General features: G+C 36.8%; 8 protein-coding genes, 3 non-coding genes and 5 pseudogenes across 13 annotated transcripts; 9 read left to right on the top strand and 7 right to left on the bottom strand.

Moving 5' to 3' along the window:
• Positions 1–8,225: 8,225 nt before the first annotated feature.
• LOC143539562 (cytochrome P450 78A9-like) lies at positions 8,226–10,624 on the bottom strand. The gene is made up of 2 exons (XM_077032848.1): positions 9,533–10,624; positions 8,226–8,943 (listed from the first exon to the last, which is right to left on the bottom strand). The coding sequence occupies exons 1-2, from the start codon at positions 10,481–10,483 to the stop codon at positions 8,311–8,313; spliced, it is 1,584 nt and encodes a 527-aa protein (XP_076888963.1). The 5' UTR covers positions 10,484–10,624; the 3' UTR covers positions 8,226–8,310.
• A 29,293-nt stretch (positions 10,625–39,917) lies between these two features.
• LOC143539619 (ubiquitin-ribosomal protein eL40 fusion protein) lies at positions 39,918–223,718 on the top strand. Of its 2 annotated transcripts, XM_077032892.1 has the most exons (6): positions 39,918–40,057; positions 40,136–40,222; positions 41,801–41,903; positions 43,009–43,075; positions 43,169–43,201; positions 223,705–223,718. In XM_077032892.1, exons 1-5 carry the CDS (start codon positions 39,955–39,957, stop codon positions 43,193–43,195), a joined length of 387 nt encoding a protein of 128 aa, XP_076889007.1. In that variant the 5' UTR covers positions 39,918–39,954; the 3' UTR covers positions 43,196–43,201; positions 223,705–223,718. The 2 variants fall into 2 exon arrangements, with proteins under 2 accessions (XP_076889007.1, XP_076889004.1); XM_077032889.1 differs by lacking the exon at positions 223,705–223,718 and having other exon boundaries at positions 43,169–43,362.
• On the bottom strand, positions 45,600–56,650 carry LOC143541000 (uncharacterized). The gene is made up of 3 exons (XM_077033929.1): positions 56,581–56,650; positions 46,047–46,369; positions 45,600–45,861 (listed from the first exon to the last, which is right to left on the bottom strand). Exons 1-3 carry the CDS (start codon positions 56,648–56,650, stop codon positions 45,655–45,657), a joined length of 600 nt encoding a protein of 199 aa, XP_076890044.1. The 3' UTR covers positions 45,600–45,654.
• LOC143542067 (CDPK-related kinase 3-like) lies at positions 58,548–62,768 on the bottom strand. The gene is made up of 11 exons (XM_077034741.1): positions 62,207–62,768; positions 61,379–61,509; positions 61,237–61,278; positions 61,041–61,149; positions 60,874–60,952; positions 60,488–60,784; positions 60,298–60,407; positions 60,111–60,218; positions 59,964–60,026; positions 59,095–59,262; positions 58,548–59,006 (listed from the first exon to the last, which is right to left on the bottom strand). Exons 1-11 carry the CDS (start codon positions 62,747–62,749, stop codon positions 58,875–58,877), a joined length of 1,782 nt encoding a protein of 593 aa, XP_076890856.1. The 5' UTR covers positions 62,750–62,768; the 3' UTR covers positions 58,548–58,874.
• LOC143539572 (rho GTPase-activating protein 5-like) lies at positions 91,595–95,086 on the top strand (annotated as a pseudogene). Its single transcript, XR_013136467.1, has 5 exons — positions 91,595–92,075; positions 92,832–92,958; positions 93,055–93,174; positions 94,055–94,285; positions 94,574–95,086. The product of XR_013136467.1 is annotated as a rho GTPase-activating protein 5-like (transcript).
• Positions 127,691–130,350, top strand: LOC143539581 (transcription factor bHLH14-like; annotated as a pseudogene).
• On the top strand, positions 136,574–140,350 carry LOC143541018 (protein FAR1-RELATED SEQUENCE 5-like; annotated as a pseudogene).
• LOC143539590 (GDSL esterase/lipase At5g55050-like) lies at positions 162,940–165,873 on the bottom strand (annotated as a pseudogene).
• Positions 169,279–172,230, bottom strand: LOC143539601 (GDSL esterase/lipase At5g55050-like). Its single transcript, XM_077032876.1, has 5 exons — positions 171,895–172,230; positions 171,602–171,729; positions 170,473–170,709; positions 169,630–169,879; positions 169,279–169,541 (listed from the first exon to the last, which is right to left on the bottom strand). Exons 1-5 carry the CDS (start codon positions 172,154–172,156, stop codon positions 169,321–169,323), a joined length of 1,098 nt encoding a protein of 365 aa, XP_076888991.1. The 5' UTR covers positions 172,157–172,230; the 3' UTR covers positions 169,279–169,320.
• Positions 176,358–176,518, top strand: LOC143543045 (small nucleolar RNA snoR134). Its single transcript, XR_013137003.1, has one exon. It is a non-coding gene; the product is annotated as a small nucleolar RNA snoR134 (small nucleolar RNA).
• LOC143543039 (small nucleolar RNA U36a) lies at positions 176,724–176,802 on the top strand. Its single transcript, XR_013137001.1, has one exon. It is a non-coding gene; the product is annotated as a small nucleolar RNA U36a (small nucleolar RNA).
• On the top strand, positions 176,842–176,933 carry LOC143543060 (small nucleolar RNA Z223). Its single transcript, XR_013137010.1, has one exon. It is a non-coding gene; the product is annotated as a small nucleolar RNA Z223 (small nucleolar RNA).
• Positions 199,131–199,637, top strand: LOC143541029 (uncharacterized). The gene has a single exon (XM_077033950.1). The coding sequence runs from the start codon at positions 199,131–199,133 to the stop codon at positions 199,635–199,637; it is 507 nt and encodes a 168-aa protein (XP_076890065.1).
• LOC143539611 (external alternative NAD(P)H-ubiquinone oxidoreductase B2, mitochondrial-like) lies at positions 203,893–207,879 on the top strand. The gene is made up of 10 exons (XM_077032883.1): positions 203,893–204,223; positions 204,483–204,756; positions 204,861–205,070; positions 205,285–205,535; positions 205,631–205,850; positions 206,114–206,218; positions 206,305–206,577; positions 206,660–206,781; positions 207,419–207,538; positions 207,636–207,879. The coding sequence occupies exons 1-10, from the start codon at positions 204,138–204,140 to the stop codon at positions 207,721–207,723; spliced, it is 1,749 nt and encodes a 582-aa protein (XP_076888998.1). The 5' UTR covers positions 203,893–204,137; the 3' UTR covers positions 207,724–207,879.
• A 21,099-nt stretch (positions 223,719–244,817) lies between the features above and the next one.
• Positions 244,818–245,303, bottom strand: LOC143539633 (uncharacterized). Its single transcript, XM_077032897.1, has one exon. It carries the CDS (start codon positions 245,230–245,232, stop codon positions 244,981–244,983), a length of 252 nt encoding a protein of 83 aa, XP_076889012.1. The 5' UTR covers positions 245,233–245,303; the 3' UTR covers positions 244,818–244,980.
• A 3,844-nt stretch (positions 245,304–249,147) lies between these two features.
• LOC143539644 (uncharacterized) lies at positions 249,148–249,499 on the bottom strand (annotated as a pseudogene).
• Between the last annotated feature and the right edge of the window lie 9,204 nt (positions 249,500–258,703).

Below are 258,703 nucleotides of genomic sequence, written 5' to 3' on the forward strand. Positions count from 1 at the left end.
GTGCCAACGAATCCACCTTAAGATCAATTTCTGGTAACGGATAACAATCTTTGGGGCATGCTTTGTTCAAATCTTTGAAATCTATGCACATGCGCCATTGTTTGTCATTCTTCGGTACCATTACGGGATTTGCAACCCATGTTTGATATCTACTGACGCGTACGATGCCTGCGTCAAGGAGTTCATTGACTTGGGTTCTACACGCGTTAGTTTGTTCAGGCCCCATTACTCTGCGCTTTTGTACGACTGGCGTAACAGCCGGATCGCACTTGAGCTTATGCTCCGCCTTACTTCGGGGTACACCAGTCATGTCAGCTGGTGTCCACGCAAAGATGTCAGCGTTTTTCTGCAGTAAGCGTTTGAGTAAGGTGCGGGTGGGATCAACGATTGTTGGTCCAATGGTAACGGCCTGGTCGGGGTATTTGCCATTGAAGGCCCATTTTTCCGGTTCGGTGATGGTTGGTTTAGCCATTTTCGGTTTGGGTTTAGATGAGACAGATGCGATGCATACCTGGGGAATGCCAGTGATCATCGCTACACCCTCAGCTGTTGGCCATCCCATCATGCCGTGGACTGAAGATACCACGGCGTTGAATCTTGCCATCCCGTCTCTTCCGAATAGGATGTCGTACGTGTGGTGTGGCTTTCTCATCACGACAAAATCCACGTCTTCTGTGCGTGAATGATTCCCATCGGTAAGAGTAACGGGGAAAGATAGGATACCCAGGGGGGTTTCTGTACTGCCGTCAAACCCTTCCATTGAAGCGTAGACCGTTTCCAAGCGTTCTTTGTCTTCATCATCCAGCTTGTCAAAGAACTGTCTGTACATCACTGTCGACGAAGCGCCGTTGTCAGCAAGAGTGCGGGAAGTGATGTAATGCCCCAGCTGGCTTTTGATGACGATGGGGCCTTCTTTGCTGGTGCCTCCTGGCACTCGCGGGAAGCGCACCTCAGCTTCTTTCCACGCGCATGGTTCTGTCACTCGTCTTTTTCTTCCTCTGACCTTGCCATGAACCATGTTGATGCTGATGTCGACGGGCTTTCGTCCGTTACCTCTGTACCGGTTGTCATTCCTTCCTCCCTTCTTGATTGATGCCACGAGATGTGCAAGTCTTCCATCCTTGACAAATGTCTCAACAATATCCTTCAGGGATGTGCACTCTTCAGTACCATGACCCTTTGTCCCGTGGAAATCACAGGATTTGCTTTGATCCGCATTAGGTTTCTGCCGGATCAATGGGGCTTTTGGCCATGGCAATTTTTCCGTGGCAAATATCTCCGTGACGCTCTTGGTGAGTGGCGTCCACCGGTGTTTTCGGTTTGAGGGGTGTGTGTTGTCCCTTCCGCCAACAAGAGGGCGAGAGCTGGATGAGGTGTCAAAGTTTACCCTTGACTGCCAAATACCTAGCCGCCTCTTTTTGTTCTGCCGGGCGATCCTAACGTTGTTCTCCCTTGTCCTCTGCGTGTAGAGGTGTGTACTCTGGGGAAGATCTCTTCCCAGCTGCTTCTCCGTCTCGGCAAAGCGCTTGGCTGCCGTCATGATGGCATCCCATGTGGATGGCATGCCGTCCTTACCCGTCAATGTGCGGATAAGCGCTGGGTACTCGGCGCCCTGGATGAAAGCGGCGCGAACAAGATCTTCACTTATGTTGCCCAGACTCAGCTTCTTGGAGTTGAAGCGGGTGATGAAGTCTAGTAAAGATTCATCCTCCTCTCTAACGCAGTTGAGGATCGTCCACTGCTCTTCAGTATACTTCCTCTGCTGGCTGAAGTGTTGGCTGAACTTGTTCTGAAAGTCCGCCCAGTCATATATGTGGTGGACCGGTAAACGATCGAACCATGCCCTGGCTGCTCCGACCAGAGTCATCTGGAACATGTAACACCACGTGGGTTCCGTCCAGTTACTGACGGTAGCCCCCGCAATGAACCTGTTCAAATGGTCGTCTGGGTCGGATAGACCATCATAAGTGCCAATGTTGGACATTTGTTTGGCACTTCTCGGGGCGATTGCTTCCGCAATATCCCTTGCAAATTTTGACTTTCCTGCATTCGTAGCAGTTGGTCTGAAGGTTTTGGAGAAGTCACGCGGGTTTCTCTCCGCATTTGTTGGTTTAAAGGCTTCCCCAAAATTCCTTTTTGGCTGGGAGTCCGTTTCCTTACGCTTCCCTTTCGCCTTATGGCGAGGGTTTGCGTCGGTATCGGACTCCTCCCTCTCGTCATCTGAGTACTCGCCCTCGCTGTTCATAATGAGGTGTTGGCGAGTACTGCCGAATTCGTCAGCCTGTTGAACTGAACGCAAGCGTTCGTCCAATTCAGCTTGGAACTCTTTCTGACGTGCTTCGGCCCACGCCTTCACTTGATCTAGTGTTTGGCGAGGGACCCTCGTTCGTTTTTCCAGCTGGGTATCGGTGAACCCCAGTGGAATATTTACTGCACTTGCCCCGGCTTGGGTAGTCGGGGTAGTGTTCGTAAGGATTGTATAACCGCCGGTGTTCCCCCCAGTTGATGGGGTTGTTACCGGGGTTTCTTGGTCGGTTACTGGCCTTTGGACCGGAGTAACGTTAACCATTTCTTCAGAAAATTTGAAAAAACTAAATTAGTTCTAGCTTTTATGCACGGATGGCGCCAATGAAGAAACACTAGGTGACCCGGTGCAGATTATAGATAATCTGGGGGTTAAGTAATGTTTCCCACGAGAATGAGGTCCAACAGAGACGGTTATTCTTCAGGGGACCTGCAAAACAAACACCGTAAGCTCGTCACTGAGAAGGGGGGTTCCTCCTTGTGACCACCCTCCGGCGTGAGAATCAGACTAGATTGCTCTGAATATAAGTGTATATTAAGAGATTGCTAGATAACAGGATAGCAGATGATCTTACCATTCCAAGATGTTGGAGTATTTATAGCCGAAGGTAGGTTTCCTAGAAGGTACAGCCGGCTGAATAGTATTCCTGTTCTACCAACAGTGGACTATGCACAGGCCATACTGGTTGGTGGGTAGGTTACGGCCAACAGTAACAAAGTCGGCTGCACTATTCCACCAACTGTAGATTATGCACGTCCCACCTACTGTGGATTGTACGCAGGCCATGCTGGTTGGTGAATAGGTTACGGCCAACAGTAACACTATTCCACCAACTGTAGGCTGCGCATGCCCCACAGTAAGGGTTGGTGAGTAGGCAGCGGCTAATAGTGACAAACAGTACTAGAGGGTGCTCCTCCTCGCACTGTTGTCGGTGAGCTGTCACCCTGTGATTGGCTCATGGGCTGTTCTGGTCAGATCGTCTGTCCTATCCATACCTTGGTAGGTATAGTACAAAAGATCTTTCAGAATCATACGGACTGGCTCATTTAGGCGGGATTGTTCCCGCCTTGCTCATTCCTTCATGTGACTACTGAAGTAGCTAGTGTCTTGTGCGTGTAGCCCTGCTGTCTGCGGGTAGCCTTCCCTGATGGCTTGTATCCGCAACTGCGGGAACAGGCGGGGTACTTCACCATTGGGAGGCTTTCCCTGCGTGTACAGCTTGCGTACTGCGCGTAAGGTTCTCTGAGCATGGTGGGTCCTGCGGGAGCAGATGGCGTTTGCGCAGACGTCCCTGTTCAAGGTGAGTCTTGCGGGACCAACTGGGCTCTGCTGGGACCTACCTCTTCACATATATAGTTAAAGGACTGTCCAATAATTATTTCCAACAATGTGAGATAGATAGGAATGGTGCTAATAATACTCACTTTTTGAGTATTGTTGGATTTTTGACGGAAGAAAATGGATAGTATACATGGTGGCCAATGGATAACCGAAAGTTCAAGGAAAGTGGCAAAGCAATGGGACAAAGACTAGCATTATCTTGTAGTTTCACAATAGTTTCCTTAATTCAATATTATAAAGCTAGCTTTTGATTCTTAATTAGATCCATTCCTTCCTGTCAATTGTCATGCTTTTAACTAATAGCTAGCCTTTTATAATCTAGAATAAATCGAACGGAACTACACTAAGAATTATACGTCGACTTGTATGGTTATATAAAAACTTGGCCAACTTGTGACAACCGTTTAGTATATATTATGTCTTTTATGATTTATAAAACTGATCGGTGATTTAAGATCACTTATTGCATGGTCTTTTATAAATATAATGATGTGATACGTAAATATGAAATATAATTTATAAATTAGATCACATGTCTTAGTCAATGATCTCTGGCTAAGTTTGTAAATGCTAGCTGAGTTAAGTGCAAGATAAGGAGGATGTATCAGGGTTCGAATCATGCATGTGGCATAAATTTTACGGGAGCCTCCTGGAGATCCCGGTTTGATTCTAACAAATGTATGCCACTAATTGGGAAGAACGTAGACCACTATTTTAGAATTCAAACTCGCGTAATTGTATGCGGGTGGTAGGCCTTTTGGAGTCCATGGGCAACTAGTTGCACTTAAGCCGTTAAAAAGAAAAATCTCAAGGCACATGATTGACCAAATACTTTATTATGCAAGAGAAAACTGACTTAAAAACTCGTTACAATAATTATTTGTTGATCACACATCTAAAGCCTTTAACAAACCCTTATATTTATAATCTAACCGTAACTTTGTGACCAGAACATTACCATAATAATCCTACTACGATTACGAAACTTTACAATTTGTCAATTTAGGTACTTCCATATTCACTGACTTGTAAATACGTTCCTTAATTACCAACAATCACCCCCGTAGTTTCGTAACCGTAACTCGACTTTTCTTGTTCATCGGCATTGACCATCTCTAGTTCTTGACCCAGTCCTTCGAATCATAGATCATAACCGATTTCCAACTTGAAATTGTAATCTTTCGTTTTACCAAGAAAACCGAACATATGTATGTTGTTGGTTCATTGCTTTGGTCACTAACTTGGGCTGCAAGTTTGATTTGACTTTGGTTCTGTGGCTCTCGGAATTAACAAACAAGATCAGACGCGGCTTCTTGAAGCAATCGGTCGACAGTCCGTGGATCTTCTTTGGCTTCTTTAATCAGGTGACCTTAGATTTAACTCTGTAGATTTCTCCTTGGAAAAAACGATTGGCCCTAGATCTCTTCACAACAGTGACAAGCTTCCATGTAGAGGTGCATAAATCGAGTATTTGAAAAGCTCGGGTTCGGGTATAATCGGGTATTAGTAATACCCGGGTTGGGTTCGGGCCCGTGTATTGGCTTGAAAAACCATACCCTATGTACAAGATCTGGGTCGGGTATTGAATCGGGTCTTCAATACTCGGGTATTTGAATACCCTATTTCCGAGTACTAAAAAAACTTTTTTTTGTAGCGTTCATCAGTTAACGGGCATGCTTCGTTTTTTTATCCTAACTCCATTTTTTTGCATACCAACTTTAAAGTTCATTCAAACATATATAGACAACTAAACAATTGATTATATTTTATGTGTTTTAAATTGTTGTTTGATATATCAAAAGGTGCTACTTTAAATATGTGTTTATATAAAATATGTATTTCAAAAAAGATCCGTTGGAGAACAACTATAGATCTGTGGGTAGCCACACAGCCACTCCCAAGTGTCACACAGACACATTTGCACAGACACTAATATTCGGATATACAAAAAAATCCAGTTCGGGAATGCAAAAAACCCGGTTCGGATATGTAAAAAACCCGGGTTTCGGGTATAACTAGAGTCAGGTTTCGGGTATAACTAGAACCGGCTTTTGGGTTTCAGCATTGAAAGTCATACCTTATCCGTACCCTATGGGTAAGGTTGTGTTCGGGTATTAAAAATACGGGTTTAAAAAAAACGGTTCCGATTTTTTTTTGGGTCCAGTTTCGGGTTCGGGTTTTTTGTGCATCTCTACTTCCATGTGGCGGCTAAATCTTGGTATCAGTTCCGGGTACCATGAGTTCGGTCCCCGCAATTACAGCAAGCTCTGACATCACTTCAAGGCACATGATATATCAAACTCTTTGTTATTGTAAGAGAAAACCAACTTAAAAACTCGTTACAATAATTATTTAATTGTTGATCGCTCATCTAAAGCCTCTAACAAAGACTTATATTTATAATATGTTTTTAATTACTTAGTGACCAATTAAGAAATTATCATAATGACCCCATTACGACTACGAAACTAAACTAACTTATACAACTTAGGTTTGTCTATATTCACCGACTTATAAATACATACGGTCCGGAATTACCAATAAAATCACATTCATATACAATTTGTTTTGCCTAAGGATATGATGCTATTAACGTTTGATAAAATTACACAAAGAAAATGTTTATTTAGTTCTCTCTTTAATAATAGAGAGTTTAAGAATGAGTCTTTGTCGTTAAACAATGGAATCTGTGGGTGCTAGAAACAATCAACTGTTTTTAATTTAAGGTTGTCTAGCTGTATTGTATACGATGACGACCTCGGTGGTTTTTTATTAGTGAAATATGTCATTTTGAAAAGGAAACAAGAGATATAAAAGTAGTAAGAATCGGTGAAATGAATATAAATATTAAATACAGAAGAGGTAAGTTGTCGTCTGCTACAAATTCCAAAGAGGCTGGAACTCCAAGGATTATGTTACTAATTATAGTTCAGCATACACTAAGGTACCCACGTCATAATGTCGGCATGCTAAGGATTACGTTATGATTGTTATAAACTTATAGTAGTTATAAAAAATGTAAAATATTACTAACCCCCCCCCCCCCGTTATGGCACGGCGTTTTTGTGTAGCGTTTCCTACAAAACGCGGTGATGGCACAAAGTTTAATTGAGGTTTTTTTGATAAGTTGTGTGTGGGGAGGAGTGAGTGAGAGAAATATATGTAATTATTGTAAGAGAGTTATGACGTTTTGCTCAGTACACCACTTTTTGCAAAACTCTCAATTGATGACGAGGATGCCACATGACGTATAACGCCTAGGGATGGAAAATTATGACTACACGTGGTCTGATTGTTATCTCTTATTTAAATGTTGTATACTTAGTAACATTTTATCAATAAAATTAGTTGATTTGATTCATCATATTCTTTCATTATTATGTACAAAGAAATCTCGTTTTGCTTCTTCAGGACCATATCATTTTGATTTTGTGTTTGATTATACATATCTTTCTACAAAGCAGGCAAATGGGCAATACTCTCGAATTTTGTAAAAGTAGAACAACAAATACAATGATTTGCAAGAATCAGCTAGTGACCTAAATTTTGGATACAAAAACAAAATTTAAATGCATGCAAAATAATACGACAAAGAAAACACGATACTTGAGAATGATCAATATTTATCATTCTACAAATCAGACAATAATCTTGAAGTTTTGAATAGTGGAACAACACTTGCGGCAATAATATCCAAGAATCAGCAGTGACCCTAGATTTTGGGTAAGGAAACAAAAATTCAAAAGCATGCAATACAACATGACGAAGAAACATAATACTTAAAGAATGATCATGATGGTGATAATAATATGACAAGGCTAGGTTTCTCATATAAGCTAAGTTTGCTAAGATGTGTTTCTAACTACACACACTCTTCTAAATAAGGCTATGTGTAATGGAGATGCTACAAATTGAGACGAATTAAAACACGTGTTGTCTAGTCAACAAATAGTGAGTTTTTGTTTTTAGGGTGTAATGTTTGTAGCCCAATATATATATATATATATATATATTTGTGTGTGTGTATACCACACACAACGTATGATAATAATAATCTTCAAAGGTTGGCCGACGACAAATAGTAACCACCCCCCCTATCGCCCAATTTGTCGCCGGATGGGGGGGGGGAGGATTCCATGTGAAAATCGCCCATATTTTCTCACCCACAACGAATACCATTATAGTTCTCATTATTTAATTTATCATTTAATTTCATGTTTGCTTGTTAGTCATTTACCTATATTAAGATAGTTATTAATGTATTATAATTATATTAGTTTACTCTTTTCATTATCTTTCTTCTATAGTAAATCTTTCTTATTTTCAGTTATTCAACAAACATAAATATTATTAATCAATACAGTTGATTTAATTATTTTAATAAATTTTATCAACCACTTCTAATCATAAACATACATTGATTTAGTCTTTAAACAATTAATATATAATTAAATATTCATTACACATTTGTTTTCATTTAGACTCGCTTAATCAAACTTACATAGATTTGCATCATGTAATTATTTCCCAAAGAGTAATATAAACATCCATAATTAATACAACAAACTTAATACATACATTTAAAGAAACCCTTAATTATAAAAACATAAAATAAAAACACAAATTGCATAACTTAGTTTTAAGTATTATGCATTTTTAAACCTTCATGTGGCGGTTGGTCTTGGCCTTGATCGCAAAGTAACATGAAGTGGGGCCGACATCTCACACGACAACTTCAGTACCTCTGACAAGTCAACGTCGTACCCATCACACTTCCCAAACTCAAACTCATGTAACAATGACGCCACCCAAAAACTAACGGTCGTTAACCCAAGGCTCTTCCCGGGGCAACTCCTTCGACCCGACCCAAACGGGGCCAATCTCATATCCGATCCCATAACCGACATATCCATTAATCCTTCCGTCTCATTCAAAAACCTTTCTGGCCTAAACTCTTGCGGCTCGTTCCATATTTCAGGGTCTCTACATATGGCCCACATGTTGACCATAGTAGTTGTCCCTGCTGCTACTTCATGACCATCAATGACTGTGTCTGTGATGGCCAGACGGGCCCATGAAAGCAGTGGGCCCGGTGGGTGTAGACGGAGTACTTCTTTCACAACCGCTGGTAGATACACCAAACTAGTGATGTCGGCTTCGGTAACCGCACGTGACCTCCCGACAACCCGGTCGAGCTCATTTTGGACCTTTGCTTGGACATCGACATGTAGCACCAACCTTGCTAGAATCCACTCAATTAACACTGCTACTGTGTCTGTTCCTCTAAATATCATTTCCTGTGAAAACAATTATTTATTTTCATTATTATTAATTATTATTAAAGTTACTAAATATGGCAAGTGGTAGTGTGATGGTCATGTTTTGGAACTTATTTGTTTTTCATAAAAGGCCTTCTTTGTAGTTTCTTGTAATTTATTTTACGATATTTATGTCTTATACTCTTATTACAATTGTTTTTAAATTTGTTATATTTTAAATAACAATTAGAACTCATGTATTACACTGGTCGATTAAATCCAACATATACCAAAAGTTTTTATAAAGATTTGTATGTGATGTCATCGGCCGCGATAAAAATTATTATAAAATGATGCCATCAACCGCAAGTGAAAAAAAAAGAAATAAATAGTAAATAATGATAACATAAAAATTTAATTATATTTTAAGATAAATATATAATTAAAAGTTTCTTATTATTTAATAATAAATTTAATAAAATTAGAACAAATGTTTAGATATATAAATGGTTAGATATACAATTAATTAATCTAATTGGTTAAAACTCATTATTATCTTATTATTTCTAATATTATTCATAACAAGATCTATATTAATTATTTATTATTTAGAATAGTGTTTGCTTACCCAAAGGACAGCGATCATGTCCGGTTCGGATAACTTATCGGACCCTTCAAGTGAAAGCAACACGTCCGTGAAGTCACCGTTAACTTTTAACGGTTGATCTCTATGTTCGTCAATAATCCGTTTCACAAACCGGTTAACTTTAGGCACAAGTTTACTACACCTGGACCGGACCCCTTGTGGGTCAAACTCGGTCAACCATGGAAGATGGTCAGTCCAGTTAAGTACACCCAATAACTCATAACCTTCATCCACGAGTTTTCTCAACTCAACAGACTCGCCATCGTCCGAGTCAACTCGGTACTTCCGTCCGAAAACGGACCACATCATGTTACATAAGGAAGCTCGCTTTAATATGTCCCGAACACGAACCGAACCGGATAGGCTATATCGGTCCCGAAACATCTCCAACATTTGAAACCCGATTTCCATTCTTTGTCCTTCGGACACTTTTATTTGTTTAGGACAAAAAAGATGTGTCGAGGCGATACGTCGTAACGTTCGCCAATACACCCCGTAGGGGGCGAACCCGATGGCACGGTTAAACATCAAACGGTACGCGGACTCCTTAACAGGACGGTCAGCGAAAACCGAGCTGTTGAGAATATCTTTAGCCACGTCAGGGTTGCACGTAACAATAACACGTGTCTCGCCCAGGCTAAACGCCATTAATCGCTGTGCGCCGCAATAATTTGCGGTCGCAGCGATTTTACGGTGGGCTAGACCGGACATGAGGTACATGCTGCCGATTAAAGGGTAGCCTCTGGGGCCCGGGATGGTGGATTTGGATTTGAGTTTGGACCAAGCTGGGCCACCAGGGTGAGCCCATTGGAATAAGAAGTTAATTAAATAGATTATAGCGAGAAGTGCGAGAAAAAGTAAGAAGTCGATGGAAGTGCATTTAGATTTAGAGGCAAGTGCAAAAAGCCAGAGAGTGTCAATGTGTGTTGTCATGTTTGTGAGTGAGTGTGTGTTGTTTGATGAGGGGAGGTAGAGGTATTTATAGGCAAGTGTCGAAAGTAACTGCCGACAAGTGATTCGTTGTTGGTCAAGAGCAAAGGTCAATGAATTTAAACCACCTATTTCCACCAATCCATCGTACTATTCTACGTGCTAAAAGTACTTAAAACCAAAAATCATTGTCTGTGTGTAATAAAAGAAATTTGTTTTAGTAAAGTGTCATTTTCGTCCTTGCGATTTGATAAATAATGCGAATTTAGTTCAAAATTTTTATTTTTTGTATATGGACCCTTCACGTTTCCCAATTATTGTCAATTACATCCAAATCACTAACCCCGTTAATGTTAATCATTAAGTCAAGGGTATACATGTCTTTTCACTATTTCTTTATTATAATACTTACTTCAGTGAACTACGGTTTTCGTCCTTGTGTTTTGTCCAAATCTGCGGTTTTAGTCCAATAGTTTCAAGTTTGCAATTTTCGTCCTTGTAGCTTCATTTCACTTGCAATTAAACCCGAATTTATTAACCTCGTTAAGTATGGTCGTTAACTCATTTGCGTGCCTCTCACGTGACGACCCGTTTTGTTGTTTTTCTCCCCAAATAAACCTCAGTCATAATTCGCCAAGGCCCCTCACGTGAGGGGCTGGGGTGTATTTGGGGGAAAAGGAAAAAAGGAGCAAAACTGCACCATCACCTGAATGGTATACTGATGGGTTTAACAACAAGACTTAATGAGATTAGAGGATTCGGGTTTAATTGCAAGTGAAATTAAACCATTGGGAAGAAAATTGCAAACTTGAAACTATTGGACTAAAACTGCATATTTGAACAAACCACAACGACGAAAATCGCAGTTCACTGAAATACGTATTATAATAAAGAAATAGTGAAAAGACATGTCTACCACTGACTTAACGATTAAATTTAACGAGGTTAGTGATTTGGATGTAATTGGCAAGAACTGGAAACGTGGAGGGTCCATATGCAAAAAAATAAACTTTTTGGACTAAATTCGCATTATTTGTAAAACCACAACGACCAAAATAGCACTTTACTCAATTAGTTTTAAATAATATTAACTAAGCCCTAATGGCAAATAACAGTCCTAACTATACTATTGGCTAGCGACGTTCCCAACAAAAGGTGTATTTTTTACCAACGGTCCGCAACTAACAGAGTTAAACATCTGTTAGTCTAATGCTTACGTGGCACATCTAGATGTTAATAAACATCTATGTAACAAAATTACGTGACAATAATCATTAGTTTCCTTTTAAGAAAATTGGTTTAAATAATCTCAACTCTGCGTTATTAGCAAATAACAGTCTCAACTACAAGTGTATTTTGTTAACGCTCCGCTACGCGTGCCACGTAAGCAACAAAAAACGGAGTTAATGAACCGTTAGCCATGGACCGTTTGAAAAATATACACATTTAGTTATGACTACCACCAGCCAAGTGTGGAATTGAGACTATTATTTGCTAGTAGGGCATAGTTGAGTTTATTTAAAACAAACTTTCCTATAATAAATTAATGGATTTCCTGCGCTACACGGCAAGTTTCGATCAATATCAGTTAGGTTTGGTTTAATATAGCAACATTCGACATAAAATGGATACCAAAATCAGTATCGATGATGTTTAGACGGTGTCAGTTCATTTCGTCACGCTTCCGACGCTTGATATAGCTTATGTTACCAAAGAAATACGTTATTCGATTGTTATTTAGACAATATCAGCACAGTTCGTTATCGTAAGGAAAAAGATATGTATATATATTTAATGCAATCGATCTTGAACAAATATTTTATCGAAGCATATTAAACACGTTGCAAAAGCATATTTGAAATTTTATAACACGTTATATTATATTATGTTATTAGAAGACTAAATGTTGTAGTTGTGTCCCTATGTTGTATGTGCAAGACTCACTTGCGACCTTAATTACAAAATGAGAATGTTGAGCCCATGTGGTTGTCACGTGTGATCAGTTAGCATCCTTACGTTTTATTTTCGTTTAAAAAACAAATGAAATGACATTTATACCCTTTTTTAATATCCCAATTGCGTCACTATGTTTCGTACACGTGTAGTTTTCATCCCAAACTTGCGACCTTTTCAAAAATGAGATTGTTGACCCCCTATGGTTGTCGCGTGTAGGGGTGTTATTCGGGTTGTACTTTCGGGTTTCTCGGGTTCTAGAAATTTTTTTCGAGTACTCATACCCGACCTTAATCTCCAACGGGTTATTTGGGTTCAGGTTAATCGAGTTTAGAGTATTTGACCTAAAAAACTATATGTGTGTGTGTGTGCGCGCGCTAAAATTCTATCAAATATATCATTTTAAGTTTTAACTTACATATAAGCAAATAACAAACCACACAATCTAATTGAAAGAGTCCGAAGAACGCTTCAATTTTGTAAAGAGTGTTAACCATGAGTATTAACCTGGAGTAATTAATTAAGCTTATCAATTGGAGAATGAAAATGACATTATCAACTAAGAGTAGGTTTATTTGTAAAATGAACAAAAACGGCATTATCAACCAGAGGTTGCTACAATCAATCTTGCTACAGTATAGGTGGGCACAATAGAGGTGGTGTCGATGATGCACGTTACAACGGATGTGGATGTTGCTATGATTTGTCATTCGTCGATATCTCTTAGGATGGAGTGGACGATGGAGGTTACAACGGAGGAGACGATGCAGTTAACGATGGCGACAATGGAGGTGCGATACTGAGATGGTGAGACGCAATTGGGATTTGGTTAGAAAAGACGGGTATAAGGGGTTAATGTTTTCACTAATGGGTGAAAAGACAGAATTGCCCACATTCTGTTATTAACTTACTATTGAAAATATAATAATACCGTTAGAGTGATAGACGCAAACTAGTCCCGTCCGCCAACCGCAGGGGCTCAACATGCTTATTTTTTAAAATATTATAGCAAATGTGTCACGCCCGTAAACCACAATTCTTATAATGTAAAATCGTTGTTTTTTAAATCTATCACCAATTCTCAAAAACCTTTCGCATTTCATTTGTCATGCCTATCTCTATATTAAACTTTTTTTTTATTATTATTTGTGTTGCTATAATAATATAACTAATATGTCTTATCTGTTTTATAAAATTGGTTGTTTTAATTAAAAATGATGAATAGCGAATCTCAAAATACAAGGATTTAGATATATGACGTTTGCAGGTAGTTTCTCATTTTCTCTAATAATTAAGAATAGAGATGGAGAATGAGGAAAATGAGTTCGGAATGCTCTTTGGTTTCAGGCTTAAATCAAACCAAAACTGAAATTATGGTTTTACGTTTCGGGTTAAATATTTTAGGTAAATAAAAGCTGGTTTAAAATAATGAATTTAGACGTTAAAACTTTTGACTTAAAAGTTTTATTAACCACCTACTAATAAATTTGCACCTAATTTTTTGTCCAAGTAACGGAGTTTGAGACACAAATACTACAACGCCTAAGACCTTCCATATCAGGGTCATTCATGGTTTATGTGAAGAAAATTTATGAAAAAGATGGAAAAGATAAGTATTGTGGAGGTTGAAATGGATGTCATCCATCCTTGAAGATCATTTCTCATAGATGGTGAATAATGGTGGTTGCTGGGTCCCCAATATTGATATGTGAAAATTATGAGGTTGTTTGTGGGAAGAATGAAAATGTTATTGTTGTAGGTAAAAAGTGTTTGTGAAAAGCATAAATGGAAAGCTGATGTGGTGTGTTGACTAGGCTATTTTTGGAAAAAAGTTGCCTTTAACTGATGCAGACAGTCTAAAGTCATGTGTAATGGAGAGATTACATTGGAGGTTATTTTTGACACGTGACATCACGTCAGCAGATCAGCTGATTTTCATTTTAGGATGTAGTGTTTTGTAGCCCAAAATCTCCCCAAAAATAATAAAATATTATTATTGTGAGCCTCAACCCGACGACAAATACATGTCGCCCCATTGCCCCTCAATCGTCGGGGTGGGTGGGTGGGGGGGGGGGTTGTGAAGGGCGACATTGGGGCGATTTCACCAAATTCGCCCCACTACACAGGGCCTAACAAACATTCTAATAAGTTAAGTGTGTTTTGATTGGTGGTGGGATTTGGATTTAGGTATAACTGAAACTAAAACACAACTTTTGTTTTATAAAAACAAAACTAAACCGTCAGTAATTAGTTTAACCAGTTATTTTGTTTCTATTCTATCGGTTAAATCAATACGCTTTTGGTTGATTGGTTTTATGCTTAATCGTATTTTTTAGGAATACGTGACTTTGCTTTGTTCATACTTCATATGATATTTTCAATTTTAATTTTTGCTTCGATTTTTAAAGTTGTTTTTGGCTTTGTTTGGTTTATAGAAACAGTTATAGATTAAAATATATGAAATGTCGAAAATAAATGTATCTTAGTCTAACCTGTCGGTTTTGAGAAAATATCCAAGCCAATAATGCATTAGGCTTTAAATAAGGGTAAGTCAAATCAGTTTGTGTCCAGTGAGGTTAGAACCAAGCAATTACATTGCATTACAATTTTATTTGACTACTCGTACTTTATTTTACATCAATAATATTAAATTACGTCTTGCTCAAATTTGAACCTCGAATCTTTCATCTAGGAGGCAAGTATTCTATCAAGTGGGATAGACCCGCCTATTTCACTTTTAAATATGAAATAGGAGATTGATATACGAGTGAATGCATATTCCAAAATGAAAAGAAGGTATACGGTCGGTTCAATTAACATGGGGATTTCAAACTTTATAATGTAAACTGAATTGCTAAATCTCGTTATTCAAATCATGACCCGAATCATATAGTTTAAACCATATAAGTGTGTGGATTTGCTTCAATTTAAACGGTTCGGTTAGTTTTATTGTTTTTAGAATATGGTAGTTTTTTATTGACAACATATTGTCATATTGCGACTGAATTATAAAAGTAATCTTATTTTCAATTTTCAGTTATCTTTTATCTCATTTGATATTGGAGGGTAGTGAGGATTATAAGTTGGAAACCGTAAGGTCTTAAGCTTGGGCAGCTGGTTTTTGTTTAAACAGAAAATGATAGGCTTGGGTTTCTCAATGTGATTTGCGATCATGAGTGTATGGATCTTTTTTCGTCATTGGATTACCCAGATAGTCCGGCTTCATTTGTTCATCATTCAAAAATAATTATAGCCTTATTTACATTGCAATTTCTTGGTCTTTGAAAGGATCAACAATGAGAAAATCAACATCTTAAGTTTCAGTATGTTGAATGTGGTACTAGCCATGTACTGTTGTACTCCCTTGACTAATCATAACCTGACTTCATTCATAGTTATTTAATTATATATCTAACAATATATCGACTATAGTGTGTGTATTTTATTATGCTTAATTAGCTATTATTTTTCCAAATTTTGTAATTATATATTTCTATGGTTGCAATGTTAAAACTATTCTTTGGTATGAGACAATGGAATTGATGAACGCATGGAATGGATGGAGGAAAAAATAGATAGCTATCATAGGTTTTCCTGTTTGGTTAACGAAGAAATGAAATACGAAAGACAAAAATGCTCCATCCTAAACAATAAAGAAAATTTATGTAAACAATTTTCTTACGACGGTGGTGGTAGAGGCGACGGTGACAACAATGGTTAAATGGTGGTGATGGTAAGACAATGCATTAATGAGAGTTAAACCTTCAACAATAACAATAATAATAATGATAATAATAATAATTATTATTATAATTATTATTATTATTATTACTATTTATTATTATTATTATTATTATTATTTCTTTGATCACAAGCTCACACTTTTATGTCAATCACACGATACTTGATCCATTTTACAATTTGAGAAGAAACTCATTAACTAAACATATTGATACACATAGGCCAAACCTTTTTTTTAAAAGACCAACTTGGTAATGCCGGGTACTTCGTACACGGTCCCTATTGGCTAAAAGTAGCCCGAGTCGGCCACGTGTCTGGACGGACGGAACCCCTAGCAGTCCACCTATTGAGGGACTCCTCGAATAAAACTCGACCCCCACGCCCGCCAAACGGCACGACAGCGAGGGGCTGGTAAAACCGGGTGAGATCAGGACTCGAACCCTGACAAGTTAGGGTCATATCTTCCATATAAATTGATGATAGTGAAATTTGAACTCCTACCTTTCACTAGTAAAGTGAGTGTTCTACAATAGACCAAATGTATTGGATAAACCTTTTCGATAAGTTATTTTAATATGAAAAATGTTAAAAGAAAAGCAAAAATGGTGTTGGAGGAAATATTTCTTAAATAGTGGTTAGGGAATTAGTTAAGACGCATGGAGAATGACAACATACTTTCAACATTGTCGTTCCATATTTCACACATCAAATGTTCTAGTTTTGTATACTTTTTGTTAATTGATTTTTAAAAAATTACAGTTCAATATATTATTTTCAAAACTCGATATATTTATTATTAAAAAAAGTTATAAACATATATATAACAAATATATTTATCTCTCATAAATTATAAATATCAAATATATATATATATACATATATATATATATATATTCCTTTTTAACATTCATATTTTGTTAGGGAAACAATATTTTAACTTTAATTAACCTTAACGTTTTGATAATTACTTAATTTAAGATGATGTAACATAAAATAAAACAGTTTATTATTGATAACTATATGTCAAATAAATGTGCCTTAACTCTTAATACTTGATTGATCATTGTTAGTCACAATTAAACAACATAAGACTTAATCAAGACTAGAGAAATTACCAAGTTCAACTTTATAAAGTGTTAAATCAAGATATTTGTATCAACATGAAGATAAAGAAATCACAAAATTAATGCAATAAAGATAAATTAATCAACTTAGTCAAATTATGTTGTTAGTTTTTATAAACTTAAGATAAGTTTATAAAACAATATTTAGTCACAATTATTTAAATATATAATATTATTTGAAATTCAAATATTATTTGAAAGGCTTATTCTATTTTGGGTATGTTTTCATTCAGACCATGGATCGAACAAACAAACTAACCAAATTGGCAAGTCAAACTCTTAGAAGGCAAGAATCAAAGCATTTGGATGAAGTTATGTTTTACCAAATGGGTATGATACTCGAGTTGTGCTATATAGAGAAGTGGAAAGTGAAAGGGAACACTTCTCATATCACATGTGTTGATCAACCCAAAGAAGCCAAAATTTAAGGCAATGACCATACAAAACGTTCATATTGGCAAGCCCAATGTGAAGTAGATTGGGAGTCCAAGGTCGCTGGATTCAGCCATCGGGTGACCAGAATCCTAGTATCTCATATGCTTTGATATAAATAGAAGGCTTATTCAAATTAAGTCTTCACCCGTTTGCTCTACAACATTAGCACACACGCACGCGCGTGCGCGCGCACACACACACACACAAACTTACTTTAGGCTAATCTCTTCCATCATCTAAGTATAATTAAATTTCAGTTAACAAGAGAAGAGGTCAAAGTATAGAGCAAAAAAGAAGAGCTTTCAAAAGCTACCAATCCAACCAGCTTACGCGTATTTTAAGGGGTCAACAATCAACGCTAGAGGTTGTTCTAATGTTCTGACAAGTGATTCATCATTTAATAGAATATTTGAGAGGCGAACACAATATCTTGACAGAGTGTTGTTTTGTTTTGGGTTGGGAATGGGAACTCTATCTTGAAATAAAGTTAAATTAGTTTAAGTGAAGACTCGTTATCTTGATATAGCGAGATTATACGAATTGTAAAGCTTAATACTTGGTGTACTTAATGATGACTTACTCCCTTTGAAGAGCGAGACACTTGTGTTGGTGATCCCTACAATCACTAATCGTTAAAATCTTTACTTATTTGTTTTTATTTTAATAATTTGTGAAAAGAGGCATTAGCTCACTAAAATTAGATTAAAATCTAAGAGAAACTATTCAACGCCTAGTTTTCTATATATTATTTTAATAAAAACCCGTGTTAGATATATTGGAATGTAAGGCGGACAAAAGGAATGAATAATTATTTTCTTAACGACCAACGAATTAAGCATAGCTATCAAGATAACTAAATGGAAAAATGCGACCTCATACACTCATGATCACTGAGAACGCTAGATAGCTCAAGCCTACCATCTCCCATTCCAAAGAAAACCCGCTATCTGAAGACCCACAACGATAAAACTAGGTTAACATCATATTCAATATTAAGATCTCAAGTGTCTAGCCCAAATCTTCACCTACCTCCAATGTTTGTTTATAATACAAAACTAGGCGTTTCACATTTAAGACATAACTATTCTGGTGGTGTGAAATGTAATGGAGGGTTGAGGTGAAAACAAATAAACGATATATATTGTTAATTAATAAGTGAAGACTATAAAAGTAAAATTAACAACTTTGCACCCACGCCGAGGGAGAGCACCACGCCTAAACTATTGATGTGGCGGGAGGCCCAGAGGCGGACCTATTAAGAAATTAAGGGTGGCTGCCGCCCACCTTAACTTTTATTTTTTAGTATTATCTGTATGTGAAAATCTCGATCGTCCCCCTTTAAATTATTGTTAAGTCCTGATGTCCCCATCCCCCCAAGAAAGTAATTCCTAGGTCCGCCACCGGCGGGAGCCCATGCTCATTTAACAAGTCTCACAACATAAGGCGTTATACATTGTTGTTGGAGTTTATTGATATGAAAATAATAAATACTTTAAAGGAGTTTCTTTGATATTAACTTTTTAAAGATGGCTAAAAATCAATGTTAATTTATTAAGACAACTAAAATCAGTGTATTTTTTATACGGGTGCTGCTAAACGTACCTCATCCTCATCCATTTTTACTAAACATACTCCCTTCCTTAAGTTTTACATTAATACGATTTAGACTTTTTTGTTGTTTTTTTTTTTGTCATTTTGTTATCTTTTATTATCATTATTATTTTTATAAAAGCATTTTTATTCTATTTTTATTTAAAAACTTTTTTTTTCTATTTATTTTTTTATGTATATTTAAAAGCCTTTAATAAAAACATATTTTTTCTTACTAAAAAAAACGTTTTTTTTCTTATGTTATAAACATTTTCTTCTTGTTTTAAAAAATGTTTTTTTTCAATACTTGTTTTAATCTTTTTGAAGAGCGTTCTTTTTAAATTAAGAGAGTTTACATTCTTTTATAAAAATCATATTAATTTTTATAAATAAAAAGGTTAAATAACATACAACTTGATAAACAAATTTGGCTCTTTTCTCAAGTAACATTAACTTATGTATCCAAACCTAACAAAAAAGAATCAAATTGTTTTGAATACATTTTATAAATAAAATAAAAAGCTATTTAGAGAAAACATACAAAACTTTTTAATACATGTAAAAAAAAATAAACAAACTTTTAATAAGATCTTAATGAAATAAAATAATAAAATCAATAACAAAAATATATAAAAAAACTGTAAAACATAAATAAAAACTTAATAGTTTTTAATTTGATATTTTGAGAGAATTATAAAATAAAATAAGAAGGACTATAATGTCAATTACAAATGTTAAGGGGAAATGAAAGTTCAGGGGGAGGGGGGTGTATGGTTAGCAAGGAAGAGGGGTACGTTTAGTCTGACCCTTTTTATATATATCGCTCTCCGGTCTCTGGTTGTTTGGATGGTGGGTCTCACACTAGTTTTCATGAATTTTTAAGCCGACAAAGTTGATTTGCGTCTTCTGATTAGCTGATATTAAAATATAACTAGTATTTTATCATTTAAAAAATACGTATTTAAGAGAAACGAATAAGAATTAAAAGACTAATTGGTATATTTCCCTTTAATATATGTATAAATTAATTATGAAAAGAACTGATATGTATACTTTGATCGGTCAACTCAATTGATAAGATTGATAAGCTATCCAAAGACAGATTGTATATTTGCCTGGTTAACACTAGAAAAAAAAAACTTATGTATACGATAATAAATAGGAGTGATAATCTTGACCCAAACCCTTTCAAATGAGTTAATTTGAGTTGTGTTAAAAGTTAAATAAGTTGATTTGGGTAAAAGATTTTAACTAAATGGGTCAAAATGAGTCATTTGAAATTCCATTCTTTTATTTTCGGGTCAAAATGGGTCGACAAGTTCAAAGAAATTGGTCGATGTGGGTTAGTGTCCTAAGGAAATGTGACAGGTTTCGGATCGGAACGGGTTTTCGTGCAAGACAGGTTTCGGCACGAAACGGGTTTCAGATTGGAACGGGTTCGGTTCAAGTATCAAGCCAACACAAGTTTTCACCCGTGACGTGTTGGGTTTTGGTTTAATTTGTTTCTTTCTGGTCGATTCCGGACTCGTTTTTGTTCGTTTTTTCAGTTTTGTTTTTGTTCGGTTTGAATTCTTTTAGTTTCGTTTTGATTGATTTTTTCGATTTCGATTGATGTGGTCCGGTTTTGGCTTTTTGTTTCTTTGTTTCATTTTCATCAATTCTTTCGGTTTCGGTTCGATTCTAGGTGGTTTTTTTATATGGAACGAGGACAGCGCATGAAACATTTTAGTTTTTTTACTTTTTTTGTTTATGATTTATATTTTGAGTTATAATTTTTATATTATTTTTGAATATTTTTTTGAGGGTTTTACTTTGAAATTTGTTTGATTTTAATGAGCTAAAGACAACTATTTTGACAACTTATAAAAATAAACACAAATAAGTAAAAGTTTGTGGTTAGAGATAAGACAACTAGATTTATATATATTCAGGTGAACATTAACTAATTCGCTTTATGTCCTCTCATTGATCCGCCGATCGAGAGTTTTCTTCACTAGTCATCTCCCTTAACGATAAGGATCACTGATGCAAACGTATCACGCATCAAAGGAAGTGATCATCTTCTTCACCAAGCACATCAAAGACTTAGCTTTGCAATTTCTTCTTAATCACTACGTCAATATAGTGAGTCTTCACCTAATCACCAATTAACTCTATATCAAGATATACTTCTCAACTCAATGCAAAACAACATTGTATCAAGATAGGGTGTTCTTCTCTCAAATCATCAACAAAATGATGAATCTCACTTGTCAAATACTAAAAAAACCTCTCAAATTAAAGTAAGATAGTAGGCTAGGTAGCTTTGAAAAACTCTTCTTTTTCCTCTACTTGATTATCTTTTTTTCTTGGAAATTGAAGTTTGATTAGACTTGAATGATGAAAGAGATCAAACTTTAAGTGTATATGTAAATGTTGTAGAGTAAATGGGTGGCTTAGTTAAACAAGTCTTCCATTTATACCTAAATATGTGAGATGCATAGATCAGGATTAGTTGCCCGACGGTCAACCCACGGTCGATTCAAGCGACCATGAGCGCCCACTCCACTTCATATTGAGATGCATAGATATGTGAGATGCATAGATCAGGATTGGTTGCCCGACGGTCGACCCACGGTCGATTCAAGCGACCATGAGCGCCCACTCCACTTCATATTGGTTTTGACAATGTGAACATTTTGTGTGGTCTTTTTCTTGATTTTTTTTTACTTCTTTTGTTTCACCAACACATGTGATAATCGATCCCTTTCTATTAACTTTTTTTGACTGACCAACACATGTGAGAATTCATCTCTTTCACTTCTCACTTCACCATATAACAAAACCCAACTATTTCACCCTTTTGATTAAATATACTTTATAATCTTCATCCCAAACTTCAACCCTTGCCATCCCAAATTGACTTTCCCATATGATGAAGGTTGGTTGTCCAACACATGGTTTGAATGAAAAACATTCTCAAAGTAGAATAAGTCTTTCAAGTATTATTTGAATTTTAAATGATGCATGTTTAAACAATTTTGTTTAAATATATTTTTATAAACTTTTTCTAAGTTTATAAAAACTAACAACCTAACTTGACTAACTTTGATCTTGAGTGTGTAGTCTTGAACAAGTACTTTGTTTTTTAATTGTGACTAATGATGACCAATCAAGTGATAAGGAATATTCGTGTAACATAGTTATAAATGATGAACTAGTACTATATTACGTCACATTACCCTAATTGAGTCATTATCAAAACATTAAGGTTGATTAAAGTTTAAACCATTGTTTTCTCAACATAAACCAAAATTAAACTTCAATGACTAACTCGCCACAAGTTTGCATTTTAGGGCTAATGAGCTATATGAGAAAACTACAATGGTCAAAACTGCAATTTACTCAATATATACACAGACATATACATACATAGACACACAAATACATAAACATGCATATACAAATACATACACACAGAGGTATACATACACAGATTCCTACATACATAAACATACACACATATACAAATACATACGTACACCAAGAGGCATACACACAAACACACACACAGATACATGCATGTACAAATACATACATACATACATACATACATACACATTGATCATATTGACCCTAAACCATAAAGATTGATATTGACCCTAAATGATTAAAATTTACATTGTCACTGAACCATAAAGATTTTCGTTTTACACATTGAACACATGAACCCTAAACCATAAAGATTCACCTTGTCCTTAAATCACATACCATTACACTTAATAATGAACATACATACAATCAACACTTTAATATAAAGATCATAACACATTGAATTTAACTATTTTGTAAAATAGTTTATCATTAATATAATAAAACATATATTACACAAAAGTTGATTAATACTTAATATAATACATAACACCTAATTACTAGTTCATATAATACTAAACGCCTACTTATTAGTTGATAAAAAAACCCTAATAATTAGTAGCTAATATAATACAAGATACCAAATTCAAACTACTTAAAATTTACTATGTTTGATTATGTCCTTTTGCAGCAAACCTTATCACGAAGATCCTGTTTGGCCAGGTCTTCACCAAGACCACCAAATCCACCTTGAGGTGAGTCCAGGAGACATCGACCCACATGGCAACTACAAATTCAATAACATAATCACATTAGCAACGATTAATACTTGAATTATGATTAACAAACTCGAACTGAACAATCGACTAACTAAACGAAAATGAACAACTGACGCGTTGGAGGAGCCGTTCATACCCGTGAAAGTCATGATGTCTATAAACAAGTCGAATAACCAAGCCATTTGATATGAACAAGATGAAATGTAGATTATGTAACTTGACGGCTATTTAGGGTTGCATCTTGTGAACCAGAAGGGGGGGGGGTGTTCTTGTCGGGTTGGATTATGAGGTCAAAAAGACAGATTTGCCCCTTATTTTAATGGTTAAATTTAATGGGGGTTAACTGTCAAACCCGATTGCCAAAAAAAAAAAATGCAGACCACAAGTTTGCATCGTGCAAAAATATCACCACATGTCATTGTGCACTTAACTCTTTTTTAACATAATTAAAAATGTGCATTGGGGAATTTGGGGGGGAGGGGGGGGGGGGGGCTTTTTTTCAACTTGTCCTAAGACCTAGAAATTTAGGTGTTTTTCAGAGACGGCCTTGGTTATAAACTTATTGTTATTGATTTAATTTTTCACACGCTCATATCAAGTAAAATGTTGAAAAAGAGTGTCTTAAATTTTAACTAAAAATATCATTTTTTTTTCTAAAAAGTTTATATTCTTATAAACATATCACATCTAATTCTCTATTTCTATCTACATCTTACTTACAAACATTCATTTTATATAGAATGATGATAACCCTATTTAAATATAGAGTTACTATTACTCTCTACTATATATTTTAAAGTATGATAAATAAGATGTGAAAGCTAAATAACTGAAAAACTATATCTACTATTTTTATACTTTAGAGATAATTGGTAACAAAGAGTACTTGATGTGAATGCTCTTAAAATTGTGTATGATATCTCAAGATAAATTAGTTATATTTAAATATAATTTAACGTTATTAGACCAAAACTTTAATATAAGATGAAAATTACACAAATAATATGAAGATTACGCAACAAAAGATAAAATAAAAATATCTGTAATAATTTGGAAAAGATCAACGACTTGCTTTTATGTAAAGTCTTTCCGAATCTATAAAACAAAGAATTAGGTAAAAAGAAGTTAACAAGAAATTCATTAGTCTTACCCTATATTCAGGAAGAAATGTCAAGAAATATTCGAACTTTGGATTCCACCTACCCTGGGAGGTTAGACACTTAGACCATACTGCTTGCATTTATGGTTTTTACTTTTCTAATATAGTTATGCTTTTTGCTATTAATGAAGTATTGTAGTAATCTTCAGTCGTTAGTCTTTCATTGAAATAAGAATTAGCGATCTATCAAAAATCTATCAAGATTTAATCGAGATTAATCGATCATTGTTCACAACCCATCGAGATTAATCGATCATTGTTCACAACCCATCAATCATCTCATCCTCTATCTTTATATTATAAAAAAAATCTTCTAAAATCACACTACATCTTAGCATTTCTCTACCCTCAACCCTAAAATTTACAAAAAATGTTATAGTAACTTTTATATGAATACTACTATCCATTCTCACTCAAATTACTAAGGAGTATATAATAATAATAATAATAATAATAATAATAATAATAATAATAAGATACAAATTGGGAATATGATGTGAGAGCTTTTCAGAAAACAATAAATAAATTTTAACAAAAATATGATTTTCAACTAAATTATAGAGTTAAGTATAAAGATGTCATTAACCAGCGGGGCTTGCCTCAATGGCCAGAAACATGATGATGGATGATCTGGATGTCTCGGGTTCGAATCCTAATTCCGATCGGATTTTACTAGAGCATTAAAACCTGTGGTGCCTTCGGGCGGGGTGAGACAACTGGGTTTTACCAGGAACGCCAATCTAAACTCGGATGCCAGCGTGGATCCCGATTATGTCAACATAATTGGCCTGAGTGGAGTGGCGGGGCGCGATGTGTTCGCGCAGTAAGATAGCTTAACTGTGAAAGTCTCCGTTCGAAAAAAAAATAACGGATGTCATTAAATGTGAAAGCTTTTACACACCCATCTACTTTACTCGTAGAAAATAATTTTTATAACCGAACTTGAATCGTCAATATTTATGAGATGATGAAGCACTATTTTACACACCAAATTGCCTTCGGACTAAATACATTTTGGCGAATTAAGTATTAATTAAACTATATATTAAAGAGCATAATAATGGATACTAGTACGTGTGTGAGTTAACGTTGTTAGCTAAGTTTGAGAATGGATAGCACAAATAATTGAGGTGCGCCGCCAAGAGCACCAATTAGAATTGCTTGCGTGTTAAGATTTGTTTTGTATAATGTAATGATAATTTCCAAGAGCGTTGGATTGTGTACTTGTTTATACTTCCCATCAATATCAAATGACGTGGCACCATCGATTTTCTATTACTATATGAAATGATCCTGAAACTTCATCCTTTTAATTTATGTGGTTAATCCTCCACACTAATTGTATAATAATTATAAATTTATAATGTGTGCTTATCATGCACTTCCTATTAATAACATTATTATTCATGGTGTTACTATTTAAATATTGATTTATATAAGTTTTGTGTGGTAGATCCTGCGACACACCTATGTATTACTGGCGCTAGCTATACAATAATTATTATTATTTAATTAATTTTCGTTTTGAGTAAGCATAGACGTCAAAGAGTGTATCTAGACAATTTTTTATGACAAATAAGCATATGTGTTTAATAAGTCCTCTTTGTAATATGTTGACAATAGGCTTATTACACAATAATTAGGAGAATAAATATGAATTATTTTGTGGAGAAAAATTATATTATATATTGGGCAAGGATTATTAGAAAATTCTTTTATTTAAGCCTTGAACTTCCGGCTACTTATATTTATTTACTAGTTTGAGGCTTGTGTACTACACGAGTAGTTCTTAGCAAAAACAATATTTAATAAATAATCAGTATACAAGAAACAATAAATCCGTTAAACACTATTAATACATTCGTTGTACAATAGTCTTTAAAACAATTTTAAAGTAAAAGATAATTATAAATATCAAATGTTTGAAAAAAAATAAAAAGTAAATATTAAATTAACAAATTTTAAAGCATAAATTTTAAGAATGATAATTATTATTTTGTAGCATTTTATTAGATAATATAGATTTACCAAAACTATTTCAAACTTAAAATGTGTTACTTTTCAAACTTTTTACAAAGTTGTTCATTAGTAGACACGAATTTAAAATAATCTCATCAATATATATTTTGGTTTACCTTCTAACAAACAAAGTTTTGTTAACTGTGGAAACTATGACAAAAGATATTTTGAGATAGGGATGATCTAATCTAGGTCACCCAAACTTAGTGGTTGACATACATTTCTTGATCATCTTTCTATACAAGAATGCATTTTTTTACATTCATATGAAAAGACAAATTGTGAAGTTCTTAAATAAATATTGTAAAGATTAGGAAGATTCTGATGGCTTCAAGTTTTACAAAATGGGTAAAGATTTTATCATAATCGATTCGATTTTCTTGTGTGAAGCCTTAAACTACTAACATGTCTTTGTTTCTTACCACAATACCTCTATCATCTTTTTTATTTCCGAAAACTCGCATAGTGCCCATAACAGCCTTACCCATTGGTGCGTACCTTTAATAATATTCATACATCTTGTCTTTTGAATTGTCTTAGTTCTTATTGGGTGGAAAAAAGAGTGCATACAAATATTAGCATCTAAAGTTTGACTTTTAGTTATAATTATACCTTTGCTTGGATCCCGTAAGACATTTGTCAAAAGGGTAAATCTCATGAATTTTGTGTTCGAACACTTATTTCCTCTTCATGTTCTCTCCAATGTTTGTTTGATATGGATCCATGATTTGTGACGTAGCATTAGCTACCGGACTATTTTCCTCCATAGCGTCGGCAGTAGCATATTCAGCTGATGAAGACTTTGATGCATCAACATCTTTGATTACTTCGTTGCTTACTTTAGCAGTACCATCTTGATTAGTATAATTTGTTTGGTTAACTACAATTTCGGCAGCACGATCAATGGTACTGTCCAGCGGCGGAACTAGGAATTATTTTGTTTGGGGACGACATCGACACTTATTTTAGGGGGGGGTGGATTTTCACATACAAATAACACAAAAAAAAAATAAAAAAAATAATTAAAGCCCCCCCCCCCCACCCACACACATAGGTCCACCTTTGGTACTACCGCTTTTAAAGAGTTCATGATGCTAAAACCTCATTTTTATGTTTAACAGACTCAATTAAACCATCCAACTCCAATAAACAAGATCGATGAACCAACACTAGATGCATTTTGAAGTAAATTCATGAAATTTAACATTTGCGAACTCTTCAACACTTTAGTTCTTTGTTATATATTGTAGCCATGCGGTTCCAAAAGGCACCGCATCTTGAGTCTTGACTAGTCACATTATATTATTATAGATTGTGGGGTTATGGGTCCAAGGGACAACACTCTTTGACTAGGTTCACATTGGATCAATGCGTGTCATTAAAGGGGTAGATGACACGTAAGAGCGCGTCAAGGAAGACCATGTCATAAAAGAAAATGACATGCATCTGCGTATCATCTGTTTATGACATACATTTATGACATTCCTTTACGACACGCAATGCGTGTCAAGAAAAGCCTTGTCAGAAGGAAGACGATGCTCATCTGCATGTCATAAATGTGTCATGCTTTTAGCTATTTTTCTTTTAAATATTCTTTTATAGAATTACTAATTTTCACATTAAATGACAATTAATTGTTCATAATACAAAAAAGAAAATACATATATAACAAAACTATCCATTTCATACGATATTCCATAGATATACTAACAAGCGATTGTCGTTATACATGTTTGAACTTTTATCATCTTAAAAACATAAACCCGACATTTGTCATTGTACGTCTTCAATCATTTCCCGACACTACATGCTTCCTGTCATGACAAAGTCACCACACCTTTGCTTTACACTTGTGATTGCTTCCTATTTATTAATCAAATAATATTAAATTTACATCAGAATGATAACTAAATGACTAAATATAATCTAAAAACAAACAATATGCATACCTGAAGAGTATCATAAAACTTGAGTCATTCATTGATATTTTCTTTGATTTCTCTATACAGATATATAAAAAACATACAAATATACAATAACATAATATCTTCATTAAGAGCGGATAATTTTTTATAAATTACCAGCGATTAAAGTTACCTCTGTAATCCTCAATAATAAATGTGCTAACAAATTCACGGTTTTGAACCTACAAACAAGAAACGATTATAATTTGAGAGAACCATCTACATGGATTAATGAAAGATCAAATATTAAAAACAGACCTGAATATGTAGTAGTAATTGTGTAATTGTTTCTCAGATTGAAGGTTTTGAGATATTTCATCACATATATGATTATATTTTTGCTCTCTCTTTTCTTGATAGATTCTCCTGTGAGCTATCAAAGAAACATAAAATGAAGTATCATAACACAAATGAAATACAAAAGACACGAAATTTTGTCAAATCCTATCCTAAATAAATTTCAAGTAACCAAACAATCTGCACCAGAACACTGTTCATACACAGTACATAAGAATGCATACAAGAAACAAAGAAGAACAAAAGATAAAATTAAAGGACTAGACACAATCATACAAACCAATATCACCTTCAGAGCCCAACGATCGATACTTCAAACTCCGCTGATATAAAAAATGCAGAAAGCATCATTAACAAAACATAATAACCGAAAAAGAAGTAAAATGCCGAAACTGATAGTATATCCGCACATAGCTCCCTTACCCGGTCGCCCTCTGCAGACATTGTTAAAGCCAAAACTGATAGCATACCCGCATGCAATTTCTGCATAAAAAAAAAAAAGAAAACAAAGCCGATCAGAAAGACTGAAAAATGAGAATTTATTTTAACAAAATAAAAAGAGATACCTTTAACCCAGAATCTGGTACTGTCTCATAATATCATTTCAGAGTTCCATAACGTGGGCGTAAACTTCAGCGGAACTGAAGTCATAGAAACTGTTTATGTCCTAATTTCTTGCCTTCAAGGAAAAGAATAAAGATTGTTAGTATCATAAAACTTCAATGGCCGTTATGTTTGTTAGTTCACACTGCACAATCAACGTTTGGCTCGTTTATGGTACTTCACACGAGCTCGAGATGAGCTAGGCTTGGTTAAAGTATTTTATCAAAATATATAAAAATAACTAAAAATGCATATAGATTAACAAATAATAAATTAGCCAAGCTTGAGCTTTAGAAAAATGACTCATGAGACCAGCTCAAGTTCGTTTACATCTCTAAGATTCAGTATATATCTCAGGAAGAGCAAGGCCAACAACACCAAGAACCAGGCCTGCAGTTCCAACTAAACTAATTGTTCATCAAATAACATCAAAATGAGAACCACAACATTCAAAGGTTGCGAATCAATTATAGCATGAAATGTAACATATCAGTAACTTAAATCCTGTATTAGCACCCTTAACTAATAACACCACAAATAAATTAACCCAAATTAGATTAATCAAATAAATTAAAAAAAATATAATATATACAAAATTTATAAATCTATATTAAACAGATAATATATACATATAGAACACAAGCTAACCTTTTGTTTGCTTAACCATGTCTGCACACCACTAATGAAATCCTCGCATACACGAGAGCCATCATAAATTTTGAAAATTATTCTTTAATCTCATCAGGTCCCTACAAATTGATTATTAAATATGTAAAAGGCTTACATATTGCATCAATAAGGTTATATGTTACACTAACCATTAATGAGCTAACAAACGCATGCGACTGTGTTCCATGAAGCGGTATTCCAAATATTCTATCACCTGCGCGGTTACTGTCAACACAATATATCAAACAATAGTTTGACCATTTAAAATTTGCAATGAACCGTATGCATACTTCAAGTCGAGCAAAATCCGTGTACAAGTGAAACCTGAAATAAGTCAAAAGATTACACACAACATACAACATGTAAATTGCCTCAAAACATTAAGACTCATAATTCAATCATACAACAACTGAATTGTTAATCAATGCCCTAACAATCAGCTTCTAGGTGACACTGTTACAACTTACAATTACGGTTCATCTGAACAATGAAACGAAGAATTGAATTGAATATATCAGTAACAAAAAGAAATTAGGCCAAAACTTTGAACTCATAGCCTCACATACAATAGTCAAATCAATCTAACCTAATTAGTATTAAATCATGCTTACCTAATTTATGTACGTATTTAATATGTGTATCGGCGTTTATAGATACATGTATAGATTTCGGTAATCTCGACCGAGCACCACCGAGTAAAATTAAGCTTCGATTAATCAAAAGCCTAGAAACTGAGTGATTAACCAGTAATTGTTCTTATTTACGAATCAATCTTCAATTTCAATTAATTGTAAACAATCGCTCATTCGTTAACATAATTTACATACAGATTCCGATAACCTCGCCGATAGTAAAATCAAAAACTTAAAAACATGGTAATTAACCAGTAACCGTTCGTAGTCACATATTGATCTTCAATTTCAGAAAAGTAATATACAATAGCTTGATCAGCAAACGTGATCCACTCTCTATAACAAACACGTAAATGCAGATTTGCAGCAGAACTCAGATATGAAAACAATGACGTGAACAAAATACATGAAATTAACAAATTGGAAAGTATAATTAACAAGAAATTCGGCGATTAGAAGCTCGCGATCAACAGTATTGCGTTGATTGCATGAAGAACAGATATAGATTCGTACCTCATGAAGTCTCGCGATTAGAAATTGCGTGATTAGGAGATTGGAGCGAATTATAGGTTTTGATTAATAGAAATCTGGAATCGTTACCTTCTGGAATTGAGATGGAGCATTCAAGCCCTAATTTTATGAACATAATCGCGCGCAGGGATTCTTAGAAAAAACATAAAACGACACTCAAAAGATGACACACAATCAACTTGTATTCCGGGTTATATTTTTTTTTTTACTTTTTTATGACACTAAAATGATGACACGCAAAAACCACTTGTCATCGTTTCTTCAAATTTTATAGAAGATGACACTTTTTTATGACACTCACTATTGCACGTCATAATTCGCGTGTCATTAAAGCCCAGTTTTCTAGTAGTGTAAACGAGCTTCCAATACAAAGTTGAGCCCGGCTTAATAACTAAACGAGCTTCGTTGGAGGCTCAGGCTCGGCTTGAGGTTGAAAAAGCTTAGTCATTTCGAGCTTTTTATCGATACTAGCTCAAGTAGCTCACGACTAGTTCGGCTCCTTTGTACCCCTAAGAATATAATACAATAATGTATTATCATAAAACAAAGCGTACAACAAAATTTTGACTATTGATTTATGGTGCGACATAACTCTAATCACGGAATACAATTGTTGACATTTTTTAAGTTGCCTCAGTTTTTTATATATGATGTTATTTACAAAATAAAATAATAAATAAATAATTACACCATAAAATTGAGTGTTTTATTCTCTTTAATTCAGGTACCATACGACAATACTTTAAAAAAATCGACATTTCTAAATTCCAAACATATTATGCTTATGACGTGCGTGATTATGTACATACGTAATTATATTACTTCTGTGTAATTATTTTACTTCATGCGTCCTTGCTTTTTTCATGTGTAATTATTTTTATGTATGCGTAAACATTGTACTTTATGTGTAATTATATAAGTTTTTAAAGATAAATGATCTGTATAGAATAATAGATAAAACGTTGTGATAACTAGGGGTGTTCACGGTTCGGTTTGAAACCGTGAAACCACCCAAACCGGTCATCGGTTCGGTTTCATGGTTGGTTTTTTTCTTAAGTTTCGGTCGGTTGGTTTCAAAAATTTCAAACCGTAGCGAACGGTTTGGTTTACGGTTTATACCGAAAACCAACCGTATAAAACCGGACCGCACTGTATAAGTTAATTATAATTAATTTCTTAAAAATTGATATATCTAAGATTATATATGAATATATTTGTTAAACTAGAACTAGTAATGTATATAATATTTATTAACTACATACTTGCAATGAATTAGAAAATGTGCTAAGCCAAACCGTTAGCTTTTTGATGTATTTTGTTAACTTTTTGATGTATTTTGGCATATTGAAGTTTGGTCACATAGTTATTTTGATGCATGTTTCGAATAAATTGTGTTTAAACTTAGGCCGTGAACATATTGTGTTTAAATATGTTTGATATTTGCAAAATTTTGACAATTTTACTATAAATATATTATACCTTTGTTGAACAATTTGTATAAAAATCTGAAAGGCCCAAACCGTGAAACCAAACCGTTAGTAACTGTTTGGTTCGGTTCGGTTTAAAAGTTCTACGGTTTGATTATGGCTTTCAAAAACTAAAAACCGTTACTAACGGTTTGATTCGCGATTTGACCCAAAAACCACGAAAACCGAACCGTGAACACCCCTAGTGATAACTGACAAGAGCACTCATAATGGAGTCTCCATTTTGTTCAATTGCAATTTTACATTGGAGTCCAAATCACAATATCGATACTTCAAATTATGGGAAGCTAAAATATTCCTTCGTAAGTAGACGCTAAATATTCATCCTCCATATAATTTTTTCATATGGTTGTGAGTGGAATGAGACGTAATTTAATTGATTATCAATATGTTTAGGGAATCAAATGTGAATGGTGTTTTATAAACAATTTATATCAATAAAAGTGTATTTTAATTAACTTATGAGAATGAGGCCCAAATGGTTAAGACACTCAGATCTATTAAGTGTTTACTAAGTGTTCGCCAGTGTCGAGTAATGTGATGTTATTGGTGGCGAAGGAGGTGGTGGTTGGTTGAGTTGGTGCATGAGTGACAAACTGAAGGTTAAAAACATACGTGAATGAACAAAGGGGTCAACTTTTATTCTAACGCTATTTTAAGACTTAATAAGTAAGATGTTTACTGACTAATTTAAATGTGTGTTTGAGTATTTATGGAGAACCAAACATACTTAATGTTAGACTGATTTTAGGATAGACTCTTGATGGAATCATTAAAAGGCTATCGAACATGATATTATCATTAAGAGGAAGAAACACGTATAGATCACGTGAATCAGCATTGTCGGAATTGTTTGCAGGTGGCACCCAACCATTGATTCTATTTGTGGTGGTCTTCCATAACTCCAAAGGCTTTGACTGATGTGGGCCACTTTGATTTGAAATCACCACAATTACCAACCATCTCTACCCCACATAATTATTAAACAAAACAGTTCATTTGAATCGTTATTTACTTTTTTTTTTCTAACGACAAATGATAATACTATTCTACTTAGCAAGATGCTACGAAAAGTGCAATATACTTGGTACAAATTAACTTTAAAATCCCACCAATAATCGAATAAAATTATGCTCTATTTGTGATATATAAGAAAGAATTCGCACTTACCTCCTCCATGATTCTCGCGGCACATTTATACATGTTGAATACTCGATTGTTTCTAGCTCGCCAAAGAACCATAAGGTGATAAGATCACACTAAGTCTCACTTTTTTGAACACCTCACTATCCAAACTTCGTGTTTGAAAGTCAAGCTTTTCTCAAATGGAACCCCCGTTTACCACATCAATCTTTGATCGCTGACCATACTTGATCAACAATGTTTCAATGAATCAAAATATGATTAGCCCCACGCGTGTCAAATCTCCTATAGTTTACTAACACATTTCGTTTAGCCAAAGCTTCCTTAGACGAGATTTTGTCTAGCCCCGCCTTCCAATGGAAACAAGTTATCTTTTTAATACATTTGATCAAATCGTATTTTACTTCTACTCACATATTTAAAGTTTAAACTAAAAAATATCGCGTGTTTTATTTTGTAACATTTTAAGATAAACGTGTAATTTGAATAAAATCAAATGGAATATTCGTGTATTTATTTCTATACAAAATTATTAAAAAGAGCCATGCCAAGATACCAATCTGACCATTAGGATAAGTTTATAAATAGAATACCTGCAATTATTGAAAAGTATGTTAAAACACATGCATAAAGATCGATTTTAAAACAAAATACAACAAACATAACTATATCTAGTAGAATCTCATAAATAGTCAAGTTATTATAGGGTCTGAGGATGAGAAGTAAATAGCCAAGTTATTAGTGTTGTTTGCACTGATAAGGAAATTTGAAGTATAGAGTATTAACCAACACATATAATTTTATAGTTATAGGTTCAACTGGTTGGTGCCACAACAACTAAGTCGAGCCAACTAAAGTTGGTTAAGGAGTTCTTGACTAGATTGATGAGTATTGATCGTATAGACACTTTCTGGTTTGACCTGTCAGTCTGGTTGGGTGAGAATAACGTCTTAATATAACGGTATAAGCAAAGTATATTTTTATGTTTTATATTATTTACAACATATAGAGTTTTAAATTGAAGTGTTTGTGAACTAACATATGGACAAGACATATGTTCACTTTAAATGGAGGTAGTTAGGAATAACATATGGGATATTTGTAATCCAAAACTCTAATTGGGTCTCAAGTTTACTTCATCAATGAAACTTTTGTTTAGTGTTGTCTCATCTTATTTTCCCTTTTTTATGTGTGATATACACAATATAGATTCCATTGATTACATGAATATAAAGAATGAGCCGACGATATAAAATTCTGGATTCGTCGCTAAGTAGTGTATATAAAGACAGATAAAGCATACGATAATCATGTATATGCGGTGATATCTTTAAAGGTGTAATACGATCTTTCTACTTGTTTAATAAAGTAAAAAGGTTAAGACGCGTTATCCTAAAAGTTTTAATTGTTAATACTCTTCCAAGAGTTAGCAACCTTTTTAGTAATTAGGTATGCAAACAAATTGATTCCTTAATCCATCCATGATTATGATATTAAACAACACTAAAAGTCTACAACCTGGCCATGGATATTTTAAATTACGATCGATGAAAAATATGTAACAATTTGCATTTAACTATGAAAAGTAACACGGCTTCCATACCATTATCCAAAAATACTAATATTCCTCTATTATACTCTATTTTCGAAGATTCAATATTTGAATATGATCGTTCAAGTTATAAAGTCTAGCCTTTTCATTTTATTAAACAAACACACATAGAGTCTGCCTTATAGAGAGAGAATTAAACAGAAAGGATAAGTTTGTATATCCATACCTGGGTAAGTCATATATAAACATATTACTGTATATGTTGAGAATTATATATATATATACACACAAATGCGCGCACACTAGAGATATGCTCATACAATGCGACGGAAAACATAGATAGTGGTATTTCACATAATATATATGTTAACTTTTTAATTAAAAATAACTATAAGAATTTTAGACTTAAATTTAAAAGAATGAAATGTTTGTTTCTATGGCGTAGTTATTTTACTTTTATTATTATCATTTTTAAAATGTTAACGTATGAATAAGTTATGGTCATTTATACATTATAAAGACTAGTTTGTGACCATCTTTTTCGGCCATAAGATTTTGCCACCAAATTTTGCGATTATATTACATCGACCAGTTTAACAACGAAACCTATTTGTGACTATATATCCATTTATGTATCTTGAGTATAAATTTGTGAATGTCTTTAAGTTTATAATAAAAGTTGATCGTCTTGTGACCTATATTTATTTATTTATTTATTTTAATGATTATAATATAATTTGCCTTATCTTTATGACTTATTTATATTTTTTTACGACCATTTTGTTTATGTTGCAATGCGTGGTGGTTTTCCCCCTCTCGGGTCACGACCATTAGCACTCCAAACGATTTGTGGGCCGGTCACGATTTGTATCATAGTAGTGATTGATATGTCATTCTCATTTTGATGAGATGGTAGGTGGTTAAGATATGAAGTAGGATGTCAAGGGTTCAAACCCTATATAATGCAACATTAAGTCGTTAAAAAACAAAAAGAAATTGATATGACGAGTGAGGAAGAAGAGAAGAATAGTTCCTAGCCAGAAATGGTGAGACATAACGTAAAAACTAAAGAACAAGTATGTATCTATAAATTATTATAAGTTATTATGCTAAGGCATAATTAGTTATATTATATATCATCAATATATTCTATAAACACTTGGTAAAGATATGATTCCTACATATTTACTTTATAGATTTTAATTATATCACAAAGTCATTTTTTATACTATCATTTTTCATTTGAATATAATTTATTCCCATTTTAATTGTAAGATTAATATATCAATTTAAAAGATTTGGCAATCCATATGAAGTCAACATTATGGAACATGAATTAGTCAATAATAAGAAATAACCAATCATGATTCATGGTCATTTGTTTAAAAGAGTTTATAATCCAAAATGGATTGTTCATTTTGACTAAAGTATTCAAAGCTTAAACAAGTTTAGTTGCTAATGATACGAATTTTATAGGGATTTGGGCACATCTTTTACCTTTCTGAAGTACACATAGAATATCTAATGTTTTAGAAACTGGTTCAAACCATCCGGTATTATCAATTGTATCGGTTACCAATGACTTTACCGTTATTATAGAGCCCTGTCTTATTAGTGTGCTGGAATACTTTTCGAGCTGCCAGAAAATCCGGTATTACTGGTGCATGCCGATGAACCTGCTTATACCCATGTTCAATTTTGAGGTTTAATATTTAAAAACCTTGTTATAGCGGCTTTCCAATTTTCATCCCTCAATTTTAGTATATTATGATTATTGGTAACTAAAACTTCTTATTTTATATTGTAGGAAACAAAATAGTTATGTTGTTGTTGACGAGGTCACAAGGATTATGATGATAGTGAATATCATCTTTTAAACGATCGTGAACTAGATGTATTCAACACTCTAAATATCATAAACCTTCTTTTGGACTTTTAATAAAAATGAAACTTTGTTGAAAATTGACTTTTAATTTTAAAAATATGTAGTTTGAATCATTTTTTAGTTGAAGTTAGATTCTAAAAGTCGGTTCAAACCGACCGGTGTTACCGGTTAATGAAAAAAAAAACATTATTACTCACTCAATAAAATTAAACCCGTTTTTTTGGTTTAATGTTTTACTTATGTATTATCTAGTTGTGTTATATTAATATTATCATAGCAACTTAAAAATAAGATATTAAAGAAGAGCATATATACGATAACAAAATGGCACAGAAAAAAAGAAAACAAAAGACGGCAATGATAAAGAATAAATATCCCGTGTGTCACCCAAAACTTCCACTAGGTAACCACAGGTGTTTTTCCATTGTTGAACGAACCTTTTATGAATCTATGCTTTCGTAAAAATAATAATATTTTCCAATATAATAATAATAATAATAAAGGAATTTAAAACCGGCTTTTAGGATCGATAATTACAACAAAAGTTTGACGTTTATTCTGAAAGCTGGATTGTTTAAATATGAATAGAGTAATGAATTGAAATATAAATATCTGTCCAAATGCTTTCGGATAGTGTAAAATTATAACAATTTTGTTACTGCACTTTGATGACCAAATTCACATAAGTATATAAGAAAGTATTTAATCATTGTATAATACCATCTACAATAAAAAAATTTTAGGAGTTGTTTTTTATGTTTTTCCACATCATTCACTTTTGTCTATTGTAGCCTTGTAGGAGTGATTTTTAGGAGCATTTTTAATCATGTTCTTCCATAAAAACTAAAAAAAAACAAGGCTTTTTTTAGGTGCTTGAGGTAGGGGTGTTTATCGAATCAAATAATGAATTTTCAAGTTAATCGAATCGAATATTTCGGATAATTAATTTTTTTTTGCTGGTATTCGTATTCGATTCGCATTCGTTTAAAAGTTGGATTATTCGATTCGTATTCGTATTACATCCCATATTCGAAATTCGATTCCGTTCGTATTTGAAACTCAGATTCGAATAAATTTGAATTGATTCAAGTTCACATATGTCAAAAACTTCAAAAATCATAATCATAAATGTAAAACACATAAATATAAGTTTAAAGTAGCTATAATACCACATGAAAATAAGTTCAAAATTAAGTATTGACAAAATTAAGAAATATCAGTATGGGCTATTGGGATTTATTATTATGTTTTGACATTTATTATTTAAGAATTTGCCCCAAATTAATAAATTAAATATATATTAATATATTATATAATTCGAATTCGAATTCGAATTTCGAATCGAATCGAATAAAAAATCATGAAATCGATTACTATACTCGAATACAAATCGAATTCGAATATTTTGAAATCGAATTCGAATCATTATATTCGAATTTGAATCGAGTCGAATTTAGAATGTTTCGAATTCGATTCAAATTTTGAACACCCCTACTTGAGGTGGGGGGGGGGGGTGGTTGGGCGTAAAATGCTATGTCAACAGAAAATATAAATAATAGAAAATGAAAATTACCAAATACAAGAGCTCTACAAAGCCCACACGAAAACCTAATAAAGCCCAATCCTAAACGGTCTATAAAAGTCTTGGTACAAAAAGCCCATCAAAGTTATTTAATAACGAGAATAAAATCAGTAAAATAATTCAGTAAATGTCAAAAATAGTAATATCACACGCACAACTTTTTAGATTCGCCAAGACACCGATAGTAAATCAAAATTAAATTAGTAAACGTCTAGAATAGTAACGATACTCGTGTAACCTGTGATATACAAATATGTTTATAACGACGTTTATCCCGTCGGTAAAACATGAGCATTGAAGCGGTGAATCAACGAGTTCAGTTGATATAGATTAAGTTAGTTATAGTTTCAGAAATAAACCCTAACAACACTTTTGTCAAGTTAACATATTTAAAGAAAAAAAAACTGAAAAAATATTCAAAGAAAATGTATGTGGTACGGGTAACGAACGTGAAAATTAGTCTTCTATATATTTTAGAGCACGGAAAAAACTAATAGAGCTAGAGATGCACAAAATACCCGGTTTCACACCCGAACCCAAAACAAGTTACTACTCATACTCGACCTGCGGGTACAACCCGGTAAAGAATTTCTAACAGAACACGTACCCGACTCGCCGGGATCAAAACCGGGAATACCCGGTCAATACCCGACCCGGGACCTGAAAAAAACCCTATCAAATACCGACTATACCAAGAACCAGTTCTTACCGAACCCTATTTTGACTTTTTTGGAATCGGTTTCCACCCGGTTCCGGTTTCGGTTCCTGAAAATACCCGCACCTCTAAATTGTTAAGAGAAATATCAAATTATCAATATGAACTAATACTAATATATGGGCCAAATACAAATGTAAAACCGAACCCAATTAGCCCATTTCATTTCCAAACCTTATAAAACTATAAACCCTACGTTCTCTATATACTTCCAACCGTTCTCGCCAGCTTAGGGTTTGCAAGCGCGGGCGGTAGCAGTGAAAATGCAGATCTTCGTGAAAACATTAACCGGGAAGACGATCACACTCGAGGTTGAATCGAGTGATACGATCGACAATGTCAAGGCTAAGATCCAAGACAAGGAAGGTAATGCTATATTATTATATATAATGTTTTGTATTGAAATGAAGAAGAGTATGCAATTGATCATTTGTTAATTATTAGGTATTCCTCCGGACCAGCAGCGGTTGATCTTTGCTGGAAAACAACTTGAGGATGGGAGGACTCTTGCTGATTATAATATCCAAAAAGGTAGCTAGATTTGTGATTATTTAAGAGTGGTTGTATGTATATGTGTGTGTATTTGTATATATGTGGTAAAATACAAATTAAATTAATGTTCTAACCGTAAGAATCAAGTGGTGTAATTATATACACAACATCGTGTAATTACACTAGGCTTTCATAACATTTCGAACACGGCACGATAAAACACGATGATTTGTTGTACTAAACACGGACACGACAAGGCATCTAATCATGTCATTTTTTTTCCAAACACGAGCATGAACCTGTTTAGTAACATGTTAAGCTGTTAAGACCTGTTAAGTGACTTGTTTAAACATACATACAATGAATAATACATGTGTAATGAAAACAAAATTTTCAAAACAAGCATAAAAGTCTTAGTTAATGCAAAATCAATAACATATTTTAAACAAAATACCACAAATCAATAACATACTTGAAACAAAAATTCCTAGAAGCAAATTGTAACATCCATTAAAATTATAATAGCGGGTTTTAATGAACATAACTTTTATGTAAATGTTTACAACTTTTAAGGACTAAATGTAAACTTGTGTCAAATAGAAGGTTAAATTTTACTATATCCGTACTTTATTAAACCTAAAAGGCTAAAACGCTCTTCACGCAGCTTCTACTTATTCCTACAGCCACTCTTCTTAATTTCCAGTAGGTTTTCGGCATGCTTCCGGTGCCGGAATTAGCCGTCGGAAGTCGAGAAGTGCCTTGTAGCTCTATTAATACCATATTCAACAAAAAAAATTCACAAAAAATAAAAAAAATTGGCATATTTTTCAACTTCTGTTAAGCCTCACCGCCTCGCCTCACCGCCTCGGACCGCCTCATAAAGGTCGAGGCTTAGGTTTCAGTATACCCTTATGAGGCTAAGCCTCTAAGGCGTTTTTCCACTGAGGCTGCCGAGGCGTAAGCCTCGAGGCGCGCCTTGGAACGCCTTTTTAAACCATGAACATAAGTGAGATGTTGTATATATGAATGACTTTAGGTTTAGGACTTCAGGAGTTTGTATTTATATATTATCTTTAAATTAAAAATCTACATAGGTTACTAACATGTTAATAGGTTTTTTAACCTGTTAGGACACAAATTTTAACATGTCTTAAACAGGTCACCTGATAAGCTCAAACCTAAACCTATTAAAACTCGTGTCGTGTCGTGTTAATAGGTTCGTGTCATAAATTGGCAGCCCTAAATTACACAGTGTAATTACATTAAGGGTGAGCAATAACCGAATTGTTAACCGAAACTGAACCGAAAACCGACGAAATTGATTTGAAATAACCGAAAACTTAATTAATCGAAACACACCGAACTCTTTAATTTTTTCATATATTCAAGGCTTTTTTCGTCCATTTCATGTATTATATGTATTAATAGTTCACTACTATCATTTTTATGTATTGATATCTCCATTTTGTTTACTCGTATCTCAATTTCATATATTTATACATTCATTTCATGATTTCATGTAGTTATACCCTCAATTTCATAAAGTGCATTAACTTCTCTCTCTCTCTCTCTATCTATCTATTTGAAGCGTTTATATAAAATGATATTTGTTTGTAGAGTCTACGCTTCATTTGGTGTTGAGGCTCCGTGGAGGTATTATTGAACCGTCTCTGATGGCCTTAGCAAGGAAATACAATCAGGATAAAACTATTTGCCGCAAGTAAGAACTCGGTTTACTGATTGATTTGGATATGTTAAATGCTCATGAATTAGTTATTTGATTATTAGTACGTCATGCTAATTTTTTTTAGTTTATTTTGCTATAGTAAGGATGAGATTAGTACCAAATTGCTAATATTTTGTAAATTACCAAACATATATTGAGTTAATCTATAAACTGAATTATGTAGCGATTTTGTTAAGTCAGTGCTAAATTCGGTGGTTCGGTACTTTTATTATAGTATTGCAATTACGCCATACACTATTTTGGTCTATTTTATGTTTTCAACGATCATGCATTTGTAATGATAAATCATAATAACAAATTTAAAATGTTCAAAAATGTTGATTTAGGTGGTTAAATACACTTAAAACTTCTATACATTAATATTTTTTTTTATTTTGTTTGCTTATTGCGTATTCATTCTTTGTAAATCCAACAAGAATAAAAGAATTTGGTCTGTATTGATTAAGAAACACATGATTCAAACCAATCAACTAAGAATCACAATTATGCATGACATTGCTCTTATTCTTAAAGATATCTTCTATGGTCAACAATTGACTTCATTGAATCATGTTTGGATGATAAAGATGATCACACATAATGGTGTTGCTTAAGTGGTTTGTTTGTGTCATATGTTTGTTGTGTAATTCATAGAGACTGAATATATGATAAACAAACAAAAATATATGAGACTGTGCATAAAGATGAACAACTGTATTTTGGTTTTACTTATTTTACCATTTTGAATAATCTTTTTTGGACATTTTAATATTTTTAGGTTTATGATTGCTAATTCGTTGCATTTTAACCAAAAGAAATTGGTGTCTCGTGTAGTTGCTTTTCTAATAATAAGAGTTCTGAATCACTCGATATCACTACTGACAGGCCAGCGTCGGTACAATATTTGGTTTAGAACTTAGGTCAAGTTCGGTTATTGTATTTTACAGTATGATACTGATTTCATTCTTACAGCTGATTGTTAAGTTCCTTTACTATTTCATTTCATGTAATCATTCTCAAATTGTAATTAGAAAAATACCGTCTAAGATCTTATGTAAATTAATGACAAGTGGATGTAAATTTGTCTTGAATGTTTCAGATGCTATGCCCGTCTCCATCCTCGTGCTGTCAACTGCAGGAAGAAGAAATGTGGTCACAGCAACCAGGTACGTCGCTTTGTTGATTAGTAACTGTAGCTTCCATTTTCGTAATCAGTATCTAGTTAACAGTCATTGATATATTGCTTTGTTGAATTGTAGTTGAGGCCGAAGAAGAAGATCAAGTAGATGAAGATGTTGTGGTACTTGTATTTGAATTTTGTTCTGAATCTTGGCGTTTTTACATTAGTTCTATACCGTTTTTGATTGATTTTGGTGTATGCTATTTAACAACCCTGCAATTTATGTTTGGTGATTTTGATAAGCTATTGCATTGCATCTTTTAAGTTTTATTAGTGGCTTTTTTTAGTTGATTGCTTTTAAATACTCAAGTGATGTAATATTGTCCTTTTGGTTAACTTTTGGTTTATGACATGAAATCAAGAATTAAGCTTTTATTTCATCTTTGAAAGGATTGAAAGTTGTGTAAATATTTTATTGAATTTGCACATAGTATAAAAGCACAAATCAAGAACCTCATGGCATGATAGTTTCAAAGAATTTATAAAATTTAAACAAAAACCTACGTGATGTGTTCAGTTTGACAGGTGATGGAATTCAAATAAAAGCATGAGACGTTCGTTTCAAAGAATTTGTAAATCCGAGACATGACGTGTTCGGTTTGACCGGTGTTCGGTTTGACCGGTGATGGAATTTAAATTTCAATTGAAATTTAAAGGAATTCCAAATTTCCAATCAAGGACCTTATAGCATGTTTGTTTCGAAAAACCTGGAAAATAAAAAAATCAAAAACCTGCGACATGACGTTTTGACAAGTTATGAAATTGAAATTTAAGTGAATTCCAATGAAATATTAAAACGAATTTGTAAAATTTATAATAAAAAACATGCGATGTTCGTTTTAAAGAATTTGTAAATCAAAAACCTACGACATGATGTGCTTGGTTTGACAGGTGATGGAATTAAAATTTAAGTGATTTCCAATGAAATACCGAAACGAATTTCTAAAAAATATAATAGAAAGCTGCGTGACATGACATGTTCGGTTTGACAGAAGATGAAACTGAAATTTAAGCAAACTTCAATGAAATATAACGTTGAGCGAAACTTTTTATTCTTTCAATTTGGAAGACAGGTTTATGAAGAAATGTATTTAATTGTTTAATCTTTTATATTGTTATTAGTTATTACTTTAGGATATTCTTTAAATATTCCAGACGGTTGATATATTGTGTACATGTTATTGTACGGAGAGGAACAAATATGAGAATGATGAAAAATATTTATAGCCACAAAGAAACCTCTTAAAAAATTTAAAAAAACTAAATAAAAAAATCATAACTCAAAATTTAATAAAAAAACAAAAAAAAGTAAAAACACAAAAATGTTTTCACCGTTTTTCTCGTTATCATAAAAAACACAATGGTAAGTGAAAAAAGTTATTAGTTAATCATTGTGTTTTTTGTTTTTGATTATGTCTTTTTCTTTAACATTGTGTTTTTTTTCTTTATATTGTGTTATATTACTTAACATTGTCCTTTTTTTGTCGGCATTGTGTTATATTTTGTGGTATATTGGGTCTTTTTAAGTTATAAATGTGCATTTTGTTCATTTTCATCATTGTGTTTTTGGTTTCAGGATTGTATCTTTTCGTTAATTTTTTTTTTGTATTTTTATGAACGGGAATGATGACGGAAACATTTTATTTTTTTAATTTGTTTGTTTTTTATTTATATATTGAGTTATTATTTTTTAATTTATTTTAATGGGTTTTTTATTTATTAAAAATCGTTCTCACACTTCTCATTTTTGTCTTTATTTGTATTTTAACTTTATCCATAAATATTAATATAACAATTAGAACTAACTCCAAAACATATGGCTTGTCAATTAACGATGTCGTTTGCATACACGTAACCTCTTCCTCTTTCTTAAAAGTATTAATTTCCTTTTCTATATCCTATTCATTTTCTCCCAAAATCTACAATAAAATAACTTAATATTTTAAATTATCTCCTTCCCTTTAATTTAAAAAATAATCAAACATCTTTATATTAAATTATGATAAGATTCTTCTTCTAGACTCAAATAATTACAAACCCAATATTTTAATTAAATAGTTATTATTTATACCGTTTTGGTTTACCTCTTGCTAAATAATTATCATACATACCCCATCTATGTTACTAATCAAGCCCTAATAATTTGATGTTATGCGATCATATATGGATTCATGATTTGCTGGTATAAACGTATAAGGCGTTGTATGTTGCCCCATACCCCAGTGGTACTGTTTAAACATATTAAGCAACAATATGAATCAGTATACTGCTTGTGTACCGATTCATGATATATTCACGATATGCTGCTTGTATATCGGACGTTTTAATGTTGAAATGTAGGTATAATATTTTGGTTATTTGGTTAATATACCACCAATCCTCCATACTTATATTTTAAAATATAAGACCATCATATATGAGATTCATATTTATTATATTACATACTTTAGTAATTTTATTCTAGTGGTTAAAGAGTAAAGCATAATTTCATACCTCAAACTAATAAGTAATAATCATCTACATAACAAATTACCATCCATCCATGATCATACATAATGATATATTTTAAGACCAGTAGTCCAACCATTTGTTACTAGTATCTCCCTCTAGCAATTGATCACACTCCAAATCATCCCAATCATTTCTATTACTTATTTTCACATTAATATTACCATTATCATGTTCTATATTCTCTTCACTTGAATTGCTTGAATTCCCCACAGAGCTACAACTTTTTTCTTTCTTCTCCATCACTTCTTGCAGCCGTTTCAACTGTCGAAAACATCAATCAAGAACAAGTTAAAATTGCTGTTTAATATGTATAATGTTATAAGAAGGTTAATTAATTAAATGATTGTAATGTTCTGTGTTTTTTTTCTAGCTACTTGCTAGGACTGTTTTCTTTATTTATATAAAATACCGTCTTTCCAAAAAAAAATTTAATTAATTGATTGTACCTGTTTAGTTAATGATTGATTCTCTTGGTTAAGTATGTCATACTTAGAAGAAAGTGAATCATAACTCGCTTTCATCACGTTGTAATCTCTTTCTAATTGCTTTGATTTCCATCGAGCTCGCTTGTTTTGAAACCAAATCGCTACTTGTCTTGGTTGCAAGCCAAGATCTTTAGCAACTTGCAACTTCTTATGAGGTTTGAGTTTTGATTCAAACTGGAAAATTGTCTCGAGTGATTTAATCTGTTGATTGGTGAACCGTCTTTGTATTTTGTTGTTGTTGTTGTTGTTGTCGGATAAAGTGTCGTAGAAGGTTGAGAAACATTCTCAATCTAACATGATTTTAGATGAAATTGGAAGATGTGCCCAAGAGGGGATTGTAGCTTTGCTTCAAGGTGTCTAATTTATACACCAAAAATATATGGTAGGGTCTCAACATGTCTTATTAATTTCTTAATAATAATTATTAATTATGATGTCTCATTTGCCTATGTTACCACTTTGTTACGTGTCCATTTTTTTCCAACCCACATGAATCCCGTGAACTTATTTCTACACAGAGATTGATATAAAATATTTCTTTTAACTCTAAAGTGTGTTCACTTTGTAAAAATTTGATTCCCTTCTAATAAAATATTGTTTTCAGCAAAACGTTAAGTGACAAATAATGATGTGCTTCAGAAAATGGGTTGGTCCATGTAAGAGGTGTGTACGGTTTGGTTCCGGTATTAACTTTAATCAAGTTAATCAATTGATTGTTGATTAATTGGTTAGGTGTATTTGGTTGATTTTTTGGTTTTTTGTTCGGTTAGGTTGATTTTGGTTAATGACTAGAATCAAGCTTGGGCAAAATTTTTGACTTAGAAAATACATGAAATATAGGTATAAATATATGAAATGATGATATAAAACATGAAATATACGAAATGGAGGTATAAAAGCTACAAATGTATGAAAATAAAAATGGTTCGGTTCAATTTGGTTAATTTTGGTTAATCTGGGTACAAAAAAAGTACCCGATAACCGATTTTCGGTTAATCGGATATCAATTAACTTCGGTTCATTTTCATCGGTTTTCGGTTTGGTTTGATTGTTGCTAGCCCTTGCCTATAAGACTGTTCTCCATGGTGGTGGTGGTGGTGGAGGTGGTGGGGGGGGGGGCATCAAAGCCTCTCCACGGTGCCACGTTAGCACCACGTGAGCACTGGGAGCATCGAAACCCCAACCTATAATGCCCCGCTGCGGTTTAAAGCCCCTTGGGCAAGAGAACCCTTTGGAAATTGAGAACTTTAAGAACTATTTTGAACCACAAAAAAAAACTCTAAAAAACTATTTAAAAAAATTATAAAACAAAAAAAAAACAAAAATTTTAAAAATGTAAAAAAACCTTATATTTCATTCCGGTTTCATAAAAAAAACTTCATATTATACACATATGTATAATTTCATTTAATCTCTAGTTACGTAATGTACACATATATACATTGTCATTTACCTTAAATTGTACATATATGTATAAAAAACATGTATGTACATATTATACATATGTGTATAATTTAGCTAAACCGAGACGCTTTTTTTATGAAATCGTGATGATAAATATGGATTTGGTTTTTTTTTTTACTTTTTTCATTTTTGTGTTTTTTTTGTTTTATGATTTTTTTTTAATCTTTGGGTTTTTTGTTGTCTAAAATGGTTCTCGAAGCTCTAATGATGCCCTGAATAGCGCCCATAGCGACCATTCTAGCAATACTTTGAGAACTAAATTTCCGGAAGAATCATAGGGTCCCTCAAAGAATATTATAATAACTGAATACGTATTCCTGAAGATGCATGATGGCAAAGCATGAACAAAATTACAAAGAGCACATGCATGACGAACAAAGATGTGATGGCGTGAATAGACACAAAGAATGATGCACTTAAAGTGCCTGGTCCCTGACATTACAACGTACAAGACGTCTAACCCCTATATGTTGATGGTTTACCTCACACCACGTGAGCGAAAATTCCAACCGGCTAGCTTGTTTAATGTTTTAGGCACCAAAATTGGCTTGTACATGACGATAAACACATAGCTAGATTGGATTTTAACGACTTATAATGCCACTCATAACTTTTAGTTTTGTTTGCCAAGGGCAATCCTAGTAACTTCGTTGCGCCTAATGAACGACTTGCGGGTATTATTCTCAATCAAAAAGTTTTAAATTGGTTTGAGACAAATTAAATAAATGAAATTTAGGACCAGACTAAGTTACTTTCCTGTTAGATGTTACCGGTATAAACTATTATCAAATAATAAGTTATAATTTGAACAATTATTAAAATCTTATTTACGTAAATTATATAAAATAAAAGCATGAATGTATTTAAATATTAAATTGCATGAAACTGACTCCAAGGCTGCTTATTATCGTTAGACCAAATTACATGTTAAAGAATTGGTCCCAGCCGCCAATAAAAATTAAACGTTACAAAACTTCCCACTTTATTATTGTCGACCTTGAGTATTATTATACACAACTTATAAACTGATCTTTTGTCTTTTGTAATTAGTTTAGTGTGTTATTAGTCTATCATAAATATCAGCACACAACGGTACGTTGTTGCTATTAATCTAATTTCTTGAGTTTGTTAATTTGATGTTTTTATTCATTGTTTGGTTGTTGACCACGGGTCCACGGTGTTAATAAACTGTTAGTCGATTAGAGCGTTTAAACATAAGCAAGTTGACCGGTTTGAAATCACAATATATAGTTATAATTGTGATTTTTGCTTGTGTGTTTTAATGCTACGAATATATTGTCCCAATGTCTTCTAAGGAAAGAGTAAGATTTGTTGAATGCTATATTAGTGGTTTCAACGACTATGCAAATACCCGAGAAGTTTAGATTAAAGATTTTAACTCTTATTTATTTTCCTGTCGAAGTAAACTCTATACGTGAAATACATGAATTTGAAATGGTAAACATTGATGATGAACACGTTGACCCAAAAAATCCAATACAGAAAACAAACATCACATATCACCACTATTACAAGTATGATTGTTAAAGCACAGTGGTATTTATGCAAATTAAAGAGTTTTGAAACCATTTAGTGAGGTAGCATCTGAGTTGCTTATTTTTATGAGAGTGGGTCCTTGTGATAAGGTGGGTTCGGCATAGAGGTGCACAAATCGGTTTTTTTAAAAAAACCGGTTCGGTTATTAACCGGACCGGTTTTTTTTTGCCCGGAAAAAAACCGGTTCGGTTAATAACCGGACCGGTTAATAACCGGTTTTTGTCTGTCAAAACCCTAACCGGTCTAACCGGTTAGGACCGGTTTAGAAACCGGTTAATAAACCGGTTAGAACCGGTTAATAAACCGGTTTTTTAATTAACCGGTTTTTTAATAACCGGTTTTTATGTTAACCGGTTTTTTTTTTTTTTTTTTTTTTTTTTTTTTTTTTGGGTTTAGGGTTTAGGGTTTGGAAGACCGAAGCCATTCTTTGCTTTCGTTGTTAGGGTTCTTTGCTTGGAAGATTAAAAACACATAACTTTCATTTATAGTTTTTATATTAAAAATACAAACATTAAATCGTTATCGCATATTCGTAACTCAAAAATACAAACATTAAAGAATGCTTAGACACGATTACATGAACAACTTGCTGTTTCTTACTCATTATTTGCCTCCATGTTTGCTGTTTCTTTAACTAATTTTCTTCGCTACCCGATCCCGAGCTATTCCTTAGGTAATCGTCGTACGCGGCTTCTTCATCGGTCATTGGTTGAGTGTGTCCTTGATTGACCTCGTCTTCATACAAGCCCGCCTCATACTCCATTTCCCCCTCGAGTGAGCGTTGATGTTGTGCCCTATCTAAAGAGTCCAAGTAATCCTTGTAGCAAATCGACATCTCTACAGCTGGTGGAGTGAGTCGAGTCCTCCTAATCGATATAACCCTGCCAGAAACAGAAAAAGCAGACTCCGAAGCTACCGTGGAAGCTTGGACCGTTAGTAAATCTTTGGCCATGGCGGCGAGGATCGGAAACTCATCCTCCTTACCTCTCCACCAAGCCAGCAAATCAAGACTTCTAAATTCATCCGGAGTCATGTGTTTCACAAAGTTGGTACCACCATACCTTCCAAGTTCACTGCTTGGGGTGTTTACCTTTTGACGTTTACCGGCGTCTTCCCAAATCATGTAGTACATCCCCATTTCAAGGTCGGTTTGGGATTGGGATTGGGCAACAGCTCTTAACGAGTCATGAATTTGGGAAGACGACCCGTATTTTGTAAGGTAAACATCATACATGTTTGACAAGGTGGTGTTGAAAGCATTCTTTAAAGTTTGGCTATAATAGGGGTTTTGATCGTCGTTTAACTCTAGCTCATCACAAATTTTTTCTATTAAAGCTTCAACACCACCAACTTTGATGCAAGGGTTTAACGCAGCAGCACATGTCAAAACAGCGGGTAGTTCTTGAAAATATTTTCTAAATTTTTCTTTCATTTTTACACCCATATCAAAATAAGGTGCACCCCTACAATGAAGTTCACTCAACTTTGTGCACATGACAGCAATTTTTGGTAAAGCAATGGGGCTTGTTGGATAGTAAACCCCGGATAAACTAGATGTGCAAGATTTAAAAATTTGAAGGACCTCCGTAACGATCTCAATCAATAACCAGTTTCTAGGATCGTACGGTGCACATTTACCCCTACTTGACAAAATTTGATGAAACGCAATTAATGATTTTTTTTGTTGGATGGCTTTCTCAAACATATCACAAGTCGAGTTCCATCTTGTTGGACAATCCCAATTTGGCCCCAACCATTGACAATTAGCTTCTACACAAAATTTTTTGTATCTTGAAAATGTTTTATTGTTGCTGAAAACATCTCGTAACATTCTTTTAAAATTGTTTCTTTGCGTTTCGATCACGTTTAACCCATCTTGCACGGCCAAGTTGATAATATGTGCAATGCATCGGCTATGAAAAAACGCTCCATCACAAATAGGTTTATACTTTAATTTTAAATGGCCAACCGCGGCCGTATTGTTGGACGCGTTATCAAACGAAATTGAAAAGATTTTATGTTCAATCTTGTATTGTCGAATGACTTTATCCAAGAGTTTAAAAATATTTCTACCCGTGTGCGGGTAATCAAACAATTGAAACGCAACGGTTCGTTTCATCATTTGCCACGACTCGGGGTCAACCCAATGAGCCGTCACACAAATGTATGAGTCGGGCGAACCATTAGGTACCGACCACACATCCGTTGTTAAGTTTACACCAGTTTGTAAGTATGAAATTAGTTCGGATTTAGCGTTTTTCCATGCTTTAAGACAATCTCTTCTAAGGGTCGAACGACTTACGTGTTGGTAGCGTGGTTGAACATACTTTTGCATCATCTCCGTGAATTGAGGGTTGTCGAAGTGGTTGAAAGGAAGTGTTTGTTGAATCACAAAGTTTGAAAACTTTTAACGTACCGCTTCAAGGTCGTACGTAAACACCGTTCCTTGATTCGTCATCTCCGGCTGCGAACTACTTCCCGATTCGTCCTTCAAGGCCTTGCAAAAGGGCCTTTGTACATGCGCTTTTAAAGTGGAGTTTGCATCTTTGCCATAAAACTTCAAACAATGTTTGCATCGAGCTTTTTGGCTACCGTTAGACATTTCGCATAGGTCGAAATGTTGCCAAACATCTTGGTTTCGTTTCGTGGGGATGACCCAAACGACCGTTTCTCCCGTGTTCGAGGCACCCATGTTGACGGATGAAGCAGCACTTTGGGAGGCCATGATAATCGACTACGAAATAAGAGGGTATGGAGTGGTAATGTGGTATAATTGAGCGTGAGATAACAAAATAATCGCGTATGAAATAAACGTTTAGAGCGTTTGGAGTTGTATAATCGAGTGTGATCTAACCAATACCCAACCTAAACTATATATAGATGTTTGTGGGGGTAAAATGGTAAAAAAAAAAAAAAACGGTCAAAAAAAAAAAATGGCTATATAGCCGTTATACAACGGAAAAAAACCGGTTTTTAACCGGTTAACCGGTTATGGAAAAACCGGTTAACCGGTTTTTCCACAAACGGTCAAAAACCGGTTTATAAAAAAACCGGTTAACCGGTTTTTTTATAACCGGTTATTAAAAAAAACCGGTTTTTTTAATAACCGGTTCGTTAACCGGTTTTGGCTCTAAAACGTGTAACCGAAATACGAACCGACGGTTTGTAAACCGGTCAAACCGGTTTTTAAAAAACCGGTTTTCGTAAAAACCGGTTTCTGGTTTAAACCGGTTACGAAAACCGGTTTCCGGTTTAAACCGGCAAACCGGTTCCCGGACCGGTTTTTTTGACCATCTCTAGTTCGGCATCCCAAAGATACTACGGTTAGCCGAAATGTATTCACATAACTTTGATGAAGATAATAATTGAAAACTAAGATTGAACTCTCGGGTTACATTAATAATATAATAGAGGTTACCATAAGCTATTTCTTTTCCTCCTCTTCAAGTAGTATTAATAAAAAGGCCATCATGGACCAAGATTCAAAGGGATCAATCTTTTACATCGAAAGTATTTTACTCTTGTACATTAGTTGAAACAATAAGCACCTTTCTTTTATATTGTTGTACCATTTATTAAAGTTAGCTCTTGTTTTTAATGACACTACTATAGGTGTTGAGAGCAGCTTTTTTACAGTCAAGTATGTGAAAATTCAATTTGTGGTAGTTGAGAGCAGCTTTTTTACAGTCAAGTATGTGAAAATTCAATTTGTGTAATCAAAATGATGATGAAAATTTAAACAATGGTTGTATTTATTATATTAAAAAATACTTACTTAATTTGAAATGTTTCTATTATTCCATAGATGATGTAATGATTAAGTTAAAAAATATGAAATTTGTAGCAAGTAATTGTAGGAACATTGTTTTTTCTACTATACATTTTTAATGACGATTACTTCAATTATGTTTTCGAAATATCAGTTTGGTTTTGTCTTTTTTATATCACTACATGATCCTACCTGACACGACAAGACTTGACTTGTGCCAAATAATACATTATGAAAGCATTTGGTTTAAATTTTGGATCCTAAAAAAATTTCAATTCTGAAACAAAATTTTCCTATTCTTCTGTCCATTAGCGTCCGTTGGTGTCCAATTACGGCCTTTTGCGTTTGACAATGTTCATTATTGTCCGTTTGCGTTCTCTTATAATATTAACAAACGATTATGAACAAGCTCAATTCTTTAATGAACTGACACAACCAAAAATTATCTTTTGGTGGAGTGTTCGTGATCTGTCCGGTTGTCTGATAAAAAGTTTTAACAAATGAACTCGAACAAGGTCTTGGCTGGTTCGGTTCATTTACAACCCGGAAGAAGGATGACCAAGGCATAGAGGTTGAAAGGAGATTGTGACTTTGTAGCGGATGTGATTAATGAAATGAAATGAAATGAAATGAAATGTTGGAAGCAAACGTAAAATGGCAACGAAAGCAAAACGGAAACTAGTGATATAGGAATATATAAAAATTGATTAGTATGGGGTGTGTATGAATTTGATTGGGCTAATGCACCATCTTCCTTTTTCTTTCCTTTTTTTTTAACTTTATGCTTGATAAGTTGATATTATAATTTAACACAAACACCTCCATCTATTATTATTTCAATTAATTATTTTTTTAATATCAACGACCAACTGTTTTTTTCTAGTATTTTTAATTTGTTATTTTTAAAAGTTTATAAGATTTGAACCATGTTAGCATGTTGATCTTGGGTAATGATTATAAGATGTTGGACATATGAAATAATAATATTTATTTTTAAAAACCAACGAATAAAGTCTGGCTACTTAGGGTAACCTAATTGTAAAAAAGCGACCTTATATGCTTGTAATTGTAGGCATCACTAGGTAGCCCAATCACAAAAGATGACCTTACGGTCTCCATTCTAAATCTTCGTCTTTTTCAGTTCTTCAAATTTCAGTTAAGCTAAAAGGTTCATTATAATATTACCTGTAGACATGCCCGTCTCAACGTCCTTGGAGGCCTAAAACTAACTAAAATGTTAAGGCCTTTTTATTTTCTTTTCTTTATGCGTATAGCGCTAAAGAGTATACAAGAATTATAGAATATGGATGATATTTCGTGATAATGGATATGAAGCAATCATCCTTAACTTGTGACTCATCATTGAGTTACTAATTCTAAAATAACTCTACTTTCAAAATCTCATAATACATAACTCTTATTTAAAATGAAGGCCATATAAATCTGAAGAACTAAAATCATTGCCTCATTTAGCTTACTCACGAGACTAAGCACTGCCTGTAGATAATAAATTTTGTTGCATTTTTAAGGAGCGCTAATTATAATATTATAAGAAAAGATTAGAAGTAATAATATTTGATGAAAAGGAATATGAGGATGATGAGGAGACGTGTACGATTTATAATGAAACCATTGTCTGTTTGACACCTCCTCATTTTTGACTTGTCACGATCCCTATTTTCATATTTAATGTTTCAATTAATATAAAAGTTAAATTGTTGGAAGATTATTATAAACATTTAACCTTTTTTTTTGGAAGGATGATGGTTTATATTAGAAGAAATTGTTGCTTTGTTTAAATGAAGTTTTAAGTTCAAGATACAATTGTGTTGATGCTCAAATTTGATAGTGTTTGTACGGTAGTAGATTATTCACGAGGCGATTTGAGTTAGGGCAACTAAAGCTTGGCTTATAGTTTAAAAGATTTGTATGAATTTCAAACTAACACTATGTGAAATGATAACAATAGGGAGTTGCCTTAAAAGATTGAATGCGATGATAGAGTAGGTCTATGCGTTAATTTAAAAGGGTCACCTAAGCAACTAGAATAAGCTTATTAGCTCCGATTGTCAAAATGCTAAAATGCATAAATTATCTTCTGATGTGACCATCACAATAATTAGTCAGAAAGTCAACATACGTTAACAACAAGAAAAATTTAAAGGAAAATTCATTGGATCACGCGAGTAATTGAGCTTTGTCCTTAAAACAGTGGATTTTGGTCTCTTATATCAAAAAGACAAAGGGTAGACGTGCAATAGCGAAAACTGAGAAAGATACTCTAAGTTAAGCCAATGAGCTACCGCCAAGTTCAGTTAGGGCGGTAAACCCCCCTATAAAAGAATGCTTTAGGCATCTCAGATAACATAATCTCATTCATTTTTCATACACTTTGCATTCATTCACTCTACAACGATTCATACACTCGTCTCCATTTATCACCCCCAATAACAGCTTATTTATGTTCACGTCGAAAAATGGTCGCAGAAGGCCCCCTCTTATGACGAGTCTAACAACCCTTGTCATCTTAGCAAGACCATTCGAGTCACCAAGACAAGAGGACATCAATACTCTTCCATGGTCCGTATTTGTTGTAGCAACATCATGTTTTATATTTGTGCTATAAAACATTAAAAGTTGGGGTTAATTTAAGCGAGTCAAACAAGCAAGCTAACGATCAAGACAATGTGTGAATCGATCTTGGCTCGCCTCGTACAAACTGAAACATATTCGAATGAGCCTTTTCAAGCAAATTTCTAGTCTTGAGACATTCGAATGGTCTTGTATGATGAGTGATGGTGATGTATTCAGCTACATTTAAGTGAGCACATGCATTGAACCTTAACTAAAAACTTATAATTTTCATCAAAACAATCAACCCTATCAAAGATAGCAACTTTCTATATATGTAAAAAAAAACAAAAAATATAGCAACTTTCTATATATGTAAAAAAAAACAAAAAATTAACTACACCAAAATCTTTAAATAAAAAATGGTATGGCCCAAACCTTATAATATATTAATGTAATAGGTCGAGTTAAAAGAGGATGCCGCAACATGCTTGCTTGCTCAATCATTTTAATTCATCATCACTAATTCGTTGTCAATAACAGTTTTTTAAAAAATAAATAAATTTGGAGTTGGTATTAAATTTTTGTAATTACATGTAAATATCAGCTTAACAGCCTCAAGTACAATCATCCCGTTTATAATATATTGGTTGTGAACTAGATGAAAGACTTGCAGTTAAGCGTGTATGAATGAAAGTAACTCTAGGTCGAATGTTATAAATTAATTTCAACGTCAGTGGTAAATGTTTGGGAGGCTAACGTGCTCAAAATCTATACGCATTGACACTTTTTTTTTCCTTCTATTTTTGTAGTTATATGCTAGATTTATAATCATTAAAGTTAAATTTTAAATTAAATAAAAAAAACTATACATCCTTTTTTTTCTTCTTTTGGTAAAGAGTACCAGTACCACGAACAAAAATAGGCATATTGGGCTTTATTAAAGTCTGACCTCGCACGAGTTGACCATACGAGTAGAAGTTGGTTATGTTGGGTTTTTGTAAATCTAAATTATGTGGAAAAAGAGCCCAAAATCTAATAGGTTTAATCTTAAGCCCATGATGTAACTCTAATTGTATTAAGGATAGTAAGCTAGGTTAGAGTCTAATTGTTTGTTTTTTATACACCTAAGACCATCCGTAGTGGTGGCTTTATGGTGGCGTTTTGATGTCATTATGCCTGGAAACACCGTCCCCATAGGCATTATGAATAGCATTTTGATGAGGAACTTTGTGGAGAAAACGCCGGAGATGGGGGAATTTTGAGGAACTTTATACAATCATTTTCTTTTCCCTTTTTTTATATGTTTATTTATATTAAATAGTTAAAAAAGTAATAATTGTGTAACGATTGATGGAAAGTTTTGACTACGCGTTTTTTTTTTTTTTGCAAAATGTCGAAATGCTGATCGAGCACCACATGACGTAAAATGTCCGGGGAGCTTAGTATTGACTACGCATGGTCGAACTGGTTTCTGACATGTAAACGTTTAACTAGAGTTAGAAACACCGGTTGGAGTGTTGTGAATTGATATTTTCAAAACTAAACAACGATACACATAGATAATAATCTGATTAGTTTCTATCGATTTTGTTTGTGAATATAAATACAAGGCCGGCTTAATGATTTTAGAGGCCTAAACTAAAGTGAGATTTTGTGCCCCTTTCATGATATTTGTGGGAAAAAAAACAAAAAGTTAACATATTACATGTCTTGAACTCATGATCTACAACTTAGCAACTACTATGTTTACAACCAAACCAATACACAATTCGAAGTTTACTTTGTCCGTTATAATATATTTATATATAATGTTTATTTTTTGAATCTGAATGCCTAATTAAGTATGAGCCTAAATCTCTTGCTTAGTTTCATTAGCCCACAAGAAAACGATTAAAGATAGGGAATGAGAAATCAGAAACTTAGAGCAGAGATGAGAAGACCACACACAATCTTCATATTTTTCATGCCTTATACCTTCCAATTTCACCCACGTATAACTTCATAGCATTGTAGGGCTGTAGGCTGTAGCCTTCATCTTATTGGGCCAATGGATTGGACTGGGCTGTTTGCATCTTATTTGGACTAGGTTCGGGTTCATAACATAGAGCATTCATATTACCATTTCATTCTCTCTATAATTTAACTAAATATTCCATTTTCTAAATTTATTATCACATCATGTTCTTTCTCTCTATATTACATGCAATTATTTTCTAATATTTTATCTTTCTGACTCACAAATATTTATAGAAATGATGTATTGTAAATCTAAATTTGAGAAGAATCACGATTCATTAGAGATTGCGAGTTAAATTTGGAGAGTTTCGCAAGTGAATCACAACACCAAAAGTCCAAAACAAGAACTCAAATGTGCAGCTTCTGTTTCTTCTGTTCAAACGAGAATATAAGGTTCTGCGATTCCTTATGTGCATATCACAATCAAGAAAACTCAAAACAAATTAATCTTGTGTACACAATATTTTGACCAAAAAAATTATTAACAAAAAACGACTCACGAGAAACTTGATAAACCTATTTGAACCAAAGGTTTATATAATACCTTTAATTCTAGTCCTACATGTATATATTCAAATACACAATTTAAAACCAAATTAAATAAAAACTAAATAAATAAAATAAGACTAACTTATTTTAAACTTAAAATAATAAACTAATTATTATTATTTCAAATCTCTCCCAAGCCACCCCATAAAATTTATCGAACCGTCTTTATATATCGTTTCGTTTAACATCGAGGCCTTGATGGAGACTTAAAACATAATATTAGAGCTAGAGATAAATATAAAGAAGAAGATGTGAATGTTATTAACTAAATAGTGATTTGACAAGTTTTGTTACAATGTGTAAACCCACACGTGTGCCAACACAACACACGGCAACCGAAGATAGACAAAAGATGTCTATAAAACCATATTTCTTATACCGACAAAATGACGCGTTTTGTTTCTTAACCAATGACGTCTATTACGTGCCTTGTACTTTCATGTAACATTTATAACTGCTCAATGAACATGTTCACAAAAACCTAGTCGTTTGTTCAAACCATGATATTCATGTGACTTTCCGTTAAAAACTTTTTGCTAGTGAGATTCTCACAAACAACCAAACAAATGACATGTCGTCATATGAATCATATGTTGTGTGGGGGAGTAAGTAAAGCACAAGAATATTCCAAAACATTCCGACACGACAAAATCTTTTCCACAAGTAAAAAAAAAAAAAAAAAAGAAACCCAAAAAAAAACCTTGTTTAAATTTTGTCTCTACTATATATTCATTTCTTCTACACAAGTCCCCTCCCTCCCATGAAATCTTAAATCAATCAAAATATTGTAAAACAAGAAGAATTTAAAAAAAACATTCTTTTAATATAAAAAGAACAAAAGAAAGAAAATCAAATCTAATTTAATGTCTTGTGTTGGAGCTGCGAAGCGTGACTCCATGCAAAAATCTTGTATAACCGAACAAACTGAGTTTACCGTCGTCTCTAATCCAGTCCTTCAGAATCGAATGTGCGGTGGGACCCACGTTCAGTTCCTGCGTTATTGTCAACAACCATCGATAGTCAATACAAAGATCATAATAATAGGAAAGAAATGAAATATAGGAAGATTAGATAGAATACCCGAGCAAGTTCCTCAACAGATATCACGCGGTTACCCTCCACTTCAAAGAAATCAAATGCAGTTGACCCGATCTGTTCCCATGTTTCAAGAGCTTCTAATTGGTATGTGCTGATGGCTGCTGCACAGAACTCTTCAAAGTCCATCTTCCTGTAAGATAACGGTGCCATCTGCAAAAAACCACACGCACGCGATTGAATGTAAAAGAAGTCTCAATAACCTACACATGGTATAGACTATAGATCTTTCTAAACCTATACATACATGCATATACATAACAGAGAGAGGTAGACAGGTTTAAGTACAAAGTGAATTTATCATGTGAAGGGATGGGTGAGGTTATATGTGTCCGCGATAATTACGCAAAAATGTAAATAATTAGGCAACAATACATAAGTACTTACGGAACATATACAACATAATTAAACTACATATTATGTAGCTTATATAAATAAGTCAACAACCTATGTTTATAATTATGCATAGACTTAATTACGCACATTACACACACAGTAAACTGATGTTTTTTTATAACTCAAATCAACGAGTATGAAATGCTCGATTTATGGTGTAAACTTTTTTTTAAAAATAATGTCATACAAAAAGGTTATTTTCGTTTGAAAAAAATTAGGGAGATTTTAAAAGTCAACAATCTTAGGATATTCCAAATTTACCCCTCAAGGAAATATCATGCGTAAAAACCGCCAACATTGCAACCTCCCGTAATCTCACCCATTGATTACCTAAATTAATGACCCATATCACTTTGTACCATTCGCTCGTTAACACCCTTTTGTTAATCAATTCATTTACACATACACACACATGCATATACACACACACACACACACACACAAACTTGGTGACTTACTGCATTAAGAATATCAGGAAATCTAGATTCCTTCATTGCATCTGTAGCATTACGCATGAGCGCCTGCAAATAGTGCAACACCGCTAACATTAGCATCAATTTAAATCAAAAATACAAAACAAAAATAAATAAATAGAAAACTTTTACCATTCTGAAGTTATCAATAGATACACGCCCGTCTTTGTTTGGTTCCAAAAGCATGAACTGGGCTCTAAGATAAACCAATTCATTCTCTGTCAAAGCTTTTGAAAGCGCCTGCAATTATTCCCAAACAATAATATTACCTTTAAACCAACCAAACAATATTTAATATTAAACAAAATAAAACAATTACCTTAAGTGCAGCACGTTTAAACGGAGAAGAATGCAGATACAACTTCACCAATTTATAAATCAATATATCTAAAGGAATCGGATGGTTTTCACTCGACAACCAAGGATGAGCTGGCATCACACAAGCAATTATGAATAATAATTAATTAATTTTTTTTGCAAAAATGAAATTAGAATAAGTTTATACTTACTGAGGGCTTGAGCAGCACTCATTCTTTTTCTGAAGTCTTTATTTAACAGCCTTTTAACAAAATCTTTAGCTTCAGGTGACACAGAAGGCCACGGGGTATCATCAAAATTAGGATCGGCTCTCAACACCGCACGGAATATTCCTGATTCTGTTCGGGCCCAAAACGGTCTGCTACCGCATAACAAAATATATGAAATAACACCAATACTCCATATATCAGCTTCCAAACTGTATGATCTGTGCAGAACTTCGGGTGCAACATAATATGCACTTCCAACTATATCATTAAGCCTTTCTTCTGCAATATTAAAAAAAAAAAAAAAAAACCATGATCACAAACTTGTTATCCATTAACGTCTTTAATCGTTAACTTGTGTAATTAATTACCTGGCCTAATGAAATCAGAAAGACCAAAATCAATAAGCTTCATATCAGAATCTTCATTTTTGGACATGAAAAGGAAGTTCTGAAACATGTAATTATAGAAAGTGTTAATAAAAATTAAAATAAATATAATAAAAGTTGAAGTTTCTTAAAGAAGATGCATTTATAACCTCAGGCTTTAGGTCACGATGCACTACGCCTTGAAGATGGCAAAAGGCAACAACGCTTAGTATCTGAACAATTATCAATTTTGCATCTGCTTCTGTGTATTTTCCACCTCTGCATTCGTTACAAAGTTTGACCAAAGTCAACTTATCTACTCATTGCTCAAAAAATGGCATAACTTGAAACAGGACATCATATTACCTGGATAGTATTCGGTCAAGTAACTCCCCACCTTCACACAATCTATTTATTCAACAAAACAAATCATAAAACAACATATTTAATAAGAGATAAAGTGAGTTATTTTGAGAATTGAAATAAAACAGTGAAACAAGAGACATACTCCATAACGATGTATACATTATTTGCATCTTCACACGCATCATAAAACTGAATCAGATGCTTATGGCCAGACAGAGCTCTCAATATTTTTACTTCTCTACGCACATCCTCGATCGATATTGCAGTTGTCATCTGTAATAACATAATATGAAATTAATTAGTAAACAATTAGGTTACACAACGCTATGTAAAAAAAGCAACATATCGTTAAAAAGATAACATATATACGAGTATAGAATCGGTTTATAGAAATTTGAAGTGATAACACTAATAATTCTACCATATATCGCTATGTCATTTACGCAGATTAAACAAAACGCTAAACACATCAATTAAAAACAAACGTTCGTTGTATTCATTACTTAAATTAAATTACAAAACCGTGCCCTAAAATACTTACTCTAACATAAATCCATCCTCAATTATACCATTCGTATCAGATCTAGATACAGAACACAAACTCGAAGCAAAGAACAAATACTTCTACCACTTGGCAAGTTTTACACATTACAACCGTTTAAACCTAGAAACAATACATTAATTTCATCCTTACTTCCATACACGCACCCAATCGATTATCTAATATTCTAATTTCTATCAAAGCAAGATATAAATTAACAAAACAGGACATTTCATCATACCAGTGTATAAAAAACCTATTTTTAAGCAAATTCGACACTACTTCACAACAATTATACAAATTCCACTACAATTATACATAAACAAGATTGACAAGTCAAAAATGATAACCAATTTCAGCTCAATTACAATTAAAATTTGGGGATTTAACAATTCAACAATTTAACAATATAACAAATTACATATGTACCTTGGCTTTCGATATAATTTTAACCGCGAGAGCTTGATCCTTAAGCTCCCCCTTCTTCCCTCTAGCATGACAAGTATGACCGAAATGCCCTCGCCCGATTTCCTTCCCCAATTCATATTTCGCCCCAAAGCTCTTATTATACCCAAAATTCTTATCAAGCAATTGCACTTCAGCCGGTTCCACAGCCGCCCCGTCTTCGGGTATCGTACCCGCCCGCGGCTGTTTCGCTTGCCCGAACCGCCTCGCCAGCGACGCCTTGATATGCTTCGCTGGCGACGGCGGCGGAAACGGCCGCTTGAAGAATCTCCGGCCGGGTGTCGACGATCTCGCCGGCGACGGCGACACTCCGGCCGGTAACGGACTTGATAACCCTTGTGGGTATGGACTCGACCATGGACTCGAAGATCGAGCCGGTGTGTTTTTAACCGACGGAATATTATTATTATTATTGGCCGGAATCGGTGACTGATGACCGTCGGCGGTGGGACCCACGGTGGTGTCGTTATCGGATGTTGGGATGGTCTTGCCGTAACACTGACCCATGGTGTGTGTTTAGTGATTAAGGATTGAAAGTCAAAGGTAGGATCCGACAAGGAGATAAATTAAGGATCTGAGGATTGAAAGAAAACAAGAGGTCAAACGTAGGATGAGATTGTCTGACAAGAGGATCTGAACAAGGGTGTACAAATGAAGAATAGAGACATGAGATTGTGTTTTGTGTGTGTGTGTTTGCAAAGAGAAGTAGAAGCAAACCCTTTGTGTTTGTGTTTGTTTGTTGTTATGTTATGTTCTGTTCTGTTCTCCGAGTAGTCGGGTTTTGTCTTTATTATTATTAGTTGTTAACCTTTGCCCCTTTTTATGCATCTCTTCAACGCTTCTTAAACTAATTCCACTGTCAATTCTATATAATAATAATAATAATAATAATAATAATATATAATATGTTTCATTTCATAACAATAAGTGATGTGATGACATAAAATTTAATTTTAGTTAAGGTTTTGTTTTCACTAGGGATTTTCTTCCTTTTTAATGATATTTTTTATTTTTTATATTTTTTGATAGCAATGGGGCTAGTTTGGGACGGATGTGGATAGTCTTAGTCTCGTGTATGATTGTAAACTCTTGTTTCGTATCTGACTCAGGACATTTTGGGTTTGTGTTGGGTGATTAATTGTTGAATATTGAGTATGTCTGTTAATTTGGTAAAAATTAAGGATTGAAAGTCAAAGGTACAATACATTGCTTAAAAATAACCATTGGGATAACTCTGTGCTTTTTTTTCATTCTTAATTTCCTATTTTAGTTTTTATCGATATCATGGATCCAGTATAATTGTGACTTAAGAAATATGGTGGTAACTCAATAGGTTTGTTTGTAACATCGAGCTTCTTATGTTATCAATATTGTTTGCTTTAATCACGAAGAGTTTATGGATTTGTTTTTTGTTGCGTCGGTGATCGGTGGAGACTTCCAAGAAGGTCACATATACTGAATTTGATACTGCTCCCACATGAACATATTTAACTGTGAAGCTCTTATTCCGTCCCCTAGCAAAACGCGTTTTAAGAGGCGTAACACTTAACTGTTGCACCGGTGGTTGATGATTTAAGAGTCGGGACGTTTCTTATTAACCAATAATCTCTCACGTCCATGACTGGTGTGAGATTGACCTAGGGTGCTACACCCCCCCCCCCCAACCCCCATTCCATGAGGTTTGCCTCACCATCCCGAACGACACCGAAATGGCTCTGATAAAGACATGTTTGATAGCCTCATAATGGATTCATTAAGAAGTAACCTCTAAATCAAACAAAGTTAGAGTATGGTAGGTTCACTAAAAAGACATTTTTTACTGGTTCATGAAATATCTAATTGTTAAGTTTAATGATTCAGATGCTACCTCAGTTAGTTAGACATTTTAATAATTCAACATAAAATTATCAAACAATTCTAAAGAGTTTTAAATATTTAGAATATGTAAATTTTATTATGATATAAAGTCACAAAAGACCAGTTAATTCTTCATATCATATAAAAGTATATTAACATAAAATGAATTGTTAATAGACTATACAGGGTGTCAATGAAAAATAAAAATTTAAAAGTTCAGGTATGCGGGTATGTTTTCAGTTAACTGTCTCGGGTATCATCCAATCTCATACTTGTCTCATACTCATAGAAAAAATTAAAACTAATCTCATATCCAGATGCATATCCCTAATATTTTGGGTCTATACATAAGGTCCGTGTCTAATTATCATCCATATCTATCATCAAATTGATTAATTCTTCAACTTTCTCTAGTTTGGATTATATTTATGACGTAAATCATTGTCATAGTATGGATGTATATGTTATACGTGTGATATATATTTGTAAGAGGCAGAAAGAGAGCATGGTTAACCAAGGAGTTAAGATGAGAAAGTTGGAGTGGTCCTTAAGATATCGAGTCACTCTTTATGTGGGTCTAAGCCAAAGTAAAGTACATTTACAACTCCTACCACAATCTAGTATAAAGTAGTTTCGGTTACGTTAGACTCACATTGCTAGACGATTTTTGTTTCGCTTCTTTTGTTATTTCATCAAACGTAAGCGATGATGTGTCCTCTCATAAATGTTAAGAGTTGTATGGCTTTGTGTCACACTAATCATAACATTTGCATGTTTTTTTTTAAATCAAGATCAATTACAACATTGTAACAATATTTAATTTATTTAACTTTCTTTATTTTTTTAAAACAACGACTTTCTTGTATTTAGGCTACCGCACTCTTTAAATTTGGGGAGCTATGATGACCCAATATGGTCAGACTATGTTGTCTTAATCGGGTCCACGTACGTTGGCTTCAGAGTTTGGTTTGGGCGTTCCCCGAAAAACCATACCATCGACTACCACTTGACAGTCGTTGTGCCACCACAAGAGCAAAACTCTCTGACGTAACACATGGTGGGATGAAAACTTTGTGCAGTTCGAACTAACAACCTTTGAAAAAACATAATTTAAATCAATCATTGTCAATATCCAATCAAAAGTAATACAAGTGGGATTCTAACTTGAATTTCCACCAGAGAATTAAGCAAGAGAATTGCTTATTATTATATATATTAAAATTCAACATTTCTCTATTAGTGTAATATATTCAATTTCATATCATTTGATTGGGTGTTAGTTTACACCAACTATTCTCGCTTTTTACTTTGTTTTCTTTTCCATCGATAAACATGCAGATATTATTTTATATCATAGTTGTTAACTTGAACTATTACTCCTTCTGTCCTATTATAAGTGTCCATAATTTCTTTTTTTATTTGTCTCATTACAAGTATCGACTTTTAAAATTTATTATTTAATTTTCAAGTTTCCCCTTAAACACACACAACTAACATTAATAAACAATATTGATAGACCCACTTTTCAATGACATTATTGTTATTTTATAAGAAAAAAAAAAGTAATCATTCAATCCACCATAAACTTTATTATTTTCAAACATGGACACTTATAATGGGACGGGGGTTAATATGTTTTTCTCTCTTAGTTAATGTTTTCATGAAGTTTTAAATATCTCAAGTTATTAAAGTTACATTATAAATTTACACATTTTAAAAAGAATTAGCTCATACACACGTTTATTCATTTTAAGACATACTGATTACTGAATTATATTTACTAAAAATCATTTTTAGTTACTAATATCTATAATTATATCAACAATATTATGCTATAGTAATATTAATAAGTGTTTTAGAAAAAATAAAATATGCATAATATAACTAAGTTCCCGCCAACCACAACATGCGAGATTGATCTCCATGAACGATTATAGTTTTTTTAAAGTTTTATCTTTCGTTTGATATAGCGAGTAGTCGAGTACATGAATGGACCGAACGGTCCATGTAGTTACGTAAATTACAAACATAATTACGCGCGAGTTATAACTACTATTTAAAATTTAAACCGGATGTTTTCCAATACAAGCTATCAAGTCAAGACGAGCATGATAAAACACAATATTTTTAGTTCTTATAACTAAGCATGCTTTAAAGATACATAAGTGAATAAAATGTTTATATTTTAGAACAAGATAAAAAAATATGTTGCGTTGATAAGGAATATCGGACCTCAAATATCACCAATGTATTTTGGACGTATTGGTTAGGGATGAGAAAATTCTACATTTAAATGCGCTATAGTGAGAGTAATGTTAGGATGGTTGATCATCTAATGGAAGTCTCCATGCGTTATACCAAAAACGAATCCGTGGATTCATAAAAGACAAAACGAGCAATATTGGTGGTACGAATGGGCGAGTGTTATAATTGATATCCCAGTCACTCGTTTTATGTGTGATGGTGGAGGAAAACCACATTAGGGATTTAGCGTGGTAAACGAGGCGAACGTTCAGTGAACAGTCTGTGTACCATTTGATGGGAAGTTCGCTTACCTTTGTTTGCTTAACAAATGAACGAGCACGAACAATAAATTTTTTTCATTTAATTAAACGAACGAACATGAATAGAGGTTGCGTTCGTTCATTTGTGTCTGTGAATGTTAATGTGTTTGTTTATGTTCTTTATATAAAGGTTTGTTTATATTTTTATAATGTTGTTTATGTTCAGTTAGTTTCGTTAATAATTTATTTTAGAAGGAATTCCTTTAACTAACAACTCTAACTTGTGTTTTGTTGATGACATGAATAGAATAAAAGTCGGTGATTGGAGGATGATTATATATATGATTATTATCTCAAATTCTTAATTTTATATTTAATTAAGCGTATTTGAATGGGAGTAGTATTATGATGAGTGTCTTGCTAATTAGTCTCCACTCATAACCAAAACATGTATGTTAGATCCTAATGATAAAGCATACAATATTAACAATATGAGAGATCCAATGTCACAAATGTTATCACATGCACTATTGTTCCGTATTGGGTATGATGACGGGGAATACCGGGTATGATGAGTCTCGAAAGAGGTTTATCCTTTTGGACTCATCGTCCTTGATGAGGTTTACCCCGCCATCCAATTCAGGATGTGGGATTCGTCTAAGGTGTACCTCTCGGCACCCCCGAAGACTCACCATTCTTGACGATGGCCGTGTATTTTTCCTCATGCTAACCTCATTTTTTTCTAACCTACGACAAATTAATTCAAACCATAGTCAAGAATTTACTTGGTGAATCATATGAAAGGTATATATCTATTTTTGAGGCATAAGCAATTTACAGGGGATTGTGTTATAAGTGGTTGTGAGAGGATGGAGAGAAAATATAGTGTAAAAGTATAAAAAATATTATTTAATTAAAAATAAGAGATAAAATATAGTGATTTTATTGTAATTATAAAGATAGAGATTGAGAATGGATTGAGAATGCTCAAAATTGACTATCTAGATTAGTCAAACACCAACTGCCATTGTGTCTTTTGGCACATATTCCTATCTCATAGACTTAGACCAACACTACAAGCCATATCCATGACAAGCTGTTTCTACTTGTGATAACATCGCCGTAAGGATGTTTTGCCCACTAAGAGTATTCTCATTCAACCCCTTAGTTTATGTGAAAGGTGTTTTTATAATATAGAGAGTTATGAGTTAAATGTTTTTATATTTTAGAAACATAGTGATTTTTCTGTATACTTGAAAAGATACTGTTCACCCCATATAATTTTTTAATATATTTTGAAAGTGGTTGTGAGTGAAGGAAAAAAATGATAATGATAAATGCATAAAAAATGTTATTGAATTGAAAATGAGAGAGAGAAAATGTAGTATGTTTTGATGTAATTCTGGATTCATAGATAGAGAATAAGGTGAGAATGCTCTAACAACTACGAGAAGACTTTGATGCACGAGAAGCGCTCTCACACGGAACCTCAATCCATAAATCAAAATGCGCCATTCTTGTTAATTTTAACAACATAGAACTTCTAATACATTGTAACTTAACCTTAATTTTGAGCTCCTTTAGTCTATGAACCCTAACAAGGATTGGATAGCACATACCGAATCGAAGGCGATATTACACTAAAATAAAAATTAAGAAAAAAAGTTGAACAATGTGTTTGTAGCTTTCATATAAGTAATTAAGCTAATTCCTTAACTTTTTACAAGATGACATAGTGTATAACATCAGTTTTACTATCTATACAAGAGGGGAGAAATAAGTTGTAATGAACCTTCTCCACCCCCACCCCCACCCCCACCCCCACCCCACAACTCCCAAACTAGGAATGACCGAGGACCCGAGGTACGCTCAATGCGATTAATTGTTAATTGTCATGATATAAGATTACGTATTTCAATATTAATCTCTTGCAGTTGCCATTCAATGTTTAAAACTACGCCAATAACTAGATTCAACAAAATAAAAACATTACTCGTAATAATGATATTAATTCTATTGATTTGTCCTAGTTTTTAAGATATAAATAGTATGTTAATATGAAGGAGATGCTGTCAAACGAGCATACTGATTAGTCATGGATGGTTATTGAAGATGTTATGTTGTTTAAATGCATTTGACTTGGCCTTCACATTTCATTGTTAATTATTGAAGCAAGCCAACCCTTTTTTTTAACAAAAATATAAAATATTCCTTTTTACTAACATGCATGGCCAATAATTTACATCCATGTCTATTATAATAAGTGGTTTTGAATCAAATTGTCATGCCTAACTTTGAAATGAGTATAATTTGAAAAATAAATAAATAATAAATAATAAATAGAAAAATAAAGGCTCCCATTATTCTTCTTTTGTTAGTTTAAAAGCATACATTAATGTGTGCATTCCAATTAGGTGAAAGTTAGTTAATGTGTGATCTTATCAAACAACACATTCATACAAGTCTTGTAGAGTTTGCTTAAGATTTACGCGACAACGTTGACATATACAGAAGAAAATTAAGAGGCATTCAAAAATAAAAATTTAAACCTAAGAGTATCATAATATTTGTTCGATGGTGTTAAATACAAAACAAAGAAGTTTTTTTTTTACATCTACCACTGTACAATAGGGTATATTAAACATCACCGTTCTTTGGAATGCTAGGAAATGATAGCTCTACCAATTCATTGAGTGAATAGTCTAAAAAAGGTAATGTTATACCTATTTAAATTTTTAAAAATTTCAAGAATATTAAAAAAGGAGATTCAGGTATTAATGATTCACATATATAGAAGATTACACCAGCATTCACTATTGAAAGAAAAATACTAGAACCATTTAATGCTTACATAGAATATCCATACCTGCCTTTGATATATGTTTTTTTTTTTTAGAGTTAAGGGTCTCTATGAAAGTCACTTCTCTATTCCATTGGATAAAGATATGGAGTGCCTACATTCCACCCTCCTCAGACCCTACTTATAGCTTTGCTATTGGTGAGAATCCACTGGGTACGATTGATTGATTGATATAGAATATCCATACCTACATCACTTAAAAACACGTTAAAGATGTCTCTCACCTCCAATAAACATATAAACTGCAAAAACATGATAACATTGATTCAATCGGTTCAACATGATATTCGGAAAACCTATTTGGTCCATTTTGATCCATCCAACCTGTCCAATTTTAACTGCTTAACGTGTTAGTTTTTGGTTCTACACCATCCTGGTTTTATTATCTTTGATATGTTTTCAACTTTTCATTGAATATACGAAGCAACTAACTGGTTAAATGGCATGTTTAGCTATTGAATGGATAATTTAATAGCTCTTTAGTTGTATTCTTTTATTGTTAGACAGTATCGGATGAATTAAAGAACATGTGCCATATTTAGTAACTATTATAATTTCATTAATGCCAACCACTCGGTAACGTATTAGCTGGAAAGTGGAAACCATTCAATATTTCAATCCGAGTACAAGACTATAAGTTAATGATTTTTAATGTCTGAAAATGGACTCTAAGTGACAAATGGGTCTTATTGTTGAGACAATTACTTGGGCCAACGATTTGGTATTCACTGTTCCGTATGATACCCAGTCTTAACTGGGCCTTTGGGCAATTGTAGATGGATGTGCACAAAATAATAATAATAATAATGATGATGATGATGATAATGATAATATTATTAATAAATAAATAAATAAACAAACCGGTTTGTAACCCAAGTTTGAAGCTAAACTAAACCCAATTTTGAACTCGTTTTGGTTGAACTGCTCCGACTGAACCATATGGTAGAAATCGGTTTGTAACCCTATACTTTGAAACCATGAATGCGGACAAACCCGAATCGAACCGGTTTCTAACTGGTCATATCTGATCTTTTCTTAAATAATAGGGTTGAAATCCGAACGGATATTTCACCAATAAACGTGGTTTAAATTTCTTTACCCAACACATCCCAGTTTCAACTCGACCCAATTTGGGCCAAAAAACCCGATCTGTGCACCTCTGGTCGCAGACTTGTTAGACTCTAATTTAATAATCCATGTAAGTCCAGATACATGGGTCAGACTGTGATTTGTAGAACAACATTTAGTATCGTATTTGTTGTGCATTTAAGTATAGGGTCTAGTATCTCAAGAAGGAAACTTGGTAACAACCAAGATGATGTGTCAGATTGCATACGTAGTTTGAAATGGTGTGCCCTAGCATCACGATGGTTCAGGATTAACCGCCGCATGTTACATGTGTATAAATAGGATAAATCAATCGAGTCTATAACACATAGAAATCAATAAATTCAATATCAAATTCTTGTTTAATATATTTTGTTTCTTTAGTTACCTTTCAATTGTTGTGTTCATCGTGATCTTAGGTAACAAGATTTGCAGCCAGACAGCAAGGATAAAAATTAGAATATATCAAGATATAAAGTAACGGATTTCATTAGTACTTGAACATCATACCATTTATTTAAAATTAATTTATAGATTTTTTTTAGTTTTTATAAGAAAACAATTTTATCTTTATGCCCCAGCCTAGAAGTAAAGATCTTGCTTTTATTATGATCTTTATTATGATGAAAACTTTTCTATTTTTATCACTCTCTAGTTAGAATTGATTGGTTGTACCTACCCAATAATCTACTATGAATAATTCATTATTCACTATATTTTCGGTTTTGGGGTCATAATCATTATGTAGGAGAGGTGGCTGAGTGGTTTAAAGCGTAGCATTGGAACTACTATGTAGGCTTTTGCTTACCGAGGGTTCGAATCCCTCTCTTTCCTTACATTCACCTAATTTACCGATCTTACTAACCACAATAGATCAAATATCAATGGATACAACTATTCCAACAGTTAGACCTTTATTTGATATGGATTCTTTAATAAATTCTCTATTCCTAATGGCTATGGTACGAAAATATACAATTTGCTTTTTCAGTAAATATAACATAAATGTGCTCTAAAAAATACGCATCAGTGTGTTAAAGTAACATGTACGCATAATTGTCGTTTAAATTATGCATCAATATGTTAACTTAATTAGTACGTAAGTATGGTAATTAGTACGTAAGTATGACAACAATATCTCTTCCTAAGAGTTATAACACTTACCATACTTCATTACCCAAGTTCAAACCCTCTTTATAATAGTTTTGCTCATATTTCAGAGTGCGCACATGATTCGGAATTTAAATCTGGGACCCACCCTAAGGAAAACTTCCTGAATCACTCCCCCCACCCCACCCCACCCCACCCCAAGTGGACAAGTGGTGATGGCTTATGCCAACTTAATTAATCCATGATATGGTTGGAGAGTACGACATATATAAAGTTGTTAACTTATTAAACAAAACCAATACGGATTGCATGTTGCACGTACCCTCCAAGAAGAAGAACCAAAGGAATAGCTATCGCGTAGAGAAGTTGACGACAAAAGGGGTCACTAGTGCCGACGAACGTACACTTGTAGGATACCATAGTAAAGAGTGAAGACATAAGTTGGTTGATCCCACAAAAAGAAAGAATTGATATGCAGCCAACTTAGGAAATATGAGATTGTTTGGTTCTATTGATAGGACCACACGTTTCATCATGTGATCTTCTCTATCACCATAATTGTACATTTTAATCTTCCTCGTTTTCTAAAACCGAAAATAAAAAAATACCAGTAGTTCATTTAAAAGGTGTTTACCAAAATAAGCAAATATCCCACATAATCAACCTTGTAAAACAAACAAATAAATTAAATTAACTTTGCTTATTATGATGTTATTTAAACATATGATCTCAGGTCAATTAATATATATGGTGTTAAACGAGACGATATTTAAGGACGGTTCGGTAAATCTCATGGGGTGGCTTGGAGGAGATTTAAATAATAATTCGTTTATTATTTATTAATAAGTTAGTCTTATTTTAGTAAGTTAGTCTTATCCTAAAACCTATTTGTGTTGGTATCAAATTGTGTATTTGAGTATGAGTAGGACTCGAATTAAGGGTGTTATATAAACCCTTGGTTCACATAGGTTTATTAAGTTTTTTCGTATGTCATTTCTTAATAATATTGAGTTGTTTTTTTGTTTGTCAAAAAGTCTGTCGCCCACTGTGTTTTCAAGTTGGTACAGTAGCAACAAAAGCAAAGTAAAGCAATATTTGGTTTTTATTTGTTCTTCACATTAGAGATTAGTTCTCAATCTTCAACTCCATTCTATTCAAGTTCAACAAGTGGCATCAGAGCCGGTCACCGAACGTCAGTACGTAATCGAGTTTAGTCGATCGAAGTGGTGAGAAAAGAAGCCAACGAAGAAGGAAACGATGGCCGATACGTCGTTTGTCGCCGGAATCAAGCGTTTGAACCAAACTAATTACCGGGTTTGGTCGACATGTGTTAAGTCATACCTTCAAGGTCAGGACCTTTGGGAGGTAACCAACGGAACCGAAACGCAGGTGCCAAAAACGACACCGGAGGTGCCATTGGAAAGTGGCGAGTAAAAGTCGGGAGAGCGTTGTTCGTGTTAAAAACAACAGTCGAAGAGGAGTTGTTAGATCACTTTCAAGAATCCGAAACACCGAAGCATGCATGGGATATTCTTGAACGACTATTCACGAAGAAAAACGACACCCGATTACAACTTCTTGAAAACGAGTTGCTTTCGGTTACTCAGAAAGATATGACGATTCCAAAGTACTTCCATAAAGTGAAATCGCTTTGTCGCGAGATTGCCGATCTAGATCAGCAATCAAGGATCGGAGACGCGAGGATGAAACAAATTATTATTCACGGGTTGAGGCCGGAATTTCAGTCGTTTGTCGCTGCTGTTCAAGGTTGGCCGAATCAACCGTCACTCTCGGAATTTGAAAATTTATTATCCGGACAGGAATCCTTAGCCAAACAGATGGCCAGTGTGTCGATCTCCGCTGTACCGAAGCAAGAAAACGAGGCGTTGTTTGCGGGCAAAGGAAAAGGAAAGTTCAAACCCAACCACGGTTACAACAAAAAGAAACCGTGGGATCGAAATAAACCCGAGGAACAAAACCAACAGGAAGGAAGCGTTGATCGAAAGAATTGGAACCGCAATAAAAAGGGTAAACGTCCGTCGTTTAAAACTTTTAAGTGTTATAATTGTGGCATGCGAGGGCACATCGCAAAGTATTGTACAGCGAGTGCAACTAAAGAAGGAAACGCCGCGACAACGCAAAATCGAACTGAAGAGCCTTGGGATGCCGAGGCCCATTATGCCTGAATTGAGGAAGTTCATGCGTTAATGGCTTCAGTAAAACCCGCTTTAAATTTATTAAATGATTGGATTGTGGATTCGGGTTGTTCGAATCATCTAACGGGTGAAAAGGAGCGGTTAAAGAACCCGGTTAAGTACGAGGGTAATCAGGTGGTAGTTATAGCCGATGATTCGCGACACGGCATAGCTCATATCGGTGAGGTTGATCTCTCACCAGATTCTGAGGAAAGTGGTTTTGTTCTTAAAAACGTGTTTCATGTTCCCGGTATGAAAAAGAACCTGTTGTCAGTTCCTCAAATCACCGACACCGGACGATATGTTCTGTTCGGGCCAAAAGAGGTGAGTATTTTCGATAAGTTCGAAACTAAATCCATACCGGTGATTCAAGGGAGAAAGAAAGACTCGGTTTATGTATTGTCTGCCGGGACTTCGTACGTTAATAAGGTTAAAAGGAATCTAAACGCAGATATGTGGCATCAACGTTTAAGCAACGTCAGGTATGATAAACTTCAATTAATTGTGAAAAAGAAGTTGGTGGCGGGAATACCCGAACTCGAAGTAAAAACGGATGTGGTGTGTGGCGGTTGTCAGTTTGGAAAGGCTCATAAGCAACCGTTTGAGAACTCTAGTTATCGAGCTAAAGCCCCTCTCGAGCTAGTTCATACCGATGTGTTTGGTCCGGTGAAACAACCGTCAATTAAAGGTATGAGTTATATGATATCATTTATTGATGATTATTCGAAATATTTGTGGGTATATTACATGAAAGAGAAATCCGAGGCGTTTAAACGTTTCAAAGATTTCAAGTTAGAAGCCGAACGGGATCTAAAGAGGAGCATCGAGTGTCTTCGTTCCGATAACGGAGGCGAATATACATCCCGTAAATTTTCTTTGTTTTTAAAAGAACATAGAATTAAACGCCAACTAACGTGTTTTAATACTCCCGAGCAAAACGGGGTTTCGGAGAGAAAGAATCGCACCCTAACCGACATGATCGGAAGCATGATACACAACAAAAATGTACCGGGGAGATTTTGGGCGGAGGCAGTGTGTACCGCTGCGTTTATAAGTAACCGATTGCCACAACAAGGAATGGGATACGTGTCACCATACGAGAAGATGTTCAAAATTCAACCGAATGTTAGTTACTTTCGATTCTTTGGATGCGTGTGCTACGTGTTCATCCCGGGGCATCTCAGACACAAGTTAGAGAAAAAGGCAACGGGATGTATTTTTGTTGGTTACGATAATGAAAAGAAAGGGTGGCGATGTTGTGAGCCGAGTACCGGGCAAATTTATGTGTCTCGGGACGTAATATTTGATGAAAACTCTTCATGGTGGTCACCAAGTAAGGAAGTCTTACCCGACACACATGACTTACAAAAAGAGTATGATGAGTATGTTACGGTTCAGGTTGGTGGCAACGATCTAGAAGAAGTATCTGAACAAACACTCAACACCGAACCTGTTTCAGGAACACGAAACGGGCTACGTTCTGATCCATGTCGAACCGGGTCGTTAGTTAGTCAAACGAACGGTCAAACTAGCACCTCAGCCGTACCAGTTAATACCGAAGGTGATGTACCGGCTGTCCGGAGGTCCGAACGGGTTAGTAAACCGAACCCGAGGTATGCAAACGTCGCGTTACTTGTTAGTCAAGAAACTGAACGTGTGACAATCGTCAATTTCAGGTTAACTCCGTTAACTCAACTCCGTCAATTCAAACTTAAGATCATTGAATCTATAACGCACACCTCATTACATTTAAACTAGGGTTTAAATGACGCTTGACACTTACTACATGTGTAGTCTTTCGGGAATTGCACCGAAACGCAAACGAATTGACGCAAACCATTGGTGAATAAACGAAAAACGTCAAAACAATAATTATATGATAATTATGTGTTAGACTTATGTGTTATGTGATAATATTGTTTAAAACGTTAACTCAAGATGCAAACAACTTAGATTAAGCTAGAAAAATAATGTTTAGAAGTGGAGGGGCCTTGATGTAACTTATTATTATTAATAATATAAATCAAAAACCCTAATCTCTTTCCCTTTCTCTCTCAAAAACCCGATGGCACCTCACCCCCCTCCCCTCTTGCGATCGGCAGCCATACATCACCACCATACCACCCTTGTTTGATCTTGGTTTTCACAATTGAAGCATCCTACACTCGTTTCTAAGCACCTCTCACGTTTCTCTTGGTTATCTCTGCGTTTTTAAGGTATATATATGAAACCCTAACTATTGAATATCATATATTAAGTGTTTTATGATTGATTATAGCTAGAGGATGATTGATTATGTGTTAGTGATTGATATTGATAGTCATATGTGATTTTGAACGGTGAAAGATTGATGAATCATTAATTGTTTGTAAACCCTAAAGGGTTACTACTGATTTTTATGATTAATAATGTTTATTGCGTGTTTTGAGTTATGTCATATGCTTAGGATGCATGTTAGATGATTGTTTATGCTTGCTGAGTTTGACAGCAGTGATTGTTAAAATTGAACGGTGTGTAACTTGTTGAGTATATAAGCATACTGAGCTAATTATGAGTCTAAAAGGTAGTACTCTGAGTCTAGTTTTCAGAAAGTCCAACCACGCCTAATTTGAAGGTGTTTTGGTTGGTCAAACGATTTAAATGCGATTAAAGGTCAAAACTGGTACTGGACAGATTGTAAGTTATGATTAGACAACTGTAACTAAATGTTAATGTAAGAATTGGTTGAGATTAATGATACTACAGTAAACTAGGTTGAGTCTAGTTTCTAAAGAATATAAATTTGCAATTTTTGGACGTGTAAAAGTTAACCTTTATGATTTTACAAAAACGTTGTGCAAAGCTGAGTTGTTAGACCTGCTGTTAGGTTGTTTTGTAAATATTATATCTCATGAACTACGAGACCAATTGGGTTGGTTTCACTTCTGGAAGTTGACTTGTTGAGTTAGGAACCTAACCCAAGTGGTCTTGCATCTGTTGGATTTTTCATTTAACGGGAATTTCAAATAACATTCTGTTGCGCATGAATTTGACTGTTATGAGTTTGCTGTAATGTTTTGATCATTGTGAGAAACCTATGTGGAATAAAAATAAAATAAAACATGTTCTGGAAACCTAATACATGAATGCTTTTGTGATGATTTTTGATGAATTAATTGAGATGCTATGATCGGTGGAATAGTATAATCTTTCAAGTAGAATTCTGTCTCGGTAAAGTTAACTGCCGAACTTTGTGAAAATGCATGAAAAGTGTTAGTTGCTAGTTAATTGTTATGTTTTGACCAAATTGCCCCTGCGGGGAATACTTGCTAAATAAGTGTGGTATTTTGACCAAATTGCCCCTGCGGGGAATAGTTGCTAGTGATACACGTTATTAATACATGACACGTAAATAATTGTTCACACACATATCGTATCACAAATGTACTCGTTAAGTCACACACGATTCACAAACAAACACGAAACGTATCTTGTGATTAGGAATTATGTGCCTGGTCTAGAGACTCGATATTAGTTCCGATACTTAGAAAATCTCCTTGTTGTTTTAGAACGCTAGAGAGAGTTTTCTGTGACGCGCATCACTTGGTGATTTATTTTGGGAATTCTTCGCAAACAGTGAGTTCACTTACCCCTTTTAAACTGTTTTCAAACGCTTTTCACTTGGGGGAGATAACATACTCCGAAAAACGCATTTAAGATTTTGTTAGTATAAATTATATATCACTTGTAAAGACTAAGTGGCAAACGCGTTAACTAAAGTCCTTCATTCACATCGAACCGTTTAATATTGGATAATAGCGAGTCATTATTGAGTAGTACTACTGGGTTTGACAAACCCCACCCAACGCTAAACTCGACTGGAGGTCGAGTGGGTGTTATCTTGGCTAAACACATACCATGGTCGGGATAGACCTGGTGGCAAGGCAAATGATAAACAGTCAGCTTCGGTGTCGAACACTTAGTAATACTTGTTTTATAGGCTAGCTACCTATAGATATATAATTGACATAACACTATCTGGTAACGCAAAACGCTTAACGCAAAACGCTGAACGCAAAACGCTTAACGCAAAACGCTGAACGCAAAACGCTGAACGCAAAACGCTGAACGCAAACGCTAAACGCTTTATTTTATATAAACTTGTGAACTCACCAACCCCGTGTTGACACTTTTAGTATGTTATTCTCAGGTAGCCGAGGCGGGCGCGCGGTTTAGGATCATGCATTGCTTGAAACACTTTTAATTATGCAAACTTATTTTAAACTGTTATCATTGGGTTTTAGGTCGTCATGCGTGACGCAACATTGGTTTCTATGGTTTTACGCTTCCGCACTTATTTTCATTTAAACGTTTTTATGGTTTGATTATAACTAATGATTCCGATCCTGTTAGTTCACTCCCTCTGACGGTAAAACTCCATTAGTGGATTTTGAGGGTGTGACAGAACGTGAACCCGAAACCGTAGAGCAGGCTCTACGGGATCCTAAGTGGATGGAAGCCATGAAGCAAGAGTTAGATGCTTTAGCCAGTAACGAGACCTGACATCTTGTTCCGAAGCCGGGTGATGTAAAACCGATTTCGTGTAAGTGGGTTTTTAAAATTAAAAGACGGTCCGACGGGTCGATAGAAAGATATAAGGCTCGATTAGTGGTACGGGGTTTTTCACAGGAGTACGGGATCGATTATGAAGATACGTTTAGTCCCGTAGCTAAACTCGTTTCGGTTCGAGTAATTTTAGCTATTGCCGCGTGCAAAGGTTGGGATTTATGGCAAATGGATGTTAGTAATGCGTTTTTGTATGGCGATTTAGATCGTATAATATACATAGATCAGCCGGGAGGTTTTGTAAGTCAAAATTTTCCTAATTATGTTTGTCAGTTGAAAAAAGCAATTTACGGCTTAAAACAGTCACCGCGGGCCTGGTTCGGTAAGATTGGTGAGTTTTTGGAACTCAACGGATTTGTTCCTACAATAGCCGATACTAGTGTGTTCATCCGAGCCAAAGGTGACAAAACCGCCGTTGTCCTCGTTTATGTCGACGACTTAATTATAACTGGTGATTTAGTCTACGTGGTGGAGCAATTAAAAACAAATTTGTGCACTCGTTTTTTCATGAAAGACTTGGGAAAATTAAAGCACTTTTTGGGTCTTGAGCTCGAGTACGAGAATGATAGGTTTATACTTCACCAAAATCGGTATGTCGTTAATCTTTTGGTGAAATTCGGTATGGAAAGTTGCAAACCGATACGGGTACTCATGGAACCAAACGGGTCTCTTCGAGCCGAAGAAGGAAAAGAGTTGGAAGAAGTAACCACATATAGGCAAATAATTGGAAGTCTTATTTATTTGACCTTGACTCGACCCGACATTGCGTATGTCGTTGGTGTGCTTAGTAGATTTGTTCAAGCTCCAAGAAAACCGCACCTTGAAGCTGCCCGGTTAGTGTTGCGATATGTGAAGTCGACTCCAAGTTATGGTGTTAAGTTTAAGAGGGAGTCAAGTATGGAATTAATCGGGTTTTGCGATGCCGATTATGCTAAAGATCCGGACAAAAGACGGTGTACTACCGGGTATATATTCTTGATTGGTTCAAGTGCTGTTACATGGTGCAGCAAAAGGCAGCCCACCGTGTCACTTTCGACTACCGAGGCGGAGTATCGGGCCGCGACTATGGTTGCACAAGAGTGCGTGTGGCTGGTTCGTTTTATAAACGAGTTAAATCAAGGTAAGAACGAGAAGGTAACCTTGTATGGGGATAATGTGTCTTCAATCTTATTGGCTAAGAATCCTACGTTTCATGCGCGTACGAAACATATTGAAGTTCATTATTGTAACACCCCGACCAAAGGCGGATTATACATCGGGGCGCCACATATTGTTTCATTACTCGTGACACTATTTGGGTGTCAATATTTAATAAATACATTCATTCGCGCACGCACAGGGTAAACATAAGATAACATAAATCATCATAAATCAATATATTATAAATCATAATATTCAAACAGCAAAAACTTGTCTTGATACATTTTAATCTAGGTCCAAAATAAAGAAAACTTCCTATGTGTCCACAAGCTCCAAACAGCTACTGCAAACCTGAACATGTGTTAAAATAAACGTCAAACACTTGCGTGTTGGTGAGAAATCAAGTTTAATACAATACATAGATAACAATAAAATCTGCGCGCAACATGTGTATGTCTGGTTTTCAACAAGGGTGTAATCTGATCGGGACCAACTCTAAGATTCATAAGACTGCCAGTGCTCACAATTGAGCTCACAAACAAGACAAACTGTGCATGTGTATACAAAAGAGAAAATCATAAACGATAGTTCTCCCGTGTTCATCTAATGGTACCATGAAAACTGCGGAATAGACCGACAAGACGGTTAATGATCCACACATACAAATAAACAGCCAAGTCTACGTCCTCAACACATGGGATACTGCGCGACTAAAGTTCATAAACAAGTTTAAGACTCTAAGTTTGTATGAACACATGAACATCCCAAAACATTAAAAGCAAAAAGGGATTAGGTACGAGATTACTCACATGATAAACGATGCGGTGTAAGATAAAGCAAGAACCAACTTTAAACAAGCACAAGTTAACCTATAAATAAGATTATTGTTTTAATGATTTGTTTTAAGTCTTGATTATAAGTTAGCATAATTAATAAGTAAATTATTATATATAATATATATTACCGGAAAAGCAGGGCAGAACAGGGAGGAAGACGGAGGCAAGAGAGGGAGGCGGCAGAGAGCAAGGAAAACAGGAGAGAGTAAGTGTAGTGTGTGAAGTGTTAAGAAAATAGTACTATATATAGGCAAACCCTAGGGGACACAAACCCTAGAAAAAGGGGAAAAGATCTCAAAAAGTAAAAGAAAAGATATCAACAGTAAAAAGTTCTGAAAAGCAAAGATATCAAAAGATATGGTAGCAGGGAAAAAGAGAAAAAGGCTGACAGGATTCAGAAAAAGGCATGGGAGAGGACAGATAAAGTACTGGTCAAGCATGGCAAAAGCAGATTCTCAAAAGATTATGTCAGTCACTTTTTCTGTCAACCAATGGGGTTGGTGCGCATGCTGCGCCGAAAGTAACTTTTCAGACATAAGCAGATTAGGTCAACAGCTCAAAAGATAAGACAACTCAGAAGCAACGGCTAGATTAAACAGAAGAAAACTCAAAGGGTTTAGCGCGAGAAGGCTGACACAGAAGGTCAAGAGAGCGCGAGCGCGAAGGCAGACAGAACTAACCTTAACGCGTCGCGGAAAGAACTACCATTTCTAAGCGCGCCGCGGGAAGAGTCACATTTCTTAGCGCGCCGCGGGAGGAACTAAAATTCCTAGCGCGCCGCGGGAAGAACTATAATTCTTCGCGCGTCGAGGGATGAACTACGATTCTTAGCGCGCTGCGAGAAGAACTACAAATCCTTAGCGCGTCGCGGGAAGAACTTCCGTCCTTCGCGCACTGCGAGAAGAATTACAATTCTTAACGCGCTGCGAGAAGAGTTCGTCTCGCGTATCGCTGAAACAGGTGGTCTTCACGCAGGATTCCTTGTAAGGGAGTCTGGCGCGTGGAGCTGCGCAGACAACCTTAGGCGGGAAGGAACAAAGGACAAGTAAAGAGTTAGAAGAAAGAGAGAAACAAGGCTTAAGGGCGGGACGGCGACAAGAGGGAAAAGAAGGCGGAAAGAGAGAAGGAGAGGGACGGGACGGCGGAAAGAAAGAGAGAGAAAGAGGCGGGAAGGAAAAGTATATTATTATTATTAAAAATAAAGTATAAGTATAAATAAATATTAAATCATAAAAGAGAGAGTTCGGGTCAGAGAAACGGGTACCTGGGTCGGGTCGGATCAGGGCAGATGTCACAGTCTCCCCTACTTTAAGAAATTTCGTCCCGAAATTTATCTCGAAGTAGGTTGCGCAGAGAACAGGTGCGGGTACTTGATCTTCATTTGATCTTCCCTTTCCCATGTAAACTCGGCTCCGTGCTTGGACTCCCAACGAACTTTCACGATAGGGATACGACTGCGCTTGGTTTGCTTAACCTCGCGATCCATAATCTCAACAGGCTTCTCAACGAAATGCATAGATTCATCAACTTGAACTTCATCAAGTGGAATGTGAAGGTTCTCGTCAGCTAAACACTTCTTGAGATTGGATACATGGAACGTTGGATGCACATTACTGAGCGCGGGCGGCAGGTCAAGTCTGTAGGCAACTTTTCCCACACGCGCGAGAATCTTGAATGGACCAACATAACGAGGAGCAAGCTTACCCTTCTTCCCAAAGCGGACAACACCTTTCCAAGGCGACACTTTGAGGAGAACAAGATCACTAACTTGAAATTCGAGAGGCTTTCGCCTACGATCTGCGTAACTCTTCTGTCGGCTTCTGGCAGTCAGCAGATGATCACGGATCTTGGCGACTTTATCGGTTGTCTCTTGAACAAGTTCGGGTCCTGTGATTTGAGTTTCACCCACTTCGCTCCAACAGATCGGGGAGCGGCACTTACGACCGTAAAGTGCTTCAAATGGGGCCATACCAATACTGGAATGATAGCTGTTATTATAAGAGAACTCAATCAAAGGCAGGTGTGAATCCCAATTACCTCCAAAATCAAGAACACAAGATCGGAGCATATCCTCAAGAGTTTGAATAGTTCGCTCAGACTGACCGTCAGTCTGAGGATGATATGCCGTACTCATGTCCAAGCGAGTTCCTAGCGCAGATTGGAGAGATTTCCAAAAGCGAGATATAAAACGGCCATCGCGATCGGATATGATGCTCAAAGGAGTACCATGGCGGCAGACAATTTCCTTGACATAAAGCTGCGCGAGCTGCTCAACACGGTAGTTTTCACGAATGGGCAGAAAGTGAGCAGACTTAGTCAATCGATCCACTATTACCCAAATGCTATCATGTTTGCTTGCTGTCAAAGGTAACTTGGTAATAAAGTCCATCGCTATACTTTCCCATTTCCACGTAGGAATTTCTGGTTGTTCGAGCAAACCAGATGGGCGTTGGTGTTCAGCTTTCACTTTAGAACAAGTCAGACATCTAGCTACGAACACAGCAATATCCTTTTTCATACCGGGCCACCAATAAGTAATGCGCAAATCCTTGTACATCTTATCGGCGCCAGGATGAATAGAATATCGAGATTTGTGTGCTTCACTCAGGATATCAGCGCGAAGATTCTCATCAAAGGGAATCCAGATGCGATTGAGATAGCAGAGAATTCCACTCAGATTAGGCACAAAGAGTGCTTCCGCGCCACACGCTAACTCGGCGCGAAGGTTACCATTACTGATGGATGCGCGCTGCGCGTCACGAATGCGCGATTCAAGGTTGCTTTGGATCGGCGCGAAGTGAAGCTGGGTGCGCGGCAAGATACAGTTAAGCTGGCAGGGTTTTCGGCTGAGCGCATCGGCTACCACATTAGCCTTACCAGGATGATACCGGATCTCACAATCGTAATCGCTGATGAGTTCGTTCCATCGGCGTTGTCTCATGTTGAGTTCCTTTTGATCAAAGATATGCTGAAGGCTTTTATGGTCAGTGTAGAGGATACACCTAGTACCATAAAGGTAGTGTCTCCAGATCTTCAAGGCAAAAACAACTGCACCAAGTTCGAGGTCGTGAGTTGTATAATTCTTTTCATGAACCTTAAGTTGCCTTGATGCGTAAGCGATAACCTTGCCTCGTTGCATAAGAACACAACCGAGACCTTGGTTGGATGCATCGCAATACACGACAAAATCATCATTACCCTCAGGTAGCGCAAGAACAGGAGCTTCACACAACAAACGCTTGAGCGTTAGAAAGGCTTCTTCTTGCTTCGAGCCCCAAATATACGGTTTACCTTTGTGCGTCAGAGCTGTTAAAGGCAAAGCGATCTTTGAGAAGTTCGAAATGAAGCGCCGGTAATAACCAGCTAAGCCCAGAAAGGAACGGATCTCGGTAGGAGTAGATGGCGTGATCCAGTTCTTGATTGCTTCAATCTTGGATGGGTCGACATGAATACCCATCTTGTTTACAACATGACCAAGAAACTGTACTTCATCAGACCAGAATTCACACTTGGAAAGCTTAGCATAGAGCTGCTCAGCTCTAAGCTTTTGCAATACCAATCGGAGATGTTGCTCATGCTCGGCCTTGGTCTTAGAATACACCAGAACATCATCGATAAACACGATCACGAATTTATCCAGGAAGGGCCTACACACCCGATTCATTAGATCCATGAAAACGGCGGGTGCGTTGGTTAGACCGAAGGACATGACCAAGAATTCAAAATGGCCATAACGAGTTCGAAAAGCAGTCTTCGGAACATCTTCATCGCGGATGCGCAACTGGTGATAACCAGAACGGAGATCGATCTTGGAAAAGCAAGAGGCACCTTGGAGTTGATCAAAGAGGTCGTCAATACGCGGTAAGGGATACCGGTTTTTAATGGTGAGTTTGTTCAACTCGCGGTAATCAATACACATGCGAAACGATCCATCTTTCTTTTTAACGAACAACACCGGAGCACCCCAGGGCGAAGAGCTAGGGCGAATGAATCCTTTAGCAGTCAACTCTTGAAGTTGGCTTGCCAATTCTTGCATCTCAGCGGGTGCAAGACGGTAAGGAGATTTAGCTACGGGGGAAGCACCAGGGACAAGATCAATACGGAACTCGACTTCACGAGCGGGAGGGATACCAGGAAGATCATCAGGAAAAACTTCAGGGAAATCACGCACAACAGGGATATCGCGAAGCTTCTCTTCTTCAGCAGGTTTAACCACATGGGCTAGAAATGCAATACACCTTTTCCGCATGAGTCTTTGGGCTTCGGCGCAAGACATAAGTTTAAGACCGCGGGAGGGTTTTTCGCCGTAAATATGAAGATCACCATTTTCTCGAGGAATGCGAATCATCTTCTTGGCGCAAATAACTTCGGCGCGATTCTTCGAAAGCCAGTCCATACCAATGATAACATCAAAGCTTCCAAGAGGCATAGGGATGAGGTCAATCAGAAAATCGTTTTCGTTAAGGTTAAGTGTACAATCCTTAATCACCGAGTTAATTAAAATAATTTCACCATTAGCCAATTCAACTGAAAAATCTTCTTTTAAGTTATCGCGCGGTCGCGCAAGCTTCTGCTCAAACGCGCGAGAGATAAAACTTCGATCGGCGCCAGTATCAAAAAGTACAGAAGCATAAAATCCGTTAAGCAAAAATGTACCATTAACTACGTCATTATTCGCTTGCGCTTGGTGCGCGGTTATGTTAAAAGCTCGTCCACGCGTTACTTGGTTCGAAATCTGGTTCACCGGATTCGCTTGTGTGATCTGAACTTGTAGCCTTGGGCACGCGTTCCGGAAATGACTGGGATCACCGCAGTTAAAGCACGATCTGGGTCGTGGGTTTTGGTAGGTTGGTTGTGGGTTCTGCGGGTAGACTGGTGGTGTTGGCGCAATTGGATTGGCGGGAATGACTCTACAGTTTTCAGCAGTGTGACCAGTACGGCCACATCGGGTACAAAGTCGACACGGGGTTTGGGTTGGGTGGTGAAATCTACAGGTTGGGCAAAAGGGAAGGTTTCCTGTGTAAGGTTTCTTAGTTGGCGGGGCAGGGAGTGCTGGATTGGTTAAGGCATAGTTGCGGACTACAGGAGGTGTTGGGTAGGCTGACAGAGGGTTAGGCGCGTAAACTGGGGGTTGGTAGATGGGTTGCTGGGCAATGGGCGGGTTGGTAAGCGCATAGGCCTTGCGCCTGCGCTTGAGGTTGTTACGGTTTGAGGGTTCAGGTTTGGTTTCTGTTGGTTCAGGGGCAGTCTTGGTGAGTTTGGTCTTCTCAGTTCCCCGCAGGAACAGGGTTCCTGCTCTGACATGGTTGTCGCTGAGCACAGCGGCCAACTCAATGGCGTCAGAGAGGGTAACTGGGTTTCTGGCCCATACAGAATCTTGAATTTCCATGGGGAGACCCCCAAGGAATTTCTCGATTGCTCGGCGTGAAGGGGTAACAAGGTGAGGGACCAGTAAGCTTAGCTCGTGGAAGCGCGTCGCGTACTCGCGCGCTTCGCCACTGTATTGCTTCAAGTTCCAGAATTCTTCCTCCAGGCGCTTAACTTCGTTGGGAGGGCAGAATTCTCGCGTAAGAATTTCCTTGAATTCCTCCCATGTCATGCTAGAAGCAGCCTCTGCGCCACGCGCATGAGCTACTCCATTCCACCATGTAAGCGCTCTGGATTCCAGGACACTGGAAGCATATAGGGTTCGTCTGTCTGAGGGGCATTGGGTGTGGAGGAAAGTGTTTTCTATTTTCTCAAGCCATTGGAGCATCACGGTGGCTCCTTCAAGACCTGTGAACTTTGGAGGGTTACCCGCGTTAAAGGACTTAATGTTATATCCAGAGGTGTTGGTATTGTTTTGGCTCAAAGCTTGGGCTATTGCGGCGGCCATTTCCTGGGAACGTTGCTGTCTACGCATGCGCGAGGCTTCTCTTCTCTGAAATCGGCGAGATAGCGGAGGCATTCTATAAAAGTTTTAATTTTAGTTAACATCTTGGTTTTTATCGCAAAGTTTTAATCTTATAAAGCTTGGTTTCACGGAGTCAGTTACTGTCAAAAGTTAAAGTAAAATAAATGACCCAAAATGCAGACTTAATAAAGGTAACAAATTCGAATCAAGAATCGACAATTCATGTATCACCATGACTTTCCGAATTCCCAATTTAAAATATACGAGTAAACGAGTATTGGAGATTGACGATTCATGTATCACCATGACTTTTCAATCTTCAATATAAAACATACAAGAAAATGAGTATTGGAGGTTGACAATTCATGTATCACCATGACTTTTCAAGTCTCCAACCTCAGAACATAATCGTAAATGGAAATTGAAAATCAACTATTCATGTATCACCATGACTTTTCGGATTTTCAATCCCAACAAACGAATATGTAAATAAAATCAATAAAAATCGAAATTCAACAAAAATCGAAATATCGCGAAATAAAACATAAAATCATATATTGCGCAAGCGCGAGCATATTCATAAATAACGAGTAATTAACAATAAGCGCGCAAACATGAGATTTCTCTCACGCGCGAGAAGGGACTCTTAGGTATTCTAGGCCGTTACGTCTAACCACCTATCCTAAAGTCAACGAGCTCTGATATCAATCTGTAACACCCCGACCAAAGGCGGATTATACATCGGGGCGCCACATATTGTTTCATTACTCGTGACACTATTTGGGTGTCAATATTTAATAAATACATTCATTCGCGCACGCACAGGGTAAACATAAGATAACATAAATCATCATAAATCAATATATTATAAATCATAATATTCAAACAGCAAAAACTTGTCTTGATACATTTTAATCTAGGTCCAAAATAAAGAAAACTTCCTATGTGTCCACAAGCTCCAAACAGCTACTGCAAACCTGAACATGTGTTAAAATAAACGTCAAACACTTGCGTGTTGGTGAGAAATCAAGTTTAATACAATACATAGATAACAATAAAATCTGCGCGCAACATGTGTATGTCTGGTTTTCAACAAGGGTGTAATCTGATCGGGACCAACTCTAAGATTCATAAGACTGCCAGTGCTCACAATTGAGCTCACAAACAAGACAAACTGTGCATGTGTATACAAAAGAGAAAATCATAAACGATAGTTCTCCCGTGTTCATCTAATGGTACCATGAAAACTGCGGAATAGACCGACAAGACGGTTAATGATCCACACATACAAATAAACAGCCAAGTCTACGTCCTCAACACATGGGATACTGCGCGACTAAAGTTCATAAACAAGTTTAAGACTCTAAGTTTGTATGAACACATGAACATCCCAAAACATTAAAAGCAAAAAGGGATTAGGTACGAGATTACTCACATGATAAACGATGCGGTGTAAGATAAAGCAAGAACCAACTTTAAACAAGCACAAGTTAACCTATAAATAAGATTATTGTTTTAATGATTTGTTTTAAGTCTTGATTATAAGTTAGCATAATTAATAAGTAAATTATTATATATAATATATATTACCGGAAAAGCAGGGCAGAACAGGGAGGAAGACGGAGGCAAGAGAGGGAGGCGGCAGAGAGCAAGGAAAACAGGAGAGAGTAAGTGTAGTGTGTGAAGTGTTAAGAAAATAGTACTATATATAGGCAAACCCTAGGGGACACAAACCCTAGAAAAAGGGGAAAAGATCTCAAAAAGTAAAAGAAAAGATATCAACAGTAAAAAGTTCTGAAAAGCAAAGATATCAAAAGATATGGTAGCAGGGAAAAAGAGAAAAAGGCTGACAGGATTCAGAAAAAGGCATGGGAGAGGACAGATAAAGTACTGGTCAAGCATGGCAAAAGCAGATTCTCAAAAGATTATGTCAGTCACTTTTTCTGTCAACCAATGGGGTTGGTGCGCATGCTGCGCCGAAAGTAACTTTTCAGCCATAAGCAGATTAGGTCAACAGCTCAAAAGATAAGACAACTCAGAAGCAACGGCTAGATTAAACAGAAGAAAACTCAAAGGGTTTAGCGCGAGAAGGCTGACACAGAAGGTCAAGAGAGCGCGAGCGCGAAGGCAGACAGAACTAACCTTAACGCGTCGCGGAAAGAACTACCATTTCTAAGCGCGCCGCGGGAAGAGTCACATTTCTTAGCGCGCCGCGGGAGGAACTAAAATTCCTAGCGCGCCGCGGGAAGAACTATAATTCTTCGCGCGTCGAGGGATGAACTACGATTCTTAGCGCGCTGCGAGAAGAACTACAAATCCTTAGCGCGTCGCGGGAAGAACTTCCGTCCTTCGCGCACTGCGAGAAGAATTACAATTCTTAACGCGCTGCGAGAAGAGTTCGTCTCGCGTATCGCTGAAACAGGTGGTCTTCACGCAGGATTCCTTGTAAGGGAGTCTGGCGCGTGGAGCTGCGCAGACAACCTTAGGCGGGAAGGAACAAAGGACAAGTAAAGAGTTAGAAGAAAGAGAGAAACAAGGCTTAAGGGCGGGACGGCGACAAGAGGGAAAAGAAGGCGGAAAGAGAGAAGGAGAGGGACGGGACGGCGGAAAGAAAGAGAGAGAAAGAGGCGGGAAGGAAAAGTATATTATTATTATTAAAAATAAAGTATAAGTATAAATAAATATTAAATCATAAAAGAGAGAGTTCGGGTCAGAGAAACGGGTACCTGGGTCGGGTCGGATCAGGGCAGATGTCACAATTATCACTTTGTTCGTGAGAAAGTGTTAAATGGAGAAATTGATTTTAAATATGTTAACACGTTGGAGCAAGCTGCTGATATGTTCACAAAGAGTTTGCCAAAAGAGAAGCTTGTGAAGTTTTGTACTCGTTTGGGAATGAAGGAAGCAAATATCGAGAGGGAGTGTTAAACGAGACGATATTTAAGGGCGGTTCGGTAAATCTCATGGGGTGGCTTGGAGGAGATTTAAATAATGCTCCCTCCATCCCATTTTAAGTGTCTTAGTTTGAATTTTCAAGTCTTTCTTTTGCAACTTTGACCGTAAATATTTTTACTCGTGTCATATAATACTTGATGAAAATTATATGAATGGATTGGGTTTTAAATGTATTTTACATTGATATAATTTTCATTAAGTATTATATGACACGAACAAAAATATTTACGATCAAAGTTGCAAAAGAAAGACTTGGAAATTCAAACTAAGACACTTAAAATGGGACGGAGGGAGTAATTTGTTTATTATTTATTAATAAGTTAGTCTTATTTTAGTAAGTTAGTCTTATCCTAAAACCTATATGTGTTGGTATCAAATTGTGTATTTGAGTACGAGTAGGACTCGAATTAAGGGTGTTATATAAACCCTTGGTTCACATAGGTTTATTAAGTTTTTTCGTGTGTCGTTTCTTAATAATATTGAGTTGTTTTTCTGTTTGTCAAAAAGTCTGTCGCCCACTGTGTTTTCAAGTTGGTACAGTAGCAACAAAAGCAAAGTAAAGCAATATTTGGTTTTTATTTGTTTTGCACATTAGAGATTAGTTCTCAATCTTCAACTCCATTCTATTCAAGTTCAACATATGGTATGTTTTGTTTCTTTGATTTGATTTTTTATCTCACTAAATCACACTTAACTTTTGTTAGCCACACGCAAGATTAGAATAGCTAAACCGCAAGATCTGACCAAGTATGAAAAACCAAAACAGACATGGGTTAGGTTGGTGCGAGCAGATTCAACACTTGAGGCTTGCGCAAGCCTAATTCCATGCACAAGCCCATTTTCATATTTTTGCATTTTTGAGTTGTCGGCTTTATATAATATTTCCACACAATCCTAAACAAAAAAAGCCATTAGGAGTTAATTCAAGTGTTAATTACTCGAATTTCAATATATAGATTTCTTACTATTTGCGAATTATTTCTTTCATTCATATTGTCTAACTTCCACCCACGCCAAGAAGTCAATATTATACTATTATATTAGAAAGGAGATGTTGGTTGAGGGTTATAACCTAACGGTATTGAAAATGTGATAGAAAGCTAGAGTACCTCTTATAAGTACGAGGGTTCTAGTTTTACATGTGATAAAAGAGAGAAGGTATATATTACGAGTAGAATTATTATGATGGTAAATTGTAATGTAAATAAATTCTTCTAAAAATTATATACATAGTATATTATAATTGAATATTTTCAATAAATTATGGGCAAGCGGTTTTCACTAGGGCTGTTCACGAACCGAACTGAACAGAACGCGGACATGCTCATACTTGGTTTGGTTTGAAAGCGAGCCGAACTGAGCGGATTGAATTTAAAGAAACGAGCGATATCTTTATGCTTGAACTTGGTTTGGTTTTGAAACCGAGCGACTTGTTTCGGTTTGGTTTTGCTTGATTTCGTACAAAGTTTCCAATTTTAAATTTCTAAAACTTCAAAATATCATTAATTCAAGACTTTTAACTCTAAATTGTCTAAACCTTTACCTTTAAAATGTATAAAACTCATAGTTAACAACAAAACATATATAAAACGAGTGGCTATGGTTTAAATTTGAACTTTGAATTCAACACAAAAGAGGAAAATTTTAAAAACTTTAAAAAATAGTATACTTTTATATATATACATAAAGATTATATATAAAACTAATAAATAAAAAATAATTCGAGCAAAATGAACCGAACCAAACCGAGCGAGGCTTTGCTCGTGCTTGGATTGCTTTTAAATCGAACCGAGCCGAGCCGAACGGCTCACTTCCAAACCGAGCCGAAATCGAACGAGCATTTTTCGAGCAAAATTCAAGCGAACGACGAACGAGCGGCGAACAGTTTGGACAACCCTAGTTTTCACAGGAACTGAAGATAACTTTTACTTTAAGCTGTTTAAGGGCTTTGTCCGATTAAACTAAGCCAACTAACGGTAACCTTTTACTATTGAATCATTTCATATAAAATACATTTGTTACCAATAAAAAAAATTACAATAAGTTATATTGTGTATTTATGGAAACGAAATAAATATGAAGAAAATTGGAAATGACAAAAAACTTCCAAAAGTAGACTTTCGTATTGTCCCCTTCCTTTTTCTCATTCATGGGTCTACCACCTTTCTCCCATCTTTTCAAGTTTCCACCAAATCTATCATAAAAATTATACAAAATCAACATTAAATTAAAATAATAAATCCACCTTTCCACCACCACCACCACCTATTAAATTCATTCATTCATTCATTCATTCATCCACCCTTCACAATTCTTCATTTCTTCATGTAATATTTTTCATATGAAATAATATTATTATTATTAACAAACAAATGACAAAGTTTTTTAGATCCAAATCTTACACCGTATCACCACCACCCACCACCACTTTCTTTGAAGGCGTTGACTCTTTGTATCAAGATTATTCATACTTCAACAACAACAATAACAACAACAACCCAATAACCACACCATTCATTAGCCCTGACAGCCGTCAAAACCATCAACCTCAAACCTCTAGTTTTACTATTTTGTCTCTCTTGTTGGCTGGTCTTCGTAAGTCAATTGTCACATGCACCGTGGATGAATCCGATGATGCTTCATCTGATACTTCCTCGTTGGATATTGGACGTCCAACATGTTTCGCATGTCACATTCGATCCTTTTGATGGGTTTCTTGGTTTGCCGGTCGATTTTCAATCCGAAGTCCCACGCAAACCCCCTAGCGCGAGGTACTTTATGATTGTTATCTGTAGTTGAAGTGGAAAACGTCATGTCACGTTAATGTCATTTAGACCAATTTTATGCATAGTGGGTTTAATAATTAAATAATGTTTTAAGTAATTTAACGAAAAAAAGGAAAATATAATTGATCCTTTGACCAAACCTCTTGGCCGGCCCAGGGCCGACTTAATGTGTTTGGAGGCCTAAAATTAACTAAAATATTGAGAATATATATATATATATATATATATATATATATATATATATATATATATATTTTGCATATAGCTATAGAGACCAGAGGGTATCATGAATTATGTAATATGGATGATATCCCGTGATAATGGCTACGTGGCATTCTTCCTTAACTTGTAGCCCATCACTGAGTTATTATTATTATTATTATTATTTAGAAAAAGCTCACTTTCAAAAACTCATAATACAAGCCATTATTTTAGACTGAGGCCCTATAAAACTGGAGGCTAAAGCCTTGGCCTTATTTAGCTTACCCACGAGGCAACCTTAACTCTCGCCCTAAATGGCATCGTCAGGAAAACGTGCCGAAGGAAAATATGCCAAAAACACCCAATCCATAGCGGCGTGGGGGTGTTTTTGACACAAAATGGGTATGGGATTGATGGGTGAGGCCCTTTTACGGATGCACTATGCAAATCTTGAATTGTTATTTCTTATTTTTCAAGTCAACTATTTATTATTTTAAAAGATTTAACTTGAAATGTTACTCTTATTTTTGTTTGTAAAAGCATAAGCGTGTTTGGGGTATCGGTGGAGTCGATGCAATGTTCTTATGATGGGAGAGGGAGAGGGAATAGGGTGCCGACTATACTTCTAGTGTTGCAAAGGCGGTTATACGCAGGAGGCGGTCTGCAAGTAATTAAAATGCTAAATTTGTAACCGTTTTTAACCATTTTGTGTAAGACTTTTAGTTTGTGATCATTTAGTTTTTTTATATGTTATTGGTTAAAGGCAGAAGGGATATTCAGAATAAATGCAGAAAATAGTCAAGAGGAGGAGGTTAGGAAACAACTTAACAAAGGGTCTATCCCTCATGGGATAGATGTTCATTGTTTAGCTGGCTTGATTAAGGTACCCTAATACTATTTATATGAGTAATTTGTCGGTTTGGTGTTTAATAATTCAAACTATGACCCACTAGCCGATAATAATCTTTGCTAACTATGTCACCAATTATACTTATAATTTTCACTTTCGTTGCTAAGGTCAATCATGCTCTAAGAAGAAAGTAACTTCCTTAGCCTAAGATTAACAATTTACTGATTTTTATGTTACTCAGATTATAGCAAACATGTAATTTAAACAACATAAATGAAAGCGGCAAAGATATTTACTTCACCGTTAAAGTGAGATTGCTCTATGTTGAGGATCTATAGTTTTTTCTATAGTGGTCTCTCTTTTTTAATTACTTAGATGTCTGTTAACACGACGTTTAAAATTTTGGTTTGTGTCAAGTAAGGTTACATAAATAATGATAACTTGTCGTTGTCATCATTAAAACTAAGAACTACAATTTTTTTTTTAGATAAACATGACCAAAAAAAGATAATGCTTTGTTCAATAATCATTAAAAAAGAATAACCGAAGCACTTAATCGAATTGAATTCAAAACTTTTTTTAATTTGATTTTTACATTTAATGAAACATTTACAGATTGATCTTTTCTAAGTTTAAAAAACTCTAGGGCTCGGCGCTAAAAAAATTTGGGGGTGTCTCCAGAAACCGTAATATATGTTACATCAAATAAATGGATAAACTGTTGGTTCGGTTGACTCCACAACCTATATATTGCGTCCAATAGTCTATACATGATTGCCCTTGTCAACAAAAGTGAAATTAAGCGTGTTGATTATTATCAGGCAATCGGTTAATAGTATTGGATCACTAAATTCAGTTTACCATTTAATTATTAGAAAATGAAAATAATGTATGTTTTAATGTTTGTAAACAGGCATGGTTCAGAGAACTGCCTACGGGTGTTCTCGATTCGTTAACCCTCGACCAAGTAATGCATTGCAACACAGAAGACGAATGCACCGCACTCGCGAAATCCCTTCCTCAAACAGAGGCTGCACTTCTTGATTGGACCATTAATTTAATGGCAGATGTTGTAACATATGAACCACACAACAAAATGAACTCCCACAACATTGCTGTGGTGTTTGCCCCCAACATGACAAAGGTCCATTTAATCAATCTTTTTTAAGTACACTTACATAAATAATGAGTTTGGATAAAATATAAATGACTTTTATCGTAAGAAGTGTACAAATAACTAGAGTAATTATATTAACACTAGAGTAATTATTATTACACTATATTATTTTTTATAACATAATTACTATAGTTCAAAGCTATAATTACTCTAGTTATTTATATGTTTAATATGTTAATTTTATTTGTACCGGATCCCACCCCCATAAATTAATATAATGAAAAATGACCCAAAAATAAAACTTTGTAAATGCAGATGGTGGATCCTTTGACAGCATTGATTCATGCAGCTCAAGTCATGAACTTTCTCAAAACACTTGTGAACAAAACCCTTCGGCAACGAGAAGAACCGTCTCATGAAATGGTTTCATGTGCCGATAACATTGAACTAGAGAATCCTGATTCTTTAAAAAGAGTATCAAGTGGAAAAGATGACACATTTTGGAGTTTGACAAGAAAAACTAGACAGGTTGTGGGATGTAGATATATGTCCGGGAAGAACTTGCCAGTCAACCATCGGTCAAAACAGGACGAAGAGGTGGTGGTGGGCCGGTGGCGGTGGTGGAGATAATACTGGAATTGTTCAACTATGAGAAATGGAGTAAGCATACTAACTGAAGGTGGTTATTGGTTACTTCATGAGTTGTTATATTTGAGTCTTCAATTTATTTGAGAAAATGCAGGCCCAATGTAACTAAATGGGCTTCTTGCGTCTGTGAAATAGAAGCAGTGGTCCGTTAACCTTAGGCCCACTATTGAGCCTGTAAAGGCTGGGTGTTTAACTAGTGTTATATCTTATTATCTTTAATGTTAATCATTTAATTAAATTGGTTTATTTAAAATGACTTTCAACCTTCAAAAAGTAGAAAAGATTGAAATATATCTCTGATCAATCAAATTAATTTTCATGTATAGTCCTTGTATTATAAAGTGATTAAAAGGATATTGTACAAGGATATTATCAATAAACCTTTTTGTTAATAAAACTTATAAAACTTTTTTGTAGATCATCCGATTAAAGAACAACAAAAATTTCATTTGATTACCTTTTATTTTCTATCATTCAATTTGTTTTGGCCAGTTTTATATAAAATATAAATAGAACTTGATTATGAGTTTATGAGCAGTCTATAAAATAGTTTGGATCCTTAATAAAAAAACATCCATACGTTTTTTTACCCATCAACTTTAAGTTTCACATGCATAAGTTTTTGGCCTCTCAAACTTTTGTTTCACAAGTTTTATCTACGGCATTGGACGCTCCACTTTAAGTTTCACATATATACACTTTTTTGCTTCTCAATTTTGTTTCAAATTGGAATATTGATTTTTATTGGTCTCAACTATCGTTTTATGGTCACTGCCGGTCCCAACTAACAAATTGGTTGCTGACGGTCCCAACTTTTAACATATTTGTTCCTCACGGTTCGCGACTAACAGAATTCTAACGTCGTTAGTTTCAGGTCGCCGGAAAAACATTTTTGGCCGGAAAACACACATTTTCCCCGAAAACTTAACAATTTTGTCTCAAACATCATGGTAACTTTGTATCGTACCTTTAGGAACTTTTTTTCTAGTAAAAGTCTCAATTATTGAGGTCTCCGGAACCCTAGAACCACTGTCGGAATCAGTTGATGCTTAAGTGATGGTGGTTGGTTGGCGGTGAGTCAATTGGTGGTGGTGACGGTGTTCAGGTGGTGTTTTCCGGCAAAAAATTGACTTTCCCTGCAAAAAAGTTTTTCCGGCGACCTGAAACTAACGACGTTAGGATTATGTTAGCCGTGGATCGTTAGGAACAAATACATTAAAAGTTGGGGTCATCAGTGACCAATTCGTTAGTTAGGACCGACAATGACCAAAAGACAATAGTTGGGATAAATAAAATCAATTTTCCTTTCAAATATATACTTTTGGTTTCTCAATTTTTGTTTCACATATTTATTTTTTAACCCCTAAACTTTGACAATGTAATTTTTGTCACCAAACTTTTACCACGAGTCAAAAGGTACTGATTGACTTCCCGTTATATTCTCACCGTAACGCACGGTATCTTTTGAACATGCCACACTAGTTTAACATATTTACGCTTTATCACCTCAGCTTTTGTTTCACATTTTTTACCTTTAGCCCCTCAACTTTGGTAATGAAACCTTTACAAAACTTTTAGTAATGAATTGAATCAATATCGACCAACTTCCTGCCACGTACGCGCCGCAATGCACTAGCTTTCGAACATGTAACATATTTAACCTGCTTTATCACAACGCGCGTGCACAATTACTTGTTCACTACTTCACATTAATATGTATCTAAACTAGCAAAATATAATAATGTCAAAGAGTTTTAAGTTGTTGCATACCTTATAATTACACCTATAATTCATAGGCATATTTCAACATTAAGTGTAAATATCAAGTAAACTATGTGATGAATAGAATAATAATCTCTGGTATCCTAAAACAGAAAGAAATCATGTTACACCATCTTTGTTTTTTCAATAAGCATGTGACTAGGAATTGAGATCCTTTCCAATAAGGAAACCCAAATCAGTGTGTTTTATTTTTTGGCTTTTGATTTCATCCATGCGTCTATGGATGGTGTCTAAAAGAATGTCGGGCTTTTTGGAAGTTTGTGGACTAACTCCCCTTTAATAATGTGACCAAACAGTTACCATTTTCACTTTCTGATATGAAACATTATACAGTTTTTTTTTAGTATGCACATATTTTTATTTTAAAACAAATTATAATTCAGTGGTTTAAAGTTCACATCACAATATTTGTATTCTCGATGATCTTTTGATACATTTGTGTTCAGGGCTCCAAGTGTAATAGGTCCCAGCAGAGCCCAGTTGGACCCGCAAGACTCACCTTAAACAGGGACGTCTGCGCAGAGACCAACTGGATCCGCAGGACCAACCATGCTCAGAGACGTAACGTCCTTACGCGCAGTACGCAAGCTGCTCCCGCAGGAAATGCCTCCCAATGGTGAAGGACTCCGCCTGTCCCCGCAGCCTCGGATACAAGCCATTAGGGAAGGCCACCCGCGCAGCATGGCTACACGCACAAGGCACTTAACTCTCCCCAGTGTCACCTGAAGGAATGAGCAAAGGCGGGAGGGGGAAAACTCCCGCCTAAATGAGCCAGTCCGTATGATGGAGGATCTTTTGTGTGATACCTGACGAGGTACAGACAAAAGATCTGACCAAGAATGCGACAGCTCACTGACAGCAGCATGGCAGACAGCACGCCACAGCACTGTGACCAATAGCCGCCGCCTACCCACCAACTCCTGCCATACCACGTGCCTAGCCTGTAGTTGGCAGAAGAGGAAGAGTGCACGACACGCCTGCTCTGTGTCAGCCGCTACCTATCCACCACTCACAGGCAAGGCACGTGCATAGGTTACAGTTGGTAGCGTGTTGGGCCGGCTAAACCCCTTGGAAACCTACCTTCGGCTATAAATACCCCAATGGTATGATCATCTTGGGACATCTTATCTTATCATATATACCTGATATCTGCTCTAGCAATCTCTTAATATACTTTTATATTTAAAGAGCAATCTAGTCTGATTCTCACGCCGGAGGGTGGTCACAAGGAGGAACCCCCCCCTTCTCAGTGACGAGCTCACGGTGTCTGTTTTGCAGGTTATCAGAAGAACCATCTTCCAAGGGTCTAACCCCTCGTGGGAAACAGCTCTCCAACCCCCAGGTTACCAGTAATCTGCCCGGGGTCTGGTTAGTGTTTCTTCATTGGCGCCATCCGTGCATAAAGCTAGAACTTCATTTTTCTCCAGTTTTTTCAAACTTCTAGAAAGATGGTTAAAGAAACTCCGGTAACCACAACCCCAGCTACTGGAGGGAATACCGGCAACACAGTTTTTACAAACACTACCCCGGTTACCCAAGCCGGGGCAAGTGAAGTAAATTTTACGAACACTACCCCAGTTACCCAAGCTGGGGCAAGTGCAGTAAATAATCGCCCACTGGGATTCACCGATACCCAGTTTAAAAAACGAACAAGACTCCCCCGCCAAACTCTCGATGAAGTTAAGGCATGGGCGGAGGCACGACAAAAGGAATTCCAAGCTGAGTTGGACGAACGCTTGCGTTCCGTCCAACAGGCCGACGAATTCGAAGAATACTTGGACAATGACTCGGAGGAATCCGACTCCGACACGAACCCTCGCCATAGGGCAAAAGGGAAGCGTAAGGAAACGGACTCCCAACTGAGAAGGCATTTTGGACAAGCCTTCAAACCAAAAAGCACAGGTGGAAGTTCACGAGACTTCTCCAAAACGTTCAGACCGAACGTTGCAAATGCGGGAACGTCCAAATTTGCAAGGGACATTGCGGAAGCAATTGCCCCAAAAAGTGCCAAACAAATGCCCAACATAGGCACTTATGATGGTATGTCCGACCCAGACGACCATTTGAACAGGTTCATAGCAGGGGCAACCGTCAGCAACTGGACGGAACCCACGTGGTGTTACATGTTTCAAATGACGCTGGTGGGGGCTGCTAGGGTTTGGTTTGATCGTTTACCGGTTAACCACATTTACGACTGGGCAGACTTCCAGCAGAAGTTTAGCCAACACTTCAGCCAGCAGCGAAAGTATACCGAGGAGCAATGGACAATCCTCAAATGCATACGGGAAGAAGATGAATCTCTGCCAAACTTCATCACTCGCTTCAACTCAAAGAAGTTAAGTTTGAGCAATATCAGCGAGGATCTTGTTCGCGCAGCCTTCATCCAGGGCGCGCAGGACCCAGAGCTTATCCGCACCCTAACGGGTAAAGATGGAATGCCATCCACATGGGATGGCATCATGACAGCAGCCAAACGCTATGCGGAAACGGAGAAGCAACTGGGTAGAGACCTTCCGCAGAGCACAAACCTTTACACCCAGAGGACGAGAGAGGACAACGTCCTCACCGCCCGATTGAACAAAAAACGGAAGCAAGGCATTTGGCAGTCAAGGGTAAACTTTGACACCTCATCTGGCTTACAGCACCGATTGGGTGAAAGGGATAATGTAAAGCTGCACCGGAACTCCAGATGGACGCCACTTACCAAAAGCGTCACTGACATATTTGCTACTGAAGAGCTCCCATGGCCAAAGCCTCCAGTAATCCGACATCGTCACGATGTTGATCGGAGCAAGTACTGTGACTATCACAGAACAAAAGGCCACAACACTGAAGAATGCATAGACGTAAAAGACATGGTCGAAACATTCGTCAGAGATGGGACGCTCGCACACCTCGTGGCGAAATAAAAGCTAAGCAGGCAGGCAGGTGCGTGTGGAACCATGGCTGGGGTAAACATGAATAAAAAATCAGCTTCAATATGGAGACTACATGCTGCGTAAAGAACGAGATCCCGAAACAGGTGCGTGTCGGCTCGATGGCACTCCTGTCCCAACATGGAAGGGAGTTCAATTACACAGTTTGCATGTAATCAATTCCAATTTGTACAGAAAAGGCCAAGAGCCACTTCTAATGGAAATGATTCTCTTTCAAACGTCGAAGCTGATGATTTACATTTATACTTTTGTACACACTAATATGCCGGTTTTCACCGCATAATTACAAAAAACGTCATTGCATGGGAAGGCGGTCCTACCCGCACGAACCCAAAAAGCATGATAAACCTTCACGCAGGTCAGTTGAAGGGGAAAAAAGTTACCATATGAAAGTGCTGGTCTATCCGCATGAATCATTCGAGGGAACTGCACCAACCTATCAACAACCGCGCGTGGGACGGTTCAAAATTCTTAGGAGGAAAAGGTAAACCTATACGCAGGTCAGATATGGGTAAAGTTATGCCATCCTACTAAGTGCAAGTGACGGGTCTACCCGCACAATCACGAAAGAGGAAGCAAAACTTCACACCTATTATCAGCCACGTTCAAAGGTTAACTTATCCTCAACAGGCAAACCTTCACGCAGGTCAGTTGAAGGAGGAGTTCAATTATTCCATTAAATGAAAGTGCCGGTCTATCCGCATGAATCATGAAAGGAAAATGAACACTAACCTATCAACAACCGCGCGTCGAACGGTTAAAACTATCCAACACTGGTGACGGCATTCACATTACGTGAAGTCGTTGCGTGGGAAGGCGGTCTTACCCGCACGAACCCAATAACGTGGCAAACCTTCACGCAGGTCAGTTGAAGGAGAAGAGTTATTATTCCATTAAATGAAAGTGCCGGTCTATCCGCACGAATCATGAAAGGAAGATGAACACTAACCTACCGACAACCGCGCGTCGAACGATTCAAAACAAAATTCTTAAAAAGGTAAGAAAAACCTACACGCAGGTCAGGTATGGGTAAAGTTTTGCCATCCTACTAAGTGCAAGTGACGGTTCTACCCGCGCAATCACGAAAGAGGAAGCAAAACTTCACACCTATTATCAACCACGTTCAAAGGTTAACTTATCCTCAAAAAGTAAGAAAAACCTACACGCAGGTTAGATAAAAGTTAAAGTTTAGCCATCCTACCAAGTGCAAGTGACGGTTCTACCCGCACAATCACGAAGGAGGAAGCGAAACTTTAACCCACTATCAACCACGTTCAAAGGTTCTTATTCTAAACACTTGAAAAATTGCTATTTTAAACTAAGTATGCAAGTCATAAGTTTATAAAGCAAAGAATCCAATTAAAGGAATAACAATCGTATATTTCAATGATATATTACAACAGTGGCCGGGTAACTACCCGCCTAAAAGAAATCTATACAAAGCTAAGTCTACCCTAGCAGTGGGAAGGGATCTTCAGGATCAGGCTTCAGGGCCACCTCCGCTTGGACCAGCACCGTCAGAGAGCGGCTGCCCAAGGAAAGCCTTAAGGATGTTTAGCCCATCATCAGCAGCAGCAGCTTCATTCACCTTCTCCACCACTGGATGCGGGAAGGCAGCGTACTGGTTCACAGCTTGGTCATAAGCAGCTTCAGTATTAACATTGAATAAAGGGAAGTTGGAGGGCGGAAAGCCTCTCTCAGCAAACCCAAGACCAAGCAGGAAGCCAGTCTTCTCCCCATCCTCATGAGAAGCGTTGAGGGCTGCGCTCATCGCATCGTCATAAGAGGTCTCTGAAAGGACCCGACGCACAACCTACAAAAGAAAATTACAAGTTAGAACATTTTCTAATTACAAGTAGAAGAAGAAAAAAAAAGAGGATACCTGAGGCAACGCTTCTCGAAGTAGCCATTGGAGGGTAGCTTGCACTTCGTCACGGGCGCGTTCGGCTTCGCTTTGGTTCAGATTGGCAAGTAATACTTCCTTTGCGGCAGCCTCTTCGACGCCCTTAAGCTTCCGCTCGGTTTGGTCAAGCACCCCCCTCTGGTCAAGAATCTCTTGCAGCTTCTTGGCATCTTCCATTGCCAAGGCGTCATGAGCATGCTGAAGAGCCTTTAATTTGCATTTAAGCTGCTCATTCTCTTCGCGAAGTGGCCCAGCAACAGCTTCAGCCTTGGCAGCCCTCTCAGTTGAGTTTCGCGCAGTCTCCTTGGCCAGCCGAAGCTGTTCATTCACAGCTTGGGCAGCCTTGGAGCGGGCCTCGAGTCGCGCCTGGACTTCAACCTCGAGGGCCTTGAATGCCTTCTCCTTCTCGGCTGCGGCAGCGGCCAACTGCCGGTTCTCCTCCCGAAGAGCCCGCGCTTCAGATACATCTTTGGCGCGCGCTGCTTTTAACTTGTCGTTTTCACGACAAAGCAGCTCGACGCGGGGCTGCGTCCGGGCCTGGAGAACCCGAAGCTCATTGGTTAGCCTACCCTCTTGGTAGCTAGCCATGGCTTCCCCCAACGCACCATGAGGAGCAGCGTGGCGAGCCCAGTCCACGCACTCCACAGGGGTGCGAAGGGTTGTTCCTCGGCGTATGTTCCATCTTGGAACATACACTTCATTGGAATCCGACACTGCAAAAGAAACAAAGGCAGTTAGGAAAAGATGATAAAAATATACAAAGGAAAAAGAACCCTACGTACCTGTAGGGTCAATAACAGGCCGATAGCCGCCAAACCCGTCACCTGAACCTAAAGGAAATCCATCCAACAGGTCAGGCAGACGGGAAGGTGGCATAGATCGGCGGGAAGCCCGGCGCGTACCTGATGGTCCGGCCGTCGGTGCCGGTGGCGCAGGTATGGTGGCAGCCGCTGTGGTAGCCATTGTTGGCGTTGCCTCCTCAGCAACAGTAACCGCCGGCTCCGTGAAAGATGCTGTAAAAATTGCACTCACGGCCGGCGGAGACACCTTCTCAGCTGGAACAGCCTCAGGAAGGCTGGAACCAACGGAAGCAGGCGCAGACGCCTGGGTCGACGCCTCGGGAAGGCTGACCGAGCCTTCCCTCATCGGCGGGGGAATACTTGCTCCAACTCCACCATGGAATGCGTCAACATCCACACCTGCACAAGCAAAAGTGTTAGAAAAATTTATTTGAAACAACAAATCTAGACAAGAATTATGGGGGTACTTACGGGGTTTCTTGAGCTTGAACGTACGGACGAGCGGGGGCGAACCCGATGGAGCCGGCCTCTTGACACCGGTAACCGTCGTCGTCGCTGCCTCCCCGGAGGTAACAGCTACAGCCTCCGGAGCGGTGTTCTCCTCACCACCGGGCTTCCCCGCCACCTCTGCACTATCTGACTCCGAGTCAGATAGGACTACCGGGTCGGCCGTAGAGGCCACCTTCTCCTTGCCTTTCCCGACGGCAGCCTTTTTCTTCCGCACCAGTGGAGGACCTTCTGCGGATTCCTCAGAAGAAGAAATGTCAACTCCAGCAGCAGGCACAGCATTGAGAGGTTCAGGGTAGAAGATAGGCTTACCTGGCCGTCGGTGGCTCAGGATCTCTTGGCCTGGCGGGTAAACCTCCACGAACCGACCCGCGGTCTGCTCTAAGATGGGCAACTCGTTCTCGTCCAGAGCACGAGTACCCATCCGCGCGGGACCATCTTCCTCCCGCGGGTTCAGGAGCGACTGAAGATCGTTCCCCTCTGAAATCAACAAGAAAGTTAGAAAAAATCGAAGTCAGCAAAATGAAACAAGACGTACCATAAGGGACAGAGTTCGAACCGTATTCAAGGACGATCGGAACCTTATCCGCATTCGCCGCCTTCCACACCCGGCTCATCCCCAGCATCACCATCGCCGACTCCGGAAAACGGAAAACCGGGGACTGGACCCGAGATATCTTCGAGAACCATTCCGCCTCCTCGTAGTTGAGGGCGGGAAGGTTCGGAAGCGCCTGGCCATTCTTGAACTTCATGGCGATGGGGATGGCGCGAGCGGATATGAAAAAGAACTCTCTTCTCCATGAGCGAAGACTCCGCTCGGTGGTACAAATCTTTAAACCCTTGATACGGGTTGTAAGAGTGTACCACCCCTGGATGCACCTCCAAGTGTAGAAGGTCATCAGACGGTCAACGAGGGGCTCAAGGCCCAGTATCCGGCACACCTACTCAAAGTGCCGGACCTTGGCAATGGCCATGGGGTGCACCTCTGTCAGGTGCACACCGTGCCTCTCCAGGACACGGTACACAAACTTTGTCAACGGAAACCTAAGGTTTCCGTAGACAAAGAATGCAGCATAAACCCCGATCTTGCCACTAGGGGCATCGTACACAGTATGGTGGGGTTCAGGAAACTCAGGCTCGAGAGACTCGAGCATGAACTTCCTGACGATATACTGGTACAGATCGACAGGAAGAGAGCACTGGCATTCGCCAGCAGTCTTCTGGTCATCAGCATCATGAGAAGACATGGTGGAAGAAAGATGAAAAGAGATTTCAGGGTAATGCTTTACTGAACAGAAAAATTCGCCGGAAATTACTTGAGAAGAAGAGATGAAAGTGAAAAGTGTGAATTGCAAATAACCCTCTCCCCCTTTATATAGTAATCGCAATTAATGCGATGAATTTAATACGGAAGAGAGAGAAATCAAAGGTGCAATGAAACTATGACGCGTGGCAAAAGCAAGCTGGCAACATCTGTCACAAGGACGTATGCCAGAGATTTCGCGGCTACGCGCCCGAAATCCCGTGCCCACGCGCCTGAAAAAGCAACTGGAATGACCATGTTCTGTCACGTCACCATAACTCCCTGCACGTCCTGACACAGTCAGAAGAAACCGTCGCACGACGTTTCAGAGGTTTGGACTTATCTTTTCACCAACTCTTCGAATTTCAAAATTCAAAATTCGAAAATATTAAAAAGTAAGCGGGAAAATACCCCTTACCCCTTGGCAAGCAACCGTAAGACGGATGCGGGTACAGTGTAAAGGCAAAACCCTTCACATACCTAGCACCCGCAGGGAATTGAAGCCAAATAAACCTTGGCAAACAAATAACCGTAAGACGGCTGTGGGTACAGTGTTAAGGCAAAACCCTTCACATACCTAACACCCGCAGGGAATTGAAGCCAAGAAAACCTTGGTGAACAAGTAACCGTAAGACGGATGCGGGTACAGTGTCAAGGCAAAACCATTCACATACTTAGCACCTGCAGGGAATTGAAGCCAAGAATACCTCGGCAACCAAGTAACTATAAGACGGGTGCGGGTACAGTGTAAAGGCAAAACCCTTCACATACCTAACACCCGCAGGGAATTGACGCCAGGAATACCTTGGAAGTAAAGTAACCGTAAGACGAGCACAGGTACAGTGTTAAGGCAAAACCCTTCACATACCTAGCGCTCCGCTGGGAATTGAAACCAAGAAGGATCTTCTGGGCAATGCTTGCGGAAACGGAAATAACATCCCCGCATAGCGGGAACGTCGAGAACTACGTTGTTTGAAGCTCCAAGATGGAATTGGTGGTCTTAACATAATTGATCACTATGTTCAAAACTACCAAAACCTCATGGAAAATACATACAACTGGGACTCAATGCTCCTGACTTGCGAGGAGGTTACAGACCTACCCGCATCATACCCAAAGACCAAGCAGGAAACTCGGGCATTTCTGCAAGTGACAAGGACTTCCGCGGAAAGAATCCCCATGGAAAACCTTACGAAACCCCTTTTCAAAACCCTTTGCTCAAGTCCAAAAGTTCACCTCATTTTATTAAACACTCATGAGAAGAACATTGGACTGGGGGGACTTGAAGAGGTAGGTCCCAGCAGAGCCCAGTTGGACCCGCAAGACTCACCTTAAACAGGGACGTCTGCGCAGAGACCAACTGGATCCGCAGGACCAACCATGCTCAGAGACGTAACGTCCTTACGCGCAGTACGCAAGCTGGTCCCGCAGGAAATGCCTCCCAATGGTGAAGGACTCCGCCTGTCCCCGCAGCCTCGGATACAAGCCATTAGGGAAGGCCACCCGCGCAGCATGGCTACACGCACAAGGCACTTAACTCTCCCCAGTGTCACCTGAAGGAATGAGCAAAGGCGGGAGGGGGAAAACTCCCGCCTAAATGAGCCAGTCCGTATGATGGAGGATCTTTTGTGTGATACCTGACGAGGTACAGACAAAAGATCTGACCAAGAATGCGACAGCTCACTGACAGCAGCATGGCAGACAGCACGCCACAGCACTGTGACCAATAGCCGCCGCCTACCCACCAACTCCTGCCATACCACGTGCCTAGCCTGTAGTTGGCAGAAGAGGAAGAGTGCACGACACGCCTGCTCTGTGTCAGCCGCTACCTATCCACCACTCACAGGCAAGGCACGTGCATAGGTTACAGTTGGTAGCGTGTTGGGCCGGCTAAACCCCTTGGAAACCTACCTTCGGCTATAAATACCCCAATGGTATGATCATCTTGGGACATCTTATCTTATCATATATACCTGATATCTGCTCTAGCAATCTCTTAATATACTTTTATATTTAAAGAGCAATCTAGTCTGATTCTCACGCCGGAGGGTGGTCACAAGGAGGAACCCCCCCCTTCTCAGTGACGAGCTCACGGTGTCTGTTTTGCAGGTTATCAGAAGAACCATCTTCCAAGGGTCTAACCCCTCGTGGGAAACAGCTCTCCAACCCCCAGGTTACCAGTAATCTGCCCGGGGTCTGGTTAGTGTTTCTTCACACATATTTTTATTTTAAAACAAATTATAATTCAGTGGTTTAAAGTTCACATCACAATATTTGTATTCTCGATGATCTTTTGATACATTTGTGTTCAGGGCTCCAAGTGTAATATGTCAATAGCTTTAAGACTAGTTTGTAACCTGTGACGGACTTAGGATGTAACCAGGGGTAGCCTCCGCCACCTCTCAATTTTCGCCAGTATTGCAGATTTTTTTTGGTGGTTTTCGTATTTCGCTATCCCTAAAAAAATATAACATTACTCATGTTTTTGTAAAGCATAACCAAATTAAAACGTAAAACCAATTAAAGTCAAACCAAATTTTAAAGACCAACCAAATTATAGTCCAAACCAAATATAACCATCATTTGTTGTTCCTCTTGGACACTTGGTTTAGGCCGGACATCAACATTTAACAAAACAACATTTCATTCGGCCATTCTCCACCTCACTCTGTCCGACCCCTGTTGTCCTCCTCCGATCACCAGACCTTCACGTCGCAGCTGAGTAGGCTATAATCGGGGTTTCCTCAGTCCCTCTTCCACGGTTCGACTTCTATTTGTTTAGTGTAGGTATTTTTCTACTTTTATCTAAAATTGTAGTTGTTAATTTGTTTATATAAATTATTAATTTGGATTTGTTTATCGGCAATTGAATATTTGAATGATTGATTATGGTTTACTGAATATTTGGATAATGTAAATTAGAATTGATTAGAAATTTAGGGTTTATATTTTGTTTTCCTAAAACTAGAAACTTGGAAGATGAAATGACAAAATCTTATTAACAACCTTTTTAAACAAAAATTCCAATAAAAAAAATGATAATATTGATCTAACACCAAGTTAAGAAAAAATATTATATTAAATAAGGTAAAAAAAATCAGCAATTATATAAAATAAGGTAAAAAAAAATTTGTTTTACATGGCCATGTAAAAAAATGTTTTTACATGGCCATACGGTAAAAAAATATTGGTCTAAATACCCATATAAACCAAGTCCGTAAACTTATACATGAAAGGTGAATGTATAAGTTTACGAACTTGGTTTATATAATTAGATTTAATAGAGTACATAAAATTAGCTTTTTTTAATAATAAACTTATATATGCACATTGTATGATTTGAACTCTTCACATCTACAATAGAGACGATACAACTTACTACTACACAACGTTGGTTCGTTATAACACACATGGGCGGATCTAGTGTTTGGTCAGGGGGAGCGTTTGCACCAACTCAAGTCCATAGTTTTCTTTATAAATTTGTAACATATTAGGTCAAAAGACTCGAATGACCCATCAAAAAAAATGTAGTGACCCATTCTTAATTTTTTTAATGCCCCAAACTTAACTTTTTAAATTTTAAGCCGATATTTTTAAGCTCAAATTTAATTTTGTTGTGAACAATAATTAAGCCCATATTAGTTAATTTTGATAATGCGAACAAAATTGTTGTTGCATCTCAACTTGGTTTGTATAGTGGTAGTGTGTGAGAAGATGAAAGATTTGCTAATCGATAAGGTATTGCAGATTTTGTTAGAGTTATGGTGGAAACAAGGAAACACATCTCGTTTCATTTGGTTTATTGATTATTTAAGCTAACATTAATTTTGCGTATTGCAACCGCAATGGTTGAGAGATGTTTTTAGGCAATGAAGATCATAAAGACAAATTTACGCAATCGAATTGGTGAAGATTTTTTGAATGCTAGTGTTGAAAAAGAAGCACCCTTAAGTGTTAAGAATGCAGTTGTAATTGACCGTTTTTAAAAGATGAAATCACGTAGAGTTCAATTGTAATACGTATTTTGTTTATCTCTAATGAAATTTATTTTTTACATTTCTATACGTAGTTTGTTTAATGTAAATTTTTCACTCGACCCGTTTCGGTTTGACCCGACCCATTTTGGTTTGACTTGTTTTAGTTTGAATTGACGAGTTCCAGGTTGAACTTTTTTTGCACCCACTGACTAAATTTTCTGGATCCGTCACTGATAACACAATATAAAATTACATACTTGTTGGATTGAAAACTTCAAAAGCTATGAACTCACACCTCCAATGTAACACCCTGTTCATACTAGGGCTGGCTTGTCACCTTTACAGTAAACAAATTTCAATGCTTCAATTTATAAATGAAAAAACAATACATTTTCCATAAAGTTTCAAAAACACGTTACAAAACTGTCTATTTCATTGATAAAATCCTTGCTTTAAATGTCCCGATTATGAAAACACTTGATCTTTAAGTTTCTCGTGAGTCCTCGATTTGTCCTTCCCGAATAGACCTGTTATCTAACGTACATGTAAAAGAAATATGCACGCTTGAGTAAAATGGTGATGGTAACTATACAGAGACGATTAGCATGAACTAATTGTACACCCTAGGCAAATCCCACAATGGTTGTGGACAAGAGAAATCATTGGTTCGTAAGGAATGCTCCACCTCTTAAAATATTCATGCATTTTGGGCTTAATGCTAGTGGATGATAAAAGATCCGCAAAATTAAGTGTGTTCATGTGGATGTAGTACTAGATGGGTGATCTCATTGGAAGTCTCTATCCGGGAAACCAAAAACAAAACCATGCTTTCCTAGATGAGTCATCCATCAGGGGCAAAGCGAACAATACTGGTGGTACAAGGGACCGGTATGTTATAAATGGTAGGGGTGTTCAAACTATCCGAATCCATATCCGAATTATCCGACTATTCGTATTCGAACTATCCGAAAATTCGGAGTCGAATTCGAATAGCAGTTTTCAGATTTTTCGAATATCCGAATTATCTGGTATTTTAATTCTAATATTTTTAATTTTATTTTATATTATACACAATAACAAAACCCTAGAATAGATCACACATTAACACAAGTCATACAAAAAACAGCCACCTCTTTCTCTCACACCTCACTAACCCTCGCCGGTCAATCGGTCATAACACCACGTACAACTTTTCCGGCGACACTAGCAGAGTCGCCGTCCAGCACCACCGGTCCACAATACGTCTCCAGTCTCCAGCCAGTCAGCCGTCATTCGTATTTGGTTGTTGTACGTCTCCAGCCAGTCAACCGTACGTCTCAAGCGCCACTGGTCCACCGTATTTGGTTGTTGTATGCTTGATTTGTTGGATTTGGAAATTTGAATTATTAAGATGATGTATGGTTCTTATTATCAAAACAAGGTTTTTTTATTTCTTTTTCGGATATTCAGATATCCGGGGTTCGAATATTCGAAATTTCGGATATCCAAAGTTCGGATATTCGAAGTTTCGGATTCAGATAATGATTTTCACTTTCCGAAAGGTTCAGATATCCGGTTCTGAACAACCCTAATAAATGGTATCAGACCCACTCCTAATTCGTTCGAGATGGTGGGGCAAACCTCATCTAGGACAATGAGTCCCTGGGGAGGAGAGTGATTGTAACAATACGGAGATGATTAACATGACCCAATTGTACACCGTAGGCAAATCCTACATTAGTTGTAGACAAAATAAATCCTTGGTTCGTAAATGATGGCCCATCTCTTAAAATCACAACACATTTTGAGCTTAATGCCAGTGAGCGAGAGTAGATCTTTAACAGTTTAATATATTTAGGTGGAATTAATACTTGGATGAGTGACCTTCTTGCAAGTGTCTAGAGGGGCAACCATAAACAAAATTGTGCATTTCTAGATGGGCCATCCATCATATATAAAATGAATAATATTGATAGCACGAGAGACCGATATGTTCCATCTAAACTAGCAATGCATCCTTGAAGACAGTTTTATGTTAGGTTCAGAGAACCCTAAAAGATGTATGTGATATGGAGATTATTTTAATGTTATTTATCTCGATCAGTGTTTGTTGGGCAATAATTGGATCTTGTTTAAGTCATGATCTTGAATATGATTAGCATTCTAGACTTCAAGTTAAACAATCAACTACAAGCATGTAAAAAACGTGATATTATGGAACGTGGCCTTCATATTTATATATTACAATTACACAATTGTCATTATATAAAAAGTCATAAATAAATTATCTACCCCTAACATTTTATATAAGTCCGTACGCATCCTTTTGGTGTTCATGACATGGTCGATGATGGAGTAATAATTTGTAAACAGAATGTATCCAAGGGTATGAACAATATATGCATGTAACTCACAAGTTCATTTTATGTTTTTAACTTTGTTCATAGAAAGATTTCGTTGAGGATATTGTTAGCACAGTAATAATAATATTAGATAAGATAATATTATAGATATTGGGTTTTTGTATTGGTTTTCAGTTTTTCACTTAATCTATTTAGTTAGGTTAACTCTATATTATTTCTTGGTTCATTGTATTCATAGTAATTCACTTTTTCTGTAATAACAAAACCATACATGTATACTTTGTATATCGTTGTCGATTTACATGGAATCAGAGATCTATTTGATCCATGTGTAATTGTCTAATGACTTTATGATTGTGGAAGACTTTGCAGATCCAGTCGTTCGTTTGGGAATGTTTCTCGCTTTTATTAATATTTGATTCTGCTTCTCTCGTTCATTGGATATGTTTTGGTGTTCTTGTTCGTTAGTATGTGGAATAAGGAGTCTTGGTGGTGGAATGACGCAGTGCAAGACAAGATAAGGGACAAACAAGGAAGTTTTTGGGAGCTAATGAGGTGCACGAATGAGGAGGAGCGAGTGGAATTGAGGGACAACTACAAAACGGCCAAGATAGAGTCGAAGAAGGCAGTGGCGGAAGCAAAGAAGGCGGCCTTTAAACGGATGTATGAAAGTCTAGAAACAAAAGAGGGGGAACATGCTATGTTTAAGATTGCCAAAGCCAGGGAGCGTAGAAGGCAAGATCTAGGACCGGTGAAGTTCATAAAGGATACAGATGGGCATGTACTGGTCAAGGAGCAGGACATCAAGCTAAGATGGCAAACCTACTTCCACAATCTTTTTAACAATGGGAGAGCTTACCAAGAAGAACATGACAACACAAACTTTCAACGACAACAATCGAATAACTGCTACTGCCGACGGATCACACGAGAAGAGGTGAAGGATGCACTTAGGAGGATGGGAAGGTCCAAGGCGGTTGGCCCAGACAACATACCCATCGAGGTGTGGAAGTGTCTGGGGGAGGAAGGAGTCATGTGGTTAACTACTCTGTTCAATAGTATTCTCAAATCAGGTAAGATGCCAGACCAGTGGAGGAGCAGCGTTGTAGTTCCTATCTATAAGAATAAAGGAGACGCCCAATGTTGTGGTAACTACCGAGGAATCAAACTACTAAGTCATACTATGAAGCTATCGGAAAGAGTGATTGAGGTTAGACTTAGACGAGAAACTCAGGTTACGGTCAACCAATTTGGCTTCATGCCGGGGCGTTCCACCACAGAGGCAATACACCTTATAAGAAGATTAATGGAAAAGTATAGGGAGAAGAAGCGTGATCTACATATGGTGTTTATTGACCTAGAAAAGGCCTACGACAGTGTGCCACGACAGGTGCTCTGGGAGTGCTTGGAGGGTAGAAGAGTGCCCAGGAAATACATAGAGATAATTATGGATATGTATACCAGGAGTGAAACAAGTGTCCGTGCGCCAGTGGGGGATACTGATTTCTTTCCTATAGAGGTAGGTCTTCACCAGGGGTCAGCGTTGAGCCCGTTTCTTTTTGCAGTAGTCTTGGATGAGTTGTCAAAGTCGATTCAGGGGACTCTCCCGTGGTGCATGATGTTCGCAGACGATATTGTGTTACTTGCTGAGAAAAAACAAGATCTAAACATGAGGCTTGAGGAGTGGCGAACAACCTTAGAGACAAAAGGTTTAAAGATTAGCCGATCTAAGACGGAGTACCTCCACTGTGATTTTGGTGGGATAAACGACAATGAAGACGCACATATCACAATTGAAGGGCAGGTGGTCCCGCAGGTAACGAAATTCAAGTATTTAGGATCATTTGTACAGAGCGATGGGGAATTAGACAGTGATGTGACCCACCGAGTTCAGGTAGGATGGTGTAGATGGAAAGCAGCCACAGGTATATTGTGCGACAAGAGTTTCCCGATTAAACTAAAGGGAAAATTCTATAGGGTGGCAGTTAGACCTGCAATGCTATATGGAACAGATTGTTGGGCCATCAAGAAGGCACAAGTGCGGAAGATGGAGGTAGCAGAAATGAGAATGCTACGTTGGATGTGTGGGCACACAAGGCTAGACCGAATAAGAAACGTTGTGTTTCGCGAGAGATTAGGGGTGGCGAACATAGCAGACAAGATAAGAGAGTGGAGATTGAGATGGTTTGGACATGTAAAGAGAAGACAGACGACGAATCCTGTTAGATCCGTAGAAAACATTACTATAGAGGGGAGGAGGGGTAGAGGACGACCGAAATTGACTTGGGATGAGAGGATTAGGCATGATTTGATAGACCTAAACCTCTCCGAGGACATGGTTGAGGATATGAATTTGTGGAGAAGTAGAATTAAAGTTAAGGATTTTTAGAGAGAATTGAATACCTTAGGGCTTAGACTTAACTTATTTAGGTCACATACCATAATGGTATTTCCCTTACATATATTATTATTATTATTATTATAATTATTATTAGCTTTTATATAGCTGTTAAACTGTGATCTTATTATTAATATTATTATAATTAGTAGTAGTTTTTATATAACTGTTGAACTTTGATTTCCTTTATTTTGCTTCATACACATGTACTTAGAGCCGAGGGTCTCTCTGGAAGCCACATCTTTATTCCTTTGGATAGAGGTACGGTGTGCCTACATCCCACCCTCCCCAGACCCTACTTATAGCTTTGCTGTCGGTGGGATTTTACTGGGCATGATTGATTGATTGATTGATTGTTCGTTAGTATTTGATTTCGCTACATGGTTCGCACTTGGTTGTTTTCCTCGTTTGTTTGTGTTTGTTTCGGTGTTAGTTAAATGTTGTTGTTCTCATTTTGCTGCTTATGCCTTATGCAACGTTAATTGATGCATGAAAAGCTGATCATAACTCATCAATTTGGTTTATCTTGTTTCCTTTCATATTTATCAATCCAATTTTCCTACAAGAAACTAGAAAGGATCTAGGGTTTATAACTCATCAAATTTTAATTATTAAACAATATTCCTTTTAAGGATCATCGATCAAAGCTAGCATTAATTCATCATCCTTCCTCTCTGTATATGATAGATATGTTTAGTTTTCTAAGTTTTCTTTAAAGAAAAAGAGTATGCTTTTTTCATCATCCTTATAATTTATGTTATATACAGGAAAAAATAAGAAGTTTTTAAACCATATTTTTTAACCCATATTCATATCCTGAATTATTTTTAATCAACCTTTTAGTAGGCGTGACATTTTTTTTATGATAGAAAGACAAATTAAATAATGAAAAGGAAAAAAAAATATATGGGCTATAATGTCAAAAAAGTAATGAAAGAAATAGCAACCTTATGTTCAATCAAGGTCTTGTCAAAAAGGTTTTCACGTTCTATTTTTAGTAAAGAAACTAGCAACATTAAGGACAAATAATGTTGTATAATCAGTAAACACTAACCATAAAATGTAGAACAAAACCCGTAGTGTATGATAAAATCAAACCCGAATACTTGGAATCATGTAAAACATTTATTAAACTAACCTATTTGAGAATTCACTCAATTTGATAAATTCAATTAGCTTAGTCAATGAAAACATATATATAGATCTTCGACAGCTATCGGATGTATATACCCTTCAAATTATCTCATCTAGATCTGCCTCCACAAAATCAAGAACCCCATAGATGATAGTTTGACCATGATGAGCAATATTCTTTACGTACTTACATCACGATCAAATTCCAAATATGTTTCTTCCATGCATGCCACACATGTATATCAGTATATGGCATATGATGTAGAACCCCTTGGTTACAACTGTAGACTATGTGACATGTTTTTGTGTAATACCATAGTTTATTATTAGAGTAGTAGTGGTTAGTGTTGTAAAAATCCCGACTAGGCATCGATTAATCCTTGATTAATCGCTAGTCCTCACTTCACTGATTAATTTTGGGCTAGTCGGCCAATTAATCAGTCAACATTCAAATCCGGCCAAAATCAGCAGTTTTCGGTGAGATTCCGACCAAAATCAGCGGTTGCTGGCGAAATTCCGACCAAAATGAGCGGGTTCCAGCAAAAACCAACGGTTTCCAGCGAGATTCCAGCCAATTTCCGGCCGAAAATGTTTATGTATGTATAAAACTGAAAATTACATATAAAATGTGTGCGTATATATATAAAACTGAAAAATATCCATTAAAGTCCGATCCGATTATTCCCGATTAATCGGTAGTCCTCACCTCACCGCCCGACTAGCGATTTTTACAGCACTGATAGTTATGCAAGAATTTTGTGCAGAAAAGGGAATACGGCACTGGTAGTTATGCAAGAATTTTTGCAACTGAGTTCAAGAATGGAGTTATGCAACAATTTTGTGCAGAAAAGGGAATACTTCAACAATTCTCAGCTCCTAGAACTCCTGAACAAAGTGGTGTTGCAAAAAGAAGAAATAAAACTTTGATTGAAGCTGCAAGAACCATGTTAGCAGATGCTAACTTGCCTGTTACGTTTTGGGCTGAAGCCATAAACACTGCTTGTTATGTTCAAAACAGGGTGCTTGTAAACAAAAGGCATAACAAGACTCCATATGAAATATTCCACAACATAAAGCCTTATATCAAGTTTTTCAAGCTCTTTGGATGCAAATGTTTTCTTTTGAACACTAGGGACTATTTGAACAAGTTTCAAACAAAATCTCTAGATTGTTTCTTTGTTGGATATTCTACACACTCAAAAGCATACAGAGTATATGTGAAAGACCATTTGAGTGTTATAGAATCATCTGACATCATCTTTAATGAGAATCAATTCAATACAGTTGATGGTGCAACATGGTTGTTTGATCATGAAAAGTTAATAAGGTCTTTCAAGATTTATCCTGAAGACTTTGATGACTCATTCTACAAGACCAGTGTAATTGAAGAGAAAAAGAAGAAACCACTGGACTTGGAAGAATTGTGGAAAAAGGTTGCTAGAAAAGAAAAGGAATATACTTTTGTGAAGAATTCCTCAAGTGATATTGTTGAACAAGTTCAAGAAGATAATCAAGAAAACAATCACAGTCCTGAACATGATCATACTGAGATAAATCAAGTTAATCAAGATGTACAGAATGATCAAGTTCAGAATGAGGAAGACTCAAGCAACCAAGCAAGTAAAGAAGAAGCTGCATCTACTGCAAGATTTCAAGATCTGTTTCAAAGATTGAACTTAGAAAACAATGGTGCGTCTACTTCAAGACAAAATAATGATGATGCACCATAATTTCATGATGCAGAGACTGATTTGATCATTGAAGAACCAGAACTCAATGAGTCAAATCTTGACACAACTGTGTCTACAAATATGATTGTTCAAACTCCTTATGTGGAAAAGAATCATCCTTCTGAAAACATCATTTGAGATTTGCATGAAAGAGTCACAAGAAGTCACTCAGAAATTGCAAACATCTGTCTTTACTCATGTTTTCTATCCCAAATAGAGCCTAAGAATATTGCTCAAGCACTGAAAGACAACAGTTGGGTAGAAGCAATGCAGGAAGAACTGGCTCAGTTCAGAGATCTACATGTGTGGGATCTTGTTGATAAGCCATTTGACATGTATGCAATAGGAACCAAATGGGTTTTTAGAAACAAAAGTGATGAGAGGGGTTTGGTGATTAAGAATAAAGCTAGGGTTGTGGCACTGGGATACCTTCAAGAGGAAGGAATAGACTTTGAGGAAGTCTTTGCTCCTGTGGCAAGACTTGAAGCTATCAGGATCTTTCATGCATATGCTGCCTCAAAGAACATTAAGGTGTTCCAGCTTGATGTTAAGTCTGCATTCCTAAATGGAAAGATTGATGAAGAAGTGTATGTAGCTCAACCTCCAGGTTTTGAGGATCCAATGTATCCAAACAGGGTGTATAAGCTAAACAAAGCCCTTTATGGATTGCATCAGGCTCCTAGAGCATGGTATGATGAGCTGTCAAATCATCTTCTTGAAAATGGTTTTCAAAGAGAAGCCATTGACAAGACACTCTTCTACAAAAGAAAGGGATCGGACTTACTTCTGTTACAAGTGTATGTAGATGACATCATCTTTGGTTCAACCAATGAACAAATGTGTTTGGAGTTTGAAGGGGTGATGAAGTCCAAATATAGCATGAGCTCTATGGGAGAAATGAACTTCTTTCTTGGATTACAAGTTCAAAAGAAAGCTGAAGGGATCTTCATTCACCAAAATAAGTATGTGCAAGATATCTTGAACAAGTTCAACTGTCATGAGTACAAAACTGCCTCAACTCCAATGGACACCAAGGAAAAGATGATTGCTGATGAAAAGGGGAGCCTGTGGATGAACATGAATATAGAGCCAAAATTGGATCTCTGATGTATCTGACTGCTACAAGACCAGATATCATGTTTGCTATGTGTGTGTGTGCAAGATTCCAGTCAAGTCCAAAAATCTCCCACATAAATGCTGTTAAAAGAATATTCAGATATTTGAAGGGAAGACCAGATTTGGGGATTTGGTATCCAAAGAATCAATCATTTGATCTAATTGCCTACAGAGATAGTGATTATGATGGCTGCAACATGAGCAGAAAGTCAACCTCAGGAGGATGACAATTCTTGGGAGAAAGGCTAGTGTCATGGCAATGCAAGAAGCAAACAACTGTCTCAATCTCAACTGCAGAAGCTGAATATGTTGCTGCATCTGCCTGCTGTGCACAAGTTCTATGGATTCAGAACCAAATGCTGGACTATGGTTTGAATTTTCTGAACACCCCTATTCTTATTGATAATATTGCTGCATATTTTACTGTTAAGAATCCAGTTCAACATTATAAGACTAAACACATTGAAATCAGACATCACTTCATTAGAGATTGTAGTGAAAAAGGTTTGATTGAAATGCAAAGAATTGATACAAGTGACAATTTGGCTGACCTTTCACCAAACCACTTGATAGAACCAGGTTCAACTTTCTTTTGAAAGCCCTGGGAATGATCAACTCTGATGAAATCTGATTAAGGATGTGTGCTTGGTTGTATACCTCTATGTGCTAACTGATTACTTTGTTTAGAGGTTTCACAAATTGAATGTTATGTGAATATGCTTGAGTATGTTACTGAATGTGTTGACTGTTGTATGCTTTAACTGATTATGTGTGCAAAGGATGGCATAAGTGATTTGATTAATATGTTTGCATGTTTATCAGTTAATGTGTATTTGTGATTTTAAGATAAGTAGTCCTATTATGAATTATCTGCTAAAATGCTTATCTGACATCACTGCTTAATTGGTTGAATATGTGTTTTATCTGATCTTCTAATGTTATAAAGATAGGATAGACTTTGAATGTTAGTACTGTCTGCTTGTCTTGATGATGTTATGTTTGATTAAGATTTGATTATGTGCTGCAACTGTTTATGTCAAAATATGTTTTATGTCAAAATTAAGTGATAAAATGAATTTTTCTAATGAATTTTGAATAAATACTCTATTTTGAATCAAAACATGAGCATGTTGTTAATGGTGTTGAGACATGATAATATTATTCAGTTCAAGCTTTGAAGAAGCTTAAAAAGAAGGATTTTTCATTGAAAAGTCTTAGGTAGTTATCTTTGCTGAAAATTATGTCATTTGCATAGTTGGAAGGACATACACTTGTGTATGTTTGGTCCTGCAATCTGCAAAGATTAAAAGGATAGTCATTAACCAGAAAACTGAAAGAAATTGGGGCAATTATAACTTGTTTTCTATTCCTTCACTTAAAACTATGTCAATAGCTCTGACTTTTAAAGGACATATACTCACAATGTATGTTTGGTCCTGTTGACCACCTGTGGTCAAACAGAACAACCATTTACCTACCAATTAAGAGTCATTGGGGTGATTGAATATTAAACTGAATATTATGGGAAATGATAGTACATTGACTACTTAGCCAATCATATGGATTTATTAGGCTAAAAGGACTCTTAGTACAGTCATTGACATGTATGGTTGCTTTCTCATGATATGTAAAATCTAAGGTGATATAAACATAAAGAAAATGCTAAGATTTATGTGGAGTTACATTGTTGTCTATGCATGTTCCTAGATAAATCATTTCAAATGATAGGCAGAAAAGTGATTATCCAGTCATACACAAGCCTGTTGGTCTTTGGTTACCCAAAATGAAACATCTTCTAAAGAATGACAAAGAACAGTTGTGAACTACTTTAATTTTCAAAATTTTGTCAACCAAAAGTTGATACTTGTTCACAAATTTTTATTAAGAAAATACAAACATGAGGGTTAATTCTAGAACTACAAGGGTGGAGGTAATCATATAAGTCCTTTAAACATCCTGAATGAAAGGCATGTAAGTCTGACTTGCGTGGCATGTAAGTCCAACGTTCAACCTCACATATGTTTGTAGATTTGAAAAGAAATATCTTATAAACTTTCAAAAATATGTTCTGTCATTGAAAGTTTTTAACCAAAACCAGGGGGTCAAAGTCAAGTTGAGGTGATCTGGAGAAAGCCAAATAAGCCTTGAGGATAGATAAGGAGCATCAGAAAACAATATGTGTTATCCATTAAATTTTCTGCAACTTAATTGAAATTAATCATATCACCAAAGAAATGAAAATCATCTTAAGTCTAGACCTGTTGTTGACCTGTCTTTGTAGTCATAATAATGCTGAGAATGAAGTATTGAGAAAGCTACTTAGTCAATATGATCTCATTCCTGAGATCTTTTCAGTTTATCAAAGAAATTGTTTTGAAAAGAAACATAACTGAAATTTGATCTCCAAATGCACCATTTTCTCTTAAACTATGATCTGAAATGATTCATAACTTTGAAATGTCTTTGACAAGTGGTTTAAGTCAAAATTTGTTGCATTTTGCCAAAAATAGGTTAAATATGTAAGTTCGGGTAAGGTTTGACGTTATTAAACCTTCCCAAGCACAAACTGTTTGAATATGTATTTTCGGGTAAGGTGTGATGTTCTCAAACCTTTCCGGGTACAAAACAGTTGAATGTGTGTGAATATGTATTTTCGGGTAAGGTTTGATGTTTTTAACCTTTCCGGGCAAGCTTTGTCATTTTTGACTAAGTTTATGATTTCGGGTAAGGTTTGATAATTCATAACCTTTCCGGGCAAGCTTTGTCATTTTTGTCTAAGTTTATGATTTTCGGGCATGCTTTGAAGTGTTTACACTTTTTGGGTAAGGTACACCATTGTACGAGTTTCCCGAGCAAGCTTGAAGTCTTGAGATGATTATGTGTTTTAGCTAGCTTTTAACAAGAGATGATTGTTTCGGGCAAGCTTTGCATTTATTTTATATATATATGCTGATTGTTATTCCAAGCAAACTTTGTGAACTCCTTGAGTACACCAAGTAAGCTTTGTGTGTGAATATGTTTTTGAAATTAAAAGTGTTTTCGGGCAAACCTTGTTTTCTGAACAAACTTTATATTTCGGGTACACTTTTGTTCCCCTAATATACTTGGTAATTTTCAAAAATTGATTTTTCGAGTACACTGTCTGCTAGAAGTCTTTTCCGGGCACACTTTGTACTCTAGAAAGATTATTCGGGTATACTTTGTATAAGAAGGTTGCTCGGGCACACTATGTTTTCAAGTATGCTTGATTGAATATGCTTTTATTATGATTGATTGAATATGATTCTTATTTTGATAAGGTTTATGCTAGATTAAGATTTTAATTTAAATTTGAGAAATTTATATGGGCATCTTAATTGATTCCTAGCAAGAATGTTTATTTGATATTTTATACTTGATTAATTGTCTTGTGATTAAGTTCTCAAGAAATCTGGTATTTCGGGTAAGCTTTCTTCATAGTGTCTTGACTTTAAATTACATAGCTTGATCAAGCAAGGTTTGTGATTAAAAGGGATCGGGTAAACCTTATAAAATTAAAAGAAAATGTTGTCAAGCAAGGTTTAATATTTCATCGGGTAAGCTTTGTGTAAGTGGAAGCATACCGAGTAGACTTTGCAAAGGTTTACTTTTCCGAGTAAGGTTTGCTAAGTCTAAAATGATAAAGAGTTATATGTTTTAAAATTGTTTTTAAAATATCAAATGGATAATGTTACTATTTGACAGCTAATAATTCACAAAATGACAAAAAACATTTAAAACCCACTTTCAAAAGGTATATAAGAGGGAGTTAGGCAAAATTTTCAACATTACATTTCCCTCTCTCTCTTTCCACTGCAACTGGTTACTCGCAAATAAACCCAAACCGACCTATCGCTTTCATTCTTAATCCAAAACCCTAATTTGAATAAGCCCTCTAATTCCGACTTGGTAAGCAATAATAATGTGTTTTCCGATCACGATTAGATTATAATGGGCTTTGATTATGTATTTGATTACTAATATCTTGTTTATGTGTTTAGGTTATAAACTTGTCGAAGAACAGGTTCTTAATGACTCACTTCTCTTTCTTCTTCATTTTTATACCTTGAAATTACCTAAAGTACTGAACTTTATGACTAATTTCACTTTGAATATGTTTGATTGTGATGTTCAGATATGGCAGAAGAAGAACAACCCAAGTATGTTTTTGAAAAGAAGCATAACATGTGTGCACTATTGCAAGTCACACCTGACAACGAGCCGGTAGCGCCAATGATTACATGGATGGCTCGATCAAATGTCAGTTTTGCTTTCACTGAATGCCCTGTCATCTACAGAAATCATTCACTGGATTTCTGGAGATCTGCTGAACTGGTTGAAGACATCAATGGAAAGAGAATCGAAGCAACTGTTGCAAGACAAGAAATACACATAACTGAAAGAATGATCAGACGATGCTTGCAGTTACGCGATGATGACCATAATCATATAAACTTCAATACAGCACTCCTGATAAGAATATCTGAAGAGACGATGGGTTATCAGGGAACTGTACATGATGGGCAGTTTCAAAAGGGGATGTTTCGTATGCTGTATAGATTCCTCTTTCACCATGTGATACAGGGACTTGCTCCAAGAAAAGGATCATGGACTTTGATGAGTCATGATTTAGCAAATGCTACTGTAGGGATTATGTATGATCTACCCTTCAATTTTTCAAAGATGATATTTGATGGGCTGGTAGCAAACTTGAAGAAGGCAGAGAAGGACAGGTTCTTACAATATCCAAGGTTCCTGCAGATATCTTTAACAGTGAATTAAGAGATCTACCCACTATGAGAATTACACACCTACTGCAGAACCCTGACACATACAAGAGAATTAAGAATCCAGGTGTTGCCAATAGATTAAATTCTAAAGTTCCATTTGAGATCTTACCATGGTTGTTGAACCATGACTTGAATGTGATGCCAGTGCCTGAGTTAAGCTCAGAGGAGGAAGGAGGAGATGATGTTGAGAGTGATGATGATGGTTTTGATGATGAAAATGATGACAATGATGATGGAGATGAAGGAGGGGCTGGAGGAGCTATGAATGTTGATGCACCTGATCAGGGAGAGAAACTTGAAGATCAAAAACAACCTATTCCAACACCACACAATCACCACCAAACATTGACCAACCTATTATACCATCACTACCACTAACTCCACCACATCAAACCACTCAATCCCCACCACAAACCCTAACCATAAGCCAACCTGATACTTCAACACATGTATCACCAACACCACAAACACCACCAACATCTAGCCCAATTCACTCAGATCCATTCATCCCAAGTCCACCTCATACACAATCATCACCACTATCCACATTTCAAACCCACACCACAGATCCAGAACAACTTGACTATGAACACTTTTCTACATCACCACCTACAACACCACCCACTGACACTGACCTGTTGACCCTGTTAAAAGAAAATGCTGAACTGAAGAGAAGGAATCAGGAGGTGACAGAGGAGAATGTGATGTTGATAGAGAAGTTGGTACAAGAAAAATTGAAAATTCAAGCCCTGGAGCAGGAGGTTGAGAAGACCTCAGCTGCCCCAAAACAGGGGGAGAATGAAAGTATACCAACTATCTCTGGTGTAGATGTTGAAACTGAAACTGTAACAGTTGTAGAGACTGCAGACAGTTTGAAGTTGATTATGATTGATTATGATGATGGAGAGGAGAGTAGTGAGGATGAGGAGTATGAAGGTGATAGATTAGATGTTGGAGAACAGGACTATGATTACAATGATGAAATAGTAAATATGGAAAGGGATGAAGAGAATGTAGAGGAGACAGTGGAAAATATTGAAAAGATAAATGATGAAGAGATAGTGGCCACCACTGATATAGTCACTGATGTGCAGAAAGAAACTCAAACTGATGAAATCAATCAAGGGATTACTGCTACTGAGGAGCCAATCATTACTGAAGGTGAACAACCTGAAAGCTCCAAGAGGGTAGAGTATGATATTGAATTGGTAGCACTTGAGAAAGAAATTGATGAGTATGGACCGTCTGATGATGAAGAAGAAGTAGTGCCTAAAAGGATGGATAAAGGCAAAGAAAAGGTCACAGAAAAAGAGCATGTTAAGGCCTATCCAGAAAAGGATGTGTTATTTACAGAAAAGGATGCTTGACAACCGCCACCCCTCCCACAACCACCGCCTTTGCCGTCTGACCACCACCACCAACACCGTCACCACCGCCACCGCCATTTTCGTCGTCGGAGCTATCGCCACCAGCGTCGCTATTGAATTTTTTATTTCTTTTGGTAAAAAAATTATTTTGAGAAAAGAGTATTTTTATTATTTATATTTCATTCATACAGGCTTTTTGAATACTAACAACGTTAACTAATAATTAATTTCATTCATATAGGTTAACCAAACAAGACAAATGAATGATAATGATATATTTCATTTCCTTGTTCATTACATTCCTTCTTCTATTTCATTCCCTCTTCATTTCATTACTTACGACCAAACATACCCTAGTAGTGACGACGGCGACTGTAACATAAGAAAAAAACACTAAGATAACAATCTTGCAAATATATAATTTTATATAATTTATTTCATAACTTATTTTCTTACTTATAAATCATCCAAGTAACCTTTATTTGAACCACTCATCCAACAATTTAATCATTCATCACACTAAGCTTTGTTTTTATTAAAGTTCAAACCAAGTTAAAAATGTATTTTGAGGGATTAAAGTAGAAGATTAGCTTTTACCTTATCTTATACGTTGTCATGTGTGTGTAACCTTGGTATGAATTCATAGATGCCAACGGCAACTTCAATTCACTAATTCAGGCAACCGATTCAGAACCCAAGACGACTCATTTGCCTCCAATAGCACCCGACCCCAAAACCATGATATCAAAGAGGTTGTATCTAGACTCACCATGTACAATTTCATATCTAACTACATATAACAGACATGAACATTGATAATGGTTTTGGGTAAGTTGAGACTCATCCATATACGCATATATGACCTCTAACTCGAACCATATCTTGTTGGCCTAATTGTTGTTTTGCCCGAGTGTAAGGCCCAACCCCATAATTAAAAGGGGACATTGCTTGATGACCAAGTTAGGGTTATTACATTTCTTGTTAGCTAAGTTGAACTAATATTATAAATAGGGGCAACCAAGTTAAAGATTGTCAAGATGTGAGATCCAGTCGAATTAGAGTTCATCAAGAGTTAAACCGAGTTAGGGTTTGAGGGTTGTAATCAGTTATTGAGTTATATTTTCTGATTAATATAAGCGGAAGTTATTTGTTTTGTTTGTGTCTGGGAAGAAGACCGCCACCACACCACACCAGGAAGAAACTGTGACTGAAGACCAAGTTCATAGGGTCGTCGCTCGTTTCATCGAGTTCTAGTCGTAAGTTCTGATTCGCAGTTGAACAAGAAAATTGTTTCGATCGCTCCTATTGAAAAGGATAAACGATAAACATGTTAAGGTTATCGTTTTTTCAGAGGAACAAGACAAAACGAGTTCTTTTGGTGGGGACTTGTTTTTGCAATTAAACAAAGAAAGAAAATGACTAATTGAGCACAGTTTTGCTCTATTTTGGTTTGTTTGAATTTGGTGGCTAGGTCCAATTCAAGAAAGCAAAAGTTATTTTGGTTTTCTTAATTTTGTGCTAGACTCTTACATAGGGATAACCTCGTTACCGTATCGGTACCGAAAACTGTAAATTTCTGGTACCGAGATTGTACCGGCACCAAAGTTAAAAATTCGAGAAATAGCGGTACCATACCGTGCCGATCCCGAAACTCAAAACTTTGGTACCAATTCGGTACCGACGGTACCAAATCTGTACCAATTTCGGTACTGGTACCGTAGGGTACCGGTACCGAATTTGCTCATCCATACTCCTACGAAGAATTTCAAGAAAAGAAAATAACAGTCTGTTTTTTACTTATATAATAGAAGAAGGCGAAAGTCAACCAAGGGGTTTGGTTTTTGTTTCGAAAAGCCACGGGGTTCGACACCTTTAATGACAGGTGACAAAGAAGATCCGATAATCTAACCCAAAAGTGGGGGATATCACTACAAGTTCCAAAGTTGAACGAAACAAATTACATTACATGGTCCATTGTGGTAGAAACAATTTTGGACGATAAAGGATTATGGAAAGTTGTTCAACCAGATGAGGGTGCGGTTATTGATGCATAGAAGAATAAGACGACAAGATCGTTTTTGTTCCAAGTGGTAGAATGTGATATTCTTCTTCAGATTTCTCAATATAAGAATGCCTGAGAAATATAGGTGGCTTTGAAAGCACGGTATGTTGGGGCTGAGTGAGTTCAAAAGGCTCGATTGCTAACATTTTAAAAGTGAATTTGAGAAACTCAGGATGATGGAAAACGAGATTACTGACCAGTTTGTGGGAAAAGTAATTGGTATGGTTTCAAAGGCAATGAGTTTTGGTTATGTTTTCGAGAAAGATGTCTTGGTGAAGAATTTTCTAGATGCGGTTCTAGACAAATACTTTCAACTCGTAGCCTCAATCGAGCAAAGTGTGGATCTTGATAGTATGATGTTTGAAGGTGTTGCTGGAAAACTGAAGGCGTTTGGTGAACGTTTACGAGGGAGAGAGCGTGCTTCAAATTCACAGTGTCAGTTATTTTCAGTCGGTCAAAAAGTAGTTATAAATGTAAGTCATATGATCAGTCTAGTAGCCAAAGTAAGTAGGGGTGTTTAGGAAATCCGAAAAAAAACCGAAATCGAAATCCAGATAAACTGATCCGAATTCTTATTCAGATTCATATATGAATTTCAAAAACTTTCGAATAGTTTGGGTTATTCGGATATCCGTTTATCCGAACAAATAACATGTGTTTTTAGTGATGTATGGCCTAGCCCAATCACATTTAGAATAACATGGCCTCCCTTAAAGTTCCAATCTATAGCCCATATGTGAAATTGGCCTATGCGCCTGACACTCAATCAGACATTACACTCTTTAACAGTATGCGCAAATTTGACTTCACCGTCCGCTGTGCACCAACCTACGTCCATCGTGCACCGACCGGCATCGTTGCTCCGTGCTTTTTACTTCGTTTTAGCTTCGATGTATTATTTGAGATTTCAACATATTTCATTTGTGTTTTGTGCTTAATTAGATGATATGCATTTGATATTTCAACTATAGTTTGATGTGTATTTTATAATTCTATTCATGCTATGTTCTCTAGAATTGGGTTTTTCAAAATAGTAAATATTAAGAACGTGAAAATTTAAAATATATTCAACTATGCTTGTTCATAATTTTGTAATTTAGGGATTTCTTGGATAAACTTGGATAAATTGATGATTATTGGTGATTGATGAAATTAGATATTGATATTGATGATAGGTTGTATGCTAAAGAATTCATAATCTATTAATTTGAAAGACAATGCTTAAAGATGATTGTTGAAAATTGTTAAATTGCTAAATAAAAAAACTTTGTTAGATGCATAGTTGAATATTTGATTTTGATATGAATGCTTAACATATATGATTTAGATATATGATGAGTTACTTACTTGAATTATGATAAAATACATCATCAAAGTATCTATTGAATTGTTGTATGAATTACTTGTCACCTATTAGCTAGAAATAGAAACTTTGTAACTTGAATAATAGAAAAAATCAAAATTTATATAGAACAGTAGGTTGTATGAAACCTCGTCAAACTAGTTGAATGAGATAAACAAGAATCATACTTAATCATAATTGTAAGCTTGGATTAGATAGAATTATTAAAAAATAAAAGTTGCTATAATAGGAAACTTTGTTAATTAAACACTTAGAAAATTTGTTAATGTTAACACTTGAACTTGTACATATATGATGAGATGAAGTGATTTGATGATTATATGACTTGGTGATTTGATTTGAAACAAACATACATGATTAGTCATGCATGTTAGAACATTCTAAAAGAGATAGGGAATATATTTGAAAAGTATAAGTTTGCTTGTTGTGAAGACCATGATAATAACAAAGATCTGGTCTTTTGGATGTTATGATGATGCTTGTTATATTATATTTTGCTAAGTTTGATTATTACCATTATTAGTAAACTTAAGCTATGAATTTAGGAGCCTAAATTGATTGAAATGCGTTATATAAAATTATGTGATCAAATATGGAAATAATAGTGATTTATTTTTTATAATGTGCATATTAAGATAATTTGTATGATCTTATTTGGTTTACTTTACTTGTCGATAACTTTAACGGTCGAAAAATTGGCTTTTAAACGCGAATCGACACGACGATTAGGGACTGTTTTAGAACAGCCCCTAAAGTTGTAAAATACTCATATATAACATAAGTTAATATATGAAAAGAGGACAATATAACAAAACTTGGTTCTAAACGGTTTGTGTCGCGAAAACCGACACAGAAACTTTAAAGGTTGTTATTTTAAAAAAATGTTAAAGTGAACAAATGATTAAGATGTATTTGCATGGTGTACATGTGCGAAAGCATCAAGATACAATAAATACACACGAGGCTATGTGTAGTGGAGTGCTTACAAAATGGGGCGATTTGCGTCTTGTAGCCCCAGTCTAGAAAGAGTAGGTTTTTGTTTTAAATGTGTAACGGTATTGTAGCCATATGTATATATATATATATATATGTGTGTGTCACACACACAAACAATTCTAATAATAATAAATATAACCCTTTGCTTGAAAACATGCCACCAAACATCTCCCTCTTCCTCTAATCTTCTCCATCCACCACTCAATTATTATTATTATTATTATTATTATTATTATTATTATTATTATTATCATTCCTACCTCAACACTCTACTCTCCAACTTCAAAACAATGGATGACTTTTTAGTCCTCTCACCATCATCTTCTTCCTCTATAGTTTCAAACCACCACCAAAAGCTTCAATACCTCCTTCAAACCCAAGCCCACCACCCATGGGCCTACGCCATTTTATGGAAAACATTCAACCACCAAGATGGCCGTGTCACATTAACTTGGGCCGATGGTTACTTTGTCCAAAACACTAGTAATAATAATAATATTATTATCCAACCTCCAGAAGTGGACACAGACTGGTTCTACGTTGTGTCATTAACCAGATCATTTACTATAGGCGATGGATCTGTTCCCACTAACGTGTTGTTGTCTAACAACGTTGTGCGGTTAACCGGTGGTCATAATATTTTGTCTGTTGAGTGTGACAGGGTTAAAGAAGCTCATGTGCATGGAGTTGAAACAGTTGTGTATATTCCTAGTTGTGATGGGGTGGTGGAAGTGGGGTCTTATCATTTGGTGCATCAAGTGGAGCCTGATTTGGTGGTTCAAGCTCAGTCATTGTTTGGTGGTGGATATTCTTTATCTTGTTCTTCGTCTTCTTCTCCACCGGATGGCGTGGTGAAACAAGTGGATGGGTCAAGTAATGGTGGTGGTGGTGGTGTGATTTCGTTTGGGTGGAGGAGAGTATGAATATTATTGGGTTTGAAGAACCTGTGATGGACCAACAGACCAAGAAATCTGGAAAGATTATACTCCCTCTTAGTTTGAAAAAAATAAAATTTAAGGTAAATTAAAATATTTTTTTTACTAAATAATAATACCATTGAAAAGTGGGTTCATCAATATTGTTTATTAATATTAGTTGTGTATGTTTAAGGGTAAACATGGAAATTGGCTAATAAGTTTTTTAAAGTGAACATTTGTAATGGAACATATAAAAAAAAAGAAATGTATACACTTTTAATGGAACAACATATAATACTGTATATAATATATAAGAAAAGAGTTCAAATAAAAATAAGGAGTTTCCTAGAAATGATAAAAACCAATAGATTTTTGACATGTGGAATTACACCATATGGTGAAAGAACAAATCTAGGAAACTATGTCGGTTATAATGATGAAATAGTTTTTTTAGGAAATTATGACGGTTTTTAATGATTTTAAATCTCAACCATCGATTAACATGATCCAATGACTATGATTTATTTTCAGTGTTCCTAGAAAACTATTTGTTTTTTGGATAATCTTCCCCTAATATATAATATTTTATATATATTAATATAAATATATACACGATTAACATTTAACGGTTAAATTTTCATAGGTTAAATTTTAACGTAGGAAAATTTATCCAAACAAACAATTTGGTACTTCAATAATTAAATTGATTGATTATCATTAATTTTATTTTTTATAAATTATGTCACTCAATGTCACTCATTAGTGAGACACTGGCTGCTCTATAGGAAGTAGAAACAGATTAAATCTGCTCCAAATGTTTTTACATTAATTATTTGAATTTACAAATATTTTTTTAACAACTAAATGGTATATACTATGAGTATACATCCTATTTTATAATATTAGTTATTTCTTTCTTTACAAATAATGTTTTTGTATTAATTAATTTTTTTTTACAAATAATATTTCTTTATGTATTATTTTATTTTATGTATAATTCCTTTTTGTTGTTAAATATTTTTGTTTCACGAATAATATTTTATTTTATATATTTCTATTTTACCATCAATTTTTATGTAAAATATTTTTGTTTTACCAATAATGCTTATATATATTAACACTTTTCTTTTACCGACAATGTTTTGATCGAACTTTTGATATTAGTTATATTTCTTTTCGCTGATAATGTTTTCATATTAATTACTTTCTTTTCAGTTTAATATATTAAATATATTTCTTATATTATTTCTTCTTTTACAAAAATATATTTATACATTAATTATATTATTTCTATTTAGGAGTAACGTTTTGATATTATTTACTTAAATAAATAATGTTGCCTAGAGTTCGAAGTTCAGACACGCCATCGGAGCATTCAGATTCGGACTGCCAGTTAATTCTCACACCCACCAAAAAACCAGGAATGAAAAAGAAGTCAAACGAACCACCAGTGAACCACGTGGAGGCTGAGCGCCAAAGGCGTGAGAAGCTTAACCAGCAGTTCTACACCCTCCGGTCCGTGGTTCCAAACGTGTCCAAGATGGACAAAGCCTCTTTACTAGCGGACGCCGTTTGTTACATCAACGAGTTAAAAGACAAAGTTGAAGAACTTGAATCCCAACTTCATGATGTCACCAACCACAAAAAAATAAAAAAAAATGAAAATTGAAATACCGGACGTGTCTGGTTTGAAGTTAAAAACTACGAATAATAATAATATTATTAATAACAAAGGGAGTAAGAATAAAAGGATGATGGAAGTGGAGGTGACAATGGTGGGTGAAGATGCGATGATAAGAGTGCAGTCCGGGAATACAGACTGGTCAGCGGCGAAATTGATGGATGCCTTACGAGAAATGGAAGCTAAGGTTCACCATGCAAGCATGTCATGTGTTAATGATAGTATGCTTCAAGATGTTGTCACTAGAATCCCTGGTGCTACTACTGAAGATGAAGTCAAATCTCATCTTCTTACTAGATTAAATTATTAGCTAACTAAATATTTGTTTTCTCTTAAGATCTTGATATTTTCTGTCTTGTAATTTTATTTGTAATAATCTATGTGTGGCTCAAGTCAATATATAACTTGCTATGCTCACAAACCTCAAAAGAAACCTATAGTATGCAAATTGTAAAAAAAAATTAAAACAAAAAAAGTTACAACATTAATACATGAAAAAAAAAATTAATAGTAAAAAAATATCTTATTCCTAAAATGTTCACTTCTAATTTCGTTGCATCCACGGTTTTATAACCAATCCACTTGTCTAAAAAATCTCGTCGAATGGCCAAAACATTTTTTGTTAGTCTCCTTGGAAGCCATAGACCAAGAAAAAAAATCTCGTCACACGATAAAATAAATCTTGTCGGATGCCTAAAAATTCCGTTGGTTTTGACAATTTAAAGAAACACTACTAGAAAATTAGACATTTTTCTACGACATATTTCGTAGGAAATTTGTTGGAAAAAACCTACTTTCCAATAATTTTTCAACAAAAATGTGGTGTTAGAAAAACACATGTTTAAAATTTGTTTTCAACCGTTTTCAACAACTTTTCTTAGAATATTGCTACAAATATATTTTGTTGCAAACTTCCTACAAAAGCTATTTTGGTTTATTTTTCATTTGGGGTTTGTTTATACAAGCTTAAAAAAAAAGAAATAGTTGATAAATATTTTGTTTGTTGGAAAGTTGGCAACAATTTTCCAACGAAAATCATATTGTTACTATTCTGTTGTAGTATCGTAGCAAAATTATATTTTGTTTCTTTTTTTTTTGGAAATTCGTTTGAAATCTGTTGAAATTACTTGTTGTAGGAATTTTATAGAAATTGTTTATAGGAAAATGACATGTTTTCTAGTAGTGAAAAAATACTATTGACGGGACACTTTTGTAACGCGTGATAGAATTTTGTTTGTTAAAAATCTCGTCAGATAGTGATTAAAAAGTGCATCAATAGAGAGGAAATTGAAGCCGGAAATTACAGGGAAAAAAAACACTGGTTAAGTGGAAAATTTTGTTTACCGGTTAAATGGACAATGAATTTGGTAAATTTCCTGTCCAAGTAGTTTGGATGAAAGTCATCTGACATGGTTGAAGGCAGTGGGAATGAATGTCATGGAGTAAAGTAAGATGGTCCAACAGTTGATATGTCGTACGATGTAGCAGGATCTTTGAAGGAGAGTCACGTGATGACAAGCTAACGGAACAAGGAGGGCCGTTCAATATCTGATGCAAAAGACACCAATTATTTTTAATTGTGCTTTCGTCTTTTCTTTTGTTTGTCGTTTTTAATAATAATTTATTAAATATTATATGTGGTGGTCTTTGAACATTGCTAAAAAGGGGTAGGATATTGACACCAAGAGGATACCATAAGTGGAAAACATTCACTTGCTAGTTGCTATGCTTGAAAAAAAATTGACACATGATAATTGTATGGATGCCAGAAAAACAAAACTTTCAAATGCTAGACTTTAATTAAATACGATGATAATTAATCTTTATTATTATTATTATTATTATTATTAAAATTCATGGCTCTTAACAAACCTAAATACACTGACACTAATCATCAAACACGCACTTTCCCAGCCTCGAGTTTCTTCTGTCTAGGCATTGAGTGTAACAAGTTAGCGAATCACATGGATTAAACAGCCATGTTTCTTCACACGCTTCTCCCATCATTACTATGCTCCCTAAATTAGTTAGACATATACAAAGCAATAAAAATAACTAATATGTCAGCGCAAGTGTTACTCATATTAGTGTGTTAGAAGTAAAAACATGAACGAACAATAAACAATAAGTAATGTATAGTTTACCGAAAATTGAGACTATTAGTAAAACTACAAAATAAAACTTTATGAAAGACATGCTTATTATGTTGTGGTGTATTGAAATAAAAGAATTATGCAGTAATGCATTATATAAACAATATTAAATTTATCATACAAATTTAATTTGGGTTTTACAATTGTGTAAATAGGAAAAAAAACTAACAAGGTTCTAAAAATTTTAAAATAGTTTTTCTAAAGTCATCCCTAACTATTTCACAAAATAGTGAAATATGTTATGTAACTTCACTACCACATACCTAAAAAACGTTTCTCGGAAAAGTAGGACCCGGCTCCGAGAAAACAAAAAAAATTAGATCGATGGCGAAATTGTTTTGGCATTAAGTAAAAGAGTATTTTGTTGGGTTTAAACAATTTAATTTTATATGAGTTTATTTGGTTATAATTTAGGTTGTGTAAAAAAATTTGTATAAAAATAAGATTAAACGTGTCCTAGATGAGACTAGAACTCTTAACCTTTTGGTTGAGAGTAATACTCATTTGCCACTAAAACAAGCTAGTAGTTATGTAATTGAGTTTAAATATTAAATATACATATTGTATTTAATAAAAACACATATAATTTAAAAAAATAATCAGGGCTAGCGGGGTGTCGGGCATGTGGCCGTCGACCACCCTGACACCTCCAAGGGTCGGCCCTGCATGAAAGGACGTAATGATTTCATATAATACATGCAATGTGTATGAATTTGATTATGCAATGTGTATGAATTTGATTGGCCTGTAAATTTAATTAAACAAATACTCCCACCCACGCTCGTGGTTTGGTTCATGTTTTTGCCCCATGTTTGGAAACGCCCTCGTTTAGATGTGCAGAGCGTTTTTGGCTAATTTGGAAGAGGGGCGCCCCTCCATTAGAGATGTCCTAAGCTTTAAAGAAATAGAACTACAGAAGATATAAGACCATGTGTAGTCATAAAGTTTCACATCCAGGGGTTATGTACCACGTGGCGCCCAGTCAGAGTTATGGTTTTGTACAAAAACAGGCTGTAGTCATAACTCTCCACATCCAAGGGTTATGCGCCACGTGGCGCCTAGTCACTTTTACAGTTTTTGTTTTTTTTTTAATTTTTAATAAGAATAATCAAATAACAATAATATTTTATTAAATAAATATTACAAGAAAATAAAAAAAAAAAACTATTCGTCGTTGTTGTCGTCGTCGTCTTCGCCCTCTTCTTCGTCGTCCTCGTTGTCGTTTTCATCGTCTTCGCCATCGTCGTCGTTGTCTTCATCATCGTCTTCATTGTTACCCTCGTTTTGATCATCGTTTTCACCAGGCAGGGGCCGATATATCCAAAGATGTTGGACCAAATCCTCCTTTAGTGCGTTATGTATCTCTCTTGACCGCACGGAATCCGAGTTTTCGAGTCGTTGCTCCATACTTGCCGGATTCCGTGGTGGATCCGGGTCCGGTATGAAAGTTGGACATATTGCTCTTCCCCGGTCCTCGATGATCATGTTATGCATTATGATACACGCATACATAGCACATCTCATTCTTTCTAAAGACCACAGACGACAAGGATTTTTAACACAATGTCATCGTTGTTGAAGAACACCAAAACACCTCTCGATATCCTTTCTCGCAGACTCTTGCACTTTCTTAAAATACTGTCTTTTTTAATCCTCGGGTCTCTGAATGTTTTAACAATTATCGCGAACTCTGGATATATTCCATCACCCAGATAGTACCCATGATCGTAGAAGTTATCGTTAGCCCAAAACGAAGCGACGGGAACGGTCCCAGATATGTAACTCTCCATCACAGGAGACTACTCTAAGACGGTTATGTCATTATTGGAACCGGGAACACCAAAGAATGCCGACCAAATCCAAAGGTCGTATGAAGCGATCGCTTGAAGGCTGATCGTTGGTCCCTTTTGGTCACCTCGTGTGAATTGACCTCGCCATGCAGTTGGACAATTAGCCCATTCCCAATGCATGCAATCTACACTTCCTATCATGCCGGGGAAACCATGCACCCTTGTATGTGCCTCGTAAAGACGTAGATCGTTAACGTTGGGCTCTCTCAGATAATGTGGTCCATATAGTTTAAATATTCCTATATTTTACAAAATTTTTATAAAATAAATGATCACAGTAAACAAGTGATAAACTATTTAAAAAAAACAAAACGTACCGTAACAAAAATACTCCAAGGTGTCCCGGGTTGTTTTTTCGGCCATTTTTAAATAATCGTCGTTGATGTCGGTCGTGTTTCCGTAGGCGAGCACGCGCACGGCTGACGTAACCTTCTGAATAGCCGTGAATCCTAGCGTCCCTCGAGCGTCAGGCTTTTGCTTAAAGTAATCAAACTCACGCTCCAAATCATTGGTGATGCGCATAAATAAATTTTTAGACATCCGAAAACGGCGCCTAAAGGTCTTCGGGTTCTTGTATCTCGGCGTGTCGCAGAAGTAATCCGCCATCAACCGGTTGTTTGTTTCGGCACGATCTCGTTTGATATATGCTCTTGTTGAAACGGGGGGTGGAGAGCTAATCGCACCCGTAACGGAACTCATATACTGTGTCGCGAGCATAATCGCACTCGTAACCGCCTGTTCCTCCTCCACGTCCTCGGCTTGTTGGTCGGGCCCGAAAAACTGTTTATATATAGATGGTGGATCCATATATAGTGAATTTGGTGTAAAGGAATTTTTATAGAGTTAAAAGAGAATTTTTGTAAATTTGATGAGGTTTGATTGGGAATGAAATGGTTTAATATATAGGAAATAAATTTTTTTTTAATTATCCAACGGTCAAATGGTTTAAAAAAAACGGTCAAATTTTGATTTACGTGCCATTCTTCAGCGTTTTATATACAACGCACACAAAATGAAAATCAACATAACGCAGGGGGCGGTGTACCCCCCACGTTTTGCTTCACAACGCTAGGGCCAAAGCCACCACTACAGGTGGTCTAATTACACGTATGTGTGTTATCATAAACTGACGATCTAGTAGTGGTATAGTATTTGTCATTTATAAAAATAGTGTGGGTTCAAATATTTGAAGATTAAAATAATATATACGCTATCATTAAAACTTGAGTGGTAGAAATAATATATATATGCTATCATAAAAACTTGAGTGGTACGTATCTATCTATAATAATATATATAAACGAAAACATAAAAATCTTATGTGTCGTGATATGGTCGCTCCCTCTTTTTTTGGAGTTGCCAGATTTGCTTAATTTTTAAATGGAGGCTTCTCATGCATTTGACCCGAATTCATGGATATGGGTTTTACCAAACCCAGATATTTTCTTAAACGGGTTATAACATCTCATTAAGTAAAAAAATATTTTCACCAAATTATTGATGTGAAAATCCTATAAAATAGGGCATGCTAAAAATTAATATTTTTTTATTTTAAAAAATGATATATATATATATATATATATATATATAGGTATTGGTTCATTTCAGAAGTTTTTTTACAGCGAGAAGTGCGAGAAGTGATATTAACCAATCATGTATTTTCTTTTTTTTTTTAATTTATGTTAAAGGGTAAACAGGTCATATCATATATTTTTTATACTTGGTATGTTTTAATAACCTGCATATACCTCGTCTTCATCGATCGTCACTTTCAATTTTTGATTTCACAATCCCAGATAACTAGGCTTTCAAACCATCATCGCATGTTGTGTATATTTTATATTTGGTATGTTTTAATAACCTGCATATACCTCGTCTTCATCGATCGTCACTTTCAATTTTTGATTTCACAATCCCAGATAACTAGGCTTTCAAACCATCATCGCATGTCGTGTCTAGATTGATTGTTGAAGATGACGTCCAATTCGTTTGTGATATTCAACAGGCGTATGTTATGCCCAATATTATTCTTCCCTAAATCAGCCCTAAATCTTTATCGGTTCAGGAACATCAGGTTTTACTTCTCGTTAATCTTTACATCAATTTCGTTTTACCAATCTAATTTCGATTTACCAATGTTTTCAAATTATCCATGAGAATTGGAATTTAATTTATTATGTTTCAACAAAACTAATAGGATGAATTTTCTGGTAACTGATGATGTTTTGATCTTATGATTTATAATTACTTAGCATTTAATGTTTTTTTCTATTTAATTTTAGTGTTAATTTGGTTCAATGTTTGATGTATTGCAAGATGTATATGAATATTTGTTTTTATGAAAGATCAAAATCATTATCTTTTACATGCTTAACTGAATATTCAGCCTTAAATGGGTCTTTATATTATAAAACTGTTTATTTTCCTTAACCTATCATCTTCACATAATCCTCAGTCAAGCATCAGTTTGTTCCACACCTTCCACACCTTAACCTATCATCTTCACGTAATTTATCAGTTTGTTCTCAAATTATTAGGTGCAATGGACCATGTTTCATCTTCACATAATCCTCAGTCAAGTATCATACCGACTAATAATTACGAAAGTAAGTTCCACATTTTGCTTAATTTATCAACTACACAAATTCACGTTAATCGCGCAGTCCAAGTATTAGAAACCACATTTTGCTCACTTTATCAATTTATTTTATATAAAACACAAAACATTATTTGTTTCCTTAACTTTTTATATCGTCGGTATATTTTGGTTTGATTCATTCATTTGTGTGTATGTATGTTCATACAGTTGTATGTAGGGAAGCCTCTCTGTGTGTATGTACATTTTCTCAAATGTGTATAGGTTTTTTTTTGTGTATGTATCTTCATACAATTGTATGTATGGACTCCTCTCTGTGTGTATGTACATTTGCTCAAATGTGTATAGTTTTTTTTTTGTTGTGTGTATGTATGTTCATACAGTTGTATGTATGGACTCCTCTCTGTATGTATGTACATTTACTCAAATGTGTATAGTTTTTTTTGTGTGTATGTATGTTCATACAGTTGTATGTATGGACTCCTCTCTGTGTGTATCTACATTTTCTCAAATGCGTAGTTTTTTTTGTATGTATGTCGCCTACAATCTTGTTATATGCGTTTTATTTTGCTAGTGACATATCTCTATAAACATTATGTTAGTCATAATGGTATACAATTTCAAAAACTAGGTATTTTATACAAATATAATGTTGCAATTAGCCCGATAATTTTTAAATGCTAATAATATGCTGATCTGTTAATGCTTTTTAAGTAGTAGTCATCTTCTTTCATTGATAGTATTCATCTTTTTCAATAATGATCTTTTAATGTCATTTTTGTTTGTATAATGATCTAGGTTTTACTCATTTTTAACAGTATCTAGTCATTTTAACGATATTCAAACCGTTTTTCCAGGAAATGATGATGTTCCCGAGATTCAAACTATTATCCCAGAAACTAATGAGACGTTACTCGGTCATTCGAGTGTTCCACAAGTTGTTAGCCTTGAACGTAAGAATTAACCAAGTTTCATTACTTACACTTACTTTCATTATCATTTATTATTATTATCCAATTATTAGTATATTGTTTGACTTGTTGATTTAGTATTACATGCAGAAAATGACCAACCAAACTACACGTACGCATCTGATGGGACAAAATATTGGATCCCAAATGTTCCATCAGATGAAAAACCTTCCATCGGGTTACATTTTAAAACATGGGATGATGCTGTTGTTATGTACAAGGCTTACGCATCCAAAGCTGGTTTTGACGTTAGGATCTCAACCTCAACACGGACAAAAGGTGCCATCTCCCATAGGTATATGGTATGTAGCAAATCCGGTAGCCCACGTTTCAAAGATGTCGATACCATGGACACCTCATCGTCATCTACCAAGCGACGCCACATGAATATAAAGGTCACCGGTTGCACTGCATGTATTAGACTTAAAGTTCCATCAACATCACTCGGGTTTGAGATATATAATTTCATAGAGGCTCACAATCATGGCCTTGTCAATGATTATAATATGGACCTAACCCGAGGACGAAGACAACTACAGTTTACAGAAAAGAAATTAATTCAAAGTCTTCAAACTGCCGGTTTCGGTCCAAACGTTGCTCACCGTGTGCAATCATCCCTGAAGGGCGGCCAACACTTGGTCACAGGAACAAAGTCTGACTTTAAGAACCATGCTCGCAATGTTAGGTCTTGTGTAGCTGATGCGGATGCTCAAATGATTGTTGATAGGTTTGCCGACAACATGAATAATTTGGAGGATTTTTTTTCCAATACAAAGTTGAAAAAGGTCATCTAAGGTCAATATTCTGGTGTGACAACATATCTAGACGCAACTACAGTATGTTTGGTGAAGTGCTAGCTTTCGATGCTACGTACGGAACAAACAGGTAATGATTGTGCGATTATCTTTTCCTGCAACACCCTTCTTTAATTTTTCATATCCCTTACATTTGTGTACGTACAGGCATAATATGATTTTTGTCCCTTTCACGGGCGTGGATTGCCACAAGAAATGTGTTACCTTTGGTGCTGGCTTAATACATAATGAGACGATTGACTCTTACCAGTGGTTACTAAATGCGTTCATAACAGCTCATGGAAAGCAGCCCAGGATGGTCTTGACTGATCAGGATGCGGCTATGAAACAAGCCGTTTCAAGTGTTTTGACCGAATCCACACATAGACTATGCATGTGGCATGTTACAAATAAAATACCTGTTAAGGTATGAATCTGGTTTTAATTCTACTTTTTTTTTCCGCGTGTAACACTTTCAAATATATTATTGACTTGTGGTTTTTTTTGTTTAAGCTGAAGGAAGAGATTCAAGTTAATGAAGAAATCAGGTGTCGTGTTAATAAGTTGGTTTGGAATGTGTTCATCAAACCAGAGACCTTTGAATCTAGATGGCATGATTTGATTGACGAATTCAACTTAAGCGAAAACAAATGGTTAAAAGACATGTTTGCTATTAGAAAAAGTTGGGTCCCGGCTTACTTTAGAGAGCTTCCAATGTGTTGCCTAATGAAGACTACCTCCCGGTGTGAGAGTTCCAATTCACAGTTCAAAGTATATTCTAGCCTAGGCAACAATCTTGTTCAATTCATGAACTGTTTTGAAATGGCATTGAATGCTCAACGAAACGTGCAACGCAAATTGCAAAATGATACGACAACACAGACACCTCGATTGGAGACCCCTTTGCCAATCGAGCGCCACGCATCATATGTCTACACTATAACGATTTTTAAAGAGGTTCAGAAAGAGATTACAAGGGGACTGTATCATTGTGCACGTACTCGTCTTGAGTCAGAAGACGGACTGAACATTCACTTTATCAATCACAAGGACAAACGAAATGGTTTTGTTGTGAATTCAAGGTTCATGTTTCATCACGTATCACCACAGCTTAAACTTAGAGTTTATATAATTTCATGTCATTAACATCTAACATTTTTTTAACTTATTATGCAGGTGACTCACAATCTCAATGACAACACTTTTTCGTGTTCCTGTAAGAGCTTCACTCGCATTGGCTACCTATGTAGACACGTTTTTAAAGTCTTCCAAATCGAGCTAATAGAGGAAATCCCTGAAAAATACATCCCAACACGGTGGAGGAGTGACGTCCTACCATCGTCACTTTTCAAGATTGAATCCAGATACGGAGTTCCTCTAGACGATAGGTCCAAACTGAGGGAACAGTTTTTGACTTTGACCAATCAGTGCGCGGACCGGGCACGAGGTAACAAGAACTTCTTCAGTCCTTGGTTGACCAAATGCAACAGATGAAGAACAAAATTTGGGAGAAAATTCCTTGCGAACCTTCATACAACAGCAAGTCTGCCATAATCCAAGATTTGATTGGTTACAAGATACCCGAAAAGGTCACCATACTTCCACCGACAAGGATTAGAAATAAGGGTTCCGGGTCCCGCAAGCGCAAGACAGGTCCAGGTGAGATGGCCAAAAAGAAAAGCAAGAAACCAAAAAGGTTTTGCAAGAAATGTGACAAACATGTTCGTGGTCGCGACTCACGTAACCATAACAAAGTTATGCTCGAAAAAGAAGACAGGCGAAAGGAGCGTGAGCAACGGCGAAAAGACAGGCTCCCGGCAAGAAAAGATAAAGTAGCAATGATGGACAAACAAGGTATGGAATATGTGGAAATCGACGAGACCGTTTACACATCTGAAACGAACTCATCTGAAGAATCTGATGACAGCAACGACACCGAATCGAGTTATAAAGACTAAAAGACTGTGTTTTTTGTTTTTTTTCTATTTTTCATTTATATTTGAGAAACCAGAGTATTCGTCTTGATTAGCTTTCTTTTTATATTAAACAATCGTTTTCACTAGACTTTCATATGTTTTATATATATCCGCCTTTGTGGACCCTTTGTTTGATTAGTTATGCACGTAGCCCTTGGCAAATTATTGTTAACTATTCTACGCCTGTGTCTCGAAACCCACTGCTTCAATAACACCTGTTCACCTTGAATGGCAGAACCAAGGATCAATGTGTTTAACAATTACTACATACTTCCCTTTCGCAATTCTATATGTGTAACCGTATATCTACTGGTCTATAACTGATGAACAAGTGCTTTTTAAAACTTCACGCCTGTTGTTATAAACAGATGTACCATGTACGTCGAAATGTCTGGTCAACTCTGCCTGTACATACAGCCACTATAGCGGTTGACGCCAACGCATGCTCTTACATAACATACCGTACATCGACCATCACGCACATACGAACACACAGGTTCACAAACGTGCACATATAACTCTGTCAAACATTCGCATACATACTATTGGCTGCGCGCGTTAACACTTTTGTGTATGCGCATACGCAGTGACATTGTACTTACGTACGCCCACATGCATGCACTTACATCCGTTGGTATATATGTCCCCACCCAAACGTTCACGTCCCAACGCGTATACGTCGGTATCTATCAACGCACACATATCTCTTTGTTCGTACGCATCATGGCCTTACTTGTGTGTTATGAAGTCTCATTGGACTTTGAACATACACATGCTCACGCAGCTTGTCATGTAGGCACTTCTTTTTTATGTTGGTGTATGTGTAGGTTTCGTATGTACACAGGCGCGTTTGTTAGCATACAACACGCACATGCACCGACTATTAAACATTAACACACACCAACTTCACACACTTGTGAAATCAGTCTCACTGGTTCGAAATATCTCATACATATTGCTATTTAACATTTGCAGCTGCTGTGTGTTCACTAAACCTAAATATGGATGTATATGATGTCTTAGAAGTATCTACTTATGTGGGTCGGCGCCTTCACATTAACCCCAAACACATTAATCAAACGACACTCCTCAATGTAATACACATTCACCTTTGTTTTAACACACATCACATGATCAATATTTAACCATTCTATGTCTACCTACATCCAAATCTTTATCCCATGTGACCTATATCGCCACATGTTCTTGACACGCATCCTTCTAATGCCAAACACATACACAAAAACCGCTACGACTAGCATACAACATCACAACCCAATAACCTATTTCTGGCAACCACAAACCATACGCGCAAAATACTTAAACCACTAAACAACTACATTTAAAGTAACATACAAAATTTGCAAACTTAATAACTTCATTAGGAAACTTAAATCCGATTACATTAACCAAACACAAAAAACCCAGCCGTGTACAACGGCTGACACATCACATACGACTACACATCAGATCAGATCCGTCTACGTAGCCCACAAAACATAGTTTAACACTTTAACGAAAATTAACTAAGGTCAAAAATACAATAAAACATAAACACTTAAAACATAAAACCATTAAACTTAGGTAGTTGCCTTCAGCTTGTCATACTTTCATCGTTAAGCACCGCTTCATCGATAATCGGTTTATGCTTGTTTATGGCAGCTAGAAGGATCTTGGCTGTGTCTTCTTTACCCTTAAGCCGAGTAACACCTTCTTAGACCTCAACGAACCATCACCTAGTTCACATCTGCAGTTCACTCCACCCATGAACGTCTCCATATGCTTCATCACAAACAACCCGGACTCCTCGTAATCCCTTATCGTACACTTTAACTTCAACCATTTCGGTTCTACCCCTCCATTGCAGTTGCTTTTGGATGATCGGCAATTGTCAGATAGCTGACAAAAAACTCCTTCTACATCCAACCCCAATCATTTAACACATAAAACTTTACACCCAAACAAAAAACAAAAGTAAACAAAACTAGTACACAATTCAAAACAAAACTAACCAGTTTCATGACCATGCGCGTGCATAAACCAACATACTCTTCATCCGACTTCTTCTGGGCTTTCGATCGGCGTTTGTTTGCTGACTTGTCAACACTATCTAACACATCAATAGCCAAATTTTTCACATCAAAACACACCAGATAGTTGTGGCTACCCGACACAATAGGTATACCAAACATCTCATATGGTCTTAATTTAAGTTTCGTTGCTTCGTTTTTCACCGCGCGCCTAACTAACTCCTTGACCATCCCGAAACCCGCTGTGAACGTGAAATATTTAAATCCAAGTATGCTACCATCCTGTAAATAAAACACAACCAGTTATTGTTAATATGGTTATACTACTAATGACAACCACATATTATCTATAAATATAGCAGACACCTACACGTTACTTAACCTTCACCAACTCCAACAATTTACTAGACCACCTAACTACCTTCACAACATTTTTCACCAGCACCTATGTGTCTATAACTTCCATGCCCATCACAAATATGTCCTGATTCGCTTCCAATCTATCTACCACGTGTACTGTCCACTAACAAACATTGTTCACCAACCCACCAGAACATGCTACTATAAAATTCTTTCAGCCTTTATAATTAGATAACAATATAACGACTTACAAGCTCGACGGGACCAAGAAACAACCGATACGGTGATGAGTCGCTCCTATACGCCTCCGCCTCATTCATTACCATTGAGAAACAGGTGATTACGTTGCTATTAATCGTCATGTTGGGTTGCAGTGACTCAAAAGCACCTCTATACCCTTCCACACCTTCATCAGTAACAAAAACCGTTTCCCTGCACAACATCACACCTAGGTTACAACCATTAACGACGACATACTATCAAAATATTAAATGCACCAAACAAAACTTACATTTCAGGACCACCAGTCTTATGTATGTATCTCCACACCAGAGTTTCATATTTATCTTTGTTACTCTGAATGTCAACCGGCCTTTTCATATACGGTGATCTAACCAGGTAGCTCAGCCGTGTCTCCCTTTTCTCCCTTGCGATGCCTGTACCTTTTTGTGCAATCAATCTTGACAACGCACCCAAGGGTACGTGGTCCGTATCACTGTCCATCCCTTGTTTATCTTCATTTGCCGGTGTCCTCAATTCATCGTCCGCCATCATTTTATCAAGTGACATTGTTGTTGTGGCTGGTGTCTTTACCACATTTCCTTCATCAACTTGCGTCAGTCCCAAACTAAATGAAGGCTCATCGACATGCACAACATTTTCTGGCATCATATTCAACCTACGACTACCACTAACACCAACAGATCCACCTATGTCGCCACTCCCGCATCCACTCCCACCTGCACTGGCCTTGTCCGCACTATCGCAAATTTCTTTAACAACCTGTGGATCACTCCAAAACTGTGAGGCAATCGGATCGGCCGCACATACACTAACAACTTCACGTGAACAATTTTCTCCTCTTCCTTCTTACGTATTACCCAGCTTCTTCTCACGGTTATCGTCGTCTACCTTTCCAAGACTCCCCTTTTGATTACAAACATCCATGGGTTTACCAGTTTCTACCCGCACCTCCAACACATTGCCACCAAAGTCTTTATTTCCACACGTACCAACATCAGATTGCCACTCCCAGTGTGTTTGAACGGTTTCATTGTACTTGTCGACAAGTTCCTTTGCCTCATCATTTCCTGGATTCTCACCACACACGACTGTCGCTATTATCTCAAACTCTTCCTTGCATTGGTGAATCATGTCCAACACATACCCTATACGTTCCAACTTCTCCTACATAATTAACAACGGGGTTCCATAAATTCAGTCAAACATATATCAGTTACTATATTAATCCTTAACTATATACAATATGTCTACTTATATACCTGCAGATACGATGTTGCGTCTGACTTGCTGGCCTTGCTCTTATCTTTGACTTTACCAATCCTTTTGCAACCTTCTACAACAACCTCCGGGCTTTTACATCTACCAAACCCACCCCTTGCCATTTTGTTCTTTCTTTCCTTTAACTTCTCCAACGTCCAGCCACCAAACCCAAGATTAAATAGTGTGCGTGGTATTTTGTCGCTTGTTAACGTGTCAACATAATACAACTACAACAACACAACAAATAAATACTTTCAAAACACATAACTACATACGCTCCTCACATTTATAATATATAACATTCAAAAAAATTATTAGCATCGACCATCACAAAACTGGTTACGTGAACGTTAATCAACTATTTTTAACATCTAAAATCAACAAAACCGTTTACTACCTTCACCAGGCTGTTACGTAACCACAAACTAGTTTCAACCAACTTCACACACATTAGACACGATACAACAATGGAAATAACCATTACAAGTATGAGTTAACTTACACTAAGAATCGTCAAGGGCCCGAGATAGTAAGCCTTCCGCTCGTCACGCTTCCATCTGTCCGTACAATCTCTAGCACTCCGGTATATAACCTCACACCAATCAATGTTATTGAAATCACACTCATTGGTTAAGTAAGGTAGGAACGCCTTCAGACACTTACCGTTGCCGGAACACTCAACCATTGTTGCAATGAAGAGCATCACAAAATCCACCCTAAATGACCAGCCCACTTCATCATACTCCCCTAATCTACTGTCTATATCAGGGGGGGCTCAGATCGCTTTACCATAAGCAGCTTTCCATGTCTTACTTGCGGTGAGAACGGACTTGGCATCATCAGATTTTTTGATTACAACACCCAAGTTTGGTAATCCGGTCAACGCATGGATACCGGACTTTGTTATTTTTATTCCACCTTTGCTCAGTTTCACAGTCATTGTGGTGGTATCAAGATTGTCCACCACATAGTATCCCAAATTACCAGGTATTCCGTCCAACGTCATCCCAATAAACTTACCAAAACCCATTGCCTTCACACACTCTTTCTGTGCATTTGATAGTTTTTTCATCGCATTAAACAAAGAGTGCGGAGACGATCTTGTCCTAATACTAGGCACATCGTACTTCTCATACTTCACCTTTCCTTTCAACTTCTCTTATTTTAGTTCTACTAGTTCCTGATTGCCTACATTAGGTTGCTCGTCCACAAAGTCGTCATCAACATCCATTAATGCCTTGGTCACCCCATCACCACCAGGAGAACCACCTTCATCATAACCAACTTTGCCTATAATTATATAAATATAAGTTAACAACCACATAAATATCTCATAAACTAATACAAATAGTCGACATGCTTTTCATACGGAATACCCTTACCTCTCAGTTTCTTCTTAGCAGGTGAGCATTGTCCTTTCCGCACTTTTGTGGTTGCTGAAATGTTTTCGACATCACCTACACGCACAATTATTGCTTTAATATCAATCCATTATTTTTAAAATACACAACCAACACTGATTTATCACAAAACAACAAACCTTCAACCATACGTTGAATCTCCTCTTCCGCATCCACATCAACAGGGTTCCCCATATTATTGACAAACTTTGAAAAGCTTGTTTTGATCGCAATCCTTTCGCTTTTCCGCTCTACACAACAGAAACAAAACCTTTATTGAAAAAACCTCACCAACCACAGTAAAAATCTATTATGTCTATACAAAAAACTAAAAAACCACTTAACAAAAACTTACTTGTCGACATACTAAAACCTGGCTATTTCCGCTTACGACCTGCAACACAAAGCAAACTATCAGTTTCAAACTAATCCTTTGTGATAACCTACACATAAGTTGGATACACATACACAACACAACCACGTCATACACTGCCAGTACCTACACACAATACAACATATCACACAACAATCAAAGCCGGATAAACAGTATCGTCCAAACCCAACAACCATACTACTTTACGCATCTACACGGAACACTTATATCGACCAACTGATTATGAACATCAGGTTATCTCAGGTCAACCAAAATGTATCTACACAGTCTAAACCAAATATAGAAACTAACTGACGTGGTTGTACATACACAAACTTTCAAAATCAACCGACTACGCAAAACAACAAACATAACAACTCGGTGCACCCATCTACACATCACCTAATAACTCCTACACACAAACATTCAGATTAGCCATTCCAATTTATACCAACATGGTTCACCCACTAACTTGTATCTACACGGTATTACAACTTCTGATTGTATCTAGACGGTATTACAACTTTTGACTACCTTGACTGACCACCACTATATTGTAACTACACAATCCTTACAAAACAACCGACTACACAACATCGTTCACCCATCGCCACAACACCATATAACACATACACACAACACACTAGACATAAACACCTAACAACAGCTTCAATTGCTAACAACAACTAACTTCACCACTCGCTGTAAATGTAATTATCACCCTCTTATGTAGGTACAATAGTTGCCAAATTAGAGTTGACATATCACACAAATAACCAAACATATTTCAAACCCTAAAACTATCGACGTTAACACAGCATACATCATCCATCTTATTTTGTTAACGGCGCACATCATTATCATTCACATACGCTACATCTAACCACATAAAAACATACACTGCACAAATCCTACACCAACAATCGATGAACATACCTTCGACACTTTGTGTAGCTCAGGAACCGATAAACCACTAATGCGTCTTCAACAACAATGGGCAAACAATTGACTACCGGCGGATGCTTCTTATACTCAGACGATTGTAATCACAAGCTTTAATTGTGTCGATTGTGTATCTCGATTTGATACAAAAGAGGATTTTTGGGCTAGATCAGTGTTGTACTTGTTGTTATAAATAATTAGGATATATAAGATGATTATTTTCATCGGTTTTTGTGTCGTCATCGTCTAATGGAAGGGATTAGATTAGTTGAAATTAGATGGAATAGTTGGCGCCTCTATAATTGTGTATAACTCTGAGAGTGAAATAAAGGATTCTAAAACCAGTTCCTTTTTAACAGCTACACAGAAATTACTAGTTTTCCCTCTCCAGCCATTATAAACTACTAACAAGTCCTTTTTTATTTACTAAAATGCCATCTTGTTAAATCCACCATTGATCTTTTTCATCAATGGTTGTGATTAACTTCTCGCACTTCTCGCTGCAAGATTACTTCTCGCAAGAACCATCCCCTATATATATATATTATTTAAATTAAAAAACCAATTTTGTAGTAAAAAAAAAAATAAACGAGTCTTGGGTCTCATCAAACCATAAGTATATTATTAACTTTCATAAATATTATTTATAATTAAAAAAACCAATTTTATAGTAATAAAAATATACGGGTCTTGGGTCTCATCAAAATCATATAGCTTTTAAACCGAGTTATAACATTTAATTTATTTGTGAAACAATTTATCATCAAACCTAAGTATATCATTAACTTTCATACAATAAAGAAAATATAAATTCAAAAAAACAAATAAATATTAGAACAAACAATATAAAACAATCCCCGTAATACGGGAGATAAAAAATTAGTTAAGTATATATGATATCATAAAAACTGCCATTCAATTCACAAAAATAACGATATAAATCGAAATCTACTTCATAGGCATTTCATTTAAATATAGAAGTTAAACAAAAATATTCGTTAGATTATTCTCTTTTATGTTTCTTCTTTCTTGTACTTAAAAGGATATCCGTAGTGGGCGACAAACAAGCTCCAATTGGGGCGACTTTTTTTTAATACCCCCCTCCCTTACCCCTTCGCGCGACAAAGCCACAAAGGGGCAAAATATGTGTGTGTGGGGGTGGGGGTCTGGGGGGATGAATTCTTATCGCTTTCATCACCTTTTGTTTTTGTTGTTATTATAATTGTTTGTGTATGTGATATATATATATATATATATATATATATATATATATATATATATATATATATATATATATATACGTGGGAGGGATATTTTGAGAACTTGATGAGTTATAAAAACTTTAAAACTCAATTTTGGAGCACACATTTAATTAAATGATATGAAATATGTGGCTGAGATTAAATTGAATTAATAAAATGAATTAGGAGAGAGAATAAGTATTTTTTATGATTACACATGTTTAAATGTTAGTTACACATGTGTAATAAGTCGATTTGGTGTGAAAAAATACTGTAATTTTTTATACATTAATTACACTTACGTATTACACATGTGTTAAAAAAATTCAAAAAATAAAATTTGTTACGTTGAGTTCTTTCGAGTTCTTAAAACTCAAAGCGGTCTCAAAAGAAATCAATCATATATATATATATATATATATATATATATATATATATATATATAGCTACAACACCATTACACCACTAAAACAAAAACTCACTCTTTGCTGATTGGACATCACATGATGCAAGTCACCCCATTTTGTAGTCCCTCAACTACACATAGTCTAAAAAAGAGGAGTTAATTCAACGTATATCAGCAATGTATATTTGGTATGCTTAACAACACTTTTAAATTATATTAAATACTATTTTTAGTGCTCGTGTAACACACGAGATTATCCAAATTATAAAAATACAAGTAAAGAAAATAATTACATAACGTATATGAAAAAATGTATTACATCTATGTTTGTGTCTATGCTATGTGTATATAAATTGATTTTATTTATATCACAAAATAAATGTTTTTAAATAAACTTAATAAAAAATGCACATGCAAAAACGTACCCGGGAATGCTCCTTTTTGTAACACCGCGTCTTTTACCCTATGAAACATAAGCTTAATATACTAACTTAAATAAGTATAAGGACCAAAAATGAAAATTTCAAAATTTCACCCATCGCGACAGGGCAGACATAAGCCCATCGCGTAGCGCGATGGGCTTGCACGTTGACCTAGAAATGGGCGGCGTAGCGATACGCTACGACCCAAAATATAACGGTCATCGCGTATCGCGATGACCTTGCTGAGTCATTGGACACGTGTCCAACCATGTTTCAACACGTGGCACGATATGACAGGCCACGTGTCACGAGCCGGTAAGGCGGCGTAAAATTGCGGCGCCGCGATACGCAACGAGCCACAAGGAACCCAACGCGTATCGCGATGGGCCCATAAATTCTCCTATAAAAGGGGTGAAAGGGTTTGAAGCCAAATTTATCCCATCACACCTTCATTTTCACATAGTTAGCATAGAAAGGCGTGCCCAATAGCTGTGACGAGCCGACGTGACATTTTCTCGTAATTCGTGCAAGGAACGAGGTTATAATCGAGCTAGCAATTATACAATTGAGTAGATCAAGATCCTGCCTTTTTCTTGTTATCAATCTAAGTATTCAATCTAAGGTAAGAGTTATGTTTAAGTTATTTGAATTATAGCTTAGACAATTAATCGAGGCTATGGCCTTTAACCTTGATCGTGTTTTACAAACATTCACATTCATAAACGAGTTTTCATAAATGTTACTTCATAGCAAAGTGATGTTAACCAAATGGATATTTTGACGGGCATGTAGTAACTGTAAGGGTAATACCACTAGTAGTAAGTTTATTGCCTAAGTAAAAGTAATTCGTAAAAATCCCAATCAACCTAGGGACCCGTTTACTTACCTGGAGAAACTTACCAACGTGTTATAACCTATTAATCCAAAGCATGCTACATCAAACGTCACATAAAAACTAAGTGTTTTCATTCACAATCAAAGATAAACGATTTCAAGGTTAAGCTTAGCAATCATAGCTTAATCAAAACATCATTCAAGTATTTATACAAACCTATTATGTATAGGTTAAATATCATTAACAATCAATCAATCAGTCAAGGTTTCCAACACCGACGGTACAGGTGAATGCGTTAACCTTTTTAATCAGTCAAAACATATTTATACTCGATAAGATGAACGGGTGTTTGTCTTAACGAGTCAGTCAATGTTTACATGAGATTATGTGATCTCTAAAACATTATAATACAAAGTATAGAATAAAATCAACTCAGACCGAATACACATGTGTTTGGATCCAAACATAACCGTTCAGCCTAATCATTCAAAGGCTACGTGGTCGCGGGCTAATGGTCATAACTAGTTTCCCATTAAGGGCTACGTGGCTCGGGAATAATTGTGTGTGTAGGGCAGTGGTACATAGACCGGAAGTAGAAATGCTTCCGCTGAGCTTGTAGAGAAAACTATATTTGTATTGTAATGACATTCAAATGTTTTATAGAGTCATACGTGTTCACCAGCATATAGCTGTCGTATTTTTCCAACCCATTGCATGTAATTAAGCATAAGTAGCATTAGCAAGGATTGGAGTCTTAATGAAGATAGAAGCGCATACAAGATGGCTCCATTTTTGATACACTAAAATCCTTGTAATATGAAACATATCTTTTATAAACTAATACTCGGGTATTTAATTCCCAAGTAAATTTTCAATGTAAATTAATATTATATTCAAACCTAAAGTATTCCGCTAAAATTAACAAAACAGGTACCAACTTGTGGTCAAACGCCTAGGCCCTAAGTCGGGGTGTGACACTTTTATTGAAACTTTCATTGTTAGTATCATATATGTAAAATTGAAAGAATTCAAGAAGAAGACTTTTCATACAATAGTAGTTCTGACCACTCAACCTAAATACATAAGGAACATTGAATTTATTGATATATTTATGAATTTACAACCCATAGAAGGAAATGAGAATAATAAATTATAACGACGGATATTTTTCAAGAACTATGTTTTTCTGAGATAAACTATGAAAAAGATTTTGATAAGTTTGACAACATAAAAAATAACATGTTAACCCGTTTAATTTTGTAAATATTTTGCTTCATTTGAGCACAGTTTTGCATGACATGCTTCTCATACGACGTTCTGATTTCATCATTGAATGAAAAGTTAATGTAGACATAAATGTTTCAACTTGATACAAGTTAGAAGCATTGATAGGCCTGGTTGGTATGTCGTAAGTGTTCACAATCTATTCTTAAAGTTTAATAGTTTAGGGAAAAGTAGTCAATTTACCAAATCCTGAACCTTTTGATTTTTTTCCAAAAATGTTCTTGAAAATAAATTTGAAACCCAAATCATACTTAAAATTCTAACTTTCATTCGTCTGACATTTCAAGTCAACACTTTGAACCCGTAACAAATTTGATGATTAGCTATATGCATTCTCAAACTTTTAAAAATACTAAAATTTCTCATTTTCGACCCATAACAAATTTTGACCAAATGTAGTTAACTTGTATCAAACATCTATTTACCAATTTTTTTATTGTAAAAACCAAATTTAAGTTTCACAAAACCCGAAACAATCATTGATAAAAAATACCAATAAATTAAATATAATAAACTTTTGTTATATATGAAAGTGATTGGTATATATTTACTAAATTAACCTAAAAAATATATAGTTTACTAAACTAACCGAAAAAATAAATTGATAGATTTAAAGCATGTATTTAAAATTTATAATATATGACAATTTACAACAACAACAACAACAACAACAATAATAATAATAGATAAATGGATTGATTAAAAAAATGAATTAACTTTTAAGCACAGATTATGATTTAATAATTAAAAAAATATTTTGTAAATGAAAGCATGTTCGAGTTTTTTTTTTCTTTATAATCTTAAACAATATACATAGTAAAATATATAATGATAACATTTGAAATTAAATATTCTTTTTAATCTTTAACAAACATGATTTGTTATAATTTTAAGATTTCACAAATTATTTTGGAATATATAGTAATATAATTTGTTAAAATTTATATTTATAAAAATGTATAAATATATATAATATAAATTAAATGTAAAAGATAAGTGAATATAAACATGTATTAGGGTCAATTAAAAATTTAGTTTTGGAAGGAAAAAAGTTGTAAGATTTAATCATACACTGACATGTGTCACAATTATTTTAATTTAGTAGAATAGTTAGATGTCACCAACGTAAATATAATAACACATGGTGAAATGTCATATACCAGTGTGCTGATATATCCAATACATTTAGTAGTGTACAATTGTACAACTTACCTCTCAAATAGACAAATATAATATTTCTTTTTGTGACGATGGGAGTTGATTAAGAATCGATTAAAAAAGGGAATCTCACCGAAAGCGGTGACGCGGTTTGAACCAAGGGGACCAAGGGGTAGAAGCTTTATTGGCAAGAGTATATATATATATTTATTTTGTAAAGGAAAATAGACATAAACTTGATGGAACAAATATATCGTTTGATGAGTGAAATATAAGAAGTTATTGGTCTCTAAGGCTTTGCGTAGTGGAGGGGCTACAAATTGAGCGAATTGCGACACGAGATGCCCAGTCAGCAAATGATAGGAATTTGTTTTTACGGTTTAATGGTGTTGTAGGCTAATATATATATACATATACATATATATATAGAAACATGATCAAATACATTTTATTCTTAACATGAAAACGGTGAGAACCAATTTGTTGTTATGATTATGTTTATTTTTATAGGTGTTTGCTACTATTTTTTGTTCGTATTTGCTAATTTTCGATTATGAGACGTTATAAGTATTTGCTTATTTATATTTTGCTGTTATTATTATATGTTTTCTTTTGCTGTTATAAGTATTTTTTGGTATATGCTGTTATTATTTTGTTCTTGATTTTGATTCTTTTGTTGTAATTTTTAGGTTCTTTTCTTTGTTATTATAAGTCATTGTTTATGTAGATTGGTATTGTAGTTGATATTGTTTCTTATGTTCACATTTTTAAATAAATTGGCATTATTTCCTACGTACTCATGTTAAGATCAAAATGTACATGAACCTTCCCATATATATATATATATATATATATATATATATATATATACACTACACACAAACATATATAATAATAATATTTAATATATACACACACACTAAACACACGCACATTTCGCCTGACAAATAATTACTCCCCTCCCCCCTTTTGCCCCACATTTCTCCCGGGGGGGGGGGGGGGGGTTGGAGCCCCTATCACCTAAAAATCGCCCCAATATATCACCCACTACGGGTAGTCTAAGGTGATTAACACGAGACGCCCAGTCAGCAAATGTATGTTTCGTTCACTTTTCAATATGTGAAAGATGTACTACAGTGTAATGTTGAGACAATCTGTCATTGTCTCATTTAATGTATGAAAACGTATCATCTCACCGTGATCACGACTATGCAGACCGAGGGGATGCCAACTTTTTCTGTACAGAATTGGAATCTATGGCAAGCTCTCATTTGTTAGTCATACATATTGTAATTAGTTCAATTATGTTCATTAGGTTGATGTTTGTATATTATGTTACATTATAAGTTCAAATCATACAAGCGAGTGTCTATTATTAAGTTGTAGTATGTTACAATCCACTTAGACGTGCACCTAACCTTCACTTTACATGCCAAACCACAATATTTATTCTAAATTAAATAAATTGCAATTATTAACCAAACGTCCATACTATCATTCTTTATCATCGTTGTCGTAAAACCCCGCACCACTACAACCAAGCATCACACCGTCCCTCCCTCCTGCTTTTCAACAAAATATCGCTATGCTAATGTTGTTTGATGGGCTTACAAGTTACAAACACACAAACTATCTGCTATAAATTATAAACTTTATGTATGCTTGAAATTGTAACTAATATGTATTTTCGGTGGAATAAAGTATAAAATATACGAATATATATATATATATATATTTATTCAAGTTAAGTAACTAGTAGGGAAAAAAAAAGGAGTACAAAGTTAAGGAAGTACGAAACGAGTGAATCAAACTGTTGGACCATTGGACCATATGTAGAATAAGGATAAAATATAATAAAATTCTTGTCTTCATATTTTTATTAGCATAGGACAAAATATTATTTCTCAAGTGAATATATCAAATATCTCGTTATAATTTATGAACCAAAAGAAAGTCTTATATACTCAACGACATGAGTAAGTTGATACTAGTATACACCATGACGAGTTACCTTGAATGGTTAGGGGTTTTTTCATAAGGTTTCCTCCTGACATGGCATGTTTTAGGTTTAATTCTCACAAGTATATGCCACTTAGTGCGAAGAGCACTACTGTAAAAGACTAAAAAGTATTCGGGCTTGAGTAATAAACGATTTATATAGGAACTTGTATTCAGGGACCCGCAAGCAAACTAACGTTAGTAAAAAAGGAGTTGATACTTGATACTAGGGGGTGTTTGGCCTAGCTTTTTTAGTTTTTTTTATATATAAAATAAGCTTAATTAGTGTTTGATTTAGCTTTTTAAGTTTATGTTTATGAGCTTATATAAGCTAATTTGAACAAGCTTATTTGAAGATGATTTTTTAGATTATTTGTATTACTCATTTGCCCGCAAATGGTGATGGATTAGTAATTATTGAAGCAACTTTTACTCTAACAAATTAAAGAATGGTGGATTTAACAACTTATTAAAACACATAATTAACTTGTAAAATATAATCTAATCCAAACACTTAAAAGTAGCTTATCAAATAATAATAAATAAGCTATAAATTACTTTAAAAAATAAGGATAAAAAAAAAAGTTGGGCCAAACACCACATAGTAGTATCCTCTTTAACCAATAGGAGCAAGCAACAGAGTTTGAAGACCACTCAACTTAATATTAGCTATGTTGACAAACATCAAAGACGGTTTGCCCGAATTACAAACCTAAAGGCATGTTTGGTTTATAGATTTGGATTTGACTGAGATCAGAATTGGGATTAATTCTATAAAAAGGGGAATGTGTGATTGGGTCAAGAAAAAAATTGGAAGTGAAATGTTTTCTGACTCTGGAAAATTCACATTCCTTACTTGAAATTCTATATATTACAAAATAATAATAATAATAATATAAATAAATAAAATAAAAAAGAAAAAGAAAAAAGGTACATTACCATTCATGATCAGAACACCCTCAAACAAGTTTACTTTTATAAAACTAAAAACATATATATATCAATAAAATTAAAAAGAAATGTAACGGTCTTATTAGCCTGCGTGCTACCAACATTTGCTTTAATTATACAGTAGAAACTCTATAAAATAATACACTTGGTGCCACCAAAATTTATTAATTAAAAAAGTTATTAATTAATCGATAAATTAAAAATTATTAATTTATATATTAATTAATATTTTATTAATTTATAGTAGAATACTTAGTTTACAAACACCTTTCAAGCTTCCACTTAATTATTGTATACAATACATGTATATCAAATGAACGGCCCAATTTGAAAAAAACCTTCAATCTCTCACCTTGTGAACAATTTCTTGTTGAGCTATGAGAAAAAAAACACACCAGAAATTCTTATCATGCTAAGGAAAATTAGAGACGAGATTCAAGGGGAAATTGATTTCAACAAAAGACAATTTAGTCATTTTTCAAGAAACCTTTATAAATGCTATATATAAGGAATTATTAATTTATATTTTATATGGAGTCTAAAGAAATTATCAAAAATGTATTATCTTATAATTTTAGCGAATTATTAATTTAGCACCCTTTCCCCGAGTCAGGGCCGGCAAAAAATATTATCTTAGAGAGTTTATTAAATAATCGAGTATTAATTTATCGAGTTTCTACTGTATTAACCCATTAAAATCATTTGGTTTATTGAACTCGTCATAGATTATAATAACCTCAACTGATCACCATCAAAAACAAATTAACTCAAAACCCGTCGTAACATATTAAGAAGACATTTGAACCTGTAAATCACTTGACTTAGGGTTTTCACCTGTAGATGAATTAGGGACGAAGAGGAAGGCTTCAGGACTGTAGGGTTTTTCTTGATTTTGAAGGTAATTTTGTCTTCTAGGTTTTTTAATTTTTCAAATTAATTAAAGTATTTTCTAACAAAACACATTATATTATTCTAAGGATTCCATTCAAAATCCAATTTTAATTTAAATTCAACCTTTTATTAAAACAATTAACGAAGATCCTTGATAGCAAATGTTTAGTTGCGTGTGTGGTAATGAATGGAATAATTAATAAGGCCTTTACCATTACCAATGTACCATGATATGCTTCAAAGTTGCCTAGGCTTGTCAAATCTAGTGCCAAGTAGATGTCGTCTCTTGTGTCTAGATACCATGTGGAGCCTCATGAATACCTGGTTGTGAACGATAATATGTGTGGTTGGCACTTAGTTGCAAATAGTGGTTGTGTTTTCACGTTTACCATCATCAATAATATCACTCTATTCAACTTAATTTACGGGAAAAAAAACCCATTTGTATTTACATATTAAATTTTAAATGATTGTCAAATTTATATTCATTAAAACTGAAAAGCAGAAGATGTTGATCGATCTAAAAAAACTATTTGTATTTACATATTAAATTTTAAATGATTGTCAAATTTATATTCATTAAACTGAAAAGCAGAAGATGTTGATCGATCTAAAAAAACTATTTGTATTTACATATTAAATTTTAAATGATTGTCAAATTTATATTCATTAAAACTGAAAAGCAGAAGATGTTGATCGATCTAAAAAAAGTATTTGTATTTACATATTAAATTTTAAATGATTGTCAAATTTATATTCATTAAAACTGAAAAGCAGAAGATGTTGATCGATCTAAAAGAACTATTTGTATTTACATATTAAATGTTAAATGATTGTCAAATTTATATTCATTAAACCCGAGCACCCTATTTTTCTATTTTGCCAATGAGTTGGTGGTGGAGTAATAAAAAAGATATTGGTGTTCCACGTGACCCTAACGATTTCAGTGGCACCGGGTGTTGATGAGAAACTAGGCGAGTATGTAACGTTCACTAGTTGAATCTTTGAACTGAATGAGTTTTATTTCACCGCACGGTCGTGCCTTCGGGCAAGTGTTTACGCCGGTGTGGGTTTTCACCGGATCAAAAGGCGAGTGTATCCCGATGTAATGAATTTAACCAGTAACCCGTTTAAAGGATTCGTTGGCTATTAAAAAATCTAAAAAATAGAAAAAAGGTCAGTAGTAAATTGGACCACACGTGGTGTTATGAACTTGACTATGATATGACAATCCACGATACATGGTGGTGTTTGGGTGGCAATTCTTGCTACAGTTCTATAAGGCCCGGTTTATGATAGGTGAGTTGGGCATTATTTCTCATTTTCCCTTATATCCCTTTCTTGTGTATGTTATCACATTTTTACTTTTATATATAAAGTCCATTTATTATAAAAATTATATTTATATATAAACTTTTTACACGGAGTTCTTAGTTCTATTAAAAATAAATTTAAACGTAAATGAACTTTTTACTGTTTTAAATTAATATATTTACTTTTGTTAAGTTTTACTAAGCTTGTATGTTTATAAATCAAGAAGTTTATATATAAATATAATTTTCATAATAAATGGATTTGGTTATAAAATAAAAATGTGAAAAGAGATACAAGAAAGGGACATAAGAGAAAATAGAAATCAATGCCCAACTCACCTCTTACAAACCGGCCTTTATAGAACTGTAGCAAGAATTGCCACTCAAAAACCAACAACATATCGATTCACAATGCGGTCCTAGGCCTTTTGGCCATGACATGCATGACCATGTATTATCATGGTCATAACACCACGTGTGATCCAAATCACATTTTTATTTTATAAACAAATCATTTATTATGAAAATTATATCTATATATAAACTTGTAAAATGTTTGTAAATTTATAAACATACAAGCTTAGTAAAACTTAACAGAAGTAAATATATTAATCTAAAACAGTAAAAAGTTCATTTACGTTTAAATTTATTTTTAATAAAACTATAAACTCCGTGTTAAATTGCATACGATCTATCAACCTATTTGACTCATTTAGATAAATATGTAAAGTGGGTCTTGTTTTGTTAACACTATTTTAAATGTTAGTTTATACACAAATGCATATATGGGCCATGTTCGGATTGAACAATTCAACCCGCCAACAAGTGGCAACCCCATGATTTTTCTATGGTGGTCGCTTTATTAGATACCAACTAGTAAAAATTAGGAGTTACAATGAGGTTTTGAAGTAATCATGATCATGAAAAGTTAAGGAATATTCAATAATGACTCACAAAGCATGAGTTTAGGTTTAGAATGGCTTACCCATGTACTTCTTTGTTTGAAGATAGATAAATAACCTTCACCCCTTGACTTAGGACTTAAGTTGAACATCAGTTTGTGATTTATTTTCTCAGTCACTAAGTTTCTCCATTTTCTCTATGTACACACTTTGCACGCATACACCATCTTGAAACTCACAAAAACAGGGTAGATTGGTATCACTCTTTGATTTCTTATCTCAAGAATGTAAAGTTTCCTATATTTGCCCTCGTAGATGTATAAAAAGGAGTTTTTTTTATAAGATACCAGAGTTAGGATGTTAATGACAATCCACGCTAATATACGAAAGATGATGATCAAACATTGATGGTAACCCTATGTCTTTTAAGGGGCGTCTTGAAAACTTAACGGATATATATGCATGACGAGAGATGTATTACCTAACTAATTTTCCTGTAAAAACAAGAGGGGTAACAATATTTCGTTAAAAGGGATGAATCGTGAATGCAATATTGGTGTGTAGTTTATTTTTATGAAAGAGGTAATTTAGTTGTTATCATGCTCTAGGTGGAGTAAACTTAAGCTAGGACTTTAGATCCCCACTTGAATATGCCTCCAATTTAAACAAAAAATATACTAAATAATAAAAATAATTATTAAGTTATTTGTGTTGTAACAATAAAATTCAAGAAAGACCCCGAATTTTGTTTCGTTTTAGACCTACGAAAGAGTAGGAACGACCCTACTTGTTATGTGTACACGTGTAAAATTGGTTTATAGAAGTTAATCTGTAAATTTATATATACTCAACACTTACACTTTTCTTGTGTTTTGCTTGATGTTCTTCCTAAAACTAGAGATGTCTTTTTGGACTATCAAATGGAAGATTTATGCAACTCAAGGCATCACTGGATTGAAATACTACTTTAGAAAGTGTCATCATAAACATGACACAAGTTTGTCTTTTTTTTTTTTTTTTTATCAAAGTTACTATAGATTCTCAAAATTTAATTAGAGAATGTGTTAATAACATGGCAATTGGAAAATTACAACTTCATTACCTTCCAAATCTCTCTTTCTTCACCTTTCCAGAAAAAGAAAATGATATGAAGAAAACACATGAAAACTTGAACGAATCGAATAAAACATCCAAGTAAAAGGTAACTCAAAAGGAAAATGCATGTCCACATATATATCCTGGATTTATATACGAACAAGGTCTCCTACGTTCACTGGAAACGTAAATTTCCTCGATCCATTATACATAAGTTCAGCAAGTATATGAGACACCGTTTCAGTCGGATGATAGAGATCCCAGAAAAGATGATCGCTTCTATTGGAGCAATATGTGGAATTTGGGAGGCAAGGCCCTTCTGCATTTAACTTGCCTATTCCACAACAAGCTTCTTTTGTCTCATAAATTCCTGAAACAAAAACAATATTAATACTTGATCGAATAAGGTCATTAGATAGTAGCAATTAAGTACCATAAGTTTGAGGATATTTAATGAGGTTATTTGTGGCAAGGTATGTGTCAAAGTATGAATAGTTGATATCCGGTGATTGCATCTTCAACTTCTTTAGCAAAATCTTTAGACTTATGTTATACTTTTTCGACCAATAGTTTTCTGCCGCGTTGCATCCATAAGTTGTGTTGATCATCAGCAGCCTTTGTGCCGGACAACAACCAATCATTCCAACTCCATTTACCACAAATTTACGCGCTCCCAACCAATACAACCTCTGCAATAACATCAAGTTGACGGTTTAAAAATCATATTTCAACCATTGTATGTATTTGTTTCCCTACCTATATCTACCTCAACAAACATGAGTTAAATTTTAAATGGTTAATGGTAGGGGTGTACCTTCATAAGTTGTCTCAGGCTGGAGACTACAAGATCAACATATTGTTGCGGGGCGTATTGCTTTGAAACTTGGGAATCTCTGAAGTAAAATAAGAGATCATTGCTTCCGATCACAATCACAAATAGCGATTTAGCCAAGTGGATTTTGGCACGAGTTGAACCCATTTCTTGAACCAACTGATTATGCACTAAAGAGTAGTACTCTACTTGTTGTGTCAAAGGAATTGGTCCCTGGATTCATAACACGGGTTTAGATCTAAAGCATATATAAAAGCACAAACATTAACTAGAACGAAGATTCTAAACGTGGCACATTCGATCAAAGTTCATTTATGTTTAAAACCAATTTAAAAAACGTTTCTAACTGTATTAATCTTACATGCATTAAAAGATATTCGATCCAAGTTCATTTATGTTCAAAACCAATTTAAAAAACGTTTCTAAGTGTATTAATCTTACATGCATTAAAAGATTACTAGGCCACAAAACCATGAGTAGTGCTTTAACTAAAAAGTGAAAATAGCCTCCAATTACTCTCACGTAGTCATGAGAGCTTTCACTAACTTTTTCATAAAAAACGTGTAAAATTTAACTAAAATACAAATAATATTTAATGTCTTTTTTGATATAAAAATATAAGTAGGAGAATGTGATTGGTCGGATTTGTAGCTAGCTCACACACTTAAGCCCATGTCTGTCTCGTTAACCGGTTGGCGCCCAAGACATCTTTCTATTTTCTATATGTGTGTGAGTGGTTTTGGTTTGGCAGCCCACTACGGATAGTCTAATGTTATGGTATACTTACAAAGGGTTTATTGGTTCCATTCAAGATGCCGGCACTCCCTGACGCAAAATTGACTCCGTTAACCATGGCCTTCGTGTCCGTTGACACCAATGATAGATACGCCGGCGCAGATGGTAATCCCACCTTTTCAGCTATCAAAAACACAAAACATTTTAGTTTCAAAACCAATGGAATCACTTATAATAATAAGTAACATGACATGCAAGTTATCATAACATAACCAATACTTTAATAATAAAATGCATGTTGTATAGTGATCAGTAGTAATATATACATACAAAGACAGTCAACAGTATTTTTGCCGTTACTAAAGCGACCTGTCGGTTTTCCGGTAGGAAAATCGACACCGTTGTGAGGGAAATCGGCCTTTAGAATAGAATTCGAAAGAAAATTGTTTCCAACGTCAGCCAATGAGTCCCAAAACGTGTAAATCGCTGGAACTGACTCATTGCATCCGAACACTAAAGCACTTAAAAACAAAGTGGCAAGTAAAAGACTAATAAAACTAAACATTGTTGATATACGTTGATGATCATAAATAATGATATTGATTTATTATTTATAATTTTATATAGAGAGTAGGAAAGCAATGGGAACTTGATTTCTGAATTTTGAGAAACAGTGATCACGATTTGATGGGAGGCACCCTTTATTTTCGAACGTGTGGTTTATCGTATATCTAGAAGTTTTATATGTGTTTACCTCTTATCTTATTCAAAAATAGGGGTGTAAACAAGTCGAGCTGAGCCTGAACTCGAGCGCAACTCATTTTGATTTATGAGAGCTCAAACTTGGCTTGTTTTGAGCTTTTATTCTAATGCGCGAGCTTGGTTCGTGAGTCGCTTTTCCAAACTTAGGCTCAGCTCATTTATTATTTATTAATTTATTTATATACGCTTTTTTTCTATGTATTTTGAGGAAAATGTTAAACGAGCGTAAGCTCGGCTCGAGGTATGTTGTATAGTGTGAAATTAATACATAGAGGTTCAAAAGAGGCAAAACTGAAAACACACAAGACTTGTTAAGGCTCGATGAGCCTAAACGAGCTTCCCATGCAAGGCTCGGGCTCGATAACTAACCGAGAATTTTTTGAAGTTCGGGCTAGGCTCAAACTGAAAAAACTCAGCTCGTTTCGAGGTTTTTTATCAATACGATATTGAGTAGCTCGCGAGCAGTTTGGCTTGTTTGCACCCCTATTCCAAACCCGTTTAGGTTCATTCAACCAATCACCGATAAGGCTTTTTGATAACCAACAAGTGGTATCATAAAAGCCCCATTTGTGAAATTCGATCCCTTAAGAAGCAAAATTCAAGACCGGAGAAACAATGCTAGACATTGAAGTCGAAAGAACACCCACAGGCCACAAGGGCCACAATGACCTAAAATTTAAGACATTTGTAATGTGAACATTTTGCAATCCGGTGATTATCTTGTTAGAAACATCATTTAAGAAAAGAAATCAAGTATTAAAGCTTAAAGGATTTATATCTGGTCCATGTTGTCATTTTCATCTAACTCTATAATTATGTTATTTCCTTAAAAGTAATAAGAAAATGAAGAACCCTATTAATAAAATTTGAAATTAAGAATTAAAAATCAAGTTTAATACATCACCACTTTGGTAGAGTGGGTACGGATGTTTTCCTTAAGTGTTTCCTCCGGGGAAGGTCATGGTTTCCAGTCTTGAAATAGAGGATTTTGTTGGTACCCTTTACAAGATTAGGAGCGATGGTTGTTAAAAATATGTTAAAGTTTAATTCGAATAATAATATAAAAAGGTTCATGATACTTGAAAATCTCACAATTGGACGAAAATCAATATGTTTATTTATTTCTTTATTTCCTTGTTTACAACTTAATAAGTTGTTCTACATTTATTGGAAACACAAACTTTTTCGGCCCTTTACAGAAAAGGTCAGAAATTAAACTTGATATGGCTTCTGTGGGGTGAAAGCGATCCCAAAAAAGATGGTCACTTCTATTAGAGAAATAGGTCGCACTTGGGATGCAAGGCAAGTCGGCTTTCATTTTACCACCTCCACAACAAGCGTCTTCTATGTTGTTAATTCCTACAATATCATCAATGCTATGTCAATTTATGCAATTTTATATCACTTAGCTAGATCAATAAAACTACTAGATAGTAAGTACCATGAGCTTGAGGATTTTGGATGATGTTATTCATGGCACCATAAGTATCAAAGTAAGAATAGTTAATTTCTGGTAACTCGGATTTCAAGTTCTATAGTAACACTGTTAGACCATTGTTGTACTTTTTCGACCAATAATTTGCTTCGGCCTTGCATTTACCGTTGGCACTATGCTTTCTCTGCGCGGGACTACAACCAATCACTCCAACTCCAATCACCATAAATTTGCGCGCTCCCAGACCATACAACCTCTGTAAACCAAATCAAATTAGTTACAAAATTACATAATTCGAAGTTTCCACTCGTTCCTCCTAATCCTTTTATGTTTGATTTAAAGTTTTAGCAAAATGTCTAATTTCTTAGTTATAGCTCGCAATATGAAACAATATATACCACATTACTAACATAGAGAAAACTAAGAGTTTGCGTGCATCATAAACTACAATGTCTTAGAAAACAAGAGGTTTGCCTTCATATATTGTATGAGGGTGGAGCCCATGAGATCAACATACTGTTGTGGGGTGTACTTCTTTGAGGCTTTTGAGCCGTTGTTGAAGTACGCTAAGAGATCATTGCTCCCAATCACAATCATAAATAATGATTTTGCCAAATGGGTTCGGACACCATTTGTGCCCAGTTGATGAACCAGCGGCTCATGCACCAAGGTGAAGTACTTGACTTGTTTTGACAACGGTACTACTTGTTTCTGTGTTTATAAATCAACAATATTATTTTGTAATCAGATTAATAATTGGATCGAATGCCAAGGGGTATGTCGACCTTTTGTATTTCCAGTTATTTAAAAGTTGTCCTCATTTGTAAGTGATTTGTTAAACAAATTGTAAACTATGTAAGTCATAAGGGTGAGAAGCGAATTCAAGCAAAGTTGTAAGGGCCAAAGCGAGTACAAGCAAAGTGGGGGAGCGAATTCACTTACTTAAATTTTAGTTTCTTTTTATTCTTATATACAAAACCAAAAAAATTCCTTATTTCAAATACAATTTGGTTTTCAATAAAATTTGTATCATAATATAAAGAGAGAAAACTAATTAATAACACTATATTAAATTTTTTTGAAAAACGTAAGTACAAGGAGTTATTATAGAATGATCAAATTATATATTTAATAAAATATTGAAAAAAAATAAATAATAATATTTAAATACTAGAATTTGCTCTCCTAAGTTTGCTTGAATTAGCTTCTCACTCGTTCGACTTAACTAGTTTTATCATTTATGGTCAATATTACAAGGTAGTTAAATAAATCTATGTTCTGCTTTTTTTAGAAAGGCCCTAAAACCACATTGGTTTTGAGATGTGATCTTACAAAAACGTCACCAGTCTCGTTAAAGATTCCGACACCTCCTGATGCAAATTGACTCCATTGGTTGGAATTTCATTTTTTGACATCAATGCTAGATATGGTTGCGCCGAAGGTAATCCCACCTTTTCAGCTGTCAAATAACAAGTTATCATGATACGAAAACATATTTGATGTTTTAATTATCACTTCACTTTTCTTGATTTATTTAAGGGATAGGCTAAATATACCCCCACCTCTACTTGTCATATTTATCTATGAACTTTCAGTTCCTTTAAGAATTTTATTTGATATATTATTCTCATATAATATTTTATTGCATTTTATGGTCTCCCTTTAAAATATTAAATTAAAAAGTATAAAGTTGTTTTTTTTAATTTTTCCTAAACTTTCATTTCTTTTAAGAATTTTATTTGACATTTTACTTCCATATAACATTTTTTTTGTCTCACATCAAAATATTAAATTAAAAACTATAAAGTTGATATTTATTTATCTTTATTTTTCTCTTTTTTATGTTTATTGTCCTTGATCATAATAATATAATATTACTATTATCAGTGTCGATGCATTATTATATTTATAAAACAATATATATATATATATATATATGTATATATATATATAGAGAGAGAGAGAGAAATTGATACTATTAAAATTAAAAGAAATAGATATTATAGATATTTACAATATTAATACTAACAAAAATAAATTAGTAATAACATCGTAATTGTTTTTAATTTGATATATGTAGTGGAAAAGTGAAAAAAAATGTTGTAGGGGTTAATATGTAAGTAAATAATGTTAAGAACTTCTAGTAATTGATTTAATAAGTTCAAAGGGTGTACATCCAGTAAAAATGATATGGAAGGTGTACGTTTAGAAACACCCTTTATTTAAAAGCTTTACTATAAATCACATAACATACCTAGAAAGTCAGCGGGGTTTTTTCCATTACTGAATCGACCAGTAGCTCTCCCACTAGGAAAATCTATACCATTGTGAGGGAAATTAGCCTTTATAAGTGAATGACTAAGGTAATTATTGTTGCCAACGTCCACTAATGAATCTCCAAAAATGTAAACTGCCGGGACAGATTGACAAAGAACACTAGGCAACATGACGAGAAAACCATAGAAAAACAAAGATGTGATGAGATTAAGGGAACTTCTTTGTTGGAATTAGCCATGTGTTGGTGTATGGTCTAGAATAAAAGGGTGATAAGGAGTTATATAGGCTTTGAAATAAATAACCAAATTCAGTCTTAAAGTGTAAAAGGTCAAACTTTTGATTACATTGATTGATGTTATTCGATTACAATGTGATTCTTGTCATTTGATTACAATATTTACTACTTTTGTACAATACAAAAAGTTTTCAATCCTTTTCACTATAAAAAATCATAAAGAAAATAAAAAAAATCATAGTTTTCATATTAACCTAGAAAAAAAAACATCACAAGCAAAGTCATTTTTCTCTTTTATGTAAACAAAATTTATTGAAAAAGAGGAAAATGTTAAAATACAAATATAAACAAAAGTGAGAAGTGTGAGAAGAATTTGTAACCTTAAAATTAACATATTTAAAAAATTATCATAACTCAAAATATAAATCAAAAACGAAAAAAGTAAAAAAAAAAAAACTAAAATGTTTCAAACACGACTACTATACCACTGCCATTCGCCAACCACCGCCGCTGCCAGCTGCTTTCCGGCCGACCACACACCTCCTACCTTCCTCCAATCCTCCTGCCTTCTACTCTTCCTCAAAGCTCAAATTCTCCCACTTTGAAGGTAAGTTTATGTTCATTTGTTAAATGATAATTGTTCTTGATGTTGTTAATTGTTAAGTTATTTGTTAAATTTTAGTTTTAATATGTTGGTTTTTAATTTTTAATGACGGTGTCTCTTTTATTATTTTATCTCATTTTTATTATGTAATTAATTTTGCCCGAACCATCAAACCGACCCTAATTTCTAATGATGAATTCCTAGATCCGCCACTGCCACTTAGTGCAAAAATTAAAAAAATCATAACGATGGTTGCACGAAATATTCAAAAATTATTTAAAAATATCCATTTTGTTTCCATTCACAGAAATTCTCAATTTCATTTACTCGCAATCACTTTCTTTAATATTTGTTTTTCATATTCAATTTTTTTATATTCCCAATCAAACTATTTATAGAAAATTATTTATTTTTTATATAAATATTGTATAAAGGAAATAAAAATGTAAAAACACACACACAAATATATATATATATAATTAAAAAAATTTGCCAAAGGCGAATTCTTGTCCTAGACGAGTTGTTAAAGTTAATTCAGAAAACGGTTCTGTAGTGCTTGCTTTTCGCGGACGATATTGTGTTAGTCTCAAAGAGTAAACAAAGTCTAAATGTGAAGTAAGAGGAATGGCGAGTAACTTTAGATGGCAAAGGTTAAATGTTAAATGATTAATAGATCGAAGACCGAGTACTTGTACTATGACTTTAGTGGAGTAGGCAACACCGAGGACACTTAGATCATCATTGAGGATCAAGTGGTCCCGCATGTGACCAAGTTAAGTATTTAGGATTGTTTGTTCAAAGGGATGGGAAGTTATGTAGGTGGAGGTAGTCACCGGAGTTTCGTGTGACAGAAGGTTTCCAATTAATTAAATTAAAAAGAAAATTTTATAGAGTGGTCATTAGGCTTGCTATGTTGTATGGAATCAACTATTGGGCCATTAAGAAAAGGCAAACACACTAGATGAAAGTGGCAGAGATGAGGATGCTGAGGTGGGTGTGTGGGCACACAACGCTAGAGTTTTTAGGGAGAGTTTGGGATGGTTTGTGCATGTGAAGAGGATGCAGATGTAGAGCTAGTCAGAGCGGTACAAAAACTCTCATTGTGGAGTGGAAGAGGAGTAGATGCATACCTTAATTGACTTGGGACGAGCGGATTAGGCAAGATCTCTTAAGGTTGCACCCTATGAGAACATGGTCCATAATAGGGGTTCTTGGAGACATATGATTAGTGTTAAGGACTTATAGGGAAATATACAATTAGATTGGTCGTACGGGCTCAGTTTTTGCCTAAATGTTATGTGAATTTTTGCATGTTATTATCTTCTCGTATCTATGTTACATGTTTCTGATGTTATATGTATCTATTTTTACCATGCATGTGAAGCAAATAAATTTATTGGTCTGTATGCACACATGCACACACACCTCATGTTTTTGTTTATCTATCTGTTGCGTTTTTTTCGAACCAAGAGTCTTTTTAGAAGCAACATCTCTATCCTTAGGGATAAATACAAGGTTTGATTACATCCCACCATCCTCAAACCCTACTAATAACTCTGTTGTTTGGATTTGGTGGTTGATTAACCAAAGGCGATTTCCAGTGAGTGCATTATGGATTGTTAAGAAGCGTTTTTTTATCAATTGAATAGGCTACCCGAGATTATTCAATTGTAAAAGGTGACCAAATTATAATCCACACTTTTGCCAATGCTACTAAGGAGTGGGGGTGATTGCAGTGGCGGCCCAACTATTTAGGTGATCTAAAGCGAAGTAAAAATCAGAGGCCTTTTGTACTGAATTTATTTGATTAATAGTTTTGAAATTATTAAATTAATTTGATTCGTTAACAAAATTTGATCCTTAGCTATACAACAAAATCCAAATCATTTTTTTCACGCCCAACTACAAAATACAAGTAATTTGCTCATAAAAACTCCATCTTAAGTTTTGTTCAATAACTTTGATACAAAAATATCTTAATTACTACATAATTATGCAAGTAACCCAAAAAATATCCTTTACAATACAAATGAGAAAGAAATTGCACAGAACATAATCAAACAAAAGAAAAATAAAGAAATGCATAAGAATGGGATGGAAAAAAATGTATGAAAGATAACCACACAAAAAGGAAATAATTGAGACATTCCTAAAATCCTAAATCAGTATTGAAAGCAAGAGTTGAAAAGTAATGAAGTTAGAAAACTTTTGGGCCTAAAAAGCCTCTACGCATGCATTTAGATGCAAAAAAGATAAAAAAGGGGAGCTACGGGGATTCGAGCGTGCGTCTCCATGATCACAACTCACCGCCCTAGCCACCACGCAACAGCAAATGCATGTTTAAAACTATACTTAAAATATCATACATTATACATATAATTTGTTTTATTTTCTTTTTTAAACGGGGACTCAAAATTATGGGGGCCTAAAGCCCTAGCTTTAGATAATTAGCTTACAGGGCCAGCCCTGGGTGATTGTTCATAAGTAGTACGTACCTAATGGATGGATGGCTGTAACCCAAAGCACAACATTGTTTTCTACACCTTTATTCCCGAAAGACCATTTCTACGTTTAATCTGCCAATTAAACTTTACAAAATACCTCTTTGAGGTTCAATTTAATAATAACGAAATCAGAATTATGAAGAAGCACAAAAAATTGTCTAGGGTGTTAGATTAGAACTTAGATCTTTTCATAACAAGAAAATGGATCATGATGAGTTACGGGTTGTTACGCAATGCCCCACGAACTCAAGAAAGGATGTACAACAGGAATTAAAAGTTGCACTAAACATCTATGCATCAACCATGCTACAACATGCATAAAGATCAGTAGTGCTACACTGTAGAACAAGATTATTATTTGAATAGTAAGTTAAACAGTTCATGTTACTTAAAAATAATTATTTTCATAGGATGAACATACAAATAAATGAATATACAAATGTATATATCTTCATGTTCACCATCTACAACTTAACAAGTTGTTCTACATTTATTGGAAACGTAAACTTTTGTGATCCATTATATAAAAGGTCAGCAAATAAGCTTGACACAGCTTCGGTGGGATGAACACGATCCCAGAAAAGATGGTCCCTTCTATTGGAGCAATAGGTCGCAATTGGGATGCAAGGCAAGTCCGCTTTCATGTTACCAAATCCACAACACGCGTCTTTTATCTCCGCAAATCCTACAACATAACAATACTATATATATGTTAGTTTAAGAAAATTTAAATCACTTAGCTAGATCAATAAAAACTATAAGGTAGTAAGTGCCATAAGCTTGAGGGTCTTGGATGATGTTATCCATGGCACCGTAAGTATCAAAGTGAGAATAGTTTATATCTGATAATTCCGACTTCAAATCTTGCAATAACGCTTTTAGACCATCGTTGTACTTTGTACTCCAATAATTTGCTTCCCCATTGCATTCGTTGGCGGTGGTTTGTTTTCTCTGTGACGGACAACAACCAATCACTGCAACTCCAGTCACCACAAATTTACGCGCGTCCATACCGTATAACCTCTGTAAACTAGGCCAAGTCAGTTAGTAAATTACATAATTCTAAAAACTAAATCTTCAAACCCTTTTGACGTATTATTAGAAAATTAGCCATTGTTTTAGCAAAAAACATTTCCAGTTCCTTAAATAGTATTTGTCAGGGCCGGCCTTAGAGTATGGTAAGGTAGACGACAGTCATAGGCCCGACACCTCGCTAGGCCCGAAACTAAAAATAAAATAAAATTATATGTATGTATTTTTATGAAAAAAAAATATGTATAATCAATGTTTCTACACAATTAGATAACCACTAGCTTGGTCTAGTGGCAAAAGCGTATATCTAACCAAAAGGTTGTGAGTTCTTTTCTTTTTTGAGACGTTTTTAAGCTTATTTTTATACAAAAGTTTTTTACATAACTCAAATCATAATCAAGTAAGTCCATTTAAAATTTTATTGTTTAAACTCAACACAGTTTTCCTTTTACTTAAGGCAAAAAACAATTTTTGTCGTTAGCTCAAATTTTTTTCCGCATTTTTGGAGCCGGCCCAGTATTTGTAATATGAAACATTAATCTAGACCACATTATTGCAATGTCTTTGAAAAACAAGTGGTTTACCTGCATAAATTGTTTAATGGTGGAGGCCATGAGATCAACATATTGTTGTGGGGTGTACTCCTTGGATACTTTCGAGTTGTTGCGGAAGTAGTGAAAGAGATCATTGCCCCCTATTACAATCATAAATAGTGATTTTGATAAGTGAATTCGGGCACCATCTACGCCCAGCTGTTGAACCAGCTGCCCGTGCACCAAAGAGTAGTACTCCACTTGTTGTGACATTGGAATTACTTGTTTCTGCATTTATAAATTATAGCATAGCTAAGAACCATATTTTGGATTTGATTGCAACGTACTTTTTCTAAACGAAAAATGGCATCCATATTCTTATTACGCCAACAATCCTAAAATACTCCTCTTGCTTAGGTTTGAACGTGAGACTTCCTTTATAAAAGACATGTATCTTTATAAAGTGAAGACTAGCCTCACGTTGACTGATTGTCAAGTGATATGTCAAGTTTTTTATTTTTAGATTTTCGGAAAAATTACCCGCATTTATAAGTGATTCCTAGAATTAATTCGGTAAAATAATCAGAAGAGTGGAAAGAGAATTGAAGCAAAGTTGGGGAGCGAATTTACAAAGTTAAAATTTAAATTATTTTTCTTTTTTAATGCTTCATTAAAAATATAAACTTGTTTTTATAAAATATAATAATTTATATACACATTTATTTTTCTGCCTTCCAAAATAAATTTATTGAAAACAGACTCATATCAAAAAATAAAGTATAAAGTAGTTTCTTATATTTACAAAACAAAAAAGTAAAATTGTTTTTAATTGATTATTGATGCAACTCATTTTTAATAAAAATTATATTGAAATATGGACATAAAATCACATAGAACTATAATTTTTGAAAGTAATATAATATACAACTAGTTATTATAGAAAAAATCAAGTTATATGTTCGATGACATATTGTAAAGAAGAACATAAAAGATGTGTCGATTTGAATTGCTTCCTATCCTTTGACTTAAATAATTTTGCAGATGGTTTTATAAATCATCAAATGCGAGTATGTTTTCTCAAAGAAAGTACAAAAAAAAATTAGCTATGTATGTATGATCGTTCTATATATATATTTTTAGAACGACTCTAAACCACATTGGTTTTGAGATGTCTTCTTACAAAAATGTCACCGGTTCGGTCAAAGAGTCCGGCGCCTCCTGATGCAAAGTTGACTCCGGTTATTGGAAATTTGCTTTCTAACACCAGTGATAGATATGGTTGTGCCGTAGGTAATCCTACCTTTTCAGCTGTCAAATCACACAAGTTATCTTATTCCATAAACACGTTTGATCTTTTTATTCTTTTTTCTTTTTTATAAACAATTTTTCCACCTAAAATTCATTAATCTTTTTATTCTTCTAATTAACTTTTCTGATTAATTTCAACGCTTAATTAATAATCACAAAACATACCAAGAAAGTCAGCAGTGTTTTTGCCGTTACTAAACCGGCCAGTAGCTTCCCCAGTAGGAAAATCTACACCGTTATGAGGGAAATTAGCTTTAAAAATGGAAAGACTAAGGTAGTTGTTGTTGCCGACGTCTACCAATGAGTCTCCAAAAATGTAAACCGCTGGAACTGATTGACACAGACCACCGGCTGATAAGAAGAGTACACCATAAATTAACAGACATATGTTGAGTTTAAAAGAGACTCCATTGATGAAATTAGCCATTTGTTGGTGAATTGGAGGTGTTGACGAGGTTTTATAAAGGCTTTGAAAATAAAAAACCAAATTAAGAGCAAAAGAAGTCAAATTTTTTTTAGTACAAAACTCAATCTTGACATTAAATGGACCATTTATTTTTAATTAAGAAATAACGCATGCCAGCAGAGAGTATAAATGTCTAAAACATTCATAAATGCGCCAGTTCAAATTTTCACAAATTCTTCAAAAACACAATATTTCCTTTCTAACGTTACAAACTTACAACCAACCATACAAATCTTTACGTTTCCACATATCACTCCCTTTTACATTTGTTTTCCATATACAAATTGTTTTTATACCATACTAGGTTAGTTACTTGTGCAACACACGAGTTAGAATAAGTATTTTTTTTTAAATAATAACATAACATGAAATACAAAAAAAATGTATCACATATATAAAGATATATTATACAGTAAAAAATTACACATTTCGCAATTTGAAACTAAAAAGTTGTTAGAAATTTCATAAATCATAAATTATTTCTTTGTTATTTTCTTTATCAAAACTTAGTTGTAAATGACAACTTTTTTAAACCAACTCGTGGAACAAAACTCATTCTAATCTTAAACTATTTTGAGATGAACAATGTTTGATACTTTAATTGGTTAAAGAAACCCGCCCGTTTCGTATTGGTTACTTATAAAAATCTAATATTAATAACTAATGCAATAAATTTTATATTAAACAAATGAACATATTTATGATGGTATTAATTCTTTTAAAATTGAATGGAATTATTAAAATTGAGAATGGAATATTAAAAAGAGAAATATAGTTAATATGAGAAAGATGAGAGAAAATTTTGTAAGTATCAACATAGTTAATATGAGAGAGATGAGAGAAAACTATTGGACTAAAACCGCAAATTTTGACAAACTATATGGACGAAAATAGCAGTTCACTCAATAATAATAGATTGAAAAGAAAAAAAGAATAAAATATTAAACTATTAATAAGAAAAAGAAATATATATTTAACATGAGAGAAATGGAAAAAATTTTGTAAGGATCACTCATGTGTAATGGCATATGGCATTACGACCCGTGTAGAACACGAGTTAGAATAAATAAATTTGTTTTGATAATAACAAAATGTAAATATGTTCAAATTATATAAAGATATAATATATGGTAGAATAAATTACATATTACACAATATGGAAACAAAGTTGTTGAAAATTCATAAATCTCTAAATACTTTTTTTTATACAATATTTGTAATTTTAACCTACATATCAAAATTAGTAGTTTCGTTTTGTTTTTTATTTCAACTTTAGATAACGAAACATATAACTTACCATGCGTTAAAATAGGTTGTCTCAAAAATAAATCAAACCATCTATAGTGATTGACATCTTCATTGCAAAACAAACATAAAGTTAAAATTTCTTTATTTGAAATTAATTATTTTATCTAAATCAACGTGAAAATTTGTTACTTATAAAAGCTTAATATTAATAACTAATACAACACATTTATATAAAACTAAATAATATATCTATGTTTGTATTAAAATTTTAAAGTAAAAAATAATTATTAAAAAGAGAAAAAACACTTGATTAAGAAAAAAAAAAGTTAAATGTAAAACTATTAATAAAAAGGAAAATGTATTTAATAAGAGAGAGATGTGGGAAAATTTTATAAGAAGATATTTTGTATGATGTCATGTGGCATTAAGAACCTTTATTTATTATATAGTATAGATTAAATACTTTGAAAAAATTTATATAAGCTATTATGAAAAAACAATTACTTTGTATAAAAGAAATAAAAAAATATCATAAAGGTAAACAATTTATGTTCTTAAATAAAAACATATCTTATCTTAAATATATATAAACCAAACTTTCATATATTCTCTCAAAAGTTTTATTTGTAAATGAAGGTTTCTCATGCATTTGACTTAAATTCACATCTATGGATCTCACCAAACCAAACTCAAATAACCCTTAAACGGGTTATAACATTTTATTAAATTAAAAATTAATCTCACCACACATTTGATATGAAAATCCCATAAAAATAAGGATATATTAAAAATTATATCCAATTTTTTTAAAGAAATATATATTTTTTAATTAAAAAACAATTTTATAGCAAAAAAGATAAGCGGCTCATGTGTCTCACCAAACCCAAATAGTTTTTAAACCGGTCTATAACATCTCATTTATTTGTGAAATCATTTTCTTTATAAAATTCTAAGTATATTATTAACTTTATTATAATAAATAATATTAAACGCTACTCATTACTGCATATCAAACACTATTTTAGTTTTTTTTTTAAGATATAATTGTTCCAATAGTTTTGTGTGTGTTGTTATAGATGTGGTTTTATGTTTGGTTTACAAAAGTTCTAAAATAAAGGTTGTAATAAAATTATAGCAACTATGATAAATCTTTTTCTATACCATTCAATTTAAGTATTTTAGAATATAACATGCATGATATCATGATAGTAAAATATACATGTGTGATAATATAATACATATTAAAATTCACTATAATGTGCTCTTAACATATAACATAATATATATAACATTACATGATATTGTAACATAAAACATAACATATATGTGGTTTTATGTTTGTTGGTGGATTGTTTGAATGTTTAATTTTTCGATTCAGTATCAGGTTGGAGTCCATGTACATAAGTTACTCATCATAAGTGAACCACATAAAATCCTTGTGTTCTAACCTTTTTTTTTTAAGTTTTTTTGTCAATCAAGATTCTAACACACCTACCCCTTCATGCCAATACGTTTGATAAATAACGGCAACACCCACACCACCAATGATTTAGGGATTATGGTTAACAAGTATTATGGCCTCGTGTTGACGGGGCTAGTAAACGATAGACAATAAGTGGTATTAGGCTGAATATAATTATATAAAGGAAACATAGTTTCAAAGAATTATAGTTCAATTTCGACACATCACTCTTCTTATTATTTGAACTCCAAATCACTTTTAACTAGAGATGTACCAAAAATCAGGTTCATTGCAAACGGACCATACCCGGGTTAACAAAACACATGTTTCAGCCAAACCGGGTCCCAAACCAACCCAACCCGTCGGTTCCCCTTCTGAATTACCAAACCAATTTTAAAACAGGACCGAGTTGAGAAAAAAACTGGTTAAAACCAGTTCTACACCGAACCAAATCGATTTGGACCAGTTCAACCACTGTTTGACCAAACCGATTCGGTTTGAAAAAAAGAAACAGTCTTGTACTTTTGTATACCTATACTTTTAAGTAGGGCTGTCCAAACCGCTCGTTGCTCGAAGTCGCTCGCCACTCGCTCGGAAATTGCTCGGAAATGCTCGCTCGTTTTCCCGCTCAATTGTAAACGAGCCGCTCTGCTCAATTCGGTTTGCAAACGAGCCAAGCAACGAGAAAAGGTCTGCTCGGTTCGGTTTGACTCGAATATTTTTAATTTATTTTATATATAATTATATATGAACAAATATATAGACAAAACACATAAATATAAGCTTAAAAAAGTTTTTTTGACCCCTTTATATTTATCATATTCCATCAATTTTATAGTTTTATTTGTTCGTTTCAAGTTTTTAGAATACTAGAAATTTGTTTACATGATCATTTTATCTCACTTCAAATTTACTTTTAATAAAAATTACAATCGATTACACGTTTGTCTAAAAACTATTAATTTATTTATAAAATCTATATTTTACAACCTTCAAACTTCTTTTTTATTGAAAATTTTAAAGTGAAAAAGAAATAAATAATGCTCGAAATCGCTCGATGTTCGATCGAAAAATGCTCGATTCGATTTTGACTCGTTTCAGTTTTCGCTCGGTTCGAATTTCAGTCGTTCGGTTCGGTTCGGTTGTAAACGAGCCAAGCAACGAACAAGCCTTTGCTCGGTTCGACTCGGCTCGTGAACAGCCCTACTTTTAAGCATATATTTTATATCACCTTATTTCGGCCGACCAAAGTTGCTCAAATGTTTAGCAAATGGGCCCGCCCAAGATGCAACAACACTATACCTCTAGGGTTTCAATACCCATCAAAACTGCCTATATAATCATATCATATCATCTCCTCCAACACCAACGTCCATATCCCAAATTCATCACAAAATATTCTTATACATGTTTTATATAATCACAGTTTATAAACAATAATACTCTTTTAATTTGCACTTAGCACCCCGGGCTTCCCTGAAACAACAAATTAAATGAAGGAAAAAGCCCCAATGCTCGTGCTAGATCAAATCTAACGCCGTTAAGTGTTGCAGTTCAGCCTTATGTACCTTTATCTTTATGGCTGTTTCTGTGTCAAATTAACGGCAACATTAACAAACTTTGTTTATAACTTTTATATTATGTTTTTGCCTTAACACACCTTTAGCCTTTTTCTCAAATGAATTAACTGGAAAGAGGTCTAGTCATGGAGGCATATAGTTAACCCCAGGCGGTGTTAACGTGGAGGTTTAATTTGTTTATTTTTTGTTATTCCTCTAAAAACATTTGCTATATTTTGTTCTAAATAATAATATGAATTGGCAATGATTTATCCGCGCTTCTGAGAGTAGTCTGTGAAGTAAAGGATTAAAATGGTTGAATTTCTTAATATGAGCCGATTTTTTTATATTATTTGAGGATGGTGTTTAATGTTTATACATTGCTATGATGATTGAATTTACAGCTTTAAGCCAGTTCTGCTTCAGAGAGTTCTTGATTGATAGAGCTGTTTTATAACCTGAGCATTTTAATTTTAAATTGATTTTTTTTTGTTTTTGTTTTTCTATTAATGATCTTTCAACTAATGTTTCAGATAACATATTAGACCCATCTTGTTTTATTTAGTTTTTTTTGCAGAACATAGGATTGGGTATTGAGTATGTGTAGAGGAGTGGCTACAAAATATTTCTTTTAGAAGTGTAATATTGACTATGTTTATTGTCTTGTGACATGTGGTGTTCTGTTAGTAATTGGATATATTTGTTTTAGAAGTGTAATGTTGTAGTCCAATATATATGTTTACAAATTTGTCTATTTTTTTGCCAATTTGTAGACTAATGCATTATTCAATTTGGTTAACATATGTTAATAAATGGACAAGCATTTTCAGCTAATGCATTGTTCAGTCTTGGTTAACATATGATAATAAAATATAGCATTTTTAGCTAATGAGAAATTCCCTAAAATGGGGCAATTTTATGGAATAGTAACTAAGTTTTAAAAGTGTTTCAATTAGGTCACTCAACTTTAAAAAGTGTTCCAATTAGGTCATTCAACTTTTATATTTGATTAAATTAAAGGTTTTAACATGCTTTTTTAACATTTTTATTTTTTGTTTCACATAAAAAAATCTTTTTAATTTTTTTTATGTTAGCGTTGAATAGTGGTTGAATGGTGACGTGGATTATATTTTTTATTTTTGAATTTTAATATAATTAATGTTTTTAAATTTTTAAAAAATATAGCTACATATAGTACAAATTTTGACCCCCATATCTTATCCTCCATTTCATTCTTGGCATATAAAAAAGTCGGTGAGACTTGATTTGAAGATTTAGTGACCCGATTTGAAAAAATTATGCATGATTGCCCTAATTAGAACACTTTTTAAATTTGGTTACTATTTTATAAGAAATTCCCTAAAATATATCTATTTCTTTAATTCTATTTGATAGGCATGAAACTAATTCCAAATAAAGAATTTAATTAACCAGTTTTATTAGCGTTAATTTTGATGACGGTGGTGGTGGTCATGTGTTGATAGTGGAGTCGAAGTGTTGGTTAAAACCGATATTTCTAACATGCATCATGTGACCTGTAGTTTATTGGTTTTGAACGCGCCCGGGGTGGCGTTAGAGCTTATTTATTGATCCGATTATTTTGTATGTTTATAAAATATTGTATGGAAGTGTCTAAAATCGAATTTCTAATCCGATTCAATGGTTCGACTCATATACTCAGTTTTTTCTACGGCTCGGTGAACATACCTTTTTGACAATACTGGCAAAATTTAGAACGGGCCCCGGGGAGGCGTCAAAGCATATCTATTGATCCGATTCTTTCGTTGTTTAAAAAATATTGTATAAAAGTTTCCAAAACTGAATTTCTGGTTCGATTCAGTGGTTCGATCCATACTCAGTTTTTTTTTACGATCGGTGAACATATCCCTTTGGCAATACTGGCAAAATTTAGAACGGGCCCCGTGGTGGCGTTAGAGCATAATTATTGATCCGATTCTTTCGTATGTTTTATAAAATATTGTATTGAATTCTTCAAATCCGAAATTCTGATCCGATTCAGTGGTTCGAACCGTACTCAGTTCTTTCTCCGGCTCGGTGCCAGCAAAATTTTGAACGGGCCCCGGAGTGGCGTCATGGCATAAATATTGATCTGATTATTTCGTATGTTTATAAAATAATGTATGGAGGTGTCCAAGACCGAATTTCTGATCCGATTAAGTGGTTCGACCCATATTAAGTTTTTTCTACGGCTCGGTGAACATACCACTTTGGCAATACTTGCAAAATTTATAATGGGCCCCGGGGAGGTGTTAGGGCAAATTTATTGATTCGATTCTTTCGTATGTTAATAAAAGGACTATTGGTTTTTATTGGTCCCAAGTATTTCATTTTTGTCGGCGCTGGTCCCAACTATCACTTTAACTGCCAACGGTCCCAACTTTCACACACGTGTCTGCCACCAGTCCACGACTAACCGAGTACTAACTCCGTTATGTTTTAGATGACGTGTCCATCCTACGTGTTAAAAAACCTTGACGTGGCTGCCTACGTATATATTAATAACAAAAAACCCAATTTATATGTGTTGATTGGCTTTGGAATTACCTGACAACGAAGATTACCTCGTCCTTCGTAATCACATTCCAATAACCACAATCTCAACGCCGTTGCCGGAAACCAACGCTCCTGAATTCTTCTCTCTTGACGTTGCTAACGACGGAGATGATTACAGTACGCCTACGCCGCCGTTAAAACGGTCAAAATTGGCTACGCCGGTGGTGGATGAAGAGCCGAAGAGGTTGCTTGAAGCTGGATGACCGATTGCCGGAGCCAGGGTTCATTTCCCCAACCCGGATGACGTCATCGAGGTCTTTGTGGACGGCTATCCGGTTAAGATCCCGAAAGGTATGACGGTGTTGCAGGCGTGTTCGGTTGCCGGTGTGGACATACCGAGGTTTTGTTACCATGACCGCTTGTCGATTGCCGGATTGTTGGGGCAGTGGCAGATGCCGATAACGGCGTGGATTTTGCGATTGAACTGGAAGTCCTCCCAGGGGCTGGGGGGCGATCCGCCGAGGATGAAGTTGAAACGGAGGGAGCCGGAGTGCCAGGGCTTTGAATTGGTTTTGATTTTGACTTTAATTTGCAGATTTGTGAAGGAGGAGAAGGGTTTTTTTGTTATTAATATACACGCAGGCAGCCACGTCATGGTTTTTTAACACGTAGGATGGACACGTCATCTAAAACATAACAGAGTTAGTACTCGGTTAGTCGTGGACTGGTGGCAGACACATGTGTGAAAGTTGGGACCGTTGGCAGTTAAAGTGATAGTTGGGACCAGCGCCGGCAAAAATGAAATACTTTGGACCAATAAAAACCAATAGTCCTTTATAAAATATTGTATGAAAGTTTCTAAAACCGAATTTCTGATCCGATTTAGTGGTTCGACCCATACTCAGTTTTTTTTCCGGCTTGATGACCATACCTCTTTGGCAATATTGGCAAAATTTAGAACGGGCCCTGTGGTGGCGTCATGGCATAATTATTGATCCGATTCTTTCGTATGTTTATAAAATATTGTATTAAAGTTTCCAAGACCGAAATTCTGATGCGATTCAGTGGTTCGACTCGTACCCAGTTTTTTCTCCGGCTCAGTGAACATACCCCTTTGGCAATACTGGCAAAATTTCGAACGCGCCCGGGAGTGGCGTCAGGGCATAATTATTGATTCGATTCTTTCGTATGTTTGTAAAATATTTAAGGGAAGTCTCCAAGACCGAATTTCTGATCCGATTCAGTGGATTGTCCCATACTCAGTTTTTTCTCTGGCTCGGTGAACATACCCCTTTGGCAATACTGGCAAAGTTTCGAACGGGCCACGGAGTGGCGTCAGGGCATAACTATTGATCTGATTCTTTCTTAGGGTATTAAAATATTGTATGTCAAAATTTAGAACGGGCCCCGGGGTGGCGTCAGGGCATAATTATTGATCCGATTCTTTAGTATGTTTATAAAATATGGAAGTCTCCAAGACCGAAATTCTGATCCGATTAAGTGTTTCGACTCGTACTCAGTTTTTTCTCCGGCATGGTGAACATACCCATTTGGCAATACTAGCAAAATTACGAACGGGCCACGGAGTGGTGTCAAGGCATAATTATTGATCCAATTATTTCGTATGTTTATAAAATATTGTATGGAAGTCTCCACGACAGAATTTCTGATCCGATTAAGTGATTCGACCAATACTCAGTTTTTTCTCCGGCTCGGTGATCATAACCCTTTGGTAATACTTGCAAAATTATTTATCCGATTTTTTCTTAGGATAATAAAATATTGTATGGAAGTCACCAAGACCAAATTTCTGATAAGATTAAGTGGTTCGACACATACTCAGTTTTTTCTCCGGCTCGGTGAAAATACCCATTTGGCAATACTGACAAAATTTAGAACGGGCCCCGGGGTGGCGTCAAGGCATAATTATTGATCCGATCTTTCGTATGTTTATAAAATATTGTATGGAAGTTTCAAAGACTGGAAAAACTGAGTTAGGGCATAATTATAAGATATTGATCCGATCTTTCAAACGGGCCCCGGGATAATGTTAGGGCATAATTATTGATCCGATTCTTTCGTATGTTTATAAAATATTGCATGGAAATCTCCAAGACCGAATTTCTAATCCGATTCAGTGGTTCAACCCAAACTCACTTTTTTCTCATGCTCGGGAACATACCCTTTTGGCTATACAAGCAAAATTTCGAAATGGCCCCGGGGTGGCGTCAGGGCATAATTATTGATCCGATTCTTTCGTATGTTTATAAAATATTGTATGCAAGTATACAAGACCAAATTTCTGATCCGATTCAGTAGTTCGACCCATACTCAGATTTTTCTCCGGCTCGGTGAAAATACTCTTTTGACAATATTGGCAAAACATCAAACAAGCCCCGGGGTGGCGCCAGGGCATAATTATTGATCCGATTATTTCGGATGTTTATAAAATATTGTATGGAAGTATCCAAGACCGAATTTCTGATCCGATTCATTGGTTCGACCCATACTCAGTTTTTTCTACGGCTCGGTGAACATATCACTTTTGCAATACTGGCCAAATTTCGAACTGGCCCCGAGGTGGCGTCAGGAAATAAATATTGATCCGATTCTTTCGTATGTTTATAAAATATTGTCTGGAAGTCTCCAAGACCGAATTTCTGATCCGATTTAGTGGTTCGACCCATACTCAGTTTTTTCTCCGGCTCGGTGAACATACCCCTTTGGCAATACTAGCAAAATTTCGAACGGGCCCCAGGGTGGCGTCGTGGCATAATTATTGATCCGATTCTTTCGTATGTTTATAAAATATTATATGTAAGTCTCCAAGACCGAATTTTGATCTGATTCAGTGGTTCGTCCCATACTCTGTTTTTTCTCCGACTCGGTGAACATACCCCTTTGGCAATACTGGAAAAACTTCGAACAAACTCTGGGGTGGCGTCAGGGCCTAATTATTGATCCGATTCTTTCGTATGTTTATAAATTATTTTATGGAAGTCTCCAAGACCGAATTTCTGATCCGATTAAGTGGTTCGACCCATATTACGTTTTTTATCCGGCTCGGTGAATATACCCCTTCGGCAATACTGGCAAAATTTAGAACGGGCCACGGGGGTGGCGTCAGGGCATAATTATTGATCTAATTCTTTCGTATATTTATAAAGTATTGTATTGAAGTCTCCAAGACCGAAATTCTGATCCGATTCATTTTTTCGACTCGTACTCAGTTTATTCTCCGGCTCGGTGAACATTCCCATTTGGCAATACTGGCAAAATTACCAACTGACCCCGAGGTGGCGTCAGGGCAAAATTATCGATTCGATTCTTTCGTATGTTTATAAAATATTGTAAAAAAAACACCACGACCGAATTTCTGATCCGATTATGTGGTTCGACCCATACTCAGTTTATTCACCGGCTCGGTGAACATACCCCTTCGGCTATACTGGCAAAATTTAGAACGGGCCCCTGGGTGGTGCAGGGCATAATTATTGATCCGATTCTTTCGTATGTTTATAAAATATTGTATGGAAGTCTATAAGACTGAATTACTGATCCGATTCAGTGGTTCGACCCGTACTCAGTTTTTTCTCCGTCTCGGTGAACATACCCATTTCGCAATACTGCCAAAATTACGAACGGGCCCCGGAGTTGCGTTAAGGCATAATTATTGATCCGATTCTTTAGTATGTTTATAAAATATTGTATGGAAGTCTCCAAGACCGAATTTCTGATCTTATTCAGTGGTTCGACCCATACTAAGTTTTTTCTCCGGCTCGGTGAAGATACCCCTTTGACAATACTAGCAAAATATCGAACGGGCCCCGGGGTGGTGTCGAGGCATAATTATTGATCCGATTCTTTCGTATGTTAATAAAATATTGTATGGAAGTATCCAAGACCGAATTTCTGATCCGATTCAGTGGTTCGACCCATACTCAGTTTTTTCTCCGGCTCCGTGAACTTCGAACAAGCCCCGGGGTGGCGTCAGGGCATAATTATTGATCATACTCTTTCGTATGTTTATAAAATATTGTATGGAAGTATTCAAGACCGAATTTCTAATCCGATTCAGTGGTTCGACCCGTACTCAGTTTTTTCTCAGGCTCGGTGAACATACCCCTTTGGCTATACTAGCAAAATTTTGAACGGGGCCCGAGGTGGCGTAAGGGCAAAATTATTAATCCGATTCTTTCGTATATTTATAAAATATTGTATGGAATTATCCAAGACCGAATATCTGATCCGATTCAGTGGTTCGACCCATACTGAATTTTTTCTCCGGCTCGATGAACATACACCTTTGGCAATAATGGAAAAACTTCGAACAAGCCCCGGGGTGGCGTAAGGGCATAATTATTGATCCGATTCTTTTGTATGTTTATAAAATATTGTATGGAAGTATCCAAGACCGAATTTCTGATCCGATTCAGTGGTTCGACCCATACTCAATTTTTTCTCCGGCTCGGTGAACATACCCATTTGGCAATACTGTCAAAATTTCGAACAAGCCCCGGGGTGGCGTCAGGGGATAATTATTGATCCGATTCTTTTGTATGTTTATAAAATATTTTATGGAAGTCTCTAAGACCGAATTCTGATCCGGTTCAGTGGTTCGACCAGTACTCAGTTTTTTCTCCGGCTTGGTGAACATACCCATTTGGCAATACATATAAAACTCGAACAAGCTCCGAGGTGGCCTCAGGGCATAATTATTGATCTGATTCTTTAGTATGTTTATAAAATATTGTATGTAAGTCTTCAAAACCGAATTTCTGATATGATTCAGTGGTTCGACCCATACTTAGTTTTTTTTCCGGCTCGGTGAACATAACCCTTTGGCAATATTGGCAAAACTTCGAACAAGCCTCGGGGTGGCGATAGGGAATAATTACTGATCCGATTCTTTCGTATGTTTATAAAATATTGTATGGAAGTCTCGAAGACGGAATTTCTGATCCGATTCAGTGGTTCGTCCCAAACTCAATTTTTTCTCCGGCTCGGTGAAGATACCCCTTTGACAATACTAGCAAAATATCGAACGGGCCCCGGGGTGGTGTCGGGGCATAATTATTGATCCGATTCTTTCGTATGTTTATCAAATATTGTATGGAAGTCTTCAAGACCGAATTTATGATCTGATTTAATTGTTCGACCCATACTCAGTTTTTTCTCCACCTCGGTGAACATAACCCTTTGGCAATACTGGCAAATTTTGAACAAGCCCCGGGGTGGCGACGAGGCATAATTATTGATCCGATTCTTTCGTATGCTTTTAAAATATTATATGGAAGTCTCCAAGACCGAATTTCAGATCCGATTCAGTGGTTCGATCTATACTCAGTTTTTTCTCCGGCTCGGTGAAGTTACCCCTTTGGCAATACTGGCAAAATGTCGAATGGGCCCCGGGGTGGCGTCGGGGCATAATTATTGATCCGATTATTTCGTATGTTTATAAAATATTGCATGGAAGTCTCGAAAACCGAATTTCTGATCTGATTCAGTAGTTCGACACATACTTAGTTTTTTCTCCGGCTCGGTGAACATAACCCTTTGGCAATACTTGGAAAATTTCGAACGGGCCCCGGGTTGGCGTCAAAGCATAATTATTGATCCGATTCTTTGGTATGTTTATAAAATATTGTATGGATGTCTCCACGACGAATTTCTGATCCGATTCTGTGGTTCGACCCATACTCAGTTTTTTCTCTGGCTTAGTGAATATACCCATTTGGCAATGCACTGGCAAAATTTCAAACGGGCCCCGGGGTGGCGCCGGGGCATAATTATTGATCCGATTCTTTCGTATGTTTATAAAATATTGTATGGAAGTCTTCAAGACCGAAATTCTGATCCGATTTAGTGGTCCAACCCGTACTCAGTTTTTTCTCCGAATCGGTGAACATAACCCTTTGGCAATACTGGTAAAATTTCGGAAGGGCCCCGGGGTGGGGTTTGGGCATAATTATTGATCCGATTCTTTGGAATGTTTATAATATAATGTATGGAAGTCTCCATAACATAATTTCTCATCCAATTCAGTGTTTCGACCCGTACTCAGTTTTAACTCCGGCTCGGTGAACATACCCCTTTGGCAATACTTTCAAAATTTCGAACGGGCTCCGAGGTGGCGTCACGGCATAATTATTGATCTGATTTTTTCGTATGTTTATAAAATATTGTATGGAAGTCTCCAAGACCGAATTTCTGATCCGATTCAGTGGTTCGACCCATACTCAGTTTTTTCTCTGGCTCGGTGAAGATACCCCTTTGGCAATACTCGCAAAATTTCGAACGGGCCCTGGGGTGGAGTCGGGGCATAATTATTGATCCGATTCTTTCGTATATTTATAAAATATTGTATGGAAGTCTCGAAGATCGAATGTCTGATCTGATTAAGTGGTTCGACCCATACTTTGTTTTTTTTTCTGGCTCGGGGAACATAACCCTTTGACAATACTTGGAAAATATCGAACGGGTCCCGGGGGTGGCGTCTGGGCATAATTATTGATCTGATTTTTTTGTATGTTTATGAAATATTGTATGGAAGTCTCCAAGACAGAATTTCTGATCCGATTCAGTGGTTCGACTCATACTCATTTTTTTCTCCGGCTCAGTGAATATAACACTTTGGCAATACTTGAAAAATTTCGAACGGGTCCCGGGGTGGCGTTATGGCAGAGTTATTGATCTGATTCTTTGGTATGTTTATAAAATATTGTATGGAAGTCTCCAAGACAGATTTCTGATCCGATTCAGTGGTTCGACCCATATTCAGGTTTTTCCCCGGCTCGGTGAACATAACCCTTTGTCAATATTGGGAAAATTTCGAACGGGCCTGGGGTGGCGTCAGGGTATAATTATTGATCCGATTATTTCGTACGTTTATAAAATATTGTATGTAAGTCTCCAATACCGAATTTCTGATCTGATTAAGAGTTCGACCCATACTCAATTTTTTCTCCGGCTTGGTGAACATAACCTTTTGGTAATACTGGAAAAATTCCGAACGGGCCCTCGAGTGGAGTCAGGGCATTATTGTTTATACGATTCTATCCGATTCTAAGAACGAAGTTATGATCCGATTCGGTGGTTCGACCCATTCTCGGTTTTTTCTCCGGCTCGGTGAACATACCCCTTTGACAATACTGGCAAAATTTTGAACGGGCCCCGGGGTGGCGTCAGGACATAATTATTGATTCGATTCTTTCGTATATTTATAAAATATTGTATGGAAGTCTCCAAAACCGAATTTCAGATCCGATTCATTGGTTCTACACATACTCAGTTTTTTTTCTGCTCTGGAAGATACCCCTTTGGCATTACTGCCAAAATTTCGAACGGGCCCCGGGGTGGCGTTAGGGCATAATTATTGATCTGATTATTTTGTATGTGTATAAAATATTGTATGGAAGTATTCAAGACAGAATTTCTGATCCGATTCAGTGGTTCGACCCATACTCCGATTTTTCTCCAGCTCGGTGAACATACCCCTTTGGCAATACTGGCAAAATTTTGAACGGGTCCTGGGTGGCGTCAAGGCATAAGTATTGATCCGATTATTTCGTATGTTTATAAAATTTTGTATGGAAGTTTCCAAGAACGATGTTTTGATCCGATTCAGTGGTTCGACCCATACTCAGTTTTTTCTCCGGCTCGGTGGACACCCATTTGGCAATACTAGCAAAGTTTAGAACGAGCCCTAGGGTGGCGTCAAGGCATAATTATTGATCCGATTCTTTCGTATATTTATAAAATATTGTATGAAAGTCTCCAAGACCGAATTTCTTATCCGATTAAGTAGTTCCACCAATACTCAATTTTTATTCCGGCTCTGTGAACATAACCATTTGGAAATACTGGGAAAAATTCGAACGAGCCGCGTGGTGGCGTCAGCGCATAATTATTGATCCGATTCTTTCTTAGGGTAGTAAAATATTGTATGAAAGTTTCCAAGACCGAATTTCTGATCCGATTCAGTGGTTCGACCCATACTCAGTTTTTTCTCCGGCTCCGTGAACTTCGAACAAGCCCCGGGGTGGCGTCAGGGCATAATTATTTATCCTACTCTTTCGTATGTTTATAAAATATTGTATGGAAGTATTTAAGACCGAATTTCTGATCCGATTCAGTGGTTCGACCCGTACTCAGTTTTTTCTCAGGCTCGGTGAACATACCCCTTTGGCAATACTGGCAAATTTTAGAACGGGCCCTAGGGTGACGTCAGGGCATAATTATTGATCCGATTATTTTGTATATTTATATAATATTGTATGGAAGTCTCCAAGACCGAATTTCTGATCCGATTTAGTGGTTCGACGCATACTCAGATTTTCTCCAGCTCGGTGAACATACCCCTTTCACAATACCGGCCAAATTTTGAACGACCCGCGGGGTGGCGTCAGGGCATAATTCTTGATCCGATTCTTTCTTAGGGTAATAAAATATTGTATGAAAGTCTTCAAGAGCGAATTTCTGATCCCATTATGTGGTTCGACCCATACTCAGTTTTTTCTCTGGCTCGGTGAATATAGCCCTTTGGCAATACTAGCAAAATTTCGAACGGGCCCCGGGGTGGCGCCAGGGCATAATTATTGATCCGATTCTTTCTTAGGGTAATAAAATATTGTATGAAAGTCTCTAAAACCGAATTTCTGTCCGATTTTGCGGTTCGACCCATACTCAGTTTTTTCTCCGTCTCGGTGAACATGCCCGTTTAGCAATACTGGCAAAATTTCGAACGGGCCCCGAGTGGCGTTAGGGAATAATTATTGATCCGATTATTTCGTATGTTTATAAAATATTGTATGGAAATCTCCAAGGCCAGATTTCTGATCTGATTCAGTGGTTCGCCCCATACTTAGGTTTTTCCCCGGCTCGGTGAACATACCCTTTTGGCAATACTGGCAAAATTTAGAATGGGCCCCGGGGTGGCTGTAACGACTCCGACGAAACCCGGTATACCCTAACCGGTAGACAATCGTTACGTCATATTTAATGTCGGGTACATGAGTTACCATAGTAATTATACGAGAATACATGGTTCACTGTATTGATTGTACGTGAATATATAATTCATCGTATTGAATATGCGATTAATCGATCGATAGTTATTGAAACCCGAACGAATCGAGGGTTTAATTATAGACGAGATATATGATATTTAGTGATGTTTACGAAGTATTAAAGCTTCGGGATAAGTGAATTAAAGCACAGAAAAAGAATTTCGATTTAATGGTACGTCGGTACATTAAACGAAACCTTTAATACCAAACCGAGCAAGAGATGATCGATCAAGCCGAAAAAGATGCGCGATAATTAATGATATGATGTTTTAAGTTAATAAATGTCATGGTTTAAGTTTTTAAAGATTTTAAATCGGTTTTATATAAATTTCATTTTTAAGCCGAAAAACGACCGTTTTAGCCTCGTTTTAAGCCGAATTAAACATTTAACCGAAAAACGAACTGAACCAGATTATCCAAAACATTATCCGGATTACGGGAATCCAATTGTGTGGCTAGGAATGGAGAAGTGGGTCCCAGCCCACCCCTCCAAGAAGCCGATCGGACCACCACCCCCACAAACTCACTTCATTTTCTTTTTTTACAACAAACATATCAACAAACCTTCATCTCCTCTTCACATATAATCCAAACCGAGATTTTGGAGCAAGAAAACAAGGTAAAGAATCGAGTTAATCACGTTTCCATCTCCGTTTTTTGAGTTTATTTGCAAGAAAATGAGGTTTCAAAGATGAAAACCGATTCTTGCATGATCAAGTGATGTATACGGGTTATACAAGGGAACTTGGTCCAAGAAAGGAGTTAAACGGACCAAAAACGAATTTTTACGGTTTAAATCTTTGTTTTTGAATCATAACCGAAACTATAGTGTAAGAGGCTTGATCGTGAGTGTAACTTGCTTGGTATTGTGGTATGTTGGTTGTAGGTTCTGTGTTTAGTGGTAGATAAGGCGGAAAGACGAGTTTGTAGCTTGTAGTGGCGGAAAACGAAAGGTATATTCGGTTATGTTCGGTTTTGGAGTTTTTGGACAGATTGTTGATCGTTTGGAGTTAGGTCATGAAATTTTACAGAGGTGTCTGTTGCATCCCGTTTACGTTTCCGCTGCGGTTACGGGGTGATACAGAAGTTGGTATCAGAGCCATTGGTTATAAAGAATTAGGATGTCTTTAAAAGATACCTAAAATATAACCAGTAGCTCAAGTATTATAGGATCTGAATATCAACTAATAATTTATAGTGACGAGATCTGGATGAACTTGGATGGACAAGTGAGTTATTATGGTCCGGAACATAATAACAGACTTGTCCGCACGAGGGAGTTCAGGGGAAGTCACGGGGTACGTTAATAGGTAAAAATGGCAACATATATGTTAAGTATATAATATTATTTATGCGTGCTAATGTGTATATATATATATATATATGTATATATCTTGCGGGTACATGTATTGAGAAATAAGACCCGGATAAGGAACCGGGGGAATGAAATAATAAAAAGTACCGAGGATGCTGAAATTTCTAGAGCATCGGTTGATGATAAGTCAGACTTATCGGGCCATAGTTATGATAGTACCAAGTTAGATCTCTCGTTTGACATTAACCAGAAATATCTAGTAACCGTCACACCCAACCAAAATTGATAAATCCCTTACCCTACCAACACCGGTACCGTATATCCTAATAACCCCCTATGTTCACCCGAACCGTCAACCCTCACGTACGGACGGACCCGTACCTGAACCCATTCTTATTCCATTAAGGTAAATAAATAAATAAATAAATAAGATAAAATAAAATAAAGTACAATAATAATGATAATAAATTTGAGAATAAATGAGCAGATAAAATAATATATAGAAATATATATATGTATTTCTCACTCTCAAACATATGAGTCATACCACCTCCAGATCGAGAATTACCGATTTTAGCGAACCTAGAACGCCTGAGGACATTGATTGAGCAAGTGATAGAGTTTTTCATAATAGTAATTAATAATATTTGAAGGCAACCCATGTTGCGCGATTACCTGGAACCTTGCAACTCACTATGTTAACCTTACATCCGTTAGATGCCTATACCCATGTATACTCGAATAGAATGAGTACCCATACACAAAGAGGTGTTGGAATCATTATAGCATAGTTGGTTATTCGTTCGTAGGTGGTATACCGTGTATGCCGGATATACGAATAGACACGGATATTATAACTCCGTGGTACGTAATCGTTTGGTGCTCACGGTGAGCATGTATCGGTTATGCTGACATGCAGAAGGATATTGAAATCAAGTATATTAAACATTAATCTTTGTTGAGAAAGATCTATATGTCGGTTGGTGACAAGGGTTATGAAACATATTTAAACGTTAACCGACGTCAGGTTAAGTCCATATGTTATTATACTTGTGGGACATATATACTAGATACTGGTAGGTGTAATATGTATGATAATATTTGGTGTGTATGTGTACCTGCTGTTATGATTGAACTGGTAACGAGTTATACGGTGAGATTAGTATTGATTACTGCGTACGGGATGAGTACGGCAGAATGACATAAAAGAGTAACTCCAATGATGGAGATTGATATGATTCAGTTGATTGCTCAAAGATAGCAGATGATGATACCGAATGTCGTATCACAGATCACTGCTAGTGTTGATGCAAATGTGATCGCAGAATTATAGATCGAGCAATCACATGAATATGAATATTTCAATTCTTAGTGGTATTACTAAGAGTGATAATGTCCCGCCGAATACTATTATGACTACAAGTATTAGTTATAAACTAAACATGAATAGTAGTAGTAATGAATTAGATCCGGTATGAAGGATATGTTTGTTGGTTGTGTTAAGGAAATTATTGATAGTTTACTGATGGTAAAGGGAGGAATGGTTTAGCGAGTGGATAGAAAAGATCGAAGTGGTTAAGGATACTGGTAAGAGTCTAGAACATTGTGTGGTGAAATATGCTACAGATATGTTGGTAGATTATGTTGTATCGTGATGGAACACGATGGTACAAAATTATAGTTAGAAAATTATTACTCAGATGATATGGTCAGAAATTAAAATTCTTGTGCTAGAGCACTTTTATTCGAGTAATTAAGTTCAGAGATTGGAAACTGAGCTATGGAAGATAGAAATGTTGTGTGCTGATCACTTAAAACACGCTAATCGTTTGAAGGAATTGTCATGTCTGGTAACATGGCTAATTACTCCTGAAACTAAGCGAAGTGAGCGCTATATTGGGGACTAACTCCATCGATAAGGAGTATAGTCAACCCTGTAAAATATACAACTTTTGGAAGGGTTGTGTCACAAGCCAGCATTGATATATTTAACTCTATGGGAAGCGGACTGGAAGGACGTTAGGTGAGACGTCGAGTGTTAAAGAAGAGAAATGATAACGGTATAGTGCAAGATAGACTTTTGAATAAGTAGGTATGTCCTACAACCCAGAATTATACTAAGACTAGTTCTGGTGTGAAAACATGAACCGCATGAAGGGTCCTTCCCTAAATGTGGAAAATATGGTTATCGGCAGGAAGAAGAATGTCGAGTGATAGTAGGCCACAGGTGTGGTAAAGATGGACGTAATGCCCTAATTGTAGAACCAATTGAAGCCATGTGAACCGGCAACCACAAACCATTCGTGTACAACCACTCCGAACCCAACAACTTCAATAACAATCCATCCAAAGAAACCAAATTACACCAAACAGTTGTACTTGCTATGAATGTGGCAGTACAGAACGTTTCAAGAGAAATTGCCCAAAGTTGAACTAAGGTGTCGTTGGAAGACGAACCTCATGACAAGCATCAACCTCTGATCAAGCAAGCAGCCGTGCTTTTGTGAGTAATTCGAATAAAGCACGTCATGATCCAAAGGTAGTATTAAGTACGTTGTAGTTTTAAATCAATAGGCTTCAGTGATATTTTTACGGTCGCCGATAGAAGTTAGTTCCTGTTAACCTCCTATCATTTGGAAAGATACCGATTAGTGAAACTATAGAACCCAATACTGTAGAATCGCTAACGGTAAGCCCCTAATGGTTAACTAAATTGTTCGGAATTGTCCTATTATTCGGAACGATTAACCTTTCCTTATTAACATGCGACCAGTAAAGTTAAGAAGTTTTGACGTAATAGTTAACATGGATTGGCAAATTCAACTTGAAGCTGAAATCAAATAGGAGAAGAAGATGATTAGAAGCTCTCCTTCGGATGATGAAGCGATTAGATACAGAGAAAAGTGTACGGTATTATGTTACCACTCTAATCTCATCTTGAGATGTTATAATATTTACGACAAGAAGACGTGGTGTATTTAACAAACGCGATTGCCAAAGTATTTAAAAGAAAACATATAGAAGATGTTTCGGTGATACTTAAATATCCAGAAGTTTTCCCAGAAGAACTTCCGGGATTACCGCCAACCCGACAGGTCGAATTCAGAATCGATTTAATACCTCAAGCTGGCCCTGTTGCTAAAGCATCTTACCGACTTGCGCCAACTGAAATGCAAGAATTATTGGATAAAGATTTTATACGACCTAGTTAGTCACCATGGGGTGCACCAGTGTTATTTGGGAAATGAAGGACGGAAGTGTTAGGATATGTATGGATTAGGGAGAATTAAATAAAGTGACAATCAAGAATAGATATTCTCTTCTTCGAGGTAAATGATCTGTTTAACCAACTGCAAGGGGCGATTTATTTTTAGAAAATTGATCTTAGATATAGTTATCACCAAATGGAAAAAATCCAAGAAGAGGACGTTGCAACAACAGCGTTTCGGACTCGCTACGGCCATTATGAATTCTTAGTTATGCCTTTCGGGCTAACAAATGCGCCGGCAGCATTCATGGAACTCATGAACCGAGTCTGTAAACTTTATTTTGACAAATTTTTCATAGCATTCATTGATGATATTTTGATATATTTGCAACGTAAAGAAGAGCACGAACGACGTGTAAGGAAAATTGTGGAAGTGTTAAAGCAAGAGGAGTTGTACGCGAAGTTTTCGAAATGTGATTTTGAATAAAGAAGGCATAATCCCTTGGTCATGTTGTAAAGCAACAAGGATTTCACATTGATCCAAATAAGATGGAAACCATTAAAATTGTGCCAAGCGCCGATTTTAAGTCTCCCTGACGGAGACGATGGTTTTGTCGCGTATTGTGACGCATCGCGTAGAGGGTTAGGATGCGTGTTGACGCAGTATAATAAGGTTATAGCCTATACTTCCCGACAGTTAAAAGTACACGAGAAAAATTACACTACTCACGACTTAGAACTGGGAGCGGTTATCTTCGCACTTAAAATCTGGAGACATTATCTCTACGGTACGAAGTGCACCATCTTCACCGATCATAAAAGTTTGCAGCACATATTCGATCAGAAAGAACTGATTATGAGGCAACGAAGATGGGTCGAGTTGTTAAACGATTATGACTGTGACAGCCGTTATCACCCCGGCAAGGCTAACGTCGTAGCCGATGCCTTGAGTAGGAAAGACCGGGTTAAGCCATTGCGAGTGCGAGCGCTGGGGATGATAGTCCAGTCGAACCTTTCGGATCTGATTCGAGTCGCTCAACGTGAGGCGTTGAAAGAGGAACAATTGGAAAAGGAGGGACTTTACGGCAATGAGATGAATTTCGAACAACGCGTGGACGAAATGCTCTATTTCAGAAATCGGGTTTGAATCCCGACCCTCCATGACCTTCGTGAATTAATCATGGACGAAGCGCATAGATCGAAATATTCCATACATCCAGGATCGGATTAGACTATTGATGATACGAATATCTGGAAGGATTTTATTAATGGCCGAGTTTGGAGAAAGATATGGTTACGTATGTTGGTGAATATTTAAGTTGTGCAAGAGATAAGGCTGCACACCGAAAACCCTAGAGAACGCTACAAAGACAGAAAATTCGCCAATGATAGTGGAAATAAATTACAATGGGATTCGGGACGCAGATTCCCAAGATATATCAAAGGCATGAGGTAAATTGGGTAATCGCGGATCGATTAACCAATCCTCGCATTTCATCCCAATCCATGACGATTACCACAATGAATTCTCGCCAAAATTCATGATGGTGAAATGGTATCTCGTCGTGGAGTACCATTTTCAATTATCTCAGATCGAAATAGTCATCCTACTTCCATTATTGGAAGGCGGGAAAGAAAGCATCGAGAGCTTGAAGCTTTCTATGGGTGAAGTAATTATCACCAATTTGTTAAATTGAAAATGGGCGACAATCAAGCCATAAGATTCGAATTGATTCGAGAAACAACCAATCGGATTTATAATATTTAAGATAAGTTGAAAGCAGCGCGAGATTGGCAAAGGATTTATGCCAACATTCAAAGGAAACCATTGTCATGGGAAAGAGGTGACAAGACATTTTTAAGGCATCACCTTAGAGAGGTGATATGAGTTTTGGCAAAACCAAAAATAGCTCCTTACTATATTGGACCTCATGAGACTATCTCCATGATTGGTCTTTTAGTTTATCGATTAAAATACTCCAGGGGCTAAGTACTATACATGATGTTTTGCCATGTATACGGATTGAAAAGTGCCTAGGCGTTGAGGCAACGAAAGTACCAGTATTGGAGGTACTCATAGAAAACATGCCTGATATCATAAATAATTCCGTAGAGATAGTAGACGGAGAACTAAACAATTTGGACACACCAAGCTTTATTGATTAAGATTAAGTGGAATTCACAGCGAGGACCAAATTATACCTGGTAACGCGAGGGTGAATTCTGAAGGAAAAACCCCCCACCTTTCTCTCGGAAGGGGATAGTGGGCGTGTAAAATTTCGAGGACGAAATTTCTTAACGGGGGGAGAATGTAACGATTCCGACGAAACCCGGTATACCCTAACCGGTAGACAATAGTTACGTCATATTTAATGTCGGGTACATGAGTTATCATAGTAATTATACGAGAATACATGGTTCACTGTATTGATGGTACGTGAATATATAATTCATCGTATTGAATATGCGATTAATCGATCGATAGTTATTGAAACCCGAACGAATCGAGGGTTTAATTATAGACGAGATATATGATATTTAGTGATGTTTACGAAGTATTAAAGCTTCGGGATAAGTGAATTAAAGCACAGAAAAAGAATTTCGATTTAATGGTACGTCGGTACATTAAACGAAACCTTTAATACCAAACCGAGCAAGAGATGATCGATCAAGCCGAAAAAGATGCGCGATAATTAATGATATGATGTTTTAAGTTAATAAATGTCATGGTTTAAGTTTTTAAAGATTTTAAATCGGTTTTATATAAATTTCATTTTTAAGCCGAAAAACGACCGTTTTAGCCTCGTTTTAAGCCGAATTAAACATTTAACCGAAAAACGAACTGAACCAGATTATCCAAAACATTATCCGGATTACGGGAATCCAATTGTGTGGCTAGGAATGGAGAAGTGGGTCCCAGCCCACCCCTCCAAGAAGCCGATTGGACCACCACCCCCACAAACTCACTTCATTTTCTTTTTTTACAACAAACATATCAACAAACCTTCATCTCCTCTTCACATATAATCCAAAACCGAGATTTTGGAGCAAGAAAACAAGGTAAAGAATCGAGTTAATCACGTTTCCATCTCCGTTTTTTGAGTTTATTTGCAAGAAAATGAGGTTTCAAAGATGAAAACCGATTCTTGCATGATCAAGTGATGTATACGGGTTATACAAGGGAACTTGGTCCAAGAAAGGAGTTAAACGGACCAAAAACGAATTTTTACGGTTTAAATCTTTGTTTTTGAATCATAACCGAAACTATAGTGTAAGAGGCTTGATCGTGAGTGTAACTTGCTTGGTATTGTGGTATGTTGGTTGTAGGTTCTGTGTTTAGTGGTAGATAAGGCGGAAAGACGAGTTTGTAGCTTGTAGTGGCGGAAAACGAAAGTTATATTCGGTTATGTTCGGTTTTGGATTTTTGGACAGATTGTTGATCGTTTGGAGTTAGGTCATGAAATTTTATAGAGGTGTCTGTAGCATTCCCTTTTACGTTTCCGCTGCGGTTACGGGGTGTTACAGTGGTGTCAGGGCATAATTATTGATCCGATTATTTCGTATGTTTATAAAATATTGTATGGAAGTCTCCAAGACCAAATTTCTGATCCGATTCAGTGGTTCGACCCATACTCTGATTTTTCTCCGGCTCGGTGAACATACCCCTTTGGCAATACTGGCAAAGTTTAGAACGGGTCTTGGATGGCGTCAAGGCATAATTATTGATCCGATTATTTCGTATCTTTATATAATATTGTATGGAAATATCCAAGACCGAATTTCTGATCTGATTCAGTGGTTCGACCCATACTCAGTTTTTCCTCCGGCTCAGTGAACATACCCTTTTGGCAATACTGGCAAAATTTTGAACAGGCCGCGGGGTGGCGTCAGGGCGTAATTATTGATCCGATTCTTTTTTAGGGTAATAAAATATCGTATGAAAGTCTTCAAGAGCGAATTTCTGATCCGATTATGTGGTTCGACCCATACTCACTTTTTTCTCTGGCTCGGTGAACATACCCCTTTAGCAAAACTGGCAAAATTTCGAACGGGCCCCGGGGTGGCGCCAGGGCATAATTATTGATCCAATTCTTTCTTAGGGTAATAAAATATTGTATGAAAGTCTCCAACACCGAATTTCTGATCCGATTCTGCGGTTTGACCCATACTCAGTTTTTTCTCCGTCTCGGTGAACATGCCCCTTTAGCAATACTGGCAAAATTTCGAAAGGGCCTCGGGGTGGCGTTAGGGCATAATTATTGATCCGATTATTTCGTATGTTTATAAAATATACTATGAAAGTCTCAAAGGCCGGATTTCTGATCTGATTCAGTGGTTCATCCCATACTTTGGATTTTTCCCAGCTCGGTGAACATACCCCTTTGACAATACTCACAAAATTTAGAACGGGTCCCGGGGAGGCGTCAGGGCATAATTATTGATCCGATTCTTTCTTATGTTTATAAAATATTGTATAGAAGTCCCCAAGACCGAATTTCTGATCCGATTCTGTGGTTCGACTCATACTCAGCTTTTTCTCCGGCTCGGTGAACATACCCCTTTGGTAATATTGGTAAAATTTCGAACGGGCCCCGGAGTGGCGTCATGGCATAATTATTAATCCGATTATTTCGTATATTTATAAAATATTGTATGGAACTCTACAAGATTAAATTTCTGATCCGATTTAGTGGTTTGACCCATACTCGGTTTTTTCTCCGGCTCGGTGAACATACCCCTTTGGCAGTACTAGCAAAATTTCGAACGGGTTGCGGGGTGGCGTCAGGGTATAATTATTGATCCGATTCTTTCTTAGGGTAATAAAATATTGTATGAAAATCACTCAGACCAAATTTCTTATCCTATTCAGTGGTTCAACCCATATTCAGTTTTTTCTCCTGCTCGGTGAACATACCCTTTTGGCAATACTAGCAAAATTTAGAACGGGCTACGGGGTGGCGTCAGGTTATAATTATTGATCCGATTCTTTTGTATGTTTATAAAATATTGTATGCAAGTCTCCAAAACCGAATTTCTGATTCGATTCACTGGTTCGACCTATACTCAGTTATTTCTCCGGTCGGTGAACATTCCCCTTTGGCAATACAGGCAAAGATTCGAACGGGCCTCGAGTTGGCGTCAGGGTATAATTATTGATCTGATTCTTTCGTATGTTTATAAAATATTGAATGGAAGTCTACACGACCGAATTTCTGATCTGATTCAGTGATTCGAACCATACTCAGTTTTTTCCCCGGCTCGGTGAACATACCCTTTTGGCAATACTGGAAAATTTTAGAACGGGCCCAGGGCGTCTGGGCATAATTATTGATCCGATTATTTCGTATGTTTATAAAATATTCTATGAAAGTCTCAAAAACCGAATTTCTGATCCGATTAAATGGTTCGCCCCATACTCAGTTTTTTCTCCAGCTCGGTGAACATACCACTTTGGCAATACTGGCAAAATTTTGAATGAGCCCAAGGGTGGCGTCATACATAATTATTGATCCGATTATTTCGTATGTTTATAAAATATTGTTTGGAAGTCTCCAAAACCGAATTTCTGATCCGATTCAGTGGTTCGACCCATACTCTGTTTTTTCTCCGGCTCGATAAACATACCCCTTTGACAATACTGGCTATGAGTCGAAGGGCCTAGGGGTGGCGTCAGCGCATAATTATTGATGCGATTCTTTCGTGTGTTTATAAAATATTGTATGGAAGTCTCCAAGAATGAATTTCTGATCCGATTCAATGGTTCGACCCATACTCGGTTTTTTCTTCGGCACGGTGAACATACCCCTTTGGCCATACTGGCAAAGTTTCGAACGGGCCCCGGGGTGGCGTCAGGGCATAATTATTGATCCGATTATTTCGTACGTTTATAAAATATTGTATGGAAGTCTCCAAGACCAAATTTCTGATCCGATTCAGTGGTTCACCTATACTCTGTTTTTTCTCCGGCTCGGTGAACATACCCCTTTGGCAATACTAGCAAACTTTCGAACGGGCCCCGGGGTGGCGTCAGGGCATAATTATTGATCCGATTATTTCGTACGTTTAAAAAATATTGTATGGAAGTCTCTAAGACCGAATTTCTGATCCAATTAATTGGTTCGACCCATACTCAGTTTTTTCTCCGGCTCGGTGAACATACCCCTTTGGCAATACTGGCAAAATTTCAAACAGGCCCCGGGGTGGCGTCAGGGCATAATTATTAATCCGATTAGTTCGTATGTTTATAAAATATTGTATGGAAGTCTCCAAGACCGAATTTCTAATCCGATTCGGTGGTTTGACCCACACTCAGTTTTTTCCCCGGCTCGGTAAACATACCCCTTTGACAATACTGGACAATTTAGAACGAGCCTCGGGGTGGCGTCAGAAAAAAAAAACATCGCGGTATCAAAGCTTGAGTATCATCGATCCTTACTTCTTTTTTGCCCTACTCTCATACTTCCACAAAAAAAAAAAAAGAAATGGCTCTTCGCTGCAAATACTACCGGTCGGATCATTCCAGTGTTCAAAGGAGAAGGATATGAACACTGGAGTCTTCGGATGAAAACATTGTTGCGGTCACGAGATTTATGGGAAGTCGTGTATTTGGGGGTGACTGGTGCAGGAGATGGAGCCCAAAATAATCAAGAAGCTAGAAGAAAATATGCTCAGGCAATGACCCTTATTCAACAAGGTGTCCACGATAGTCTCTTCTCTCGTATTGCTGCTGCAGATACTGCTAAAGACACCTGGGAGATCCTACATTTGGAATTCCAAGGTGATTCTCAGGTACAATCGGTTAAACTACAAGGGTTTAGAAGAGCCTTTGAAAACATGGCTATGAAGGATGATGAGGCGGTTGGTGACTACTTCTCTCGCATTATGAATAATGCGGGACAACAAAGATCCTATGGTGAAGAACTGACTGACCAAAAAGTGGTGGAGAAAGTACTTAGGAGTTTATCTCCAAAGTTTGACTATGTCATTCCATCAATTGAAGTTGTCTTTGATCTGTCCAACGTAACACCAGTGAAGCTTATGGGACTTCTGCAGTCCCAAGAAGAATGAATGAAGAGTAGAGTTTCTCTTGATAAAGACACAAAGAACAATGATCATCCTGATGAACAGGCACTTCAAGTATACCAAGAACAAAAAAAATTCACCACGTGGACGTGGACGTGGTGGTAGAACTCCCTTTAGGGGGAGAGGAAATGGTCGAGGACGTGGAATCTTCTATAGAAGTAAAGTACCTCAGTGCTTTACATGCAAAAAATACGGGCATTTTCAAAAGGATTGCTGGTATAATGATGAAGTGCAGGCTAACGTGGATGAAGATGAAGAAACTAATGGTCAGAGCAATAAAAACGAAGATGGAGACTGAAAAGATCATGACAATAAAGAAGAACGTTTTTAGCAGTTGCACATGATCAAGAGCTGATTGCTAATGATTACGTATTGATGACAAATATCAATCACGACAACAACAATCGCTTATGGTTCATTGACTCAAGGTGTTCCAATCACATGACCGGTTCCAAGGCAAGTTTTATCTCCTTAGATGAAAACTTCAAACTAGATGTTCGCTTAGGGGATAAAAAGCGACTTGGTGTTGAAGGAAGAGGCACTGTGAAGATCCACACTGGTGGTAAAGCCTTTAAGCTACTTGATAATGTTTATTATGCGCCTAAACTTGAGTATAATTTACTTAGTGTAGGCCAACTTATGAAAAAAGGCTACTCAATATACTTCAACAAAGGAAAATGTGTCATAAAAGATGGTGATACAGGAAGAAACTTGATGGAGGTGGCAATGGCTAGTAAAAACATGTTTATTCTTGATGCAACTTCATTGATGGCAGTACACGATACACCTACCAGCAAACAACAAGCTGAAGCATTCAAATGGCATTGCAGATTTGGTCATCTCCACTTTAATGGCTTAAAGCAACTGTATGGTAAAGAAATGGTGGTAGGATTGCCCAAGATTTACACGCATGTCAATTGTGAAGCGTGTATTATTGGAAAGCAAGTAAGATCTTCATTCCAATCAACCTCCTGGTGTGCAAAAAGCAGACTTGAGCTCATTCACACAGATCTATGCGGTCCGATGCAAGTGTCAAGTCTAGGTAATAGCTTATATTACCTATTGTTTATTGATGATTTAACAAGAATGTGTTGGGTTTATTTTGTTACTAACAAAGATGAAGCCTTTAAGAAGTTCAAACTATTTAGAGTCATGGTTGAAAAAGAATGTGGTCACTCTATTAAGGTGTTACGGTCGGATAGAGGTGGAGAATTTTGCTCAAATGAATTCAATGCATATTGTGAGGAAGCTGGAATAAGAAGAGAACTCACTATTCCTTACACACCGCAACACAATGGTGTTGTGGAAAGGAAAAACAGGACCGTGATGAATTTAGCTCGCAGCATGCTTCAAGAACGTGAGCTGCCAAATGTCTTTTGGGCAGAGGCGGTAGCAACTGCAGTAAATGCTATTAACAGATTCACCTCCAGGGCTCTTGTCAATATGACTCCCTTTGAAGCTTGGACTAGTAAGAAACCCTATGTTAATCACATGAAAATATTTGGTTGCATTGCATATGGTCTTGTTCCATCATAGATGAGGAGAAAACTGGACAGCAAGTCTGAAAAGAATATCTTTTTAGGATATTCAAATCAAAGCAGTGGGTACCGTCTTTACAATCCAGATACCAAGAAACTCTCAACAAAAAGAGATGTTACTTTCTTAGAAGATGCCAAGTGGATATGGGGTGGAGATAAAACCCATGCAAGTCAACACTATGTCTTCATTGATCCCTTTCCTATTGAACCTATTCCCTCATCACCTTTATCAGATTATACTACAAGCTCAAGCCAGCAAACCACTTTATCCTCACCTACCTCTCACCAAACCGTACCCAATGACCAATCACCATCAAACTTTAACCCTACTACTACTACTACCCAACCATTAAATACTACACCACAACCTACCACTTTAGCTCAATCTACACATGAACCTGGTCCATCCAAACGAATTTCTAAACCATCCACTTGGCTCAAAGATTATACCACTGGTGAAGGATTGTCAGATGAAGAAGGAGAGATGGTTTCTTGTCAGTTTGCACTCAATACTAGTGATCCTATTACCTACACTCAAGCTGCAACTAAACAAGCTTGGGTTGATGCTATGCATGAGGAACTTCATGCCATTGAAAAAAATCAAACCTGGGAACTAGTCAAGCTTCCACCTGGTAAGAACGTTGTTGGTGTAAAATGGTTGTTCAAAACTAAATATGGTGCTGATGGTGAAGTTGTTCGTCACAAAGCCAGACTTGTGGCCAAAGGTTATTCACAACAAAGGTTATTCACAACAATATGGTATTGACTTTCAAGACGTTTGCTCCTGTGGCGCGTTTTGAAACGATCCGTCTTCTCCTGGCTATTGCTGCACAAATGAGGTGGAATATTCACCAGCTAGATGTTAAGTCCGCCTTCCTCAATGGCGACTTAACAGGAGAAATTTATGTTGAACAACCCGAAGGCTTTTCTGTTAAGCACAAAGCTGAGATGGTCTACAAGCTAAACAAGGCCTTATACGGGTTGAAACAGGCTCCTAGAGCCTGGTATGGGAAAATTGATGGTTACTTTATTGAACACGGGTATAAAAGGAGTCATAACGAGCCCACTCTATATGTCAAAAGGAACGATCAAAATGATGTCATCTATGTCTGCTTGTATGTTGATGATATCATTTGTACCTCATCAAGTGAGGTTATGATTAAAGAATTCAAGTATGGTATGCAACAATTTTTTGAAATGACAGATATGGGTCTGCTCAAGTATTTTTTGGGTCTTGAAGTAAGACAGACTAGTGAAGGGATCCATGTGTGCCAAGAGCAGTATGCTCACAAGCTGTTGGCTCGATTTGGAATGAAAAGCTGCAATGAAGAATGTACTCCAATGAACTGTAATGACAAACTTATGCTTGATGATGGGGCAGATAAAGTAAATGAAGAAAACTACAGAAGTTTGGTTGGAGGTCTTATTTACTTAACACATTCAAGGCATGATTTGGCATATGCGGTGAGTATTATCTCAAGGTTCATGCAAGCTCCTTCTAAAATGCATTTGAGAACTGCTCGTAGAATTCTCAGATATGTGGCTAGTACTGCAAACTTTGGAATCTGGTACTCAAAAGTTAGCAAGGTAAAGTTGTTTGGGTATAGTGATAGTGATTGGGCAGGAAGTGTTGATGACAGAAAAAGTTTATCTGCCTATTGTTTCTCTCTTGGAAGTGGGGTTATTGCATGGAGTTCTAAAAAACAGCACACGGTAGCCCTGTCAAGCACTGAAGCTGAATATATTTCAGCTACTGGTGCTACTTGTGAAGCTATTTGGTTAAGGAGGATACTTGAAGATCTTGGATTCAAGCAAGAAGAACCAACTGTGATCCAATGTGACAACAAATCAGCAATTAATTTGTCCAAAAACCCCATTCTACACAGTAGATCTAAACACATTGAGCTGAAGTATCATTTTATTAGAGAGATGGTTGCTCAAGGGCAAGTCAGTCTTGAGTTTTGTAGTACTCACAATCAGCTAGCAGATGTTCTAACTAAGGCACTTCCGAGAGAAAATTTTGTTTACTTCAGGCACAAGATGGGAGTAATGGAGTTTGAATCAAGGGAGGATATTGAAGAATGATTCAATCTTATGTGAAACAGCTCTTTGGGTGATTGCACGTGCAGTTTGTTTTTACTTTTTTAACTTTCGAATAATGCCCAACGGATTAGTTTGCTATCCCTACCTAGTCTTTAGGGTTGTCCTAGTTTCTAGTTCTTTTACTGCTTATTTAAGTTTCTCTATTTCTTGTAATCTGCATATTCAACTTTCAATAATATCAAAACCCTAAGAGCCTTTCCTGATCAATTTTCAATTCATTTACGTTTCTTGTTTGATGTTTAAGTTCTTATACCAACATATATACAATCTACAAGCTGATGACTAGGAAGTACTTTTATAAATGCATCAGCATGAGTCCGTAAATGACGTTGACGGACATAAAATAGTTTATGATTGGTATAGATAATTAATTAATCAAACATTTTGATACATTTAAGTGACAGTTCAACCAGCTTGGCCCCTTATAAGAATACCGAAAAGAGTTGTCACGTCAACACCATATAGATAAGAGTGGTTTCACTTTTCACACTGGACTCCTTTTTTTATGTTTATCAGCTTAATTGATCTATAAATAAAATATGTTAACATTCATTGTTCCAATATATTTTTGTAAAGAGAATAATACATTTTCTTCTCTTTCCTTAAATAGTCAGCAATCAGGAGACCAATTGGACAAGGCCGTAAGTGTAGGTGATGTAAGTGAAAAATAGTAAAATTCAGGTTATTATTTGGTCATAACTCCACACCGCTTGTTATGTTTAAACACACATACATTCTCTAAAAAAAGGCAGAAAACCACTCCAATACCATATAATATACTCCTTAATTACCCACACACACATAAACAAACTTCTCTATCGAACGAAAACAACACGATCCAACAATGAGAGGATCTTACTATACGTTTTACCAGAAAGCCTATACCGCCTTTCGTGATCATCATAAACTTCTTGCCGTTTGCACTATCAGGTCTCTTTTCCGCTTCCATTCCTATAATATTTTTTGTCTATATGATCAATGTGTTTTTATGTTTGGTTACACGACGTTTTTGTAATAGAAAAAAAAGATTAATAAACAATTGTGTTTTTAGTTAAAAGATTATGCGTTTTTGAGGTAATAGTGAGTGAGAGCGCTCATGCCTACATGCAGTCCGTGGCAGTAACTTTTTTACTTTTTAGTTATACCAGTATAGATTGTCTAAACTCTAAAATGACATGATTCTATGTAGTGGTGGTGGACTGGTGGCCTATTCGGATGTGAGGCCGTTTGGGAGTGTTTATGCAGATGCAGCTCAACCTACCACCAAGAAAACAAAAGTGGTGGTTCTTGGTACGGGTTGGGCCGGCACAAGCTTCCTCAAAAACTTGAAAGATCCCTCGTTCGATGTTGAGGTTGTGTCTCCTAGTAACTACTTTGCATTTACTCCCTTGTTACCTAGTGTTACGGTTGGGACCGTGGAAGCTCGCAGTGTCGTTGAACCAATCCGCACCATTGTCCAGAAGGTAATAATAATAATATTCATGACTTCTGATTATTCTTCTTATTATTATTATCTAGAACATATGTGTTTCTTGTGTGTAATTCGTTTACGGTATTTGGATTGTAGAAAGACATGGATATTCGATTCAAGGAAGCTGAATGCTACAAGATTGATACAGTGAACCAAAAGGTCCACTGCAAATCAACTCAGAATAGTAATATTGCCGGGAAAGCTGATGACTTCACGGTGGATTATGATTACTTGGTGGTTGCGATGGGAGCGCGTGCTAATACTTTCAACACACCTGGTGTTGTTGAAAATGCTCATTTCTTGAAGGTTAGATTGATTCTATATGTTTCTATATGTTTTTGTTGGTTCATAAATAGGTGTATTCACAAAATATCACATTTCACCTTCTTTTATGTAGAGAGATTGGAATGAATAGAATAATGAGCTTACTATGATAATAATAACAACAACAATAATAACAAGAATAATAATAATGATAATGCTAGATGATAGACTGGCTGACAGGAATGATACCATGCAGGAAGTTGAAGATGCTCTAAGAATCCGAAGGAGTATCATCGACTGTTTTGAAAGGGCAAGTCTTCCAAGTTTAAGTGAGGAAGAAAAGCAAAGAATTTTGCATTTTGTGGTGGTCGGAGGTGGGCCGACAGGGGTGGAATTTGCAGCCGAGCTTCATGACTTTCTCCATGAAGATTTGATAAAGTTATACCCGTCACTCCAGAAATATACGACGGTAACACTTCTAGAGGCCAGTGATCACATACTTAACATGTAAGCAAGATTTATGAATTCAGTTTTCTATATACCAAACTATTGTAATTATATATGATGGTGTAAAAGTGTAAAACCATGTGTTGTTTTTGCAGGTTTGACAAAAGAATAACTGCTTTTGCTGAAGAAAAATTCAAAAGAGATGGTATTCAGGTGAAAACCGGGTCGATGGTGGTCAAAGTGACCGACAAGGCGATATCTCTGAAAGAAAGATCAACTGGCGAAACTAAAAGTTTACCGTTTGGAATGGTGGTGTGGTCTACTGGCATTGGAACCCGTCCGGTTATCATGGATTTCATGAAGCAAATTGGCCAGGTAAATTGCGCATTCTTGTTTTCTTAGGCTAAATACTTCCATGCGAGTTCTTGCATATATAGACGGTTTGCTACCTTTGTAACCAAACTCATGCAAGTTCTAACAATGTTTCTTTGGAATTTGCTGATATGACAAGCGAACTGCCTCCGGAAGTAATTTGTTGAATTATAAATCACCTAAAAATCTAAGAAAAATATGAATTAGTTACTTCTTGTTTGCTAGTTCTATCAACCTTAATCAATCCATCATTTCATGGATCATAGGGAAACAGACGAGTTATGGCGACCGACGAATGGCTTAGGGTGGAAGGAGTGCCAAATGTGTATGCTCTTGGTGATTGCGCCACTATTAATCAACGTAGCGTAATGGTATGTTCAAGTTTATAACTTTATATACATATATATATAAAATATAAACTAAAGTCATGTTATTTAAATTATGACTTGGTTTACAGGAAGATATCGCGGCTATATTCAGCAAGGCAGACAAGAACAAAACCGGAAAGCTGAATGTTGGAGATTTTAGTGACGTGATTAACGATATCACCGAAAGGTATCCTCAAGTGGAGCTGCATTTAAAGAGCCAAAAGCTCAAGAGCTTTGTTGATTTGCTGCAAAGTAACAAAGACGGTACTGCGAAACAAGGAACTCAAATGGATATTGAGAAATTCAAGGCAGCACTCTCTGAAGTGGATAGTAAAATGAAGAGTCTTCCACCAACTGCACAGGTTAATCTAGACATGATTCTAGAGATGTTTAGTTAATATATATTATTGGATCTAATGTTGTCACCATTTGTTGGTGTCTTAGGTGGCTGCTCAACAAGGTGAGTACCTAGCCAAATGCTTTAACAGGATGAAGGAGTGTGATGAGAACCCTGAAGGTCCCATTAGGTTTAGAGATTCCGGTCGACACCGTTTCAAACCCTTCAGGTTATTATTAAGCTAAAATAACTTTAACTGGCACAGACTATGTCACGTATCACGTCAGGCGAGACGAGAAAAAAAAAGCAGATGAACAAAGAAAATTACTTATATAGATAAAAATGGTTGATTTTTAAGGGTTATTGAATTTTAATAATCCCAGCTAACTTATTGGCCGGGATTAATCCCAACTGGAGAAATGTTTTCTGACAGTTTCAACTTTCAACATATTTTACTCCGACAGTTCTATACACATTTTTCATGTTATCAAAGGTAACTGAGTTACTTTTCGGTTAGTATTAAATAGTTTGAAAGTTGAAAATGTCAGAATACATTTGTTCGGCTGGGATTAACCCCAAATAACAGGTCAAAGTTGAGATTATTAAAATCCAATAACCCGATTTTTAAACATTGCATCAAGCTCCCTTTTACAAGGGAAATGCTAGCTTTTGTTATCAAATCACAACTAAGAAATTAAATACGAAAATTAAGAAATTACCACGACAACTAATAAATCACATAAGTTGGTTGCAACTCGCATTTTTTTTATTATATAAAAATTCAAGGAAATATTTTGCTCGTTCGTCACACGTCAACCAATGTTTTCGTTAATTGAGTTGAATCATTTTTAATATAACCTATGAAGGTACAAGCATCTTGGCCAATTTGCTCCACTAGGTAGTGATCAAGCTGCAGCTCAACTTCCTGGAGACTGGGTCTCTATCGGTCACAGTACGCAGTGGCTTTGGTACTCCGTATATGCAAGGTAGTGATCAAGCTAGTTCTTCCTATCTAAAAAACATTCTAGTTTAGCTCTTGTTGTTTAACGTTGCGAAAAATCGTTTTATGATTAATGAATGCAGCAAGCTAGTGAGTTGGCGTACAAGGTTCTTGGTGGTAGGTGACTGGGGAAGGAGATATATCTTTGGAAGGGACTCAAGCAGAATCTAAACAACATTGTTGTCTGCTTATTTCATTTTAAAAACACAGATTTTTTGGAGTTATTATATAAACGGGGGGCTAAAGTATTATTATTGTTGTAAGGGAAACTGCTTGTGTTTTGAATATTGAACCTATATAACTGAATTTACTTTACTTAGCCATGTTTCTTTTATGTTTCATAAGCTAGTATTACTTTTTCACATATCATTTTACAAATATTTGAAAGTTAAGAGTATTTTAGATTGAAGAAATATATTGAAAATTTCATAAATAAAAGCTACTTAATTCGAAGATCGTATTGCACGACAATTTTTGGCACGACCCCAATCCGACAAAATAAAACTGGTTTTGAGTTGATTAACACAACCCATTTTACAAATAGTTGTCCCGATACTAACGTGACTTGTTTAAAAAAGCAGGTTGGATTCGGGCAATTGACCTGTATAAAATTGGGTTGACCTGCTAACCCGTTTAACTATTTAAATTAAACTTTTATAATTATGTTTCTTTTTTCACTTGCCTGAAGACATACTTGTAACTTTTGGATTTACTTTCAAGATATTTTTAATTCCAAAAAATATATTCATATTAGTCATTTACTCTACCGACTCCAAATTATATAGATTTTGTTGTTACTTTATTTTTGATAAATAGGTTAAACGGGTCCTTTCGGGTCGACCTAAATTATGTGTGTGTGGATTAGGGTCGAAATCTTTTACACGAATAATAATATGGGTTGGGTTGAAGTTGCGCATTTCAACCTGTTAACCCGCGACCTATTAACCCGCCGATATAACACGATTGACGGCCCTAACTGTGATGGCATGAGATAAACAAACATACATTTGTAACTTTACATAACAGTAAAGTAGGCAGTTCGCTTCTTGGAGCGGGTGCAGAAGGTGGTCCACAGTGACTCGCAGAGCCCGAGTAACCAAGGATTTATATTTAGTAGAATAGGCTTTTCGATTCAAAAGGGGATAGCGACGCAGCTTGTTGTTCGCTTACCCATTATCCAGATGTAGCTCGGTTTGTGTTATATAAAATAAAAAATCTTTTATAACAGTAAATAATTTTAAAAAGTGTTTTTCGAAGTTTTTTTTTTTTTCAAACTTCCAATATTGCATAATTTCATTTTTAAATTGAGACAATATAAACATACATCAGTACGACCTATCCTTAATAGAATCGATCTTATTATTAGAACAATCCGTATTGATAAATCTTGACTAATTTGACCAGAAAATGGCATTCTAGAAAATTCAAACTTACCACTTTTCTGAAAGTATTTCAAATATTTTGATTGGTTAGTCATGCATGCAAGAAGTTGTGTCACCAACCCATTAATGCAAAGTTTAACACTAAATTGCAACTAATCTATCTACATATAAATTGTGAAGATTTTGCCAAAGACTTTGTGTCTTTTTTTTTTATAAAACTCTCTTCATTTTTGTAAAGTTTGCTTACCTTAGCTTTGACTTTTATGCTACATCATCAACCCATTAATTTGAAAAAGCTTAAGCAAATTTATAAACATTTGGTTTAAGTTTAAATTTATGATACTTTTACAAGATTAGAAAAAAGTAGTTATTTTAAAGTGAACTTAAATAACAAACCAAACACACACTATATGTCACTTAGCTTGATACATCTTGTATATCGGACAATATTTAGACCCTTATTGACTTGAAAGAACGAAGTTAGTTTTGATTAATCTGACCACAATTTCTACGCTCGAACCCTCAACTGACCGTGGTTCTTTAGTTGCTTATTTGTTCATCTATTAGCATCCTTTTACATGCACCTACATTAGTAGGGCTCGATACAAGCATAAAATTGACGGCGTTTCTTTGATTCTATATTCTTTAGTGTCTGATCTTTTGAGTATGCCATACTTACCACAGTTGATGGAAAGCCGGATCCTAGCGTTGACTGTGACATATTTTCTCCATAGTTTTACAACGTGTGACTATGTATACACTAACAATATACAACGGTGCGCCCAACTTTAAATGCTTATTGCAATGTTGTAATGTGTTTGGGTGCACAGCACACATTTTATATTTGTGCGTCAAATAATTTATAATGGTGCATTCAATCTCTTAGGTGTGAGTCATACGTTACAATTCGTTTTGACAAACCAATATATAACATTGTGTCTAACAAATTATAGTAGTGCGTCCAACTTTACATTTTCGATTCAATGTTATAATCAGTTTTAATGTGTAGCTTCAAATCCCATAGCTTTATTTTTAGGTTTCACACTTAAAAAAAATAAACGAATGAGCTTTATCAAATGATACATTATTTAAGTAAAGTTATGTCTATATTGTAGCGTAGTTCAAAGTTTTAAGCCCATTTGATTTGGCCCCCTAGACGACATCTCTCCAAAAAGATAAAGACACATTATGGTAGGATTGGCATAGTGATGAACTGATGATGGAGAGTAGGGACTAGGGCTGTTTACGAGCCGAGCATAACCGAGCGAAGGCTTGCTCGTTGCTTGGCTCGTTTACAACTGAATCGAATCGAACGACTGAAATTCGAATCGAGCGAAAACCAAAATGAGCCAACATCGAATCGAGCATTTTGCGATCGAACATCGAGCGATTTCGAGCATTATTTTTTCTTTTTCACTTTAAAATTTTCAATAATAACAAGTTTGAAGGTTGTAAATTATATATTTTATAAACAAATTAGTAATTGTTACACAAACGTGTAATAGATTGTAAATTTTTATTAAAAGCATGTTTGAAGTGAGATAAATTGATTATGTAAACAAACTTCTAGTATTTTAAAAACTTGAAGCGAACAAATAAAACTATAAAATTGACGGAATATGAAAATTTTAAGTGGTTACAAATAAAGTAAGCTTATATTTATGTGTTTTTTCTATATATTTATACATTTGTTCGTTGCTTGTTAACAATTGAGCAGAGCGGCTCGTTAACAATCGAGCGAAAAAAAAAACGAGTATTTTCCGAACGAGCAACAAGCGATTTGGGCGACCATACTCTCCATCATCAATTCATCCCTATGCCAATCCTACCATAATGTGTCCTTAACTTTTTCACCCATTGGGTGGTTTGCCTTCTGATAACACATCTTAGTTTTTACTCTCTTTGTGTAAAATTAAAATCTCTTACTTTAACACCATCGTTATAATCGTCGTCAACCTTACAATATCGGCATATCCGTCTGAAGAAACACTAAGTGACCCCGGGCAGATAACGGATAATCTGGGGGTTAAGTAGATGTTTCCCACGAGGGTTAGGTCCGGCAAAGATGGTTGTTCTTCTGATGACCTGCAAAACAGACACCGTGAGCTCGTCACTGAGAAGGGGGGGGGGGGTACCTCCTTGTGACCACCCTCTGGCGTGAGAATCAGACTAGATTGCTCTTGAATATAAGTGTATATTAAGAGAAATAGCTAGAGAGAAGATGATGATACCGTTCCAAGGTGTTGGAGTATTTATAGCCGAAGGTAGGTGTCCAAGAAGGTACAGCCGGCTGTATAATATTCCTGTTCTACCAACTGTGGGCTACGCACGTGCCATGCTAGTGGTTGGTGGGTAGGCAGCGGCTGATAGTGACATGGCCGGCTGTGCACTGTTCCCTTTTCCACCAACTGCAGGCTACGCACGTGCCACGATGAGGGTTGGTGAGTAGGCAGCGGCTGATAGTGACTTTAAGTACTAGAGCGTGCTGCTCGTCGTACTGTTGTCAGTGAGCTGCCGCCGCTTTGGTCAGATCTTTTGTCCATACCTTGGCAGGTACAGTACAAAAGATCCTCCAGTTGCGTACGGACTGGCTCATTTGGGCGGGAGTATTCCCGGCTTTGTGCGGGAGTATTCCCGGCTTGCTCATTCCTTCTTCAGGTGACTACTGAATTATTTTGAGAGTTAGTTCCTTGTGCATGTAGCCTTGCTGTGCGGGTAGCCTTCCCTGATGGCTAGTATCCGTAGCTGCGGGAACAGGCGGAGTACGTCACCATTGGGAGGCTTTTCCTGCGGGAACAGCTTGCGTACTGCGCGTAAGGACGTCGCGTCTCTGAGCATGGTTGGTCCTGCGGATCCAGTTGGTCTTTACGCAGAAGTCCCTCGAGTCTTGCGAGTTCAACTACGCAGACGTCTCTGTTTAAGGTGAGTCTTGCGGGTCCAACCGCGCAGACGACCCTGTTCAAGGTGAGTCTTGCGGGTCCAACTGGGCTCTGCTGGGACCTACCTCTTCAAGTCCCCCCAGTCCAATGTTCTTCTCATGAATTGTTAAGTGAGGTGAACTTTTGGACTTAAGCAAGGGGTTTTGAAAAGGGTTTAGTTTTAAGGTTTTCCATGGGGATTCTTCCCGCGGAAGTCCTAATGTCACGTGCAGAATTTCCCACTGTTCTGCTTGATCTTTGGGTATGATGCGGGTAGGTGTGTAACCTCCTCGCAAGTCGGGAGCGTTGAGTTTCACTTGTGTAGATTCTCCACGGGGTTTTGGTAGTTTTAAACGTAGTGATCAATTATGTTAAACAACCAATTCCATCTTGGAGCTTCCAACAATCTAGTTCTCAACGTTCCCGCTATGCGGGGATGTTATATCCCTTTCCGCAAGCATGGCCCAGAAGATCCTTCTTGGTTTCAATTCCCTGCAGAGTGCTAAGTATGTGAAGGGTTTCGCCTTAACACTGTACCCGCACTCGTCTTATAGTTACTTTACTTCCAAGGTATTCCTGGCTTCAATTCCCTGCGGGTGCTAAGTATGTGAAGGGTTTTGCCTTGACACTGTACCCGCACCCGTCTTATAGTTACTTGGTTGCCGAGGTATTCTTGGCTTCAATTCCCTGCAGGTGCTAAGTATGTGAATGGTTTTGCCTTGACACTATACCCGCACCTGTCTTATAGTTACTTGGTCGCCAAGGTAAGGGGTATGGTCCCGCTTACTTTTGAATCTTTTTGAATTTTTTTTTTGAAATTCGAAGAGTTGGTGAAAGGATAAGAACAGTCTAACCATTGAAGAGACGTCAGCGTGGTCTGACGGTTTCTTCTGACAGTTTCAGGACGTGCATGAAGTTATGGTGACGTGACAGTATATGGTCATTCCAGACGCTTTTTCAGGCGCGTGAGCGCGAGTTTTCGGGCGCGTGGGCGCGAAGTTTACGGCACGCGTCCTGTCAACAGCTGTTGCCAGCTTGCTTTTTCCACGTGTCATAGTTTCATTGCACCTGCGCTTTTCCGTCTCTCCCGCATTAAATTCATCGCATTCATTGCGATGAGTATATAAAGGGACGAGAGGATGCATCTCAATTCACAGTTTCACTTTATCTTCTAAGCGATTTCCGGCGAATACTCTAACTTTTGTCGAGCATTCTCCTGAAATCGTTCTTCTTTCCATCCTCCGAAACATGTCTTCCATTCGTGATCCTGAGGCTATTGCCGAGGATTCCGACGTGTACATCGAGAACCCGACGTCTGACAAGGACGATAAGAGTACTGCTGGGGAGTGCCAGTGTGCTCTTTCCGTCGACGTTTATCAGTACATCGTCAGGAAGTTCATGCTCGAGCCCTTCGAGCCTGAGTTTCCTGAGCCTCACCAGACGGTGTACGATGCCCCCAAGGGCAAGATAGGGGTGTATGCTGCATTCTTTATCTATGGGAATCTCAGGTTCCCATTGACGAAGTTTGTGTACCGTGTTTTGGAGAGACACGGTGTGCACTTGGCGGAGGTACACCCGATGGCGATCGCCAAGATCCGCCATTTTGAATGGGTGTGCCTCATTCTTGGTGTGGAGCCCCATTTCGACCGCCTGATGACCTTCTACTCCTGCAGGTGCATCCAAGGCTGGTACACCTTGGTCACCCGGATCAAGGGTTTGAAGATTTGTGCTACCGAGCGCAGTCTTCAGTCTTGGAAGCGGGAGTTCTTCTACATCTCTGCCCGTGTCGTCCCTATTGCGATGATATTCAAGAACGGGAGAGCACTCCCCAGCCTTCACGCCTCCAACTACCAGGAGGCGGAATGGTTTGCCAAGATCTCACGGATCCAGACTCCGGTTTACCGCTTTGCCGAGTCTGGGATGGTGATGCTCGGTATGAGCCGGGTGTGGAAAGATGCTGGGGCGGAGGCGCCACAGATCCCTATCGTCCTCGAATACGGTTTGAACTTTATCCCTTACGGTATGCTTCATATCTTTTTGCTAATTTAGGGTTTTTCTTCTAACTGCTTTCCTGTTTATTTTCAGAGGGGAACAATTTGCAGTCGCTTTTGCAACCGCGTGAGAGCGGTGGTCCCGCTCGGCTGGGTACTCGTGCTCTCGACGAGAACGAGTTGCCCATCTTGGAGCAAACGGCGGATAGGTTCGTGGAGGTCTACCCGCCGGGCCACGAGATTTTGAGCTCCACGCGGCCAGGTAAGGGTTTCTTTAACCCTCGTCCTCTCCATGCTCAAACCTCTGCTGGAATTCCTCTAATTTTGTCATCTTCTGATGAGGAATCCGCAGACGGTCCTTTCTTCGTGAGGAAGAAGGCAGCTGGCGTGAAGGGCAAGGCGAAGGTTGCCTCCACCGCCGATCAGGGGAACCGGTCTGACTCGGGGACCGAAAGTGAGGAGGTGGCGGGGAACCCTGGTGGTGGTGAGACAACTGTCCTGGAGGTTGAGACAGCTGTCACCTCCGATCCGCCCAGTACGACGACGGTGACCAGCGTGAAGAGGCCGGCTCCATCGGGTTCGTCCCCGCCTGTCAGAACCTTCAAGCTTAAGAAAACTCGTAAGTGTAAATTAATCTTACCCGCAATCTTTTCCGCTATTGTTTTTAATATCTTGTCTTCATGCAGGCGTGGATGCTACCGCATTCCAGAGTGGAGCGGGGAGGAGCGTTTCTGGACCCATGACGGTAGGTTTGGTCAACCTACCCGAGGCGATGACCCAGGCGGCTGCGCCTGTTTGCAGCATTGGTTCAGTTGCTCATCCCGTTGAGGCAACTGTTCCAACTGTAACGTCCTCACCGCCGGCTGTCAGTGCCATATTCACTGCATCCTTCACTGAGCCGGCGGTGATTGTTTCTGCGGGTTCCTCCGCAGCGGTGGCCACCGGTGTGAGTTCACCTCCAGTGAGTTCACCTCCGATGGTCTCTACCGCGGCGGCTTCAACCGTGCCTCCGGCACCGGCGACTACCTCGTCCCCGGCCGGTTCAGCAGGTATGTTCAGCGTTGGGGCTTCTAGCCAATCTCTGCCTCCTTCCCATCTGCCTGACCTCTTGGATGGATATCCTTTAGGTTCGGGTGATGGGTTTGGCGGCTACCGGCCTGTTGTCGACCCTACAGGTGCGTAGGGTTATTTTGGCCTATTTATTTATTTATTTTTTTTATCTTTTCCTAACTGCTTTTTGTTTTTGCAGTGTCGGATTCGAATGAGGTGTATGTTCCACGGTGGAACATCCGCCGGGGAACAACCCTTCGGACGGCTGTGGACTGTGTCGAGTGGGCGCGTCACGCGGCCCCAAGTGGCGCGTTGGGGGAAGCCATGTCTAGCAACCAGGAGGGTAGGCTGACAAATGAGCTTCGGATTCTCCTTGCCCGGATGCAGCCGCGCGTCGAGTTGCTTTGTCGTGAAAACGACAAGTTAAAGGCTGCGCATATCCAAGAAATGGCTCAGGCGCGGGCTATCCGGGAGGAGAACAGGAGACTTTCCGCAATTGCTGCGGAGAAGGAAAAGGCCTTCAAGGCCCTCGAGGTTGAAGTTCAGGCCCGTCTCGAGGCTCGTTCCAAGGCTGCCCAAGCTGTTAACGAACAGCTTCGGTTGGCTAAGGAAACTGCGCGGAACGCGACCGAGAGGGCCACCAAGGCTGAAGCTGTTGCTGAGCCTCTGCGCGCCGAGAATGAGGAGCTTAAAGCCAAACTAGAGAGGCTCCAGCAGGCTCATGATGCCTTGGCCATGGAAGACGCCAAGAAGCTTCAAGAGATCTTGGACCAGAGGGGTATGCTTGACCATACTGAGCGTAAGCTAAGGGGCGTTGAAGAGGCTGCTGCTAAGGAAGTGTTGCATGCCAACCTTAACAAAAGTGAAGCCGAACGCGCCCGTAACCAAGCTCAAGCTGCCCTCCAGGAGGCTCTGATTACCAAGGAATGGCTTCTAAGAGAAGCGTTGTCGCAGGTAAGCTTAGCTTCATAACGTCTTTACGCTTTTCTTTATACTTAGAAAAGTTTGATATATTTTTTCGTTTTGTAGGTTGTGCATCGGATCTTCACGGACACATCTTACGATGATGCCATGAGCGCAGCCCTCAACGCTTCCCATGAGGATGGGAAAAGGCTGGTTTCTTGCTTGGTCTGGGGTTTGTTGAGAAGGGCATCCCGCCTTCCAACTTCCCTCTTTATGACGTGGACACTGAAGCTGCCTATGACCAAGCAGTGAACCAGTATGCTGTCTTCCCGCATCCGGTGATGGAGAAGGTGAACGAAATTGCTGCTGCTGATGATGGGCTAACCATTCTCAAGACTTTCCTTGAACCGCCACAGCCAACTGATGGTGCGGGTACTAGTGGGTTTGGAGGGAGTGGTCCTGAAGTTTGAATCTTGAGATCCCTTCACACCATTAGGATAGATTTATATTTCTGTAGGCGGGTAGATACCCGGCCATTCTTGTAATGTGAATTTTTTATGCAACATAAATGTTTGTGCGGGTAGGACCGCCACTTTCACTGGATGACTTGCTTTATAAACGTTATATGACTTGCTCATGCATATTATAGCTTAATTTGGCACTTGCTTTGCCGCATAAACAATATATGATTCGCTCGTGCATACTTTAGTTTAACTTAGCAATTTTCCAAGTGTTTTGAATAAGTTAACCGTTCGACGCGCGGTTGTCAATAGGTTAGTGTTCAGTTTCCTCTATCATTATTGTGCGGGTAGGACCGTCACTTTCATTTAGTGGGATGACCAATCTTCACCTATAACTGACCTGCGTGAAGGTTTGCCGTTTTTTGTGTTTATGCGGGTTTTGCCGCCGTCCACACGCAACGACTTCCCCACTTATTTATGCGGTGAATACCGGCATATCAGTGTTTTGAATAAGTTAAACCTTTCGACGCGCGGTTGTCAATAGGTTAATGTTCAGTTTCCTCTATCATGATTATGCGGGTAGGACCGTCACTTTCATTTAGTGGGATGACCAAACTTTACCTATAACTGACCTGCGTGAAGGTTGTCCTCATCTCTTACAGATTTTTGCCGTTTTTTGTGTTTATGCGGGTTTTGCCGCCGTCCACACGCAACGACTTCCTTTCACATTTATGCGGTGAATACCGGCATCATGTGGAAAGTTCATAAGTATAAATGTAAGACCATCAGCGTCAATGTGATAAGGAGAATCATTTCCATTAGAAGTGGCTCTGGGCCTTTTCTTTACAAGTTTGGAATTGATCTACATGCAACCTGTGTAATTGAACTCCCTTCCATGTTCTTGAGATGGGGGTGTCATCGAGCCTTTCGAGCCGATATTCATCTGGTTCGGAATCTCGTTGTTTACGCAGTATGTAGTCTCCAACATTGAAGCTGCAGTTTCATTCGTGTTTTCCCCAACTGGAGTTCTACACGCATTAACCTGCTCAGCGTTCATTACGCCACGAGGTGCGTGAGTTTCCCATCTCTGAAATGCTTCGACGATGTCCTTCGGTTGGAAGTCCGTTTCCTTACGCTTCCCTTTCACCTTATGGCGAGGGTTTGCGTCGGTGCCGGATTCCTCCCGATCATCGTCCGAGTACTCGCACTCACTGCTCATGTTGAGCTGTTGAGTGCTTCCAAATTCGTCAGCCTGTTGGATGGAACATAAGCGTTCGTCCAACCCATCTTGGAATTCCTTCTGACATGCTTCCGCCCACGCTTTAACTTGTTCAAGTGTTTGGCGGGGGAGCCTCGTCTGTTGTCTCTCCAACTGGGCATCGGTAAATCCCAGTGATAGATTGTTTACTGCACTTGCCTCGGCTTGGGTAACCGGGGTAGTGTTCGTAAAATTTGTGTAACCGGCTTGTCCCGAATTGTTTACTGCACTTGCCCCGGCTTGGGTAACCGGGGTAGTGTTCGTAAAATTTGTGTAACCGGCTTGTCCCGGATTGTTTACTGCACTTGCCCCGGCTTGGGTAACCGGGGTAGTGTTCGTAAAAATTGTATACTCGCCGGTGTTCCCCCCAGTAGCTGGGGTTGTGGTTACGGGGGTTTCTTGGTCACTCACTGGCCTTGGGACCGGAGTAACTTTAACCATCTTTCCAGAAGTTTTGAAAAACTGAGAATTAGTTTTAGCTTTTATGCACGGATGGCGCCAATGAAGAAACACTAAGTGACCCCGGGCAGATTACGGATAATCTGGGGGTTAAGTAGATGTTTCCCACGAGGGTTAGGTCCGGCAAAGATGGTTGTTCTTCTGATAACCTGCAAAACAGACACCGTGAGCTCGTCACTGAGAAGGGGGGGTACCTCCTTGTGACCACCCTCCGGCGTGAGAATCAGACTAGATTGCTCTTGAATATAAGTGTATATTAAGAGAAATAGCTAGAGAGAAGATGATGATACCGTTCCAAGGTGTTGGAGTATTTATAGCCGAAGGTAGGTGTCCAAGAAGGTACAGCCGGCTGTATAATATTCCTGTTCTACCAACTGTGGGCTACGCACGTGCCATGCTAGTGGTTGGTGGGTAGGCAGCGGCTGATAGTGACATGGCCGGCTGTGCACTGTTCCCTTTTCCACCAACTGCAGGCTACGCACGTGCCACGATGAGGGTTGGTGAGTAGGCAGCGGCTGATAGTGACTTTAAGTACTAGAGCGTGCTGCTCGTCGTACTGTTGTCAGTGAGCTGTCGCCGCTTTGGTCAGATCTTTTGTCCATACCTTGGCAGGTACAGTACAAAAGAACCTCCAGTTGCGTACGGACGGGCTCATTTGGGCGGGAGTATTCCCGGCTTTGTGCGGGAGTATTCCCGGCTTGCTCATTCCTTCTTCAGGTGACTACTGAATTATTTTGAGAGTTAGTGCCTTGTGCGTGTAGCCTTGCTGTGCTGGTAGCCTTCCCTGATGGCTAGTATCCGTAGCTGCGGGAACAGGCGGTGTATGTCACCATTGGGAGGCTTTTCCTGCGGGAACAGCTTGCGTACTGCGCGTAAGGACGTCGCGTCTCTGAGCATGGCTGGTCCTGCGGATCCAGTTGGTCTTTGCGCAGACGTCCCTAAGGAGTCTTGCGAGTTCAACTGCGCAGACGTCTCTGTTTAAGGTGAGTCTTACGGGTCCAACCGCGCAGACGTCCCTGTTCAAGGTGAGTCTTGCGGGTCCAACTGGGCTCTGCTGGGACCTACCTCTTCACCGTCCATGCTGCCATCAAAGACAACCAGATTCCAACTTCTCCAACTAATTAACAGCCCAAACATTGTTATCGTAAACAATATGTAACAAAATATTGGGTTTACAATCCAAAATGGGGTTGCGGCGCAGCTTATTGCCCGTTTACCTGCCACTTCATTGTAAATCGTTTGGCTGATTTTATATATCAAATTATAATTAGGTAAAAAAACAAACAAACAAAATATAACTAATTTAACAAGTTCTAGTTTCTAGTCAAATTTTCTTATATCATAAATTTTAAACAATTTATAAAGTTAGTGAATTTGTGATTAAATGATAATACCGGAAACCCGTGTTATTATCCAATAATTACGATTAAACCGCCTTAACTTGTATCAAACCCCTCTAGTCAGTGACGAAACTTGGACTGAGACACCGAGAGAGCGGGAGTTAAAATGTATACAAAATTTTACAAACGAGGGGAACATGCTCAAATTTTTGACCGAAAACAAATAAATTTACACTAATATGCAAAAAAACTGAAAGTCGGCCTAAGTAAACTTCACAATGCATCTAATTATTGTTATTTTTTGTATCAAAGCGGCCCATACCATGCAAGTACAAATGGGGAGTATCTAGACGGGTATGACTATGAGGTTTGTACCTACCGTCAATTTATGAAAAAAGGCGTGAAGTGGTCCTACGTTAGGACCATAAATTGTGGGACCAATTATTAGTAAGAAACCTGTTGGCTACCTAGTAGTTACCATCCGGTGACTCATGGTTTTGTGTCAGGATAAGTTCGACACATGACAAATGACATGACCTGTAATATATCGTGATATTTTGATTACCAAGGAGAAACTGACCACGAGCTATATTATATTGACTTTTTTTTTGCTAAAAGGCAGGCTGTAAATGTAATCAATTTATCATGACATAAAGACAAGAAGGTGTGTATCTAAACAAATTTCACGATGTATAAAAAGTAAATACACAAGGCGCAACAAAATCTCATCTATAATAGAAAAGGCCTTATATCTTGAAATTAATTCATCAAGTTGATTATAAAATTATGTATATGGTGAACGATAATTTGATCATACATACATGATTTTGTTAGAGATTTCCTTTGTGATGTGTTAAACGGGCGGAAATCTTGGCAAAAAAGATGCTCGTGTGAATTTTTTGTTAGATCCACGTGAAGAAAAGTATACTCTCCGACCAGCGGACTTTCTTGTGTTTGGATGAGCAGCGGGAAGCATGCTTGTGTGGACCTTACTGGGGTGTCCCCTATTGTCGGGCTTAGAGACACCGGGTTTGTTGCTAGGCAGGCCGTGTTAAAGGCGAAATTAGTAAAACATGCTAAGCACGAGAAGACGTATGTTGAGAATCAACAAGCTTTCATTTCTTTTGTGTTCGATACATTTGGGTCTCTTGCCCCTGATGCAGCTACGCTTCTGAAATGAGTTCAGCGGGTCGTGCACAGTAACTCAACAACGCTGAAGAATGATAACTTTGTTTTCAGTAAGATCGATCTGGACATTCAAAAGGGGGCAGCGGGACAACTTGTTGCCCGCTCACCTGCCCCTCTATTTTAGTTAAATCATTTTATTATAATATATTATATAAAATTGTATTTATTGTTTTGAGCTGTATATTAACAGTGAACTTTTCATTGCTATATAACACGCATAGCTTGAAGTAATTAACGAAAGTTGTGTTCTTAAATTAGATAAGTATAACTTAAACTATTAAGAGATGGCTACTGGTTTGGTTTATACGGCTTATAACATTGTAGTATTATACAAATAGTTAATCACACATACAATGAAAATATTTCCCAACTTCAAAACGTAAAAACTGACCACACCCGCCGTGTTTTGGTTAGTTTTCAGACCTTAAATTAGCGTTGAACCCAAGATTTTTACTAAATTCGACCAAACTTGACCGTAATAAACAACATCACCTGCTTTGCGGATGGAAAGATGGTGAAGTAGAATATATCTCATTTTAGCTAGTTAAATAATGTCCCTTGCTGATGATCTGCAACGTCTTCCAAGTTCCAAACCATCACTTTTAAATGTGAAACCAAATCGTGTAAATCTCAAAATGCTTGATCAATTGCCTGAACGTAGATCGGTTTAATCGTTTTTTTACTTAGAAACTCAAAAAAAAAAAAAAAGAAAAAAACTTTTTAAACTTAATATGTTTTTGGTTTGAAACTCTCAATTAAACTTAAGGTTTCACTCTCATTTATCACTTTATACAATGTACATATATATATTAATTCGACTGATATGAATAAAGTGTCTTTTTTTCCTCTCTATTCTTTCTTGTTTATAACTGTTTACATATTTTTCCTGTATATCAGCTTATTTGTCAATAATTGCTATTAACACATTATGATTTAACTCTATTTTTAAAGGTCGTAATTTTATATTATCCCATATTGGAGTTTCCTTGTGTATGGACAATGGAACAATAGCTGAGGTCTCACGCAAATTTGCATGTGTTGAACCCGATATGTAAAACTTTTGGACTTTTCCTTGGCGACAAATGAGGGTAAATATATTTGTTTTTTCTCATTCCGATAAATAGTTTTATTATATTTATACTCTCTGATAAAAAAACTAAAAGTTTTGTCACTCGTTACTTTCACAATAACCCTTACATTTTTTAACAAATTTATAATAGTAAAATAATAGTTACAATTCTTAAAATTTATGCTTCAAAGTTTCTTAATTTAATATTTACTTTCTATTTTTTTTCAAAGATTTGATATTTATAATCTCTTACTTTAAAATTGTTTTAAAGACTATCGTACATCGACTGTATTAATAGTGTTTAACGGGTTTATTGTTTCTTGTATACTGATTATTTATTAAATATTGTATTTTCAAGAACTACCCGTGTATTTCACGGGTCTCAAACTAGTAACGTATAAACTATTCAGTTTTCAAATGTTTCTCATATACATATCTTTTTACCATATTTGCATTATTATCACTTGTTATTTTTTATTAGATTACTAGGTTTTTGATATATGAATGTTTGTTGAATCTTCATATTTGTAACTTATATGATATGCGGTCTAGAGTATATAGTATACGGTATACAATACAATATAAAGTAAAGGATATAAGGTATATGAAGTAGCATATATAGTATTGGGTATATAATATTGTAAAATGATATATACATGGAACAAGGTATAATACATATGTTATATAAACATATTATGTGCATATGTATAGGTATATATAGTATAGGGAACAATACGCATTTGTATATACCTTTCTGCAATGCGTATATATTTTCGATATATGCCTGCATATGTATATACGAATACGACATTTAATTTGTTGGTAAAAAAATTATACATACGCCATTGGTATACATTTTAACGAAAAGTAGGAACAAATCGAGATTTTGTCACTTAATCCGATTATGGATTATCGTCTCACTATATCATTAAAAATGGAATCCTTTGTAACAACATGATATTAGTTTCAGTCTAGCTACATTAGTTATTCTGTCACTATTTGTCTCAATTTATTAGTTAATTTTCGTTTTTTGAAATGTAATGTTGTATGATCTCTAACTGACGAATCAATATTGATCTTCTATACATAATCAAATCTGTTGTCCAATATAGTTAGTGGATGGAACATTAGAATCATAATATCCACAAAAGATCAAATCTTTATCTATTTATTTATGTGATACAAGATTTTACTTTAATAAAGATGGCAGGCACTTGCATTATACTAATGCACTTAACTCAATTATATGTTATTAAGTGGTGATTTTTTTTATTAAGGATAATAATCAATTATTTAAGCAGCCAAATCCGACTAAGTCAATATTTTTTTCTCCAAGTGGAAGCATGATTAGGGTAGGTATTATATGGTAATTGACGTTTGTATTATTTTATAAGTTATAATAATAATCTATCCTTCTCATTTCAACATCAAAACAAAAGTAATTAAGAAGTTAGTCACAATCAGTATGCATTTAAAATAATGTCTTGCTAAAAAGTTAAATAAAAACAAAAATTCAAAACTTTCAAACTTGACGATATTACCAACTTTATTTCACTCCTCTTAACACAAATTGACACGTTAACATATAGCACGTGAAGTGTCATCGTTCCCATCTCTTATCCCTATACGAAAGATGGTAAATAAGGTGTCTCCGTCACTCACGTGCACCCCATGCACATGGGTCCGTTCTTTAATTCTATATGTAACACTTATCGGATGTGTTCGGTATCAGTATCGAAAATTCAATAATAAATTCAAGTATCGAGAATACTCGGGATGGTATTGTACCGATACCTTACGGATCTCGAACCCTCAAAACTGGGTATCGAATCGGTACAGACTTTACAATAACATTATAGTAGAGAACAAAACAAAGTAATGATGTTACGAGCTTAAAGTGAAACTAACAAATAAACCACCTATTCATCTATAGTTGGGTATTTTTTAAAATAGCTAGATTCTACTACTGAACTCTAGTAATATTGTAGTTAATGCACAAAACTGATAAATATTTTATATTATTATAAAAGAATACTGATTCAAAAACTCATTATAATATTCTTTGTTAATCACATATCCAAAGCCTCTAACCAAGCTCTATATTTATGGATTTAACCGTAACTTGATGACAAAAAAATTATGGTACTAATGATATTACAATTAGGAAAGTAGACCAACTTGACCGAATTATCAACTTAACTCATCGCACATTCATCAACTTATGAATACGGTCTGGAATTGTGAATTGCGATCATGTAACAAGTGGGATGATGCATAACCGATTATGATGATTGACCTATGTTTTCAACACAAACTATCTGAGATGGAAATAGATATTATTATCCTCATCGATCACAAGGATTAAGTTTCATGACTAGGGTCCTGGCCTCGTAATCAAACTTCAATGTTATTTTTATAGAGAACCCAAAAGAGAGAGAGTTAGTTAGAAAGACTAACTATGAACACATAGAAGGGGTATTTATAGGATGAGACATGGTCAAAAGGGTATAAATTATGGTTGTAAGAAGATCTTTCGGTTGTGCTCTTGTTTTGTACTAGGTTAGTACCGGAGTAATAACATCCAACATGTATTGACATCTTATCCTGAAGACTTGTTCAACAGATGGATGTGTGGCTGACATAGCTTAGTCCGACTAGTGTCACGTGAATATGTAAAAGAAATTGTCAATAAGTTTTTTTAGTTATTTTTTCGATTATCACTTTGTTGTTTATTTTATGTGACTTGCCCAAAAAAAAAGATTTTCTCATAAAGCAATAATGTTTTATAAATAGTCATACCTAAACCTCACACACTTTTAACCATTTTAGATTACTTATGTATAAATTCTAGTAGAGTGTATCGTTTTATGATGTGACGTCACTTCAAACGATTACACATTTACATTGATTTGGGTTTGGATAAGACAAGTATAGTTCACTGAAGAGGTAGATCCCAGCAGAGCCCAGTTGGACCCGCAAGACTCACCTTTAAGAGGGACGTCTGCGCAGAAACCAACTGGGTCCGCAGGACCCACCATGCTCAGAGACGTGACGTCCTTACGCACAGTACGCAAGCTGTTCCCGCAGGAAAAGCCTCCCAATGGTGAAGTACTCTGCCTGTTCCCGCAGCTGCGGATACAAGCCATCAGGGAAGGCTACCTGCGCAGCAAAGCTACACGCACAAGACACTTAACTCTTAAATAATTCAGTAGTCACCTGAAGAAGGAATGAGCAAGCTGGGAACACTCCCGCGCAAAGCCGGGAGAACTCCCGCCCAAATGAGCCAGTCCGTATGATACTGGAGGATCTTTTGTACTGTACCTGACGAGGTATGGACAAAAGATCTGACCAAGGATACGACAGCTCACTGACAACAGTATGACGAGCAGCACGCTCTTGTACTGTATGTCACTATTAGCCGCTGCCTACTCACCAACCTGTCGGAGGACGTGCATGGCATGGCCTGCAGTTGGTGGAACAGGAACAGAACACAGCCGGCCTGGTCACTATCAGCCGCTGCCTATTCAGCCGGCTGTACCTGCTTGGAAACCTACCTTCGGCTATAAATACTCCAACACCTTGGAATGGTATCATCTTATCTCATATCTCATATCTTGATATATTACCTGATATCTGCTCTAGTCATTCTCTTAATATACACTTATATTCAAGAGCAATCTAGTCTGATTCTCAAGCCGGAGGGTGGTCACAAAGAGGTACCCCCCCTTCTCAGTGACGAGCTCACGGTGTCTGTTTTGCAGGTTATCAGAAGAACCATCTTTGCCAGATCTAACCCCTCGTGGGAAACATCTATTTAACCCCCAGATTATCCGTAATCTGCCCGGGGTCGATTAGTGTTTCTTCATTGGCGCCATCCGTGGGACTCGAACCCACGACCACGTGTTTCTTCATTCGTTAACAGCTTGGGCAGCCTTGGAACGGGCCTCAAGACGGGCCTGAACTTCAACTTCAAGGGCCTGGAAGGCCTTCTCCTTTTCCGCAGCCACTGCGACAAGCCTCTTGTTCTCCTCCCGGATGGCCCGCGCCTGAGCCACTTCTAGGCTACGCGCCGTCTTTAACTTGTCGTTTTCACGACAAAGTAACTCGACGCGCGGCTGCATCCGGGCAAGGAGAATCCGCAGTTCATTCGACAGCCTACCCTCCTGGTAGCTGGACATGGCTTCCCCCAGCGCACCGGCGGGGGCGGCGTGGCGCGCCCATTCGATGCATTCTACAGGCGTCCGAAGGGTTGTTCCTCGGCGGATGTTCCATCGTGGAACATACACTTCATTGGAATCCGACACTGCAAAAGCAAAAAGCAGTTAGGAAAAGATGATAAAAAATATATATATATATATATATATATATAAAATAAAGGCCAAAATAACCCTACGCACCTGTAGGGTCGACGACAGGCCTGTAGCCGCCAAACCCATCACCCGAACCTAACGGATATCCATCCAAGAGGTCAGGTAGATGGGAAGGAGGCAGAGATTGGCTTGACGCCCCAACCCCGGACATACCTGAAGGACCGGCCGTAGTCGCCGGCGCCGGAGGAGGCATAGCGGAAGCCGCCGCAGTAGAAACCAGCGGAGGTGAACTCACCAGAGGTGAACTCACAACCGTGGCCGCGACTGCGGAAGAATCCACAGTAACACTCACCGCCGGCTCAGTGAAAGAATCAGTGAATATGGCACTGACAGCCGGCGGGGACGTCGTCACAGTTGGAACAGTTGGCTCAACAGGGTGAGCAACTGAACCAACTGAAGCAGGCGCAGTCGCCTGGGTCATCGCCTCAGGTAGGTTGACCAAACCTACCTTCATGGGTCCAGAACTGCTACCTCCCGCTCCACCCTGGAATGCGGTAGCATCCACGCCTGCACAAAGAAGATATAAGTATAATGGTGGAAAGCTATGCAGTAAAAGTAAAGGAAGATTATACTTACGGGTTTTCTTGAGCCTAAAGGTGCGAACAGGTGGGGACGAACCCGATGGAGCCGGCCTCTTTACACCGCTCACCGTAGTCACACTGGGCTGCCCGGAGGTGACAGCCGTCTCAACCTCCGGAACAGTGGTCTCACTAACACCAGGGTTCCCCGCCGCCTCCTCGCTCTGGGTTTCCGAGTCAGACCGGACAACCGAATCGGCGGTGGAGGCAACCTTCGCCTTGCCCTTCGCGCCAGTAGCCTTCTTTTTCTGCACCAACAAGGGACCATCTGCGGATTCCTCGTCAGAAGATTACAAGATTAGAGGAATTCCCGCAGAGGTTTAAGCATTGAGAGGGCGAGGGTCAAAAAGTTCTTTACCTGGCCGCCTGGCGCTCAAGATCTCGTGGCCTGGCGGGTAGACCTCCATGAACGATCCGCCGTTTGCTCAAGGATGGGCAACTCGTTCTCATCGAGAGCACGAGTACCCATCCGAGCGGGACCATCAGCTTCCCGCGGATGCATGAGCGACTGCAAGTCGTTCCCCTCTGAAATAAAAAAAAGAAGAAACAGTTTGAAGAAAAACCTATATCAACAAAGAAGACAGAGCATACCGTAAGGGACAGAGTTCAAACCGTATTCGAGGACGATGGAAGCTGTGACGCCTCCTTCCACACCCGGCTCATCCCGAGCATCACCATCCTGGACTCCGCAAAGCGGTACACCGGAGTCTGGATCCGGGAGATCTTGGCGAACCACTCCGCCTCTTGGTGGTTGAGGGTGTGAAGGGCGGGGAGTGCTCTCCCATTCTTAAACGTCATCGCAAGGGGGACGACGCGAGCGGAGATATAAAAAAACTCCCGCTTCCACGACCGAAGACTGCGCTCGGTAGCGCAGATCTTCAACCCCTTGATCTGATTGACCAAGGTGTACCACCCCTGGATGCACCTCCAGGAGTAGAAGGTCATCAACCGATCAACGTGGGGCTCCACGCCCACAATGAGGCACACCCACTCAAAGTGGCGGATCTTGGCGATCGCCATCGGGTGTACCTCGGTCAGATGCACACCGTGCCTCTTCAAGACACGGTATACAAACTTCGTCAATGGGATCCTCAGATTCCCATAGACGAAGAAAGCAGCGTACACCCCTATCTTGCCCTTGGGGGCATCGTACACCGTCTGATGAGGCTCCGGAAACTCAGGTTCGAAAGGCTCGAGCATGAACTTCCAGACGATGTACTGGTAGAGGTCAATAGGAAGAGCGCACTGGCACTCGCCAGCAGTGCTCTTGTCGTCCTTTTCGGACGTCGACGTCGGGTTCTCGACGAACAACTCAGACTCCTCGGCAGTAGCCTCAAAATCACGGGTAGAAGACATGTTTTGAATGTACAGAACAACGATTTCAGAAGAATGCTCGACAGAATAGTGAGTATTCGCCGGAAATCGTTTAGAAGATGAAGAGAGAAGTGAAAGTGTGGACTAAGGTGCACCCTCTCGCCCTTTATATACTCATCGCAATTAATGCGATGAATTTAATGCGGAAGAGAGAGAAATCGCAGGTGCAATGAAACTATGACACGTGGCAAAGAGCAAGCTGGCAACAGCTGTTGAAAGGACGCGTGCCATTAATTTCGCGGCCACGCGCCCGAAAAATCGCGCCCACGCGCCTGAAAAAGCGCCTGGAATGACCATATACTGTCACGTCGCCATAACTTCCTGCACGTGCTGACACTGTCAGAAGAAACCGTCGGACGACGTTTCAACAGTTTGGACTGTTCTTATCCTTTCACCAACTCTTCGAATTTCAAAAAGATTCAAAAAGATTCAAAAGTAAGCGGGAATATACCCCTTACCTTGGCAACCAAGTAACTATAAGACAGGTGCGAGTACAGTGTCAAGGCAAAACCCTTCACATACTAAGCACCCGCAGGGAATTGAAGCCAGGAATACCTTGGAAGTAAAGTAACTATAAGACGAGTGCGGGTACAGTGTCAAGGCAAAACCCTTCACATACCTAGCACTCCGCAGGGAATTGAAACCAAGAAGGATCTTCTGGGCCATGCTTGTGGAAACGGGAATGACATCCCCGCATAGCGGGAACGTCGAGAACTAGATTGTTTGAAGCTCCAAGATGGAATTGGTTGTTTAACATAATTGATCACTATGTTCAAAACTACCAAAACCTCATGGAGAATCTACACAAGAGGTACTCAACGCTCCTGACTTGCGAGGAGGTTACAGACCTACCCGCATCATACCCAAAGATCAAGCAGAAAAGCCGGGAATTTCTGCACGTGACATTAGGACTTCCGCGGGAAGAATCCCCATGGAAAACCTTAAAACTAAACCCTTTTCAAAAACCTTTGCTTAAGTCCTAAAGTTCACCTCACTTATTAAATTCATGAGAGGAACATTGGACTGGGGGGACTTGAAGAGGTAGGTCTCAGCAGAGCCCAGTTGGACCCTCAAGACTCACATTTAAGAGGGACGTCTGCGCAGAAACCAACTGGGTCCGCAGGACCCACCATGCTCAGAGACGTGACGTCCTTACGCGCAGTACGCAAGCTGTTCCCGCAGGAAAAGCCTCCCAATGGTGAAGTACTCTGCCTGTTCCCGCAGCTGCGGATACAAGCCATCAGGGAAGGCTACCTGCGCAGCAAAGCTACACGCACAAGGCACTTAACTCTTAAATAATTCAGTATTCACCTGAAGAAGGAATGAGCAAGCCGGGAACACTCCCGCGCAAAGCCGGGAGAACTCCCGCCCAAATGAGCCAGTCCGTATGATACTGGAGGATCTTTTGTACTGTACCTGACGAGGTATGGACAAAAGATCTGACCAAGGATACGACAGCTCACTGACAACAGTATGACGAGCAGCACGCTCTTGTACTGTATGTCACTATTAGCCGCTGCCTACTCACCAACCTGTCGGAGGACGTGCATGGCATGGCCTGCAGTTGGTGGAACAGGAACAGTACACAGCCGGCCTGGTCACTATCAGCCGCTGCCTATCCACCAACCACCAGCATGGCATGTGCGTAGTCCACAGTTGGCAGAACAGGAACACTATTCAGCCGGCTGTACCTGCTTGGAAACCTACCTTCGGCTATAAATACTACAACACCTTGGAATGGTATCATCTTATCTCATATCTCATATCTTGATATATTACCTGATATCTGCTCTAGTCATTCTCTTAATATACACTTATATTCAAGAGCAATCTAGTCTGATTCTCACGCCGGAGGGTGGTCACAAGGAGGTACCCCCCCCTTCTCAGTGACGAGCTCACGGTGTCTGTTTTGCAGGTTATCAGAAGAACCATCTTTGCCGGATCTAACCCCTCGTGGGAAACATCTATTTAACCCCCAGATTATCCGTAATCTGCCCGGGGTCGATTAGTGTTTCTTCATTCACCAAGGGATTAGAAACTCGAAAGGACAATTTCATGGTTAAAATGTGTCTAGACAGATTCACTTATACTCGTCTAGCATGTTTTAATAATCATGTTTAGTAGGTTAACATGTTAAACCTTGTTTTTTTAACATAACATTATAGTTTTATGTAAGTTTTTTTAAGGTTGTTATGGATAGTTCATTAGAAATTACATAGAATGTAAATTTTTATAACGTTATGTTTTGTTATTTATTTCTTATTATTGTTAAATGTATTAAGCTAATGTTAGTAATCAAAATAAACATTTCATACTTACTTGTTATTTAACTGTTAGAGTATTCACATTCAACATCATATTTTTTAATTTAAAATTACACTAATAATCACCGTATGTTCTCTCTTCTTTTAATTAAATTATATTTTCTTATACACTCATCATTACTGTTTATTTATCCTTCACTCACAACCACTTTAAAAAATATACTAAAAAATTATATAGTGTGAACAATAAGTTTTCAAATATACAAAAAAAATCAATGCATTTTTATCTCCTTCACTTACAACACCTAAACCACTTCATACATTATAAAAACTCTACTCACATAATGTGGTGGATTGAATGTGAATGCTTTTAATATGGCAATGATCCCAACTCAAATGATTGAGACAAGACACTAAAAGAGTGGCCATTTTCTCCTAAGAGTGGCCTTAAGGTGGGGACCAAAGGGGACATGCTAGTCTAGAACCTCAGATTCTATACACAGAAAATGAAGATGATTGTGTAGGCTAGTGCCCTGTCAGTGATCCAAAATTACGTTAAAAATGTTTATTATTCGTAATTTGTGTAAAGGATCGTATAAGTTAGGGGTGTTCACAGTTCGGTTTGAAACCGTGAAATCACCCAAACCGGTCATCTGATCGATTTCACGGTTGGTTATTTCTTAGGTTTTGGCCGGTCAATTTCAATAATTTCAAACCGTAACGAACGGTTTAATTTGCGGTTTGTGCCAAAAACCAACCGTATAGGCCGGGCCTTTCAATTTAATTATACTTAACTTTCATAAATATTTTATGCTATATAGTATCAGGATTTCTGTTAAATATAAACCGATAGTGTAAGTGAATATATAATATTTCATGTTTTCGAACAACTTGTGTTTAAACATCACTATGGACGAAATTTAAATAAATAAGTTAACTTTTACATATTATTCATAACCCAACATGCCTAAATAGTGAAACCAAACCGTAACTAGCGGTTTGGTTTGGTTTAATTTAAAAGTTCAACGGTTTAGTTTTTGTTTACAAGAATAAAAACCGTTATCAATGGTACGTTCTCGGTTTAACCTAAAAACCAAACCGTGAACACCCCCTGAAGAAACACTAGGTGACCCCGGCAGATTAAGGATAATCTTAGGGTTAAGTAGATGTTTCCCACGAGGGTTAGGTCCGGCAAAGATGGTTATTCTTCTCAACCTGCAAAACAGACACCGTAAGCTCGTCACTGTGAGGGGGGTGTTCCTCCTTGTGACCACCCTCCGGCGTGAGAATCAGACTAGATTGCTCTGAATATAAGTGTATATTGAGAGAAATAGCTAGAGAGAAGATGATGATACCGTTCCAATGTGTTGGAGTATTTATAGCCGAAGGTAGGTTTCCAAGCAGGTACGACCAGCTGTATAATATTCCTTTTCCACCAACTATGGGCTATGTTCGTGCCACGATGGGAGTTGGTGGGTAGGCAGCGGCTGATAGTGACATTTTGTACTGGAGCGTGCTCCTCCTCGTACTATTGTCGGTGAGCTGTCACCCTGTGATTGGTTCATGGGTTGCTTTTGCCAGATCTTGTCTATTTGTCCATACCTTGGTAGGTATAGTACAAAAGATCTTCTAGAAGCGTACGGACAGGCTCTTTTGGGCGGGAATATTCCCGCCCTGCTCATTCCTTCTTCAGGTGACATTACTGAAGTATAAGAGTTAGTGCCTTATGCGTGTAGCCTTACTGTTAGTGCGGGTAGCCTTCCTTCTTGGCTTGTACCCACAGCTGCGGGGACAGGCAGGGTACTGTACCAAGGGAGGCTTTCCTGCAAGGACAGCTGGCTTACTGCGTGTAAGGTCTTCATCTCTGAGCATGGTGGGTCCTGCGGATCCAGTTGGTCTATGCGCAGACGTACCTCTTCAATGTGAGTCTTGCGGGTCCAACTGGGCTTTGCGGGGACCTACCTCTTCAAGTCCCCCCAGTCCATTGTTCTTCTCATGAATTGTTAATAAGTGAGGTGAACTTTTGGACTTTAAGCAAGGGGTTTTAAAAAGGGGTTTTCGTTTTTTAAGGTTTTCCGTGGGGATTCTTCCCGCAGTTTTCCTAATGTCACTTGCAGAAATTCCCGACTTTTCTGCCTGATCTTTGGGTATGATGCGGGTAGGTGTGTAACCTACTCGCAAGTCGGGAGCGTTGAGTTTCACTTGTATAGATTCTCCGAGGTTTTTGTAGTTTTAGACATAGTGATCAGTTATGTTAGACAACCAATTCCACCTTGAAGCTTCAAACAATCTAGTTCTCAACGTTCCCGCCATGCGGGGATGTTATTTCTCTTTCCGCAAGCATGGCCCATAAGGTCCTTCTTGGCTTCAATTCCCTGCAAGTGCTAAGTATGTGAAGGGTTTCGCCTTGACACTGTACCCGCACTTGTCTTACGGTTTCTTGCTTTCCAAGGTAAGGGGGTATATTCCCTCTTATTTTTGAATATTTTTGAATCTTTTTGGAATTCGGAGAGTTGGTGAAAGGATAAGGACAGTCCAAACGGTTTAAGGGACGTTGGCGTCTTCTGACGGTTTCAAGACGTGCAGGAAGTTATGACGACGTGACAGTATGTGGTCAATCAGGACGCTTTTTCAGGCGCGTGGGCGCAAGTTTTATGGCACGCTCTTTGTTGACACCTGTTGCCAGCTTGCTTTATCCACACGTGTCGCCGTGTCATTGCTCCTGCACCTTCTCTCTCATCCGCATTAAATTCATCGCATTCATTGCGATGAGTATATAAGAGGGGAGGGTGTATTTCATCCATCATCTTCACTTCACTCTCCTTTTCCTTTTAAGCGATTTCCGGCGAATACTCATCTTTTCCGGCGAGCATTCTCCTGAAACCGCTTTCTTAACACTAAAAAATGTCTTCTTCTACTCATGACCCAGAGGTTAACGTCGAGGAGTCCGACGTTTACCTCGAGAACCCGACGTCTACGTCCGATAAGGACGATAAGAGTACTGCTGGCGAGTGTCAGTGTACTCTTTCTGTCGATGTATATCATTACATCGTCAAGAAGTTCCTGCTGGAGCCTTATGAGCCTGAGTTTCCGGAGGCCAACCAGACGGTGTACGATGCCCCTAAGGGCAAGATAGGGGTTTACGCTTCGTTCTTCCTATATGGGAATCTAAGATTCCCATTAACGAAGTTCGTATACCGTGTTTTGGAGAAACACGGTGTTCATCTGACAGAGGTGTACCCAATGGCAATTGCCAAAGTTCGTCATTTCGAATGGGTGTGCCGTATTTTGGGTATCGAGCCCCGAGTCGACGGCCTGATGACCTTCTATACTTGGAGGTGCATCCAGGGTTGGTATACCCTTGTTACTTGGATCAAGGGTTTGAAGATCTGCGCTACTGAGCGTAGTCTTCGTTCTTGGAAGCGGGAGTTTTTCTACATTTCCGCTCATGTCGTTCCCATCGCGATGACGTTCAAGAATGGGAGGGCACTTCCTAACCTTCACGCCTCCAACTACCAGGAGACGGAATGGTTCACCAAGATCTCCCAGATTCAGACTCCGGTTTATCGCTTCGCGGAGTCTGGGATGGTGATGCTTGGGATGAGCCGCGTGTGGAAGGATGCCGGGTCTGGGACGCCGCAAATACCCATCGTTCTTGAATACGGTTTGAACTATATTCCTTATGGTATGATCCGTCTTTTGTGTTGGTTTAGGATTTACTTCTAACATTGTTTATCATTTTTATTTCAGAGGGGAACGACTTACAGTCGCTCTTGCACCCGCGGGAGACTGGTGGTCCCGCGCGGTTGGTTACTTGTGACCTTGATGAGAACGAGTTGTCCATTTTGGAGAAGACTGCGGATAGATTCGTAGAGGTCTATCCGCCAGGCCATGACATTTTAAGCGCCGCTCGGCCAGGTAAGGAGTTCTTTAATCCTCGTCCTCTTCATGCTCAAACTTCTACTGGAATTCCTCTGATCTTGTCATCTTCTGATGAGGGATCCGCAGATGGGCCTCTTATTGTGAGGAAAAAGAAGACAGCTGGCGTGAAGGGCAAAACGAAGGTTGCTACCTTCGTTGACCTGGGGAATCAGTCTGATTCCGAGACTGAAAGTGAGGAGGCGGCGGGGAACCTTGGTGGTGGTGACGAGACCATTGCGAAGGTAACTGGCGTGAAGAGGCCAGTTTCATTGGGTCCATCTCCGCCTGTCAGGGCTTTCAAGATCAAGAAAACCAGTAAGTATACTTTTTGTGTACCTTTTCCGCATTTGTTTTTTATATCTTTGTTCTTTATGCAGAAGTGGACTTATCTGCTTTTGAAGAAAGTGGTGCGGGAGGAGCTAGTTCAGGATCCACGACGATAGGTTTGGTCAACCTATCATAGGCGATGACCCAGGCGGCTGCGCCTGTTTCTGGTACTGGTTCAGTTGCTTATACTGTTGAAGCAACTGTTCCGGTTATGACGTCGTCCGTCGTGGCTGCTGTGCCGACGATGGCGTCCACTTTTGTTGCTGCGTTGAGCAGTTCAACTTCATCGCCGGCCGTCAGTGCCATCTTTACTACATCATTCACCGGACCGGCGGTGACTTTTTCTGTGAGCTCATCCGCAGCGTCTACCACGGTTATGAGTTCATCTCAAATGAGTTCATCTCCGATGGTCTCTACCTCAGTGGCTTCTACAGTGTCACACTCGGCGTCAGCGACTACCTCGTCCTTGGCCGGTTCTTCAGGTATGTTTAGAGTTGGGACCTCTAGACTTACCTCTGTTGATGAGGGAGTCCAATCTTTGCCTCCTTCCCATCTCCTTGACCTCTTGGATGGATATCCTTTAGGTTCAGGTGATGGGTTTAGCGGCTATCGGCCTGTTATTGACCCTACAGGTGCGTGGGGTTACTTTGGCCTGTTATCCACCCTTGTCATTTTTTCCTAACTGTTTTCTGTTTTCGCAGTTTCGGATTCCAATGAGGTCTATGCCCCAAGGTGGAATATCAGCCGAGGGACAACTCTCAGGACGGCTGCAGACTGCGTTGACTGGGCGCGCCATGCCGCTCCAAGCGGTGCATTGGGGGAGGCCATGGTTAGTTACCAGGAAGGCCGGTTGTCTACTGAGCTCCGAATCCTTCTCGCCCGGATGCAGCCGCGTGTCGAGTTACTTTGTCGTGAAAACTACAAGTTAAAGACTGCGCGTAGCTTGGAGGGGGCTCAGGTGCGATTGCTGCGGGAGGAAAATAAGAAGCTTGCCGCCACCGCTGCTGAGAAGGAAAAGGTCTTCAAGGATCTTGAGGCCGAAATCCAAGCCAGGCATGAGGCTCGTTCCAAGGCTACTCAAGTTGTTAATGAACAACTTAGGTTGGCTAAGGAAATGGCGCGTAATGCCACTGAAAGGGCCACAAAAGCTGAAGCCGTTGCTGAGCCTCTACGCGCTGAAAATGAGGAACTGAAAGCCAAACTGGAGAAGCTTCAGCAGGATCATGAGGCTTTGGCTTTGGAGGACGCCAAGAAGCTACAGGAGCTCTTGGATCAGAAGGGTGTGCTTGATCGCACTGAGCGTAAACTTAAAGGCGTTGAGGAGGCTGCTGCCAAAGAAGTGTTGCTTGCCAACCTTAATAAGAATGAGGCCGAACGCGCACGCGATCAAGCTCAAGCTACCCTTCAAGAGTCCTTGTCCAATAACGATTGGCTTCTACGAGAAGCGTTGCCGCAGGTATGCATAGCTCACTTATTATTTGCTTTTTGCTTTTTTCTTTATACTTAGAAAAGTATTTTTTTTTGTAGGTTGTGCATCGGATTTTCGCGAACACATCCTATGATGATGCCATGAGGGCAGCCCTCAACGCTTCTCATGAGGATGGAGAGAAAGCTGGTTTCTTGCTTGGTCTAGGATTTGCAGAGAAAGGCATCCCGCTTTCCAAATTTCCTCTACATGATGTTGATACTGAAGCTGCCTACGACCAAGCTGTGAACCAGTATGCTGCTTTTTCTTATCCGGTTGTGGAGAAGGTGAACGAAGTTGCTGCTGCTGATGACGAGCTAGCCGTTCTCAAATCTTTCCTTGAACAGCCGCAGCCAACTGATGGTGCGGGTTCAAGTGGGTTTGGAGGGAGTGGTCCCGAAGCCTGAATCTTGAGATTCCTCCCAGCCGTTAGGATAGATTTGTACTTTTTGTAGGCGGGTAGATACCTAGCCATTTTGTAATGCTTGAACAGCTTTTAGTGTGAATATAAATGTTTTGTTAACGCCTTGCCTTGTAAACATTATATGATTTGCTCATGCGTATTTTAGTTTAACTTAGCAATTTTCTAAGTGTTTTGAATAAGTTAACCTTTCGACGCGTGTCAGATAATAGGTTAATGTTCCGTTTCCTCTATCATGATTGTGCGGGTAGGACCGTCACTTTCACTTAGTAGGATGACCAAACTTCATCTATATCTGACCTGCGTGAAGGTTTTCCTCATCTTCCCCTTAGAAATTTTTACTGTTTTTGTGTTTATGCGGGTTGTGCCGCTTTCCACACGCAACGACTTACTTCCTCCCTTACTTATTTATGCGGTGAACACCGGCATATCAGTGTGGTTGGTTCATATGTATAAAGGTAAGGCTATCAACATCAATGTGATAAGGAGAATCATTTCCATTAGAGGTGGCTCTAGGCCTGTTCGTTACAAGTTTGGAATTGATCTACATGTAGCATCTGCGTAATTGAGCTCCATTCCATGTTCTTGGGATGGGGGTGCCATCGAGCCTTTCGAGCCGGTATGCGCCCTTTCCTAGATTTTCTTTAATAATGTATGGCCCTTCCCAGACAGAGGCCAGCTTTCCTGGGCGCTCCTGGTTCGAAGCCTCGTTGTTACGCAGTATGTAGTCTCCGACATTGAAGTTGCAGAGTTAACATGCGTGTTGTAGTACTTTTGCATTTGTCGCTTGTAGTTCTCTTCACGCGTTGCGGCTAAGTCTCTGCGCTCCTCGGTTAGCATAAGGTTTATCCGTCTTTCCGCATCATTGTCTTCTGGTTGAGTTATGACTCTTGGTGAGGGTAGACCAATCTCGATTGGAACCATGGCTTCAGTGCCATAGGTGAGGCTGAAAGGGGTTTCGCCCGTGCTTGCTTTTTTCAGCGTTCTGTTTGCCCAAAGGACATGTGGAACTTCGTCCACCCAGCTGGATCTATGCTCCAAGAGTCTTTTCTTTATGCCATTGACGATGCTTTTGTTTGCTCTTTCCACCTCACCATTACCCTGCGGGTGTGCCACTGAGGTAAAGGTGTGGATGATTTGAAGCTCTTTCAGCCACTTTTGTAGCTTCAGGTCAGCAAAGTTGGTGCCGTTATCGCTCACCAAATTCTGTGGAAGTCCAAAACGACAAATAATAAATTCCCAAATAAATTTTTAATATGTTTTGCGGTTGTTTGGGCTAGGGGTTTTGCTTCTATCCACTTGGTGAAGTAGTCGATGGCTACCACTAGGAACTGAACGTTCCCTGCTGCTGTGGGAAATGGGCCTGTCACATCGATGGCCCACTTCTGGAATGGCCATGAAGAAATGACTGGAACAAGTTCGTTCTTCGGGCGATGCGTGTTGGGTGCGTAGAGCTGGCAGGATCTACATTTTCTGATGTAGGCCAGCGCATCCGTATGCATCCCCGGCCAAAAGTATCCCGCGTTGTTTAGCTTGGCTACAACTGCGCGTGGACCTGCGTGTACTCCACAGATGCCTTCGTGTACTTCCCTTAGGAGGTAGTCGGCATCTTGGTCGTCAACGCATCTGAGGAGTGGGCCAAGAAAATTACGCCTGTAAAGTATGTCATCAACAAGTTGATAGTTCAGTGATTTACAGCGTATCTTTCTTGCCTATGTCTTTGACTCTGGTAGTACACCCGTCGCAAGGTAATTTATGATTGGCGTCATCCATGTTTCCGTGCCGGTTTGGATGACACAAATTTCCTTGTGCGGGACTGATGGTGCACCAAGAAGTTCAACGCGGATGTCCTTTCCCAAGTGGGTGAAGGCCAACGATGCAAGCTTGCTTAACGCATCCGCAGATTTGTTTTCGCTTCGCTTGATGTGCACAACTTTGCAATCGTTGAAATCGCGCATAAGGGTTTTTGCTTGTGCGAGGTACAGGGCCATTGTGTCGTTCACGGCCGTGTACGTCCCGTTTATCTGGTTGGCTACTAGCATGGAATCCACGTGGGCTTCCAAGTTTTTCACTCCCATCTTACTCGCAATTCTTAATCCGGCCAAGAATGCTTCGTACTCCGCTTCGTTATTCGTGCTTGGGAAATCCAGCCGAATAGCGTAAGTGTATTCTTGGCCTGCTGGGTTAGTTAGTTTCAACCCTGAGCCTGAACCCTCGTTGTCGGCTGCTCCATCAGTGTAGAGTCGCCAGACATCGTTAATGTCTTGTGCTGGGGAGGGTTGAGCCTCTTCCTGGCACTCTTTTTCCCGCGAAGCGGGGACTTCTGCAATAAAGTCGGCCAAGACCTGGCCTTTTATGGCTGGTCTTGGCTTGTACTTTATCGCGTATTCTCCCAACTCAATTGCCCATTTGGCTAGGCGCCCTGACAACTCGGGTTTGCCTAGAACGTTTGCAAGTTTGAAGTTGGTGAGAATGGTGATTGGGTGGCATTGGAAATATCGTCTTAGCCTGCGTGAAGCCTGTACAAGCGCCGAGACTAATTTTTCCAGGGTGGAGTACCGGGTTTCCACGTCTGTTAAGACGCGGCTTACATAGTAGATGGGCATCTGGATGCCTTTTCGTTCTACTAGTAAGACTGCTCTGGTTACTCTGTCTGTGGCGGAGAGGTAGAGAATTAATTCCTCCCCCACTTCTGGTGCTGTGAGCGTTGGGAGTTCGATCAAGCGTGACCGAATCTCTTGAAAAGCTGCTTCCGCTTCTGGTGTCCAGCGGAAGTGCGTTTTCTTAAAGCAATTTCTCAATGTTGACACGAATGGGAACGACCTATCCGCATGGTTTGCCAAAAAGCGGTTAAGTGCGACTAGTCGTCCATTCAGTGTCTGAGCCTGTTTGATGGTAGTAGGTGATTCCATTTTCATAATGGCTTCGATCTTTTCAGGGTTCGCTCTGAAGCCATCTTTGGTAACGATGACTCCTAAGAACTTCCCTTCTTCCATCCCAAAGGAACACTTGCTCGGGTTGAGCTTCATGTTTATCTTTCTAAGCGTGTTGAAAGTTTCTTCGATGTCTTTCAACATCGCTTCTGGCTCGAGGCTTTTGATGACCAAGTCATCCATGTAAACTTCCAAGTTCCTCCCAATTTGGGCATGAAACTCTTTGTCCATCAGGCGTTGGTATGTGGACCCGGCATTCTTAAGTCCGAATGGCATCATTTGGTAACAAAATGTGCCATCGGGCGTCCGAAATGCGGTTTTATCCTGATCGTCAACAGCCATGTGGATTTGATGGTACCCTTTATACGCATCAAGAAAGCATTTAAGGCGAAACGGTGCTAATGAATCTACCTTAAGGTCAATTTCGGGTAACAGGTAACAATCCTTGGGGCATGCTTTGTTTAGGTCTTTAAAATCTATGCACATGCGCCATTGTTTGTTGGATTTCGGTACCATGACGGGATTTGCAACCCATGTTTGATATTTACTAACGCGTACGATGCCTGCGTCAAGGAGTTCCTTGACTTGGGTTCTACACGCGTTAGCCTGTTCAGCACCCATTACGCGACGCTTTTGTATGACCGGCGCAAATGCCGGGTCACACTTGAGCTTATGCTCAGCCTTACTTCGAGGTACACCAGTCATGTCAGCTGGTGTCCACGAGAAGATGTCGGCATTTTTTTGCAACAAGCGTTTGAGTAAGGTGCGTGTGGGGTTAGTGATCGTTGGGCCAATGGTAACAGCCTGGTCAGGGTATTTGCCATTGAAGGCCCATTTCTCTTCACTGGGCTTTACGGGGACCTACCTCTTCACCCCCATTATTAGTACTTTAATTAACCTTTTTAATCAAACGGATCATATGAAATTTGTGATAATTTCGGGATCGGAACCCAACATGCCTTTTGGGTTCTAACTTTAAACCTCTTTTATTTTTCATTTCATGATACTTTCATAATAATATTATTTTACACGAATATATCTAGAAGTCTAGCCACGTACGCCAAACCAATAATATCCATCCAGTCTATAAATACCCCTCCAACCTTCACTTATATCATCCAATCTACTAAACAGTATGAGTTACATAAGCCGTATATTCATGACAGCCGGTGTAGCCGTGGCCAACGGCCACACGGACCAAGGCCACAAACTCAAGACCGGACTCAAGTCCATCCAACAAGGCAAAAAGGCCTTCACTTCCTCAGTCTCCGGCGCCGATCCGGCTGACCTCCGGCCACTTTCCGGCGTACTGGGTTCCGATGTGGGTGGTGGAGATGAGAGGAGAAAGCAGTCGGATGATTCTTTCCGGCAAGTGATGTACATGAACTGCTGGGGTCCGAGTTGAATAATAATTTGATCTGAGATATACGACGGTGATCGGAGTTTGAGTAATCGATGACGTGAGTTGACTCAGTGATGATTGGGTTTGGGTGTGGAGTGTAAATGGGGAGTTGTTGATGGGTTAATGATGTAATGTTGAAAGATGAGGGGTGTAGTTGTAATAGTTGGGTTAGTTGTGGGACTGAATGTAAATATTTTCCAGAACTATGAAAATTTAGACAAGTATTTAACTACTTTTTCTTATATTAAATCATCAGGAAAGTAATCATGTATACAACATACAATAACTATAGTATAGTCAAAAGTGTAACTGCAACAATAATATAATTAAATTACGATATAATTACACAAACCAGTCCTCGCTTTGAGAAGCAAAAAAATATAAATTTTTTTTGGGTCTAAAGTAAAATTAGTTCTTTGTTAGCTGTAAATAATTAAATTTTTAAATCATCATATTTGGTTATGATTTAAGTTGTGTAAAAAAGTTTTTTATATAAAGAAAAAATGGCAAAACTCGTACTTTATGTTTGCACGTTTTTTCAATGGTCGTCCTTTAGCAAACTTAATGACAATGAACATCCTTTAAATTTCAAATCTCTATCACGTTACGTCCTTTGTCGCTAACAGAGTTAATTTTCTTGTTAAATATGGTCATGTGCCTTGCACATGAGGGTAATTTAGTCTTTTTATCTATTTATTAAAAAAACAATTAATCTTTTCACCCACCATTTCATTCTCTCTCTCTCTCTCTCTCTCTCAGATTCATCATCTTCACATCCCTCCCCCCCCTCTCTCTCTCTCTCTCTCTCTCTCACATAGAACTACCAACATCACCAAGCAACCACCACAACCAGCCACCGCCATCACCACCCTGCTGTTGCGACCACCAATTTCCACCGGCGTAATCGATGGATCCGTAAGTGGCGGCAAGCGGCGGTGGTTGTTGATCTGAACTCTGACGGTGACGACGGTGGGGTGGGGTTGAGATTGGTTCCGTCCAGTGGAGGAAGTCCGGCAGGCGGCGGTGGTGGTTGATCTGAACTCCGACGGAGATGGCTGTGGGGGTGGGGCTGAGATCGTCTCCGGCCATGGTGGTGGGTGGGGTGAAGATGGTCAAAGATTCGGAAAGTTAGAATAATATAGAAATGGGTGAAATTTTTTATGGTTATGGTAGATCTAGGGTTTCTAGAATGATGATGATGATGATGGGTGGTGCACTAGTGTTTGGTTGTGGTGTTAGTGTTTGGGGAAGAAGATGGTTAAAATTTTTTTATTTATATAAAGACCAAAATTTTAAATTAATTACATAAACAACCCCTGGGAGTAAAAAGACTAATTTGCCCTCACATGAGGTGCACATGAGTGGATTTAACGAGAAAAACTAACCCTCGTTAGAGAAAAGAACGAACCGTGCAAGGTTTTTTGAACTTAAAGGATGTTCATTGTCATTAACTTTGCTAAAGGACGACCATTGAAAAAACGTGCAAACATAAATGACGAGTTTTGCCATTTTGTCTTATATAAAAGTAGGCTTAAACATGTTTCAAATAGACTAAAACTTACAACCTTTTGGTTGAGAGAAATACATTTTTGCCACTAAGCAAACCTAATTGTTATGTAATTGGGTTTAAACGATAAATATACATCTTGTTTTTCATAAAAATACATATAATTTTTTCTTTTAAAAAAAAATTTCGGGCCTAACGGGATGTCGGGCCGGGGGTCGTCGACCACCCTGTCCTCCTAAAGGCCGGCCCTAACATAAACACACTACTTGATTCATATGATTACCACATTAATTTAATTTTTATTTGATTCAAACCCTAACATCATTACTTAAAAGTTATGTATTTAAAATCCCTTTAAATATGTTTTAGTAATTCTAACTTAAAATTTCTGAAATAGTTTAATTTGAGCATATCTACATTATAAATTTTTAATAGCTTACGGATAACATATAAGCAGTAGATATTATCATATTAATATTATTGTTAAAAACTTTAACTTAAAGTTTTGGTTTCTTTTAAAACAGCACAAAGGGTTTAATCTTTATATAAACGAAGAACTGATATAAATTATGTTAGCAACTATATGTAAGTTTGTAAAAAATTACAATTATTATTACAAATATTGCACTTTATTATTGTTTTCACAGTACAAATGGGGTCCAGTTATCTATTAAAAAGTGAAGCTGTGTTTCATTGTTTCAAGAAGACAAGAACCTATCACTACAAAAAAAAATTGATCGAATGCAATCTTTATTTTATAAAAAAAGCTGATTTAAATGAAGTTACATTACACTTAATGTAACCTTTTTGTTAGATAATATAACTGTTTATTTCAAATGCAACTTTTTAAAAGTGTTGTATTTGTAAGAAACAATTACGTTATCTAAAAAAAGGTTGCACTAGATCTAATACAAGTTCACATAATACAACTTTTTTTGTGAAATAAATTTTCTTTTTGAAATAAAGGTTGCGACAAATATTTTTTAGTGCATTTTATATTTCCCGTATTATTATGAAATATAGTTTTGGAAGTTAGGTATGTGATGATCCGATAATATATCGTGCGTAGTCAAATCACTCACATAGTCACGCTATAATGATTGTCAAGCCACTCAAATAGTCCACATGAAAAAGACTAATAAATATGAGAGAAAAATATTTAGATTTTAGGATAAACTATCTACAAAGTGTAATTTTGAATGTATTTTCGCCTGTTTTCCTAGACGTAGCTGGTTTTAATTAGAATTTTCCTTGGATAAACTCATAATACATTATTTATGATACATTATTATTTCATCAATAAAATAATAAATAAAACATCTGAATAATATTTGACAGAATTACAAATTTTGTCCTTTAAAAAAAGCCAAATTACGGTTCGTGTCCTTTTTTTAGTTTCTTTGCAGGCGGTGTACTTTAAACTTTTTTTTTCTACACGTTATGTCCTTTACGCTAACTGGGTTAGAAAAACTCAGTTAAATGCCCTCACGTGAGACGCATGTGAGGGCATTTTTGTCTTTTCGTCTACCCTGCAGCTTCTTCTTTAACTTAACCTACCCCTCAGCCCTTTCTCTTCCCAAAAACTCAGTACAATCTCCGGTGAACAATGGCTTCAGCTCCGATCAAGATAAGCAATGAACAAACTCCTGATCTTCAAATCACTTATGAACTGAAACCCTCCAAATCACCGGTAACCGATGTGACTCCTGTGGCTCAGCTTTTGATGTCTAAAACCTCGCCCCCTGCTCCGTTAACACCTTCGGTTGCATTATCGGTATCTATTCACTATTTATTATTAGTTTGAAAATACAATTTGAGTTATTGGTGGTTGGATCTGCTGTGCTTTTAGGGCAAACGCAAAAGGTTGAAGCCAACCAGATTTGACTTTGCTTCCTTTAAATCCAAGAAGAAGAAACACCAACGCTTGATTTCAAAGCATAAGGTTTCTAATTTTGTTTTATATATTGTGAATTTGTGATGTATAAACCCCCAAATATGGAATTGAAATGTATTGGTTGGTTTTAATCATTTTATTCATAGTGTACGTGGTTCAGTTTTTATAGAAAAGAGAATGATAACTGATTGATTATTTTTTGTTTACAAGCGGAACATGATCCTTCGAGAACGAGTTTGAGGTCGGTTTGTCTTTGAAAGCTTTGTTCTGGTCGCCGGAATACTCACCGTCACCGTCGCCGTGACCACCACCAGTGCAGTCATCGATCTCCTTGTCGGAAAATCGGCTGTGGTGGTGATGATGATGTAGATGACGTGGAGGGGATCACGACGGGCCAGGTTTCATGTGCTGGGTATATGGTGGAGGCGTGGTGGTGGCGATTAACATGGTCTCCGGTGTCCGTTAGTGGTGTGGTGGTGGTTTAAAGAGAGAGAGAGAGAAGGGGGGGGGGGGAGAAAGAGAGAGAGTCTCTGCAAAAATGAAGAAGAAAGAGGAAGAAGAAGTTGCAGGGTAGACGAAAAGACAAAAATGCCTTCACATGCGCCTCACGTGAGGGCATTTAACTGAGTTTTTCTAACCCAGTTAGCGTAAAGGACATAACGTGTAGAAAAAAAAAGTTTAAAGTACACCGCCTGCAAGGAAACTAAAAAAAGGGCACGAACCGTAATTTGGCTTTTTTTAAAGGACAAAATTTGTAATTCTGTCATAATATTTTGTATTATAAATTATTGTGTGTTCATGAATTAAAAGCAAAATTTCCAAGACACATCAAAACGTCACAACCTTGAATAAAATTGTGAATTTGTGATTCATAAGAAGGGTGCATACATATTATAAATTATAGCTAAATGTACATCATATACGCCTAGCTTAAAACAGTTCTAAAAAATTGATCAGTTGGGACCCCAACAAGTCAAGTACATAACTTTCCTTAATGATTCCTCAGATTCTTCTATGCCTCTGGCTGTAGCCATGGCTGCCGGAGAAGACAGCTTCTTAGTTTGAGAGATTGACCGGAGATTGGCCTTGGCATGGTGGTGGATGGTTCTGATGGTGTAGTTCCACCGTGCAAAGCCTTGGTCTTTAAGTGCTTCCACTAGTCCCAAGGTTCCAGCCACCATCCAAGCTCTGCTTGTTGAACTCATTGTCTCTTAAAATGAAGTGGATTTTGTTTTAGTCAAATGTATGTATGTGATATATGTTTGTTGAAGAAGCAAAATAATGGGATGGGTATAAATAGAAGTGAACCAAGGTTTCTGGGGGCAAAAACAGCAGGCGGCTTGTTGGATAATATATGCCGATGGTTTTAAAAAAGTAAATGTCAAAAATGCCCTTCCAGCTCACCTTTTTTTCTCTCTCTAATTACATTTATTATTATTTATTATTTTATTTTCATCGATATATAAACGTATAACTATAGGTTGATTTATTTAAAGTGAAAACCAACTAAATATATTATCACTTTAACCTCCATATTACAATCAAGTGATCAACCGTAATGTTTAATAGATCTTTTCTTGTCTAAAAGGCGTTCACAGGTTGTGAATCCAAACCTGTGTGTGACCGTGACATGAACCCATCCACTCTTCAAGATAACCCTTTTCTGAATGAACTTTTAGTGACCGTGACGTGAACCCATCCAATCTGACCTATTTTTCAGTCTTATCTACAAAGATAAAACAGAAACTTATAACTATTGATTAAATTAGGGTAGTACTAGAACACCCACACACCGCCTTATACGCATATACTTCGTATGGCTCTATACGAGACGTATAAGGGCTTTTTTTAGAAAAAGGATGGTTTTCAGTTAGAAAACCCGTTAAATTATTCTATTTTATTTTTGAAAAAAATAAGAAACAAATATAAAAAATTGCAACATTTTTTTTACTTTCCTTATATAAAGTTAACGGATTCTTAATTTTCAATGAAGATGAGTTTTAACTGGAACCACTTTACATTCCTGTTTCATCTCTTATCCAACCGAACATGAACATGTCATATTAAGGGATTTAATTATATATAATTCCTTAATCCCTACTAATTTTGTGAATTGAAAGCACCCAAAAGAGTATTCTATATATTTAGTAACATCTAGGTATAAGTTCTGTTGGCAACATCCATGATTGAATATTTGATGATTTGCTTCGACTATTAAGTATATAACTTATAAGAAAAGAAGCAATATATAAAACAAACAGAAATAGTTAATACGGAGTAGCTAGGAAAGATTAATTTGTATTCATTCATCGGCTAGGAAATAACAACAAACGGCTTCACAAGAGTTAAAAACATGTACAATTCGAACCCTCTTGTTCCACATATTAATACTCCTAGCCTATATTACATTTCACAACTCCACCACCAAGTCACCAACCAAACCACTCTTCAACATGGCCCCCAACAGTTCATGTACATAACTTGTCGGATAGAATCATCAGACTGTGTAGTAGTACTCTTCTTGTCTCCAACATTAACATTAGCCCGTGCATTGGAACAAAGTGGACGTAGATTACTAGGATCAACTCCAGTAGAGGTTCCAAAAACCTTCTTACCATGTCGAAAAGAGTTGATGAGTGATCTAAGTTTGTAACCTTGATCGGTATGTTCGTTAACAACGGCTACACCGGCGGCCATCCAAACACGGCTAGCAGAAGCCATATTGTCAATTTGGTTAATGTTGTGTTATGGAGTTGTGGGTTGTGTTTGTAGATGAAAGAAGTAATGGATATTTATGAAGTGGTCACATGTAACTCGTAAGTCATAAGTGAAGGTTTATGAGATTGGTGAGTCATTGTTTGTGACCAACAGGTTTCTTAGCATGCACATGAGGCTTCATGCATAGAGGACACCTAGAAGGCTAGAATACACGTACATAGATTTTATTAATTATATTTTTTTTATTTTTCTATTACTTTTTTTTAAAGTTGATAAGGGGCATCTGTCCTTTACTGGTATGGTAATAGAGTCAAAAATAAAAATGACGAGACTTTGAGACGCACGTGGATTCACTCATTCACATGGACGTAGTTGATGGGATTGGGGAGTTTTGTTTTTCCACCATATTTTTATATTAACCTCCAGTAGTCTGTTTTAAGGTTTATACTTAAAAAAGGGGGGTGTAAAGAGTAAACGAGTTACATTAGGCTTAACTGAATTTTGTTACTTTAAGCTAAGGGTGTGTATGGATTGGTTTTGAGCCAAATTCATATAAATGATATGTCGGTTAAAGAATAACCATAATCATAACCGACCTATTACGGTGATTAGGGGTGTGCATGGGTCCATTTGAAGCGGTTTTGAGCTGAATTCATAAACATAACCGATATGTTGGTTAATGAATATCCATAACCATAACCGATCCGTTATGGCTGTTTCAGTTAATCGGTTTTAAAGGATATAACGAGACGGTTATGGGTCAGCAAGCTATAACCAAAACAATGTAATTACATCTAAAAGTTTGGTACCGAATATTACAAGGAAAGACATGACATCGTATCACAAGATATATGGTTCATAGTATAAAACCTTATATTATAAAAAAATTAGTATTATATAATCCAACAATAAAATTCAAATTAATTCAATAACAATCGCTGAATCATAACTTCAAAAATGGTATAACCCGACCATATAATTGGTGGAAATTAGTCCCAAGCATACCGCCGGTTAAAAAAATGGGTCGGTTCAGTTATGATGGGTTTGAAATTATCTTTAACCAAAACTGACCCGCATGTGGCGTTTTATGAAAATTCATTAAACCAACCCAACGGTTATATCGGTTCGGATATGGTTCGGTTAATGACTATGACGGTTATGTTGTTCACCCCTAACGGCGGTTTGGTTAATCGATTTTGTAGCTTATAGTGAGTCAATTATGGGTCGGTTAACCGTAACCAAAACAATGTAATTATGCCTAAAAGTTTGGTACCAATTATTATAAAAAACGACATGACATAATCTAACAAAGTATATATAATCTTTAATATTAATACAAAATATTCAAAATAAGAATCACATTATATAGTCCAACAATGAAATTCAACTTAATTTGATAACTATTGAACCAAAAACATCAAAATAATATAATCCAATATGTTTGGTGGAAGTTAATCCCAAACATATTGTTGGTTAAATAAATGGATCGGTTTAGTTATAGTGATTTTGGAATTATCTTTAATAAGAATCGACCCGTATTTGACGGTTTTTAAAAATTCATTAAACCAACCCACCGGTTATGTCGGTTATCGATTACATCTACTCGATTATGTCGGTTATGGTTTGGCCTAACGATTATGATGGTTAAGTTACTTACCCCTACTTTAAATTATAATATTCCTTAAGTTATATTCCCCGGCCCATACATAGTCATGATGGATTTTCTCACACTTTTGAGATGAAACCCATGCCCTGTTAACATGTCTCGTCTTTTGTTGTTGTTCATTTTGGAGTATGAGCGTTCTTATTTAATTAAAGCTTGATTAACTAAATCACTAAATGCTCAGAATACACTAAATTAACAATGTTATATTTATAAAAAAGAACATATATATACTTTTCTTTTTCAACCGCGAGTCAATCACTCAATGACCACCCTGCAAAGCTTGATGATATATACAACCAGACCACTTTCAACGGTGACTCAAATATACAAAGCTTGATACAACTAGACCATGAGCACCAGTCTAGAAATGATATCATGTATTTCGGTTTATTAATAATACCTCCCTAAATTATTAAATTATGGTGTCATAGTGAGTCCAACATTATTAACTAACTTATACAGGATTAACCGTGTTACAATTTTATTAATTAACTTACAGAGTTTGAACTTTATTACATTTTCTATGGCTGAACGTGCTACTTTGTATATCTAACCAAATTAATACGTGAATTATATGGCTGTCAAAGACTCAAAATGGCATCAAACAACTTGTATTAGTTTTGATCTAAATCGAACATCTCTTAAGACTTAAATTATGTAGGTTGGAGATGTACATCATACATAATTACATGTACACATAACCATGTTCCTCTATCTACTTATAATACCATGTTAATCAGTTGGGACCCCAACAACTCAAGTACATAACTTTTCTTAAAGATCCTCTGATTCTTCTATGCCTTTGGTTGTAGCCATGGCTGCTGGAGAAGACAGCTTCTTAGTTTGAGAGATTGACCGGAGATTGGCCTTGGCGTGGTGGTGGATGGTCCTGATGGTGTAGTTCCACCGTGCAAACCCTTGGTCTTTGAGAGCCTCAACTAGTCCCACGGTTCCAGCCACCATCCAAGCTCTGCTTGTTGAACTCATACTATCTTCAAACTTGTAATATAAGTGGGTTTGATTTTAATCAAAAGTGTTGTAACTTGTGAGTGATTGATGAATAATAGGAAGGCTGGATTGAGTATAAATAGATGTACAATATAACAACACAAGAAAGTAAACAACTAGACAACACCATGTATTAGGAAACAAAACAGTGGGAAATGCCGGTGGTTTTATCATTTATGTTATTTGGTTTCTCAATAATGCCCCTAGACTTTAATACCGTGTGACAACAATGACAATACGATAAAAGAAAAATGGACTACATACATATACATATATATATATATATATATATAACACTTGTAATAAAATAAGTTCAAAAGTCCGAATTTAAGATTTAGCTTGATTTCAATTTCGAGCCAACCCCATCTAGCTCGGTATAAAAAAATTTTCGAGCTTGAGCAAGCCTTGGCTTAGCTTAGCATGGCTCGTTAACAATCTTTAAATGTTGTGTCCCCTACTGCATTGCGTGAGTACCCTCTAAATTCTGAAATGAATTTATATTTTAAATATAGATGAGTTTATAGTTCTAGGTACAACTTATATTAACCTCTTTAAATGAGTTTATATTTTTAGGTATCATTTAGATTTAGATTTCGATCTTGTTTAAGAAATAATAAATTAAGAATTTAAATAAATATATATGCTTAAAGGTTATTATTAGTTTGTGTAAGTTAATACTTTTTGTTGTTTCAACTATTGATAACAAAACTTGAATTGGAATACTAATACAACATATAAGTACTTTATTAGCTATGTTACTAAAGTCTTTAAAAAAAATATGAAATAATTATCCGTACTGTCTTTGAAAACATAGATGACATGTTGTAAAGATTCGTAAAAATAAAGTATGTACTTAATGAGAACACCAATATCGACTAAATCCACATAAACGCTTTAACGTCTCGAAACACCATGCCGAAGGATGATTTTTGTTCTCAAGTGCGTTAACACATTAGCGCCCACCAATACCAAATCAAGTGAGGTCAATGCATCAACAAAACTTTTTTTTCTTGATAAGGTCAGTTAAATTTTGTTTGTTTCTAGTGATTTATATCACCCTTTGATCAGAAAAAAAAAATACTTCCTCCGTTCCATTTTAAATGTCCATTTTTTCATTTTTGGTTGTCCCTATTTAAGTGTCATTTCTATACATATAAATTCAATTTCCAATTGTGTCATTACTATTAAATGTCATTTTTAGCCAAGGAAGAAAAATGGTTTTTAGCCATAATAACTTATATAACATTATTGTCATTTTACAGCTCATAAAATAAAATGATCAAACATTTCTTAATTTGTGTGTTTTAAGTCCCATGACATTTAAAATGGGACGGATGGAGTATTTTTTATTTCTTGAACGGCGAACTTGTGATCTTATTAGATTTTGTATGTAAGATGAAAATTATCACACTCCAATAAAATAGTGAAATATTTTCTCGAACATGTCTTAGTTTAAATGTTATCTCACTGTAATATTGATAACGAAACTTTAAAACTTATCTTTTAAAACACTTCTTGTGATTTAACCACCCACCACCCCAGCTCTTGCCAGCCTTGTGGCTTGTTGCTTTGCTTTCACGCCCGGCCGGTGTTAGAGCAATGGAAATGAGTATGGGTGAAATAAGCTAGTGAAACCTTCTCTTTCTGCCACGTCTGCGCCACTTCAGCTTTCACATACCCATTTCACATCCACATTTTTCACTGGAAATACCCTGTGTGAAACAGGGTATGTGAACCTCAATTATTTTATTATTATTTTTTTAACCTTGTGTTTTTTATATTAATTAACTAATAAAATGTAATTGATTAATAAAAATTACAATACATTCAAAGACTAATAAACATAAATAAAACATTAGAAGAAAAGTTACAATAATTTTAAAATAAAAGCATCAATAAAAGTTACATAAATAAACTTTCGGTTGCTTGAACGAACGTGAATATATTCGATCAAGTCCGCCGTTAATACGTCATGAATCTCTCGGCTTCGAATTTCTTGACGGTTTCTTCGTTTTTTGTCTTCGTTGATTTCTTCGTACATAGGCGCATCCTCATTTGGGTTATGTTGACAAATCGCTAACCCGTTGTCCTCTAAAATCATATTATGAAGAATAACACAAGCGTAGATAATGTTCCTCATTTTCACTTGAGAAAAACACTTGGATGGACGATCCACAATGTGCCACTTAGACTTCAACACCTCCAATGCTCGTTCAATATCCTTTCTTGCCGCGTCATGAGCTTTTTTGTACGTTTGTCGTTTAACGCCGATGGGTTGCGAAAGCGACTTGACAATTGTCGAGTAATCCGAATATATTCCATCGGTAAGGTAATACCCACGCTTGTAAAGCGTCCCTCTAAGCTCAAAAGAGGAGTCCGGGCGCGTCTCGTTGATCCAATAGTCAAATACGAGAGATTGATCAAGTACATTTATGTCGTTGTTTGAGCCGGCAACACCAAAAAATGCATGCCAAAACCATAAGTCTTGGGACGCTACCGCTTCTAGAATAATACTAGGATATGGATGATCACCTCGTGCAAACTGACCATGCCACGCGGTAGGACAATTTTTCCAATCCCAATGCGTGCAATCGATGCTACCAAGCATGCCGACCAAACCGTGTTTTTCGGCATGCTTCGCCTGTAACTGTTCAACCTCACTAGCCGTAGGCTTACGTAAATATCTACTACGATACAACAAAACAATAGCTTTAGAGAATTTGTAGACACATGACCTGATGTGTCGACCCGACATCTTCAAATATTCGTCGAACATATCACTAGCGGTTCCATACGCCATATAACGAATCGCGGCGGTACACTTTTGCAAGGTGGAGAAACCGACTCGACCTCTAGCATCAACCCGTTGGGTAAACCAAGGAACTTCTCGTTCGATGTCGTGTAGTATTCTTAAAAACAACTCACGACTCATTCGAAAACGGGTTTTAAACTCTGAGGCCGTGTAAACACACAGGGTGTTAAAATAGTCGTTTCGTAGTGCTTCGTGCGCAGCCACTCGGTCACGGTTTAAACATTCACGTCGGGTTTCGTGTCGTATTGACGAACCCGACTCTTCTTGTTGTTGCCACCACTCAATACACCCCGTTGCAAAAGCACGAAACATAGAAGCATTTTTTTCTTCGCTCGAAGACGAAGAGGAAGAAGATGGTGATGACATTTTTAAAAAAATAATAGTGAATTTTTATAGATTATAGAGAGGAGAATAGTAGTTTTGTGTGTTTGTTTCTATAAAATAAGAAGGTATTTATAGATAAAAAAAGGGAATGGACAAAGTTTTTTTTTATTTAATAGCCAACGGCTATTTTTTAAAAAATATTACCGTTTAATGGGGCCCACTTGCATCTCTTCATCAACATTAAAGAAGTGGCGGTGGGTAGATCGCGCCCCCTTCACGGAGGAAGGGGGTGGTGTTTCATGGGCTCACGGCGCCAAAAGCACTCTCACGGTGCCACCGTGAGAGGTATTTCCATTGCTCTTAAAAGAGTTTTAAAAGACTTTGTTACTTGTTAGCAAGCCCATGTAAGGAGTGGTCTCATATTAAAGAAGAATCAAGTCGCCAATAACAATTTTATTTCTGCCTATATAATTCATAAGTCAGTTGCAAAGCATGGAATCTTATGACTGATTTAGTATGTTACTAAGTTAAATGAAACCAATAACTTCTTTAAATAGTTTTTTTTATCTAAATCAGAATTCTTCATTTATGAAGATATTACTTGTACATAATTCATAATTACATGTACACATAACCATGTTCCTCTATAACTATCTGCTTGATAACACCATGTTAATCAGTTGGGACCCCAACAGCTCAAGTACATAACTTTTCTTAAAGACTCCTCAGATTCCTCTATGCTTCTGCTTGAAGCCATGGCTGCCGGAGAAGACAGCTTCTTAGTTTGAGATATTGACCGGAGATTGGCCTTGGCATGGTGGTGGATGGTCCTGATGGTGTAGTTCCACCGTGCAAAGCCTTGATCTTTGAGTGTCTCAACCAGTCCCACGGTTCCGGCCACCATCTAAGCTTTGCTTGTTGAACTCATGTTATCTTGAAACTTGTGTTTAAAGAGGGTTTGATAATTTGATTAAAAAGTGTTGTGAGTGATTGATGAATAATAAAGAAGACTGGAGAGGGTATAAATAGATGGAATCTAACCAAACAACAATAGGAAAGAACACCAGGTTTAAGGAAACAAAACAGTGGGAAAGTGCCAATGGTTTTGAGGTACTTTTTTTTAGAACTGCTTTTCGAGGTAGTTGAATTCTCAATAATGCCCCTGGACTTCAATAACAATGTGACAAATTGATAAACACATGACAAAAAAATGGACTTAATATCATGTATAGGGGTGGCTCGTGGGACAACGGAAAAAATTTAGGGCTCTAAGTTCATACTTAATTAAGGCCCTCAAGTTCAAAAAAACATTATATATAGATATATTATAATGGATAAAGTAAACTTAAAGTAATGTATTAGTGTGGTGGTAGTGTTGGTTGTTACTTAAGAATAGATTATGAGTCCAAAACTTTTAATAAGTATATTGTTTTTTCTTAACAATTGTCATGAAAAGCCACAAAATATTGTTCCGATTTAGGCTTCCACATTTGTTAAGCCGACCTCTAGCATGTATCGGCTTGGTATAAGTTAAAGATACGAAATTAATTATGAATACCTCTTTTAATTTCATTGTTTTGCTTATAAGAAGGAATTTATCAATCTATCGTTTAATTTTAGACAATTTTATATTTGTTTTTATCAAATTTAAATTAAATAGTTAACAATCAATAAAGCCAAATCGATAAAAGAATATCTACTTTACTCCTATGAATGAAATAAATAAGATTCTCTCTTCAAAATAGTCCTCTGATTTTCTTTTCTCCTATCAATCTTTGCAAGTTATCCTACAACTCGTATGATAAATTTTTTTGGCTCTTTCCACCTCTCTTATAAGTATACTTATTATTTACAGGTTCTTAGACTATATATGTATTTTTGATATTGATATAAACGGCTGCTGGAGAAGACAGCTTCTTAGTTTGAGAGATTGACCGGAGATTGGCCTTGGCGTGGTGGTGGATGGTCCTGATGGTGTAGTTCCACCGTGCAAAGCCTTGGTCTTTAAGTGCTTCCACTAGTCCCAAGGTTCCAGCCACCATCCAAGCTCTGCTTGTTGAACTCATGCTATCTTAAAACTTGTAATATAATATAAGTGGGTTTGATTTTATTCTAAAGTGTTGTGAGTCGTGAGTGATTGATGAATGATAAGAAGACTGGAAGGGGTATAAATAGATGTACAGTATAACAGCACAAGAAAGCAAACAACTAAAGAACACCATGTATTTTTTTTTTTTAGAAAATATTGATCCTTTTATATACAACATAAACCGAACTATATCTGGATAATGGATAAGCAAGCAACAAGCTGCGCCGCTATCCCCTTTTAAATCGCAAAGCCTATTCTACTAAATATAAATCCTTGGTTCCTCGGGCTCTGCAAGTCACTGTGGACCACCTTCTGCACCCGCTCCAAGAAGCGAACCGCCTCTGGAGCTAGGGATCCAAAAGTGTCGAAGGCAAATGGAATGAACACGTATTTATTTATTTATAATATAACAATATCGGGTGATGTGGTGCTTCAAGAGTTGTATGTCCTGCATTTGAAGTTGTGTTGTCTTCTTCTTTGTTATCACATTACACTCCCGATAGTGCGTTTAATGACTCACCTGGTTCTGATTTTTAGCCACGTCCCTTCCACGTGCATGTTGTTTAAGGTGTCCACCGCCTCTCATATCTATTCTCCCCACTTCTTCCCAAGGTCTTTGAAAAGTTGATTCCACCGCATCGCCTTTGCTTCTCTATCTTGCGATGGTTGCCAATTGTTCTTACAATGGATGGCCACGGCAGATTGGCAGTGAGTGGAATGCCCTTGACTTATATTCACAACATAATACAAAGTCTACATGGATTCAGGTACGTGTGCCAATGCTTTTCAAGGGCACTTTGCAAAACAGATTGTAGCTTCACATACATATAGTAATTACTTACAACAACATATTGTTGTTTTGGCAATTAAATGGTTTTAAAATGCAGCAAGCCCATGTAGCTTTGGTACTTAAATGGTTTGTTGTATAGGAAAGAGTAATGAGACACCTTGAGTTGTTTACAATTATACATTCAACATTTGATTACTTTCTTTAGATTAAATAAATTGTTGGGTTTTACTTAAAATAAAGATAAAAATCTATAAATTTAGTTTAGACTTTAATGGTCTGATGTGATCAAAGGGTAATCTTATTGGTCATTGATTTCAATGGTTTTGTGAAAGTCCCACTTAGAAACAGTTTAGGTAAATAGCACCCATGCCAATTTTGATTTTGAAATTTGAACTTCTATGTTTGTCCCAAAAGGTCCTAATTACAAGAATCAATGTTTACCAAATATAAGCTCACTTAGGGTTTGTAATTGATGATTGTTGTTTGTAGATGCTAGGCTGCAATGCTACGTTTGAGCAATTTAAGTTCTGTAATGGGCATCCAAATTCTTGCAGTTATGACCCGTATGTGATTCCTACTAACTACAGGTGGAGCATAGCCGGAGCGAAAAAGATGATTGAAAAAAGAATGATAAGTATGAAGAACACGGAAGCAGTTAACCGAGTTTAAGAATATGATAATATGATAACTTTGTGATTCTTGCTAATTACTAGATCGGTTTATGTATCATTTGAATGCATTAAAATTTGTGTAGGCGTGTTTTTGTGAATATGTTTTTTTATAGAGTCATTGATTAACATGTAGTTTCACCTTCAAACTTTCATTCTTTCACATTTATAGTATGTTCATCAGTTTATATATATATTTGTTTTGATTGAGCATCTAAAGCTATTTTCTTATTTAATGTGTCTTTGCAATGGCAGACAATATAAAATTTCCAACTTTGCTTATATATGTATAATTATTATGCTTAACGTATACATAAGAAAGAAGTGTGTTTTCTTTTTAGTTTATGAAATATATCGTCTATCTTTGTTGCTTAAGCACACGCGTAGGTGACTCCCGCCCGAGCGGGTGCTAACAACTAGTTAGGAAACAAAACAGTGGGAAATGCCGGTGGTTTTATCATTTTTGTTATTTGGTTTCTCAATAATGCTCCTAGACTTTAATACCATGTGACAACAATTTGGTTTCTCAATAATGCCCCTAGACTTTAAAACCGTGTGACAACAATAACAATACGATAAAAGAAAATGGACTACACATATATATTTAACACTTATAATAAAATAAGTTCTAAAGTCCGAGTTTAAGATTTAGCTCGATTTTAATTTCGAGCCAACCCCATCTAGCTCGGTATAAAATTTTGTTCGAGCTTGAGCTAGTCTTGGCTTAGCTTAGCATGGCTCGTTAACAATCTTCAAATGTTTTGTCCCCTACTGCATTGCGTGGGTACCCTCTAAATTCTAAAATAAATTTATATTTTAAATTTAGATGAGTTTATAGTTCTAGGTACAAACCTCTTTTAATGAGTTTATATATCTAGGTATTATTTAGATTTAGATTTCTATCTTGTTTAGAAATAATAAATTAAGAATTTAAATAAATATATATGTTTAAAGGTTATTATTAGTTTGTATAAGTTAATACTTTTTGTTGTTTCAACTATTGATAACAAAACTTGAATTGGAATACTAATACAACATATTAGTACTTTATAAGCTATGTTTTTAAATTCTTTAAAATAAAATATGAAGTAATTATCCGTACCGTCTTTGAAAACATAGATGACATAGTTGTAAATATTCGTAAAAACAAAATATGTACTTAATGAGAACGCCAATACCGACTAAATCCACATAAACGCTTTAACATCTCAAAACACCACGCCGTGCTTGTTAAGGGACCATAAAAAGGAAGGATGATTTTTGTTCTCAAGTGCGTTAACACATTAGCGCCCATTGATACCAAATCAAGTGAGATCAATGCATCAACAAAACTTTTTTTCTTGATAAGGTCAGTTAAATTTTGTTTGTTTCTAATGATTTATATCACCCTTTGATCAGAAAACAAAATATTATTTATTTCTTGAACGGCGAACTTGTGATCTTATTAGATTTTGTATGTATATCGAAGATGAAGATGAAAATTATCACACTCCAATAAAATAGTGAAATATTTTCTCGAACATGTCTTAGTTTAAGGGCATGTTTGGGATTCCTTATTTTCCTCTCCTTATAAGTTATAATTTATGAAGACGAATAAGTCATTTTTTCTCCATTTTAGTGTTTGGGAACTAGGATATCATAACTTATCTCCTTATAGGTTTAAAATACACTTTCCACTCTTTTTAAAAAATAACTTATTGACTTATGTTAATCCAAACACTTTTTTTTTGAACTCCTTATCAAATAATCACAAGACCTTTTTAACTTATAACAAAAAGTTCTTTTCACCTTAAATAAGGAATCCCAAACACACCCTAAATGTTATCTCAATGTAATATTGATAGTGAAACTTTAACTAACTTATCTTTTAAAACACTTCTTGTGATTTAACCACCCAGCTCTTGCCAGCCTTGTGGCTTGTTGCTTTGCTTTCACGCCCGGCTGGTGTTAAGGAGTTTTAAAAGACGTTGTTAGCAATAGGGGTGAGCAAAACACGGTTCGGAACCGCCAGAACCGCGGAACCGGAACCGAACCGGTGCCTCAGAACCGCTAACCTGTGTTACATTACGGTTATCGGTTCTCAGAATTTGAATTAAACGGTTCGCGGTTCGGTTTCGGGTCAAACCAGCGGTTCTAGACTTGGAACATAAGAACCGGAATATTAAAAACGTTTTAACTAAATTTACCAATACCCATTTTTTATAGAGTAACTTATTAACTCGCGTCCATTCAATCATTATTTAATTCAAATCTTTTTTCTTTACGTTCAAGACCTAGCAACCATGATCAATTTGATTTAAACTATCAAGGTATTTAATATAAAATGATATGATCTTCCTTTAATCTATCGTTGCTAATGATTTATTTAACTTCAACAACTAGGTTTTAATAAAAAATATAGCGAAAGTTCATGTTATAATCTAAATTAATTTTACCATGAAAGGAAACATACAATTATATAAACTTGTTTTATAATTTACAAAGTTTGCACAATATATTTGATAAATACGGAACCGGTTCTGGCCAAAACCGATTAGCGAGAACCGACTTTACCGGTTCTGAAACTGAACCAGTTTACTATAATAGGTTCCGGTTCCGGTT

This window comes from Bidens hawaiensis, unplaced genomic scaffold (genome assembly GCF_021521415.1).
Source record: "Bidens hawaiensis isolate Kalapana, Puna unplaced genomic scaffold, B.hawaiensis_p1.1 tig00000820_1, whole genome shotgun sequence".
Lineage (NCBI taxonomy): Eukaryota > Viridiplantae > Streptophyta > Magnoliopsida > Asterales > Asteraceae > Bidens > Bidens hawaiensis.

Bases quoted from the DNA above. Each gene is read 5' to 3' on its own strand.
- LOC143541000 (XM_077033929.1), bottom strand. From the start codon at position 56,650: ATGCCTATGGGGACGGTGTTTCCAGGCATAATGACATCAAAACGCCAC. The intron at 46,370-56,580 runs GTCTTAGGTGTA...TGTTAGATTGAG, and splicing joins TAAAGCCACCACTACGGATG to AATGTTTCTCAACCTTCTAC. The intron at 45,862-46,046 runs GTACAATCAATT...TGTTTTCGACAG, and splicing joins ATCAATCATTAACTAAACAG to TTGAAACGGCTGCAAGAAGT.
- LOC143539633 (XM_077032897.1), bottom strand. From the start codon at position 245,232: ATGAGTTCAACAAGCAGAGCTTGGATGGTGGCTGGAACCTTGGGACTA.
- LOC143539619 (XM_077032892.1), top strand. From the start codon at position 39,955: ATGCAGATCTTCGTGAAAACATTAACCGGGAAGACGATCACACTCGAG. The intron at 40,058-40,135 runs GTAATGCTATAT...GTTAATTATTAG, and splicing joins TAAGATCCAAGACAAGGAAG to GTATTCCTCCGGACCAGCAG. The intron at 43,076-43,168 runs GTACGTCGCTTT...GTTGAATTGTAG, and splicing joins AATGTGGTCACAGCAACCAG to TTGAGGCCGAAGAAGAAGAT.
- LOC143542067 (XM_077034741.1), bottom strand. From the start codon at position 62,749: ATGGGTCAGTGTTACGGCAAGACCATCCCAACATCCGATAACGACACC. The intron at 61,510-62,206 runs GTACATATGTAA...ATGTTATTACAG, and splicing joins AAATTATATCGAAAGCCAAG to ATGACAACTGCAATATCGAT. The intron at 60,027-60,110 runs GTAAAAGTTTTC...CACTATTTGCAG, and splicing joins CTATTGATAACTTCAGAATG to GCGCTCATGCGTAATGCTAC.
- LOC143539611 (XM_077032883.1), top strand. From the start codon at position 204,138: ATGAGAGGATCTTACTATACGTTTTACCAGAAAGCCTATACCGCCTTT. The intron at 205,071-205,284 runs GTTAGATTGATT...GATACCATGCAG, and splicing joins AAAATGCTCATTTCTTGAAG to GAAGTTGAAGATGCTCTAAG. The intron at 207,539-207,635 runs GTAGTGATCAAG...TAATGAATGCAG, and splicing joins TGGTACTCCGTATATGCAAG to CAAGCTAGTGAGTTGGCGTA.
- LOC143541029 (XM_077033950.1), top strand. From the start codon at position 199,131: ATGAAAACATTGTTGCGGTCACGAGATTTATGGGAAGTCGTGTATTTG.
- LOC143539562 (XM_077032848.1), bottom strand. From the start codon at position 10,483: ATGACAACACACATTGACACTCTCTGGCTTTTTGCACTTGCCTCTAAA. The intron at 8,944-9,532 runs GTAAGCAAACAC...TTGTTTTCACAG, and splicing joins ACATGATCGCTGTCCTTTGG to GAAATGATATTTAGAGGAAC.
- LOC143539601 (XM_077032876.1), bottom strand. From the start codon at position 172,156: ATGGCTAATTTCATCAATGGAGTCTCTTTTAAACTCAACATATGTCTG. The intron at 170,710-171,601 runs GTAAGAAGACAT...TTATAAATGCAG, and splicing joins ACCGAACCGGTGACATTTTT to AAACAAGTAATTCCAATGTC. The intron at 169,542-169,629 runs GCACTTACTACC...GTTATGTTGTAG, and splicing joins CCAAGACCCTCAAGCTTATG to GATTTGCGGAGATAAAAGAC.